The sequence below is a fragment of the Urocampus carinirostris genome, chromosome 1 (assembly GCF_059441175.1).
Source record: "Urocampus carinirostris isolate Australia breed hairy pipefish chromosome 1, RoL_Ucar_1.0, whole genome shotgun sequence".
Taxonomy (NCBI): Eukaryota; Metazoa; Chordata; class Actinopteri; order Syngnathiformes; family Syngnathidae; genus Urocampus; species Urocampus carinirostris.
The window spans coordinates 56,316,102-56,559,894 of record NC_142349.1 but is presented as its reverse complement, the minus strand read 5'-3'; the positions used below and the strand labels follow the sequence as shown (position 1 = coordinate 56,559,894).

The 243,793-nt window shown below is 38.3% G+C and overlaps 2 protein-coding genes across 3 annotated transcripts; one reads left to right on the top strand and one right to left on the bottom strand.

Annotated features, from left to right (window-relative positions):
- Positions 1-16,189: 16,189 nt before the first annotated feature.
- gpc5c (glypican 5c) lies at positions 16,190-233,160 on the bottom strand. 2 transcript variants are annotated; one of them, XM_088346410.1, is made up of 9 exons: positions 232,775-233,160; positions 211,332-211,493; positions 163,470-164,161; positions 132,517-132,677; positions 129,416-129,472; positions 125,486-125,608; positions 80,309-80,429; positions 57,016-57,154; positions 16,190-21,269 (listed from the first exon to the last, which is right to left on the bottom strand). In XM_088346410.1, exons 1-9 carry the CDS (start codon positions 232,956-232,958, stop codon positions 21,112-21,114), a joined length of 1,797 nt encoding a protein of 598 aa, XP_088202536.1. In that variant the 5' UTR covers positions 232,959-233,160; the 3' UTR covers positions 16,190-21,111. The 2 variants fall into 2 exon arrangements, with proteins under 2 accessions (XP_088202536.1, XP_088202541.1); XM_088346415.1 differs by lacking the exon at positions 129,416-129,472.
- Positions 205,041-208,358, top strand: LOC148376336 (uncharacterized). The gene is made up of 2 exons (XM_088352754.1): positions 205,041-206,865; positions 208,110-208,358. The coding sequence occupies exons 1-2, from the start codon at positions 205,041-205,043 to the stop codon at positions 208,328-208,330; spliced, it is 2,046 nt and encodes a 681-aa protein (XP_088208880.1). The 3' UTR covers positions 208,331-208,358.
- Positions 233,161-243,793: the final 10,633 nt, after the last annotated feature.

Genomic DNA, 243,793 nt, shown 5'->3' with positions numbered 1-243,793 from the left:
TGCAGTGTTCCTCAATTGGTGGGTGAGGACCCAATAATGGGTCATGGACCCATTTAAAGTGGGTAGAAGGCCTTTGCCATGGCAAAATAATGCTAAGAAGAAAAAAAACGAGGGTCAATTAGACTCCTAATGGTAGTTGGCGACAATGCCTCAATCTCATCTTCCCTTTTCAGTGAATCAGCACATTTGAGAAGGGCCATCTCTCATTTTATGGTGATTTTATTAATTTTATTTCCTTTTTCTGCCCGTAATAATGGGTCCAAAGAAAGTTAGCGATGCCAAGAAGGAAAGGTGGCAAACAGTGACAACATCGATTCCAGTATTTCGAATTTCTTTATGTATGTGGCTATTTTTAAGCAGTTCTAGAGGGTCACTTTTCTGCGTCATTTTGGTTCTGCTGCTCATTATGTTTTTTGTTTTTTTTTTAAAAAAAAGGAAAATGTAATGATTTATGTCTTATCTCGTCATTAAAGTGGAATAGTGGGTTCAGACCAGTTGAGAAGTACTGCTTTACTGTTTTGAAGCATATTCAACTCAGAGTTAAATCTGCTTCAACCCAAGAAGTAAGCTTTGAACTCGTTTAAAATTTTAAATATACTTAATTCAAGAGTTTAGAACTTTAAATCTGCTTTAATCGATAGTTTAAATGTTTACATTTGCTTTACCTTGATAGTTGAGAGCTTTAAACCTTTAAAGGTTGAACTTTGACAGCACTAATTAATACAATTATTTGAGTGGTTCGGATTTTTAACTGTGCCAAGAGGAAGAAATGTCCTGGAATGGAAGTCACGCTGTGAGTTCCAAAGACGGTTTCTTGCAGTTTTCAAAAGTTGAGCTTTAGTCTCTTCCCCGTCAAGAGTTGGAAGCAAAGAATTTGATGGCAGCGCTTCAGGCAAGAGCGGCGCTCCGAGGCCTCACCACACCCCTCCATCTTTTTATCATCAGCCTATCGGCACAAATAACTAACCACACTTTCCTGGCAGAGTGGCCGGCGGCCGCTAGCTCCTTCCAGCCATTTTTGGCTCCAAGCCGTCCCACAATTGCAGACTTTGTCCCGCAGACTGGCGGCCGTCCTGCAAAACTTGTCCCTCGCGAGGATATCGTGACTCAGCTTTGGCCAGGGACGGAACTGAACTGCAAAAGAAAAACCTTCAGGCTTCGAGTCCTGCTTTTAATAACTCACAAAGCGACACAAATTAATTAATGGATGGAAATTACATGGTAGGCAGCATGCTCGTTGGCATGTTAATTTCTCGTTAGATTACGAGTCTGGTAAAGCACAGATTTACAAAGAAATGTACGAATAAATACCTAAAAATATATGGCATATTAATAGGTCAATGAACACATAAATAAATCACATTATACCTAAATATATGCTATAAATGCAATGTAATCATATATATATATTCATTTTTAAATTTTTTTTTATTTCGGTAATGAAATGAAATGAAATGATCTGAAATGAAATGATCTGCATTTCTATAGCGCTTTTCAAGTCAGTGACTTCCCAAAGCGCTTTACAGTGTGCTTCACATTTCCCAATAGCGGCCTTGTATTGTAGCCATGTAAGACGCTAACCTGCTTATTGGGGGTATTAGGGGTTCAGTGTCTTACCCAAGGACACTTCGACATGTAACACGGACAAGCCGGGATTCGAACTGGGATCCCTTGATCCCAAGACGAGCGCTCTACCTCCTGAGCTACTGCCGCCCCGGTATTTATTTTCTAATTTATATCATGGATTTATTGTGTACTTTTTGTGTATTTTGTCGTTCATTTTTATTGTATTGTGTCGTGTATTTTGTTGTGTATTTCCTAGTGTATTTTACCGTTCATTTTAAAATTTATTTTGTTGAGTATTTTACCGAGTATTAGTTCAGGTATTTCGTTATATTTTGTCATGTATTGTCATACATTATGTTGTGTATTTTTCTTGCATTTTTTTGTATGATTTCTCATTTATTCTGTCATGTATTTTGTCTTGTATTTTGTGGTGCATTTTGTCATTGATTTTCTTGAGTATTTATTGTGTATCTCGTCATGAAATTTTAGTGCATTTTGCCGCGTATTTTCTAGTGTATTTGATTATTTATTTTAAATGTATTTTGTTGAGTATTTTGTTTTCTATTTTGTCATGAATGTTGTCGTCTATTTTGTTGTCCATTTTTTCATTCATTGTTTGCGTATTTGTCATGTATTCTGTCGTGAATTTGTCGATTACTTTGTTTAGTATATTATTGAGTATTTTGTCGAGTATTTTGTTGTGTATTTTGTCGTGTATTGTCATATCATAGCTTTTGTATTTTTTGGGGGATTTTGTCGTTATTTTTTTGTATATTTTGTCGTGCATTTTGTCTTGCATTTTTTCTTGTACTTTGTCAGGACTGGAGTTGAACCCCAGAAGAAAAACCCTCAAGCAAATTCATCAACTCGTGCTTTTGATAACTTTCACCAAGCGACACAAATCAATTATTGGATGTAAATTACATGGTGGCTTGAGCATGCAAGTTCGCGTGTACCTGTGATAGGAAGTGTTGTTATAATGAAATATTTTACTGCTTATATATAAGTCATGATTTTATAATTTTTTAATTCAAAACTTATTCAGTCATATTTGTAAAAAGTCATTTATTCAGTCGTGATTAGAAAACTTTGCCATTATTCCACTTGTGCTTTACTTTGCAGCCAGGACTTGCTATAACCAGTTTTGAAAAGTACTTTTGGTTTTGTTTTTCAATTTAGTTGTAGCACTCTCCTTCTGTGTATTTGGGGTCCGATTTAGCCCAAAATCCAACGTTTAACAGCAAACTGCACGCAGTGGGCGTGTGAATCAAGCAAAGTTTAAAATTAAAGTATTTTTATATGTGCAGTATTATAATTTTAGATATCCATTTGTAGTCAAAATCAGCTCAAAATCGGGCCAGATCAGACGTAGCCAAGAATCAAACGTGCAAAAGCGAACTGCATGCAATGAGCATGCAAATCAACAATAATTTAAATGACTCTTAACTTTTGCCAATCAGAATCTAAGATGTTTATTTGAGTTCTAAATCACGTTTAAATTGGATTGAACTAGATTTCAACCAAAATTTGACAAAAAATCAATGAACATAGCTGGCTACAATATTATAGTTTACATAGTTAGCTAGCCATCTAACTCCATACGGTTGGCTGGCACATAAACTGTTATTTGAAATTAAACGACTCTTAATTTGTGACATAATACAATTCAATATGTCTGTTTGGTGTCTAAATCACGTCAATAACTTGTCAGACCCCATTTATCCAGAAATCGTACGTTTAAAAGCAAAGAAACGCTCAATGAACAACTAATAATTTTTGCCGTATTACAATCAAAGATCTATTTGAGAATCATGTCCAAATTGGACCTGACCCGATTTAGCCCAAATCTTTTGTCAAAAAAAGCAAATTACAAGTAGTTTTTGCAACTCAATCATAATTTAAAGTTAAACAATTTAAAATTTGTGCTATATTGTAATTTTACAATATAGCACAAATATGGGGTCAAATCACGACAAAAATAGACCAGAACAGAGTGAGACAAAAATCTGTCTTTGAAAGTACGTCCTGTGCTAGGTTTTTTGGGGGGTTAAACATAGCTAGCTACACAATCATGTGTAACTAGCCTTAAGTACAATCAATAGGCGTGGAAATCATCCATAACTGATAATTAAATCCCTGTTAATGTTTACCATATCCTAGATAATGTGAGGAAGTTTATTAGCCTGGAACCATAGCCCGTTTTAGCTAACCCCCCCAGAGAGCTTTGCCACTCGGGTGTGCTAGGATCCTGTCAGCTAGCGTAAGTGAGTCAGGGCGACATGAGGTCACAGCTGCTCAGCTGTCCGTCTGGTCTATTTTCAACGGCAGTACGAATCAGCGCTTCTGTCTCTGCAGCTCTGCCAAGTCTTCACCTCGTCTCTTCGATGCGCGTCTCAGCTACCCACAAGCGTCGAAGACACTTTCCGGAAAAAGTCCAGTAGCCTGTCTCTGCTTTCAACATTTTGTGGCTTCATGAGTGTTTAAAAGTTTTTTTAAGAGGCATGCTGAGCTAATGATCAGTTACACGGTCCACACGGTCCTATTTTGTATCGTAAAATATAAATATTAAAACAAAGGAAGTGCTACCCTTTAGTCTGTATTTGTTAAGTGATGACTAATGCTAACAAAGGCAATGAATAAAGGGAGACAAATGCCTTTTCCTTCCGCTGTGAGCAAAAGTTGCTTTTGTACTCAAGGGAATACTAGTGTGAAAATGATTTTAATGTGATTTAATAACAACATGGCAGCACGGAAGCTGAGAGGTTAGCACGTATCCGGCACAGTTCTGAGGTCATGGGTTCAAATCCAGCTACCAGCCTTCCTGTGTGAAGTTCGCATGTTCTCCGTCTCTGTGTGCCCTGCAACTGGCTGGCAACCAGTTCCGGGTGTCCCCTGCCCACTGCCCAAAGATAGCTGGGCATGGGCTCCAGCACCCAGGTGACCCTACTGAGGATAGGTGGCGCAGCATCAATGGATGACGATAATGACGTACCAATGGCCTTAGTGGCATCAAATAGACACAGTAGTATTTTATAGCCTTTTTTTAATTGCTGAGACACATTTCAGGATATCTAAAACTAGAAAGAATCATATTCTCTTTTTTACCACTTTTTCTTGGTGTCTTTCATCCGTGATGCTATTTTTGCTGATTTTTCTTGACAGGCATTGCCTTGAGATTAGATTTGAGAATTTTGTGGTTGCTGGGATACCTTTTAGTGCCCACTTTGGGCACAGTGTGTCGTGGTAAGATTTTGCATTTCAATTGGTAATGCTTCGGATTGGATGGCTGGATGGACAGATTGACAAAAGGACAGATAGTAGGATGGATACATGGATTGAAGATGGTTGGCTGGATGGATGGATGGTTGGATGAACAGATTGATGGAAAGATGGATTTACAGAAGAATGGCCATTCGGATAGATTTATTGACGGATGAATGGCTGAATGGATCGTTAGTTTCATGGACAAGCTGGTGGATGATGGATGGTTTGACAGATAAATGGTTTGACTGATAGATAGATGGTTTAATTGCTGGAATGATGGATTGAAAGGTGGTTTGATGGATGGATGCATTGGTGGATGGATTGATGAGAAGGGATGGATAGATACATGGTATGACAGAGTGGTGATGGATCGCTTAATGGTGGATGGTTGGATCGACGGATGCTTAAACAAACAGACAAACGGATTATGGATGGATGGATGGATGGATGATGACATATTGCTGGTTTGATGGATGAGTGGATGGCTTTAATGATGGATGGTTTGATGGCTGGACCATTGGATTGACTGATGGTTTGACAGATGGATGGGTTGATAAATGGATAGATTGTTTAACAGATGGGTGGTTGGGTGATGGTGATGGATAAATGAATGTATGATTAAAAAATATAATGTTTTCTATGTACATAGATGGAGCGATGGATGGAAGGCCAATCTGAGGGCAACTGAATGGATAAAACTGGCTCAGGATCACCCTGTTTTGAAGACTGCCTCCTTCAAACCTTCTTTTGTTATTTTGAAGTGCCAAGCTGAATATTTAGAAGGAAAATCAAAAGTGTAGTTGTTGCAAAGTTCTTCATGAATGAATTAATCCTTCAACTTCCTCCTCCGCATCCTAAAGTCATTTAAAAACAAGACTCACGCTTTGCTTGGTTTGCCGCAACAAAACCTCCTATTTCTCATTTTGACACCCCAAGAATTCGGTCATTATCACCCCTCGTTTATCCCGAGTCTCTTTGAACGCGGCATCCCTCCGTGCTCGGCTTATTTATGGCCCCCTTTCTTGTTCTTCTTATCATCCTTCATGAGCTCGGCCCCCTCCGGCTTCACGCAATATTTTTCATTTTTATCATCTGTCAGTCAAACTCCTGCTCATGTCATTGCAAACGTTCTTTTGTCTGTTGCCTTGTGCGACACCAGCAGGGACGCCGCCTAGATATCGTGAAGAGATTTCAGGAAACATTGAAAAATGTTGATCCACGTGGAGTGCCACATTTGATCTTGTTATAAACAATGTCCACTATGTTGTTATCAAAGACAAAACAGACCATTCTAATTTAAACTTGTAGTGTAAGTGCATATCATTGGCCTCAATTGAAATAAAAAGTCGTGAGCATTAGTGTCAATGCAATAGTTAGTAGAAAGTACACGACTTAGAAAATTTTTTTTTCTCAAAAAACTTTTCTATTTTCACCCATGTCAACAACACCAGGAAAAAACAACTCTCACATCTTTGTGGAATTCACAAAGGCGTTTGACGGTATTGTAAGCCAGGCTAGTTCAGACCATCAAACAGCTGTGCACCAATAACCAGCAGTGCGGTACTGATCAACAGTGACATAAGGCTACATTCTCTATCCAACTTTATTTAACATCTACCTGGAGAGGGTCATGACCAATGCCCTGGACCAGCATGAATATACAGTCAGCATTGGGGGACACAACATCACTAAACTCCCGTTTTCTTCAGATTTGGTCTGACTGTCTGGAGAAGAACAGTACTTTAATATCTGTTTGACAGCTGGTCAAAGCCTTGACCCAGTATGAAATGGAAATCAGCTGCAGAAAAAAAACCAAAGTAATGACCAACAACCCCCAAAGTATCATTACAAACATTACCGTGAACCACCTCGAGCTCGATCCTGTCAATTAAGAATTTTTGGGTTGTACTATCAGAAAAAGGGTCAGGACCAGTAATCATTGACTGAAAGACTTAAAATTCAGTCGTCTTTCCAGACTACAACGTATCTAGAGAGACGAGAACATTGCAGTGAAATAAAGAAATCTAGAATCATGCAAGTGCTGCTTACTTCCTCTTTGTCTGCAAGACGAGGATTCTCACAGTAAAGCTGGAAAGAAAATTCCAGAACATGGAGATACGATGCGACAGGAAATTTTTATGCATCAGCTACAAATCCCATGTGACAAACGAAACACCATCAGAGAGAACATTGGACCCTACGAAGAACTGTTGTCAACTGTGTGTAGACAAAACCTGCAATGGTATGGTCACATCAGAAGATCATCAGGACTGGCCAAGATAATTTTCTAGGGCACAGTCCAAAGGGGCAAAAAAAACCAACAACATCAAGGAATGGGCATGTGCCAACTTTGCTACAACCCAAACTAAGGCCAGGAACCTCCTACAGTGGAAATATCTGTCCAGCATTGCGTCTTTAGTCGTCCCGACGACCTAGGCCACATATGTCAGAGTCAAGGCCCGCGGGCCACATTAGGCCCGCGAGAGGGTTTTACCTGGCCCGCGTGACGATATCAATATATTATTAGATCCGGCCCGCAGGCCGCTGCAAGCCAGCAGCCCGCAGTATGCATGAATACTACATTTCCCACAATGAACGGGGACGCGCCGAGCGGGAGCAAAGCGGGAGGCGGTTTGATTTATTCAGCAGTCGATCAGCAGCAGTCATTAGCATAACAGCAAAAATTAGCCCACATATACCCATCAACAATGGCTAAACGGAAGGTGGACACTGAAAACCGGGGCTTTCAAACAAGGTGGGAGTTGGAGTACATGTTCACGGAGGTAGCTGGAAAAGTATCAGCGTCAGCCTCAAACAAGTAATGTAGAGTTGTAGTAATACAGTACTGTATATAAATGTATGTAAATACAGTAATAATACAGTAATGTTTCCTGTGCAATTACACATTTAAAGTTTTTACTCCGTTCAAGTTTAAAAGTTAAATATGCACATAAAGAAGGTCTTGTTTTTTGTTGTTTCCCTCGGGAATTTTAAAGCTTTATTGTCTATGTTGACTATGTTGTTTTTGTTTGCCGACTCTGTCCTGGGAGTGTTTCTTGTTTTTCGGCTTTTCATGGAAAATAGATCTTGATGTGGACAACAGTCTTTTGATAAAATTGTCTCCTATTTAGCAGAGAAAATGTCTTTTGATTTTTATTATTTGTTAATCAGTAATTCCTTTTTTTCACACTAACCCAGAGAAAGCCCAGAAAGGAAAGTCAATGTACATTTGAGCAGGACAGATGAGGTCCAGAGTGTTGATTGCTATTGGTTTTAAGTAACAAGAGATTTTTGCACTTTATTTTATTGTATTTTGAGGCAATATTTATTTTTAATAATTGCAGATGATTGAATGATAGAAAATGGTTATGAGTTGTTGTTATGAGATATGTTATGAGTTTTTTTATATAAAGGACATTTGTATTTTGTGCCTGCTGAAATTAAAAATGACTGACAGAGTCATAAGAAAATATTGCTTTATTTATCCAATCATATTGTAATATATTTGTTGTGTTTTCAGTAGGTTAAATCTTGGTTTCAGTAAAGATTGGACAGTCCGGCCCTCGGCTTGTAGCCAAATGTTTTATTTGGCCCTCCGTCCATTTGACTTTGACACCCCTGACCTAGGCGGTTAATGGATCCATCAAAACTAAACCGTGATATGTACCCGGGACAGGCCCAAGCCTTCATGCGACCCTAAGCAAAATTAAATTTGGGGCCTCCTATTACTTGATCATTTGAATACCTAGTAGAACTTATTCCATGTTCTACTCCAAGGTTGGGCAACTATTTAGAGTCAGGGGCCGAATATGATATTTACTTTAGATAGATTGGTTCCATCAAATTGCTTTTGAAATGACCACAAATAGAGCAAAATAGTATATTAGGTCCTTGTTTTACGCTCTTCACTTGCTATTTACTTTTGAAGTATTACTGCAGGTGTTTTTAGGGTTTTTCAGTATTACCGAAGTTGGATTTTTACTGAAGTTCAGTAGATTTTTAGTGTTACTGCAGTTTTATTTTTGTAGTATTTTTGTGATATTTCCATAGGATAATTTTTGTAGTATCGCTATCGGGGTAATTTGCAGTATTTCTTTTGTAAACCTCTCACATTAGTATTTTTGTAGTAATATTTCTAAAGTAGATTTTTATATTATAGTATTGTGTATTGTTATTTTTTTTAGTATATCAGTAGAAGTATAATTGATGTATTTCCAAAGAAGTATTTTAGTAGTATTTTTGCAGATTTTTTGTAGTATTTCCATCGTAGTATTTTGGTCATATTTTTAGTATTTTTGTAATTTTAATGTAGTTGTCTTTTTGTAGTATTTTTGGAGTAAATAATATTTATTTTTTAATATAGTATTATGCAGTAATATTTTTGTAGTAATTCTATACATTTGTTTTATTTTCAGAATGAAAGCAAAGTAATATATAAGGTCCCTGTTTTTAAGCACTACATTTAATATTTCGTTTTGTAGTTATTATGTAGTATTTTTGTTGTATTACTGGAGAAGAGGACACACAAAGTGACAATGGGGACAATGTTGGCACCAAAAAAGTTACCCACTCTTGGAGGCCCCCTAGTGGTTGTGGGGCCCTATGCTGCCACTTAGCTCGCTTTTGCCTGTATTTACCCGTAGGTGTGATGCGTATAATAAACCAAACTTACAGTGTTCCTGCCGGATAAGCTAGAGCAGATGGCATCAGTTTCAATCTTAATTCCGCCTGTCCTTTGAAAAGCTGCCCAACCTGGAAGTATGTAAATGAAACAGGAAGTTCGTAATGAATTTGGCAAATACAGAGGATGCTCTACTTATGAACGAGATCGTTCGTAAGTTGAAGTTCTTCGTAAGTTGCTTCAGTGCTATATTTTGTATGTTTAAGGTTTGTATAAGTAACCTGTATTGTTTTGTACTAAAAAAATAAACATTTTATAAAATAATATTCTCTATAGACATACATATAAAGTTGAGTTTAACTTTCTTTTGGAAGATGCGCTTTAAGAGGTCCCCCTCCGTGTTAAAAAGTGGCAGAAAAAAAGCGAACTTACCTTTTTCTCAACCGCATAGAGCTTTCTTATTACACTTTCATTTCAAATGAAACGGCTCTCCCCTTCTTTACACCTTAAACCAACCATATTGAATGGATGCACCAGATATTAAACAATAAAAATGTCAAAGTGGAACTAGGAAATGGAAGCGGCGGAGAGAAGCACTACAGTAATGTCCTGTACTCAGAAAAAGGTGTACACAATACTAAGTCTAACTTAAAGCAATGTCCGGATATTTTTCGACACCCCGAAAAAAATGTTCGTATCTACTGTTTTATGTAAGTCAAATGGTCAAGTAGGGAAGCGTCTGTGCACTTTGTAATAAGCAATATATTCATTTTAAATGTAAATATAATTAATAATTAAACAATAAAACATTGCGTGCACCACTCCTTTAAACAAAAAAAAACACCTACATTTTAACCCATATAGAGAAAGGCAACTAACATTTGTGTTAAGGGCAACACTCAAGTAAAGATAAAAAACACATTTAGATCCGATCAAAGACCATTAGTTTCATATTTAAAACTTGCTCTATCTTCTGTTAAAAAAAGCAATGTTGTTTATATGACATTTGTATTTTTTCCGCTTGTTATTGATAAGATGTTATTTCAAAGGTGACTTTGGTAGCCACAGGGCATGGTGGGTAATGAAAGCCATGTTCCAGGGCAGACTGGCAGCTAGCGACAACCCCTTTTGAACTGAACAAAATAATCTAAAATTTATAAAAAAGAAAAAAAATGATACCTTGAATCAGTGAAAATGGCCACCAATGGGGTATGATTCCATTTTTTGTGGGGTAGTTAATAACATATGGAAACTATTTTATACATCAAGGAGATTTCTTTTCCGAAGATGGCAAATGATCAAATCCTATATAAAATTCCTCGACTTGACACATGCATACAAGTGCTCACGTCTGGGATTTTAATGTGCCTGCAATGATTTGAAGATCCATACTTTTCGGCCGACAGCAGCCATATGTCAATTTGATGCCCGAGCCAAAATGGACATTTTTTATTTTATTTTGGAGATGACCCGTTTCCTCTCTTTGACAGTTAAATGTGGCTGACTGATGACTGGAAGTCTATCGTTGTATTGGTTGGACAGTCCTTGTGATGGATGTTTTGAATGGCAAGTCAATGCATCTGGATGACGTTTAGTCTTTTTTGAATATTCAAACAATTGTCTAAAATTGTATATTAATGTTTTTTTGATTGTCTTATTTACCTAAAAACACCTCTTTTAAAAGTCTTAAAGCTAGATAAATAAAAATGCAAAGCAGTCTGAGAGTTCCATTTGCCTAAAGATTTTGGAGACAAATCCACCCCCCCCAAACAAATACAGTGAAGAAAATAAGTATTTGAACGAGGAGAAGAGAGAGAGATCGTAAGACACAAGGGGAAACGAGTTTTTCCCCAAAACTTCACAATACACGACCCCAGTCATCCTCTCTTTAATGCAGTGCATTTGTCCTTTTCTATGTGCAGAAAACTACCCACAAAGCATGCTGCTCCAACCCCCATGCTTCAAAGTAGGGATGGTGTTTTTTGGATTGGTCTCTTCAGTCGTATTCCAACCAAACGCGCTTAGTGGAATTAAGACCGAAAAGTTCCATTTTGGTCTCATCTAACCCCAAAACTTTCTCCAATTACTCCACTCTATCATTCGAATACATATGCAAACTTTGACTTGACATGTTCTGGTTTAAGCAGGGGAACCTTCCGTGCTATGCATGATTTCAAACCATGACGTTTAAGTGTATTACCCACAGTAACCTTGGAAACGGTTGTCCAAGCGCTTTTCAGGTCATTGACCAACTCCCGCCGCCTAGTTCCGGGCTAATTCCTCACCTTTCTTAGAATCATTGAGACCCCATGAGGTGATATCTTTTGAGATTGACCGTCATGTTTAGCTTCTTCTATTTTCATATGATTGCTCCAACAGTGGATCTTTTTTCACCAAGCTGCTTTGCAATTGCTCCGTAGCCCTTTCCAGCTCCGTGGAGGTGAACAATTTTGTTTCTGCTGTCTTTGTACAGCTCTTTGGTCTTCACCATGTTACAGGTTAAAGTCTTACTGATTGTTTGGGGTGGACAGGTGACTTTATGCAGCTAAAGACCTCAAACTGGTGCATCTGATTCAGAATGGTACATGGAGTGCAGGTGGACTTCTAATGGGCGGACAAACTGGTCTTTCAGGGTCAGAATTCTAGATAATACACAGGTGTTCAAATACTTATTTGCAGCTGTATCACACACATAAATTGTTAAAAAATCATGCATTGTGATTTTTGAATTTTTCTTTTTTGTTTATCTCTCACAGCTGACATGCACCTACGATGAAAATTTCAGACCCCTCCATGATTCCCAAGTTGGAGAAATAGCAAAATAGCAGGGTGTTCAAATACTTATTTTCTTCACTGAATATATAAATAACGCTCTAACCACTGCGCTGCCGTGCTGCCCAGTTTACGAGTCATCAGGTTAATACTCCCATGTCCAACATCAAAATGGCTTACTCCTTTACTCTATTAGTTTAGTTTATGATGACCAGATATGAAATTAGCACTGAAAACGTTATAATGACAATCATAAAATTTTTCATAAAATTAGGGTCTATGTTTTTAATTACCCTCAAATTTTTCTGATATTGAGTCTTCAAAACGCTGTCCAAACTTATAAAGTGCGTATATTTTAAGTTTCATCTTCTTACATTATCACTTGTACTCTCATATAGAGGCCGTTCAAAAATTGACCCACGGAAGCTTCTATTCTTAAAATTAGTTTTCCCCCTAGAAGGAATTATTTTATTTTTTTGCTGTTAATTCTGTACTATTGACTTTTGCATCAAATTGCATTTTGTACTGAATATTCTTAGCCACTTAATAAGGAGCAAAAGTTGATTGTCACCTTACGAGTCATCGAGTTAACACTCTCCTGTCCATGTTCTAGTAGAATTTCTCCGTCACTGCATTATTCCTTGTCGTCTTGGATAAAGAGTTTACGATTTCTGCATATGAAATTGTGGGTGAATCACCATTTTGATGAAATGTGCATCCTAAATAAGCACCAATAGTTTGTTATTAACTTAGGAGTCACCAAGTTAACACTCCTGTGTCCCCCTTCATGACGGCTTCCTCAACTCCATTATTCCTTGTCGTTTTAGGTAAATAGTTTGTTTTCTGGATATGAAATCGCGGGTGAATCACCATTTTCATGAAATGGGCATCCTAAATAAGCACCAAGAGTTTGTTATTAGCCTATGAGTCACCGAGTCAACACTCTCGTGTCCACCTTCAAGACAGATTCCTCCTTCTCTCCATTATTCCTTGTTGTTTGGGGTTAGTAGTTCGTATTTTCTGGAGCTGAAATTGTGAGAAAATCGCTATTTTGTGCATCCTAAATAAGCAACAAGAGTGATTAGCTTACCAGTCACTGGGTTAACACTCTGTACACTTTCAAGACTGCTTCCCCCTTGACTCCATTATCCCTTGTCGAATCGACAGCTCCGACAACATTATCCTCTTAAGAATGTCCTTTACTTCAGGATGCAAATGAAGCCTGTTTCTCCGAGCAGATTGTGGCTCTTGTCTGCTTAATTGCGTGCAGCCACGGTTTTCAGAGAGATCCTATCTCGCCCGCTTGATTTATTTTTGTTTACCTTCATAGAAAAGGAGCACAGCCCAAAAAGTAAAAGAAATTGAGCAACACTTTGTAAAACAATAAAATAAGACACAAAGCAAGATTTTATTTAAATATGTACATTTATACACATGCGACCATACACGGTGATAAGTGACGAGTAGAAGAAGGGGGAAGAAAATAAAAAATGGAGTTGGATATATTTTTATGATGACATGATCATCTAGCTCGGGGGGTTTTCGAGCTGGGAGCTACTTCTCGGATATTAAGTAGTAGACCCCCGGGATGTGTCGTCCCCGCCTTATGACGTTTCCACTTCACAGTGTGGGATAAGCTGTTTTTTCGACCCCTCTTTACAGCATTTTCCCAACTATAGCAACAAAGTAATTTGTGTGCCCAAAAATGTTATACAATTCGAATTTAGCAGTGTTAGGGAATACATAGAGTTACTCTAAGGTGGCTATCTGATATCGGTCGACTATTAAATGCTGGTCTGCTGTTGGTTTGTGTAACAGCATCATACAGAAGCCATTGGCAGAACTCCCTCCCACAATGCCCTTCTCTTTCTTTAGTTCAGATTCGAATGCACGCCGTAAAGACTTTGTGAGAGTAAGCAACTATATTTTTAGTACTGGATTTATATCCGCTTGCAGTGATGCTAAATGTCACAGCAAAAACATTAGAACCATGGAACGGAAGCATGTGACTATCAAGTAATATGAAGAAGGCACGCGCATCATTAGCGAATATGTTGAAGCAATAAACAATTGGGATGATAATTAAAGATAAAGAGGCGATTAAATCGAGGACATTCTCTAAAGGCCCAGCAATCCTTGCAGGTGGAAGTTTTAGAATTAGTTTTAATTTAAATCCTCCGTCTTCGCCCCGCTTACTGCATCCACTCGCTACTCCGTTCGAGCAGTTAAGGTCACATCACACCTAAGGTAAATAGAACAAACTTTTTACTTTACACGAATACTCATTCTGTCATGTGCACTGGTTTTACACACAAGTAGAACTTACTATGAACAATTTTGTTATTTTAATGTTCTTATCTGGGATACCAGGGGTATAGAACTAATTGCCATAGGTTTCTATAACCCCACTATACAGCAATTTCACTTTGTGATTCTAGGTCAGAATGGAATAATGTTGTATCCTGGGGGTCTACTGTGATTTGATGTAATTTTGTCATGTTTTTCATTTTTTTATTTTAGAAGTACACTGGTCAACACAAATTGAGATTTTTTTTTCACAAACCGAGTTTAATTCTTACAATCTTTCTCTGTGCCGTGCGATGTTCTTATATTCATTTTACATGATGTTTCTGTGTAAATGCCTTAGAATGTCTTATATTTTTATCTGTATTATATTTAACTTTTATCATCTTCATATTTCAATATTTAGTGTTATTTAGGTAAACATTTTAGCAACATTTTGGGTATTTTGTTTTAGTAGATATTTTTATGTTTTTTTTTTTTTAATTTTGGGTGTTTATGGTTATCTAGGTACAGATTTTATTTTTTCTGTTTATGTCTATGGAATAAATTTTGATACTTTAAAATGCGTCGGAACCAATTATTATCAATACCATTACTTCATATGGGAAATAATGTTTCAGTGCCTGAACAATTCCATTTTTGAACACCGAGCTTAAACCGATTATGGTGGAGTATCGAGATATCACTGTATTTGCATTTTTTTTTTTTTTAATGTTAAGCTAGTCTCTGAAATGGCCCAGGAGGTACACATGTGCTCTTTGGGGCTCACTAGTACCCATGAGTACTATGAAGGTGACCCCTAATCTAGTTTTTATGTATCATTTTGTAGATTTTACACAGAGACGACATACAATCTTGTTTGTTTTCTCGTTATCATCGGGAAATGAATCATATAGGTTAATTTTTCGGGCACAATGTAACGGCAGTGCCATGATGTTCCTAAACACAACACACGTGCTTGGCCCTCCGACGAGATTGCCGGGCTCCTTCCGCGAGACAAATAAGGATTTACTTGTAATCTATCGGATTTGAGAGGAACGTTCGGTATTGCGGGGGAGGCGCCGGGGTGCGTTTGTTATCTTGACCGCTTGAAAGGAAAACATTTCTCGCGTTAGAAGTGAACGCACAATGAAGTCATTAAGAAGGTCCAGCACAATGGGCTCCAGTGTGCTCAATCTGGCAACGTCTGAAGAGTTTTTGGAGGGCGACCGGCGATTTGTAATTCAGATTTAAAGTATAGAGGAAAAAAACATAATCGGAATATTATAAAAGAAACATTTTTGGGGATATTGGCAATAGGAAGTAGCGTATTTTCCGCACTATAATGCACATCTAAAAGCCATCATTCTTTCAAAAGCTGACCATGCGCCTTATAGTAAGGTGCGCCTTATATATGTATTACTCGAGGTTTTGCAACTACGGTAAGCAGCCACGGACTCGATTTTCCCCTGTACAAGAAGTAGAGTGTGGTGCATGCTGGGATATATATATATATATATATATATATATATATATATATATATATATATATATATATATATATATATATATATATATATATATATATATATATATATATATATATATATATATACCGGCGTTTCATTTCCGAACCAATGAGTCAATCATTTGATTCGGTCACTATTGGCAAAAGTTATTCGGAGGTAAAAGAGACGGGTCCTTTTTAGTATTTACAGGGTTGTATAGGCTAAAGCGGGGTAAAACGAAGCCTGCAAATGGCCTGATAATATGTAAATGAGTAAGTTAGGTTTTTTTACAGCCTAGAGAAAATAATTTCATGTGGCTAATCAGACAGCTAGCAACAAGCAATATCCATTGATGCAGAGATGCATTTTGGCAGATTTTTTACTTTTTTATTTGTCGGCATGATCCCGTGTTTTGGAGTAAATATAATTTACTAAATGTAAATATTTTACACGGTCGGATTCTCTACCCTCACGGATGTTAGGGGACCGTGGTTGCATATTAGCAAGGAATGTAATGGCTGCTAGGCAACGTCTTTGGTGAGCAGCCCCGGTTTTATATTTTTCGGTTATCTTGTTTCAGACTGATCGTGATGTTTCTGTAATGAGTATATTTTTAAATATCTTAAATTCTAAAGGTTTAAACTTTTCAATGATATGTGGCATGATGTATTTTAGTAGCTGGTGACACCGTGTCTATACGTGTTTGAGACACAGATTTGCTTCTCTAATCTGACGTCTGACGATGGGCTGTCGTAACATTAGGGGTTAATAGAAATTGACCTATCTGACTGTTTTGTTGACTTTCCTGCTGTAGCGCATTATAGTCCAGAGTGCCTTATGTGTGGAAAATAATTACCAAAATACTGTATTCTTTGGGGTGCACCATATAATCCGGTGCGCCTTATCGTGCGTAAATACAATAAATGCAATCAAGAAATGTGGGGGAGTATTGAATTTTGATGTAAAATAACGCTGGGTATGTTTACATGTAGGCAATAATCCAAATGGAGATGGGGATAAAGGACTTCTAGGGCAATTTTTATCAATTGTTTACATGCCTAGAGACTTAAAGATAACACATAATATTAGTATCCGATTACAAGGGGTGACGAAATGACGCTAATAGACGTCGAATCCCCTCTTATGTTTTGACATTAAAGGATGGTTTGAATTCATGTCACTCAACAAATTCAACAAAATCCTCCTAAATTAAGCTCCATCCCTGTGTCTTGTATGGTTACAAGTGGTCTTCGTTTGTGGCTTGCCAGAAGCAAAAAATTACCGTATGCAACCTATTTATTCGAGTGTAACAAGTAAAATGTTTTATGTAAAAAAAAAAAACTTTGAGTTGGGGCCTGGGGTGACAAGCTTCAATGTATTACTGTACTATATTACGGTATCTGCGTAATGATTTATCAGTCAAAGATATCGCTGACCACAATTGCAAAGCATGACGTGTAAACACAACATTGCCAATGGGGCATACCATTGCACAAAGGCAGGGTTCACAATCCCTCTAAATGTTTGTCACTCAGAATGCTTAATTCTAGCCGGGAAAAAGACGAAAAATGAAATTAGGGGTGCGCGTTATTCACATAAGCGTGCTATACTAGAATAAATACGGTACTCGCATTTTAGCTGAATTTAAGGACCATGAAATACAATAGTGAAATCAGAGTGTCAGCTTTTATGCGTATAAAACAAAATAAACACAAATGGCGTAAGTCAAGAACAGCCATCTAACTTTTTTTTGGGTGGGACCACATGTCATTCTATTGTGATTTCCTATGTTTTGTTGCCTTTTTGCCATAATAATGGGTGCCTAGAAAATTTGTGATATCTAATCAGAAAAGGAAATGCTCGCGAAATATGAACAATGATCAAGTGTGACAGTGTGTAATCTTTGACCACTAAGTAATGCTGTTCTGTGTAGTGCAAGCTATAATGAGTGCTAAAAAGCACAAATAAATTAAATATATTGAGACTTAAAGGGACAAACCTAACCATTTTCTTTTACTTTTTGCCAACCCTTACGCAAGCTTTTGTTTTTTTTCAGGGTACCCGTGGAAGCAAGATGGCGGATAATCATATCACTTCCCTCTAGGTCAGTATTTTTCAACAGTTGAGTCGCTACATACTTTTGGGACCTTTCTACAGAAGGTTGCGGGTCTGTGCCATGGCAAAATAATGCTAATAAGAAAATTAAACTAAGGGTCATTTATACTCCTTAAAAATAGATGCTGATATTTACCCTGCCTGATCTCCTCTTCCTGTTAACTCAATCAACCCCATTCCAATTGTGTTTGAGAGGGACAACATCTCATTGTGATTTAGTGTGTTTTATTGCCTTTTTTGCTAATAATAATGGTTTCCAAGAAAGTTAATGATAAGGGGAAGGAAGAATGGAAAACAGTGCCAACAACAATCAAGTTAATGATAAAATAATTTCAAAATATGAAAACTGTGCACGAGAATCTGCCATCGAAGCGCTGCTTAAAGGTAAAAACTTGTTCTCTTTGATTTTTATTCCCGGTACAGTAATACTTTTTCAAGGGGCATACGTTCCAAAAAGCACCCGCAAAATGGGTGAAGTAAAAAGCTTTATTTTATTTTTACAATTATTATAAAATTAAATACTCCATGATACATCAAAACTAAAGAACAAACTCTTTTCACAGGATCATGCATGTGTTTAAGAAATAAAAGTATGTTTTTTATTTTCAAATAATAAGCTGGGAGACTGTTTATCCAATCAGAATGCAGAACAAAATGCACGATAAAAATCTGTGAATTAGTAAAACTGTGGAAAGTAAACCACATTATAGGGAGGTATACTGTATATTAATCTTTATTATCATTGAAATAATTATTTTTGTACATTACAGTAGGTACATTAATACTTTGGGTAAGTATTTCTTAGCGTATGTGGATATTTTAGAGCAGTTTTGAGGAGGGGGGGGCTTTAGATGTAGACTTATTTGCAAGAATAAGGTACACTATATACAGATGGATAGAACTGTATAATTGTATGTGGGTTCCGAAAATAAAGTAAAACTATGCCAGAGAAAGGAATTTATACAAATAAGGCTATTTAGTGAGTAATCCGCAGTTTTCATGTATGGTTGTCTCTGTACTACAAGTTCCACAGTGCTTTGCGGTATAAAAATATCCCGGATGAGAGAAAACTCTGCGTGAGCACAAATAATCTGATTACTAGAATGTGTATACATTAACGAGCAAATAGAAACTGAAAGAACTAACCCAACCAATGCAATCGAAAATGTCACAGTCTCACTTTAATTGGATTACTGTGTGTTTACATGGCTTTACGTAATCGGAACACTTGCTATTGTTCGTTTCCTATTGGATTAATTTCTGCATGTTCCCATTGCGGGTGTGTCCAATAAAGTGCTGAAAAAAATAAAACAAAAACAAAAAAGCCGCCCCTTTTAACTGTCAATCAGGAGTATACATCCAGCATCTTTCTTATAAATACATATTTTTTTCTACCAGGCGGCCTGTGACAACAAGGCACTCTAACTCAACCACATCTTAACTCCCATTTTTGCACTCTGCCCTTCACTCGCACCCCTCACTCCGCTATCCCTCTTCTTTCTATACACAGAATAATCTCCAGTTTTAGATTTTCAACACTCCGGGTCTAAAATTATATCAGCAACAGTCCAATTGTTCACCAAGTAAAATTTTGCACACCAATAAGTGTTGTAGAAACACCAGTTCAGTTAAAACAATCGTTGTAATAAAGACACTCATGAGTGTTGCTATTTTTTAACACTGAGAGTGTAAAAGTATATCAGCAACAGTAATTGTTCACAAGTGTTGGAGAAACACCTGTTCAGTGTAAAAATGTTTTAACTGGGCATATGCTATGATACAATTCTTGTACACTGAGAGTGAAAAAATGATATCAGGAATTTAGATTTCACGCATTAAGTGTCGGTGAAAACAATTTTGTGTAAAAAATGTTAATAAGTGGCCACGCCTATGAGTGTCACAATTATTTAACACTGAGAGTGTAGAATTATGTCTGGAATTGCAATTTTTTACCAATGTTGATTTCACACACCATATGGTGATGAAAAACATGAGTTCAGTGTAAAAAAAGGTAATATGTGGTCACACTCATGAGTCTTTTAAATTTCAGACACAGTGTAAAATCATCCCAGAAATAGTCATTGTTCAAAAATTTGGGATCTCTCACACTGTAATGTGTTGGAGGAACACCAGTTCAGTGTCAAATGTGTTATTAAATGGCCACACTAAGGAGTGTCATATTGTAATAACATTTTAACACTGAGAGTGGTAAATTATACCAGCAATAGTCATTGTTCAACAATTTTGATTTCTCACACATGATGTTGGAGAAAAGCCGGAAGAGTGTAAAAAAACAACAACAACAAAAGACATCTAAACAACTTTTTAGTGGTAATCTAACAGTGGCAAATTTGCTGCGTAGGATCCGCACACTCACGGCCAACAACGAGGCGCTCTAATGGGGGAACATTTTTTGCCATTTCTTACATTTTTTGTTCAGGTTTTTTTCTGCCTACATGCAATAATGTTCATTTCCACAAGCCAACAAACCAAAAAGACGATGCACGCTAAACATTCCCGAAATCTTTCGACACTGCTTAAGTTTTGCATGGAAAACTCCGCCCTGAGCAGCCGATCAAAGCTCCACGGGTCGCTAAGAGCTTCACTCTGACTCTCAAACTCGAAAGCTCCCTTACACAAGTATAAACGGCGATTTGCGTGTGCGCCAGGGCGTTCACCTGGCTGTGCGCGTTCTAATCCCAGCCAAAGTCAAATCTGCTGGAAACCATTTATCAATCTGGCATGCTTTCTGTAATCCTCACACAGGAAATATGTTTTTCTTCTGCGGCGGCAGAGAAACCGTGCGTTTTTTTTTAGTGATCCTTAAGAGAGTGCTAGCAGCTCCAGATCAGGCGGCGGGCGGGGTCCAGTTTTTCCGAGATCCACGACGAGACGGTCTCGGATTCCAGACGGTCTCGTCGGAAAGCCGACGTGGGTTTTGGGGGCGGGGTTTAAAGTCGTACGAAGTTTCACGGCGCGACGTCAAAACAGGATCCACCAGGAGAAGAGTGCGGCGATGAGCATAGTGAGGGGTCCTTGATGGATGTTCGACGGGGAACCCCCGACCACTCGTACCGAGGGGGGCCGGGCCGGGTTCTCTGGCCTTGTTGATCCGACTTCACTGGAACTTTTTGTGTGTACTGTAGGATAGAACAAAAGAAAAATAAGAACAGCAGCCAAATATTTCAATTGATATTTCATAATAAATCGAGAGAACAACAAAAGAGCGGCCATTAATAAATTAAGTGTACAAATTTGGTATGAATAGAACTGTTTACCATTTCTAACAATCAATAGATTTAGGGATTAAAATGTAAATAGAGATGGAGAATTGGTTTAATAAAGCACACGATTGATATAAAATGATTCCACTCGTTAGCGCATCCACAGTTCTGAGGTCATGGGATCAAATCCAGCTACCAGCCTTCCTGTGTGGAGTTTGCATGTTCTCCCCGTGCTTGCGTGGGTTTACTCAAGGTACTCCGGTTTCCCTGCATCATCCCCGTGACCCTACTGAGGATAATGGATGGATGCATGATTCCATGATTCCATTTCATTTCATGTTCCTCTAGATCAGCCATTTCAAACATAGGGCCCGCAGGCCGAATAAGACCCATTGGATGATTTAACCCGGCACGCCATAAACATCTGAGGATGTAGAAAAAGAAGCGAGTCTATAGAGGATTTTTTTCAAAGGATTTTTTAAAACAAATCCAAAGAAATTGCTCTCTCCCGCAGATAGAGGCCAGTGTTGAGTTTAAATAGCGTGGTGAGTTGGTTTAGGTGTAAAACTGTAGTCACATTCAATGCCAAACATTATAATATTGTTTCACCATTCTCTGTGGATAAATGTATAGTGTTTGGAGTTGCCATTCTTTTACTGTATCAGCCCGCCTGAGAACAGAAAGTCTGGACCCAGCCCTAGAACCAAGCTCAGTTTGACATTCCTGCTCCTTTGTCTAAACATGCACTGGAAGTGTTTTGGACTAGCCTTTATTTTTCAAGAGCACCATCTTGAGGAGAAAAACAATTCACAATTTTTTTCACAGGTCACAGGAACTCCTCCATTTACGAACCTGTTATTTTCCCAAGTATGTGATGTAAACTGAATTGTTTTTGCGTAGATCTGATTCCTTTGCAAAAGGACACCTTCGTATTGATAGTCTGGCTTTAGGACCTGAGCAGTCACAATTTGAGCAGCCTTATTTTTCCGTTTACAAATGACAAGGCAGTAGCTCAGGAGGTAGAGCGCTCGTCATGGGATCAAGGGATCCCAGTTCGAATCCCGGCTCGTCCGTGTTACATGTCGAAGTGTCCTTGGGTAAGACACTGAACCCCTAATACCCCCAATAAGCAGGTTAGCGCCCTACATGGCTGCAAGGCCGCTATTGGGAAATGTGGAGCACATTGCAAAGCGCTTTGGGAAGTCATTGACTTGAAAAGCGCTATATAAATGCAGATCATTTCATTTCATTTCATCCATTAACAATTTTGTTACGTTCCTACGCGGGCAATGTAAACTTAATTTTTGTGTAGTCCATAGTAGCTTGAATACTTTCAATAAAAATGGCCCTAAATCAGACACAGGCAAACTACGCCCCGGAGAGCTCGTTAGTCTATTGAATCCAGCACAACAAACAAAAATAAGTAAAAATATGATTTTTAAAAAGTAACAGTAATATTTCGACCAAAAGGAACCCAATCAAACCACATTAAACATGTTTTCGAGTAGAGCAGGGGTGTCCAAACATTTGAGTAAGCAGGCCAGAAGCTTAAATATGTGGGGGCTGACCATTCAGCTTGGCATTCTTTGAACAGTCTTTAGTAAATTCACCCTGCCATAATAGGTTTTCAGTATTTGGCGATCAGTCTCGCGACCCCGCAGCATTTTCATTTGACTCGCAGGGTCTCTCGGAAAAGTGGTGCTCTGCCGTTAAAACATCTTCTAGTTGCTTTACCTTTTCGCAGTGTGCATTTAGCTTTTTGTACTTTGTCTGGCAGTGCCTCTTGATATTAAAAAAAGCTACACTCTCTTTGCAAATTAGTCAGGCAGAGTTGTTTCAGATTTTGATGGGAAAAAAAACTCCAATGTCCACCTGTCCTGAAAGCAGTGGCCCTCACAATCAGCTTTCCTTTTTTTTTTTCATTCACAGTCGTCATGTTGGAAATGGGTTAGGCCAAAAGTCTCACAGAAAGCCAAGGGCAAGAAGGCCAAAAGCTACTGCCATCATTTACGAAATGGACATTTTTTTGTTGTTGCTGTTCAAATTTATTTTATACTACGGTCAACATAACTGGTGGGCCAGATATTATTAATGTTATGACAGACGCCGCAGGCCAGTAAAAATGTAATCACGAGCCGTAACTGGCCCCGGGCTGGACTTTGGACAAGGCTGGAGTACAAGATCTGTTCCCAGCTCCACCATTGGTGATCATTTAAAAACTAAAGTAAGGCTTTTGCACACACTCAGACCCACTCATCTAACTGGAGCAAATAGTTTTCATTACAAAATACCAAGTTTACTTCGTTTTGACTCAATCTATAGTTAATATTCGAACCATAGTGAAAATTGGCAGATGTGGTGCCCGTAACCTCAAATACGTTCTAAACAAGTGCTAATTTGGCGCACGCTCTGCTGCGACAGCACTGACTGTACCAACCTAAGGGAATCAGACAAATAAAAAAATAAAAAAGATGACACGCAAGCTTGGTCACCATTGGTGGAATTTAACAAGATCATTGTTTTGCCTAATTAGCGACCATGGTCTCACTCTTGTCCCCATTGTCCCTTGTAAAGTCCACATCATAGAAAAAAAAACGTTATACAGCATCTTGGCGGCAATCGAAAGTGTGCTGCGCAACTTCTCTAAGATGCGTTTTTGCTATTGGTCGACGTCAATTGGTTTGCGTTACAAAATTTGAAAAATGCTGATATTCTAACATCCGAACTCCCCCAATAACTTTCTCACTTCATTAAGTTCAAAGTCTGCACTTTTATTTATTCGCTATGGGCTCGAGAAATGCAGTAATGCTAAAGAGAGAAGCAAAAATCAAATTAATTAGTTATGTTTCCTTCCGACAAAAAATTCAAACCCACCCCTATCCTCAATAAAAATGACTTTGACACGAGGCATTGTGTTTTGTCACGAACCCCGACTTAAAGGTGTGAAAGGTTTTCATCGGTGTGAGATTAGCGCTCGAAAGTTGTTTTACCTACACAGCTCTTAGCCGTTCTCCTCAAGCAAACAGGGGTGACAAGATCAACAAAGGCAGGTTGTGTCGTAACGTTTCGGCCCATAGAAAAAGAAAACAGGGCTGAGCAAACATTGCGTAAGCTTTTCAATGGAGAGGAAAGTACATCAAGGAGTGCCTATCCGAAACAACTCGGGGCCCAAAGCAAGCAACCGCTGGATGAAAGATCGACCGCCTACGGTCAAAGATCAACTTCTGAACCTATGTAATATGTTATTGTTGGAAAATGAGGTCAAGTTTTGTGGCGATTCCAAGATGGAGGCCACGTGACTGGAATAAAACACAATTGTGGGCAAACATTGTGAGTCGCAGGAGGCATTGGGTTAAAAATGATGGCCGATTTTATTTTGTATCTGCCAATAGACTCAAATCTAATACCTATTTTGTAAGAGCCCTCTGCCAATTTTTTGGAACATTTTCTAAATTCATCTTAAAAACAAGAAAAATATGACCCCTTAAATGAGCAAAAAATGCTTACCAACGGGGTAATATTTTATTTTTTACAGTGTAGTTAACATGTGAAAACTATGATATACTATATTATCCCTAGGAGAAGCAAAATAATAAACGCTGTCTCTTTAAGTATTTTCTTAAAACATGCAAATATTTTCCACCATTTTCTAGACAATTTTCTCAATTCATTTGAAAAATAAAATTAAGTATCCAAAAATATTTTAAAAAATGATACCTAAAATAAGCAAAGCTAGTTTTTATTTTTTTAAAACCAAATTTATGAAGTGTCCCTTGTTACTTGAGTATTTGAATGTCCCAAATCTAAACAAGGGACACTACTACCGTATTTTCCGCACTATAAGGCGCACCTAAAAGTCTTAATTTTTTTCAAAAGCTGACCATGCGCCTTATAACACAGTGCGCCTTATATATGGCTCAATATTAAATTCGCAAGGTCTCGCAACTTACTCAACGGCCGCCGACTCGATTTTACCCCGAACGTGGAGTAGTCCGCGGTGTATGCTGGGATTTATATACCGGCGTTTCATTGGCTAACCAATGTGTCAATCATCATTTGAATCGATCACTATTGGCTGAAGTTATTCGGAGCCTCGGATTGGCTAGATGGCCAAAACAAACCCTGCAATCGGCCGAGTTTAGCACTGGCGTAGCAAGTCCGCGGTGTATGCTGGGATTTATATACCGGCGTTTCATTGGCTAACCAATGTGTCAATCATCATTTGAATCGATCACTATTGGCTGAAGTTATTCGGAGCCTCGGATTGGCTAGATGCCCAAAACAAACCCTGCAATCGGCCGAGTTTAGCAATGGCGTAGCAAGCTTGCTACAGTACGCCATAAAGAAACATGTTTCATTAGTCTGTATTTGTAAATATTCTACTCTCCTGGATTTACTTCACTCACGGTTGTAAGAAGACCATGATTGCGTATCATTATTGAACGTGAGAACTTAGGTGAGTTATGCGGCTTTATATTTTCCCGGTATCTTGTTTTAGAACGATCTTGATGTTGCTGTGATGAGTTGAGTGAATTAAACTCAATTCCAAGTGTTTATTGTCATATGCACAGTAAAGTTGTGAGCGAAAAAGAAAATAGAAACACAGAAATGTTTGGCATTTCTTGAATCCCAAGACTTCAACCTTCCGAATGATATTTGAAATGACGCATTTAAGTGACATCGTACGGACACCGCATCCGCACGTGTCTACGACACGTGTTTGCTTCTTTGCAAGCTTTGGGAATGTTAAGGGGGTAATCAGTTGGACTGAATCATCTGACTGTTTTGTCGACGTTCCCATTGTAGCGCCTTATAATCCGGTGCGCCTTATCTATGGAAGATATAGGACCAAAAACTATTTTTTGGGGGTGCGCCCTATAACCCGGTGCGCCCTATAGTGCGGAAAATACGGTACATACATTTAGTGCTTGAAAAAGAAAATAAATATATTACTTTTTGGACAGTCATATGCCCAAGTTGCAAGGGACACTGTATTAAATATGAACTGGAAAACATAGCTACGGTTTTGTTTTTGTTTTTGCATAAAATGTGATAAATATATTGACAAAAGAAATATATATATAAGTACAGAATTTTTTTTTTCTTGAGTGCAGCACACAATAATTCTATATAAAAAAAAAATCACCTTTTTTATTAGGACACTGGGGACAATTTTGTCCGAATTTTTGACCACTTTATTAGTGATATTTTGCCGGATTAAAAACCCAGCTGGGCTGCATGTGGCCCACCGGCTATAGTTTGCCCATGACTGCCCTCCATTATCTCCACACATCCGCCGTGTTCATGAGATAAGGGTTTGGCACTCCCCGGAGAGAAGCAATTGTTTCTCGGCGTACGTTGTTTTTATTGTCCCACATGACAATAGACAAAGAAGTCGTTCATCCTGAATCTGATTGCGTTTATTGTTTTCTCAGAAGCGCTTCAAATGCGCGAAACATCACCCCATGATAACAGGACTGCTAATTACAAAGGTGATAAAATAATTTACCTGGCAGGATAAAATCCTTGCAATAAAATGTTTATATTTCTTGTATAATTTATATTATATAATAAGGGTGAAGGGGAATTAGTCCAGAGCCAGTTTGATGCCATAAATGCAACACCGTGTGCAAAAAAATATATATAACACTTGGCAAAAAAGAATGCTTCTTTTAAGTGTATTTTTTGTTTTTACCATGGAGTGAACCCTCGTTTATCGCAAGGAAATGTCCCAAAATTTACTGGAAAATCTGAGAAGAGCAATTAAAAATAAATGATTTTTAAAAAAAATTATTTTCCATTTTTCAATTATGGGTTTTAAAAGAAAACTAATTTGCAGCCAAGTAATACAAACAGTGTCAGCGAACATGTACACTAGACCACCGCCTCCCCGGCTTATAATGCCCCCGACTTATTGGCAATTTTTGGGCATTTTCCCTGGTATTTGATATCAATAACTATTTATTTCATGTGTGATAAAATGAACACAATTCAAAATTTGCGCTGATCGTGTGTATGACAATTTACGTCTCTAAATTAACTGTCTGATAATGGTCGACTTTATATATAATGTTGTTCTGGTATGCGTCACGCCATAATGAAAATGCCGATCTGCTATTGGCTGAACTCCCACAAAGCCTTTCTCTCTTCATTCAGTTCATAATATCTGTTTGTGTTCTTTATAAAGACAACAAGTCGGCCATAGAATACTACAGTATACAGACGTTCCCCTACTTCTGACCATTCGAGTTAAGAAAAACGGTAGTTACGAAAAAGAAAATTCGGGATATCGAAAAATACTTGGACTTTGCTGTAAGTTAGATTTTGTATTGGGCACCTTTTTCCAAATACAGGACATTACTGTAGTGCTTCTTTGTGCCGCTACCGGCGTGTTGCGCTGTTAGACGTCACCCAGCATCCACCCCATGAAGAAATCCGGCTTCCTCTTCCTAGTTCGTGTGCAAACATTTGATACTGTACCTCTAGCGTGCTAAGAACTTTGAGATTTTTATTGTTTAGTATCTCGTGCATCCAATTAATATCGTTCCTAATTTGTGTGTATACACACTGCACTGTATCTCTAGCACGCTAAGAACTTTGACGTTTTTATTGTTTGATATCTTGTGCCATTCAATATTGTTGGGGTACAGTGAAAAGAAGTGGCAAGCCGTTTCTTTTGAAATGAAAGTGGAATAAGAAAGCTTGATGCGGTTGAGAAAATAGTTGGATCCCTTTTTCTTCGTCCACTTTTTAGCACGGAGAAGGAAGGCACAGAACTCTTGAAGCCCATCTTCCAAAAGTGAGTTAAACTTAACTTTATTCATCTTTATAGAGCATATTATTTTATAAAATATTTATTTTTTAGCACAAACCAATACAGGGTACTTATACGAGCCTTAAACATACATATGTAAACCTTAAACATACAAAATATAGCACTGAATTAACTTATGAACAAATTAAACTTGGGCAAGTTGGGCAGCGTCTGTATTTTTTCTACTGTATTTATTCACTATGGATCCCGAAGCTTGCTGCGATGCGAAAAAGAGAAGCAAAAACATGATAACCATGGCACGGAGCTTGTGATTATCTAAAAATATGAAAAGGGTGTACAAACCAATATCCTCGCTAAGTTGCTTGGCCAAACGACCAGGATTATTACTTAAATAATATGGCAATTAAAGCCAGGAAATATGGGCATGGCAATCCAGGCAAGTGCAAGTTTTAGAATCTGTCTCACTATTAATCCGTTGCTGTCATCCTCCCCTTGCATCCACCCGCTCTTCCACTTGACCAGCTCTAGTCACATCACACCACAGGTAAATTAAATTTCAGTTTTCCTTTCCATGTTTATTTATTTAAAATATTATCTAATCATAGGCATGCATATCACACATAAGTAGTACTTAATATATACTATTCTGTCATATTAATTCTTTTACATGTAAAACCAGGTGTTCAGAAGGAATTGATAAGCTAATACCAAGGCTTTTTATGCCCCGCTATACAGCATTTCACTTTGCGATACTCACATTGGCGTAAGGTAGTATCCCGGGGTCTATTGTACATGTTAAACAATATTGTTTAACTTGGGAAGGAGCACACTGGAGGAGCAGCTGGTAAAAAGGAAGTAATGTCGGCGTAATGACGGAGCTCGTGCGATAATGACCAAAACGGGGGGTAAGATGGAGAATCGGAATGGGGGGCAAAATAAACAGTATGTTTGACTCCTCAGATCCAATTGAATATCCGTCATCAAGACAGATGGAATCAATCAATTGAAGGCTATGCCGGGGACACACATCCATAATTTGCTTTTTCAATTTGGCACAATTTGCAGTCTGCCAAGGGGGACATGAAGAACCCACAGATGCAAAGGAGACGGCTTGTTGCCATGACGACAGACGGCGGTACTCAAGTTACTGTATTTTTGTACTTTGTTTTTTGATTGTACTTGTGAGTCTTTTTTGTGCTTAAGTTCTTAAGAATGATGGGGGAGATGCTTCGATTTTCATGGGAAGTCTGTTGCATTCCTCCAGCCAATGGTGTCGAATAGAGCAAACACAGGTTTTTCTTAAGGGTGGGTGGGTCGTTTGATAGCTCAACTACTGCCGTTGTAGGGGCATCATTTCCTGTGGTGTGTCTTGGGCAAGTTCAGCTAGGTGGCACCCATCCCACTCCAGGCCAACAAATGTTTTCACCCATTCTCGATCCGCGTGTGAGCCAAATGTGCTAACCATGTTAATGAATATCTAAATGAAATAGCAAAATAAATGAATAAATAAACAAACAAAAAAGCCCTGCAATTGGCTGGCAACCAGTTCAGGGTGCCCCCTGCCCACTGCCCGATGATTGCTGTGATGGGCTCCAGCATCCCCGCACCCTACTGAGGATAAGCGGTGCAGCTAATGAGATGCGATAAGATGAGACAAACAAAAAAACAAACACACAAATTACGTTAATTAAAATCTTGCCCTTTTGTCCTAAAATTTTAAATATTAGTTAAATTATTGTCCTTTTTAACTCTAAGGATTATATTGGTAAAACATATTTTCGAAGATTTATGAAATCATTAAAAACACTTAGTATTTTTTGTGTCAGTAAAAGTAACTTGCAATGAGTTTTGCTCATTTCAAGTATTTTTTCATTATTATTGTCACTTTTTGGTTACTATTCATCTTATTTGACTTTTTAATGTTTTTATATAAATTAAAGAAAAATGTTATTATTGGCATGTTATTTTGCTCATTTTGAACATTCTTCTTCTTATTATTCATTATTAAATTCAAACGGTTACTTTCCATGTCTTAGAAAATGTTAATATATAATAAAAAATATATTTAGAAGACTGACTAATAATATTGCTTGTTTTCTGGATGATTCATCTCATTTAATTATTTTAACTCAAGAAACCTATCTAATATGGCAGAAAGCAATTCATTTTGCTGATTTAAGTATATTTTGTCTTATTTTCCTAAGGAATATTTTACCATTTTAAATAAATCGTTTTCTATTTATAGAGTTCATTTTATGGTTTGGGAAAAAAACACAAAATGAGATCCGCAAATTAGAGTTCTGATCATTTTAAGGATTATGACTATTTCAGTTGAAAAATAATTTAAAAAGTACATTAAACAATCAGACAATTGTGCTCATTATAAGGTTTATGTTTATACTTTCATAAAAAAAAATAATAAAACACACACACACATCTATCTATCTATCTATCTATCTATCTATCTATCTATCTATCTATCTATCTATCTATCTATCTATCTATCTATCTATCTATCTATCCATCCATCCATCCATCCATCCATCCATCCATCCATGCACCCACCCACCCACCATATATATATATATATATATATATATAGTAAAAATTTTAAGAAATAGACTCAATAATTAATAATAATAATAATTAATATTGAAGAATAATAAATTGTAATTATATGAAGTAAAAAATACACACATAAATACTTTATATGAAATGAGCAAAATCACCTGCCTATAGGGCAGTGTATTCATTATAGTTACTTGAACTATTTTCAGTGTGGTAAAGTAAAATCTGAAAAAAAACAAAAACGAGTAAAAACACGCTTGGGAAACTGCTTTCGAATTTGGAATAGCCCAAGCAATAACTTGTTCATTAAAGGTTTTCCCAAATTAAAGCCTTGCCCCAGGTTAAGTTCATTAACATGTCTTTATTTCAAATCTCGTAAAATGCAAATGAACCCGGAGGAAAAACAAATCTCCCCTCCCAAAAAAACAATTAGCTGCAATATCATCATTGAGAAAAAGCAAAAGCAGCTGTTCGGAACCAGGTCAGTCACGGAGCCGAGGACAAGCCGTCCCTCAGGCCAGGAAGTCCGGACGGGGGCGAAAAAGGGAGGACAAGAAAACTGAGTAGGGGGGTTGAAAAGTGAACGAGATAGACAACACAAAATTGTCACCCAAGAAATTTTGTTGCTCAATAAAGTACCGCATTTTCCAGACGATACATCACAGGTTTTTTTCAGTTTGTCCGTGGGGTCAACTTATACTCCAGGAACGACTGATATGTGAATTTATTAACACATTATTATATTATTTCACATGGTATTTTCACACTAAACCTTATGCGGGAAATTATTAACACACTATTTTCACACTCAACAGCCAGAGGGCGTTTTAGGCCTGTGTTGATAATTTCAACATTGCCGGGAATAATTAAACAACTGAACAAAAATGGCACCGAAAATAAAATTATATTCTGCAGATTGCAAGCTGCAAATATGAAATATACAGCCGAAAACGGTAATCGAGTCTGATGTAAGGGAGTCTGACGAGTCTGTTGATGAGTCTGACATAAGCGACATGGAAGAGGAAGTGGCGGTGCCTCCCGAGTTGGGGGAGTTGTTTAAAAGTGACACATAGGATAAGGATTTCATTTGAATGTCATGTTTTTTTCGTTTTTATCAAAAAGACCCGAGTTAAGTGTTTATAGTTGTTCTATGCAAAATGAACCAAAAAGTTTTGATTAAAAATTGATCAAAATTGTGTTATTTTTGACCCAACAGACCCAACTGCTCTGTTTTCTTCTATGTGACATCAACCCCAGACTATGTTTGACGGAAAACACATTGTGGGAATGCAGTTGGACGGCCAAAACTAAGCCCCGCCTCCGTCGCGCTCGTCGAAATCCGTTTACTCCTGCCGCTGACCTCGAAGTTCGAGTTTGATGAGAAACGGACACTAGCTAAAGAATCGAAACAGTCGGTGTTATTGGGTCTTCATCAAGGTCGTTTTTTTATGATGACGCAAAGTCGCTTTTGAAAATGACCCCCGAGTATAAACTGTTTTAGTCTCGGCGTGCAGGGAATCCTTATTTGGGGTGCAACTGTTTTTATGCGAGAGCATCGCCCGGCCGTCCGTGATTTTATGTGCTTTGTTGCGATCGTTTCTCTGCTCGAGCATCGCAATGTGTGACCTTTTCGGAAGGTTTGCTAGCAAGAGAGACCGAAAAGAAAAAAGCGAAATGAGGCTTTTCTCGCCTCCTTTTAAGTGTTTGCACAGATTTGTGTTTGAGCAGGGAGGTTGATGTCGTTTACACATGCCAGACATGAAGCAAACTAGCGAGGTCCCTTTCTCAGGAATCCTGTCTACCATTATATTTAATGGTGCAAGATATTTACAAAGGAGATAACAGCAAAATATGATGTCACAGTTATCGACCAACAGAAAAAAAAAGACCTGACATAAGTTACTTGAAGCCACGCCATGTAATTCAATTAGCCAACACGACACTCCAGCTGGATGGTTAGCGGGCAGAGCTTCAGGGTTAAACTCTGACTATCGCAGCTTTCCCGTATGGAGTTTGCATGTTCTCCCCTTGCCTGCGTGACTTTCCTCCGGGCACTCTTGTTTCCTCCCAAATTCCAAAAACATGCATGTCAGCTTGATGTGCAGGTCCAAATTGTCCCTAGGTGTGAATGAGCGCGTGAGTTGTCTGTCACTGTGTGTCCTGTGACTGGCTGGCAACCAGTTCAGGGTGTTATTTCCCAACTACCGGAAGTCTGCTGGGATGGGTTACAGCTCCTCTGCGATCCTAGTGAGGATAAGCAGGGCAGAATATGGATATTGTTTGATATATTCCCGTTAGGGGCAAGTAAGCCTTGATCACCATGCTTTGTTGGGTTATAGTCATTCTCATTTCTTCTGGTATTCTCATTCTGCTCTTCATTGTCATTTCCTGTTTTGTTTCTGGTTTCTTTTTTTATTTCATTAGCCAAAACTACCAGTAAGAAAGATTCTAACTTTTTATGTTTCTTGTTAGAATACATTTAGATTTTCTTTGAAATTGTTGCACAATCTGGTCGTTTCTCCACTCTACTTCTCCGTAATGTAACTTGTTGACACTCCTTAATATTCAATCAGCCCACACTTCTCATGTTCCTCATTAGAATATGGTTTCATTTTGTATGAGAGTAGTAGCAGAGTTTGTTGTGTCTCCTCTCTACATAATAATTAGTCACTCGACGCCAAACTATTACATTCAATCAGCCAACACTCCTTGGTGGAAAGATTCCAAGCATTTGTGTTCCCCAAATTAAGATTTTCTACATAAGTTCTAGATCATTTTCGTTAGGCGGACCAGATGAAAGCCTAATGGGCCGCATGAGGCCTGTGGGCCGTAGTTTGCCTACCCCTAACTTAATGAGTTCTCAAAACAAAAACAAAAATAAATAGAATTTCAGAATCTGGTTTGCGTCTTCTAGATCGCTCCATCCAAGACGGGCTCCTAAACGAGCAAAAGGGGCCCTCTCATCCAGGCCAGCAACCGACCTAGCAACGGACATGGCTGCACGGCAACTGCGAAACGGAATCCTCTCTATGCCTCGTCTGACCACGCCGCTCTTTGGCAGGATTACGATTTACTCCCCCAGGCAAACACAGTAACACGGACAGAAACAAAAAGCTAAAGAGGCCCAGAGGGGGCGCCCTGACCCCCACCAGTCAATACAACATTCTTAAAAGGAAGAAAATCAAGGGGAAAAAAAATCGTTTTTCGGCTGGGAACAGCTCACAATGGGTCTCAAACAGACATTTTCTTTGTCTATTGTTTTATCAATTCATCGAGAAATTATGTTATCAAAAGTCTCAAGATTGGCAGTATATGATGCATTAATTATTTTCGGAATGTGCTAACTGATTCAGTGTTTATCAGATAAAAGGGAAAAAATAATAATCACGATCCAAAAGTCCAGAAGTTGAAATTCCAAGGATTTAAACAATTACTCGTAGTAACTAATCGATTATTAAAAATGATGACTGTAAACTTTGGTAATCAGGTTAATAATTATTTGTTTATTACAAAAAAGTCACATTGTAAGGGTGAATTTTAAATATTTTTTATATACATTCAAATATTTTAATATTTTTCGCGCAATAATTCACAAAAAAGGCAATACAAATATTTGAATGAATTAAAAAAATACAAATAAACATGATTTAATGGATAAAAACCTTTTATGAATTGTTTTCATTTTATCAAGAAAAACAAGTAAATAAATTGATAAATACAATTTATATCTAATTCATTTAAATAAATATATTTGACATGTTTGTCATTATAGAAAAAAATCATGGTGTGATCATAAACGCAAAAGCAGTTTTAAACTATTATATCCAAACTATTTTTAAGCAATAATTCAAGAAAAATACTTAATGAATGATCTTAAAATGCAGTGACAATTTTGTCAATTTGAACGTTTTGGAAAAAGGAAAAAAAATACAAATTAAATAAAAATCATGAAGTCATTGAGAAAAACAAGTTAGAATTAAGTTAAAATATGGTGAAACTAACGTCATCAAATTAATATAATTAATATGTAATTCAGTGAAATAACAAAGGTAAGTTCTTTTTTTACTTACAGCATGTTTTTCATTGTAACACAAAACATGGTGAGATTGTTAACACAGAAGCAGAACTCTTTCCCACAATGTCTTTTTAGCTTGATGTGATTTTAAAGATCTCCCCTTACCATTCAATCAGTGTCGTCCCTGATTGTGTTTGAGCGGCATCACATCTGTTTTATTGTGATTTAGTGAGTTTTATTGCATTTTTTGGCTGATAATAATGGGTACAAAAAATTTTAGTGAGAAGGGTGAGGAAAAAGAGAGAAAAACGATTTAGTCTGAAAAGAAAATTATCGCAAAATACTAAAATTAGGGGCAGCACGGCAGCAAAGTGGTTAGGGCGTGTGCGACAGAGGTCTGAGGTCATGAAATCGAACCTTCCTGTGTGGAGTTTGCATGTTCTCTCCGTGCTTGTGTGGTTTTCCTCCGGGCACTCTTGGTTCCCTCCCACATTCCCAAAAACATGCATGTCGGGTTAATTGGCCGGTCAAAATTGTCCCTAGGTGTGAATGAGCGAGTGAGTTGTCTGTCTCGGTGTGCCCTGCAACTGGCTGGCAACCTGTTCAGGGTGTCCCTAGCCCACTGCCCGAAGATAGCTGGGACCAGCACCGCCGCAACCTTACTGAGGATAAGCGGTGCAGATAATGGAATGGATGGACTAAAATTAGGTACAAGTGTCTACCATCGAAGCGCTTCATAAAGGTATGGTGAATGGTGTAATATTAATTTTTATTTTATCGTTATTACTGGTAAATAAATGTTTAAAACCAACACATTTAAATAATTATCATTGTTTAGATACACACTTTTTTATATTTTGGGTATGTATTTTCTTTAAAATTTGGCCATTTTTAAGCGCTATTAGGCCAACATTTTATCTCAATCAAAATAAAGCTTCATTCATGTGTAATCAAATCAAGTATAATTTAGTATTACTTAAATTTAACACAGAAAATTGTACTTGTTTTTTAAAATTTGAGTGAAGTACAATTTTCTTGTATAGTAAATGTCATATATTAATATTCTTATTCTACAATAGAAATGGGACATAACGCAGGCAAAGCCACCCAAGCCATCCAATGTCTCATGGTCATACTGTGTCCTCTTGCTCCCCTCTTGCTTGATCTCTGCTGCTTGTCACCCTGATTACACAATCAAGAGGGACCACATCTCATTTAATTGTAATTTAGTATATTTTATTGCCTTTTTTAGGAGGTCAGCCTGTATGTCATTTAGGCTTATAGGCAAGTAATACGGTTCTATACATGAATTTGTTACTCATGTTTAACATGCATATACAATTGTACGTTTTTTTTTTTTTTTACCTGTGGTATGGAGGCTTCGGAATGGATTAGCTAGATACCATAGGTGTCTATCCCCTTCAGAAAATTTCACCTTGTGATCCCCACTTCATATTAGATTAATGTTGTATCCCTCTATGTATACAGTAGAGTAATCCAGGGCTATTTGACACTTCGGTTATCACTGGTTCACTGCTTTGTGGGTTTTGATTTGAATTGTCTTTATTGTCAATAATATCAACGTGTCGTGATTTGTGTTCTGTAGCAGACAGCAGATAGTTGTATGTGTGTGTGTATGTTGGGTGGGCAAGACTGTTTGTTTGTGTGACTGTGATAGGCTGGTGTATCCTGTCAGCCAAACAGCGGGCGGGGAACCCATGTATTTTTACCTTCATGCACTGTAACCTTGACTTAAGTTGCTTCTTAATTAGTAATTTTGAGCCCTCATTTTTGTGCTCTGGCAAGATTTTTTTGTGCGCTGAGAATGTGCGAGCATTGCGCAATTGCGCACCCGCGCAGCTTATAGGGAACACTGGTTACATTACTCATGAAACAGACGACCTGGAGCTACAACTCGTGGGAAACCGCTCCAATCGGGAAGGGTCTATTTTAATCATTGAGGAAACCTGGCTCACACCAAGGATACCCGATACTACAGCGCAGCTAGCCAGCTGCTCTCTAAATCGCTTTCTTACACTGAAAGGAGAAGCCCTCCAATTCCGTTGTACTTATGCAAAACGACAATAAAGACCGTTCATCCAATTGCAATTCTGTTTTCTATGTTTTATTTGTAGAGCTATAGTTTTTATTTTGTTTATCGTATACGATCGTAGGATGTCATCTCGGGGTAAGTTTGACCAATAGGGCTTTAATGAAGGGGCAATACAGCTTTGCGGAACTTCACCTTTTGCAGGGTTCTGTTCCCCGTTGACCATGCTAACCGAGGGATAACAGTAAACAATTTATAATATAATATTTATTTGTAATATAAATGTTTCTGCAGCATCACACTTCCAACCCACTCACTTGCATTCCCCTTTTCAAACTCATCGAGGAAAACGCTTTACGGCCCCCTTCGGAGCATCAATTTGACAAGCACACACAGCTCACAAACCGCGTTGTCCCATGGAAACGCCTTTGGCAGGTGCTACTTTGTCCTTTCAGATCGGGACGGCGTGAAGGATAGCGGTGTCATAAAACGTTATAGAACGTCTCCACTTTAGCGGGTCTCGACGGTCATCAGGGCGCCGTCTGCTCGCTAATACGGCAAGAGAGCCTGCGCCGAGGTGAGGAGGTGCAAACGCCGTGACCGGCCTACCATCAATTCCACTCATTTAACTTGTTTCCCGTTTCATCTTCAAAGTGCTAGTAAATCACCCGGTTGTGGTATAAATGTTTGATTGGGAGGAGGGGTGGATGGATACTTTGATGTGATGTTTTGCATAAAGCAGTTTTCAAATCAAGACAGGGCTCAGAGCGAACTCTAAATATCCGTGGTGAGTCATAAAGGGGCGTCCACAGGACAAGGCACGCTCATTCTAATACAGTAATCCCCCAGGTATTGCGGATATTGGGGGGCAGATTCCCCCCACGAAACGTGGAAATCAGCAAAATAGAAACCTTAGTTTACGAATAACATCCATATTTATAAATTATAATTAATTTTGTTGTTTTATTGCATAATATTATGAATTAAAGACCCAATTCCACTCCAAATTGCATAATACTTTGCCGTCGTCATCATGTGTCTGTAATGGAAAATTGCATTCACTTTCCGGTTGTGTTCTACAGAAATAAAACAATTCTCAAAAGCGCCAGATAACCACTAGGGAGTGCCAAAAACACACGTTTGGCTACTAAGCAAGTTTAGGGAGTGGAGAGATCCAGTTTGTTGGTGATAGAAAGCATCCCCTCTTTAGCCAATCAGAATGCAGGATACGATGCACGATGAAAATTCCCAAAGCAGTGAACCAGCGAAAACTGAAGTGTGAAGTAGCATAGTGTCTCTGTATATACAGACGCTCCCCTACTTACGGCCATTCGACTTATCCTACATCTACCTAGGAGTGCAACGTATAATCTCGTTGTACAAAATGTTTCAGAACATTGATATCAATGACAACAAAGACAATTGAATTCAATAGATTGATCAATTGCAAAACAATGGATACAGCGGGAATCAAACCTGGGTCGTGGGAGTAAAAACCTAACCACTAAACCACAAGTAATACAGATGGCATTCAAAAGGCGTTAGATTTTATTTATTTATCACACTATTTTTAATTCACTGTACAAGAGACAGAAGTTAGATGGATGATACTGAAAGTTAGATATAAATGCAAAAATGCCCGACAAAGGAAACAACTCTTAGGTTTGACTTAAAATAAATCGGACTTTAAATTACATTATATAAATACATTGTATATTTTATGTTGGTACTGTATTTATAACCATCTGGGTGGTCTTGGGAGTAGGGCGCCCGCCCCAAGACTGGGAGTTCGCTGGTTAGAGCCTCGGCCCAGTCATACCCAAGACAACATCGGTACCTGTTGCCTCCCTGCTTGGCACTCACCATTATGGGTTGGGACTGGGGGGTTTAATCACCAAATAACTCCCAAAGATAGGTATTGCGACACATCAATTGGGTTAATCAAGGGGGCTGGAAATCCCCTCCTCTGAATCAATTTGCCAAAAAAAGAGTCACGAATGCAAAAATGTGAGTGTGTTCTTGACTCAAGCCGCCTCCCACTTGGGGAATATGGCTGCAGTATATACATACTCTGTAATATATACATGCATACTGTGTTTATAGTTTATGTTATAAATAAATGAATTTAAATACTTAGTCACTTACAACGCTTAGTTTAAGCTGGAAAAACTGTGATAGCTCATTACACACAAGTATGTGTTATGCATTAATTAATACAGTATTTAAGATACAACACTATATACATTAGTCTGAGAGTGAGCGCTGAAGCATGTGAGCTACAAGTGACGTAGGCTAAAATGTTTCAAACATCCTCACATGACAAAAGTGCCGTGCGTCAGGAGAAGCATCACCTGTCATAATGGAAATATATCATTAAAATAAATGGCAAAGTCCCTTTTCATTTACCCGCACACTTAAATATGGATTTTTAGCTCTGCCAAGCAAGCGATGAGTAAGATGTAAACATTTAGTTATATAACTGACTGTGCCTCACCAGACACTAACATCAGTGCATAATGCTCAGAGCCGTGAGTAAACTTAAATAATTAGTTGGCTTGCTTGGGGATCAACCCCTTATCTCTGTGTTTGTAAGGCGAGTGCTTAAGTAGGTGAGCTACTGGAAATATCGATTAAAATGAAGTTATGCACATTTGTTTCAAGCATGGGTGATTCATAAAACAGTAAGTGAATTTAACATTGTTTCAAGCATGGGCGCCTACCGCTTAAACCCAGGGGTCAGGAACCTTTTTGTCCCAAAGAGCCATAAACGCAAAATATTTTTGGAGAGATATATACCATACACATTTCAGTCTCCAGACAAAATCAAAATTTTCAGCGCATTTAGTTCACCGTGAAACGTTAGAGGGTGTGATACAATTTATGATATAGGATTAATGACAGAGCCTGTGTCCCATATTAACAAATAACCTACTTTAAACTTGTCTCCCTTCCATACAGTTGCCATGCCGCCCAATCGGCCCCGCCCGTGTGGCGCCAGCTGCGGCTCGTTGACAGATTGGCTCTCCGTCTATTTAAGCTCAGTGTGGTCTTTCTTCTTTTGTCAGTCCGTCAACAAACCTCTGCCCCGCAAGACGTGGGTTTTGAATCGGTCCTGTTTCCTGCTGGCATTTCTTGTCTGGTATTGTTCACGTTTATTTTTGTTCTGTTTAATATTGGTTTCCAGTTTCGTTCCCGTCTATTTTTGTTCTGTTTATTATTCTCTCCAGTTTTTGTTCCCGTCTAGTTTGTCCTGTTTTAATTCGATATGATGTTTCATTATCAATCCTGTCTGTCCCGTCCTGTCACCTATCGACCCCATTGTCCGATATCTACTCGAGCAATTGGTATCGATCTTGTCGGCCTCTGGCTTCCTATCATTTCACGCGAGACTGCTGCCTAACGTGCATGACTCCCCATTTCCCGTAAAAGAAAAGGCTTGTGTGAGAAACGTCACGCATTTAGGTCCTGATCCTGTTCCAGTTCTTGACAAAGGCTCATTTTAACCTTCATTTTTTTCATAAATAATGGTTTCAAAACAAGGTGCAGACAGATTTAATTTGTAAAAAAATGTCACAAAATACTGTAAAGGAGGATACTGACATTTACCTTTGGTGCAGACTTCGCTAAGCAGAGAGAAGTGCACCGTGTAAATACCCACCTCCCCACACCCCTACCGCTCACCCAATCCAATTGTTCTGTGTACTTGGATCGCGTTTCTGGTTGGGTAGAGTTTTTCCTGTGAGTTTTTATTATAAGGTGTCTCAAGAGTGAGCCTAAATTGTTCGATGGGATTCCATATGAAGGCTTATTTAGCGATGTACAGCCAAAATAGGGTCGGTTGGTGTAACACCTTGAATGTAAACTGGATATTTTCATACTGGACCGAAGCAATCATATTATTAGCACCGCGGCATCTATTCGCGCATTAGACTCGACTCCGTGCTAATCAGAATTGGAAAGTTATATATGCGATATGCTTTAATATGATTTTATCTCCAAGCCGTATGTAGTCATCAAGAGCCATATTTGACCCGGGATCCATAGGTTCCCGAACCCTGCTCAATAGAGTGAGTGAACTTAAATTTTTTTAGTTGACTTGGCTTAGAATCGAAATTGTGGTGATGTGAATTTAACCGAGCTGTTACATGGTTGGTTCAAGAATGGTCACATAACACTGAAAACAGTGGGTGAATTGAAATATATTAAGTTGGAGTCACATCGAAACTTCAACCCTATTTGTGGAAGACAAGTGTTTAACCAGGTGAGCTACTGGTTATGTGTAATCAAATGAGCTGGTGCAAATCGGTTTTAACAATAGTCACATAACAAAACTGAGTGAACTTAAATAACGTAAATTGGTTTGGCTAGGGATCATTAATTATAACTGTGTGCAAAGCAAGCGCTTAAATAAGTGAGCTCCTGTGGTTGTTGGAAAAAAGCTGAGCTGGGGCATATGTGTTTGAAACTTCTACATATATCGTTTCAGATTGTGAGTGAACTTATATCATTTAAGTTGGCTTGGAATCGATCTTGTGAATGTGAGTGAAAGGCGAGCTCTTAACTGAACCTAGGACATTGTGTTCTTCTATATCAGCTGGTCAGCAGATGTATCAGCTGTATCCCGATCGGACCTTATCATTATGATCGCCATTTCCTATATTTCCTGTATACTTTCATCTAGAGTTTAAGGGTCTTAAATATTGATGCTCCAGGGTATGGTGAGCTTTAAGAACAAACAAAGAAGACTTCGCTTGGACCTGGTCCACAGGTGGATATGGGAGTACTGTAATCTCTTGTTTATCGCAGTTAATGGGGACCAGTATTCTGGAACATGAGAAAATCCACCAAGTAGCGCCCCCCAGTGTCAATTTGCGCTCTGCCGGCCTCCGCTTGCTGTAGTAGATGGTCAAACAGGGATAATGCAGGGCTCCTACAGCTTGAGGAAAGTTAAATTCAAGATTTTTTTAAGACTTTTTTTTAAATGCCTTTTGAAATCAAATCTAAAGCCAAGTCAAGAAAAAACAAAATTGAAACAAAACTCCATTTGCCTTGTTCACATTACCTGACACAGCATTTAGCCAACAACAACCACTTCTCATTAAATTTACACTTTCCCATGGTCCAAAGTAAAAATCTCTGTCTGAAGTTGCTATGTGTGTTTTGGGTGGACCTAAGACATGCGTCTGTTCTGAAAGGCCCAAATGAAACCACATCACTGTTTTAATAGTTCTGTCATTGTGATAACGCCATGTTGCCATCAAAGTATATTATTTGAATTATTTAATATACAATTGATAAATGTTACTAAATCTTTTTACTTAAAAAAATACATCTTATTAATGTGTTCACGTTTTTAAACTTCCGAAAATTGGAATTTATAGAATGATATATTCAATGCCTTTGAATACTTTTCAAGGATCTGTGGGAAATATTTAATTGTGGCCGCACGGGGACAGTTCGTTTTAGTATAAAAGAACAGGAAATAAGCTGCCACACATGACCCAAATTTGCGCTCTTGCTTCCTGGTCTCACTAATAGTCTACTGGAGATAATGGATTGTCGCCACAAATGTAGATTAACTTTTGGTGGGCCAGATTGACGTGCTTCTAAACAAAAAAGTGAATTCTGCTGTTCCCTGCTCGCAGCAATAGTAGACCAGGGATAATGAATTGTGAGTTCACAAGTGCTGTTGAAATTAGGCAGAAAGAAATGGGGTCAATGCGTGACATAAATATGTTCTACCCACCTCTGCTCTCAGTAAACTGGGAATATTGAATCATGGCGGAAATAAAGTAACGACAAGAAAAGAGTTGTCATGGCCGACAAAAGTGCGGTCTGCAGGGTCCTGCTTGCAGCAATATGCAATCAGGTATAATGGTTCCCAGTCACACAAGTGCAGTTCAGTTTTTGGGGGACACAACGGCAAAATGGAGCCGCCAGGCCTGACACAAATCTATTGTGCCCGTCTCTGCTTGAACCAATATATGATCAGGGATAATGGATCACGGTCGAACATGCACAGTTCCCTTTTGGGTAAACAGAATGGCAAAACATTGCCCTGCCAGGCCAGAGTTTGCTCTGATGGTCCACGCTTTCAGCAATAAGTGATAATGGAATGTAGCCGCACAAGTGCATTTAACGATTTGGTGGACAGAACGCCAAATAGTGCTGCATGGCCTGACAAAAATAAGTATGCTAGTCCCTGCCTGCAGCAAAATGCAATTAAGGATAATGGATCACGGCTGCACAAATTCAGTTCACTTTTTGGTGGACAGGATGGCAAAAAAGAACCGGCAGGCCTGATAACATGATGTATGCTGGCCCCTGCTCACGGCAATATGCGATGTGGGATAATGTATCACGGAAGTAACAAGGGATTACAGTATATACCTTTAGGACTCGGATGTTACTCATACTTATATCCATCTGGACCTTTTGGTTTCGGAACAACTCTCTCCCCACTTTTTTATCTGACTTTCGCCTTCCATTGTTTTTCTATCAACTTCCATCTTGCCCGGCGGCGTTTTCCCTTTTTTGTCACGGCTTGGCACACTCTGCCCTGTGGTTTTATCGCAGCAAGAAAGAATTTTTGCTGCGAGGGCTCCCTAGGTGCACAGTCATCAAAGCGTAATGGTTCTCATTAACCGGCATCATCATTTCCTTTCTAAGCAGTGTCAGTAGAACCTTTATGATAACCCCCCCCTTCGGGCCTCTCAGCACTCCTCGGGGACTCTGGTCTGGACTCAGCGAGGATTTTGCTGGCAACAGGTCATAAAGCAGAGGAAGTGTAAAGAGTTACTACCTGATACATTTGTGAAATTGATACGAAGGATGGTCACTTGGAACTTTATGACGTGGTGGGCGACAGGGCGTTTATAAATGTCCTGTCCTCAATGTCTTCATTTACAGACGGTAGGAAGTAGCATTTGGAGGACGGCTAGCTTGCGTTCGAGTCTCGTAAACGCAACTTCAGTGGGTGGAAATTGAATTTAGGTGTCAGCATAACTTGTCTGACTAAACTTTTCAACCGTGAAATACAGTAGACCCTTGGGAACACGGCAGTAATCCATTCTGAGTAGGGGATCGTAATGGTGGGGTATAAAAATCTACGTGAATTCTCAACATTTCTAAGCCCTGATAACCCCAGATAAGAATCATTAAAATAACAATATAGTACATAGTAAGTACAACTTATATGTAATATATGTGTATATGATTAAATAACATTATATATAAGTGAACATACAAAAATTAAATTTTATTTGCCTTTGATGTGACGTGAGCAGGTACACTAGAGTTAGTGGGTGGATGCCGAGGGTCAGGGAGACGGCTTGCGAGGATTGTCATGCCATGAGAAGATTTTGTTGCTCAACTAGCCTCCTTATTTTCAATAATTGCCTCAATTTTTGATCGACTACAGCTATACACCTTAGCGAGGGTAATGAGTTGTGTGACTTCTTTGTATTTCTTGATAATCGCTAGCGTTGTTTCCATGGTTATCATTTTTTTGCTTCTCCCTTTAGCATCACTGCACATCTTATGACTAATAAATACAGTATTGTATCACACTAACTCACAAAATCTTTACGAAACACATGATTTTTAAATAAACAAAGATAAAGTCATTGTGGGAGGGAGTTCAGCCAATTACATATCTGGAGCTTCTGAGGCCGTCGCAAAGCATCTGTTGTTAATGTCATATGGTGGATGATAAGAAAATCTTTTAATGTTTATCCGGAATCCGCTTGCAATGAAGAATGCTTCTAACGACAACGTGGTTTTATTTTGAATATTCAACCCTTGCAAAGAGGATTGCTTATGATGCCAGGGTTGGGTTGTTATGACTATTATTGAGAGACTGCGCACTGATATTCTCTATTTTGACTATTGAACCCTTGCAATTAAAATTCTTCATAATGCCAGGGTTTGGTTATTTCAACCATTATTGAGCACTATTGTTTGTATTGTTGTTACTGTCTGATAATCATGTTGCTGTTCTTTGATATCCACAACCGTTAAGGTTTCTCTGCATTTTGTAACATACTGTAAATTGCTAGGCTGTAACTTAGATTCTTCTGTATATTCTGATCACAGACTCAACCAACTGCAGGATCTAAAATTTTCTTCTCCACCAGTTTATTAAGGCCCGACTGCGATTTGGCTACAGGGCCTAGGGATCGAAAAGCCCCGAGTCCACAAAAACATTTCTTAAGAGTTGTGAGGTTACGCTGAGAAAATAAAAGCAGACATTCCTTTCTTATTAAAAAAAAAACCCCACAGTAGATAGATAATCAGGGACGGATACGAATTCCATTCTGATCGAGACAAAGCAAAGAAAAACAGCATCCTTTTTTCGGGATCCACAACTTGACTCTTTCAAACTCCTAATAAATGCTTGGGTTAATTCAACATTAGTGCTGCATCAGGTATCCAAAATAGGATCCGGCGGCAATGAGCCAACTTAGCATCGATCTGTTGCATTGACTTGTATGTTAAATGTTTACATTAAAGTAACGCTACAAGAGTCACTTCATTAAGTGATTGAAATATCAATAATGTTGTCCAATTTGTTGGGAATTGATGTTGCAATTAGAGCAAAAACGTGTGTTGAGGGCCATCCAGATGGGACAGGGTCTTTAATGCAATCATCTCCGTTGATGTTTGTGTTTATTATGTTCATTAGTTGGAATCGCACGCTTGCAGAAATGTAATTGTTGTCTTGACAACAGCGCTCAACGACACAGTAAGAGATGATCGAGAGGGAGGCGGTGTAAAGACTGAGGCTGAAAAAACAAGAATATTTTACGAAAAAGAACAATGTGGATGTGAAAATAGACCCAAAAAATTGTTAGTCATGATCAATTAGCGTATTCATGTTTTCAGTCACAATGGTAACGATTATTGTTAGTTTTCTTTAATTTTGTAGACGAACAAGGTTTCCGCTGGTCTTATCAGTTCGGATTGGATCCAGTTTGAACAAAGATACTTTTATGCAGTGAAGAATTCCAGTCTCTTAGTTACAATTTCCTTAGTATTTTTGTCCTTGGGACCGCCCTCCCAGTATAAAAGCAGTTGTCATCCATTTTGACAGCACACTTGTGAATTTGACAAGCTATTGTCCTGCAGCTGGGTGTTTCCCAGGCCTTTGAGCCAAGGCACACTTTTTTAAATCCACATATCTAAAGGCATACACTCAGTCACCAGTTACATTTTTTTTTAATCTTAATTTATAATGTTGAATTTTTGTGGTCACCACGGCTTGGGAAGTACTACAGGTTATTCATTTTGATTAATAATTGTGCTGTTATTTGGGATTGCGTTATATTTCTAACCAAATGTTTCCTTTTAGGTTTATTTTTAATTTGATCTTTTTTTCCTAAAATAATGGAAATGGGAAAAAAGCCAATGACAGCCACTTATTTTTTCTCAGTTTTGTTTAGTAAGATAAGAAAATAAGGAAAATCAGCAACATTTTGTGCAAGATTTCTACTTGATTACTTTTATCATTTTTGTGGTGCAATCTTAAACAGATACTTCAAACAAAATACATTATTTGATTATAATTCACTGTACTATCTCACAAACAGATAATTACCGTATTTGTGTACAGCATGCACTTGTGTATAACGCATAACCCTAATTTTTGATTAGAAATTGGTAAAACAGTTTGTTTTACTTTTTCTCAGCTCAAACTAAACATTGTAAGTGACAAATATTGAATATGTGCAGCTATGATTAAAATATTTTATTGACAATGTAAACTATGAACACAATACCAACAAAAAAAGTAACAATTTAATTTAATGTCCTTCAAATTTCAATTCATCATAAGCCACACCAGAGATGTTTCTCTTGTCATGCCTTTTTCCATTGATTTATGTCTTTCACGACGACTTTCTGTTTGGTCCATTTTCTAACATTGATCTCTGGTGGCTTGACTAAAACAGTGTGATAATGAGATCAAAATGAATGCCTTTTCATATGTCAACTGTATCACTGGTGATCTAGTGGTTAGAATCCGGCGCGCTCCCCTGCGTGACCCGGGTTGATTCCCGTTGCATCCAATGTTTTGCGATAGTTTTGACTGATAAGTCATTGAAAAAATACGGTAATATACTCCTGTAACACCTAGTTAATAACATACACCCAAACTTTGGGTTGTTTTTAGGTTAAAAAAGTGCAAGATACACAAATAATTACGGTAGAATATGAAAATAAAAAATAGTAACCTGCTGCCACCTACTGATATAGATGAATGGGCAAGACACTGAATCCCCAATGCCTCCGATAGCCTTGCATGGCTGACGCTGCTATCGGTTTGTTAGTGTGTAAATGGAAAAGTGTGAAGCACATTATAAAAAGCTTTTTGGGACGTCTTCATTGACTTGAAAAGTCCTATATAAATGCAGACCATAACCATAACCATGACAGCTCTGATGAATGGTAGGAAAAAAGATGCAGAACCATGGCATGCATTTTTGGGAAATTGTGAAATTAACTGTGGCTTACTACACAAGGTATCACGGCACACTTGGCGAATGTCACGGTTGCCATGGCGCCCAATTGGCCCCGCCCGTGTGGCGCCAGCTGCGGCTCATTGACAGATTGGCTTTCCGTCTATTTAAGCTTAGTGCTCTCATTCTTTCTTTGTCAGTCCGTCAACGAACCTCTGCCCCGCAAGACGTGGGTTTTGACTCGGTCCTGTTTCCTGTTGGTATTTCCTGTCCGGTATGGTTCCCATTTATTTTGTCCTGTTTCATATCGGTTTCCAGTTTCGTTCCCATCTAGTTTGTCCCGTTTAACTTTGATATCCTGTTTTGATATCATTCCTGTCTCTCCTGTTGTTTAATATCAGTTTCCAGTTTCGTTCCAGTCTAGTTTGTCGTGTTTATTTTCAATATCTTGTTTTGATATCAATCCTCTCTGTACCGTCCTGTCCGGTATCGACCCTATCTCTCCGATATCTAGCTATTGGTATCGATCTCGTCGGCCTCTGGCTTCCCATCATTCCACGCCAGACTGCTGCCTAACGTGCATGACTCCCCATTTCCCATAAAATAAAAGGCTTGTGTGAGAAACATCACGCATTTGGGTCCTGATCCTGTTTTGGTTCATGATAAAACTTCTGAGATACTCCTCATCCGAGCCGTTCCGTTTGTCTTCCTGATCACAAACTACGTGACTTTTTTGCAGCTATCTTCATTCGTGTCTTGCAGTTGCATAACAATAAATAAATCACAGCAAACAATGCCAGTTCTTCCAAACTTCAGTGTAAGCAAAAGCCTTCACGGTCATGTTGATCTCAGCGAGTGACAGATGGTGTTTGTTACACATAAACAATCGCTCTTCTGATCCCTTAGCAATGAATGCATTAATGAGCTAGCTACAATATAAATAGTTGTACCATGGGAGACTGCGGGACCGGTCCGGTCCAAAACAGCCGAGGAGGAGGCCATGATAGCTCGGGGCGGCGAGCTAAACTACGGTTGACTGCAGATTCACTGATTTATTCTCCCGGCTTGGCAATGGCGGCTCTTAATGTGCGCGCCTTGTTTAGTTGGCACATAAAGTACACTAACATGTCTCCGGGCAAGGGTTAGCTTGTGAATCACCATTAAGCAGGCGGGGAATCATGCAATGTGACTGGATGTGCAAATTGGGCAAGCGAAAAAAGAAAGGATTTTCCAGTTTTGGCCTTCAACGGTTAATGGACCGTGTTTTTTTATGTAATGGGTGGAAAGCCAAGCGAGTAATATTCATGTTCCTTTTTTTTATTCTTGCTCGTTTTTGTGGCTTTTAACAAAAGCTGTGCAAGGTCCTGTAGTATTGTATTCATTTATTCATTTGCCTCCACCTCAAACAATCCATGAGTGACAAAATAGAGATTTTGGGATATAAGAAGAACACAGCTTTCTGACAGACAAAAGGCTATTTTTTTGGAGTACAACCCTTTTGACCCAAAGCAAAATAAAAGCTAAATATGTATATATCTTATATATTTTTCTGAAAGAGCCATACCATATATTTTAGAACAAAATTCAACAAAACCGCCAAACCTGCTCTCCAGACAAAATCTATTCATTCAGCACATTTTATTTCACTGGGTGACTTGAGATGATTTGACAACATTTATGAAATAATAATAATGTCTAAGCCTGTCTCCCACAACAACAAATGCTGTGTACCACTTTAAACGTGTCTTCCTCCCAAAGTTATTTAAGATCGTTGAGGCTGATTTTGACGTCAATTTTGTTTCATAAATAATGTTTTCAAAACCACCTGCAAGCAGTTTTTTGGGGGAAAAATCTCACAAAAAAACTGCAAACCGAAAGTTCAGGGATGTATTTCCATTCAGCACTGTGTGAGAGAGAAGGGAGCGTGCTACAGTATGTGTGCCCCCCTACTGCTCACCCAATCAAATTACTCTGGGTGCTAGGCTGGCCTTTTGGGGTGTTTACAGTTTGTTCTGTGGGTTTTTATCATAAATTCGCTCAACGGAGAACATACATTCTTAGTGACCTTCCACATAAACGTTTGCTTGGCGACGTAGAGCCAAAACGGAGTCTGTTGACACCTTGACTGTAGTCAAGATTGTGCCCTTTACAAACTGGACCAAAATCGACATTGAGCATATCGATTGTAATGCTACAGGGGACCATTTGCACAAGTAGCATTTTATCTTGCGAGGTGTATATACAAGCCATAGGTTTCTGACTCCTGGAGTAGAAGACCACACTATTCTTTTTGTTGAAAGGAAAAGGAACGTTTTCAATGTTGAATACAACAATGCTAGTTTTTGGCATACAAGAAAAAGCTACTGTTTGTTGTCTCGAATGCAAGCTTTCCATGCAGAAGAACACACAATTTAGGCTGTAAAAACACATTTCTTACGGCACAGAAAAAAAATCTTCATTTTTAGCATAAAAGAGAAATCTTTACCAACGTAGACAAACATAAAACTAGTTTTGGTGTGGAAGAAATTCACCTTCCATGCAAAAGGTGCTAGTTTTCAACTGAAATAAGCAACTATATTGCCATGCTGCTGAAATTCTTCCATTCCTTTCTCACTCTTCGTTCAGTTAAGACTCCCATATTAATTCATTCGGTTCAAGACTTGCAGTGATGCTAATGGGAGAAGCAAGATATTCAGAACAATGGGAACAAATCCTTAGATAATAAAGGTATAGGCACCCAGGTCTTGATAAGGAATATAGTCATAACCGATTGTGACAATTAATGGATCTGAAAGAGCGCACTTAGCCACGCTGACCATACTTTCCCATGACTAATCTTTTTGCAGACAATGTTTCACTACGTTGATATCAATGACAATAAAGACAATTCATACATCTTACAGCGAGCACTAAGCCACGCCCACCATAGATACGGTACCAGTGTATCACACGCGGAGCACATAAGGCGGCCGAAACAACAGCGAGCGACTCTCCTGATGGCATAGCAGTAACATTTCTCCCTTATAGGAAGTAACATTTCTTCCTTAAAGGATTCAAAATAATCTTAGGAAAATTAATGAGAAATATTTAGAAAGTAGTGCTTGGAGATGGGCCTAATTCACTATTCACTCTAGGTTTCTATTCCTCTCTATATGGCAATTTAACTCTGAGATTTCACACTTCAGGACGGATTAATGTCGTATCATTATTTTTTTATTAACAAATAATTGCTTATTCATTTTTAATTACATTTTAAAGTAATATATTACATTAGTTCATAAACAATTATGTTCGTAGAAAAACATCTAGCCACACCTACTGTCTTTCTCGGGACGGCCCCCGGAGGACACACCCACTCAACCATAATTTTCCCATCCGTCTTATCCAATTTATATGGAATTGCATCTTGTAAGCCACATTAGAGGGTAACTCTGTGTTTTTTTTACCACATTACGTTCCGACACGACTCGCGTATCCCGTCGTGAGGGAAAATTAAAATCTACGGGGAGTCTCCAGACCAGCTTCTCATTTTCGCTCGTGAATTTCCACATAACCACCTTGCAGTGTATTTTATTCCAGTCAATGGTCTGTACAGCGCAACAGCTCGTGACCACCGAAAATGAGCAAAACATTGTCCGAGGTCCGCCAAAGTCGGCTCTCCGAGTGATAAAAGAGACAGTGAGTCGAGTCTGCTCTCTGTAGATTAGCAATGCTCATTAGTTTGCTAATGAAGTCTTTTTCGCCAGAACAATCGGCGGTCGTGCCCCCTTTTAACTCGGACCTCGGGACTTTGTCACAGCAGATGGGAAGGGAAAGAACTCTTAGATCGCTTGGAAAACACTTTAACCCCGGATCCTTAAGAAGTATTAAACAAAACAAAAAAAAAAAGATTAACATTGGGGTTATATTAGATTGTGAAGGACTTTAGCAAGATTGTGATCGCGAAAATAAAGACATCGTAAGATGGTCACTGGAGGCGATTTTACTTTGTTTCGTCCTGAATTTAGATCATGGTTTTTCTAACGCAGCAGCTTGCCACAGACTGCTGTCACTGTCTTGTACCACGGACAGACTGAAGAGTTCATTTCTTCCTCATGCCATGAGGCTCTTTAAGTCCACCCGGTGGAGTAAAGGCCCACATTAAACCACACCCCCTACATTGCATATTACCGTACTTTAATTGCAGTGTGTATTTTATGTAGCACTATTTAAATACTCTATACAACACGCTACAGTGGGTATTAGCACGTCACATTGGGTATTTGTATATTGTATTCCTTTTGCTTTATTATTGTATTGTTCTCAGCGAAGGGATGCTGCTGGAAATGTGAATTTCCCTGCGGGGATGAATAAAGTATCTATCTATCTATTATCTATCTATCTTTAGCAAAGAGCATCGATTTGGTAGCTAGCTTCGCTTTAGCCTCTCGCATCAATTTAGTAGGAAATGCTAAATAACTTGTCACGGAACGAAAGGCAATCTTATTCTGTTCTGGCTTGATAGTCACTAATAATTTTCTGTTCTGGTCTAAATGTAACTAAAAATTTTGCTAAAGCTGAAGGAGGCTATGATCTAAAATTAATTTGAATTTATGTATATTTTTTGAAGAAGTATTGCACACGGTTAGAAACAAATAACAAGCGTAATTCAAAAACCTTTCAAAAAATTTGCAATTACTGTATTTAATTTATTTAATAAAAGAAAAAAAAGAAAAATAGATTAACTGAAGATCATAAGTTTGGTATTAAAATAATTAACACCAACAATTAGCATCCGACTTGAATCATTTTTGTATCGCAATTTTGTTTTGAAAAAGAATTAGCATCTAAAATCGACCTGAACATTTTTTTCCGACAGAAATCGTATTGAAATAAAAAGAAATAAATAAACAACGCAGGATTTATTTAAAAAATATTTTGCAAAAAGCCGCATTTATTGGTTTGTGCCAAAATGAATCAATGTTTTTTTCAATCGTAATGAAATCAAGATCAGAATTTTATTAATGAAGATAAATTAACACCGGATTTTTGCGAGGGGTCACACGGAAATAAAAATAAATTAAGAATCTAGGCTTTATTCACAAACCTTTGCAAAATACATTTATTTTTGTCACTAAATCAGGCACCATTTTTAAAAAAAATCATAAATAAATCAAAATCGGAATTTTGTTTTGGAAACATATTCAACACTAAAAATTAGCAAACTAAAATGACTTCAATATTCATTTGTTTATTTATTTATTGCCAGATAGATCGTACTGAGTTACAAAAAAACACAAATTTGTCCCAATCTTTTTTTTAAATCGTCATGACATAAAGATTGATATTTGTTTTTGAAAAAATAAACACCCCAAATTAGCATATGACTTGAAGAATTTGTACTCAGGAAAAAGTAAATAATGTGGGCTTTATTTAAAAACCTTTCTAACACGTCACATTCATATGTTGTTTCTAAAATAAATTGGTCACCATTTTTTAAGTGTAAAACATCAAGATCATTATTTTGTTTTGAAAACTTTGAAATTAAATAAACGGAGATTTTTGGTGAGAGACTACTTTGATTGTGAAAAATAATGCGGAAATGATTTGAAAGCCCTTTGCCATTTATTTAACTGTGCTATATCGAAATAGTCTAATTTTTTGTAAGATCGTGAATAAATCTAGAACAAGGGTGTCAAATAGTAGAAAAGAAACAGACTAGAAAATTAGAAAGTAAAAAAGAAAGAGAAAGGGAGAAAGGGAGAGAGAGAGAAGATGATTAAAATGAAGAGCAAGAGAGAGAGAGAAAAGGATAAAAGAAAGAGAAAGCGAGCAAGACCGAGAGAACGAAAAAGAGTGAGAAAGAAGGAGAAAGAAAGAAGACAAAGAAAGAGTAGAAAACAGAGTGCAACAAAATGAAAGAGAGAAAGAGAAAGACAAATGAAGCGATAAGGAAAGAGAACGTACAAGAGAAAAAGAGAGGGAGAGGCAGAAAGACATAGAGAAAGAAAGAGAGCAAGCGAAAGAGTGACAGAAAGATAGACAGAGAGAAAGAGAGAAAGATAAAGGATGGACAGAGATGGAGTGAGAGAGACAGAGAAACAGAGAAAAATAAACTAAAAGAGAAAGAGTAAGAGAGAGAGGGAGAAAGGGTGAAAGAAAGACTGAGAGAGAAAGAAAGACAGAGGGTGGAAAATAACTCAAAAGAGGGAGAGAAATAAAAAGAGAAATAAAGAGTAAGATAAAGAGAGGGGAAAAAAGAAGAACCAGAGAAGGCGAGTGTAAAAACAAATCTAGCTCCATTTGCTTTGTGAGTGGCGCTGTAGTCATAATTTACTCTTGCATTTCTCTCGGTGTTGTCTCGCAGGCTGGATTCAATGCCTTGGCAGACCTGATTTAGCCCGCAGGCCTCATGTTTGACACCTGTGATGTATTATTTTATTTTGAAAAAAAAAATAACTAAAACAATTAACATCTAAAATTGACTTCAGAAGAAATATGTTTTGAAGAAAGACCGTACTGATCTACAAAATGAAATGAACAAAAACGTTTCCAAACATTAGCATTTATCTGTCTTGGCTAAAACAAACCAAACGTTCAATGAACATACAAGCCTCACCGGTTATCGATTTCTACTTTACACAGCCAGCGAGGGCTTTTGTCCCGTAAATCTCGCCCATGTGCCGGCTTGGATTGATTTTTTTTTTTTTACCACTGCTTAGCTAGTGCCAAGCTGCTAGCCATTGAGCTGCAAGAAAAGCTAGCACATTTTATCCGCGCGGCAACAAAAGAGCAGGACCGAAACGATTCTTTCGGGCCAGAGTGGAACCGGCAGCGTTAATGGCTATTGATTGTCAGCGGCGATAGCTATTCAAAGACATTTCTTTGCTAGCAAAGTGAGGAGGCGATAATTATTGATTAGGAAATGTTTCTAATCAAGACTTGTATGACGAATGGAGGATTGTCTGTTTACTGTACCTTCAAACCGATCAATTGAGTTACTCATTGAAGACATAAAAGAAAAATAATTGATAACAATTGAACCTGGATAGCGCTAGGCGAAAAATTAAATAGCTAACGGAAAAGGAAAGAAACATACATGAATTGCAATGGTGTATAAATATTTCGTTTTACGGAAAAGGTTCGATTTCAATGGAAGATAATGTTAAATTTAAAGGAGAAAAGCTAGCATTTGGTGAAGAAGAATTCAAAGCTAGTTTTCGGGGTAGGAAGACGAAACTCGACTTCTAGTGTACAAGAGAAATCACATTTTTGGAGTAGAAGAAGAAAACACGTTTTTGGTGTAGAAGACCAGGGTTGGGTAGGGTTACTTTATCTGGATTCCTTTCAATTACTTTTGGATTACTCAAATACCAAATATGCTACTAAAAGACAAAAGAAACTAAATATGAATAAAAATATGACTCTTTGATGTCCAGCAAAACTAACATAAAATGCGACAGAAACAAAATGAAAATAAATCCAAACAGCTTGCCAACATCATTTTTGCCGTTCCATGTATTCCAAGCCTGCACGAAAATTTGTAATTTTATTCATATTTAGTTTCTTTTGTCTTTTATTAGCATATTTGGTATTGGAGTAATCCAAAAGTAATTGAAAGTAATCCAGTTATAGTAACCCTACCCAACCCTGTAGAAGACGACAATGTTAGTTTATGGGGTAGAGAAAACTACCTTGTTTTTGGCGAGAGAATAAAAAGTTATGATTTGGAGTTGAAGAAGACTAAAATAGTGTAGAATAAAGATATAGTAGTTTGGGGGAATAGAAAGAAGAACCTAGCCTTCTGGATTACAAGAAAAAAAACTATTTTTGATGTACGATATAATCTTTTGTGGTAAAAAGAAGAAGCTCGCTTTCTGAAGTACAAGAAAAGGCCAATTTTTGTATTAGAGGTAGACAATGCTAGTTTTTAGACAGAAAAAAGGGTTTGATGTAGTGGAAGACAATGCTAGCTTTCGTGGTAGAAAGAAGAACCGAACTTCCTGGCATACAATAAAGCTACTTTTGTGAGACGAAAAAGACGATGCTAGTATTTACGACACAAAGAAGAAGCTAGCTTTCTGGCGTTTAAAAAAGGTATTATTTGGGAATAGAACAAGACATCACTATAGTTCGGATTAAAAAAAAATGTGTCTAAAAAGTTGATGCTAGTGTTTCACTTAGAAAAAAATATCCTAACTTTCTTGTGTAGTACGAAAAGCTAATTTTAAAGAGGAAGACAAGGAAAAGGTTTTTAGCTCTCCGAAACGGTTTTTGGTTCAGAAGAAGAAAATGCTAGTTTTCAGGGTTATAAGAAGACCCTAGCTTTCTGGCGAACCAAGAAGGTATATTTAGGAAGAAAGAAAAGAAGAAAACACCAATTTTTAGATGAAAAACAAATAATGTTCTTTTAGAAAAACGTGTACTGGAAACTAGTGTTGTATTCTTCGACAAAGGAGAAGAGAAAGCCGATCGAGATTCTATTTTTGGGCATAAAAGAAGAAGCTAGCCTGATCTGCCTTGTGGTAAAAATATAAAGTGGTCTTGAGCCCCCTCTACAGTTCAACATGTTAATTGATCTGGAAAAGAAAGTGAAAGCAGCCAAAACATGGAGACTGTAAAGCGCTACAGAAACACGGTGTTACGCTCTGCGAAAATTCCTCCATTTGTTGTTGCTTTTCGACAATTATTGTCTGTAAGTATGAAATAGATTGCGATAACTTTCTGGATATACTGTTTTGTTTATTGTAGGATTTTGTACACGTTTACGTATGATTTTGTTTTAGCCTGTGTTAGCTTAGCACGAAATGTTTCTGTATAGTTAGCAGGCTAACGGCACTTTTTGTAATTTTGTTTCAGTTTCACAACGGCCTTATAAAGGTAGTGGTCCAGGCCATTGTCTGAATAAACAGCAGTGTAAAGCAAAGAAGTCTGGTTGTTCAAGACGTTGTTTGCTAACCGTCTAGTTTATTCAACTCGGTGAAACTTGGGAGCAAGGGCAGCATATAGCCTGTGGCGCAGAGCAAGACGACGCTATTTATAGAGATAAAGAAGCCTGTTTTTAGAAAAGTTGCTAATTTTCGTCACTGAATAAGCTAGCTTGAAAAAGATGATGCTAGTTTTTGGTTCAAAAGAAGAAGCTAACCTGTGGTGTAGAAGAAGCCAATGCTAGTTTTTGGTGATCAAGAAACCAGTTTATAGAACATGAGCTCATGTTAAGCATTGCACAAGCTAGTATTGTGCAAGCTACCTTGAAGAGGAAGACAATGAAATATTTTTGAGAATTAAAAGACGAGGGCTTTCTGGAGAAGACAATAATTTTCCAGTAAAGACCACCCACATAGTTTGTTTTCTTCCCAAATCGAAAAAGGCATATTTCTAACTTTAACGATTGTACAGAATGTATCGAACACTATTTTTTTCATTGAGTAGATATTGAAAATTGGCAGTAGCTAGCTAACTTTGCCTCTCCGGTTCTAAGTCCAAGTTCGCAAACTTTTTTCGTGTTAGGACATCGGAGATCAAAGCGAAGTAACACGTCTTATCTACAGTATGACTCTTTTGAATCCAGTTTAACCTCAAGTGAACAACTTTAATACGTCATGTGTTGTTTTTTTCTCTCCAACTCTAAAAATACACTTTAGCGGATTAAACTGTCGGAGAAACCAATATCAAAGGCATCACAAGCCCCGACAACTCCATCGCGTGTTGGCTCCAAACTTGTTGTGTCAAGTTCTGAAGAACTTCCACACAGCGTTTAAACAGACACTGAAAATGTTTTCTTTTTAAGTCATGCTAACGTTAGCTTGCGCGTGACTCACAGGTTGCTTCCGCACCGTCTCCGGAGGCTTGACATCCATCTTCGTCGTCACAATCCCCGCCACTGCCGTCAGACTCGCCACTGCCCGGTTCATCCCAGGCTTCCATCTGGCCGAGATTTGGAAATTTCTCCTGGGTTTCCTGGAACAGAAATTGTTTCGATAGTTTCACTATAAATCCAAATTTTTTTTTACAAGAAATTGATTTTGCATTGCATGCGATTGGCTGGCAACCGGTTCAGGGTGTCCCCTGCCCACTGCCCGTTGATTGCTGGGAAGGGCTCCAGCACTCCCGCGACCCTACTGAGGATAAGCGGTGCAGCTAATGAGATGAGATGAGATTTCGCATTGTGTAACTTCTATGATTCTAAAACCCCCTGCCACCGGTAACGAGAAAATCTCATTTTTGGGTGTGTAACTGTAAGAAAATGGTGTCTACTGGTGTCATTTACAGCCCGCCAAAGATTTCCTTTAATGGCCAACAGACCCCAGGATACAGTGACCCCACCCTATGACGTCTTTACTGTACTATAAGACGTACACAAGAAATTATCTTGTGAGCCCAAAAACTTCAATTCCATGTAGAGTTACGTGTATAAGATGCATGTCTGCTATTGATCAATGACATATGATGACACAATATGCCATTGGCTGAACTCCCCCCCACAATGCCTTTCGGTCTCTTCGTTCAGTTCATAATCTCAGGTAATAAACTTAGAATTTGTTTAGCTAGAGGTCCCAAGACTTGAAGTGATGCTAAAGGGTGACAACAAAAAATGATAACAATGGAAACAAAGCTTGAGATAATATGTAAATAAGAAAGACTTACATCCATTGTTGCTCTCACTCGGGAATTGTACCCAATTGAGACCGAGACAAAGATTAAGGTTCTTTCCACCAAAAAGTGAACTGTACTCCAGCGGCAACGATCCATTATTCTCAATCACGAATAGCCGCAAATTGGGGATAGCAGATTGTATTTTTGTCGAGCCATGAGACACTTTTTGCCGTTACTGTATTCCTACCTAAAAAGAATTGTAATTGTGTAGCAGCGATCAATTATCCCCAATGGATCATCGCTCCGAACAGGTACCAACAGAAGAGACTTTTGTCGGGAAATGTGTCATTATTTCTTGCCTAAATGAAATGCTCGATTGTAGCTGGGATACACTATTCCTGGTAACTATGAGTAAGACCATGGGTGGATAGAGGGCATTTTTTTCCCCGGATCAGGCTGCTGAAGCAAGCCATTGTGGCCTGCCTAAAATGAACTGCGCTGTTTTGGCCGCGCTCCATTATCCCCCCTCGACTATTGTTGAGAGCAGGGCCGAGAGAGTGAATTTGTGTCAAGCGTGGCGGTTCTTTTTTCCCCGTTATTTCTGCCTAAAATGAACAGCACCCATGATGGGGTAATCCATTATCCCAATTGACTACTGCGCATGTTAAAAATCAGGGGCGTACTTTGCGTATTTTCGCATATCGCAGCAGGGTTCTGGTACCCATTAATTGCGATAAATGAGGAATTACAGTACGCTTCAAATAATATATAATCCTTTATTTTTTTAAGAAACTTTATTTAGAGATGAGAAAAACAGAACAAAAAAAACAACAAGTCAAAAAACAAAAACAACTTAACCTCTCTGAAAATAAATAGGAAGAAGCGTATGTTTATTTAATCCTGCCCCTTAGACCTTCTTAAAAAACTGTGTCCCACAGCTAAGATCTCCTGTGTATTTACATTTACATACAACAAACGAATATTAAATATTATATATATATGTATCTATATATATATATATATATATATATATATATATATATATATATATATATATATATATATATATTTTACAAGACAATACGTAAATAATAGAAATAGTAAACCTCTCTTAAATTTCTAACCATACAATTTTTTTTTGATTTTCCTTCTTTTATTAAAGCCCCATTGTGTAATAATTGACCACTAGCTGGCACTGTTGCCAAATGCGAGCAAAAACTAGTTCAACAGCATGTGACAACACCACAGACAAACATGGCGGCGACTTAAGTAGAGATTCTACTCATGAAAATGAAATACAAATTTCAGCACCTATAATTTTTTATAAAAAAAAAAATCATAATGGTACGATAGTTCAGGTATAGTTGCGTAGTATTCAGATAAATGTTTTTGTTTTTCTCTACTGAATTAAATTAGTATTGCACACTGTCCCTTTAAGGAAAAATAGACCATAAAGGAGCAGAATTGGAAATTGTTTTTTTTTTTCATTTTCTGCTGTTTTCATAATTGTTTCACTGCAAAAAAAATGTACCTAATTAGTAGGACATTTTTCTCTAATTTCAGATATTTGAATTTAATATGTAGGAAAATGTATATTGGAATAAATGGTAATTATTCAAAAATATCCCACCCCCCTTTTGTGTACTGTTACCCAATGCTCAATTTATTGCACACTGGTCATCCTGGAAGGGGGATTACCACTAGTGAGGCCCCTTCTCAAGGTTTCTCATTTTCCTCATGCTGAGGTTTTGAGTTTTTCCTTGCCCGCATGTTGGTTTAAGATCAGAAGATGGTTTCATTGTAATTCTGTGCAGCCCTTTGAGACATCTTGTGATTAAGGGCTATACAAAAAAATGCGACTTTAATTGTTCCTTTTTTTCAGTAAAAAAATGACATTAGGTCATTTTGCTGATTTAAGGTATGTTTTCCAATCCAGGTTGATAATACTGTATTTCTTAAAATGAAAAAAAAAAAATCCTGTGTGGTCTGTTCATTTATTCTGGGTACAGTGCACTTTGATATTTCTGCTCCGAGTAGGGGGGGTGTGGTATTTATTTACAGTATTGCTTTACAGTAAATTACTCGCGTACTATGGTCTACAAGGAACGGAAATAGATTGGTATTATGTAAAGTGTAACATGCTGACTCTAAAATGAACGTTTATTTTTAGCCTTTTTTTAAACTATCTCCAATACTGTTTTTCTAAATAAAATGAGCAAAATATGCTGTCTACTTTAGTATACTTTTCCTAGTTTCTCAGTAAAAAAGATCAATAAAATAATTTTCCCCCCTACAAATATTAAAAAAAAATCCACGTAAAATGAGCAAAAATTTAACTCATACATTTTGATAAAATTTTGTGTATTTTAAATATAATATATCCTTATTTTAGAATATGTTATCACATTTTGGAAGTATTATTTGTTTTATGTTACTATATCTTTAATCTTTTTTCTAGCGGACTAAGAAAATAAATATTTCAAATTAACACATTTACAAATATTAAAATTATTCTCACCAATATGGTAGATGTAATTTTAGGAATTATTCTGTTTTTGAACAAAAACTAATTCCCAAACTAAATGATAACTTGCCCCAATTTTTTTCTTTTTTTTTGACATTTTAGAATGCAACTCGGATTTTGAAAACAAGGGAGTAATTTTTATTTAAAATATATCTAATTCCAACCAATTTACAAATACTTTAGTCGAAGTTTAATTCAATATCTTTATTTTATGCAATTACATTTTCATTATAATTTTAATTGACTCATTTATCAAATATACTTTCATTTGCAATCATTTTCCATGATTTGATTTTTAACGTAATTAATTTAATTTTTAATTTTAATTTAATTTTAATTTAATTTTAATTTAATTTTAATTTAATTTCAATTTTAATTTAATTTTAATTTAATTTTAATATAATTTTAATTTAATTTTAATTTAATTTTAATTTAATTTTAATTTAATTTTAATATAATGCATTTACTTTTACTATAAATTGAAAATGAATTCGATTTTTTAATATTAAACTATCCAACTTTTAATTTATTTTAATTGTACTATTTTATAATTTAATCTGTAATGAATCTCTTGATTGTATTTCAATTTTAATGTGCACATTTATTGAATTAATTTGTGACTTAATGTTTGTTTTAGCTGAATACAACTGAAAATATATACTATTGTCCGAGACTGAATATACAGTAAATATACCATGTGAATGACTTATATATTATTTGTTTTTTATTCTTGCTGCTAAATTTTATTACACTTTTTTTCATTGCACTATTGTTACAATGCATTGTTATTTCCATTGCATTATTATTATGACCGTTTTCTAAGCACTACATTGTAATCATTATTTTTGGCCTATTTATCCTAATAGTCATTTACTGTAACCGTAGTGCAGTGGTTAGCACTTTCGCCTAGCACGTGAAAGATCCAAGGTTTGAGACCGGGTGGAAACATATGCTGGCCTGGAGAGGGATGGGCGCCATCAGGCTGTACTTGCCTAAGATACACCACAGGAAATGGTGCACTTACGACACTAGTGGTTAAGGGATCCAACCAACCAACCAACCAACCAACCAACCAACCAAACCAACCCACCCACCAACCAACCAACCAACCAACCAACCAAACCTTTATTACATGTTTTACACTGGAGTGCCATGCCTTATCTTGCTGCATACAATGTTTCACTACGATGACATTATTAAAAATAAAGGCAAATGAAGGCCACGCCCACCATGGTTACGGTATCAATGTATCAGACGCGAAGCAAATAGAGCAGCCGAAACAACATTCTTTAGTCACAATTCCTGATAGCACAGCCGTATAATTTCTTCCCGATTATGCACACCTATCCCAAAAAACATCGAAAAGGGTCTCAATTATTATATAGAGAGTTATATTTATGGAATCATGGTGTCCAAAGACGCTAATAACAAATGTAACAAAAATGAGCAAAAATTTAACTCATACGTGTTAATAGAATTGTGTGTATTTTAAATGTAATATGTAATATGTAATATGTCCTAATAACCTTGTAATGTTGGCATTCAATGAGATAGTCGTCAGCCCTGTGTCAACTACACATAGAAATAGGTTCAGATTTGTCAGCTCAGACGGAATCTTACTGCAAATTATGGTATGTACACTTTATTGTTTTCCCTTCGCGAGTTTTAGATATGTCACCTCACTTGGCGCAACAAATGCAATAAAAGAATCAATGTTATCTTTAGGCTGTCTTTGCAGATAACTTTATAAGTTCATAACCTATGAATGTTTATGGTGTGTACAGGTTTCTATTTCATGGTGATATCAAATTAACGGGGCAGCACGGTGATACAGTGGTTAGAGTGTGTGCAGCACAGTTCTGAGGTCATAAGATCGAACCTCCTGGGTGGAGTTTGCGTGTTTGCGTGGGTTTGCCCCGGGGACTCCGGTTTCCTCCCACATTCCAAAAACATGCATATTAAGCTAATTGACCGGTCCCTAGGTGTGAATCAGCGAGTGAGTTGTCTGTCCCTGTGTGCCCTGCGATTGGCTGGCAACCAGTTCAGTGTGTCCCCTGCCCGAAGATAGCTGGGATGGGCTCCAGCATCCCCGCGACCCTACTGAGGATAAGCGGCCCAGATAATGGATGGATCAAATTAACGTGGCAGGAAGGAGCTACACGTCGTGCTGTGAGGCTGATAGGTTGCTGTGTTATTAGAAATTAGTTGAAATTGTAGCCAACTGATTTTCCCAGCATGTTACTGTGAATGTAGGCGTTAAAAGGGGGGTAGGCTGTATAGGTATTCATCTTGATGGTTGATTTTACATATAATTAGAGGAATGAGTCAGGCCATTTCTAAGACTTTAATCTCAAAGGCAACAGCCCGTCAATCAGGCGATGCAAGCCCATTCTCTGACAGGAAACTTAAGTCTTAAGCGGTCTAAGTTAGAAGTGCCACAGACACATTGTCCAACCATTTTGATACAGAACACTGTACCAGCATATGCATTGTTTATTGTACAAAGAGGGCCGACCATGATCGGCAGCTGCCGGCTGTCGTCTGCCTTACGTTCTGATTGGCTGAAAACAAGTGCTGGATGTAGGAATTCAATCAAATTCAAAACTTTAAATATAATACATTTTTTAAAATTTAATTTTAATTTAATCTATAATTGTAATCATGTTTTTAATTCAGCCAGTCGACATTCATTGCTCCCATTCTGAATTTTCCAACTGCCCAAAAATAACACGAATTTAGAAAATGAGATCAAAGAGCCTCACACAAGATGCCGTGACCTTCGTCAAAGAGGCATTTATCCATTGCATCCATCGAGATTTCCGAATGCTAACGAACAATAAACTGTTTGCAGAAAGCTATGTTTTTTCGTTTACTTTATAAACTGGAGTTGCTGTGTGTTACTTTCTCACTTCTTCTCTTTCTCTCTCTTTCTCTTTCTTTATTACTTCTCTTCCTCTCTCTTACTATCTCTCTCTCTCTCGTTCTCATTTCTCTTCCTCTCTCTTACTATCTCTGTTTCGTTTCATATCCATCTCTCGCTGTCATTTCTCTTCCTCTCTCTTATCTGTCTTTCTGTCTCATTTCCCCGTTCTCCCTTTTTCTTTCTATCACAATCGCTGTCATGCTGTCTCTCGGTCTCTCTCTTTCTCACTCTCTCTCTCATTGAAAAAGAAGTGTGACCAATGATGAACATGGTGTATCTAAATCAGATGAGGAAGCTTTTCTCTGCTACTGATATCCAAGGAAGCCAGATTCAGATTCAGATTCAGATTCAGATCTACTTTATTGTCATTCTAGTACACGTGTATACAGAACGAAATGTCGATGCATCTGACCCCCACAGTTTCCTTGAATGTACAGATATAAATAATGTTGTATTGTATTTTGGCTACGTATAGTATTTTACCATAGTTCCGATAGTGCAAGAAGAGTAGCTAACCAGATGCGCAAAATGGGCAGTCAGGTTAACAAGTCAGGTACACAGTAACATTAACACTGTAACAATAACGCTGTAATTACAATAGTGCAGAGAGCAATGTGCAAGGAGTGGCAAGCTATAAAAAAAACTGCCAGTAGTGCAAAAGTCAGATTAGCAGCCGTTTAGATTTAAGTTAACTATATGTTAGATTGACCATTTAACAGTCTAATGGCCAGGGGGACTAGACTATTGCGGAGCCTGGTACTAGCCAGTACTATCTGTTTCATTTTAGGGAGCAAGCCCCTGCCCCAAAAGAACAGCCTGGAGAGGGATGAGTGCTGCCAGGCTGTACTTGCCCAAGACACACCACCGGAATCGGTACCCCTACGACCCTAGCGATTAAGGGATCCATGAAGCATGAAGCTGACTTTCCTCGTACAGTCGAGTTAACCGTTAAACATTGCTAGCGCTCGACGCTAATAACAGCGTCCTAAAGTAGGCGTTTAACGTGACGTTTTTGGCCCAGATGTCCTTAAATTATACAGGAAATCAATTATGTCGGTGTTGCCGTGGGAACGCGACTTCTTCGGAAGAAAATTGCTGCTTGGCCACCCTCCAACGCGCTTGCTCGCTTTTGTTTACCATTAACAGGAAAAACACTTTTTGGGGGGTGTCTGACTTTTAACCCCCAAATTGCAGATTTCAAAGTCACACATTGAAATCATTCTGCTGGGTTTCAACAACATTTTCCAAGTCCTCCCAAGAAAATGCAGACTTTAGCAGGACTTCCCTCAATGAGAAACATCAATGAAATGTTAGCAGGTCCTTACGAAAAAGGGATATTCCGCTTTCATCTATAAGATTGAAAGATTGCTTCTATTACATCAGTCTCTGAGGTCCTCCGGCAGTGGCTTATTGACTGTTCTCAGGGTGAGGACCAAAACCTACCGTGAAGCAGTATTCAGCCACTTTGGTCCTCATCTATGGAACAGTCTGCGGGACGACATCAGGTCTCCAGGGACCCTTGATATTTTTAAGAGGCTCATGACCGACTTTTTTTAACATAGCTTTGATTTGATCGTTTTTATTTTAGATCTGTTGAACTTCTAATCTTTTACAGTATAATACTTTACACTCATTCCATAATTTTATGTTTATTTATTTTTCATTTCTATTTCTATATTTCAGTGTTTTCTCATTTGAGGGTACCACACTGGTAGGGTGTGGTTTAAAGGCTGCAAATCCAGAGGTCATCGACTGCCATCCCTTTCCTCACATGGCTAGTCTGTGCCTTGCCCTAATCATAATCTATCTCTATTACGACTTAGTTTGTCCTTATTGTATTTTAACCATTATGTGTGCATGTGTATGAGTTGTTTTGGGGTCGGTTTGAGGGGTTAGGGGTTGATTGTATCAGTAAAGATTTGAAGTCAAGTCAAGTCGTGTTTATTGGTATAGTCTTTTATCACAAATAGTCTCAAAGGGCTGCACAGACTATAGCAAATTTCAGACTACTAGTACACCATCCCCTGATCTAAAACCTACATGAGGGCAAGAAATGAGGAAAATGAAGAAACTTTGTTGAGGAACCCCACATGAGATACTGTCTAGTTGTAATTGTATTTTATACAGTACTTTGAGTGGCATTTTTTTTTCTTGAAAAGTGCTTTACAAATAGATTTCATTTTGATTTGAAATGAACGGGTTTCTCGTCTATGTCATGTTGTATGTATTTGTTTTAACTGTCTTGTTGTAAATCCATATCTGTTTTAAAAATGGTTGCGGGGAGGAACACTAATTAAAAAAATAAAAACTCAGTGACGTACGGATCATAAACGATACGCAAGACGAAATACGATAATACTGTGCAGGTCGTATTTATAAGCACTTGAAATATGGATTGTATAAAAGGGCAAGGAGTGCAGAGGAGCGAGTGTAAATGTGCTTTTATCTGCAGAGGGAAGATAGAGTGGGAGGCGGAGGCTTTTACGCGTCCGTGTCATCAGTCAATTTGGGTCCGTTGCAATACAAAAACACAATTTTCCCATTAAACGCGCCTGAGAAAACACGGGAGGCCGAGCTGTAAAAGTGGAAGCCATCGGCTTTTTATTCAACTCACAACAAGTGTCATCTGTGGGTGTCAATTAAAAGCCAGCCATTGAATGCTATTGACTGCAGAGCAATTCATAACAAAGCAATTTATTTTTGCCTCCTGGTGTATTTTTTTTTTTTTTTTTGCATTTTAAGAATTAAAAACAGGGACCTGTCGCTATTTTGCGCTTCGTTTGGCGCAGGTTGACTCTTATGCGGGGTTTGAATTGAATTGTTTTTATTTTCATTGATATCAAGTTATCGCATTGTGTTCTGATAAACAGCAGACAGCAGGGACGGATTAGGGAGGGAGGTCCATGTTGGGTGGGTTTGACTGTTTGTGTGTGTGATTGTAATAGGCTGGTGTATGCTGTGAGTTAGGGTTAGGGTTAGGGTTAGGCGGGGGTCTCTCAAAACAAACTGGAAAGCGTAGCGACCCCTAGCTTTTAGCCGCCCGTTACATTGAAAAGAAATTAGCCAATTATATCAGACTCTGAGGAAAGTCCAAATAATGCAAAGAAATGGTGATCACTGGCGGGTGCTCCGTGAATTATTAAGAGAAGAGCTATGATGAAAGAAAAAAAGAAAGAAAACTAGGAAAAAAAAAATAGAGAGACAGACAGAAAGATAGAATAAGAGAAAAAAAGGAATTGAAAATAGAAGAAAAAAGAGATAAAGGGAGAATATTAAAAGTGAAATATGAGGAAAAACATAAAAACATAAAAAACAAAAATGTAACAGAAGAAGAAAAGAAAGTAAAGTCAGACAAATAAAAAAGAAGGTACAATGAGAGTACAACAAATTAAATAAAAACAAAGAAAATGAAAAAGATGGACAGAATATGTCTAAAACAATGACACAGCAAAAAATAAATAAAAATAAAATTAAAAAACATATGGAGAGAAAAATAGAAACTAAGAAATAGACAAAGTAAAAGATAAGAGAAAAAAACATAAACCATAGAGAAAGAAAAAATAACTGAAAGAAGAAAGAGAAAAAAGGAGGGAAGATAAGAAGTAGAAATGTAATGAAAAGAAGGAGAATAAGAGAAAAACAATGAATGAGAGAGAAATGCAAAAATAAAGTATGTTTGCCTTATGTTATAACAAACAAGATCAAATATCTTGGAACACGAATCTTTCTTAAAATGAACAATACTTCCTGCCAATCCTGCAAGAATTCCTTGTTTCACATATACGTGCTGGCAGAACTTCAATCTTTTGGAAACTCCCAGTTTTTTCCCACAATCACAACAATAGATATAATTAGAAAACCCAAAAGAGTTACCTAACCCTAGGTTAGCGTCATGCTGGAGCAGGTAACGGCAACGCTCCCCACGCCCTTTCGACCTGCGAGTCGATGCAGGCTCTCGAGTTTTGAACCTTCAGTGACACTTTTTTGGCCCCGAACTCGAAAATCATCGGCAGTCGATCTCACGAGGCCTCGCACGGTATCCGTTACAAGTCCGTGCACGCGGGTTGACTCTGGCTTCGGTCGGCCGAACGGGAGATTGCGCCAATTGATGGATAACGTGTTAAATGCTTGTGTGGAACATTATCAGCTTGTTACTGACGTTAGGAATGAGTGTGGAATGTCTTTGCAAATTTGAAGATTAAAGGGATTGTAAAATGCTGATCTGCTAGTGATCCCAAGAGCCAAGAAGAGAACCGCAGATTTGAGAGCGTTCTCCATTCAGGCCCCGGTGTTGTGGAATGCTCTCCCCCCTGAGATTTGATCTTAAACCTCAATAGTACTATTTAAACTAGGCTTAAAACACACTTCTATTATATAGCTTATGAATGACCTTTACGTTGACAATATTTGTGGCTGGCAACCAGTTCAGTGTGTCCCCTGCCCGAAGATAGCTGGGATGGGTTCCAGCGCCCCCGCGACCCAACTGAGGATAAAGCGGTGCAGATAATGGAATATTTGTGTATTATTTGTTATTGCAGCATCTGTTGCAGTCTGGTCATCCTGAAAGGGGATTACCTCATGTGTGGTCCCTTCTCAAGGTTTCTTCATGTTCCTTATGCTCAGGTTATTTAGTTTTTCCTGCTCTCATGTAGGTTTTAGATCAGGGAATGGTGTAATAATAGTCTGTAGTTTGCAATAATCTGTGGTCTGTGCAGGCCTTTGAGACTCCATGTGATTAAGGGCTATACAAATAAACATGACTTGACTTGACCTGACCTATAAAACCGTTATTTTTTTCAATTCGGTACAAAACGTGTAGTGATCCTCCCCGCAATCATGCAGAAATGTTTTAAAATATTCCAAGCGCCGAGCACTTGAGAAATTTAGTCTCAAAGCCAAACCATTAGGCTCATATCCTCTAGAGCAGGGGTCGCGAACCAAATAGGCCTTTTTTCATGAGTACGTATGGCTCGAGACATTATTGATTCCGTGTAAAATTTTTCTATGTCGCTACAAGTTCAAGGGAAGCCAAACCATGCTGGTACTGTCCAGTGCTTTCGTCAACAGTTCCATTTTAGCTAGGCAGCCATAGACAGTTATAGTCAAAGAACAATTTAAGCTCATGGCTAATTATGTTAGAGATTCGTTTTAGAAAGTCTACCGCAGACGGCGAATTGTCAAAGACCTACACTTTTTTGTCTGCCATAGACGTTGACAAGCACCAAAAATCTATTCTAGCTAGGTTGCCAGAGATGGCTATAGACGTCAAGAGTTTTGTTTTCGCCTGGCTGCTGTAAACGGCAAAAGTCATAAAAGAACATGTTTAGCTTATCTGCCATAGCTGGCTATAGATAAAGATTGATTCTAGCTAGGCTTCCATAGACGGATATACTGTAGATGTCAAACATTAATAATAGCGAGACTCACAGACACAGCTATTGTTGATCCATTCTAGCTTTGCTTGGCTATAACCTTCATTGTATTGAGGCTGCCATTGACCGCTTTAGACATCAAAAATCTATTTTAGCTAGGCTGCCACAGCCCTGCCAAAGATCCATTATGGGGAGGCTGGCAATAAATAAGTACAGAGCTGCCTGCTGCACCTGAAAGCTCCTTTCCAAATTCTTTTTCTTTTTATCCATGAGGGGAATGCGAAGGGAATGCGAGGGGAATGCGAGGGGGTGGGCGATACATCAGTTACATCACAATCCTCTTAGCTGCACAGCGCTGGCTCAGTCTACTTTCCTTAAGGTACAAATGTATGTCTTAATCCTTGGAGTGGAAGTTATCTAAATTTGAAAAAAAGATAACAGATTTATTCAAATAACAGTGTCTGCTCTGGCAAATCTTGAGAATGTCAGTGAAAATCAGACAAAAATTGGAATATGTTTTTTTTTTGTATTAGGAGTTGCAAGTGAGGGCCAACGGACGAAAAAGTGTTTCAAAACATTTCCAAACACAGCAAAAATCAATCAAATTAGACAATTATTTAGGTTACTAATGTGGAGGTCCTGGGGTTGAGACAAGACAGTAAAAACATATTCAAACAACAGAAAACCGAGTTAAAATGAAAATGTTAACGCAGTTACTCTGAATGTGATGAAACTAAGTCTAGAGCAGGGGTCGCGAACCAAATAGGCCTTTTTTCATGAGTACGTATGGCTCGAGACATTATTGATTCCGTGTAAAATTTTTCTATGTCGCTACAAGTTCAAGGGAAGCCAAACCATGCTGGTACTGTCCAGTGCCGATTTTAAGCTACAGTTTACAGTGAAGGTGTAAAAAAAAACTATTTTTGACTTAACATCGCTAAAGGATCCTTTATATGAAAACTCATTCAATAACCTGTGTTCAGTTATGATGAAAATCCACATGTCAAACTGTAAAAACGCAAAAACCCCAGAAGAGTACCCAAAGCAATTTGATTGGGTGAGCGGTAGGGATGGGCGGAGCTATACAAAATGCGCAAGCACCCCCTTCTGTTTCTCGCCTGGCGCCGTGTGCACCGAAAGTAAATAAGCCGGGATCCTCGTTTACATAATTTTCTGACGCTTTTACGAAATAACTGCTGGCACTTTGTTTCGAAAAGCATTATTTATGTAAAATAAAATGAACTTCAAAATGAGCCTCAAAGATTTTAAGTAATTAAAGAAGTTTAAATGGTATATTAGTTGACAATTGGGACACAGGCTCTAGCAACATTCCTATTTCCCCAAAAATTATCAAATCGTTAAATGTCACACAGTGAAATAAAATGTGCTGAAGTATAAGCTTTTGTCTGAAGAGCGGGTTTGGCAGTTTAACTGGATTTTGTCTCAAAATATACGGTGGGTCTCTTTCCCAAAATAAAATACAAATATTTTGCTGGTATGGCTCTTTCTTCTTAACGACGGCAGGTCCCGTTGAAAAACAGACAGGGATTGTCGTAAACAGCGATTGCAAGGAGCTCATTTCTATTTGGAGAAATTGGGACTTTGCTTACTGTGCCGCAGTGGGACTCGCTTGTGACAGTTTTTGAGTTAAGCGCTTCGATCCTCAAAAGGTACGTGAAGTAAGTTTACCTGTCACCGTTACAGCGTGTGTTCCTTTTTTGCCTTGGCCTCCTTTTAGGTAGGTGATTGTGACTTTTCCTTTGTGTTTTTCGCCACGTGTCTCGCGGGTGGTAGAATATTGTCTGGTGAGTTCCCAGTTAGCATCAAGACTGCTGAAGGCTTCCAGTTTTGTTGGGTCAAGTTTAGCTCGAGTTAGCAGCCGGCTAGCCTGCCGTGTCCATTGGTATATTCATTACTATAAACTTGGTTTACGTATATTGCCGTATTCGCTCTCTGTTAGCCTGGCTGTTTACTGCATACTTCTGGTTGGCAGCCTTCCGTTTTTCCGCCGATCCGTCCCGGTTAGCCCTCTTTAGCAGCCGCCTAGCCTGCTGTGTCCGTTGGTTAACGTGAAACAACTTTGCATCTACATTTTGGGAAGTGTAATAGAATAGTAAAGCCGAGAGTATTTGCACTTCGTATAGTAATTACTTTCGGGAACGCTGAAAATATTCACTTTGACAAAATGACATAGCCTTTTCTTACCAAACAACAGTTAAACATTTCTAGGCACAACACTGCCTGATTAGCCCCTGTTAGCGCTCCAGTTTTAGCCAGTTAGCCCCATTTTGCCTGGTTGCTTATAGTGTACCATTACTGCATCCACCTGCAGCACCTATCCATTCTATAAGAAACTTGGCTCTACTGATTAACACGTAAAACAATACGGTATTACAATATGTAAAGATGATATATATAGATATTATGACTATCATATTTTGCATGTTTTAAAATTTGGGTAGTCCTCACCTGTTAAAAGTCAGACAGGCATCTAATACTTGTTCTTTTTTTCAAAAATTGGAGACACAAATAAATATATGAACAAACTAAGATAGAAGGGCTGAATAATGTCTGAAACAACGACACAACAAATAAATAAAATAAATAAAAATATAATAATTAAAATTAGTAAAGAAGAAGTGAGAGATAAGGAAATAAATGCAAATAAAAAAGTTTAAAAAAAGAAGGAAAGGAAGTTATAAAGAGAGAGAAACCTACAAAAGAGAAGAGAAAGACACAAAAAAAGAAAGACAAAGAAAGTCATAGAATAAAGAAAGAAGGAAAGAGTAGAAAAAAAGGGACAAATCGAACAAAAAACAAGGAGCATCCGTTTCCCGTTTGGAGGTGCTACATAAAACAAACCTGTGGACCACAAGTTGCCCCCTTGCCATATTTTGAAGCCCCCTATTGTGAATTACTCCAGATTTAAATCACTTTAAAACGTTACAACTTGACTTCCTCGTCATTTTAAGTGACCCAAGGACATGAGTGGGCGGGGGCAGTTATGTGGTGGCTGGGCAGTGACGCTGGGGAATTCAAGTGTGTGTTTGTTTGGGTCAACAGATGGTGCTAGAGCTGTTTTTTTATTATTATTATTATTTTAACATGTCCAATGAAGCAGTATCACTGACATTGATATGTGTGTGTGTGTGTGTGTTGGGGGAGGGGCTTTTTCTCTATTATAAATATACACACACAGACATCTACATGTTATATTTCGTTTTAGATTTGTTTTAAATAAGATTATTCATCCATCCATTATCTGTACCGCTTATCCTCAGTAGGGTCACGGGGGTGCTGGTGCTGGAGCCCATCCCAGCTATCTTCGGACAAAGGGCAGGCGACACCCTGAACTGGTTGCCAGCCAGTCGCAGGGCACACAGAGACAGACAACTCACTCTCTCATTCACACATAGGGACAATTTGGACCGGCAAATTAGCATGTTTTTGGAATGTGGAAGGAAACCGGAGTGCCCGGAGGAAACCCACGCAAGGACGGGGAGAACATGCAAACTCCACACAGGAGGCTTGATCTCATGACCTCAGAACTGTGCCGCACAAGCGCTAACCGCTGCGCCGCCGTGCTGCCTTAAATAAGATTAGTCTCATCCAATCGGTTTTGAAACACTCTCAATCAAAGGACAATTTCAGGTAACTAAGCCCTACATTTGATATTAATTTTGCAGTATGACTGTAGTTGTTAATAATTTCTGTAGTTTTTTTTGGAGTGTTACTTAAGCTGTATTTCGGTTGTATTTCTGTCGTGGTATTTCTGGAATAGTATTTCTGTCGTAGTATTCATGTAGATTTTTTGTAGTATTTCCATTGTATTATTTTGTAGTATTTCTGCTGTTTTATTTTGTAGTATTCTGTGGTAGTGGTTTTGCAACACTTTTGTAGTATTTCTATAGTAGTATATTTGTAGTATTTCCACAGTTATTTAGGATTTCTGTTGTAGTAATTTTGTAGTATAGCTGTAGTAATATTTTTTAGCATTTATATTGTATTATTTCTGTAGTAATATTTTTGGAGTATTTCTGTAGTAGTTTAGTATTCTTTCTGTAGTGGTATTTCTGTCGTAGTGTTTCTGTCTTATAATATTACTGTAGTAGTGTTTTGGTAGTATTTTTTCTTTTCAGAATAAAATAAAAATACATCCAGCCCCTGTTTTTAAGAGCAAAATATGATATTTAGCTAGTAATTTTGTAATATTTTTGTACTATTTCTGTTGTATTTCAGTGGTAGACACAGAAAGGGACCATGGGGACAATGATAGTACCCCCCCAAAAAACATAAATATTTTTTTGGATTATACTAGATAAATAATATTTATTATTATAAATATCATATAAAATATATATTGTTGTAAAAGGATAGTGGGATGTTTGGACGCGTTCTAAGGGATGGGCAGGGCAACTGTATGATGCGGCAGAGGTAAACCAGTGAAAGCTGTCAGGCCCTGCTGTTGAACAAAAAAGTGTGTTGTGTCACCCTGACCCGAGTGACATGGCCGCTTTCTGGTGTCCCGTTTCATCTGGAGGGACGAAAGCATGAGCAACTTAGGTGCCGAGGTGCCTAACTTGTTTGGGTGTTTGGGCATTTGGGTTGGCCATGGTCCAAAAATGTTTGTGTGTGTTTTTTTTTCCCTTTTTTGTTTGTATTTTGTATTTACGTTGTTATTGTATGTGTTTGTCTTGCTGTTGGTCACCCCTCTTGAGGGTTATGACCAAAGTAGAGTGTGTATATATATATATATATATATATATATATATATATATATATATATATATATATATATATATATATATTACATTATACTGTGACCATTTTGGTTTGGCAGGCCAGATTATAAAGCCTGATTGTGGCCGCATGTGGGGTGCAGACCGTAGTTTTCCCACTCCTACTTGAAAAAAAACATTAACACTAAATTTAGCAAAAGTCACCTCAAAAACTGAGTCCAGGTTTGCTCAGAATTGGAACGTGGCCGGCACACACGTCAACACTTCGCTCAATCTCATAGATCGCACACAAACTGGACAGTTCATAAATCCATGTTATAATCCCAAAGCATCTCCGAAGCGTTTCCGGAGCGTCTTCTAAATCTCGCGTGGCAGAAAAATAAAGCTTGAATTTCCAAAGACGGACCTCATCTGGTTTGAATGTGTCCTGTGGAAACAAGCGGCGCTTTGTGAACCAAATTCCCGCATTGAACAGCTGGACACATGGCACCGACTCAAAAATGTGCTCTGAGGCTGTTAGCCATGTATGTTAGCAGGCGAGAAACAGACTGCCATGACTGCCAGATAAATGAAAGGATTTTTTTTTTTAATAACCAATTTGCTGCCATCACAGTTCCCTTTAGCGTCAAAGACCATTCGAGCTAGGCTAGAAGTTAAATATTTTAGCTAGGCTGTCATTGACAACTATAACCGTCAAATAGCAAATCTAGTAAGCTGAGCTTCCGTTGGCAGTCATTTTTGTCAAACATCAATTTTAGTTAGGCCACCGTTGACAGCTATGGACATCAAAGATCCAATATAGCGAGGCTACCATTAAAGGTTATAGACAACAAAAAGATATAATTCGATAAGGCTCCCATTGACAGCTTTGATAGTCGAAGATTAATTCTAGATTTACTGCCATAGACATTAAGAACATTTTAGCTGGGCTTCCATAGACAGCTATGGACATCAAAGATCCATTCTAGCTAGGCTGCTATGGACAGACATAGACATCAAACATCATTATGAAATGAAATGAAATGAAATGATCTGCATTTATATAGCGCTTTTCAAGTCAATGACTTCCCAAAGCGCTTTACATTGTGCTTCACATTTCCCAATAGCGGCCGTGATCTGTGCAGCCATGTAAGGCGCTAACCTGCTTATTGGGGGTATTGGGGGTTCAGTGTCTTACCCAAGGACACTTCGGCATGTAACACGGACAAGCCGGGATTCGAACTGGGATCCCTTAATCCTAAAACGATCGCTCTACCTCCTGAGCTACTGCCGCCCCCATTACTAACTAGAATGCCATAAAGGGCTATAGATGTAAGAGATCCATTCCATCTTGCCTGCCAAAGACATCAAAGATCCATTGCATTAAGATTGCAATTGAAAACGGTAGACATCAATATCAATTTTAGCTTTGCTGCTATTACCGGCAAAAATCCATATTAGTGAGGCTACAAACTTCCATCCATGATCCATTCTCGCAAGGCTGTCAGAGATGGCTCTTACCATTTTAGCTTGGCTACATTTGTCGAAAGTTTTATTTTTGCTAGTCTGCCAAAGGCTATTATAGTCAACGAAAAATGTACGCATTTCCGCCATAGACAGCTATTGACGTCAAAGAGATTTTAGCCTGGCTGCCACATATGGCTGTAGGTTCCAAAGACCTCTTCTAGCTTGGCTGCTGTAGACGGTGATAGACAAAAAAGTTTAATGTTAGATAGGCTGCCATGGACCACTATGGATGCCAAAGACTCAACTAACCAAACTGTCAGAGATGGCTAAAGACCTCCAAATACCATTTTAGCTAGTCTGCAAATAACAGATGCTTTCGTCAACAGTTCCATTTTAGCTAGGCAGCCATAGACAGTTATAGTCAAAGAACAATTTAAGCTCATGGCTAATTATGTTAGAGATTCGTTTTAGAAAGTCTACCGCAGACGGCGAATTGTCAAAGACCTACACTTTTTTGTCTGCCATAGACGTTGACAAGCACCAAAAATCTATTCTAGCTAGGTTGCCAGAGATGGCTATAGACGTCAAGAGTTTTGTTTTCGCCTGGCTGCTGTAAACGGCAAAAGTCATAAAAGAACATGTTTAGCTTATCTGCCATAGCTGGCTATAGATAAAGATTGATTCTAGCTAGGCTTCCATAGACGGATATACTGTAGATGTCAAACATTAATAATAGCGAGACTCACAGACACAGCTATTGTTGATCCATTCTAGCTTTGCTTGGCTATAACCTTCATTGTATTGAGGCTGCCATTGACCGCTTTAGACATCAAAAATCTATTTTAGCTAGGCTGCCACAGCCCTGCCAAAGATCCATTATGGGGAGGCTGGCAATAAATAAGTACAGAGCTGCCTGCTGCACCTGAAAGCTCCTTTCCAAATTCTTTTTCTTTTTATCCATGAGGGGAATGCGAAGGGAATGCGAGGGGAATGCGAGGGGGTGGGCGATACATCAGTTACATCACAATCCTCTTAGCTGCACAGCGCTGGCTCAGTCTACTTTCCCTAAGGTACAAATGTATGTCTTAATCCTTGGAGTGGAAGTTATCTAAATTTGAAAAAAAGATAACAGATTTATTCAAATAACAGTGTCTGCTCTGGCAAATCTTGAGAATGTCAGTGAAAATCAGACAAAAATTGGAATATGTTTTTTTTTTTGTATTAGGAGTTGCAAGTGAGGGCCAACGGACGAAAAAGTGTTTCAAAACATTTCCAAACACAGCAAAAATCAATCAAATTAGACAATTATTTAGGTTACTAATGTGGAGGTCCTGGGGTTGAGACAAGACAGTAAAAACATATTCAAACAACAGAAAACCGAGTTAAAATGAAAATGTTTACGCAGTTACTCTGAATGTGATGAAACTAAGTTCAAATAGGAAATACATTTTCTACTTAATTTTAATTCTTATAAAACAAAGACCTAAATCAATCTTAATGGCCTCATCTGCTGCTGTTACAGTATCTAGTTACTGGTTGCGGAGGTAAATTGCTGTGCCGGCTGTGTGCTTAAATTGTATGTTTCCGGACTGCTACACGACAGACATTGAATTAAAAAAAAAAAAAAAGAACATCTGCTGGAAAAAATAAGCAAGTACCACTTTATTTACGTTGAGCATTTATCAATTATTTCTTTCTTTACTATATGCAAACTTTGTTTGTCATCTGTCACTGTAAAACAATCTAACACTGCCCAGTTCGCTTAACAATTGAGAGGTTTATTAAAAGATTAAATATGAAATCATAAAAAATAAAAAAACAACTACAATTCAAAATATCTTAACAAATACCAACTTTATATTTTTAAGAACCTTAAAAATAATAAAAAACGGCTCCATCTGCTGTCACCCATTACTTTATTGCACTAACTCAAGTCACATCACACCATAGGTAAATCACATTGTATTTTTCTTTCACATATATATTTCTATGTATGTCATTTATTCATGTACATGTGTATTACAAATAAGCAGTACTTACTATATGCTATTTTTTGTTAATGTTCAATATGTATAAACTGTATTGAAATAATGTTTTTAACTGGGGTTTGGATAATTAGTTTATTACCACAGTTTTCTATCCCCTGCCACACAGTATCTTGTGTTTCCTACCCAACCTCAGAATTGAATTATGTTGTATACTACGGGTGTATAAAGATTGAGAAGAAGTACCGTATTTTCCGGACTATGAGGCTCACCTAAAAACCCCAATTTAGCCCAAAAATTTAAAGTGCGACTTATAACCTGGTGTACCTTTTATGCCACAGAAAACACCAGAAATACAATCGGAAATATATAAAGTACTTCTACATATGCATTACCATACTGGAAATGCATACAGAAATTATAGCTTACATTACCATAGGAGGTTTTACGGCAGTACCGTATGTATGAAATTGATACACATTGCTGACCCATTTAACGAAACATGTATAAGGATTCGCACGCAAGTAGAAGCGCTTTACCACCAGACCATCAGTGATACAAATACATCATGAGAAGGTAATGGACTATCTCATCATCACATTCATTTTTCTCATGGTGCAAGGTTAACCTATTTGCATAGTGCACTCTGATTGATTAAAACCTCTACACTTCCTCACCAATGAATGTTAGAGAAAGGAGGAAACAGAAAGTCTTTAAAAATGCTATATATTTTTTTTTACATAAACATATGCTGAGAGGTGAACGACGCATAGGTGAAAAAGTAGTGAAACTGATTTCTGGTGATGTCATCACGTGATTTTGGTCAACATGGCGATCACAGACATGCAAAGAACACCATCCCTTTCTGCCCCGACGATGACAAAGGGACTTAATCATCTTTTTTTTTAAAAGAATAAAGCTTTGAAACTCTTTTTACAGTCTATCTTGGCTTTTCTCACCACACTGCTTCACTACGCCTACTCGCCATATAGGCCGCCAACACACTCTCAATTGCTGAATAGAGGAAGTAAAACTAAGAAGTGGGGGGTACCTTGAGGTGTGGACACAGATCTAATCAAAGCCACTCCTGTCGTCTAACTGTGATTTTTATTACTGAAATCGTTCCCAGATGCTTGATACTGACTGATAAGCTGCGAGAAATTCTTTTTAATAGTATGTTTTTCATTTTTTAATGATAAAGAAAACAAAACAACAAAAACATGTCTTTTTAAGTTTTGGCACTTAAGGACAGTGCCTCTGAAAAAGTATTCATATGTTATATGGCACTGAATGAGTATGAATATTTACACGCACACAAAAATACTCTTACGGTAGTCTCGATTTCATGCGCTTTATAGGCTGGTGCACTGTATGTATAAAAATATCTATGCCAATTTTTGGGGGGTGCCTTATGGTGCAGAAAGATAAGTTGCACATTGAAAAAACCCTAAAAAAATACCTAAAAACAAAAGCAAGTTTGAGGAATGAAGGTATAGAAATTCCTGCCTCGGGATATGATTTGGGAGGACGACAAGGAAAAGAAAGGCCATCGAGAGGAGAAGCCAATCCTTGTTGGGTCCATCTCACCAAATGGCCCGTAGGGACTTTGTGAGAAAGAGCTTTTTTTTTCAGTCGAGTTCTTTTCAAGGCTAAAGACGATCTACATGACAAACGGAGTTACTTTGAAGGCGCTTGTGTCATCTCGGCCTCTCTGCCACTCAGCGCTGATCTCTTGACCCTCCGCCTCTCATCTTTCGCTTTTTTTTTCACCCTTTCGACATTCATTCCATTTTTCTCAATGTCCCTCTTTCATCTTCATTTTTTCTCTCATATTTCTCCGACTTCAAGTGGTGTCAGACTGTTAGGCTGGTGTTTTTACAATATATATATAAATATATATATATATATATATATATATATATATATATATATATATATATATATATATATATAAAAGTTATTTTTTGCCGCCTATGTCTAGTTGCAGGAAGTAGTTGCATTAGCTCACTAAAACGCACAAACCTAGCATAGCCGATGGTAACGTGTGACTGAAATGATTTACTCTTTTTATACACTGCAAAATTAAAATTCCTACCACTTTGTAAGAAGATTCATTCTAATTTTAAGTACCGTATTTTCAAGACTATAAGATGCACCGTGTTATAAGGTGCACCCCCAAAAATGTTTTTTGTCCTATATTTTTCATACATAAGGCGAACCGGACTATAAGGTGCTACAGTGGGAACGTCAACAAAACAGCCAGATAGTTCAGTCAAACCTATTAACCCCTTAACAATCCAACGGCTCGCAAAGAAGCAAATACGAGTCTGAGACACGTACGGACACGGTGTCTGTACGACATCACCAATCACTCAAATGCGTCATAACACATATCATTAGGAAGGTTCAAGAAATGACAACCATTTCTTCGATTCTATTTTCTTTTTCGCCGGCAACTGTCTGGACAGCAAAGTAAGAATTTCATTGTGCAGGGAAACGTGGTTCTTTACTGTGCATATGACAATAAACACTTTGAATTGAATTTAAAAATAGACTCATCACAGAAACATCAAGATCAGTCTGAAACAAGATACTGGGAAAATATAAAGCCGGGGTAGCTCAGCAAAGTCATCTTGCAGCCATCACATTTAATAGTACTACAAAACCATGGTCCTCTTACATCTGTGAGTGTAGTAAATTCAACCATGTAAAATATTTACACACTACAAAACAAGCAATAATGACGACAAAAAATAAATAAACAAATATGCCAAGAAGCTTCTGCATCAATGGACGTTGCTTGTTGCTCGCTGTCTGTTTAGCCCCATAATTCTTGTTTACAAATACAGACTAGTAAAAATGTTTTCTCCAGGCCATAGAGCAACCAAATGTGTGATTCACATCTTCATCGGCCAATTGCAGGCTATGTATTACTCCCGTGCTTTTTTCCGTCGCTACCAGCGTGTGGCGCTGTGAGAGGACACCCAGCATCCACCCCGAAGAATAAATACGCTTCATCTTCCTATTTTGTGTGTAAACAAACTAAACTGTATCTCCAGCGCACTAAGAACTTTAAAATTTTTATTGTTCAATATCTCGTGCATCCATTCAATATGGTTGGTATACAGTGTAAAGAAGAGGCGACCCGTTTTTTTTTTTTTTTTTTTTTTTAATGAAAGTAGAATAAGGAAGCTTGGTGCGGTTGAGAAAATGGTTGGATTGCTTTTTTTTGGACACTTTCTACCACAGAGGTGGAAGTCACCTAACTCTTGAAGCTCATCTTCCAATCGTAAGTTAAATTTAACTTTATTTATCTTTATAGAGCTTATTATTTAATGAAATGTTTATTCTTTTAGTACAAAACAATACAGGTTACTTATACAAGCCTTACATATACTTATATAAACCTTAAAGATACAAAACATAGCACTGAAGCAACTTACGAACAAACTCAACTTACAAATGAGCGTCCGTTCAAAAGTAGGGCAGCGTCTGTTGATGTAAATGGGACAAAAAAAAATGATCTTACCTGGTTGAAGATTTCCAGCCTCTCCTTGACTTCTGCAAGCGAAGGATTGGGAATGCGAACTTTCACCTCGGGATTCTGCCTCTGCGCATTCAGACCGTTTCCCACCACTCTGCTCGTGTAGCTGTGTGAGAGTAAAAGAAGAATTAAATCAAAACTTCTGTTTGCATGCCCAATACGGGAATCATTCACTTAAAATTAATAAAATCTTGCCCCATTAGTAGATTATGAGTTTTTATTTTGTTGTTTTGTTTGTGTTTTAAGCTTTATTTAAAAAACATCTCCCATCTCATCAGCTGCACCGCTTATCCTAAGTAGGGTCGCGGGGGTGCTGGAGCCCATCCCAGCAATCATCGGGCAGTGGGCAGGGGACACCCTGAACTGGTTACCAGCCAATCGCAGAGCTTAAAAAAAAAACAAAACGTGATAATCTCATCTCATCTCATTACCTGCACCTCTTATCCTCAGTAGGGTCACGGGGGTGCTGGAGCCCATCCCAGCAATCATCGGGCAGTGGGGACACCCTGAACTGGTTGCCAGCCAATCGCAGGGCACACGGGGACGGACAACTCACTCCGTCACACCTAGGGACAATTTGGACCGGCCAATTCACCTGAAATGCATGTCTTATGAATGTGGGAGGAAATCGGAGTGCCCGGAGCAAACCCACGCAAGCACGGGGAGAACATATAAACTCCACACAGTAAGGCCGGGAGCTGGATTTGAACCCATGCAGGAGGTTCCCACGACCTCAGAACTGTGTCGCACACGCGCTAACCACTGCGCCGCCGTGCTGCCCCATAATATAATATAATATAATGTACTTATTTATTTCATGATAAAACTGTCTGAAGTTGTTATGTGTATTGTGGGTAGACCTAAGATATGAGTCTGCTCCAAAAGGCCCGACTGAAACCACATCACCGTTTTAATAGTTTTGTTCCGTGTGGCCCATACAACCCTAGTGGTTAAGGGAACCAACCAACTACCTAACCAACCAACCAACCAACCAAGAAACCAACTAACCAACCAAGCAACCAACCTACAAACCAACCAAGCAACCGTATGCGCAGTGTACTGTATATAGCTGTAGCCTCACTTGAATATATATATTTTTAAATCCACAGAGGTTTACCTCAAACAAACTGTCCAAGTACACAAACTTAAAATTACACAGACTTGTAATTTGAACTGTTGAATGGATGGACTATAAAGATTTGATTAAATGAACTGAATGGATGGTTTTTGAAAAAATCAATTAAAAAAAAAAGGATTGCAACAACTCCGTACTTGAGTATTTTTTCACGGAGTACTTTTTTAACGTCTACTCACGCAATTATGTGGATGACTATTTTTTACTTCTACTTGAGTCATATTTTTCTGAAGTAACAGTGCATTTCCTTGAGTAAAATATTTAGCCCCTCTACACAACTGTGATCATCACATCACTACTTTGATAATCACTATCTTCATTTACCGCTAATTGTTATAAGTGCACTTCATGCTCATTCATAAAATTAAACGAAGTATTCACTCCTTGTGATCACTTGAAGTTTCAATGTATCATTTACGGTATCATACGCTACTTTCCCAGCAATGTTTCCAAGTGCCCTTGAATCTACCATACTCTAATCAGAACACCTTGAAAAGCAAGTTAGATCAGTCTGAACAGAAGTTTCTTGTGAAAAATGGAAAATTACTATTTTGTTAAGTTTAATTTTCGAGCTAGGGTTTATTTTTGTCAATCCCATTCCTTTTCCTATAAGAAAGTGGGGAGCCATTTTCGATGATTGTTTGAGGGATGGTTGGTTGGTGGGTTGGATAGTTGGTTGGATCCCTTAATCACTACGGTCGTAAGGGCACCATTCCCTGTGGTGGGTCTTGGGCAAGACCAGCCTGGTGGCACCCTACCTCACCAGGCCAACATATGTTTCCGTCCGGTCAATGATTATCCTAATCACAGGGTATACTCTGCCTAATTTTTATTTTGTAACTTTGTAATAAAGGTCCTTAAGTTAACTGCTCTATTCAGCCCTTATTTTCTTTGTCCAAATACTCAGTCCGAATCTTGGATGAGACAAAGATAGTCTACGCCAAAACTATATTTAAACTTTTTTTTTATTTCAAGCATACATTGTACAAAATTAAAATCAATTAAATATATTGCATTGCCCTGTTAGCAGATTTTTTTAAAGGAGGATAAATATAATAATATAACATAATAAACACTTTTCTCTTTATTAGTAAAATTGTAAAACTAAAGCAATTGAAAATATGAGCAACACTATCTTTAAAAACTTAAAAAAATACAATTAGGAAATAATAGCTCAAATTGTTCTCAAAATTTGAGTTAATTTTTAAAAACAATTTTGAGCCAACTTCCAAAAGATGCATGTTAAGTCTATAGTAATTTTAGTTGTTTTTATTGTAAAGACGTAACACTTTAGTGTCTTACAATACTGTATTTTTTGTTCTGTATGTATTAGCCATAAGTCCAAAGATTTGCAGTGAGATGCAATAAGATGATAATCATTGAAAGGGAGCTTGCAATTATGAAGAAATACAAATTATGTACACACATCTTACTTTCACTGAGGACTGAGATTGTAATGAATTCACAATCGGGACAATCATTAATAATAGGGAGGTGATGCAAATTTTACAAAGGGCATAATAATACTCTCAAGTGGAAGCTTTTAAATCAGTTTTAATTCTAATCTCTGCATCCACTCACTAACTCTAGCGTACCAGCTCAAGTCACATAGAACAAAAGGTAAATAAAAGGCCGTTTGTATCTTTACATGTCTATTTATTTATATTTTTTAGTTAATCTTATATGCTTACATTATATACAAGTAGTACTTAAGCATTTGTTAATTATCATATGTCTATATTTCCCGCCATATGGCTATTTCACCTTACAATCCCCACCTTCGAACGGATTTAGGTCATATTTTGGTTGTTACTGTATTCACATAGGGATCGTGACTTTCCGGTGAATACAATTTGACGTGCATATGTATTGTTTATTTTGCTCACGCGCCATTATCTAAACCAATGCAAGATTTATGGCACGGTATTAAAGTTTGATGCGAGGGGATTTAACGGCGCTGGCATCAAATCAATGAAGCGAGGCCGAGGATGATTGGAAGTGATTACGGAACCCGTGCATTTTAGCGAACGTATTTATGGGTCGTGCCGGTGGCGTGCGCTACGCATCGGATGGCCTACAATCGGAAAAATGCTGAACTGGAGAATTTGTGATCTAAGACAAGTCGTGATAAGGTCTGTGTTGCGCTGAACAAGCACTTTGAAAAATTGTTATCAAAATGAAAAAGAAAGACTAAGACTTCTCTTTTATTTCGCTGTATATCATCTAACGCTTTTTATCGTCATGTTCAATTATGCGTATTTGTATTACCACAACTGGTCCAAAATGTATTCGATTATTATAAATATTCAACAAGTGTAGTAATGGGAAAAATGGCTGTTGATCTTTAAACCAGGTTTAAAGCTTCAACTCAGAGTTTGACGCTTTAAGTCAAATCTCAGTTGACAAAATTAGAGCCTTGAACTCTAACTCTGGCTTGAGCTTTCAAACGTATAATAGTAAAAGTGTAAAGTTAACCTTAAAGATCGGGCCTAAAGAAATTCAGCCCGACCCAACCCGAGTCACTGGTATATAAACACAAACCTGCCTAAACCCGACGAAATAACTTGATTTGATAAGCGAGGCCTAAATAAACCTGAACCTTTAATTTGCTGCTAAAGGTAACACTAAACTTTACTACGGCCGTGCGTACTTAAGCACCGAATTGTTCCTTTCGGCTTAACTACAATTCTTTGGGTTGACTTGGGGCCGAGTGCCTCACATCAGGAGTGCACTGCGAGTGCAGCGCTTACATGATCGATATGGCGCCAAAGTGTGCATCTTCGCGACGCGCAGCAAATGAAAAAGTAAAACTGGACAAAATGTAACCGAAAAGAAAATCAAAATAGATGCTGCAAATAATGAACGCTTTGGCCAAAAAGCAAAAAAAAAGTTTGTAAAGATTGTAAGTTATTAACAAGAAGCAAAAATGACGTCAGACCTGAGGGAGGTGGAAAATTGAAGCCGCGCATCACATACCCCTACACCATAAAGGAAAATATATTTGGATTCAGTGAGTTTAAGTTAAACTTAATAATTTGCTGAGAATTGTCTTTATCTAAATAATTACTTGAGTAAAAGTGGGTACATGCTTTGTAGATCCACAAAGGGAAAAATAAATGAAAAATAAAAAATAAAAAAAACGCGAGAGAACTGCCCGACCAACCTGACTTGATTGACATTTGAAAGCCAGGACCAAGGGGCCGAAGCTCTTAACTGTAACTTAAACCTTGTTAAAAGCTTTAACTCAAAGTTTGAAATTTCAACTGTGTGACTACTTAAAGTTGAAAAATTGACCCAAAAGACTACCCAGCTTTAACACCAATTGAAGATTTAATCTTTGAGTTAAGCCTTTGAATAAAGTTTAACTCAGTTTTGAGCTGTGAGAAGTCTAATGGGTAGAGATTTAACTTAGGGTTACACCTTGTTTAAAGTTTCAAATCAGAATATAGAACTTTAATAGAACATTAATTCTGAGTAAAAGCTAACGTGACAGATTTATCTGCAAAATGAAAATCCGTTGATGACTTAAAAGTAAAACATAATTTACTCTGGTTGAAGCTCTAAACTTTGAGTTGAGTTTGAATTGCATTTAACTTTGGACAGTTTGTTAGTTCACACAAAAGTGAACATATGTCATGATTACTGATGGGAATCACCTGTGCCCGCTCATTTGGCGCCAACCGCCGCAGGTTCTGATTGGCTCCCTGTCATTATTTGAACCCAGTCCTGTCAGTCCCCTGTTGTCAGTCTGTCTGCGAACCTCATTGTATGCTAGGCAAACCTTTTTCGACTCTAACTCCCACCTGTCCCTTTTTTGCTCCCATCTGTCCCTGGCTATGACCTGTTTTGATCTTGACCATGTGCTCTCCCGTCCCGGCTTACGACCTCTTTTTGTCCCCGACTACGTCTACTTTCCCGTTCTGGCTTACGACTCGTTTCCGACCCCGACCACGCCTTGCTCTCCCAGTCTCGGCTACTGACCAGTTTTTCCGTCCCTGGCACCACCTTTGCTCGCTACGGAAGATCCACTTCCGTGTTCAGATCACAATCAAAGTACGAGAGCGACTTGCTTCCCGCGTCCAGCGAACACCGGATCGTGGGCGTAGCTCTTCCTCTTTCCTTCAGTAAAACAATTGCAATTGGGTCCTGTTTCATTTGTAGGTCCGACAACATGGCTCTAACTCTGAGTTAAATTTAACTTGACACGGCTTTATCGCCTAATTGAAGCTCAGTCGTTGACTCAAAAATTAAAACGGCATTTACTTTGATTAAAGCTTTAAACTTTGAGATCAACCTTTAAACAATGTTCAACTCAGATTTGAGCTGTGAGAAGTCAAATGGGTGGATATATAACTCGGGGTTAAACCTTAATCGAAAACTTTAACACAACTTTAATTATGAATTAAAGGTAACGTGTCACAGCTTTATCTCCTAATTGAAGCTCAGTTGTTGACTCAAAAACAAAACAGCATGTACCCCGGTTTAAGCGTTAAACTATGAGTTGAATTTGGAAAGCTCGTTAGTTCACACCAAAGTCAACGAAGCATTAACTCTGAGTTAAAGCTTTACAGCACGATAGTGAGGGCATTTCTCCTGCGTGTTCAGCAGTCGTCTGGATGGAAATTATCTCATCAAATGGACCGCTTCTAAAAGAATGAGCCGGACACGGAATTAGGCCTGCTCCTTTTCATTTCTGTCCACGTTCTGTCTTACATAGGGGACGTGACAAGACGGACAAAAGGACACGTCAAAGCTGAATGCCGTCCACAGAGACGGGCAATTAATGCGCCAAACGGCTGTTTGATGACGCCAATAATGGCTGCTTTCCCAAAACTCACTGACTGGAAGGGGCCACAATGAAGAATGGGGAAAAATAGAGCATGAGAAGGAGTCTTCTTATCTTGGGCTTTCACATTTTTGGACTCAACAGTGTGCAGACCCTTTAAACGGGGATTCGTCCCTTTAGGACATTAGCATATCTGGACAGCACTGGATACTTAGCCCTTTGTCTTCATCTTCGTTAAAAATAAATAAATAATTGGTATTTTTTTCTTCTTCTTCAACATTAGCAAAATGTATTTCTTAATCAGGATTTTATGTTGCAGTAGTAATATAATTAATCATAAAAAAGTATGAAAAGTAGGAATAAAATACAATTAGCATTGACGGACAATTTGCATTTTTGGATGGCAAATATAACTGATAAATTGGTTTGGTTTTTCTGGTAATATTTTGAATTATTTAAAATACATTCTGTCCATATATATATATATATATATATATATATATATATATATATATATATATATACACACCGTATTTTTCGCACTATAAGGCGCACCTAAAAGCCTTTATTTTTTTCAAAAACTGACCATGCGCCTTATAATACAGTGCGCCTTATATATGGATCAATATTAGGTCGCAAAGTCTTGCAACTAAGGCAAGCAGCCGCCGAAGGCGAAGTCGTCAGCGGTGTATGCTGGGATACATATGCCGGCGTTTCATTGGCTAACCAATGTGTCAATCATCATTTGAATCGATCACTATTGGCTAAAGTTACTCAGAGGTAAAGGAGGCGGATCCTTTTTATCATTTACAGGCTCGCATAGGCTAAAGGGGCAAAACAAAGCCTGCAATTGGCCGAAAAAGATGAATGTGAATAGTAAGTTTGGTTGTCTATGGCATAGAAAAAACATGTTTTACTATTCTGTATTTGTAAATATTTTACTCTCCTGGATTTACTACACTCACGGATATAAGGCACCCGCTTTGAGACTGGGAGGTCGGTGGTTCGCGCCCCGGCCGAGTCATTCCTAAGACTTAAAAAGTGGTCGGCGGCGCCCTCTGTTGGCTGCGGCTGCATCGGCTCGCTACAACGGGTCAGGTGCAATCGACATTTCGTTCTGTGTGCATTGTTACACAGAATGACAATACAAGGAAATTATTATTATTATTATAAGAGGACCATGGTTGCACATTATTATTGAACACAACGACTTCGGTGAGCTACTCCGGCTATATATTTTACCAGTATCTCGTTTCAGAGTGATCTTGATGTTTGTGATGGGTCTTTTTTTAAATTAAACTCAATTCCAAGTGTTTATTGTCATATGCACGGTAAAGTTGCGAGCGAAAAAGAAAATAGAAACTAAGGAATGGTTGGCATTTCTTGAATCCCAAGACTTTAACCTTCGGAATGATATTTGGAACGATGCATTTGAGTGACATCGTACGGACACTGTTTCCATATATGTCTGAGACACTTATTTGCTTCTTTGCAAGCTTTCGGATTGTTAAGGGGGTAATAAGTTTGACTGAACTATCTGACTGTTTTGTCGACGTTCCCATTGTAGCGCCTTATAATCCAGTGCGCCTTATGTATAGAAGATATTTTTTGGGGGTGTGCCCTATAACCCGGTGCGCCCTATAGTGCGGAAAATACGGTATGTATATATATGTATATATATATATATATATATATATATATATATATATATATATATATATATATATATATATATATATATATATATATATATATATATAGACAAATGTATTTTGAATAATTCTTTCATATTGTATTTTACTGTGAAATGTATTTTTAATACCACCCAAATACAAAATAAAACAATTAACAAAGGCATTCTTGACAAAACAAGAAACAAGAAAAATAGTATGATAGATGGATAGGGAGATAGAGAGACAGACAGACAGACAGAGAGAGAGATAGAGAGACGCGCACTCAAACAAAACAAATATAGACATAAAAATAAAGATTTTATTTTACTTCATTTTCAAAAAACCCACGTAAAATATGGCAAAAAATTGTTTAAATATTAAATGATTTATGAATGATGTAGTAAAATGAGAAAAACATATACATTCAACATAATGTAAATATAAAAGTATGACAATAATTCTACCATTTTTTCCTTTATTTACTACAAAACAAGGAAAATATAGTAATATCCTTATTTTGTATAAAAATGTAGTAAAATAAGGAAAATAAGTCCCTAATATTGGCTATTGAAAGCAAACAATATATATCGATATATACATGTTTTTTTGTATGGAGGGAAGACAATTTTATTAATTGCCTTGAATCTTATCCAAAATCTTTTTTTTTTTTCTTTGAGTTGTTCCATTTTCCAGGGCTTAATTATTAAAAATGACCCAACACAAACGATTCATTCATTAATCATAAAAGATATCTTAAAAACGTATCACAATAGTGTATATTTACATTTTCTCTTTTATTACACGTTTATCAGAGTGTCAAGTCCAAACTTATTGTAAAGGATGTTATCAATATCAATAAAAACTTTTAATTCACAATTATTTCTCATCTTCTGCAAAACTTCAATCCCTGTCTGGCCTTTTCTATGGTCAAATCCCGCTTGAGAGACTTTTGGAAACATTAGCGCTTAGCGCCCGGAGCTAGCGTGTCACTAAACTCCGCCCCCACAGCTTCGCATCCGCCACCTTTATGTTGACCTCGGCACTATGGTGCTGAAAGCCGCCCTAGGCAGATATGCTAAAGAACTGGGCATGAAAATAAAGAATTTTGAAAAACTTCATGAGCAATGTAAAGAAGGCCGACTTGATCTGGCCGGGGTCAAGTACAAAATGTCTAAGGTTTTATGTTCTGTAGTCTGTACTTTCATGTTATGTTAGTGTTATAGTGCTTTTCAAAGTCTTGATATCACAATCAATGTTCCCTCTAATTTTCCACGGGTCTGAGCGTTCACATAAAGTCAGTGAGCAACGCTTGAAACAACAGTGAGCCACCATAATCCCAAGTGTGGCAAGATAATTAATTATCAAACATGTCCAAAACTTGACAAGTTACATCTAGCTGAGTTTCCGGCAATGCAAAATTATTTTTCTCTTTTGAATGAATTGACTCATGTACTATTGCAAAGGTTATACGGCCTACAAACGTCGTTTGTTCTTACAATTCTTTCACAAGATATCCATTTCTTTTTATTTCCTGATATATTTTGTCGCATGATATTAACACTTTTGGGGGCTTATTTAGTCTGTTGTAAGATACAGAACTGTACTTAATCAAATTTTTAGTGGAAATACACTGTTGTCAACAAGATTCACTTGATATACAGTAATTGGAAATTATTTGAATGCAACACATACTTTTTATTCTTTTTTTGGTGTTTTTTTCTACTTTTTTTTAAATTCCTTTAAAAAAAATCTCATTGTGTTTATTTTTTCTGAGCTGTTACTTTGTTCTTTTTGTTCTCTATTTACTTTTTTCCTACATTTCTTTCTTTTCTTTTTTTCTGGCTTTTTTCTCAATTTTTCCTTCTTTTTTTCTCTTCCTTTTGTTTCTTGTTTTCTCAGCTTTTCACTACTTTTTCATTTTGGTATTTTTTTCATTTTGTTCTATTCCCCCCTTCCTTTAAGTCCAAGTCATAATTTTACATAATATTTGGTCATGTTGGGATTAAAGAAGCAAAAACAAACTGAAGAGCCGTTTAGGACCCGAAAGAGCCGGTTCCTTTTTAGTGAGCCGAGCCAAAGAAGCCTGTTCTCGACATACTCTACTAACTTTACTCAACTTCGTTCGACTTCAAAATACCGCATTTAGGACACAACGTCAGGGGAACCCGTATATTTTTACCTTCATGCACTGTAACTTTGACTTAAGTCCCTTCTTAATAAGTAATTTGAGCCCTCATTTTTGGGCGTTGGCTAGATTTTCTTGTGCGCTGGGAATGTGCGAGCAGTGTGCAATTGTGCACGCGCGCAGCTTAGAGGGACCACTGGTCACAATTTTTTTCTTTGATGCCACAAGGAGTGCACTGGCAATCGCCATCATGCTTTTGGTCAGTGATTTTGTCATGCAGTGGTTAACACATTCGCCTGGAGATGAATGGGCGCCACCAGTCTGTACTTGCCGAAGACACGCCACAGAAAATGGTGCCCCTACGACCGGTATGCTTAAGGGATCCAACCAACGAGTCATCTTCTATATTTATCTTCTCCATTGATACGCAGATGACATTCAACTATATCTTCCGTTGGAGGAATCTGCCACACTAAATTGTGGAAATTTGGAGGCCTGCCTCACTGAGATAAAAGAATGGATTGTGCCTTAACTCTGAAAAGACCGAAATGTTAGTTATTGGTCCATCTAAATGACGTGACTTGTTCTCAAAAACTGCTGTGAACATTGACAAATGTCACATCACCCAGAGTGACTCAGTTAAAAATTTAGGTGTCATATTTGACCCCGATCCGTCCTTTCAAACACACGTGAAGAAAATTACTAGAACAGCTTTCTTCCATCTTCGCAACATTGCAAAAATTCCTCCTATGCTGTCTCCGTCGGATGCGGAGTTTATAATTCACACGTTTGTTACTTCCCGTCTCGATTACTGTAATGCACTACTCTCCGGTCTCCCGAAGTCCAAAATCAAGAGTCTTCAGCTAGTACAAAATGCTGCAGCGAGGCTTTTAACTAAGACAAGAAAGTTTGATCACATTACCCCCATTTTAGCTTACCTGCATTGGCTCCCTGTTAGCTTAACATGTGATTTTAAGGTTCAGTTGGTATTATACAAAATCATGCATGGACTTGGTCCCTCATATCTTTCAGATTTAAATTCCCCCTATGTTCCGGTCTGGAGCCTTCGCTCTGAAAATGCGGGTCTACTACTGATTCCAAGAGCCAAGAAGAGTTCCGCAAGTTCGAGAGCCTTCTCCATCCGGGCATTGTGGAATGCTCTTCCCCCTGAGATCCAAACTGCAACCTCAATGGAAATGTTTAAACCTAAGCTTAAAACACACTTCTACTCTATAGCATATATTTTTTGTTGACAATATCCGTGTATTATTTGTTATTGCGAGATCCATTGCAGCCTGGTCATCCTGAAATGGGGATTAGCACATGTGCTGTCCCTTCACAAGGTTTCTTCATTTTCCTCATGTTGAGGTTTTCTAGTTTTTCCTTGCCCTCATGTTGGTTTCAGATCAGGGGATGGTGTAATAATAGTCTGAAATAATAGTCTGTGCAATAACCTGTGCAGCCTTTTGAGACTCTTTGTCATTAAGGGCTATACAAATAAAAAAATGACTATATTGAGGTCCTTTCATGTTTGGTTCAGTTACAGCTAGTTAGTGTGCCAGCATTATTTTGTGGTCTTACCGACGTGACACTCTTGCTATTGTTCTATCAATAGGTGTGGTCCTGCGTTATCCTATCTCACGTTTTGTTCAGTGACAGTTTCACAGCATATTCTGTGTTGTCTAACGATCATGTTTTGTTTAGTAAGTTTTTCAACATAATCATCCTTGTCTTTTTTCCACATTTTGTTCAAATAGAGCTTGTTTACCCGCATATTGTGTGTAGTCCTTTCACATTCAGTAAGCTTTAATATGTAATAGATAATATATTCTGCTCTCATCCATTCATGCTTTCTTGAGTTAGTGTTAAATAAATCCTGCATCGTGTTTCACTTTTAATGTTTTGTCCAGTTACCGCTAGTTTGTGTGCCTGGATTATGTATCATGGTCTCGTATACATGGCATACTAGTTGTTCTGTTAGTTGAAACATGTAGTTCTATCCATCACGAGTATGTTCCACTCTCGCTCTTTTTCAATTCAAACCGATTGGTGATCTAACATATTCCGTGTTGTCTTCCTTTTCTGCTTTGTTCAGTCCAAGGCAGTTAGTGTTCCAACATATCGTGTTTCCCACTTCATGTCTGGTTCAGTTAGAGCAGTGTTTTTCTAATACTGGGGTGCCCTGGGGGTCGCGAGGCTACGTCAAATGGGGCGCAGGGGATTTTGACCCCTGGGCACCTTAAACTTTACAAAAAAATCAACTGCAATTTCTCATAGGCATCACTAGGGGAGGGGTGGTACTCACTTGTAAGAGTGTTTTGTTTAGATGTACTCACCATGAAGATAATTTATAGGCAATGAGCATGAAGTGTAGGTGCGAAAAAAAGCAGACCCCATGAAAACATTTTAACACAGATGAAGAGACAGGCGAAAAGACGGAGTAGAGACAAAATAAATTGTGAGGTCCTGCAAAGTCTTTCTTTTAAATTTTGGTAACTTTATGGCGTATTCCGTGATGTCTCACTTTCATGTATTGTACCTTTACAGTTAGTATCCCAATACAACCCACAGTGACTTTCATTCATGGTTCAACCTAGTTACAGCTCCCACATTAAATTTAACAGGGTCATCATCACGGCACTGTCTGTTCTGTAATTTCAGGTTTTTTTTCCCCAGTGTTATCCTTATTTCATGTTTTGTTCTGCGAGAGCTGGTTAGTGTTGGAACAGTATGGAGTTGTTTGATCCACATCTAAGTATGTTACCCTGCATCCTCTATTTTGTGCTTTGTTCGGTTAAAACCAGTTGGTATTCTCATATATCCTCAATTGACTTTACTTCATGGTTTGTTCTGTTAGACGTGGTTGGTATTGACGACTTACATAATTGTTTTATCCACGTGTGATTCTTTTCCCTGCGTCCTATCACTTCCAAGTCTGGTTCAGTTAGAACCAGTCGGTGTTCCAAAATATCCCTGCATTGTCTTACTTTTATGTTTGGTTCAGTTATAGCTTACTAGTGTGCCAGTGTATTTCATGCTTGTGTTGTCATGACAATCTCAATGTTGTTCCGTCCACTTGCAGGAATGTTTCTTGTGTCGACAAACAGTTTGTATTCTAACATAATGCCGCTCTGTCTTTTCTGTCATGTTTTGTTCCGAGCAAGCCACCTTGTGTTTCAACATATCCTGTCTCTTTTCGGGTTTTGCTCATTTAGATATGGTTGGTTGTGTCTATGAGCAGTCCAATTTGTGTTGGGGTAGCTCTGATGTATTTGAACTCCAGTCAACTATGTTGTTGTATTTCTTAAACTATCCAATATTGATTACTTTTTTGTAAATGAAACCTTTTATGATATCTTATTTTGTGTCTACGTTCATGAGATGAGCATCTGCGGCCACGGACATTACAAAAGGCCTTCATTGAGGTCTCGACTATTGACCGATGAGTAAGCTTTGCCTGCAAGGCTTTGAAAATGCCTACAGTCCCAAGAGATTTCATCATAAACAATGCTGCCTTTATTTATTCTCGCATTTGCATAATTTAACATAACTCCTTTTTTCTCGACTTTGACCATTGCAATGTGTTGTTGACTACACTAGGAAAAGCCCTTCTTTCTACTTGGATTCAAACAAAAAAAGGAAAATAATCGGGTTTTGAAAGTATGTTACTGGAGTATAAACAAAAATAAAATATTTAAAAAAAGTATAATTGATCTTATTTTAAAATGCATATATTTTCTAGGATAATCAAATGTATAACTAAAGCTAAATTCTCTATTCCAATTGATCATTTTCCACAATTTAAGAAACATTTTTCGTCTAGATTAGAATAAAAGATATAACATAAAATTATATTACACAAAATGTTTGATAAAATAAAAAAAAAATCATATTTCGTCAGAACAACTTGCAAATGTGAAGTATTTTTTCTCTTATCCCCATCCCCCAAAAAAAGACAGAAACTTTAAATAGGGAATAAATACATAAATGAGCGTGTAGCTTTGCTCATTTTATTTTTAATTGTTATGAAAAGCAGTTTTTCAAATAATTTTTACAAAATAATAAAAAATACCTAATTGGAAAGTAATTCTGCTTAAATTTAGTATTATTGTTCTTATTTTATGTCATTTTTCAAATAACTTAAAACAAGGAAAGTACATCCTAAAATTATTTAAGAAAATTAACATTTCGAAATGAGAAAGGTTCTGAGCAAGTATTTTTTTATATTTATAATTTAATTCATTTAAAAAATATTTTACAAAGTATATTATATAAAATTAATTTATCTAAATTTTTATAATTAAAAATAAATCAATACAAGAGAAATATTACCGTGCTTGTTTACATTTCTTTCAAAACAGTACAATGAATTAATATTTGCCTAATCAGAAGTGATTTTATTTTATATATTATTTGTATTCATAATATTTTTATTTTACCGTTATTCAAGAAATAAATAAGACTATTTTAAAATAAAAATAGTCTGCATTTATTGGGGCTTTTCAAGCCAGTGAAGACCTTCAAAGCGCTTTTAAATGGATTTCACACATTCCCATTAAAAAAGTGCAACAATAATTGACAGCAGCAAAAATCACCTCATAAGTTGCAAGGTATATATTTTCAGTTCTGTGCAATAACATGTTGCAGCAAAAGCAATGAAAACAAATAAGTCGCAAGACATGTTTTCACAGTTTTGTGCTGTTCTCAAGGTGGTGAAGGCCCTGTGAAGCAGTCTTGTCATCAGAGGTGGGTAGAGTAGTCAGAAAAATTCCTCAAGTAAAAGTACGACTAACAGACGGAGTAACTGTAGCAATGTCTTATTTTCTATTTATTTCAAAAACAACGATTCAATCAGATCATCAAAGTCCATGCAATCAAAAATGCATTACGTGTCTGTCCGGAGTTTTGGTGTGTATTGTGGGTAGACCTGAGACATGTGTCTGCTTTGTAAGGCCCGACAGAAACCACATCACCGGTTCGTTAGTTCCATTATCATGGTTATGTCATGTTGCCAAGAAAGTAAATCGGTGAATTATTTAAAAAAAAAGAAATAAAAAGACTACAGGCGCTCCCCTACTTACAACCATTCGACTTACGGAAAACGGTAGATACGACCATTTTTTTCGGGATGTCGAAAAATGTCCGGACATTGCTGTAGGTTACATCTTGTAGTGTGTGCACCTTTTTTCCGAGAAATCCGGCTTCTACTTTGTGTGCAAACATACAGTACTATGTGTACTGAATCTCCAGCGCGCTCAGAACTTTGACATTTTTATTGTTTAATATCTCGTGCATTCATTTAATATGGTTGATGTAAAGTGCAAAGAAGAGGCGAGCCGTTTCTTTCTGAAATGAAAGTGGAATAAAAAAGCTTGATCCGGTTGAGAAAATGGTTGGATCGCTTTTGCCACGGAGGAGGACCTCTTGAAGCGCATCTTGCAAAAGTAAGTTAAACTTAACTTTTTTTATCTTTATACAACATATTATTTTATTAAATGTTTATTATTTAGTACAAAACAATGCATGCTACTTATACAAGCCTTAAACATAATTATATAAACCTTAAATTTACAACATATAGTACTTAAGCAACTTACGAACAAATTCAACTTCCGAACGATCGTCCGGAACCTCGTAAGTAGGGCAGCATCTGGATTGATAAATGTCATTTAATCTTTTGAGTTCAAACAAATATAAAAGACAATTTTTTTTCACATTGCAGTAAGTTATATTTTTGTTTTTGTGGTGTGAAAGTCGCTTAGTACTTGTGCTTTGGCAAACGACCATGGATCATTTCTCACCTAATTATCCTCAGACACGCATAATGATTCTATTGGTTGAAGAGTCTTCTTGTATAATGTGACTAATGGGCAACGTGAAACGCATCCAAGACAAATACTTATTAGAGTGTGAATGTTGAAATCATCGACGCCTTCTTGCAGGACACGGCTCGTTTTTTAAAGGCTGAGGCGTGTCATCACTTTGAAAATCAGGTTTCTCCAAGGAATTTTATGTATTATTGATGTTTTTTTTTTTTAATACCATAATTTATTTCCATTATTGCCTCATCCCATCTCATTAGCTGCACCGCTTATCCTCAGTAGGGTCGCGGGGGTGCTGGAGCCCATCCCAGCAATCATCGGGCAGTGGGCAGGGGACACACTGAACTGGTTGCCAGCCAATCGCAGGGCACACAGGGACAGACAACTCATTCACACCAAGGGACAATTTGGACCGGCCAATCCACCTGAAATGCATGTCTTTGGAATGTGGGAGGAAACCGGAGTGCCTGGAGGAAACCCACGCAAGCACGGGGAGAACATACAAACTCCGCACAGGAAGTCCGGTAGCTGGATTTGAACCCACACAGGAGGTTCCCAAGACCTTAGAACTGTGCCTGCACACGCGCTAACCACTGCGCCGCCGTGCTGCCCTCCATTATTGTTATTAATGTTAAATGGGCCTGAGTAGACTTTCTGAAAAATGTGTGACTACTGTAATGCCTTGCTAATTGTGGTTAATGGGGACCAGAACCCCCTACAATATGTAAAAATCCACAAAGTAATCCCCTAATTTTTAGAATGTCCTCTGCCAGCCCCGGCACATATTGCTAGTCGACAGGGGATAATGGATTACGCCGCACGGGTGCTGTTCACTCTAGACGTAACAAAGGGAAAAAAAGAGCAGACACCAATGACACAAGTTTAATCTCTCGGACACCTGCCGTTAGCAACAGTCAACTGGGGATAACGCATCGCGGGCAAAACAGTGCAGTTCGTTTTAAGCAGGTCACAAAGGTACAGTTCCGCAGCCCAAACTCCTGCTTTCAAGCATTGGTCGACTAGGAATAAAGGATTAAGGGCAAGGCATGTGTGACATTAAACATTAGAGCACTTGTATAATGTTAACAAGTGACATTTTGACATCATGAACATGCCTATTATCATATTGCACGTTCTGCAATATCGTAATGTATTATGTTGCTATTAGCGATATCTTGTCCTTAAGGTTATTACCAACAATGACTTTAACATGAATAAATATTCAACATTACCTTTCGGATTTCTGCACAATTGACGATCCTCACAAGCTATGAAGTTATGCTGTTCTGTATTTCAATGCTGAGTGTGTGCCTGTGTTTTTTGGCCCCAATTCTTATGAATATGAGAAAAGACCACTACCTTTATAGCAAAATAAAAATGCTTGTTTATTTGTATTAATGGAATTCATGCTGACTGGACCTCCCCCTGCTGTGGGCTACGGGCAAACATCCAAGGTTATTTCCATATGTGAAGTGCTTATGACAAGTGGGAAATGGAATCGCAAATGTGTGTCCAGGCTGTATTTTAAGCTGGAAGCAACAGAGAGAATACGATAAATAAAGAGAAAATGCTTTGCTATAGAACAGACCTGCGGGTCTCAATATATTCTCGAGAGATTATTGCAAAATAATAGTTCACAACTATTGGATTGCCAGCGCTGCATGCATAATATTTTATTGGGGGGAACGAAACGGCTATGTCAAGAAGTTGAGACTTAAAGGTACTGCGTGTAAATTTAGTATCTGGTGGTGAGCTAGTGAGTTGCAATGGAATGTAAAAATGATTTTCTGCTAGTTTGAGGTTGGGGGGGAACTTAAAGAGAAGGAAAAACACAGGAAAAAAGGAGATGTATGTTAATAAGTTGAACCATAAAGCAGTGTCTGAAATAACGTCTGCCCGGGCGCCCGGGGCGTGCATCTTTTATGTCGGGCATAAGACTTACAAAAAGTCTCCGCCCGGGTGGCCGACAACTTTTTCAAGAAAAAAAAAAAAAGGACGATTTTTTTTTTCAAATCAAACGTTTGCTTTATTCAGATTTCGAATTCTTCATTCGGTTTGGAAATTTCGGTTCTTTTGGCAATTTGCATAGTCGGCAGCCAATCAGAAGCCTGCATAGAATATCTTCGTGCTTCCGGACTTTCCCGAGCGTTATAAAGTCGTGTATTTGCATATCATTTTCCAAAGTAGCTGCACACAGAACACAAAAAAAATGGATAAGTGGTTAGGAATCAAGCCAAAACCTCAGCCGCAGAAGAAATATTCAAAAGAAGCTAACAAAATTGATGACGCTACAGAACGTAAAAGTACATTAAAAGCATCGTGGAAATTGGAGTTCACGTGGCTTGTAGCAGACGACGCAACGCAAACATTGCATGAATGAAGATGAGTGAATACAGGTACAGGTACTGGTGGCTGATGAAAAACAGTCATATACATGCAATGAATGTTATAAGTAGATTTATAACAAACTTTGGTCTGTTATATATATTCTGATTATCACACCTTGATACTTTGCAACAATGGTACTTTTGCGATCAGTCGTCTTATTGTGTTTCAAGTTGTGAAAAATGGGGCAGGCAACTTTATGGCTGGGCAGGCAACTTTTCATAGTTGTCTGCCCTGGTGTCCGTAAACTTTTTGTCATGAGTTTCAGACACTGCTATACAGGTAAAGTGTGTACATCTTGTGCTATGTGGTGCTGAGTGGAATACTAAATAAAATTTAAAATTAAGGCCAATGGGAAACTTGCATGACAGAGAGAAAAAACAAAAACATCAGTCCCTCTGGAAATATCAGATGTCTACATTTGCCTTTGCATCAATAGTCGGCTAGGGATTATGGATAGTGGTGCTGTTTATTTTAGCCATAAAGAATAGGGAAAAAGAACTGCCATGCATGACACAAATATGTCCACTCGGTCCCTGCTCTCAGCAATAGTAAACTGGGGGTAATGGATCCCTTTTAAAACAGTGCAGTTCATTCCAGGCAGAAATAACTGAACAAACATTTGCTCTCCCTGCCCCTGCTCTTAGCAATAGTGAACAGGGGATAATGGATCACCACCAAAACAGTGCAGTTCAATTTCATGTTTCAGAAGCCTAAACTGGAATAAAACCAGCTTCGCCTGCGCCGTACTCTCAGCAGTAGTCAACCGGGGATAATTGATATCTGCCAATACAATGCATTTTATTTAAGGAGGTCCAGAATGACACGCTTCCTAACAAAAGTGCCTCCTGCGGTCCCACATCACAGCATTATTGGATTGGGGATAAAGGATCAGAGACATGAGTGTTATTCATTTAAAGTCAAAATACATTATCGGAGGAAGCCGGATTTCTTCTTCGGGGTGGATGCTGGGTGACTTCTCACAGTACCACACACGGGTAGCGGTGGAAAGAAGCACTACAGTACAGTCCTGTACTCGGAAAAAGGTGCACAATACAACATCTAACTTACAGCAATGTCCGGATACTTTTCGACATCCCGAAGAAAATGTTCGTATCTACCGTTTTCCTTAACTTGAATATTCGAAAGTAGGTGAGCGTCTGTATTCGAAGAGAGAAGGGGAAATTAAAAAGGTTTTTTAAACATCTGGTTCATTGATTAATCGAAAGAATATTTAACCAATTCACCTACTATTAAAATAATCTTCAGTTAAAGCCTTAATGAACTCAATGTCATCTCCTAAATAACAATCCTAGAATATTAGCAAGCCGCGGTGGCGAATGAAATCACTGCACACTGCCCTTCTTTTCTTTCTTTTTTTCCCTCAAAGAACCTAGCCTAGAAACAGACTTTGAAATATCGCTAGCAGAAGGTTTTGTTAGCAAAGGCCATCTCGTTCTCACACGGTCGACGTCTTCGGGAACGAGCTGGCTAATCAATTGTCCTCCAGGCGCTTTGTAAACGTTTCGAGTGTAAACACGGCGAGCGCAAACACACTACAACGTTACACGACTCTGTGTTTTATACGTTGTTACACCCGACTAACGAGTGGCGCTGAAAAAAACAAAAAAAATCAGAATACTGCTAGCTTGCCTTAGCCAGTGTGGAAAGATCAGAAAAAAAAAGTGCAAGCAGAAGCAAAGAGAAACTTCGCCAGGGGTCATTTGAGGGGCAAGCAGGCTGAAACGGAGCCGTACTTTTCTGTCGGCGCGGTACTTTTCTTGCCCCCCCGCACTCGTACGTCGTTTTTTTTTTTAACTTTTGGATTTAGGGACTACAAAACAATTACGGTGTTGTTCATGTACAAACGACTTGAGTTGAACTCATTTGCTGCTATAGAAGTCAGAGATCCATTATAGATATGCTGCCATTGACAGCTATAGACATTACAGATCAAATTATATATATGCTGCCATTGACAGATTCATTTGACTAGCTGCAATAAAAGGCTAAAACATACGTTAAAAATTCATTATAGCTAGGCTGCCATGGATGTTTATAGATCAATATTAGTTTTGTTGCCAAAGACGACTACATACGTCAAACATTGATTTTAGTTAATCTGCCAAAGACAGCTATAGATGTCAAAACATCCATTACAGCTTGGCTGTCGATGATGGCTACCAACACCAAAATGTATTTTAGCTATGCTCCAATAGACGGCTGCAGAAAATCAAAAATTTTACTTTCACTAATGTCCAATAGTCTGCTATCGACGTCAGATTTCCCTTATAGTTTGGCTGCTAAAGATGGCGACAGACGTCAAAAATGTATTTAGCTAAGCTAGCATAGACATCCGAGAACCGTTGTAGCTATGCTGTTATTGAAAGCTACATACATTTAAGATCAATTTTAGCAAGGCTCCCATATATGTTAAAGATGCATTAAAGCCTGGCTGCCTTTATAAAGCAAGTGCAGGAAAATAAATATGGAATCCTTCAATTTTGAGGGAAAAAAATTGGAATCTGTGCATTTTGAGTCGGAAAGAAGGACATACCCAGTCAATTTCCTTTCCTTAATTGGGCACCTGGCTTAGATTACATCTGCTCACTAGTCAGCAGTTAAAAATAGGGCAGTTGTCACACCTGTGAGGGCTCCTGGACTAGGTGGATTTGCGAGAATCATGGATCCAACAAGTAAGATGTCTCGAGACCAAAGACTAGATTGTCAAACTTTTTGAAGAATGGAACTTTACTCATATGGTTGCCAAAGATGTGGGCCGTTCACAGTCAGCTGTATAGAAGGTTTGGACCAAGTACAAACAGCATGAGAAGGTTGTTAAAGATAGGCCAAGGAAGACATGTAGGCATCAAGACAACCAACTGAAGGCCATATGTCTTAAAAACAGAAAATACACAACAAAACAAATGAAGAGGAAGTTGGAGTCAATCTATTTGACCCAACTGTGCAAAATTGCCTAAAGGAAGTTGAATTTTGATATAAGAAAGCTAAAAGGAAACCATGATTGACGCTTAAAAGTAAAAGAACAAGACTCCAATGGGCTAAGAAGAGGCAATTGTGGACTGTGGATGACTGGATGAAGGTTATCTTCAGTGATGAGTCACGAATCTGCATTGGACAAGGTGATGACGCTGGAACTTTTGTTTGATGCCGTTCAGGTGAGATTTAAGAGGACTGCCTAAAGAAAACATCACAATTCCCACAGTCCTTAATGGTATGTCAGGCAAAGGCACTGAGGAGATGGCTGTGGTCAAATCTCCAATAAATTCACAAATCAGCTAGTACTCTTAGATGAAATCATTTTCTAAGATGTCAATGTATCATGCCACAAAGCTAAAACTGTGAAAGCATTCCTTAGAGAAAGACGCATGCAGTCAGGGTCATGGCCTGCAAATAGCCCACATCTCAACCCAATTAAAAACCTGTGGTGGAAATTGAAAAAGAAATGTCCCCAGCAAGGTTCCAACCTGCAAAGAATATCTGGCAACTGCAATCAAAGAGCGTTGGCACCAAATTGATGAAGAATACTGTTTGTCACTCATAAGATCCATGCCTCAGAGACTGCTAGCTGTCATAAAAGCCAAAGGTGGGTCAACTAAATACTAGTGATGTTTTGATCGTTATTTCCTGGTCTGGTTTTCCTGAATCTGTATTTTTTTGCCTCAGAATGGAGTTATTTCACATTCCCCTGTGCTATGTCTATAAAAGTAGCATTTACTTTTAGTGTTTCTGAATGCCAAAGAGTTGCACTTTGAAAAACGTATTATTATTACGTATTTTTTCATTCTTTTTTATCTGAGTTTGTTCTAAGAAATAATATGTCGGCCTAAATTCTTGTCCAAGACTGATGATTCCATACGTTTTGCTTGGGGTTGTAGTACCTTCTCCTGCTAACCGCTGACTCGCTCTGACCAACTCTATTTGTTCTTTCAGTGACTCTGGGTGTATCCAGCTCAGTCATTATCTTGTTCTTTTTGGCAGGGTGATTAATAGCAGTTTTCATCTCACTAGCTTGAATTCATTCTTGCTAACACGACAAAATATGGAAGTAGGCTTCCAGATTTTGCTGAGGATTTTCCTCTGGGCTTCTGTAGTACGTTTAGTTCCAATGCATACGCTTCAGCTCTATTTTAAGCTAACACCTCAAGTGGGGAATGATAACACACTGCAACTGCAAAATGTTCCATTACTCCTCAAATACAGTGGCTTGCGAAACTATTTGGCCCCCTTGAACTTTGTGACCTTTTGCCACATTTCAGACTTCAAACATAGAGATATAAAACTGTGAAACATCAACAATAAGTGGGACACAATCATGAAGTGGAACACACTTTATTGGATATTATAAACTTTTTTAACAAATAATAAACTAAAAAGTGGGTGTGCAAAATCAGTTACATTCACTTTCAGTGCAGCAAACTGTCCAGACGTTCAGTGATGATCTCTGAATGATTCAATGTCGATCTAAATGAGTAACGATGATAAATGGAATGTGTGTGTATATCAAGACTCTGTATAAATGCACCTGCATTGTGATGGTCTCAGAGGTCTGTTTAAAGCACAGAGAGCATCATGAAGAACGAGGAACACACCAGGCAGGTCCGAGATACTGTTGTGGAGAAGTTTAAAGCTGGATTTGAATACAAAAAGATTTTCCAAGCTTTAAACATCCCAAGGAGCACTGTTCAAGCAATAATATTGAAATGGAGGGAGTATCAGACCACTGCAAATCTATGGTGGTGGCAGTATCATGGTTTGGGCTGTTTTTCTTCAAGCGGGACAGGGAAGATAGTTAAAATTGATGGGAAGATGGATGGAGCCAAACACAGGACCATTCTGGAAGAAAACCTGATGGAGTCCGCAAAAGACCTGAGACGGATATTTGTCTTCCAACAAGACAATGTTCCAACACATAAAGCAAAAGCTACAATGGAATGGTTCACCAAAAAACATATCAAGGTGTTTGAATGGCCAAGTCAAAGTCCAGACCTCAATCCAATTGAGAATCTGTGGAAAGAACTAAAAACTGCTGTTCCATCCAACCTCACTGAGCTCGAGCTGTTTTGCAAGGAGGAATGGGCAAAAATATCAGTTTCTCAATGTACAAAACTGATAGAGACATAACCCGAGCGACTTGCAGCTGTAATTGCACCAAAAGGTGGCGCTACAAAGTATTAACTCAATGGGACTGAATAATTTTGCACACCCACTTTTTCGTTTTTTATTTGTTAAAAAAAGTTTAAAATATCCAATAAAGTGTGTTCCACTTATTGGTTGTGTCCCACTTATTGCTGATGCTTCACAAGAAAATTACAGTTTCATAACTTTATGTTTGAAGTCTGAAATGTGGCAAAAGGTCACAAAGTTCAAGGGGGCCAAATAGTGTCGCAAGCCACTCTAGATTCTTTGAAACTTAAGTCAACTTGCGCGATGTGTTTTCCAAGTCTATGTTTGTGGTATAACAACTTTTTGTAGGACATCATAACTTAGGATTGGTCTTTTCAAAGGAGTCCAAGTACGATCCTGTCCTGGTATGCTCGCTAAGTAAAAGGAACCCGCCCTAAGGAGCGCCGGCAGCTTAGTGAGATCCATGACTTATAACCAACCACACACTTAGCACCGACAATAAACAGTCAGTCGTTCAAGTTTAGATTCTGTGCACGTTACTATACTGTCCCCTTGTGACCAATATTATGTACTGAATGATTGTACTCTAGTTCCCAAGATAACACCTACTGTATTCAGGGTTGGGTAGGGTGACTTTAACTGGATTACTTTCAATTACTTTTGGATTACTCCAATACCAAATATGCTAATAAAAGACAAAATAAACTAAATATGAATAAAATTACTAAATTTTGTGCAGGCTTGGGGAGAAACGGAATACATGGAACGGCAAAAATGATGTTGGCAAGCTGTTTGGATTTATTTTCATTTTGTTTCTGTCGCATTTTATGTTAGTTTTGCCAGAGATCAAAGCCAGGAGAGAAAGCTTACCACGTGTTGTGAGTCATCATTTTATTCATATTTAGTTTATTTTGTATTTTATTAGCATATTTGGTATTGGAGTATTCCAAAAGTAATTGAAAGTAATCCAGTTTAAGAAACCCTACCCAACCCTGACTGTATTTACCGACTGGTGAGCAAACCTTTCAAGACGCCGTTGGCAGGGCAGGCGAAAAACATTAAATGATTGATGTATTTAAATTTTGTATATGGCGATAAAGAGTCTTAAATCCGATACCTTAACGCTCGTTTGCATATACCTGCGGAAATTATGATTCATTGTCTCATACCTGTCAACCTCCACGGTTCCATGCCCTTACAAACTGTCGTATTTTCCCTTACAAAATAAAACATAATCTTACAACATATATATTTTTTTCAAACGTGTTTATTTATGTAGTTTAACATGTTTTATTGTACATGTGTTTCGTTATAACATATATATTGTTAATTAACATTTTGTTGTGAGATACTGAGTTGCTCGACATGAATGAGGTTTATTATAAAAAAACTTCAAATATGAAGTAGCTTGGACGTTCATTGTAGAAGAAAAAAATACATGCAAATATAATTAAGTAGAATTTTCTTTTTCAAATGATTTATTAATTTTCTGCATTAAATTATTGTTGGCAATATACTGATTAAAGGGATAACCACAAACCTGTATTTTTCCATTTTCTCCTTTTGTACTTACTTTTTTTCTTAATTTCTATATACAACATAATCATTTGTAATATAATGCATCAAAGCATTATATTAAAAAGAGACGGATTTCCTTTCACTATCCCCAACGAAAAAAATGATACCGAGATAGAGGCTGCCGCGGCGAACTTGTTTGACTTGATTGATCTGCCGTTTGTGATAGTCAGTGTATACCGGATGGTACCCATAATTGACAAATTTGCGTTTTTCCGTACAGATTTTCTTGTACGTCATACTCGTCTTAAAATGCATTATAAACGTACTTTGTACGGCAAAAACGTACAGGTTGACAGGTATGTTGTCTATTTGTTCACTGAGCACCCAGTGCTGTGGAATGCTCTACCTCCTAAGATGTTCCACCTCGGTGGAAGTTTTAAAATCCAGGCTTAAGACACACTTCTATTCTATAGCTTATGATCGATGCAGACCTCATACTTTTGTTTTCCTGTCCTTTTTAAGCTGCCTGGTTGGTGACAAAATGAGGGAGAAGGGTGTATCTAGAACAATCAGCAGACCAGTGGCTGGACAAGAAGTATGTCATCATCTAGATCGACCAGCCAGATGAGATGTGAAGCTGTATCGTTGCTTCATGGCCTTTTTTTTCTATATTGTAATTTTTTTATCTGTTTTCTATTGGTGTTCACTACATTTTGTGTATTGTTAAATAAAACATCTATTGCAGCCAAGTCGCCCTGGAAAGGGGATTACCACTTGTGTGGCCCCTTCTCAAGGTTTCTTATTTACCATTATGTTGTGGTGGTTTTGAGTTTTTCCTTGGTCGCATGTTGGTTTCAGATCAGGGGATGTTGTAAATGTAACCTGTGCAGTCATTTGAGACACTTTGTGATTAAGAGCTATACAAAGAAACGTGACTTGACTTGATAAAAAGACCATTTCTTCCAATTGGTTTGGAACCAAATACAAATATAGGTAAAAATTTTAATTTACAAATAAAAAAACTTAAAGATTGATATCTTTTACAGTTGTCATGGCGCCCAATTGGCCCATTATCAGATTGGCTTTCCGTTTTTTTAAGCTCATTATGCTCTCTCTTACTTTGTCAGTCCGTCGACGAACCTCCGCCCTGCAAGACGTGGGTTTCGAATCGGTCCTGTTCCTTTTGGCATTTCCTGTCCGGTATTATTCTCGTTTATTTTTGTCCTGTTTTATTTCGGTTTCCAGTTTCGTTTCCGTCTATTTTTGTCCTGTTTATTATTTTCTCTAGTTTTCGTTCCGGTTTAGTTTCTCCTGTGAATTTTCGATATCCTGATTCTTTTTCTGTCCTGTCTGTCCCGTCCTGTCCGGTATCGACCCCGTCTGTCCAATATCAACTCGGGCAATTGGAGTCGATCTCGTCGGTCTCTGGCTTCCTGTCTTTCCATGCCAGACCACTGCCTAACATACATGACTCCCCATTTCCCGTAAAATAAAAGGCTTGTGTGAGAACGTCACGCGTTTGGGTCCTGATCCTGTTCTGGTTCATGACAATACCAAAGTAAAATCCCCCTTGTTTAAGCACAAAATTTGATCATTCGCATTAGAAAACTAGAAAAGGGCTATTTCAGAAGTGTCTTATTGCATGACGTATAATATCTTAATAAAAGTGAATTTAAAAAAAAACACATATACAGAAAAACGTTGCTGCTTCAATATTGGCCATGAGTGCAATGAACCAGTTTTTGTAGGGGTACACGGGGATACAGGGTAAAAAAAATCCAGCTGGGTGCAATCATATTGCCTTAAACAAAGACTACAATTTTAAATATAATAACATCATGATGGGCATTTCTACAAATGTTCCATATTTGATAAATGCTAGGCAGCATATACACCTGAAGCGGGTGATTTGGACCGGTTCTTGACTTTGGCGACTTCCAGTGGCCAAATTCTAGTGCTTGACGAGAAGCGACTCATTTTTCTCTTTTGTTCCTCTAAGCATCGTCTTGGTGGGACTGTTACGGGCCAAAGGCCTTCGCTTGACTACATCTGATTTAAACATTTGAAGCAGAGAGCTACAATTTTGTTACTGATTAGCATCAAGGGCTACCAGTTTGATATGCATTAAGTTTAAGGCACAGTTCTTCTTAGGTTGCGGGTTCAAATCCAGCTACATATCTTCCTGTGCGGAGTTTGCAGGTTCTCCCACGCTTGCGTGGGTTTCCTCCGGGCACTACGGTTTCCTCTCACATTCCAAAAATATGCATGTCAGGTTGATTGGCTGGTCCAAATTGTCCCTAGGTGTGAATAAGCTAGTTATTTGTCTTTGTGTGCCCTGCAACTGGCCAGTAACCAGTTCAGGGTATCCCCCTGCCCACTGGCAGTTGGCTGAGATGGGCTCCAGCACCACCGCGACCCTAGTGGGGAAAAGCGGTGTGGATGATGGATGGATGGTATTACTATGTTATTATCAAGCCGCAATGATTAGAAGTAGGGTTTAAAAAAGGCTCAGTCAACCACTAAAACATATGCCTTGTATAAGAGTACTAGCTGATTTATGAATATATCATTATTATATAAAAAGATATTTGGAAATAATTGTTAATGTTTTATTAGACACCGGTCATAATTTCTTAGTTAGAAATCAAAATTGCTAGAAAATCACAATGACTCACAACTTGTAAGCTATTTGCAGAACCAGTCCGTGGCATACACTGGTGGTCATAGGGGGCTACATGGTACCCGGGGGCACCATGTTGGTGATTCCTATAATTAAAACTCAACGGATAAGACTTCGAATATTTGCAATTTGGCCACGAGAGGGCAATATTGCACAGGTATGTATATCCCTCCTAAATTTTCCTGTTAAAACGTTTGAGAAAATGTAGCAAAACTAATCAAAAAGTTGTTCTGAAATCGTCTGATAGTTAAATTCCTTACTTTGTAATATTATTTCCTTGTTTTTATATGTTTTAGGAGATATTTTGAGTAAATGAAACGCATTCTGCGTTCTGTTTTGTTTTTTGTTTTGAAAGATTACTTATAACAAGCCAAATTATGTTAGTAAAAACAAGGGGAAATACAGCAAAATGAAGATATGATCATTAAAATGTGTAGAATCACATTAGATAATTTTGCCCGGTTAAATGTTTGATTCTCAATTTAACTGAAAGAAGCAAGTATACCAGCTCAGTAGCCTAGAGGGTAAGGCGCCCGCTTTGAGACTGGGAGGTCGGTGGTTCGCGCCCCGGCCGAGTAATTCCTAAGACTTAAATAGTGGTCGGCGGCGCCCTCTGTTGGCTGCGGCTACATCGGCTCGCTACAACGGGTCAGGTGCAATCGACATTTCGTTCTGTGTACATTGTTACACAGAATGACAATACAAGGAAATTATTATTATTATATTATTATTATAGTAAAAACAAAGATAATCATCACTTAAAACAAGCAACATCGTTTTAGAAATAACGACGTAAAATATATTATAATAAAATTGAATGTCTGATTCGAATTTGCAAACCATATTTTCCTTGGTTAAACTGGTAATAGTTTTTTTCATTTGACTGAAAACGATTACATATTTTATAAAAAGAATGACTACTTAAAACAAGCAGAAATTATGCAAGACAAAAATAAAAATAACAATGAATTAAAATTGGCAGGACGTCTGTAGTGACTTTCCAGATAGTTACCTTAAGTGTAAACTAAACAGGACCCAAAGTGAACAAAAAATAAAAGCATACACCACTGTACACTTCAAAAACCGCAAGTTGCGTTTTTTTTTAATGTGAATTACAAAAAATAATTGTATTGTATTCTAAAAAAAGAATTCAATATGCAACGCGACACAACATGCACATATCATTTTTTTTAAATATATATATATCTAAGAAAACGAATTGAGAATTCTGAAGTAAATAAATCAGACCGATCGTCGTCAATTCGAAGCACTATCACCAATGAGACGTATTAGCCACTAGATGGCAGTGGTATTCTCCACATGGAGCATCGAGAGGAGCTGCACCATAATGGTAAATCATACATTATTGAGGCTGTAATAATACGCTGAAAAGAGATATTATATATCTTAGAAAAACAAGGTACATATCATGAAAATTAGTAGAATAGCACTTTGGATTAATAGATATCACCAATTACCGTATTTTACGGACAATAAGATGCACCTAAAAACTTAAAATAGGCCAGAAAATTGAAAGTGTGCCTGATATACAGCAGATACGTTTGGTAATGCATACAGTATTTATATGTACGCGTGACAACAAGGGGTATTTGTGCACTTTACTCCTAAACCACCAGTGATCCAGACCAGATAACACAGAAAAAAAGGCATTAGAATTTACCTTTTGTTATATACACTATTTTTTTTACTCGCGGTGCCAGAAACAAAAGTTAGAGAATGGAGAAAACAGAGAGTCAACCTAATTTATATAAAAAAACGCTAAGTCCCATTCATCATCAGATACACCAAAGAAATGTTTCAATGATACAATCTAATGCCTTTTCATAAGTAATCTCGTATAGTGATTTTGCACAAGTTCTGCACAGTCACCGCTGCGACCAGGGTTCAATTCCCATTCCTTTTGATGACTTTTTTTCAGGGCGGGCGGGGGTCAGCGACACTAATTCCACTGATATATATTTTTAGTGTAAAATATGTGCAACAATAATACTTAACATATTTTGTAGATCTTACTCAGAGGTGGGTAGAGTACCCAAAAGGTTTCCTCAAGTAAAAGTACTGTTACTTCAGAATGATATGAATCACGTAGAAGTAATAAGTAGTCATCCAAATACCTGCGTAAAAGTAAAAATGTACTTGGTGAAAAAAAACTACTCAAGTATTTCGTAATGGTAGCAGCGCCTTCTTGATTTTTTTAGACAACCTTTCAATCACAATCATCAAGTCATTCAAGTCCATCGAATCGATAATAGACTACATGTCTGTGTAATTGTCTTTTTACTCTGTTTGGTTGAACCCTCAGCGGATTGAAAATATATATATGAGGGGATTTAGCTATATACACTGCGCATACAGTATAGTAGAAAAAACAACATTCCTAACCCTGCTCATTGGTGCCACCCGGTGGTTGTTTGGGTCACTGGTAAAATCTAAATAACAGAAACAAGGTCTCTGACAAATCATTAGCGTCTTAGCAGTGACTGACAGATGCATACTTATGTGGAGGAGATTTAAGTAAAGGGGTGAATGTAGGATAACGTAGTGGAGTAAGAGTACAGTTTCTTCTTCACAAATTTACTCAAGTAAAAGTAAAAAGTGTAGTGGTAATCAAATTACAGTACAAGTACAAACTGTCCCAAAACTTGGAAAATGGAACAGAGTAAATGTAACTCTTTACTACCGACCTCTTCTCTTACTGTAGTTTTAATTCCATGCGCCTTATAATCCAGTGAGCCTTATACATGAATACTATATCAGTGTTCTCGTTTGCGTGCGTTCCTGCGTCCCAGACGCATCATTTTTTGCTGGGGACGCATTGTGTCAAATCAACGTGCGTCCCCGAGACACGACTTTTTTGACACAAAATTGTCATTATTACCCGATTACTTTTTTTTAACAAAGATTTACCGCACTCAACTTTTCGTCAGGCAGATACGCCATTGTTGTTTTGGTCTCGCGGTTCGAGTTTTCGTCTGCATGCCGATCTCGGAAAACAAGATTACGTCATTGTTGTGGTGGAACTCCGTCTCTTTTTAGAGAACCAGCTTTTTCGGCTCAACTCATTAAAGAGAGCCGGCTCTCAAACGGCTCACTTGCTTTGACGCATTATATTATGAATTATGATGTTGTATAAATAAGTTAAGAAAAAAAGGAAGTATAAAAGGAGAAAATGAAAAAAGACAGGTTGGGGTTATCCCTTTAATCAGTATATTACCAACAATAATTTAATGCAGAAAATGAATTCATAATTTGAATAAGAAAATGTATTATTCTACTTAATTATATTTGCATGTATTTTTTCCTTCTACAGTGAACGTCCAAGCGACTTCATTTTTGAACTTTTTTTATAATAAATCTCATTCATGTCGAGCAACTCAGTGTCTCACAACAAAATGTTCAATAACAATATATATATGATATAAGGAAACACATGTACAATATAACATGTTAAACTACATAAATAAACATGTTTGAAAAAAACAAACATTTTTTTGGTATTTTGTAAGGGAAAATACGACAGTTTGTAAGGGAATGGAGCACACGAAATTTTGGGGACCCATAGATCTCTGTTGGGACCCATAGATTTTTATGAACACTGCTATATAACAGAAGACTATATTCTTTAATGTATATTTTGTTTATTCATTTCAAATTATTTCTGAAAACAGCGAAACATCATTTTAGCTGTGACATTCTCTCCTTTGTACTACAGGGTGGTCTTTTCCTTGTGTTGACATGCAGTCAAAGGCGTGCCCGTCTCCTTTTTTGGATGTAGGCGTGGCTGCGGGGCAGTTGGTGCATGTGGAAGGCAGACAAGGACAGACAGGACTGTAAACTATGTCCCGGACCGGGTCCGGACAGGTGGGTTCGAGGGGAGGGGGAAATACCATGATCCTTTAGTGTGCCCTCCCCCTCTCCACACCAGCCACCTGTTTGTCTGTCTGTCGATGGTAAGCATGCAGTGATCTACTGCAGCCCCTGAGCATTAGGTGAACATTTAATAGCACTTTATAAATGCTTAATTAGTATATAGTGAATGCAGTAATACTGGTCAGAATGAAAAGCTAAAAATAGTGTCTGTCCATAGGTTTTGCTGCAACGTTTGCTTTTTACAAAGGGATTCTTTTGAATTGTTATTTTTTTCTTATTTAATACATTAAAACAAAAGTTATTTCTCAGATTTATTAGAAACATTTTTTGTAGTTTGTTTTTCTGAATACTAAAATTATTTAAATTATTTCTAGTAAAATACACACATTTACTCATAAGATTGTTTTTCTCAGTTTATTTTTTATTTTCTGACTTTATAAATTAAAACATTTACATTCTTTTTGGAAATGCTTTTCTGGTTTGCCAGGATTATTTTTTTTGGTTTACATTGAAAATGCTTATAATAAGCGAGATTGTTTTTCTCATTTTATGTATGTTTTTATATAACAACATTTTAAACATATTTTTTTCTTTACTCGTTTCTTTGATGACAAATACTGTACAAAATTAAGCTCTTTTCATAAATGTTTGTTTTTCTTGTAATAAAAAAGCAATAAAACTAAGCAATGTGACATCAAATTGCAAATTATTTGGCTCATTTTCGATACATTTCAAAATGATGATTATCTACTTAAAATTGAATAAAGAATTATATTTATATATGAAATATGTATTGATTATATTTATTTTTTTCATAATATTTATATTAAAAACGAAACTATTTCATTTGATAAATTAATTGACCTATTTTAACATTATATACAAATTTGTATTTAACTTATTATGACAGAATTGTATACCTACTATATAAAATATACAATAATTTCATAATAATCTTTATATTACATATTATAGCATTTAATAATTTTAATTTAATTTGTATTTGTATTATTTTAATACTCCAAAATAAATGTATACATATGAAATGTACAAGATTTTATTATTGATAATACATATTCTACATAGAATATATAATTTTTGTATTAGTTACCATAATGTTTGTTGTACGGCAACTGTTTTATTTCACTTAGCATGGTAATGTGTTTACAATGTAATACTGTACAAGGCCAAAAAACGTATGAACCGTAAAATCCGGACTATAGAGCGCACCTGAATATAAGCCTCACCCACCACTTTTTAGGTGATTTTCCACTTTTGTACTTACACAAGCCCGCAATAAGACTTGTGACACGATCATACGTTTAACCCAGACCAGGCTGTACGTTCCGCGATTGTGATTTTTTAGAGGTTTAATGTTTTATATTTTTTTTATCAATTATCCATTATACGTTAAATCGTAATACAGTACAAAGCCAATAGGCCGAGACACTTGCTCCCAGTCAAGAGGCTGAGTCAAGGTCCTAGCCTCCTACCGACACAATCAATAGTACACAATCCTAGAACCACAGTCAGCATCATGAATGGAGAATGATACCCGTAATTAACGTATGATGCAGACTTGTAAAGTCCGGGTCCCGTTGAAAGTAAACCAAGGAAACAAAATGTATATTTCCAAGGTTAAGGGTGGGAAAATACATATCCACTATTGTCCGCTGCGACAACAGACAGATCTACCGGTAACTCAGCTTTACCCCACTTCCCATCAGCCCGCGTTTGCTCCCCCCCTTCTTTTTGATTCGCCCGTGGAACACATAACAGAATAAATCTCTAAAATAAATACACTACAAAAATATACAGTTGCAAATACATATTCTACATGGTTACACATATTTACGAAGAAAGTCGGTACACCGAGAGAGTTTTCAAAGCTTTAATGATAATAATATAACTTTCATCCCAAACCGTGCCTTTGAAAGGTACCAACACGCTAGTAGGATCACGCTCGCAATGCATCAAACGTGCCTGTCAAAAAAGGCATCCCGTAATTGTGAAATCCACGGTAGATCGTCCTCAACTTCCTCCTCATAACTATCGCCATCAAGGGTGTTTTCCTCATTATCGGAACATACATTGTCTTTACTTAACAGACAATGTATGCATAAACTTAGAGGATGCAGTCTTTCTTGGCGTACATATTCTACTGGTCTTAATCTTACCTCTTATACTCCAGCGCCGCTGGTGGCCGTTAGAAAAATTACATAAATTGGCCGCTTCACTGACTAAGCCGCAGGGCTGAACATTTGGGGAAAAAAGTAGCGGCTTATAGTCCGGAATTTACGGTAAGTTCATTATGAAGTGTCCTACATTAATATTATATATTTGCTTGTGTTTTACCTTGAAAAGTGTAGTAAAATAATACTACTTCTGGGTTTCTCACATCACTTTTGTTTCCACCAGCTCAATATGAAAAGAAATTTCAGGCAATGGGTGACTGACAGTTGCATGTCTAATTTATCCCCACCTATGTTACAAGATTGCCAGCATTGCCATACGTTTCTAAAATTGTTTATGTGGCTTATAGTGAAATAGATCCTGTAATACTTCAGATCGATTTTAAGTTTTTGAAATTTATATTTGTGAACTTATTGGCACATTGGTCTCAATGCATTATAATTTATTTTTGCGGTTTTCACCATCTAGAGAAGGAATGAAAGCTTCAATTACACCCTCTGGTCACGGTCCTTCAGTGTCATATCATTTATATACAATTTAATACTATTTTGCATTTTCATTGAATACTTCTATATGTATCATCATTTTATAAAAATAAGAAAAAATATAATATATATCATATACATAACATCATATCTAAAATATACAATTATTTTCTTTTTAATGACATTAATATCAAATCTATAATACTCAATTGTATCATTTTAATTGGCTGTTTTATATTATATAATGTTATTTCAATTTAATGAAATACATAATAAATACAGTTATTTTATATAATCATTATTACTATTAATTGTTTTCAATTTCATTGACTTATTTCACCACGATATTCTTTTCAAATTTTAAACCCGAATATAAATCATTTGCCGACTTTCGGTCCATGGCAGAGAGGAATTTACAGTACATGAGTGGCAGCAGATGGCAAAAGGGGGGGGTCAAGGGTGGGACTCTGCTATAAAGGGCAAACACAGACATAGTCACATCACACCGACATAGACCACCAAGTCAAAAGCATTTAGTGGCTTTTACAGCCAAACAGAAGCTTGGCATACCCCCCCACACACAGGCAATAACAGCACAGTATTTTCCGGCAGAAACTGCAGTGCCAGGACTGAGGCAGAAGGGAAAAAAAAGAAATACAGGCAAAGGTTAGTGAGTCGAAGTCAGTCAAGCAGCAGCAAGCATTGACGTTGGGCAGGCCACAATTTTTAGATGTGTCACGATTGGTGCTGCTGATTTTAGTATACACTCAGGAGGTGGCTTCCCTACCTAGCGAGGGAAAAAAACATCCTAGGGAGCATGAGAGATGGGATTTAGAGAGAGAGAGAGAGCGAGAGATTTTTATTTATATTTGTTATTTTACCTTATTTGCTTTTATTTTATTTGTGGGGTATAATGTGCAAAAGCATGTATACTGACACAAAAAAAATACACTATAGGTCGAAAAATGTCCTACCTTTAAGTGTAAAGACGCTCCCCTACTTACGGCTATTTAATTTACGGTAAACGGTAGATACAAACATTTTTTTTCGGGATGTCTATAAATATGCGGACATTGCTGTCAGTTAAATTTTGTACTGTACAGCTTTTTCTGAGTACAGGACAGTACTGTAGTGCTTCTTTTCGCCGCTACCAGCGTGTAGCACTGTGAGAGGTCACCCAGCATCCACCCCGAAGATATCTGGCTTCCTCTTCCTAGTTTGTGTGTAAACATTACATACTGTATCTCCAGCGCGCTAAGGACTTTAACATTTTCATTGTTAAATATCTCGTGCATCCATTCACGGTTGGTGTAAAGTGTAAAGAAGAGGCGAGCTGTTTCTTTTGAAATGAAAGTGGAATAAGAAAGCTTGGTGCGGTTGAGAAAATGGTTGGATCGCTTTTTTGCGGCCACTTTCTACCACGGAGTAGGTCGTCTAAGTCTTGAAGGTCATCTTCCAAAAGTAAGTTAAACTTCAATTTATTTATCTTTATAGAGCATATTATTTTTTAAATGTTTATTTTTCAATACGAAACAAAACAGGTTACGTATACAAGCCTTAAAATACTTATATAAACCGTAAACTTGCATTGCATCCAAAATATAGCACTAAAGCAACTTACAAACAAATTCAACTTACGAACGATCGTCCGGAAGTAGGGCAGCGTCTGTCATTAAATATTCTAAAATAATTTTAAAATTTCACTTAAAATAAGCACATTTTTCTGCCATTGATTATTTTTTTGCAGTATGCAATTGGTAGAAATCTTTTCTTATTTTAAGAAATATTTTCCTGACTATAAGTATCTCCGCAGTACAAGTAACACCAGCCCAAAAAAAGCATAACTAAGGAGAAGAAAATAACTTGCATTTTAAGAGGAAATTTATCTATTTATTTTTTTAAAAACATGAATGTCATCTTGAAAGGCAATTTAAGAGAAAAGTAGAATAGAGAACACACGTGAGTGCATATCGTCTCAGCTTCACTCCAAATACAAAAAATCCGATGAAATATTTCACTTTTACCGGTAAACAACTCCAATTCGGGAGGAAGGTGAAAATCTGCTTCCTCCCTCCGCTTCTATGTCGCATTCAAGGTTGAAATAATCAACACAGGCCAAGAGCGCCCTCTTGTAGTTTAGTGTAAAAATAGCATGTGAAGTGATATACAATACCGGTAATACAAAATTAAAACTCAATGATTTAATAACGTGTTAATAATTTTGCAAATACATCTCACCGGAGTATACTGTAAGTCGAAAAAATTGCACCTTATAGTCCGAAAAATACAGAATAGTTTCCTTTTTATCATAGAAATTAAATATTAGTATTTTATTGAATAAAAATGAACATTTTCTGCCAACTGGAATAGAACTGCTTTTCTCTGTGCTCGTATGCTCACCTTGGTGCCAAATACCGCAAGCAACATGCCACGTTAAACCGTGAGCCGCCGGAATCAAACGGCAGGCAAAGTTCAAAACTTTGAAGGCCCAAAAAAAAAGAAAAACAAGAAGTAAAAAGCGCACAAGCCGGGATAGTGTGACGAGGAGGAAAAGCCTAATCCCCCGTTCGTGCGGGGATCAAAGTCGACGGTTGGAAACTGGATTTTCTTCGCCTTTGAACCGGCGGACACAACAGCGACCTTTTACATTCTGCACGGTTCCATTTACGCGCTTTTTGTTTTATTTTTTGTTTTTAATGGCAATGAAAAACGGCACTAACGGCATCCAGAAGGGACGAGAACACATTTGATGAAATATTTTCAAGTAATAGTGGAAGCAGTGTATTATAAGTCAAGTACAGTTATTTGGAGTACAGGGGCCATATTGGGGTAAAAGATTTGGCCAAGGGGCCCATCTTGGAAACCTGTCCAAATTTTCATTCATTAATCAATATACACACAGACATCTACATGCTATATTTCTTTATATTTGTCTTGAATAGATTTGTTTCATTAAATTGCTTTTAAAACACTCACAATGAAAGCAATATAACATAATAGGCCCTAGTTTTAAGCATTAAAATTGATATTTAGTGTAATTTTGTAATATTACATTAGTTGTTTTGTCGTATTTTTGGAGCATTTCTGCAGCGTTTTGAATTCTCAGTATTTCCGTATTAGTGTTTCCAAGATATTTCTGTAACAATGTATTTATATTATCGCGTTAATGTAGTAGTTTTTGTGTATTATAGTATGATTGTAGTGATATTTTGTAGTATTTCCATAGTATTTTGTAGTAATCCCATAGTAGTATTTTGTCATATTTCTTTCATATGTTTGTAATATTATTGTATTATTTCTGTTATATTCACACTGCAGTATTACTTTGTAGTATTTCTATTGTTTATTTTTCTCTTCAGAATAAAAGCAAAATATATATTTAGGTCTCGGTTCCTAAGCATTACTTTTTTGTTTTTTTTATAGTATTTTTTTTATAGTATTTTTGTTGTAGATACACAAAGGCAAAATGCGGACAATGTTAGCCCACAAAATATTTTATATTGTTAGTACTTGATTTACTATAATATTAAATATATATATTATATTTTACCCATTTTCATTTGGCAGGTCAAATGAAGAAGCCCGACAGGCTGCATGTGGCCCGCGGGCCATAGTTTGCCCAAGCTTCACTAGTTTGCGGATTGTACTTTGCAGGCTTAGCAGACCGCAAGACTAAAAATATTCCTCTACCCATTATCTCAGTTTGCATATTGCTTTGAGTGGGGGCCAACACAGCATTTTTTTTGTCAGGACTGGTGGCTCTTTCATTATCCCCAATCCCAATCAGCAATTTGGGCTGAAGACATTTTTGTCGGGAGGCGTGCCGTACTGGTCCACTGAAAATTAAACGTGTGGTGGTGGCCACAATCCATTATCTCCTGTCAGCTGTTTTAAAACGTGCATTTTTTTGTTTAGACCGCCATTGTGGCAACAATCGATTATCCCGGCCGGGTAATTTAAAGAGCAGGGGCCGGTAAAGCACCTTTTGTTCAGTTCGGGCTACTGAAGTGTGCCATTGTGGCCCGCCTAAAAAGAGATGCACTGTTTTGGCCGCAATCCAGTATCCCCAGTAAAATATTGCTGTAAGCAAGGGTCAGCTGAGAGCAAATTTGTGTAATGTGTGGCGAAGCTTTTATCGCTTTGAATGGAAATCAACTGTGCGGCCGCAATCCATTTCCTCCGGTCAACTATTACTGCAAGCGGGGACCAGCAGAGCGCTTGTTAAAATTGTGGTGGGGGGGCTAATTATCGTCCTTTTGCATATAGCGGGTAGGGGGGAGTCTTTCTAGTTCCCATCAGCCGCAATAAACGAAGGATTACAGTACACTACTTTCAAATCGCTTGCCAAATATAACATACTGCCTTGCAAAAATTATTATTATGAAAAGGAAAGTTAAATCAAATCAATTCCAGACTGTGGTTAGGAAAACTAATTTGTTATTTTCAAATTGTAAATGTTTTACATAGTATTTAATATCATTTTCCAACATCAAAAACACGTGTAAAAGTTATAAAAACGATATGCATTTAGATGAAAGCAACTAAAACATATATAACAGATTTAGAAAATTATAATTATTTTAGACTATAGGGTAAGACTTTACTATTTTCTGTAGTGTGTATAGGATAGGAATTTATACAAAGTATGGGAGGAGCTTAAACAATGTCCAAATATTCACCTTTTCAAATCCAGATACAAAGAATCAATATTGCCATAGTACAGAGATCAATTTGGGTTTGAATGATAGTTAAGGATTAAAACTATTATAGAGAAAAAGGGTGGTTTAAGCCATAAATCAACCTTGTTATCATTATTCATAACATTATAATTATTGTGATAAAAACTGTTTTAAACTGTTATTATATCTATTGTTATCGTCATTATTTCTGGTGTCTGAATGATAAGTAATAAGCTGCATTAAAGAGTTAATAGGAAAAAACTAATAGGTAAAACTAATAATCTGTTATTATAACTATTTTGATTTTGATTATTATTATTATTATTGTGACTTATGTGACTATCATTGTGAGTATTATTATTAGTAGTAGTATTATTGGTATCCAAATGTTAGTAAGCACTGTTGTTACAGTGTTTGTCATCAGCTATATGACCTTTCTTGTTGTCATTATTACATTGCTGTCACTATTAAATCATACAAATATACAATTTCTGGATCTATTTCGATTTACATTTATAAACAAACCAATGAGGTGAGTAACTATGTTGGTGATGATGGGGAAAACTAAACAAAGACTAAATAAATGGAGATAAAATCACATCGATAAGAACACAAAACAGACATTCCTGCACATTTCTTAGTTGGGGCAGACAAGTGGGAGTTTTGATGCTGGAGGTATCTGGCTCAAGCTCCCATACCTTGTCTTTTTAATGTAAAAATCAGGACACTCAAGAATGGTGGTCCTGCTGCTTGGGGGTGGACCCCCTGAAGCTGCAGGTTCAAAGATAATAATATGACGGAAAACACACACAACATAGCAGTCTGTTGTCACCATGAGCACCAATGGGAATTATTGTTATAATATACTGTAATTATATAGTATGCTGAGAATGGATCGAGACAATATTGATAATGACGGTAAACGTGGTGATTGATGATGATGATGGTGATGATGACGGAGTGACTGGATCCACAAAACTTACGTAAATATGTATACTCTTGAGGTGCTTGTCATATGTAAATATACAGGATGTTTAGCAATAGGACAATTTTTAAGGAAGTGAGGTAGGATCAAATAAGCATATGCTTCATCCTATTCCTTTTCGGACATGTTACGTTTACATTGTTTTTTGACGTGTTGTTTTGTTTTATTTTCTCATGTTTGAAATAAAGTTTTCATATATATATATATATACAAGATTATACAGAAGAAAATCTATCAACTGGCTGATAAGAAGCATGTATCGCTCAGTATTAAAATGTAAACTTCCTACTGGTATTGGAGCAAACATAGACGGAAAAGTAGAAAAAACAAACGGACAAAACATTTTAAACAATGCCCTTATATATCCTCTTTAATGAACAACGACTCCGTGTATATTTTCTATGTTAAGATTATGAATGGATGGACCATGAGATTCAAATGTTGTAGTTTTTTTTTCATATTGCATTGTAACCGTTTCTGAAGCGCAAATTCGATCTGAGGTTAACCTTCCCATGACGTCATTTATAACAACTCCCTCTCGCTCGAGGAAGTCAGGTGGACCGATTATCCCACGGACTGATTGTAATGGACAAATGAGAGAAAATGAGCCGGGACTCGAAAGGAGGACTGCTGAGTTACGAGTATTGGCTGGTGGAAGAGAAAAAAAAACCATGACCCCAGCCCCTCACCTCACAGACCCAATGAATTCCAGATGTCAAAACGATAAACAAAAGGATTGTCATTAATGTATAAAAATGTAAGGCATTCGGGAGCTCTTAACGCCGTCTGTGGTCCGTCGTCCGACTTGAAATACGGTGATGACCGTAACGCTCATCCATCTTTTCCACGAGGCACGCACATTCTCGTTACCCTGGAGATCCGTTTCAGTGTAAACGTAAAACATTGCAAGGGCAAAGCAGAATTTGTCAAGCGTCCTGAATGGTGGAACTTCGCTTTAGAAGAAGAGTGACACTAAAGGACGATGCAAACTGTACTCAACATGGAGCGGCTATTAAAAACAATAGCAGCTAGCAATAGCTTGAACCCTAATTGCTTGAAAACTGAGCCTCACTTGAGTAGCAAGAGAAGGAAACAGTGGAGGAAAAGTCGAAGATGACAAGGGACTAAAATGAGATGCGAGAGAAGGAAACAGTGGAAAAAATAGTTGCAGATGCCCGAATCTCACGACTCGGCAACGTTCGGTTGCATGACCAACTGTGGAAGGCAAGTGACACTAAGCTACGAAAGGAAGTTTTCAGACGTAGCAGCTAACATTAACAATATCATCTAGTGGTGAGCCATAACCTGCTGACATGAGTGGCTTGAAAAGGAAACAGTAAAAAAAAAAAATACTTGATGATGCATAAAACTCAGAACTTAGCAATGCTTGCTTGCATGATGAGCTGTGGAAGGCAAGTGCCACTAAAAGCCGAGTCAGGAACAGCTAACAATGATGGCGGACCACAGCCCTCAGTCAAGTGAGTGGCTAGAGAAGGAAACAGTCGGGAAAAAAAGGTGGAAGATGCCTTAATGACAGGACTCAGATGTGGAAGGCGAGTGACACTTGCACAAAACAGAAGACGCAAAAAACAGTAATTGCACACCATAGTTTGCATCCAAGTGGCTGACATAAATGGCTAGAGGATGAAACTGTAGAAAAAAAGACACTTGAATTACAAAATTCAGATACGTTCGCTTGCACGAGAAGCAGTGGAAGGTGAGTGACGCTAACAATAACGGCAAGTAAGAGTCATAGTCTGCAGCCATGTGACTAACATAAGTGACTAAAAAAGGAAACCCTATAAAAGGTTAGAAAATTGTTGAAACTTTTTTAGAGAAACAATGTAACTGAAAATAGGAACATTTTTTGTACCAGTGGCCTTATAATTTAATATGTGCTTATTTTTTTCCTAAATGTATATCCTTACTTCAAGATATACTTCTTCTAAAATTAAGTAAGTTACACTTCTTATTTTTAAGATTGGTAGATTTTTTTGCTCATTTGAAGTTGCTTTTTTCCCAAATCTTGGCAAAAAATTGTTACCGGTACTTAAAATGAAGGATATCATCATTCACCGTTTCAAGATTTTACATATTTTAAAATATTTTATTTCTCTTCTTTTCCAAAACAATGGGAAAAAATATTTAGAAAACAGGGTAAGAATGACTTTGTATGCAAAATCTATTATAATAATTCGTTAAGTTTACTGTAAACTAAAACTTTGACGTCAAGAGCAGTCTTTGGCACTGAACCCATCTAAAGATTAGTTTGCTTATTTTAAGGACAATTTTGTTTTCCTATTTTTTTCAAATAAGTAGGATAAAACATTTTAAAAATGAGATGCAACTCAAAACTAAGCTTAAAATTTTAATATAGGGCAGCATGGGCAAACTACGGCTCGCGGGCCACATATGGTCTGTTGGTTTTTCTTTTTGCTGCAATGCAATTTCTCCAAAAATTGTCTTTTCAGAGTTGCCAGATTGGTGACCGGAACTACAGTGAGGCTCAGTGAATGGAAAGGATAGTAGGTGCAAAACAACTTCTTTTAGATTTGTTTTCAATCCATTTCAAGTTTGCATTTAAGCCTTTTACTAAAAATAAGCAAAAGGGGGCACATGATAAATGGACAATACACCGACAAGATTGGAGGTGACAGAGTGACGGTTATTATCAACTGCAATGCATGTAGCTTAGGGATTCATTACCTATCCTAATGTACTTAAAAATCAAATCAATCAATCTTTTGGTTATTTTCTTCCTGAAAATGGAGCTTTGACGTATATAGTCGTCTTTGGCACAAAATACATGCGTATCTCGCCTCATATTTGCGATGAAACTTCCCACTCCGATCCTGTCGTCAAACTTTCCCAGGGGCCTTGTGGACAGTCAGCATTGGCGTCGCCAAAGTCTTTCCCATGCTGCCTCATAGGAGGCTCTTTGTTCCCCTAAAGACTTTGAGGGCCCCCACGGCAGGGCTGTGGCCCATTCCAGTGGCTCCACAATGGGCCTTTTTGCTGCCAAGTCTCTTTCCCCATTGCCGTACGATGCCGCCCTCATTGGGGGCACACAGTGGGGGCAAGCTCAACGTTTTTGATGCCCAGATCTTCTACTTCTTCTCACTGGTTCTTTTCCTTTCGGTGACTTTAGCCACAAAGCCAGTCTGAAGAGTTTCTGAGTGGTGCCAGAGGACTTAGTAGGGTTCCGTTTTCGTCTTGGCCCTGGTGGCAAGAAAAGATCCGGCACCAACGGATCACTAACTAAGTGAGTGATAGCGTGCCGCTAGCGCAGTTGGTCGAGTGAGTCATCTTGTCCAGGAAGGAAACCTGGACGGGATGGATTTTAAGTGGGTATGCACTGAATTCTTACCACCGAAAATGTTTCAGTCCACAAAAAATGAACAAATATTGTATCCGAAAGAAAAACTAAGAATGAAATAAGATTTTTGTAATGGCGTCACATCTAAAGGGAGTTGAGCCATGCTGAAATAGTTAGAAAAAAAAAAGAAGAAAGCAAAAGTGTGAGAAAAAAACAATGAGAGAGAGACAGAAAGAAAGAAAGAGAGCGAGAGAAAGAGAGAGAGAAAGAGAAAGAGAGAGAGGAAAAGAATCAAAGAAAGAAATAGAAAGAAAGTGAAGGACAGATAGAGATAAATGATTAAGAAAAAAAATAAATAAAAAGGAGGCGTAACAATGGACATGAAAATAAGGAAGTGAAAGGAAGAAATGAAATGAAAGGAAGGAAGTTAAAGAAAAAAGTAAAGACAGACAGAAATAGAACTAAAGAAAGATTGAAATAAAGTGAAAAAGTGAGGAGAAAGTGAAAAAGAGAGAGACAAAGAATGAAAGTCAAACAGAATAAGAGGAAAATAATAAGAGACAAAAAAAAAAAGAGAGAAGGATGCAGATAAAGAAGAGTAATAAAGAAACAGAGAAAGAATAGGAAAGAAAGATATGAGTAAAAGAAATGAAAGAAACAAAGCGAAAAATAGAAAGAGAGGACGGAGAATAAACTGTTGATTTCAAGTGAAAAAGAGTAGAAAAAAGAGCCGCCACATGAAACAAATATGGTGCTCAGCCCTTGCTCAGCAATAAATGACTTCGGATAATGGATCACGGCCATAACAGAACATTTCATTTTAGTCAAGCCACAATGGCACGCTTCACCAGAATATATATAAAATAAAAGCCTCTGCTTTCAGCAATGGTTGTTTGGGGATAATGATCAAAGCCACAACCATTACAGGTACGTAGGAAGGACACACTTCCTGAAAAAAAATGCCTTGTTTGTCCCCACTCACTGCAATATGGAATTGGGGATAAAGGATCAGACCTGCACGAGTACAGTTCACTTTATGGTGGACATGACAGCCAAAATGCTTTAGGCCTGATAAAAGTGCGCTCTGCCAGTCCCCCAGCCATATTTATGTGATTAGGATTATGGATGGCGACCGCCCTAGTGCAGTTCACTTTTGTTGGGTTTATGCATTCCGTAAGGTGATTATGGTCCTCATTAACCACAATAAACAAGGGATTGATGTATACGCTAAGACTACAGGCCTTAGCAACCACAGTTGAGCAGTTTCGATTTGTAAACATTTATTTTGTGTGCGGAGTCAATAAGCCGGAGTTGAATTCCCTATTATTATTTTACTTTGGCAAATCTACAAGTCTGACTTGTTTGTTGCATTAGACCAGGGGTGTCAAACTCATTTTAACTCGGGGGCCACACGATAGAAAAAACTTTCTGTCGGGGGCCGGACTAGCAGATTAAAGAGAAAAAAAATGAGGGATAAAGAAAAAGAGAAAGAGGAAGGGAAAAGAAGAGAGAGGGAGGGACAAAGAAAGAGAGAGACGGAGAGAGCGTGAGAAACAAAAGAGATAAAAAGAGAAGTCGTGAGAGAGGGGGAAAGAAAGGGAGAGGAAGAAAGAAATCCAAAGAGAAATAGAAAGACAGAAGGAGAGAATAGATAAAAGAAAGGGCGAAGGGTAGGAAGAGAGAAGGAGAAAAGAGAGAAAAGGAAAAAATGAAGTTAGAGCAAAAAAGTTAAAAAGACACAGAGAGAGAAAGAGACAAAGAGCAACAAAGGAAGATAAAAAGAGAGACACAGAGAGTGAAAGAGACAGAGACAGAGAGTGGGAGAAAAGGGGTGGAAGAGAGAGAGAGAGACAGAGAGAGAGAAATGAATACAAGTACAGTGTCTTTTGTTCGAGGCAACATCAAGTGGACATATTTCAACCTGCAGCTTGTTTTTCTCTTGCGCTTCTCTGAGTGTTGTCTCGCGGGACAGATTCAATCCCTTGGCGGGCCTGATCTGGCCCGCGGGCTGCCTTTTTGACACCTGTGCATTAGACTGTGCTGACTAACGCACCATCATCATCAATTCTCTGTTACTCCTGTTTTCCAGTCACTATTCACTCATGTCTTAAAAAGTGAACAGCGAAATTGTGCAGTGTAGCAGATACAAGGTAGATATTTGTAATCCTAACCAAACATTTTCTAAAAGTAGATTTTTTAGATAGCATTTTAGATGTCTGGGCAGTTTTACTCCTGTTGTATCATTATGTTACCTGTCTGGATTTGTAAAGAACGTAAATAGCCCAGAATTTAACAAATGAAAACCATAATCTAATAAAATGCCTCTCAGTTAATTTGATACCTTTCCACCACTTCATCTCCGCTCCAGCAGGTGGCGTCGTCCACAACGTTCTCCCCTTCGCACAACATCTCCGGCAGCGCCGAATAAAAGGACTTGTAGCGCTGAAGGTACATCAGGAAGTCCCTGAGAAGATAAACATTGTCAGCTTACTCCCAAAATGGAATTTGGAATAGTATGTGTGTATGTACGTACACATTTTGATTTTTTTAAGGAAATATGTGAAGGAGTGAAACCGTAAAAAGCAAGCCGCGAGTGATTACTGTACATATACATATTTAGTACTTTGATGTCTTTTTTTTTACATTTATTATTTTTCAAACAGATGTATTTTTTTAATAATAATAATCCATCCATCCATTATCTGTGCCGCTTATCCTCAGTAGGGTTGCAGGGGTGCTAGAGCCCATCCCAGCTATCTTCGGGCAGTGGGCATGGGACACCATGAACTGGTTGCCAGCCAGTCGCAGGGCATAATAATAATGATTTTTATTATTATTATTATCATTATATTTCTAGTAAATGTATCCCGTTTTATGTAATTTTACACATGTTTTATTTTTAAAACCATAACTGGTGTCAAACCAAGAAAAAAAATAGATTAAACAACCAAAATTGGCTCAAAAAATCTACCAATCAACCTTCTGGAACATTATTAGGTTGTCACAAATCAAGTGGTGTGACAAAGTATTTGCCCCCTTCCTGGTTTCTGTGTTTTTTTGCATCGTTATCGCAAAAGGTTTTAGGTCATTAAACCAATTTCAATATCACTTAGAGAAAACCCAAAGAAATACAAAACACAGTTTTGAAATGATGACTTAAGACACAACAAAAGATCTGATGTGAAACAGTAAATGCCCCCTTAACCTAATAGCGGGTTTGGCCACCTTTGACAGCGATAACAGAAATAAAACATTTACGATAATTGGTAATGAGTCTTATCACAACGCTGTGGATGAAATTTTGCCCACTCTTCTTCGCAAATTGTTTCGAACGTGCCATATTGGGGGCAGGGGGTTCTAGCATGAACTGCCTGTTTGAGGTCATTCCACAGCATCTCAATAGGATTTAAATCTGGACATTGACTTAGCCACCCGAGAACCTTTGTTTTGTTTTTGTTTTTTGAGCCATTCAGGGGTGGACTTGCTGGTATGTTTGAAATGTTTGTCCTGCTGTAAGATCCAGGAGTGCTTCAGTTTCAGGGCACAAACTGATGGCTGGACGTTCTCCTTTAGGACCTTTTTATATTATTTCGTCAACCACAGGAAGTTGACCATGTTCTGATACAGCAATGAAGCCCCCAGACCGTCACACTCCCACCACCATGCTTTACGGTTGGCATGTTGTTTTAGTCAAACGCTGTGTATTTTGTAATGTGCTCCACACATTCTAAAAAATTCAATCAGAATGTTTCTCCAAAAGTCTTGAGGATTATCAAGATGCTTTTTGGCAAATGTGAAACCGCTCATCGTGTCCTTGTGTGAGACCAGTGGGGTTTTTGGCTGGAAACTCTCCCGCGGATGCCATTTTTGGCCAGGGTCTTTCTTATCATGGAGTCATGCTCATTGACCTTAACTGAAGCCAGCGATGCCTGCAGTTCCTTGGATGTTTTGAGGTTCTTTGGGAACATCCTGTGGGAGCTGTCATTAGACTCTTGGAGTAATCTTAGTTGGTCAACCACTCCTGGGAAGGTTTGCTACTGTTCCCAGTTGTCTCCATTTGGGGATAACAGCTTTGACTTTGGGTCGCTGGAGCCTTGGAAATGGGTTTGTGTTCTTCTTGTACTTTTTTTAATCCAACTTCTTCTGGATTTTTTTTTGCATGCCAATTGTGTTCTTGAGATTTTTTTAGCCCAATTCACTTTGTCGAACAGAGTCAAGTTCGGTGATTTCTTGGTTCAAGACGAGGGTGGCAATCAGAACTGATCTCAGCTTTCCCAAAATGGTTGTTAGACACAGGAACTTCTTTTCACATACAGCCAGACTGGTTTTGATTTATTTTGCGCCTTAATAAATTGACTCAACCTTTCAAAACTGCATTTTGGAATTCCTTGGGTTGTCTCTGTGTAATATTGAGATTGGTTTGATGATCTAAAACCTTTGCGAGTGATAAATATGCCAAAACAAATAATTCAGGAAAGGGGTAAACACTTTTTCACAGCACTGAAAGTATTACTTATTTTGTTATTTGAATCCAGCCCAGCAATTATTCACCGTCCTCAGTCCATTTCGAATGTCTTTTTTTTGTTTGTCCATGGGAGAATAGGCGTCGTCATTCAAAGCCGCCACAAAATACATCCCATAACTGATTCCTTTAGCAAATCCCTGTTTGTCGACAGCGACGCCATGAAATCGGGGGGGGAAAAGGGAACAATGAAGAGGAGTGATAAAAGATTGCAATTATTTACGTCTCCTTCAATGGAAAAGGGAACGTTTTATGGCAGGAACATGACCCCAAAAAACGGGAGCATCACCAGCCACGCCGGGTTTTGCCCTCTACCGGTTGCTAAGCGACACCACAATGGAGGCAAGATTAATGCCGGGCTCTATACAAAGCGCCAGGCTGGCTTTATTTTAACTTGGGAGCGTCCACAAGTTGAACTGATGCAGAGTAGACTTCTTTATTGTTGATGATTCGGGTTCAAATCCAGTCAAAAGAAATAAGGAGGATTTTGTGGATTGAAAAGGAAGCTTTTTTTGACAATATTAATTGAATTTTGCAGTCAAAGGTAATAGAAAATGTCTCATAAAATTAAAAAGAAGTTGTTAAGTTTGGTGATACATTTTGCTTATTTTCAAGGTTTTACTTTTTTGGGACATTACAAAATATTTAAAGTAATGTTTGTATAATTTTGGAAAACATAAACCTGAAAAATTGCAAATTACATGCAAAATATGGCAAGTCTTTCCTATTTAAGATTTCTTTCGCCCCAGTGCTTCATTTTTGACCACTAGATGGATTGTATTGTTTAGTGTGAACAAAAACCAGAGCCACTCAGCACAACAGACGATTCGCTCGCTCATTCACACCTAGGGACAATTTGGACCGGCCAATTACCCTGACATGCGCCTGGAGCTAACCTACCCAACCACGGGGAGAACATGCAAACTCCGCACAGGAGGTTTCGATCTCATGACCTCAGAACTGTGCTTCGGACGCGTTGACCACTCATCTGCCGTGACGTGTGCGACACAGTTCTGAGGTCATGAGATCGAACCTCCTGTGTGGAGTTTGCATGTTCTCCCCGTGCTTGCATGGGTTTCCTCCGGGCACTCCGGTTTCCTCCCACATTCCAGAAACATGGATGTTAAGTTAATTGGCTGGTCCTAATTGTCCCTAGGTGTGAATGAGCGAGTGACTTGTCTCTTCCTGCGTGCCCTGCGACTGGCTGGCAACCAGTTCAGGGTGTCCCCTGCCCACTGCCTGAAGATAGCTGGGATGGGCTTCAGCACCCCCGCGACCCTACTGAGGATAAGCGGTGCAGATAATGGATAAATAAAGTATGTATAAATGAACTTATTCTGAAAATTATTTTACTCATTTAAATACATTTTAACTTTATCGTAACTATTAACTGCTTCAAATAATATTTAAAATGTGCTTTGATTTATATTATTTTATCGTTAGTCTCTTTTAAAGAAAAAAGTAAGAACAGAAAATATGGGAAAACACATTACATATGACATGCAGACCTATTTTAAAATAGAATTTCCCACCCTTAAAAAAACGGAAAAAAAAACATAGCAAAAAAAAAACCACAATATGTATTATAAAAAGCATCTTCAAGAAACAAAGGAGGTACAAAAAAAATGAAAATATTCAACACAGTCTTGTTTTACGTACATACCCATAAATGGCAATACATGATATCTTTGGAAAAAATGCAAACACAAAAAACAAAATGTGTGAGTTTGTTGCCGATTGCATGCTTACCTAGAGAGCGTTCTGAGACTATGTTTATTGTTCTTGGAAGGTTTCAGTGGGCGCGAGCTGGGAGTGATGGGAGTTGGAGTCCCGGTGAAATTGATGCAAGCAAGGAGGATGTGGGGCAAGTCAAAAAACGGTGAGAAACAGAAAACAGAAATCAAAAGCATAACAATGTGAGGTAGAAAAAGACACCCGTGCACATGCAGAAACAGAAATTGACACCCAATAATAATCCCAACAACATTATAACAACATTCCGATTACATGCAGTAGTTATCAACCTTTTTTGGATGGGGTGAAGAAAACACATTTCTCCATCCCAAGGTTTTTTTGGGGTTGCGGATATAAAATTAATCTGATGAAATCATATCAAAGACATGCCTTGCAAAAGTATTCAGCCCCCATTGAATTGATCAAAAATGTCAAATATAAAGCAGAGACCAAACATGTCCGCAGTAAAACAAAAATGATCTGATATTTAAAAGTATATTCATGCATATTTATGTACACATGTACAATTATAGGTATATAAATCAAGAGTGTATGTTGTCTTTAGTGTTCTGGATTGAACTAGGCCCAAGAAAAAGGGTCCGTCGGGCTGTGTTACTCTGCATTGTTTTTCGACCCTCTCGTGAGTCGATTCCTTATTTTCTTCCAATTGTATTTCTTCTTAATATATAGATTTTAAAACAATCCACCCGACCTTCACAAATGGGTGTGCTCTCCTCTCTTGCATGTGTAAATCAAACTTGAGTATTGTTATCTTTGTTGTGTTAAATTGAACGAGGACACCTGGAAAAGGACTCAACAATCTGTCTTTCTCTACATTGCCTTTTTTGACCCACTAGTGCAGGGGTGTCAAACTAATTTTAAGTCGGGGGCCACACGATAGAAAAACGATTCTCTCAGGGGCCGGACTAGTCGTTTGAGGAGAAAGAAAAAAACATAAAGAAATAAGAGGAAGAGAGGGAGAAAAAAGAGAGTGTGTGGGACAAGGAAAGGGAGAAAGAGAGAGAGAGAAAGTGACAGAGAGAGAGAGAGAGAGAAATAGAGAGAGAGAGAGAGAGAGAGAGAATGTGAGAAACAAAAGAGATGAAAATAGAAATAGTGAGAGGGGGAAAGAAAGAAAGAAAAATAAATAAAGCCAAAGAAAAATTGAAAGAGAGAGAGAGAGAAAGGGAAAGCAAGAGAAAGAGAAAAGAGAGAGAAAAGGAAAAGGGAGCAAAGGAAGGTAAAAAGACACAGAGAGAAAGAGACAGAGGAACAAGGAAAGAGAGACAGAGAGAGAGACAGAGAGAGAGACAGAGTGAGAGACAGAGAGAGAGACAGAGAGAGAAACAGAGAGAGAGACAGAGAGAGAGAGAAAGAGAAACGCTTCCCTCAGCGTTGTCTCGCTGGTCGGATTGAATCACTTAGACTCTGGCGCTTCATCACTTTTGCTGCTGCTGGACCTTATGCTGCTTTTGACACAGTGGACCATAATATCTTACTAGAACGGTTGGAAAAATGGATTGGTCTCTCAGGAACTGTCCTCTTATGGTTCAGATCCTACCTCTCGGATAGGACGCACTGTGTTAAATATGGCGAAATGACATCTGAGCCCTTTAGTGTTACCTGTGGTGTTCCGCAGGGTTCAGTGCTTGGCCCCCTTCTTTTCAGCATTTACAAGCTCCCATTAGGTGATATTATTCGCAAGTATAATATCAGTTTCCATTGTTACGCAGATGACACTCAACTCTATCTCCCGATGGAGGAATCTGCCACACTAAACTGCGCAAATTTGGAGGCTTGCCTTACTGAGATAAAAGAGTGGATGTCACTCAATTTCTTGTGTCTTAACTCTGAAAAGACCGAAATGTTAGTTATTGGTCCATCTAAATGCCGCGACTTATTCTCTAAAACTGCTGTGAACATTGACAAATGTCACATCACACAGAGTGACTCACTTAAAAATTTAGGTGTCACATTTGACCCCGATCTATCCTTTAAAACACATGTGAAGAAAATTATTAGAACCGCTTTCTTCCATCTTCGTAACATTGCTAAAATTAGTCCTATACTGTCTCAGTCGGATGCGGGGATTATAATTCACGCGTTTGTTAACTCCCGTCTCGATTACTGTAATGCACTACTCTCCGGTCTTCCGATGACCAGACTCAAGAGTCTTCAGCTGGTACAAAATGCCGCAGCGAGGCTTTTAACTAGGACAAAAAAGTCCGATCACATCACCCCAATTTTGGCTAACCTGCATTGGCTCCCTGTTAGCCTAAGATGTGATTTCAAGGTTCTCTTATTATTATACAAAATCATACATGGACTTTCCCCCTCATATCTTTCAGATCTGATTTCCCCCTATGTCCCGGTCCGAAGCCTTCGTTCTGAGAGCGCCGGTCTTCTGGTGATCCCAAGAGCCAAGAAGTGTTCCGCAGGTTCGAGAGCGTTCTCCATCCGGGCACCGGTGTTGTGGAATGCTCTTCCCCCTGAGATCCGATCTGCAACCTCAGTGGAAATGTTTAAATCTAAGCTTAAAACTCACTTCTACTCTATAGCATATGAATAACCTACACTGCTTATGTGTAATAACATGTGAAGCCCATTGAGACTCTTTGTGATTAAGGGCTATACAAATAAAAATGACTTGACTTGACTTGACTAGCGGGCCTGATACGGCCCGCGTGCCGCCTGTTTGATACCCCTGCACTAGTGCCTCCGTAACAACTTTCTTTAAAATAGATTTTTTGAAGTACAGTTTTGATCATTATATAGATTTTAAATTCCTCCGTCCTACCTTCACAAATTTGCAAGGTTGCTCATTTTGCAAGTGTAAATCAAAATCGAGTGTTTGTCTTTGTTGTGCTGGCTTGACCTAGACATGATTCCCTCACAATTTTATTCCAATTTCATTTTTTGCAGTGCAGCTTTCATCATTTGACAACATTCCAAGTTCCTTATTCGCACCTTCGCAAGTGGGTGAGCCTGCTCCTCCTGCATGTATAAATCAAGCTTGAGTGTTGTCTTTGGTGTTCTGGATTGAACTAGGTCTGGGTTACCCGATTATATTTTTTCCCAGTGCAGTATTCATCAGTAGACAAATTTCTGCGTCTTACCTCCGCAAATGGGCAAGTTGACCCCGCCACTTCTCCGGCAAAGGTTTGAAAGGTGCAGAGGAGGAAAAACTGGTCGGGGTCTGGCTCGGGGTCGTAACCTCTGGTCCTGAGGGCCGCATGCCGATGGGGGCCCGTGTCGTCAGGCCACACACTTTGTCTACCTGCCGGGAAAACACATCAAAACACTTATTGGGCTAAGAAAACACTGCACAAACGGAGCGGTGGAGTCGGTCTCGTAAACCAGCTGACACCTGTTGACTTGATGGCTCAAGACTTGGATCTTAAGGTGGATTCTAGCACGGGCTGTTTCATTTTTTTGTGGAAATGTTAAATGCAGGGCATTCCATGTCGGTAGTGGGGGAATAGTAATGGGGGTGGGGGCATCAGGGTCAGCATGAAAGGAGGGTGGAAATCAATGACATCTCATCCGACTAAAAGCTGGTGCTCAACGTGATTTAGCGCTTTTCAATTAGGCAGAAGGACAGCATCATGATTCTTACAATCTGCAGTGGCTGAAGCCTGACTGAGGTTTTTGCTAAGAAAACAAGAAAAAGGCTGTACATGATGCAATGCGTATTTTACACTGTGATACTCCAAATTTTGGAACAAAACGTGAATTAGGATCTACTATTCGTATTGTCAAACAAACACTACTGACCGCCATTGCTGAGGTCCGGCTCATCTGTAAGGAGCAAGATGACACTGTACATTGAAAAACAAGTGACCAGATAAGGAAGATGATGTCTGAGTCAGATCAGGATGCTTCTTCTGCCACTGGTAACCATGAAAACCAGTACTATCTGTTTCATGGGAGGGAGAAAACCCCTACCCAAAAAAATGGCCTGGAGAAGGATTGGACGCCGCCAGGCAGTAGTTGCCCAAGACACCGCACAGGAAGTGGTGCCTCTACTACCCGAGCAGTTAAGGAAGCCTTGAACCATGAAGGATCGCCGATGAGTAATTCTTTTTTTTATATTGTTCTCTAGTAAAATATGACAAACATATTCTTAAAATTAGCAAAATTGTCTCATCTAGCAGATAGTAGATTGCTCATTTTATTGTTTTAACTAGTATATGTAAAAAAAGGTCTGAAATTAGCAAATTAATCTATGTTCTGCTCGATAATTTGTCGTATATAAGGATGATGCATTGTTGATTTTATTACGGAAATACTTTTAAATATGTTTTAAAAAAAAAAGGAATGTTTTGGACTGCAAACATTCTTACCACATTGCCAGATATACATTTTGTAGTTTTTAAAGAATATTCTTTTCTCCTAAAATGCACACTTTTAAAACTATCTATTTTAGATTGCCTTACCTAATAGATGGTAGATTGTTTTGTTGATTTTAAGTACCGTATTTTCCGCAGTATAAGGCGCACCTAAAAGTCTTAATTTTTTTTCAAAAGCTGACCATGCGCCTTATAATACAGTGTGCCTTATATATGGCTCGATATTAAATCGCAAGGTCTCGCAACTTAAGCAACAGCCGCCGACTCGATTTTCTCCCGAAAGTGGAGTGCTCCGCGGTGTATGCTGGCATTTATATACCGGGGTTTCATTGGCTAACCAATGTGTCAATCATCATTTAAATCGATCGCTATTGGCTAAAGTTATTCGGAGCCTCGGATGGGCTAGAGGGCCAAAACAAACCCTGCAATTGGCCGAAAAAGATGTGTCAATCATCAGTTAAATCGATCGCTATTGGCTGAAGTTATTCGGAGCCTCGGATAGGCTAGAGGGCCAAAACAAACCATGCAATTGGCCGAAAAAGATGACTCAATATCAAGCTTGCTAAACTACGCCATAAAGAAACATGTTTCATTAGTCTGTATTTGTAAATATTTTACTCTCCTGGATTTACTATACTCACGGTTGTAAGAAGAGCATGGTTGCGTATCATTATTGAACGTGAGAACTTAGGTGAGCTATGCGGCTTTATATTTTCTCGGTATCTTGTTTTAGAACGATCTTGATGTTTCTGTGATGAGTTGAGTGAATTAAACTCAATTCCAAGTGTTTATTGTCATATGCACAGTAAAGTTGCGAGCGAAAAAGAAAATAGAAACTAAGGAATGGTTGGCATTTCTTGAATCCCAAGACTTTAACCATCCGAATGATATATGAAATTATGCATTTGAGTGACATCGTACGGACACCGCATCCGGACGTGTCTACGACACGTATTTGCTTCTTTGCAAGCTTTGGGAATGTTAAGGGGGTAATCAGTTTGACTGAATCATCTGACTGTTTTGTCGACGTTCCCATTGTAGCGCCTTATAATCCGGTGCGCCTTATCTATGGAAGATATAGGACCAAAAACTATTTTTTGGGGGTGCGCCCTATAACCCGGTGCGCCCTACAGTGCGGAAAATACGGTATTTTTTTCTCATAGTGATAATACTTATAATAATAACAATAATAATAAGAATAATAATTATTCTTATTGTTATTGTAATATTTAAAATGAGAAAAATTCTGCGGGATAAGAACATTTTTCACATTCATGGCTAATTTTTTAAAGAAAAATAGCAGTGTCTGACACTCATGACAAAAAGTTAGTGGACACCAGGGCAGACGACTCTGAAAAGTTGCCTGCCCAGCCATAAAGTTGCCAGCCAACTTGAAACACAATAAGACGACCAATCGCAAAAAAAAAAGTATTAGGGATTGATCATTAGAATATATAACAGACTAACACTTTAAAATTAAGTTTATTAAAATCTACTAATAACATTCATTGCATGTATGTGACATCACTGTTTTCCATCTGCCATCAGTACCTGTACCTGTATTTACTCATCTTCATTCATGCAATGTTTGCGTTGCGTCGTCTGCCACAAGCCAGGTGAACTCCTCTTTTCACGATGCTTTAAATGTACGTTTACGTTTTGCAGCGTCATACATTTTGTCAGCTTCTTTTGTATCTTTCTTCTGGGGCTGAGGTTTTGGCCTGATTCCTAACCACTTATCAATTTTTCTTGTGTTCTCTGTGCGTCTACTTTGGAAAACGATATACAAATGGTAATGCTCAGGAGAGTCCGGAAGCACGAAGTTATTCAGTGCAGGCTTCTGATTGGCCGCAAGTTATGCAAATTGCCAAACGAACCGAAATCTCCAAACCGAACGAAGATTTCGAGATCGGAATAGAACAAAGATTTCATTTGAAAATAAATAAATAAATAAATAAAATAAAATAAAAAATAAAATAAAAAATGTTTTTTTCATTGTTGAAAAGTTGTCGGCCACCCGGGCAGAGACGTTGTGTAAGTTGTACACCCGACGTAAAAGATGCACGCCCCGATCATCCGGGCAGAAGTTATTTCAGATACTGAAAATAGTTTAAAATATCTTAAATTGATAACAAAATATGCAACATTTTCCGCCAATGGTGATAGAAAAAAAAACATATAAAATATATAAATTCAACCTATGAACGAGTTGCTTCAGTGCTATATTTTGTATGAAATGTATGTTTAGGGTTTGTATAAGTAACTTGTATTGTTTTGTACTAAAAAGTAAACATTTTGTAAAATAATATGCTCATCTCATCTCATTAGCCGTACCGCTTATCCTCATTAGGGTCACGGGGAAATAATATGCTCTATATAGACAAATAAAGTTGAGTTCAACTTACTTTTGGAAGATGCCCTTCAAGAAGTCCTACTCCCTAGTAAGAAGTGGCCGGAAAAAAAAGCGTTCCGAACACTTTCTCAACCACATCAAGCGATCTTATTTAACCTTTATTTCCAAAGAAATAGCTCACCTCTTCTTTACATGTTACACCAACCATATTGAATGGGAGCACGAGATATTTAACAATAAAAAGTTCAAAGTTCTTAGTGCGCTGGAGATACAGTATAGAATGTTTACACGCAAACTAGGAGGAGGAAGCACTACAGTAATGTCCTGTACTCGGAAAAAGGTCCACAGAATACAAAATCTAACCTACAGCAATGATATTTTTTGACATCCCCAAAAAAATGTTCGAATCCACCATTGTTCGTAAGTCGAATGGTCCTAAATAGGGGAGTGTCTGTCAAAGCAAATTCCTCAACCTAAGAGTATTATTTAAAAATCTGTTTACATGATAGTTCCTGTATTTTTGCTCATTTCTTAAACCAATATTGTTTTGTTTATTAAATAAAGTTTTTTTTCACACTGTCCCTTTAACTCAGTAAAATTTGATTCCGAAATTGCAAAATGTTCAGCCGATGAAGTAAGAATGATTTTTTTTTTCTCTGTGTAACATGGAAGCAACGTCGCGCGCACCACATGCGGTTTCAAGTTCAGATTCCGTTGGCGGCGTTGACTGGCAGTCGCCGGGTTTCTTCTTTTTTTTCTTTTCCTGGCAGCGTGTTCGTATGCGCATTTGTGGAATGTTTGCACTCGTATGCGTGGCACTCGCATGTGCGCCTGGGAGCCGTTGCAGCACATGTGAGTGTTTTATGGCTCCGATGGGGGTTAAGGTTAATGCAATAAAACAACCTTACCCGTGCCCCACGTCGGCCTACCCGCACGATTTAAGGCTGGGGGCCACTCAAAGACAAGTAGGAAGAAAAAGCAACACGTGGACAGCAAAAATCAAGTGTGAAAATACTTGCATCTATTTTTACACCTATGATAGGCCTAAAAGTCAACAAAAATGGGTCATTCTCTGTTTGTCCGCTTCTTTCTCATAACCTGATTTTGCTCTAAAATCTGCAAAATGTATTTAAAAAGTAGTTTAATTATTCACGTAAAGTGTTTGCAATCATCTAACCCGGGGGTGTCAAACTAATTTAGACTCAGAGGGCCACACGATAGAACAAACATTATTTGGGGGCCAGACTAGTTGATTGAGGAGAAAGAAAAAAGAGAGAAAGAAATAAGAGAAAGAGAGGGAGAGAGAAAGAGAGTGTGGAACAAGGAAAGAGAGAAAGGGAGGCAGAGAGAGAGAGAGAGAGAGGGAGACAGAAAAAGAGCGAGAGAGAGAGACAGAAAACGAGAGAGAGAGAGAGAGAGAGAGAGACAGAAAACGAGAGAGAGAGAGAGAGAGAGAAACAAAAGAGATAAAAAGAGAAATAGTGAGAGAGGGGGAGAAAGATAGAGAGAGAAAGAAATCCAAAGACAATTTGAAAGCAAGAAAGAGAGAGGGAGAGAAAAGAGGAGAGAAAGAGATACAAGTAGAAAGAGAAGGGGAATGTAAGAGAGAGAAAAGAAAGAGAAAAGGAAAAAAAGGAAGAGAGAGCAAAAGAAGGTAAAAAGAGACAGAGAGGAACAAAGAAAGAGAAAAAGAGAGTGAAAGAGAGAGAGAGATAGAGAGTGATGAAAAAGGGGAGGAAAAGTGAGAGAGAGAGAGAGAGAGAGAGAGAGAGAGAGAGCGACAGAGAGAGAGAGAGAGAGAGAGAGAGAGAGAGAGAGAGAGAGAGAGAGAGAGAGAGAGAGAGAGAGAGAGAGAGAGAGAGAGAGAGAAATACAACTACAGTATCTTTGTGAGAGGCACCTGGCTTTGGCAACATCAAGTTGACATATTTCAACCGGGCCAGATTAAATCCCTTAGCAGGCCTGATCCGGCTCGCGGGCCCCCAGTTTGACACCCCTGATCTAACCCCAAATTAAATAAATTTCAAATATTGATCAGTATTTCGAAATAGCTTTTTGGTGACACACATGCTCAATTGTATGCAATGTAATCAACTTCCTCAAGAGTTGTCTGTCCTATAATTCTAAAATCCTTGTTTTTCTTACATTTTTAAGTACATTACACTAAACTCGACTTCAATCATGCACCACTGTCATCCTCGAAGGGCGATTACCACTTGTGAGGCACCGTCTCAAGGTTTCTTAATTTCCTCGTGCCCTAGTTTAGAATTTTTCCTTACGCGCCTGTTGATTTAAGATCAGGCGATGGTATAGTTGTAATCGAGTGCAGTCCTTTGAGACATTTTGTGATTATGGGCTTAGCAAAAAAAAATGTGACTTAACTTGGTGGAATTTTAGAATTGTTAGAATGTGGTCAATAGGCGCCGCCGTGAGCGGCAGCCTTTCCAGCAGCTCCGTGTTATTTCGCTCTTTTTGTGATGTATTCTTTTAAGTGTCTGCTTCTATCTCCTGTGTTTTTTGTCCCGTTTAACAAATATACTTTGAATTCCTTTCTATCCTATGGATATGGGTTTTAACGCACAAAAATGCGTTTATTCGAGGAATCAACTCCTTGCTCTGAAGAATTCTTCTGCCGGCGTGATGAGGGGGCCTATCGTGGATGCAGAGACGGAGCTAAAGTGAAGGCTAGGCGGCTAGCGGCGTTATAAGCCTTTGGTACCGTCCGTAATCATGGTAAATCTGAACTCTCTACCAAATAAGACAGAAGAAGTGGCTGTGCTGGTAGAAAACATCAAATCGTACAGAGAGTGCAGTTTGCTGTGTTTTACGGAAACGTGGCTCCCATCTAGCATCCTGGACGCTAACGTAGAACTACCCGGCTTCTGCGCTGTTAGGACAGACAGAGACACAAAAGCCTGCAGGAAGCGGAGAGGAGGTGGACTCGCTATCTACGTGAACATGAGTTGCTGTAACCCTGGGAACAAATATTTCCAACTGTGGAACTTTTGGCCTAGCGTGTGACGTCATCCACTCCGCTGTTGCTAAACTATAACACAGCGCCCCGAGGCCATCCTGTTAATCTTTTAATAAACAACAAAAGGATACTGCTGGAAGTGTGAATTTCCCTACGGGGATGATAAAGTATCTATCTATCTATCCATCTATCTATCTATCTAATTGACCCCCAAAACGACTGCAATTCAATAAAAGCCATTTACAGCCATTTTGCCAGCCATTTTCTGTTGAGAGTAAGCTAGCTAAAAGTTGATCAGCAACAGAGCTACAGCTAGAGTACCTTGAAAAAAGTCCACCCTGATAGGTTTATGAATCTAACAGGGTAGAGTGGGGAATAGTAATTATAATAATAATAAATATGATCGATCTAATAAGAATATTATTACTTCATATCGTATAGATGTATCTGTTTATAAACGAAACATATATATATATATATATATATATATATATATATATATATATATATATATATATATATATATATAGGCAGCACGGCGGCGCAGTGGTTAGCGCATGTGCGGCACAGTTCATGTCTTGGGAACCTCCTGCGTGGGTTCAAATCCAGCTCCAGACTTCCTGTGCGGAGTTTGTATGTTCTCCCCGTGCTTGCGTGGGTTTCCTCCGGGCACTCCGGTTTCCTCCCACATTCCAAAAACATGCATTTCAGGTGAAATTGTCCCTAGGTGTGAATGAGCGAGTGAGTTGTCTGTCCCGGTGTGCCCTGCGATTGGCTGGCAACCAGTTCAGGGTGTCCCCTGCCCACTGCCTGATGATTGCTGGGATGGGCTCCAGCACCCCCGCGACCCTACTGAGGATAAGCGGTACGGCTAATGAGATGATAATGAGATATATATATATATATATATATCTCATTATATATATATATATATATATATATATATATATATATATATATATATATATATATATATATATATATATATATATGCATACATACATACATACATACATACAGACATACATATATATATATATATATATATATATATATATATATATATATACACCGTATTTTCTGCACTATAAGGCGCACCGGGTTATAGGGCGCACCACGAAAAAATAGTTTTTGGTCCTATTTTTGACATAAACTAAGGAATGGTTGGCATTTCTTGAATCCCAAGACTTTAACCTTCCGAATCATGGAACGATGCATTTGAGTGACATCGTACGGACACCGCATCCGCACGTGTTCTCGACACGTATTTGCAAGCTTTCGGAATGTTAAGGGGGTAATAAGTTGGACTGAACTATCCGACTGTTTTGTCCACGTTCCCATTGTAGCGCCTTATAATCCGGTGCGTCTTATGTATGTCACAAATAGGACCAAAAACTATTTTTTCGGGGTGCGCCCTATAACCCGGTGCGCCTTATAGTGCGGAAAATACGGTAACAGGAAAATGAGAAGAGGAGGAACTACATGATGATAGTCCAGTTGTTGCTCCAGTCTAATGCAAAAAACTAGTCACACTTGCATATTTGCAAAGGTAATAATAGTAAATTAATTAATAAATTAATAGTAATTAGTAAATTAAAATAGTAAATGAATAGTAAATTAAGTTCTCGCCGTACATAGCTTATAGCGAAAGCTGATTGACTTCTGACATGAACAGACTAAATGTCACACAAAAAAGTTAACGAAATAAAACAGGTTTGTAGGTAGTTAGCACGGTAGTGTTTGCACATTATTATAAGCCAAAGTCCAGCCAGCAGCTAACAAAAACCTGCAAATAAATCAACGAATGAACTTTGGAGAAAATGACTTGCTAGTCAGAACTTGACTGAGAACCTGTTTTGAAAGTGTCCTTCATCTCCTTGTTTTTAATGTGCAACCATAAAAATAGTCAGATGTGTCATGCACAAACTCCGCCCCTGAATGAAAGCCAGCTTCGAATGGCTCCCTTCACTTTTGATGTGACACGGCTACTAAATTGTTTTTTTGCCGCCTTTTTTCGGGTTTTATATTTTATGTTGGCGAAATCGGAAAAAAAGCTGTGTTGCTCATTTACAGCAGAAAAATCTGTAGTCCCGAAAAATGTGGCGCATCCCTCCTATCCATTTATTAAAAGACCTGCCAACTATTGAAATTCAAGTTACAAATTTGGAAAAATAAATCCTGGCAGAATTTAAGAGAGTTTTTTAGGTTTCAAGTGATTCGTCGACAATGATATCGCTTAAAAAACTGCAATAGAAATTGATATCTTTCGATGGAATTCTGTTTAAAGATGCACTGGAAATGTATTAAACTAACCTTTGTACATAAATCAATAGAACCAACTAAAGGAGTAAAAATGAACGTTGCTTCATTTCTATTTGATTTCCTGTACATTTTATATAAAAAAAAACCCCGCTTATTTTATAATTCACTATAAACTGGCGTAGTCAACTATGGAAGCTTCTTAGCAGTGTCTGAAATAATGTCTGCCCGGACGCCCGGGGTGTGCATCTTCTACGTCGAGCATACAACTTACAAAACGTCTCCGCCCGGGTGGCCGACAACTTTCTCAAGAAAAAAATCTTTCGTTTTTTTATTTTATTATTTTCTTAGACAGGATGGAATTATGGCTTGTTACAAACATTTGCTTTATTCCGATTTCAAAATGTTCGTTCGGTTTGGAAAATTCGTTTTTTTTAGCAATTTGTATACTCCGTAGCCAATGAGAAGCCTGCATCGAAAACTTTGTGCTTCCGGACTTTCCCGAGCCTTATAAGGTCGTGCATTTGCATATCGGTTTCCAAAGTAGACGCACAGAAAACACAAGAAAAGATTCAAAAGAAGCTAACAAAATTTATGACGCTACAAAACGTAAACGTACATTAAAAGCATCGTGAAAAGAGGAGTTCACCTGGCTTGTGGCAGACGACGCAACGCAAACATTGCATGAATGAAGATGAGTAAATACAGGTACATACTAATGGCAGATGGAAAACAGCGATGTCATATACACGCAATGAATGTTATAAGTAGATTTATAATAAACTTAATTTTAAAGTGTTGTTCTGCTATATATTCTGATTATCAATCAATAATACTTTGCAACAATGTTTTTTTCTGCGATTAGTCGTCTTATTGTGTTTCAAGTTGTGAAAAATGGGGCAGGCAACTTTATGGCTGGGCAGGCAACGAGTTGTCTGCCCTTGTTAAAAGTTTCAGACACTGGTTTTGGTAAGTCTTTTATCATGGAATCTCATCTCATTAGCTGCACCGCTTATCCTCAGTAGGGTCGCGGGGGTGCTGGAGCCCATCCCAGCAGTCATCGGGCAGTGGGCAGGGGACACCCTGAACTGGTTGCCAGCCAATCGCAGGGCACACGGGGACAGACTACTCACTTGCTCAGTCACACCTAGGGACAATTTGGACCGGCCAATCCACCTGAAATGTATGTCTTTGGAATGTGGGAGGAAACCGGAGTGCCCGGAGGAAACCCACGCAAGCACGGGGAGAACATACAAACTCTGCACAGGAAGTCCGGTACTTGGATTTGAACCCACACAGGAGGTTCCCAAGACCTTAGAACTGTGCCGCACAAGCGCTAACCACTGCGCCACCTGCCTGCTGCCTTATAATGAAATGACTGAAGTAAAAATATTTGAACTGCTTATTGGTAAATTGAAACAAGAACAAATTAATTGTACAAGTAAGTGTTAAAAAAAGATTTAAAAAAAGAGAGCAAGAGAAGTCTAGGACAACACACTCAAAGACGCCAAGTTAATAAATGAGCAAGAGGGGATTTGTGTCCACAGACTGAGTGACACTGTTTACCCCTCGCAAGTGTTTGTGAGTTTCTGTGCACGTTTCCGAGACAAATCGCAATTTTTTATACGTCTCTTCTAATCCGTATCGTTTTTCATCTGTCATTTTGTGACGCTTTGCTATTCTTAGAGACAAAAAATGTAAACATCCAGGAGAAATACGACTGTCAACGGGAGGTCATTCGCAGTTCTGGTTCAATTACCGTCTTATTTTCACAAAAGGAGATGGGCCAAAGAGCAGGCCGGCAAAACCAAATTCAAATTGTTTATGTGGTTAACAAAACACGGGAATATAAACCGAATGCAGCGGTGTATACGCAGGAAAAATCAGTTGATAGCTTTGGAATTTTCATCGTTATGAAAACAACAGTAACCCCTAAATCCTAAAATTAATTCGGGATAAAGGTTTTTTATTTTGTTCGGGTTTTTAGATCCGTTTTTTTCTACGTTTTTAAAGCTATTAGAAGTTAGCTTTGAAAAAAACAATCAAGTTAAAGCTTGGTCGAGAGTTAAAGAGCTTTAACTCTGGAGCTCAAACAGCTTTATAAGTCAGGGTTGAAGAAGCGGAGTTAATGAACTTTAACTGTGGAGTTTTATTCCGGAGGTTTTTGCTTTACATCGTATCAGGTGTACCTTTCGAAATTGTTGAATTTGTATTCACTTTTAAAATGAGTTGTTGGGAGTCATTTTATATATATATATATATATATATATATATATATATATATATATATATATATATATATATATATATATATATATATATATATATATATATATAAATATATATATATATATATATATATATATATATATATATATATATATATATATATATATAATCTTTTTTTTAATGTATACTTTTTGCAGTTAAATCTTTAAAACTACAATGTTTTAATGCTTTGTCAAGAGTTGAAGCTGATTCAAACAGGTGTTAAAGCAGAAACTCTGAGATTTAAGTTTTAAATCTTAAACCAATTCAACCCGTTTTTCACATACGTTAAATATTTAAACTATTGTTAGGATTTGATCAAGTAATTTTACTTTGTAGATTTTTATTTATTTATCTTATCATGTTTTTCTCATTTTTATTGTATTTTCACATATTTAAAGCGTCATGGTGTTGCAAAATCTGATAAAGATTTGAAAGATATAGAGACAGATAATAAAGATGTATTTAAACATGAGAACGATTATATGCAGATGAAACAAAAATGTACATAGAAATATTTAGATATTTTATGAAATAATTATAAAGATTTTTATTTAAAAACATTCTAATTTGTTTCCTTTTTCAAAAGCAATGTCGGACTGCAAATATTGATAAAACATGTATAAAAAAAAAGAATAATGATATATGGGGCCCTTAACCAAAGCTGACATATATTTCAACTGAGACAATAAGGACATAAAATGTACACTGAGCGACAGGTTTGGTTAGTTGGTTCCCTTAACCACTAGGGTTTCTGTGGTGTGTCTTGGGCAAGTAGAACCTGGTGCGCCCACCCCTCTCCAGGCCAACATATGATTCCATTATCCGCACCGCTTATCCTCAGTAGGGTCGCAGGGTTTCTGGAGCTCGTCCCAGCCATCTTTGGGCAGTGGGCAGGGGGACACCCTTAACTTAAATATCCTAAAAATGTAAAAATATAGAATGCAATTGTAAAACAAAGGACATAAAATGTTGCGAATTTATGTCTTGAATAAAATAATAAAGACATACAACGAAAAAGTATTTTTTTATTTTATTTCAATCTTATTACTTGAGTTCTTACAAAATGGAGTCAGCACTGTTATACTAATTAAAAACAAATTATAGTCTCCAGTTCAGTTAATTGGCATTCAATCATTTATTTAATCTAATTAAATTCACTTAATTAAGTGCAAAACTTTCCTGGTCCAAGGAAAGAAACCCTGATACCAAGTAGACACACACAGATACCCTCACTCAAATTTCCTCTCACGACCGCCTAATCCTGAGGACAGATCGAGGGACAGCTTGAATTACGAGTGGGACGAGAACTTCGCCATAAATCAATTATCTCTCGAGCCGACGATTGCGTGCACGTGTCCTTCTGTCTCGCCACCTGTTTGTCCTTGTTTACCTTGTCCATTTCACATATTTTATGGAACATTCTTCCTGCGAATGTCCGAGGACAGTTAGCAATGAAGGACAGAAGGCAACCGAAGGAACGTGATGCGCCGACACGTCCGGACACATCAACGGAGTGTACGTCGGTTATATTTATGACCATTTGTAGCAAGGTGTCAACGTATCTGTGTCTCTTAAGTGTATCATCGCGAGGAAAGTGCGTGAAAGACGAGCTTTGACTAGCATAGCCCATGGCCATCCTTCCTCCGGGGGGAGTATTAGCTTACGGATAGCAATGGCGGTCTTGCCCTTCTTGTTTATTTATCCAGGGATTAGCCGGTAAAGCTGCGGGAACTTTCTCGGCCCTGTCTCTGTTACGTGGACCTGATACATGGTACCTCTTTATTTGAGCACCCTTAGACACCAGAATTTCGATGTACGAGTTTTATTTGAAACAAAAAATCTTGTTCTATGTAAGAGGGTATATCCATGCTACAAGCAGTCCCAGAGGCTACCACTAGAGGCTGCTTGAGACTGCTCATTGTCACAATCAGCCCGTTCTAGTTGGCGCATGCGCTTGCGACTATCAGAGGCTTTATCTGGCTCACTCGTTTTTATTACACAGAAAGTTTGTTTTAATCGTATTGCAAGACCTTTTATAGGAATGACGAAGTAGAGAGGAGAAATGGTGTGATGAGAGAGCTTGTTGAGAGGGTTTATGAAGATTTTCTGTGATGGTTTGGACATATGGAAAGAATGGATGGAGGCCGCTTGACTCAAAGAATACGTAGTGCAGAAGTGGTGTGAAATGGAATGAGAGGAAGGCCCAAATGTGGTTGGATGGATGAAGTGAAATGTGCTCTGGACGGGAAGTCAGTTGATGGATGTAAGGGTGTGTGCTAGGTATAGATGTAAATGACTCAGGACAGTTAAACATGACGGATATCGATGCATATGACGCGGAGGGGGTAAACAAGTATCTGCTGTCGGGCTACTCTGCTAATAAAGGGTTGCATGGCACAGCAACTCTCCCCGTGTTGTCCTGTGGGCTTAATGTTTAGGGTCAGGTTTGGAAGGGCGAAGGGGAATGCATGTGTGTTCTTGACTTTAACCACCTCGCATTATGGCTTCGGTCTGTCGGTCGGTCAATAGATGAATAGATAGTAAATTGAAACAAAGTAGGTGATAAAAGTTCATGAAGCAGGGAATACTAGGCTTGGTGTGAGTGACATAGTTAAGGAGTACAATCGGTCAGTATTTCTTATTTGTACACGATTTAAATGGAAAGATGTCATCAAGGCTATAAAACCAACCACTGTTCTTTCAAGATTGCAGACCACTATTCATGACGAGATGGAGAGACATTTGTTATTGTGGATACCTGACAAGGAGATAGCTAGGGAAAGCGGCAGGGAGAGCAAAAAATGCTGTCCATCTACAAAAGGGGTCTCAAACATGATGCTCACAAGCACCAAGCCCTGTTCTGAAATAGCTCCCCAGCAACTATATGATGTTGCAACCCCCATGCTTCACAGTGGGTATTGGTGTTCTTCGGATGCAATTCAGTATCACCGTTGCTCTAAACACAGGAACCTGCATTTCTACTGAACAATTCTATATGGGTTTCATCCAACCATAACACATTCTCTTTCTTTATTGCATCATCCACATGCTCTGTAGAGAACAAAAGACGGGCCTGGACGTGTACTGGCTAGAGCTGGGGGACACATCCGGCACTGCAAGACTTAAGACCCTGGCGGCTCATTGTTACTGATAGTAGGCTTTGCTACTGCGGTCCCAGCTCTTTGTTGGTCATTCACTAGTGTGGGTCTGCGAATTTTGCTCACTGTTCTTGTTATCATTTTTATGCCACAAGGTGAGGTCTTGCATGAAGCCTCAGATTGTGGGGGATTATCAGTAGGGTTGTTTGTCTTCCATTTTCTAATAATTGCTCCCACAGTTATTTTTTTACACCAAACATTTTACCTATTGCAGATTCAGTCTTCCAAGCCTGGTGCAGGTCTACAATTTTGTCTCTTGTGTCCTTCGACAGCTCTTTGGACTTGGCCGGAGCGGAGTTTCGAGTGGGACTGACTGAGGTTGCGGACAGGTGTCTTTTATACAGATGAGTTAAAACAGTTGCCATTATAATAGGTAACTATTGGAGCGTCGTTAGACCTCATTAGAAGTTAGATCTCTTTGATAGCCAGAAATCTTGCATGTTTAATTTCTTGAAAAAGCAAAAAAAAATGTTTCCCACATTCTGTCTTTCACATATGAGGCTTACCCATGTTGACAATTACACACCTCTCTAATATTTTCAAGTAGGGAAACTTGCACAGTTGGTGCATGGCTAAATACTTTTTTCCCAACACTGTGAGTGCTCATAATAAACTCACATTTTACTTCGTTTATATGATCTTACTTATATTTTTACTTTTTTTTAGTACATTAATGCATTTTTAGTGATCAAGGAGAGGTTATTTTTAGGTATTTAGGGTTCACTTGGATGTTTTGGAAAGTCAGAACTAGGCCAAACAGTTTTTAGTTTTAAAAAAGTGGAAAAAATAATTCAGGATTCTTGAATCATGGGACTAAAATGAGTGGTTGGAAAAGGAAGAAGTGAAAAATACAATAAGCATTTAAGCATTTAGAAAATACGATAAGCATTTAAAATAAAAAAAGGGAAATTTTATGAGTCCGTATGTGTCCATAATTTAGTATATTTACAGCAGTATAGGTCGCCGTTGAAAATAACCGTTGACGGGGCAATTTACTAATAACCTATCAACTCTGAATCCTTTTTCAGCAGTCACTTTAGCCAAAAGGAACAAATCGCCACCAAATTGCGTTCGGACCCGTTAGCGTGATTTACACCAATGACTTCACCTTTCCTCACCCCCCCACCAAAAATCTTTCCACCATTATATTTCTATTCCTTTGCACGTTGTCTCCAATTTACTCCTAAGTACTCGCTTTGTCGCCGCCCCCGCCTCCTTTGTGTTTTGGTCTGGTCGGGATGAGGTCATCCCTAATTAAAAGGAGAGCAGGTCCCTAATATATCACGTCCTTGAGATGGAAATCTCAAGGGGGATTGCTTTTCTCGCAAACGAAAGTGACCCCACCCATCTTTAAAACCGCTTCCAATCGTAACTTTTTCCCCCGCCTGGTAATTGCCAGCAAATTATGGGCACAATACGTGGAAAATACCCGCGTTTTTTTCCTAACGAGGTGGTCAGAAGACAGAAGGAGGTCAAATGGGTTCCCGATTGAAGTTGGAATTAGCGTCCGAATGCTAACACAGATGAGGTCGTGGAAGTGCCGCAACCGCAGCTGCACGGCGTTACCGCGGAGATTTAAGACCGCGGAGATTTAAGACCACATCTGGTCGTCCACGAATCGGGTGCTGTTATAGTCTCGGAGGCAAGGATGGCACGGGCTATTTGGCGTGAAAAATGGGAAAAACTTGGGTGGTGCCTAAATAAGGACAATGTGACTAAAACTGAGCAGGAGTGGGTAGTAACAAGTTACATTTACCCCTTTACATTTACTTGAGTAAATTTTGTGACAATTTCTACTTCTAGGAGTATTTTTAAATTACTATACGTTTTACTTTTATTTGAGTAGATTAGTGAAGAAGAAACTGTACTCTGACGCCGCTGCATTAGGCTACATTGAACCTGTTACTTAAATCCCCTCCACCTAAATAACCAGAAAGGCTATCCGCGCTAAGTTGCATGGCTGTAGCCATTAAAAAATCAGGAATATTCTGAAAATAAGAAAGCAATTAAAGAAACAAAGAATTCTAAGGACGTAACAATCCTGGCAAGTGGAAGTATTGAAATCAGTTTTATTTTAATCCAACATCTCCTTGGCCTTCTGCATCAACACACTAAGTCCACTGCACCAGCTCAAGGCACGTCAGAATAAAAAGTATATGGTAATTTCACTTTGCCGTTTTCAGTTCAGGAACACATCTTAAAATTATCAAGTAAAAATTTTGATTCAATTATTTAAGTATTTAATGAAAACTTTACAGAAAAATAATTCAAATATTTTAATAAATATTTTACTTAAAACGTTGCTAAATATATATTTTAAAATGTTTTAAATATTCAAATGTTTTTATTTCAAGCACCATTTATTTGTTGGAATTATTCATTCAAATAAATCTAAAAAATACATTTAACATATAAAAAATTATAAATATTTCACTCCTTCAACTTAATTCATTATTACATTCTTTTATATATCTTAAAATAATGCAAATCATCTTTACAGTTTATGTAAATATTTAAATACATATTATTATTACATACATATAAAATGTGAATCGAAAATTAAAAAATATGCATTCGTATGTTTCAAAACATAACTCTAACGTAAAAAAATGTAAATATTTGAATGACATGTTTTTCTTATTTTAATATTAGTTTCATAATACATTATATCAATTTAATATGTGATAATGTATATGGATATAAAAAAGCAGAGTAATCTGGCAGTGGAACATAAAATCAGACTTCTATTAGTTTTAGTATATTTCTTAGTTCGAAAATTGCATGTTCACACTCACAACATACAATGAGGCACTCCAAACAATGTGCTTTTCGAAATCATAGTAACTACTGATTCTCTACTTCAAGCATGAAGAGCATACAGCATTTAAAAATATATCTCTGGCTTCACTTTAAAAGGATTTTTATCGATGAGCCACAACATATCTTGAAAAAAAATTCTGCTTTAGAGCATGACATGATTTCAGCGGTTGAAGGAAAGAAAACGACGTCCTCTGGACCGCCGCCTTATGTTCCGCTCGAATGTAAGAGCTCGACATTAAATCACGACGGCGATTGCTTGGCTAAGAACCATAAAGAAGACATGTGGGATTTCTTTTTTTCCTTCCCCGGGTTTTGTGGAGGCTCCTTCATGTCGTCGGCAAAAGCCAGGCGCAAAAAGGAGTGCAGAAAAAAAGATTTGTGCACAAAAAGTCATTAGCTAATGGAGTGCTGAGTGATTTGGTCAGTCAGCTTCGTGTTGGACAGAATGCCGATGGTGCATACAAATGATGATGAGGATGGATTGGATGAGGGAATATTTTTTTATATTTTTCTCCAAGGATAAAGGAAAGTTATCGAACAGAATACGTCGTTGGAGTTATCAGTTAAATAGAAAAATGAGACCTGATAATTAGTACTTGAGCACCACGCTATTGACCATTTGCACACACGTCATCTAACCACGTGTTTATGTTGATAATATTGTTGAGAATATGTGCATTGTTTGCCCTCATCTTTTAGATGAGGGGATGGTGTCATAATGGTCTGTACCTTGCAATAGTCTTTGATCTGTGCAGCCCTTTGAGACTTTTTGTGATTAAGGGCGTCACAAATAAACATGACTTGACAGCAGTAGGCAGAAGTGAACACTGGACGAGGACAGTAAACGGTACACAACAACAACAAAAACAGCTATTCAACACCAATGGCAATGACTAGTAAAATGAATATAGTGCAGCTGTCGGATGAGGTGGCTCAGCATGTCAAAAAATGCAAAATTGCTACAGTATTTAGAGAAACAGGAGATAAGATTAGCAATGTTAGCTAGTGAGCGACGCTGTCCTCCTCCTCCTGACATATTACACATGTCAAGTCAAATTTATTTATATAGCCCTTAATCACAAAAATGTCTCAAAGGACTGCACAGGATTACAATGACAATTACCTGATCTTAAACCAACATGCGGGCAAGGAACAACTCAAAAACCGCAGTGTGAGGAAAAAGAGAAACCTTGAGAAGGGACCCCAGAAGTGGTATGCCCCCTTTCAACACATCTAAACAAATAATATACTCTGCCTGACTTCAGTCCACACCGTCTGTAACACTATATCGTAAATGGAGTACCAGTGCTGATCTGAAATTGTATAAAATTCTGGATGCTTACCAGTTCTTCGTAGCTGGTATGCGTTACTGTGCTTTGTTTTGACGACAAATGCATGGCACCATTGTTACAAAAATGACCTTGTATCTACATTTTCGGGGAATGTAATACAACAGTAAAGCACGGTGCATTTGCACCTTGTATTGAAATCACTTTTGAGCATGTTAAAAATATTTATTCTGGAGAAATGACGTTTCTCTTCCGAACATTCGTCTCTCATTTTATCCATTGATAATTTGGGAGTTCATTGTGGTGTAATAAGCTTTATGGTGGATACTTAAGTAGAGTGTTCAGTACATGTGATATTTGGACGATTACTGTTTATTGAATCCCAGGCTAACTGCAAAAGTAGTAAGTAATGGTAACGGTAAGATGCTAACGCGGCTAGTTGGTATGATCTAACTTAATATTTTGAGTGTCTTTGATGTGACTCATACCTACTTAACATAAAATAGCTTGTAAATACTGTACATCAAACGTACTTTGTGAAAAATGTTCACTGCAAATCCTGGAAAAGTACAGACCTGCCAGTGTTGCGCCTCGGCACAACTCCAGTCCGTTTGGTCTATTTGCAGATAAACATTGCCAACTTCTGTCTTCATCAAAAGAGATAAAAAGTAAAAAGTGTTGGTTATATTCTCTTGTTGTCGTGAATGGTATATGTTTTTACTTAAATCCTTGTTAAAGTGCTGACATCTAGGGCTTCTCTGCCGTCCAGCATGGATGTCACGTGCAAAGGGTCAACATTCAAGCAGTGAACACAACTTGTTAGAAAGATTCTTAGCATTTTTCTTTCTCATTATAATGTATTTCGACTTATATAAAATGAGTAAGACAACTTGGTCGCATCTCCACTTTACCTCTTAGTGCAGGGGTGTCAATCTCATTTTAACTCGGGGGCCACACGATAGAACAAACATTCTGTCGGGGGCTGGACTTGTAGATTAAAGAGAAAGCAAAAGAGAGATAAAGAAATAAGAGAAAGAGGGAGGGAAAGGAGGTGAGGATGGGACAAAGAAAGAAAAAAAGGGAGAGAGGGAGAGAGTGTGAGAAACAAAATACATAAAAAGAGAAGAGGGCTAGAGAAACAGAGAGGAAGAAAGATATCCAAAGAGAAATCGAAAGACAGAAGGAGAGAGAAGAGAAAAGAAAGTGCAAAGGGTAGAACGAGAGAAAAAGAAAAGAGAGAAAAGGAAAAAAGGAAGTTAGAGCAAAAGACGTTAAAAAGACACAGAGAGAGAAAGAGACAAAGAGCAACAAAGGAAGAGAAAAAGAGAGACATAGAGAGTGGGAGAAAAGGGTGGAAAAGAGAGAGAGAGAGTGAGAGAGAGAGAAAGAAATACAAGTACAGTATCTTTGTTCGAGGCACCTGGCTTTGGCAACATCAAGTTGACATATTTCAACCTGCAGCCTGTTTTTCTCTTGCGCTTCTCTGAATGTTGTCTTGCGGGCCGGGTTCAATCCCTTAGCGGGACTGATCTGGCCTGCGGGCCGCCTGTTTGACACCTGTGTCTTAGTGTAAGCCTAATAGAGAAAATTAAAGACCTGATTATTTGTCATTTGACACCCTATTAGTTTGAAAGATTGTAAGTATTTGTTTTTTCTTTGAATATATTTTGATTTTCTATCAAGAAGTAGTAGCACAACTTTTTACCACTTCAGACATTTGAGCGAGGCACCGGAGAGTAGGGCTGCAACAACTAACCAATAAAATCAATTTAAATCGGTGTATCATGTAGTGTATGAGCCACCAAGTACATTAAATCATTGCAAATAAGAGTGCACACTATTCGGTTGTGACACTGGGAGCTGTAGTGCCGCTTTGGTCCTGCAGATGGGGCAGACCGTTTTCATAAAAATGATCTTACATTTTTTAAAATCATAAATATTCAACCTTCCATCATTACAAACAAAATTGGCATGACAATTTCAACTTTATAGTGTTTGACTGTTTAATCGTGAAATATAGTTTAAATTTATATGGGAACAGACAGTGCTGCAGAGATACTGTGAAAAAAAATAGGATATGTAAATAAAATAAATGAAAAAAGAAAGAAAAATACTAATAATAATCACATGTTGAACTCTACACATGGTGATTCGTGAGCATATATTATTTTTATATTGGGAATGTTTACCATATTCTAAGATTTAACAGAAAAAAACTAATTTCTTGACAACATCTATAAATCCAATATGTAATATTATCTTTGGATACGGTGGTAGGAGAAGACTATTTTACATAAATGAAGGTGTATATCATACTTTTCTGTGTATTTTGGTTTATTGTCAAGTTAAATCACAAACACTTGTATTTTTTATTGTTTTATTTTACAAAATTTTGGGTTGTTTTATGCACTACTTATATTCATCCAAAATGTCAATATTTGAATAAAGAGGAGGGACCTAAAAATGTCTTTGAAAAATCCGATTCATCGATTAATCGAATAAATAATCAACCGATTCATCAAATATTAAAATAATCGTCATATGGAGCCCAACTGGAGAGCTTGCCGCTTACCAGTCACATTGCTCAAGATGTATGCGGCACTCTTGTGATATCGTATGGCCTTTTCTTAAATTTTCTTTGGAAGGAGTAGCACAATTTGGTCATGTCGCCTCTCTACTTCTTATAATGTAAGCGAGGCACTGGAGAACTTCGACATATCTCAATGGTAGTGTACAGGTATTTGTTATTGTATGGACTTCTAAATTTTAGGAGGACATATGGGTTTTTTTAGGTCTTCAAATGTTGTTTTTCCATCCATCCATCCATTCATCATCTGCACCACTTATCCTCAGTTGGGTCGCGGGGGTGCTGGAGCCCATCCCAGCTATCTTCGGGCAGTGGGCAGGGTACACCCTGAACTGGTTGCAAGCCAGTCGAAGGGCCGTTGTTTTTCTTTTTGTATATATTTTTTCTGTGTTTGTGCATGAACGCTGATTTAACAAAGATTAACATCTTGTTGATTAAGATTGACAGCTGCCTTACGAAGTCTGCAAGCAAATGAGTGTCTTATTAGTCTTATTATTAATTTGTTACTTTTATGTAGACAAAGTGTAGTGTATACTGTTTTGCACTCCTCTAGCAAATCACAAATTTGCTTTAAATGCACTGCCGTGGAACACCTCCAAAAACTTAATTTGGCCCATGTAATATCACAGAGGTGGCGAACACGTGTCTCTAGAGCCGCATGCGGCTCTTGGCCAATAAGAATGCGGCTCTTTGAATGAATGAATGAATGAAAATTTTATTTCGAACATAAAAATAAAAACAGGACAAAAACAATGAGTCAACAACGAAATAATGTCCCACAAAATGTTCGAAAAGGGGTAGTCAGAAGCAGATGCTTATTTTTCCTACCCCTTTATCTTCCCTATTAAATACATTTTATAGATAGCTCCCTCTTGTGTACAATACAACAAAATCTCTCTTGCCTCATCATATTTTCTATATAATGTGGCTCTTTGCCTCATCATATTTTCTATATACTGTGGCTCTTTGCCTTGTTTCATGTTTAGTTTTTTTTGTGTATTGAGGGTAGACACTTTCCTTGAAATCAACACAAGAACAATACTTGTTGTATTAAAAGGAGAGGAGTGTGTATGGAAAATAATATGTTTTTGTTTGGTGTGGCTCTTTGACTCTCACAGTTAAAAATGTCGGCGCTTTGTGTCTAACTTGTTCCCCACCCCTGTAATATCACATTTAAGCTTCTAAATGTGTATCTTTATTTTTATTCATAGTTGCCACTAATGTGTACATATAGTATAATGTACTAAGAGTGATCTATTCATCTTAGCCCTAGCATGTGTGACATTAAGTATTGGAGCACTTATATAATATTTCAAAGGGTCACATTTTTACACGTTTTGCAATATCTATACATCCGTGTTACATGCTCATAACATTATCTTGTCATCATTATTACCGACAAACAAGGTAAGTTTTGATCGATCGATTGATTGAAAAAGACATGCTCTAGTCTCTCCAACACTACTTTTACGAGACACGTTTACCAAACATGTATATTATTATAAAGACCATAAAACAAATCTGTTTTTTTTATGTGTTTTAATTTGTTTTCAAAATATTGCCTTATTTTGCTAAAATCAAACATGCAGATTGAAAAAAAGTTATCGTATTGGTCTCAAGAAGCAGGATCGTATCGGTTATTGAAAAAACATTTTGCATCCATCCCTAATGTTTTCTCATATTTGGAGGGATCCCTCGCCTCCAAAAAATCCAAACAGAAACTTGGTGACTTTGTTCAAAATATTCATGCCAGTTAGCTGAAGAAAATCCCCTGGCATTTTATGTGAAACACAATGTTTGCCGTTGCTTAGGGTGAAAGCAAACATCTCCTAGCCATTATTTCCATTATTTAAAGGCTCAGGCCTCCCTTGTCCTTCCAACGTGAGCTCTAATGAGAAGCTGGGGTAAAACCAACAAGTAACACGGCAAGGCGTGCAAAAATTGGATCTGGACTGCAAATATAGCCTTTATTGCAAATATACCCTTTTTACGACAGAACAAAGACGCCAAAAGAAATCGTGAGAAAAATTCCTGTGAGAAACTTGGCCTATAGATCTGATTCTGATTAAATTGGAAAAAGGATTGGGGATGCGTGCTGGCAAAAATAAGACATTATCAGTTCAAAATGTTAAATAGCTTTCAAAACTCATTAATGTTTAAGATAACAGAGTGTAAAATTTCACCACAAGAGGTTATTGTGGCTTGGAATGGAGTTGAAGTGTGAGCATTGGAAAGGGACCCACAATGGAAGCCTGAGGGATATCACTTTGAAAAATTTGGAATCTACTTTCATATTTGCTTGCGTAAGCGAAGATGAATTTCAGTCAGTGACAGGACATGAAAAGCTTGTGTTAATCACCAGCAGTGACATTAAAAAAATCTAATGAGCTGAATGCACCCGGAGCGGATGAAAAGAACCAATAGATGGAGTTGGTCAGAGCTGGTCTAAGCGGGTAACTTTAGCTGCTAGTGGGAGAAGCTAATTGGAAAGCCATTTAAAGATCACAAGAGCAAAGCGGAAAGCTTCAAGAACCTGATTATCAGAGCTCCGCTATAGGCACCTGGCTCACATTCATGGCTAGAGAAGGAAAGAGTGGAAAAAAGTTGAAGATGACAAGCACAAGTTTCTTGTATCACAGAACTCAGTTTTACTTCCATCACATTTTTGAACTTCCTTTGTAAACACCAAAGGTGCAAAAAAAATTTAATTGGCATTTTAAGTAAATGACAATAAAGACAACCTTGAATCTAAGAGCGAGTTACACTGTAGAACAAAGCAGAAGGAGCTAAAAATAACAACAACTAGTGGTGAGCCACTGCCTGGACCAAGTGCCTAACATGAGTGGCTTGAGATGGAAGAAATCAAACAAAAAGTCTATTAACATGACAACACCAGATGCCTGAAACACAGAACTCAGCAGTGTCCGCTTGCATAACAAGCTGAGGGAGACGAAGGACACCGAAGGCCGATCTAAGCTTTACTTACATGGCTAAGCTAAGAATTGCAACTAATTATGGCTTGCAGCCAACACAAGTGGCTAGAGAGGAAAACAGTGTAAAAAAAGAACTCCTTGACTATGACATGCCATCTCAGCTGTGTGCTGTCAAGGGCCGCAAACTGCTAAAAGCACCACCGGGAGAAGCTAAATTTGCAAAAATTGTCAATCAGGCAGGGTGGTATGGCAGAGCAGTGGTTAGCACGTGTGCGACACAGTTCTGAGGTCATGAGATCAAACCTTCCTGTGTGGAGTTTGCATGTTCTCCCCATGCTTGCGTGGGGTTCCCCCGGGAACGCCGGTTTCCTCCCACATTCCTAAAACATGCATTTCAGGTTAATTGGCCGGCCCAAATTGTCCCAAGGAGTGAATGAGCGAGTGAGTTGTATGTCCCTGTGTGCCCTGTGACTGGCTGGCAACCGGTTCAGGGTGTCCCCTGCCCATTTCCCGAAGATAGTTGGGATGGGCTCCAGCACCCCTGCGACCCTACTGAAGATAAGCGGTGCAGATAATGGATGGATGGATTCAGGCTTCCGTACTGGTAATATGGCATCCAAAAATCCCAGCTTCTTTAAGTTGTGAACCATTATTACAAATTTATAGAAATAACAATGTTGAAAAAACAACACATTAATGAGTACATGCATTGGTTTGCTTATAAATTTGAATCAAGTATGTTTTATTGAAATAAAAGTAGTATTTTTATACTATTAAGGGTCATTATATAACAAATTCTGGGGCTTTAATGTTCATACGTGCTAACTTTTTTGAAACAAAAACTCGATGAATTCATTTTAATTAAGGGTACCCATAGCATTAGCATTATTTTTTTAGAATATAACATAATAGCATTGGGATTAGACGTGGGACTCCAGGTCCAGGATGAACATTTAATTAGCAAGAGCGTGCTATATTTAACTGACATTTTCATTAAACGGCTCTATACAGGAGGGACGCCTGAGCACTTCCCGAGTACTGAAGTTGTGATTCCACTAGGAAGTTACTTCAGTTTCTCTGAGTCAACATGACCCAACCACAAGCTCCCCTAAAACCCACAACCATCCCCTCTCGACCCCAGCTCCATCTCGATACGATCAGGCATGTGTTAAAAAATAAATCTATACTCCCGTTTCGGTGTTTAACCGTCAATAACTGCCTTTCAGCCTTTGTTGGGATTGTCCAAGGGTGGGCCCATTTAACAAGATTGCTTAAAACTTGATACTTGGAGTATGTATACAGTTTATGCGATCAACCGACTTTGCAAAAAAAAGGAAATAAATCACGTCTTTTACGTGTTTAACTTGTCAAAGATATATGTTACAAAAGTAAACGGTATGTCAGAGATGGCTTTATTGACCTTGCATTGAGATGGTTATGATAACATGCATAGTATAATAACGAATCAGCCGTTAAGTTCACTGTGGTGTTGGAGTAAAGATGGATACGCTGACACAGTAGTTAGTATTGGATACTTATAATCAGCGCACACTGCGACATCACAGTCGATGGAATTTTAATTTTGGCATCAGTTGAGCAGCTGTCACTTTCTACACGGTGAAAAAATTGAAGCCACAGGCACAGTGCTTGTAAAAGCCCTGCCGGCAACCCAACTTGCGATAGTCTTTTTGGTGTTGGCGACAGGGGTGCAGTGTCATTTTGGGGGAGAAAACAGTGCAACACCAACAGTGTTGAGTATCGAACCTGCATTTCCTTTAATCGTTAAGGAACAATTGCAAACAAATGATATAAGGTTCTATACGGTGGCAACCACCAATGACAACAACATTGCATTGCAATCTGGCACTATTCTCCACAGTATGGGATGTCTAAAGTGCCCCGATGCTGTCAGCCCTAATTCGTCTTTTGCTTCAATTACAGTAGTAAATATACGCTCATCTTTTTAATTGCTATATGACTCTGTGGTAGTTGCGGTCTTCAAAATTCCTATGATCCAAACACATGTGATAACTTGGAGTAGGGCTGAAGCATGGCACTGTGGCATTAAGTGTGCATGGGGCTTTAACTGTTTTCCTGATACGGGTGCCTGAGGATTCATTAAATTTCGAAAGTGCACTGGTGGCTACCGACCAAACATGGTAGTAAAACCATGGACGTACGGTTCATGAGCCAGTATTGCCTTTTTTGATTAGATTTGGCTCAGAGGCAAAAAATAAAATACAGTGAACCCTCACTTTAACATAGTTCACTTTTCTTGACTTGTGTTCTGCATTCTGAGGGGCTAAACAGTCTCTATGCTTCTTCTCTAGCCGTGTATCAATAACATTGCTGTTTACTACATACAAGTACGTTAAAATCCTTGCCAAATTTACATGCAAGTTTTTGTCCTATTTCAAGTTTCTCCAAAACCAATAATGTTGACAAGACGTTCTGCATCTTCAAATGTTTATAATTGTATAAAACAATAAACACCTGGGATACGGCATCCCTGCCTTAAGACGTTTTCACTTTACGATGTGGAATTACCAGTATATGTTTTTAATGCTCCTATTTATGCAATTTTCCCCACAATTCAAAATTAACAACACAACATTTAGCCTGCAAAAAATACTAATTCAAAATTACATGTTACGTTTTTAAGATACCTGTCTGCTTTTGGTTGACATCATAAGATGCTGGTCTGCTATTGGTTTGAGTAAAGGCGTCATGAAAATACAGATATTCTATTGGATGAACTACCTCCCACAATGTTTCCCTCTTTCCTCATTAATTTCATAATTTCACTAAAAGAACTCGAATTTGTTATGAGCCCAAAGACATGCAGGGATGCTAAAAGGGTCAATAAAAACACGATAACCATGGAAACAAAGCTTACAATCATCAGGAAATAAAACAAAGGCGTATGCATGGTTACCCCTTGCTAAGGAATACATATACAGTTGTAGCTATTCGAAGATCATGAAAATTACTAAAAAGCAGGAGGCAATGATAATCCTTGCAAGTGAGATTTATTTAAATCGGTATAAATCTTAATCTTATCTTCCCCACCCCCTCCATCTGCATCCAACCGCTGCTCCACTCGACCAGTCACAGCAAAATCAAATAAAAACGTTATTTTACTTAACATGTATATTTATTTAAAACATTACTTAAACACATCCACATATGTCACTTGCAAGTACTACATACTAAATATTATTTTGTTACTAATGTTTACTATGTATATACAATTTGAATAATTTGACCTGTAGTTTTGGGGCCTCAGAATGCATTAGCTAATGGATTTCCATCCCCCCCACTATACAGCAGTTTCACTTTATGATCGCCTTCTCAGAATTGATTGTCATATCCCGGGGTATTCTGCGCTTGATTTGCCAAAAGAACAACCATCTGATTGCTTCGCAGATATTGTTCAATGTTTTCGTTGCAGGTTCGTGACCATTACACGGACAGAAAAGAGCGATCTTTGCACACTATATACATTTATAGACGTATTAACTCTAGTTTCTCGTTTGTAAAGCCTTGAATCTATTTTGTATTACAGTGACAAAAAAAAAGAATTGAAATAACTGAAAAACAAATGAAAATGAGTATAATAGTTTCTCGGAGTGTCCCAGGATGTCAAACATATCATCGGAGTGTGCTAACAGGGTGTGTCATTGTCTGAATATCTGGCAACGTTTGCCGCAATTTGTCAAGGAGGAAAATATCAGGGAAAAAGGGAGCCACCGGCGTCCGATTGAGAACACAGACTTTTCTGGCGTGGATTCTCAAGGCCGTTTTCCAGATGACTGGCTCTGATTTATACGGCCCGGTCCGAACCCGTTTAATATTCCGGCTCGTTGTTGCCTGTGCTTGGCAACCCGCGTACACGCACATCCAGACAAACAAAACCATCATCTCCCTTTAGGGAGATACAATATAGCATTCTTTGTACATAATGATCTCCACGGCCGGCGAAAAAAGACAGGAAATATTCAATTTATGAGCAGGTTCCGTTCCTACGTTGGCGTTCTGACTCGAATTTCCGAGTAAGTTACCTTCAAAGATGGATTTTTTGCCAAAACACTTAAAAGACATAAAGTGGAGGAAAAAACATAAATAAGTCGCACTGGAGCGTAAATAACAATTTCTGTGGCTCACATTAGGATACGACTTGCTAAAGTGGCAAAAAAATATGCGATCGATCCTACAAGGAAGAAAACCAACTACTGAATCAAAAAGCTTGGTATAAAACCATACAAAAATTAGTTATCGTTTGAGAAATTTACGTCGTGGTGAAACTGGTTTGAAATCCTGAGACAGGCATGCGTAGAACTACTTGTACTGCCGCAACAAATGTGCCCGGCAAATAATATCTTGCTAGCGATAAGAAATCGTGGACAGGGAACAAGTGTCGTAAGTATGCGTTATAAAGCAACAGTTTCTTTTTTAATGTTTTTTTCCCTGATACCTTGGCATAACAATGTTCAAACATACGATATATTAAGAATAAAACTTACATAGTCATGGAATTGTATCAAGCGCAATCGTAGAACCACTCCTACTGCTGGAACATTATGTTCCAGACAAAAAAATACCGTGCTGGAGACAAAAAGGCAGATGAGAAGCAAGTTTAAATTAATATACGCCGTCAATAAACAGTTTATTCTATCAGGTTTTTAAAGACAACTGTAGCAAATGTATCATCTGAAATTGTTAAATTTACAATAAGATAATTGTATCTATTCATAAGTTTCAACGTATTTCTTAGTGTTAAACATATTAGTGTTGTAATAAAATTGTAAAGAAACATAACAAATAGAAATATATATATTTCTCTTATTATTTATTTATTATTATTTTAAATTACACCCCCAAAAAAATCACCTCTATGTGTCCGACAAATAATCAGTTGCTGGGGAAATAATGGCGTAGGATGAACGAGCATAGTAAGTATAAAAATCCTCCTGTGTGGGTTCAAATCGAGCTACCGGACTTCCTGTGCGGAGTTTGTATGTCCTCCCCGTGCTTGCGTGGGTTTCCTCCGGGCACTCCGGTTTCCTCCCACATTCGAAAGACATGCATTTCAGGTGTATTAGCCGGTCCAAATTGTCCCTAGGCGTGAGTGTGCGAGTGAGTTGTCTGTCCCTGTGTGCCCTGCGATTGGCTGGCAACCACTGCCTGATGATTGCTGGGATGGGCTCCAGCACCCCCGCGACCCTATTGAGGATAAGCGGTGCAGCTAATGAGATGAGATGAGATGAGATGAGACAATCAAACCAAAATTCTCTTGACCACTGAGATACACAAGTGACACAAAAAAAAGTCACACTGGAGTATAAACACCACTTTTTGGGGTTTTGTGACGATCCGGGTAATCTATTGAAAAAAAGGCTAAACTACTTTTTACGTAGAAAATGGACAAACATGAATTATATCCATCCAACAAAGAGGGAAATTGAGCTACAGAATGAAATCTTGATTTACATTTGTATAAAAATAAGTTTTAGTCGGAAAGATTCTCATAGCGGTTTAATATGGGCACACGTAGTACCACTCGTACTGCAGTAATGTATGTGTCCGACACAACGTATAAAATGTTCCGAAGGACAAAATGGCAGCCAAAGTATAATAAATCGTAAATTGAGGGCTTCTACTCTTCTGGGTTGTTTTTTTTTAGCAAGTACAAAAAGTTTCCTCTGAAATCATGTTAAATATACAAGTCAAAATTCTCTTGGCTATTGAGCACTACGCCAAACTCCCAAAACACCCTGAAAGATTAGAAGACTGTAAAAAGTCGATACAATCATGTGTTAGCTTTGCGCTGAGTGTCAAGTATTTGTTGAACCGTAATATTAAACATAACACCGAAAAGGAGACATGATATTGATACAGCGGGTAGATACAGCGCAGAGTGCGCGAATCCAAAGAAAATTCCTGAACCAGAACACAAAAGAACACTTTGGCAGTCCCACGTGAACTATTTTACATTCATAAAAACAATCCAACTATTGGAGACCTCCAGGATATGACCTGAAGGTGTTCCTTGGCAGGGATTGCAAAGTTAAATTGCCGTATAGCGGGGATAGAAACCCATGGTAATGCCTACTGAACTTGAACTCAGGTAAAAACATTGAAATAAAAAAATAAGGTATAGTAAGTCTTTCATTTTATGTAATATACTTCTTATTCAGGGATGTGGGCAACATTTTTCAAATCCCAGGCCACATTCGGTAAAAAAAAATAAAACAAAAAATAAAAAGGGCCAGGAGAAAAAAAGACATTACTTTGATTGTATCTATTGATTAGGTCTCAAATCCGATACCTTAGCTATACAAAAGACAATTTAGGTCCATCCAAATGTTCAGTAGCTCAGGAGGTAGAGCGCTCGTCTTGGGCTCGTTCGTGTTACATGTCGAAGTGTCCTTGGGTAAGACACTGTACCCCTAATACCCCCAATAAGCAGGTTAGCGTCTTATATGGCTGCAATACAAGGCCGCTATTGGGAAATGTGGAGCACATTGTAAAGCGCTTTGGCAAGTCATTGACTTGAAAAGCGCTATAGAAATGCAGATCATCATTATTACTATACAACATCAACAACAAATTACTTATTAATTATTATTAATAATTATTATTATTATTATATATGTATAGTGGTGAAGAAGTCGTAAAGAGGGGCCAAAAAACATGTTATTCCACGTGAAAACATTGCGAAGCGGGCTCACCGTATCCCGGGGGTCTACTGTATATGACTGAGCATAGCCAAACAAATGCAACTAATTCATATTCCATTAGCCAAAGAGTCTGTTCATCTCTAAGCTACAACTTTTACAAGTTTGGAAAATCTCCTCCCCCACTAACCTCAACTCCGTCTGCTTTTCAGTATTAACAATATTTTTCTGTGAATAATTTGAAAACTGTGTGAGCATTTAATGCAGTATGTGGTGTCTCTGGAAAGAAAACCACTCTCAGATCCCACAAGCAGCCTTCAAACCTCGTCCAAACAATACAAAGAACCCTGGCCAAAGTATACGCGGGAAACAAAGAGGGTGTCGGCGGCTTGCGCTTACCGTGGCGGTGACCAACGGACCGTGAAGCTGAGCGTAGAGTAGTGCTTCATTCACGTGGCCTCGTACACCCAGGAGGGCCAGCTCCAAACTGTGGTGGCCTACCATTGCTTGGGTCAGCTGTTCCAACAAATTGGTGTACTTCCGCCAAGGTTGGTCCAGTTCAGAAATGCTCGCCAAGCAACCTCTCATGACGTTGAGGCAATAACCCACACAAGGCTTGATGAGGGTCAAACCTCTACAGTGGGAGCAGTAGACCATCTTCACTAAACCCTTTAGGCAGTCTTTAGTCAGGACCATGTGCTCAGTGGCATTCAGAACCTCCAGCCCTTCGTCCAGGAACAGACCCAACTGCCGGCCCACGCTCAGAGCCTCTGACAGTTCCCTGGCCACAGCGGCCGGATGCGGACCGAAAGGGTTGACGTCCTGCCGGATCAGGCGCAGGCAGTCTGTGGTTTCGGAGTCCAGCGCCATGCCCGGGTTGATGAGTCGGGTGTAGACCAATGGGAAGAGGTTGTTGAAGAACTGGTGGATCGTTGTCTCCACAGAGACGTTGGCCCCACGGAGATAAAGGGAGAGCGAGGAGAAGAGTTCGTTGACATGGGGCAAGGCCTGATGGGATATCGGGGCGTAGGTCCCTTCTAGTAGAGAACTCAAGTGTCCTTGGGAAAAGGATAGCAGGTACTGGAACATGTCTAGGAATGAAATAAAAGACAAACTATTGAAATGTTTCTTCGTGATACAAACATGAATCCCAAAACTCAGTTAAGCTGCTTTAGTATCCAAAACTGTGCCAACTATCCTTTGAAATATAGTGAAGGAATATTCTTGCTTCTAGTAACTCTAAATATAAGCTAAAAGGGATAGAGAGGAATAACTATTCATGAAAACTAGTGAGTTTATTGCATCTGAAATCACTACAGTAGAACACTGGGTTACTGCGTCCCGAAACTTACGATGCTTTCACCTTACAATTTGGAGTGTTTTTCAACCCCTCGTGATGGCATTTTCCCCACCATGCAACATCAATAACTAAGTTTTCAGCAAGGTGAAGAATCCTGCAATGCTATTGATCAATGTCATGTAAAGATGCTGGTCTGCTATTGCTTTGCATCATGGCCTCATGAAGATTCTGATATACTATTGGCTGAACTCCCGAACACAATGCTCTCTCACTTTAATCAGATAAGAATCACATGCTGGACTATGTTAACAATGGGTCCCAAGACTTACAAAGATCCTAAAGAAAGAAGCACACTTAGGATAACCATGGAAACGCAACCGTGAGATAATAAACACATACAAACCTTCACTAAAAATTATAGCTGTAACCAATTGACCATCTGCACAATTGACTGATTTTTTCCCCTCTGTTGATCCGGAATGAAGTTTTCAATGAATTCAAAATCAAACAATGTAAAAAACAATTGAAAAATACAAACAAAAAAGGGCTGATGGGTAAACAGTTGATCTTGATCTTCTCCCTTTTACAGTCTTAACACTTTTCAAAATAATAGACTTAAAAAAACACTTTTTAAAAAATTATTAAGACTAATGTGATGGCAACAAAGCAACAAAATTTTCACTCCTTGCAAAATAAGTGATTTGTAGTCTACTCCTTTGCAACCACCCATTCATTTTACTGTAAACTGAAGTTACATCGTACCAGATGTATATAACATTTCATGTTTTTAACATTTATATTGTATTTAATTATGTTCATGTAGATTATAAATAAGTCATAAATGCCATATACATTTTTTTTTAAATTGATGTTTAATAAGTACAGTATATACAATTATAAGGTTTTTAACTGTGGTTACTGGGGGTTTGCAACACATTAGCTAATTAGAATAGGTTTGTATTCCCCACTATATGACATTTTCACCTTGCAATTTTAGAACAGATTAATGTCCCAGGGGTCTATTGTACTGGCTGTGTCTGTATATCTAGGCCTCTGGGGGCACTGTGGTGCCATCCATGCATTATGTCAGCACCTTAATTAAAAACTTAAGAAAGCTTTGACTTGAACTTTTCAACCTTTAATTCTTTCGTTTTTCCCGGTCTCTGTTATAGGTCTCGTAGAATTTTCTACATTTTTCAGGGAGCAATTTTGAGAGGGAGATTGGCGAGAACTAGGGAACCTCAATTAAAGAAGCTATCATTTGTTTTCGGACATTCATGGGCAAATCCTGTTTCGTGGGTGTTTCCTCTAGCTCTGGGTTTTAAAATATTTAAAATATTTTTTTTTTTCACAGACTTTAATTTTTTGTTTGTGTTTTACGTAATTAGGTCTTTCCTCAAGACATTAGCTTAAAAATATGGAGACAAAATAAGTTGGAGCCAACTTCCTGTTAGCATTTTAATGGGTTAGCATCAGCAGTAAGCTAACAATGTTTTACAAATCAGATTCCAAAGATAGGATGCCAGTACAAAAAAAAACATTATGTCAACGACTATGATATAATTCTATTAAAATATATAAAAAAATGAATTCCTAATTCACTAGCTTCCAAGCTTACTTACAATAATGCTAGATTTGTTCCGTTCAAACTTAGCGACCTTCGCAAACAAACCTTTTTCATTTTTCGAGGTCACGTTATTTGCTCACCCGTGGAAAATCTGTCTCCAATTAACTTCGCTTCCGTCTAAAATGACGAACCTAAACAATAAAGTCATTCATTTTTTTCCCTGTTAATTGGCAAGAGGATCAGCAAAGCTAACGACAATGCCAGCCCGAATTCTAATTAAACGTTTTCAGGTCCTTTTAGGCACTATTAATCACACATGGCAGCTCGTCAAAAGACAATATCAAAGCTCTTCCTCATTTATGGTGGCACGGTACAAAATGTTTGGGAGTTCTATAGGGGGGCCCGATTTTTGTTTTAGATTCAGTTTTAGATGCAGATTTTATACTAGGAAAATCATTTGTAATTGGTGGTACAGTTGTGACCAGGCCACAGGAAAACACATTCAAAGTAATTATTTGTGTATTTTGTGAAAAAAAGGGTGACTGAATTATTTGATTATGGATGAAAATAACACATTTTTCACCTTAAACATAATTATAGAGCGTCACATTGATTTCCAGACGGGTAACACAAAGATCTCGGGGTGAGAGATGCGCATCGTTGTGTCAATGTTGGCTGCGTTCCATCTCACTTGGCACAAAACACTGTATTTTCGCAAAATAAATGAAAAAAAATGAGATGCTTGACCCAGGCTTCTATTGTATCTTAGTGCTGTGCAATTACCTATAACTAATTGTGTTTATTACTTCTCGTTTGATAACTGTTAGTAGTGTAATGTATTGTTCTCTGGTCTTCGGATGTCTAGCTTCAAAGGTTTGGAGCTGGTTCAAAATGTGGCAGCGACTTTTGACGGATCCAAGATTTTTTGACCATATCGCTAAAATTTTAGCTAACTTGCACTCTCTCCCTATCCATATAAGATGTGACTTTAAGGTTCTGTTACTAACATACAAAAGTTTGAATGGCCTTGCCCCTTTTTATCACTCTGATTTGATTTCCCCTTTGTTCCTGCTCTGAGCCTCCGCTCGGAAAATGCTGGTCTACTTGTGACTGCAAGAGCCAAGAAGAAATCAGCAGGATTTGAGAACGTTTCTCATCCGCGTCCTGGTGCTGTGGAATGCTCTGCCTCCTGAGATAAGATCTGCACCTCAGTGGAAGTGTTTAAATTTAGACTTAAGACACACTTCTATTCCATAGCTTATGATTGATGCCGACTTCAAACTTTTGTTTTTTTTGTCTTTCACAGCCAAACTTTATATTTAACTGAAAATGATGATCTAAACAACCAATGATTTATAAAAGAAATTTTAAAAATAAACAGAGGTGCCTGAACGTTTTCTTAGGATTCTTATAAAAACAGTGCTTAGCGTTGGCTAGCTGCTCACACTGCTATCCATCAGCAGGTTAGCAGCACTAACTAGTTGGATCTACGTTGTCCAGCTATTAATTTTAATTGAAAAGTCGGTTTAATAGGTAACATTTGAAACGATCTATTTAAAAGCAGTTATATGTTTCTATAATTTTTATTGGTATCTCCCTTTCTTTTAGTCAAATGCAACAATACATTATACGTGTTATCAATATTCAAACCCTGTTATAAAAACAGTGCTTGGTGGTGGCTGGCACCTAACATTGTTATTGTTCAGCTTGTTAGTAGTGCTATTTAGTTTCACTGAAGTTTTGTAGCTGTTAATTTAATTTAAAAAGTCAGTTCATTAGGTCAAATTTAAAATTATTTATGTGAAAAGCAATATTTCTACAATTTTTCTAAAGTATCCCCAATCAATGCATTATACGTATTATTAATAGGTATACTCTTTTACAAAAACAGTGCTTATTGGTTAGTTGCCACCATTGCTTTGGCTCATCAGATTAGCAGCACTTGCTAGCTCCAATAGTTTTCCAGCTGTTGAATTAATTTAAAAAGTCAATTAAATAGGTAAAAAAACATTTTTGTTTATTTTGAAAAGCACCTTTTCCACAATGTTTCAATTGTATCTTCCAATCGTTTTTTTGTTTGTTTGTTTTTTAATTTAAAAGCAATGGTACATAAAAATGGACAGATAAACAAATAAATATTCTTGAAACATCTCTTTAATAAACGATTTAAAATATTTGCGTGGTGCTCGTGCTCCTATGAATGTTTGTTTTCGTTTTTTGGGGATTGGGATCCAGCCAATTTCCCACGGATGTAATAACTACTGCTGTTGAGGTCAAGGATATCACGATGGGAATCATGAGTACTGTTTACTAAGGGTGGGACAAAAATAGATTCATGTATGTATTGTGATTTTATTTTGGGCGATTTTCAAAATCAAGTTTCTATCATGAATCGATTTTTGTGAAGTCATATCCTGTATGTTAAAATGTAAGAACGCAAACGAAAGTGGAAGTCGTAGCTTACACTTGTGCGTTTTTGGTTTTTTTTTGTCATTGTTTTCTTTTTTACTGTCTTCAGGTCTTTTCCAACAGCTTTGAAGTCCACTGTTATTGAAACTACAATTAAACAATCCCCAGAAAGCTTATGTAATTATGGGTCAAGCCTACTGTTTCTTTCTAAAGTACTTGAAAAAGTTGTGGTACAGACGCTGAACTATTTTATATCTGAGAATAATCTTTTTGAATCCATGCAATCAGGATTCAGAGCTAATCACACTACTGAGACAGCCCTGGTTAAGGTAACCGATCATCTTCTACAGGCAATGGACTCTGACGCTACATCACTGTGGAATACTCTGCCCCTGAGATTCGATTCACCTCAGTGAAACTGTTTGAATCTAGGCTTAAAGAACACTTCTATTTCATATCTTGTGAATGACATATATTTCATGTTTACAATATCTGCATGTTATTTGTTATTGCAACATCCATTGCAGCCTAGGCATCCTGGAAGGGGAATTACCTCATGTGCAGTCCCTTCTCAAGGTTTCTTCATTTCCCTCATATTGAGGTTTTAGAGTTTTTCCTTTCCTTCATGTAGGTTTAAGATCAGGGGATGGTGTATTAATAGTCTGTAGTTTGCAATAGTCTGTGGTCTGTGGAGCCCTTCGTGACTCCTTATGATTAAAGGCTATACCAAAAAATATGACTTGACTTGACTTCATTTAGATTTAATTATCTTAGAGTGATAACTGTAAATAGGGTCATTAAAGGACCACTTTTTTGTTACGTTGACATTTCAGTACATGACATTCTGAGTCTGTAAATCTGTTGCTTTTTGTCGTAAAGTAGTTAGCACATTTGGCTAACATCCGAAAGGTCACCAGTTCCAAATATAGTGGATATATTTCTTGGCCTGGAGAGGGAAGGGCACCACCGGGCTGTACTTGCCCAAGACACACCACAGGAAATAGTGCCCCTACGACCCTAGTGGTTGAGGGACCCAATCGACCAAACCTGTTGCACAGGGTACATGTTATGTTCTTATTGTCTCGGTTGAAATAAATCTAAGCTTCTGGAATAACTGACACAGACTATGCCTTGTTTGAATATCATTCATGGTTTATTGTGCCAGGAGTGTATGATTTTGCTTGTTTTTCAGAAATTAAAATTAAACCGCAATCATCAATTATATCAAATTGCAATACTTGTAGAATCCCAATTATCGAGAATCGTAATACTAGTCGAATCGGAACTTTAGTATCATGATACAATCGAATCATGTTCAAGGCATATTGTCCCTCCCCTACTGTTGACTTGCACAGGATTTTCAGAATAAAAAAAAATATCTCAAAATTTATCCCACAATACGAAGCTTTCAACACTTTCATTTTATCTAATCAAACCATTATGACCGGGGAATCTATTTGTCCCGCTCTGTGGACAAATAAGGGATGAGGGGAGAGGGGAACAGCAAGCATTAACAAAGTCCAAACATAGACCGTCATTGTTCCAATCTCATGTCTGGTTTCATGCTGGATTTGAGGCACGATTGGCATTGCTCAGAAAACAAAAAGTTTATAGGATGACTTAATTTAATTTTATTTGACATTTACATTTTTTATCTGTGAGAAAAGTTAAACAGCCTGAGGCTAATTATGTTTGCTAACTAATGGCGAGTGGCAAGGGATGACGTGTGACACTTTAAACCAGACCTGGGCACTCCGGTCCTGGAGGGCCATACGTCTTGCCAGATTTTGAAGTTTGCTCTTCTTTAACTCAGGTGATACAAATTATAACCTCGTTAGCAAGCTAGCAAGTGCTCGTTAACGATACTGGTGATTGGAATCACCTGTATTGGATCAGAGAAACCTCAAAAATCATGCAGAACATACGGCCCTCCAGGACCGGATGTGCCCAGGTCTGCTTTAAACGTACCATGCAAGAATACTTTGATACGAAAATCATGTAATGTTTATTCTAAATTTGAAAAAAAAAAAAAAAGTTATTATTTGTTTTATTAGCGCTTGCAAAATAAGGAATGCTTATAAGCCAGAGTTGGTCTATTTAGACTATTGCATAATTGCAAAGAAGAATGCTTATAATGACAGTGTTGTTTGTATTTTGACAACGAGACGATTGCAAAGAAAAATGCTTTTTAGGCCAAAGTTGTTTTATTTTGACTACTTGTAAAGAAGAATGCTTTTAACGTCACGGTTCATTTATTTCATTTCTAGCCCCATTTTTTTATCAATACACACAATGTGCTCAAAAAAATAGTATCGATATGTATATCCTAAGCTGTTGTAGAAAGATGTAAACCTAAAGATTTTAGTATTAATACGTGAAATAAACATTTTCTAAAGTGTAAGTCTCGATACATATGCCAAACATTTTAGTATCAATACGTATACCCAAAATTGTTCGATCAATACGTAAAGCCAAAAGTGCATTGTCAGTACATGAACCAAACATTTTGGTATCAGAATGTGCAATCCTAAAAATTTCAGTATCAATTCATGTACTTGATGTTTTATTATCAATACACACAATACACAAAAAATTGAAGTATTAATACATTCAATATGTTTACCCTAAATTAGCAATCAATCAATATGCGCAGTATAACGTTATTGTTAGGATCAATACATATACCCACATTTTTTGTATCAATATGTCAACCAAAAATGTGAGTATCAATAGGTATACTAAAAAATGTATATGGTTTATTAACAGGGTTGGGTAGGGTTACTTTAACTGGATTACTTTCAATTACTTTTGGATTACTCCAATACCAAATATGCTAATAAAAGACAAAAGAAACTAAATATGAATAAAATTACTAAATTTTGTGCAGGCTTCGGGAGTAACGGAATACATGTTAACGGCAAAAATGATGTTGACAAGCTATTTGGATTTATTTTCATTTTGTTTCTGTCGCATTTTATGTTAGTTTTGCCAGAGATCAAAGAGATCAAAGCCAGGAGAGAAAGCTTACCACGTGTTGTGAGTCATCATTTTATTCATATTTAGTTTCTTTTGTCTTTTATTAGCATATTTGGTATTGGAGTAATCCAAAAAAAATTGAAAGTAATCCAGTTAAAGCAACCCTACCCAACCCTGTTTAATAAGCAAATATAAAAAGAAATACAGCGTGTCGTTTTAATGTCTGCATGTATTTTTATTCAAGAACGCGTATTTTTAAAAAAGGGAAATATTTTTTTGTCATGCATTGTCAGGGTATCATATTTAAACTGTCACGGCAGGTATAAAAAAATAAAACTAATCCTTTTCTAAATCGATGTGGCCCAAAGCTAAAATATTTTGCTCACCCCTGATCTAAACTGTTCCTTATTTTTTAAAGTTATTTAAAGGGACAATGTCTATTATTTAACCATTAGCAGTCGCTGTGTAGCGCAACGAAACGAGAAATAATTGTAAGAATGTCTCATCTCATCTCATTAGCCGTACCGCTTATCCTCAGTAGGGTCGCGGGGGGCTGGAGCCCATTCCAGCCATCTCCAGGCAGTGGGCAGGGGACACCCTGAACTGGTTGCCAGCCAATCGCAGGGCACACAGGGACAGACAACTCGTTCGCTCATTCACACCTAGGGACAATTTGGACCGGCCAATTCACCTGAAATGCATGTCTTTGGAATGTGGGAGGAAACCGGAGTGCCCAGAGGAAACCCACGCAAGCACGGGGAGAACATACAAACTCCGCACAGAAAGTCTGGAGCTGGATTTGAACCCACGACAGGTTCCCATGACATGAAATGTGCCGCACAAGCGCTAACCACTGCGCCGCCGTGCTGCCCTTGTAAGAATGTGTTAATATAAAATGCATAATGCCTCCAAGTGTTTTTTTGTTTCTTTCCATCATATATATGTTTAGTGGATCATTTTTTTTCGCTATCCGCTAATAACGACAGCGGTAATCCGGAGAGCATTCCACGTGTCCTTTTAGTGGGCAGCCGGGAGTCCCCATGTGTCAGACATATTAGTGCAGCTGTCCACATTCACCGTTGTTATCTTTCTGTCTACGTACTGAGACACATAAAAGCGCGCACACAACACACAAAAAGTGGGCAGTTATTAGTATACAATTCTCACAACCGGATATTCTGTCAACAGACAAAAACAAGGACAGGGGGCGAGTTATGCAAACCTTTCTAAAATCATAGGAGGGAGGGGGTGTACACCCCCACGTAGGGGTAGGATGGGGGGTTTGCTAGCGCAGTTGCTACTCTTCCTTTATGTGCAGGCATGCTTTTAAGTTGACATCACGTCCCAGAAGTGTTGAGCGTAGCATGCTCTGAACAAACATTTAGATATAGATGGTAAAGCTAGTATTTGTAGTTGAAAAAGCTAGTTCTATCTGTAGAAAAGGACATTCGTTTTCATCATCGGGGGCGGCAGTGGCTCAGGAGGTAGAGCGCTCGTCTTGGGATCAAGAGATCGCAGTTTGAATCCCGGCTCCTCCGTGTTACATGTCAAAGTGTCCTTGGGTAAGACACTGAACCCCTAATACCCCCAATAAGCAGGTTAGCGCCTTACATGGCTGCTTGGCCGCTAGTGGGAAATGTGAAGCACACTGTAAAGCGCTTTGGGAAGTCATTTCATTTAATCTATGCTAGTTTTCAGCGTCAAAAAAGATAGAGCTAGTTTTTGCTTTAGAAGTACACAAGTTCAGTTTCCAAACTAGGTTAATATGAGGCTAGTTTCTGGCGCAGAATATAAAATGATAATCTGCATATATATAGCGCTTTTCAAGTCAAGACTTCCCAAAGCGCTTTACAGTGTGCTTCACATTTACCAATAGCGGCCGTGCAGCCATGTAAGGCGCTAACCTGCATATTGGGGGTATTAGGGGTTCAGTGTCTTTCCCAGGGACACTTCGACGTGTAACACGGAGGAGCCGGGAAACGAACCTGCGATCTCATGATCCCAAGACGAGCTCTCTACCTCCTGAGCCACTGCTGGATTTTGGGAGGTTCAAGGCACAACTTTTGCCATTCTGCCTACCAAAAATGAGCAGTACGATTTATCCTCGATCACATGCTGCTGAGAGCGTTAACCGGCAGAGCGCACTTTTGTTGGGCCTGAAAACTTTTTCATCTGTGGTTTTCGCCTGAATGAACTGCACTCGAGCAGTCTTGATCCATTGTCCACAATCACATATTGCTGCAAGCATGGACCGGCAGAGAAAGCATTGATCGGGGGCCTGCCGTTCTAGCTGGCCTAAAATGAAATTACTTTTTTAGGTTGGGGCTGATGAAACGTGCCATTGTGGCCAGCCAAAAATTAACTGCACTGTATTGGTTGTGATCCATTATCCTCAGCTGAGTTTTCAATTCGAGCCACGACTCCTGTCATCCATAAACCACAGTCGACTATTGATTATTACAGGGGCTGAGAGCGAAAATGTGTGTTAGGCTTGGTGGCTCTTTTTTCCCTCCCTTTTCACCTAAAATGAATAGTTTCCGTGTGTCTGTAATCCATGATCCCAAGTGGACTATTGCTGAGATCGACAGTGAAGAGAGCAATTTTTTGTCATGCATGATGGCTTTTTCCCCCCCCGTTCTTTGCCCCTAAAATGAACATCCCCGCAAGGCTGCGATCCATTATTCCTGGTCGATTATTACTGTGAGTGGGGGCTTGGTGAGTGCTTTTCATAATGAGAGGGCTTCTTTGCGGATTGTTGCATATCATGGCGGGTTTTAGTCCCCATTAACTACAATAAACGAGGGATAGCGGTATAATATAATCATATGGAATATAACTCATATGTAAATAAAATTTACAGATGCCCCCTAAAAAATAAACCAAGAAAAACTAACATTTCAAGAGGATTTTTGAATACAGTGGAGGAGCAACAGCAACTGTTCTTTATCAAGCGCTCTCTCGCTGACTCGGCGCCTCGACTGCGATAAATCAAACAAGGGTTGCGGTTTTCTTTACTGGGAAACACAGTGAGAACAAAACACCCAAAAAAAACAAAACCAGGCCGGCTTCGAAAGGCTCCGCCACAGAATTCAGTTTTACCTCACGCATTGCTGGCGAGCGAGCGTCATTATTCTGTCAAATTCTCCAATTAGAAAACCGCTTGAAGTTATGCATGAAAGAATGACTTCCAAGGTTCGAAGAATTCCAGTTTTGAGCGCCGGAATTTACTTGGCGGGAAAGTAGTCATTTACTGGTAAGGGACACATAAGTTTTGCCTTCAAGCAGTCGGGTTAGTTTATAATTGATAAAGACTGATGATTTGTGGTGATTTCCAGATAGATACGTATTGAAAATATCAATAAAACATTCAAAATGTGTCCGTATATTTGATTTGAAAACTTACATATATGAAAAAGGTTTCTTCCAGATTGGGCAGAGAGCAGCTGATGATTTTCTGGGCTGTGTTGAAGACTTTTTAAGGTTTAACCTTCACTTTTCAGCCAAATACACTTTTTAGACATAACTTTGGCATCTTCTTAACATATTTTCATCGCTTTTCGAAAAGGGTTTGCTGGGCGGATGATTTTCAACCTAAAATAATCACGTTTTTAATGAAGATGCAGACGCTATTTTCGAAGGAGTCAAGTTTTGTTTTTGTTTTTTTACATACACGAACATGGATCATTTTTGCCGTGGAAAATTAGTTTTTGATGATATGGGAGACAGAAATTTGTTTTTGACACAGAAGAACATTTAAGATGTAAAAAAAATGACACCAGTTTTCCACTATGCTAGTTTTCAACATAGAAGAAAACAATACTGTTTTATGGCGTAGATGGAGCCAATGCTATTTTTTTGACATACACAAATACCAATAGTTTTTTCCTGTGAAAGATGACAATCGTTTTTTTACATTAATTAAGCCATTAGTTTGGGACAAAGAAAACGTATTGCCATAGAAGAGGACATTAGTTATCCACAATCCTAGTTTTTAAGGTAAAGGACAAAAATGAGTTTTTGGCGTAGAAGTAGACGACTCTAGTTTCCAACGACGACAAATACAAAAGTTTTGGACACAGAAAAAGTATTTGATTTCGAAGAAGCTAGTTTTAGCCGTAGAAAGGAACATTAGTTTTCCGCTATGCTAGTTTTCAAGGTAAAGGAAGCCTATGATCGTTTTTGGCGAAGAAGAAGACAACTCTAGTTTCAAACAATAATGAATAAAAAACTACTTTTCGGCACAGAAAAAGACAACATTTTCCACACAAGAGAAGCTAATATTTGCTGTGAAAAAGAACACTGTTTTTTGACGTTAGGGGAGACAATAGTTTTAGACACAGAAAAAGACGGGATTTGATGTAGGAGAAGCTTGGCACTTTTTCTAAAATATTAAGTTTAAGGTAAAAAAAGGACAGTGCTAATTTATGGCGTAGAAGTAGAACACTCTATTTTTAAGATGGAAATAGGCACAGAAAAAGCCATACGTGTCCACTTAAAAGAAGCTGTTTTTTGGCATAGAAAATGACACTTGTTTTCCATAATGTTACTTCTTAACCTCCTTGAATACAATGCTATTACCAATGCAGAAGATGATGGAGCTAGATTACAGCATGCTTAAAGCACAACATAGAAGCTAATTAACTGCGTAGAAGTAGATAATTCTTGTAAGAAAGAATAAGAAAATAGTTTCTGGCTCATAGAATGACTGTTTTTAATGTAAAGTAAGCCAGTAGACGCTTGTTTTCTACAGAATTGAAAAAAAAAAGGTTCGTTTTTAGTTTGAAGAAGACAACACTAATACTTAAATACCTGAGCTATTTTTTGGCGGTGAAGAATACCCTTTTTTCCATGAAAGAAGAAGATAACAGCAGTACTTGATGTTGGAAAGGAAGCAAAATTTCCAGATAGAAGTAGACGCTAGTTTTCTAGAAAGGAGAAGACAAAACTAGCTGTCAGCGTGGAATAAGACGATGCTAATACTCAAAGAGAAGGAGCTAGATTTGGGTATGGAAAATAATACTATGTCCACTTTTAAAGAGAATACTCTAGTTTTCCATGAAAGAGGATAACACCAGTATTAAATGTTGAAGAGGAAGCAAATTTTTCTGCATAGTTTACTACAAAAGAGGAGACAAGGCTAGTTTTCAGCAAAGAAGAAGAAAACACTATCATTTGATGCAGAAAGAGCTAGTTTTCGACGTAGAACATGATACGAGTTCTTGATTTTAAGAGTGACTACTTTCGTCTTCAACGAAAGACAAAAATAACGACTGTATTTGATGTTGGATAGGAAGCTAGTTTTCCGTACGGAAGTAGACGAAGATCCTTTTCTACAAAGGAGACGACAATGCTAGTTTACACCATAGAAGAAGTTTCTGTCAGGCAAGGCGATGACGCACGCTCGTATCACGACTGCTGTTGCACAGAAGTTTATTCAAAAAAGGTAAATACATACAAATCTACCAGTTAAAAAAATGTAAATGAATACATAGAAATGAAAAATATCTTATTATATACTGTAGCAGTATCTATCCTTGTGGAAAGGCAGCAAATATGAAGGCGGGCCAGAAGTCATAAAAGTCAACTTCCCCTCAACATTCTGTTTCGCACTGCTGAACTGTCATTATGGGATATTATCAAAGGTTAAGATTTTTTTTTTTTTACTCTGATTCAAGCCAGAAGTATCGTGTTACTCTGCTTTTGCAACACGGCGGTCTTAGACATTTTTCGGTATTGTGAAAGATGAGTGCAAGCATGTGTGAGTCCAACTGAGCGAGAGAGAAAAAAAAAACTTATTTGGGGGGGATTGAGACAACGCGGGTGTGTGTAATTTGGTTTCGTAAAATTAAAAACTGCCATAATAATATTTTTAAATCAGCGACTGTTGATCCGTTCATGTACATCGGACCCCCGATACAACATTAATCCATTCTGAGGTGGGGCTTGTGAGGTGAAATTGTTGTTTAGTGGGGAAAGAAACCTGTGGTAATTACCAAAATATTAAATAACACTCTGGATTAACATACTGTGTCCCTTGTTTATCGCGTTTAATAAGAACCAGAATCCCCCCGCCATACTCCAAAATCTGCAAAGTAGCATCCCCCCCCCCATTTTGATTGCTCACATCAATAGATAGATAGATAGATAGATAGATAATTTATTCATCCCCTAAGGGAAATTCACATTTCCAGCAGCATCCCTGAGCTGAGAACAGTACAATAATAAAGCCAAAAGAATACAATATACAAATACCCAGTGTGACGTGCAAATGCCCACTATAGCGTGTTATATAGAGTAACTAAATAGTGCTACACAGAATACATATTGCAGTAAGATTCGGTAATATCCAATGTAGGTGGTGTGGTTTAATGTGGGCCTTTACTCTGCCGGGTGGAGTTAAAGAGCCTCATGAGGAAGAAAAGATCTCTTCAGTCTGTCCGTAGAGATCTTTAGTTCAATAGTTCATGGGGATAATGGATCATGGCTGCAAGAGGTCTGTTTATTTTAGGTGTAAAGGAAAAAAGAGCCGTCACGCATGAAATAAGTTTGTTCTCTCAGCCCCTGCTCTCAGAAATAGAATAAATGGGGATAAAGGATCGCGACCAAATAAGTGCAGTTAAGGCAAATTCAGTAATGGCAAAGAAAGAGCCATCAGGCCCGACAAAGGGCTCTCTGCCAGCCCCCGCTCACAGACATATGTGAAATAATAGATAATAGCCATGCGCATTAATTCGTTTTTGGGCGCAAAGATTGGAGAAAAAAGCTGCCACGCACGACAGGAATTTGTCTTCTTGGCCTCTGCTTTCAGCCATAGTCGACAGGGATAATGGATCACTGAAGATTACATTTCATTATAGGCGGGCCAAAACAACAGGATTCACTGGGCCGAACTGAAAAAATGTGTTTTGATGGCTCTTGCTCTCAGCCATAGTTGACTGGGGATAATGGATCAGGGCCACAACTGTGTATTGCCTTTTAGGCGGGCCAGCACAGCACCCCTCTCAACAAAAGTGAAGTTCATTTTGGGAAGAAACAATGACAAAAAATCCGCCAGGCCCAGAGCACTCTCCTTGTCCTTGCTCACAGCAATATGAGATTTGGAAAAGGGATCACAAACAGATAAGTGCAGTTTGTTTTTTAGTGGACAAAACAGCAAAAAAAAAGCCGTGAGGCCCAACAAAAATGCAGTCTGCCAGCAATATGTGATCTGGGATAATGAGTTGCAGCCGCACGAGTGTGTTCACTATTTGGTGGGCAGAACGACAAAAAGAAGCTGCCAAGCCAAATACAAATGTACTATGCCGGTCCTCACTCGCATAAAATTTGAGATCAGGGATAGTGGATTGGGGCCACACGAGTGCAGGACAAAATGGCAATAAAAAGCCACGATGTCGACAGAAGTGCGTTCTGCTGGGCCCCACTCATAGCAATATGGAACCAGGGATAATGAAAAGCGGAATCTCTTTCAACCCGTGATTCACTGACGCCCCAAAAGTACGATACAGATTTCAGTACACGGCAAAAATTGAGTTTAGTCAATAACATATTGGTATCTTCATGACACCATAACCAATAGCAGACAAGCATCTTTTATGACGTTGACCAATAGCTGAAAGGCATACGGAAAACATAATTCCTTATGCGCATGAACAGCAAAAAGTAAGAATTTTGGTACGTTTTTGGACACCAAAGGAATTGGTTGTTGATGCCGTAGGGAGGAGAAAATGCCTAAAAAAAAACAATTCCGTTTTTTTATTCTTTAAGCGGGGAAGGGCTCCTCTTTTGGTGCCTGTTTTGAATTAAAGCTTTTCCATAGATAGAACTGTCATTGTGTGTTAGCGAGGCTTTCATTCACTAGCTTGGAACGGGCAGAGCATCCTGATGTTGGACGCTTCGGAATCTTTTTCAAGGCTAAATGAAAACAAAAGTCATGTTATTGCTTTTTAATCCATTGACCACGTATGAAAACGTTGGGACATTACACCCACGTAGAAAACGTTTGATCGCAAGTGACAAGCGAATGGCAGCCAGCCACTTGGCCGCTAACTGTTAGCGGCTAGCTTAGGAGGGCAGTCCAACTCCTTCTTAGTCAAACATATGAAATACTGTTTTGAAAAAAAAAACATGGATTATCTCCATGCTGAAAGCAGATTGTATGACATGGCAAATCTGCCTCTCATATACACATATATATATATATATATATATATATATATATATATATATATATATATATATATATATATATATATATATATACAATATTTTAAGCTTAAATTTCAGGTTACTTAAAGTTTAAATAATAATACATGATTGATGACTATTAAATTATGTTAAAAAGATATGTCTACAATGCAAAATGCTTCATTGATTATTCACTAAACATGAATACATTTTAAACACATATTTGGTATATTGATTAGTTTATATAATATTAGACAATATCGTGTAGTAAAATGTACTTTAGAACAATAGCACTAAAACAGCGTGACAAAATGTAGTATTAATTAAATATATAAATAGTTTTAATCCTGTATTTTCCTACTAATTTACAAATGTATTTTAAATAATAACAATGTTGTTTTTTAATTAATAATTAATTGAATAAAATTCTATCCAACTTCCTATCAAGTCTAACAATCTTCTCAGTCCTTGCTGAAGAAAAGCAACCCCAGTCCATGATGCAGCCACCCCCATGTTTGACAGTGTGGAAGGGTGATGTGCAGTGTTACCCTAATGCCCTTTGCATTCAGCCCAAAAAGCTCCATTTTGGTCTCATCTGACACCATGTTATTTGTGTCTCCCATGTGGCTTCTTGCAAACATGATATTCTTTTAGAAAGGGCATTCTTTTTCCTAAAGGGCAGTTTTATGCAGAGTTACGCCTTATGCAGAGATTCTCCCGCCTCGGTTGTGTATGCCTGCAGTTCATCCAATGTGATCATGGGCTTCTTGATTACTCATTAGTTTACTACTTGTTTGGGCCGAAAGTTTAGAGGAACAGCAAGGTCTTGGTAGGTTTACAGCAGTTAATGCTCTCTCCCTTTTTTATACAATTGCTCGCAAAGTGCTCGGGGAGATATGTAAATGTTGCAAAATTAGTCATTTCGGTCAATTTTGGATCATTCAGGGAACTTCTGGAGTCAGGTGGCTGAACTGAGAGGACACTGGGCCGATATTTTTGAGACTTTTTTCAGTTGTTTTTGTTGTAAATATATTATAGAATGTTGAATACATTTGCTTTTGATTTTACTATCGGGTCTCACATGTAAATGATTCTTGGAAAGAATTTTCAGTTTGTTAGCTTTAGGGTTGAAGCCTGTAATATGGCAATTTTACAATAACGTTTTCTGGGGGGGGCAATACTTTCCCTAAGCACTGTATCTGAATTCATATTGTATTATAGTATAGAGTTGAATATAACATTATAATAGTTGAACGAATAGTTGTATATGGTGTGTGGTTTAATATAGTATTTTAAAAACTGTATACTTTGAGATACAGTATATACGTTGCAGCTACCATTCTCCGGTTATTAACACATGCTCCTGCATTCTAAATAAAATGAAACCCCGTGTGTTTCTATATAGGATTGCAAGTGGGTAGCGGTGCGATAACGAGGTAGGAAACGCCGTGGAGCCGAACGCCATTCCGATCTCGGCCGAGCGACGCCATTGGTCGGCGTCTTCTCAGGAGAGAATGGATCTTAATTCTGTCACCGGTTTCAGTTTCAGGCGGGTCAGCGCACACATTTGCTGCATAGCGACATGTGTGTGGATTACATGGGCCTCGTTTTAATTAGTAGAAGTTACCGGGCAGTGAAACATCTTGAGTTTCGAGCGAGAGCGGCGATGTCATACAATCTCAGAGGGCCCGTCACCTTACGGCAAATGGTTTAATGGTGATAAACTATTAATAAGACAGAGAATCGATTCGGTGAAGAGACATTTTCAGTGGCTAAAGCAGCCGGGCGGTAAAACATTTAACACCAAGATTTTCAAGGACATTAAAAGGTTCAACAACTAATCCATCTTGAAATCATCATTTTTTTTTTCCTTGCATATACTGTAGACCCCCGGGTTACAGTGATCCCACCTTACAATGTTTTCACTTTATAGTGTGTAATAAAATGCTGTCCCCACTATACAACATTACAAACTAAACATTTCATGTGTCCAAAAATCAGAACTTTCCAGTGTTTATGCATATGACCAGTAAAATGTCCCTGGTCAAGAGCACATACAATTCTGGTCCACTGCATCATTAACATGTTGATATACTATTGACTGAAGTACTTCCCACAATGCCTTTCTCTCTTTATTCAATTCAAAACCTCAAGTGCTCCGTTAAAAGTTTACAAATCGCCGATACAGTACTGTAGTGTACTGTGTTTATTCACTCTGGGTCTTTACCTAGGGGCTTGCAATGATGCTAAAGGGAGAGGCAAAAACATGATATCAATGGAAACAAAGCTTGAGACGATCAAGAAATGCAAAGAAGGCACATACGTTTCTAACCTTTCTAGCGACTATGGCCATAAGCTAAATGATGATCGGGACAATTTTTAAGAACAAGGAGGCAATTAAAGCAAATACATATATTAGGGGAATGATAATCTATGCAAGTGTAAACTTTAGAATGATTTTTCTATTCCACTCCACCGGCTCATAATAATAATAATAATAATAATTTCCTTGTATTGTCATTCTGTGTAACAATGTACACAGAACGAAATGTCGATTGCACCTGACCCGTTGTAGCGAGCCGATGCAGCCGCAGCCAACAGAGGGCGCCGCCGACCACTTTTTAAGTCTTAGGAATGACTCATGTCACAAATGGTTAAAAAAATATATTTTTACTTTACTTTTATATTAATTTATAATATAATTTAATCATAAACATGTATATTACACATAATTAATAATAGCGGCGTTGCCACGAGCGGCTGCCTTTTCCAGCAGCTGCCCTGTTGTTTTATTGTCTGCTCCTATCTTCGGTGTTTTTTCTTCCCGTTTTGACAACTACACTATGGATTACTTCTATCCTATGGACATGGGTTTTAACGCACAAGAAATGCGTTTATTCAAGGAATTCCAACTCCTTGCCCTGAAGATTTCTCGTGCCGGCGTGATGAAGGGGCCTAAGGTGGAGGAAAAGCCGGAGCTAGCGAAGCGGCTAGCGGCGTTATAAGTCTTCGGTACCATCCGTAATCATGGTAAATGCGAACTCACGACCAAATAAGATCATCGAGTGCTGGTGGAAAACATCGAAGCGCACAGGGAGCGCAGTTGCTGTGTTTGGCGGAAACGTGGCTCACGTTTAGCATTCCGGACGCTAACGTGTAGCCACCCGGAGCTACCCGGAGCAATCCGGCTTCAACGCCGCTAAACAGACACGAAAACCGGGGAGAATCGGAGAGGAGGCGGACTTGCTAACACGAGGTGGTGTATCCCTGGATTTTCACAAAGAAAAGTTTTCCATCTGCCGCAGGGATGTCGAAATTTTGGACTGGCGTGACGTCATCCACTTCGCTACAAGCACCCCTAGGGCATCATGTTAATCTGTTAATTAACAACAGGGTAGACTGCTGGAAGTGTGAATTTCCCTACGGGGATGAATAAAGTATCTATCTATCTATCTATCTATCTATCTATCTATCTATCTATCTAATTAGAACTTTTTCAATGTTTTCATTTTTGGATCGTCTTAGCTAATTATCATACGTTTCTATGTCCTGCTATAGAAGACAGGAATTGAAATGACCGAATTTCAGAGTTTCCCCAGATTAATTGATTAAATGACAAATTAAAGGCAGATTATATAAATGATAAAATAATTGTTTGTTGTGCAATGTTTACACTTTTTCAGTTTTAAAATAGAAGTTTTAGAACACATTAATGCATTTTACAACATCACAAATTTTCACAGTGATTTAAAAAAAAGTAACCTTGGATTATTAAAATTAAAAAAGAAATTTGGGTTGCATAATATTCATGCTTTTTGAGTTTGAAATTACATTAGTTTCAGAACACACCAAATACGATTACGTCATTTCTAATTTCCCCCGGATTAATTGATTGGGGACAAATTAATTGAAACATAATTAATCATTTGTTAGGATGACAAACAATAAAACAACCTACGAGCAGACATGAGTAAAACGGGTAGACAGGGAGACTGAGGAGAGAGCTGGCGGGCGGTGCCAGGCATGTCTAAATTCCTCAACGCGCCAAGAGCTTTCTATTCTGAAGGCCGGCACGGAGGGCGTGGGTCAGGGGGGGCTGTTGACAGACCAACAGACAGCAGCCCTGCTCTTAAGCATTCATGAAAAAATGTATATGCAGACATCTATGTGTTATATTTAATAATATGTGTTTGTAAACAGACATTTACATCAAATTTGATAAATATACTTCTCTAATCATAAAACAATAACATAATCAAAATAGAAAAAGTGTTACAGGGACAGTGTGTAATACTTGACCACTAGATGTCGCTGCATTGTGTAATGAAACCAAAAAGGAAAAATACACACTACAGAGACTCAAAATGACGGAAAAAAAAACCCAGAGTTTTTCCTTCTTGTTTAATTTTCCAGGCTATAAATAAAATAAAAAACTAGGAGGGAGAAAGGAAAAAATAGGGACAGGAAAAACAGAAAAGAAAACCGGAAAAGAGAAAGAAGACAGAAAAAGGAGATATAAAAGAAAAGTGAAAAAAAACAGAAAACTGGGATAAATAAGAAATAACAAGATAATAAATGAAAGAAACAAGAGTAGAAAGATGAAAAATGGTAAAAAGAAAGAGAGAGTAAAACATTACAGAATAAGAAGACAAAGAAAGGGCAAATCAATAAAAAAGATGAGAAATGAAAAAAAAACTGAAAGAAAACAGAAGGAATATGACAAGAAAAAGGCAAAAAAAAACAAATGGTAGAAAAAAAGAGGGGTACCCGCAGCAACAAGATGGCCGACAAATATGTCAGCGCCCTGTAGGTGATCCTTATGTCAAATAAATACAGTTGTATAGTTAGTTACAAATTCAATTTGTTTTGGTAGTAGCTTCGTAAGTTGAGACGCATTTTGAATGTAAATGTACTAATCCATTCCAAGCCCCGCAAGAGTCTGATGTTTTGTTTTTAATAAATCCTAAAAGAGCATAACAACATGAAATAAATGTATGTTAAATTTAGATTACTGACATAAAACGAGAGGCACATAATGGTAAGAAAAGAAAAAATGAAATAATAAAAATATTAATTTAGCCTTTTGCCTCGCATTTCTTAAATAAACTGATCCTATGAGGTCTGCTTTTACTGGCTTTTGACAATCCACTGGGCAGATTTCAAGCGATAGCCAGTTTGTTTACGTTCAGGAAACTCTGGGAGCGGCTAATAGCAGCATGTACTGTACTGTGTTTTTGACTATAGGTCCTGAAAAACCTTTGTAACTAGAGGCAATATTTTCCCATTCTGGTATTTGATAACCTAAAACCTTCGTATGTATAGACATTTGTAAGTAGAGGTACCACTGTACACATTTCTCCACCTACGAGTATTTAACATAATGCACATTTGTCAGGACCAGAACAGAGACAGGACCCACTTGCGTTACGTTTCTCTCAGTTTTATTGGAAGAAAGGAAAGGATTGCACCCACGATCCCGTGATCGCTGGCCGCGGGAAGTAGGTCGCTCTGAACGCGGAAGTGGGACTTCCGTGGCAAGCGATAGCGGTGTCAAATGGGTCAGTAGCCGGGACAGGAGAGCATAAAAGGTGGTCGGGAGAGGAGAGTAGACGTGGTCAGGAACCAAAGAACGTGTCATAGCCGGGGAACAGACAGGAGCAAAAACAGGTAGTTTACTTTTTTAATTGTATTTGTTTTAACGTTGTTTATTTATTTTTATTAAATACGTTATATGAATCAGGGTCGAAAAAAGCTTGCCTAGAGTAAACTGAGGTTTGCAGACGGACTGACAACTGGTGACAGAAAGTAGTGGGTTTAAATAGTGACAGGGAGCCAATCAGAGTCCGAGGCAGTTGGCGCCAAATGAGCGGGCACAGGAGATCCACATCAGTAATCATGACAACATTTATATAATAGTTTAGATACATTTGCTTATGTTTCAAATCAATATTGTTTTCTTTGAAATCAATAATGTTTTGTCTGTTTTTTTACCATTAGGATGCGCTAAATAATACAGACAGTCCCTTTATGGTGCTCTGAGCTATCTGTGGACCAGGTAGAGCTAGGCAGACGTGCTACATGTTACATGACAGTGGCTGGAGCTACCTATTGTTGATTGTACGCATGGAACAGTCCTCAGGTTAACTAAAAGAATAAACCCATTACAAAAGAAACACAAGCCAATGGGACAGCAACAAGCCAGCTTCTGCATTAGTTTATACAGGCCCGCTACCTATAAATTGTACCTCTATACTTCTGGCGTATACAAACAAGGTTTCTATCAAGACTTCTTAATTATACGATAGCGCTTAATCGGCCATCAAAAGGCCGTCGGTGGTCTGCTGAGACCAGCGTCAATAGTTTAAGGCCATAAAGCACCGAAAGGTCGGCAGTCGACTCCGGCGCCGGGACCCTCGCCACAAAAGCGAAGGAAACAAAAGACCTGGAACATACCACTATGCTCTGTCCTCTACTAAAGTGCTACAACGGCAAGCTCAATTTAATTACTTTGCGGTTTTGCACTGGGTAGATTATACCGAAATGGATAGAGGGATAGTGAGATGGAGATAGAGAAAGATAAAAAGCAATAGAGAGCTATTTAGATAGAGAAGAAAAGATAGAGGTAGAAATTGGTAAAGATATCAAAGGAGAGAGAGAAAGAGAGGGAAAAAGAGAGAGAGAGAGAGAGAGAGAACAAGAAAGAGATTGAGAGAGAGAGAGAGAGAGAGATGGAAGAATAGAGATAAAGAGACAGAGTGCTAGAGTGAGACAGTCAGACACATATAGAGGAAGAGAAAGAGAAAGCGGTAGAGACAGAAATGGGAGAGAAAAAGAGAGGGATGGAGAAAGACAGAAGGAGAGAATTGGAAGAAAGAGGGAAAGACAGACAGACAGACAGACAGACAAGTCCTCACTCTCAGCAAGACAACTGGGTTTGATGGATCACAGCCACAACTGTGCAGTGCATTTGAGGCAAACCACAATAGCACACTACAGCAGGCTGAACCCCCCACCCAAAAAAATACGGCCTGTGATCGTGCATCCAGTATCCGACGTACGGGAAAAAAATCCAAGTTACGAGAATTTACAGACGCTACCACTAGAGGGCCAAGTGCTCCAAACCGCTAACTGCTAGCATCAACTCGTCAAAGTTAGCTCGTTTGTTTCCCGCCATACAGACCAAATCTTGCAATCTTCTGTTTAGGGTTTATCTTGATTTTTCGTGCCCCCTCACTCCTCCACCACCATGCATACACCTCTGTTAGCCCCCATCTTTCCATGGTAAGAGTTCATAATTAATTTATATTTCGTCACTATCATCTTTCTTATTACTGTATTTTTATGTTCAATAACTAATTGAATGTGTATTTTACAAACCAGGAAGATTTGTTTGACACATATTCAACGTTAACTTGGATGATTTGGTGATGACAGGAACGGATCAATTGATATTTCAATTATTTCTAATGGGGAGAATTGGTTCAAGACATGAGAAATTCTACATCCGATCCGGGAACAAAGTAATCTAATGTAGAGGGACCAAGGTATACATGAAAACACAAACCTAGCCGACTCTCGACTGAAGCATCTTCATATATCGTTCCACCTCCTCAAGGACCTCACACAGACATTCCTTCCAGTTTGCGACCAGGCACTCCGATAACTTCATGCTCAATTTCAGTTCAGCTTTAAATAATCTCCAAAATATCCAATCGAAGCGCTGAGATTTATGATGTTCGATTCGGTGCGAAATCAAAACAGCTGCCAGCGGTTTATCTTTCCAACCAGTGAGTCATTGCGGCACAAATTTGATCAGTACAACATGGAAGAAAACCATTCCGAGATGAAAGAGGATCGTAAAGAACAACTGAAGCAGGTGTGGCTCTTGTCTGCCATTTTTCCGATCACCGATATATATATATATATTTTTTTTTTTTTTCAAAGTGCATGCCATTATATGTAGGGTGTGGCATTTTACAAAAAAATGCATTTTATTATGACCTAGCTTTCCGGTGCTTCACGCAAATTACGAAGTGCTTGAGAGGTGACACGACCAAATGGGGTCACTTCTTCTGTAAAAAAATAAAAATACCGTAAATTCCGGACTATAAGCCGCTACTTTTTTCCTAAACGTTCAACCCTGCGGCTTATTCAGTGGTGCGTCCAATTTATGTAATTTTTCTAACGGCCGCCAGCGGCACTCGAGTACAAAAGGTAAGATTTAGACCGATGGAATATATGCGCCGAGGAAGACTGCAACTTCTTGGCTTGTGCATACAGTAAATTAAATTAGCGTAAACATCCCCTCATCATGCAAAATGCAAAAAGAAGCCGCAGCTTTCAAGCTAAAAGCAATTGAGCAGTCCGATAAAGAAGGAGCAAGCGTGTTGCCAGCGTGTATTGGAATAAGGGAGCGTGGGACAACGTCTATATGACGAAGTGTCTTTGCGACACTGAAGAAGACGACTTTGACGGCTTCAGTTCTAAGGAGGAAGATGAGGACAGTTTAGCAGTAGCTCAGGAGGTAGAGCGCTCGTCTTGGGATCAAGTGATCCCGGTTCGAATCCCGACTCGTCCGTGTTACATGTCGAAGTGTCCTTGGGTAAGACACTGAACCCCTAAGACCCCCAATAAGCAGGTTAGCGCCTTACATGGCTGCAAGGCCACTATTGGGAAATGTGGAGCACATTGTAAAGCGCTTTGGGAAGTCATTGACTTGAAAAGCGCTATATAAATGCAGATCATTTCATTTCATTTACCATGATTTTTACAAGAACGGTATGTTTTTTTTACCAGACCCATTTACTGTGTTGCGAGCGTGTTGCTAGCGTGTTTTGGAATAAGGAGCGTGGTACGACGTCTATATGACAAAGTTGCTATTCGATGGCTTCAGTTGTAAGGAGGAAGATGAGGACGGTTTACCGTGATTTTTACAAGTACAGTATGTTTTTTTAACAAACCCGTTTACTGTGTTGCGAGCGTGTTGCGAGCTACCTGTCACAGGCACCGTTTGGGATGAAAGTTATTATTATTAAAGCTTTGAAAACTCTCTCGGTGTACCGTCTTTCTTTGTAAATATGTGTAACCATGTATAATATGTATTTGCAACTGTATATTTTTGTAATGTCTTTATTTTGGACACTTATTTTGACATGTTTCCCACGGGCGAATAAAAAAGAAGGGGCGAAAAAAATCGGGCTGACAGGAAGTGGGGACCGGTAAAGGTGAGTGTTTGTAGACGCGGCAGACAATAGTGGATATATATTCTTCCCACCCTTACCTTTGGAAATATACACTTTTCTCCTTGGATTACTTTCAACGGGACCCGGACTCTGCAGGTCTGCATCAAACCTTAAGTACCGGTATCATTTTCCGTTCATTTTGCCGGCTATGATTTTTGGACTGTGTACTTATATGAAGGACATTCAGTTTCAATCGCGGGACTTGGTCGGGTTTGGGTTAATTTTGTGTTTGTGTTACATTTTTTTTAATGTGGGCGCATGTAGCTTATATACAGGTGCGGCTTGTGTAAGTACAAAATCGGTTTTCCTTTTAAAATGTGGTGGGTGCAGCTTATAATCAGGTGCGCTCTATAGTCCGGAATTTACGGTATATTATAAGAAAGGACAGAAATGCTTATAATTTTTATATCAAGTAGTTTTTGCAAATTTAATGTCATAGTGTGGTGTCAAGTGGGGTAGGGAGGAGAAACAACCAAGCTCTGCTATTTCTTTATTTTTTTAATACATTCTCAAAATATTGTAATAGAATAAAAATTACCCCATTGTTTGGGGTGTTATATTTTAAAAACAGAGGCATTTTATGATGGCCAAACCCTCCAATGCTTATGCAAGAGGTAGAGAGGAAACATGACCAACGTGTACTACTACTTCTGGCAAAAATCAAAAACATATAATAATCAAACAAAAACTGCCCCAACTTTTAGAGTGTTATATTTTTCAGACAAGAGGCCTTTTATTGTGCCTCTTTACGCTCCGGTGCCTCCTGAACATGACGAAAAGATACAGAGGAGACACAACCCAATTGAGCTACAGTTCCAAAAAACATTGTAAATATATTACAATGAAACAAATCCGACCCCAATTACAAGGTTGTTATATTTACCTAACGGAGGTATTTAATCATGGCCGAGTTGTATGATGACTTTTGCTCTTTATGAAGGGGTAGAGCAACCATGTTGTTCTACTACTTCTATGGAAAATCAAAATATATTCAAATGAAACAAAAATAACCCTGAATTTTGGAGTGTCATAGTTAGGAAAAAGAGGTATTTTATTATGGCTGAGCTCTCAAGTGTCTTGTGCACATTACGAAGCGGTGGAGAGGAGACACGACCAATTTGTGCTAAAACTTCTATACCAAATCTAAAAAGAATATAATGAAACTAATATAAATTTGTTGAGGTGTTATCTTTAGCAAATAGAGGTATTTTATTATAGCTAAGCTCCAAGATGTCTTAGGGACTTTATAAAGAGTTCAAGAGGAAACACAACCAAAATGTTCTTTTACTTCTATAATAAATAAAAATGTATTCTTATTAAACTAAATCAACACAGTTTCTTGGGTGATGTATTTAAAAAAAAAAAAAAACGGGCATTTTATTATGGTTAAACCTTTCTGTGCCTTACACTCATTACTCAGAAGTTGAGAGGAGACAAGACCAAGTTGTGATACTAACTCTATCGAAAATCTGATTAAATTCCAATGATGCCGAAATTAACCCAAATTTAGGATGTCATATTTAACAGTCAGAGGTCTTTTATTATGTCAAAGCTCTCCTGTGCCTTGCACTCATAATGAAAATGTCAAGAAGAGGCAAGACCAAGTTGTTCTATTACTTATATAGAAAATCGAAATAAATTATAACCCCGGTTTCATTTCATTTCTGCTGATGCCTCGTGCCCATTATAGGGAAGCAGAAAGAAGACACAACCAGGTTGTTCTATTACTTCCTTAATAAATTAAATTTTAAAAGCTAATGAATATTGAGTATTTTATTAGAAGGTATTCTTTACAAAATAAAACAATTTGGGGTAGAAAATCTGTCAACGCGGCCACGCTTGTTTTATTTTGTCCACACCCGTTTTTTTTAGAGTGCGTCCAATCATAATCAGTCATTCTTTACTTAATGTCAGGCAGTAACGAGACGAAGCTTAGTGTTTTTTGGGGGGGGTTATTTGCGCATGTCATCATTTTCTCTCAGAAATCACACTTTATCCCTGGGAAGACGAGCGAACAGGGCCCGCCTTGGGGGCCCACCCTGGGGGCCCGCCTTAGGGACCCCTAATGACGGTGTAGGAGCCACGGAGTCGAGGAAAGAAGACGGCTGGGAGTGGAAAAGTGTCTGACACGGCCCATAAAACGCAAAGTGAGTCCACTTGAATGGGTGGACGGACTTAAACCAACTTTGGAGCTAGAGACAAATGAGAGGGCTGGAGAACTGTCCCAGGCCCACAACAGTAATATCAAGTTATATTGATTTTTGAGAATGTGTATTTATTCACATTTGTATTCATTCTAGCAAGTTCTATTTTAATTGTACTTCTATTTTTAGGTGTTTTTTTATTGTATTTAATATTTTATTTTTGTTGTTGTTTTGTTTTTTATTGTAATTATATTTTATTGTAATATTATTGTTACCTATGTTTTATTTCTATTTTAATTGTATCTATGTTTATGGAAAAATCTAGGATGTTCTTTTCTTAATGTTTTTTTCATTTGTTTTCATGTGTTTATTTTTTGTTAATTTTTTCGCAATTTTTTAAATTCTTATTTTATTTGAATTTTTTCTAATTTTATTTTATTTATCCATTGTATTTATTAAAAAAAATATGCAGCAAGTTAAGATTTATATTTTATTTTTATTTTGTAGTTCATTTTTAGTTATGTTTTTTCCCATTCTATTTTCCTTTTGATTGGATTTTTATTTTATTTTATTTCTATCTATGTTTTATATTAATGTTTATATTATTTAATATTTATTATTCAATATCTAATAGTTTATTGTATTTGTTTTAATGGTGTTTATTTATTTTTATTAAATACGTTATATGAAGCCGTTTTCTTGTTTCAACTAGATTTTTTTACATATTCAAAAATGTATTTGTTTTGGTCAAAAGAATCCAGCAGGCTATTTTATTTATGTATTAGTATTTATTTTGCATTTTATTTTTTAACAGTTCTAGCAAGTTGTATTTGTATTTTATTTGTAATTTATATTATTTAAAAATAAATCCTATTTCTATTTTATTTGTATTTTAGTTTTTTTACACGACATTTGTATATGTTAATTTTGTGCTGTTTTAACAAAAATGAAGTTCTGGAAAGTTTTGGGGTTTTGTCTAATTGTACTTAACCTTTGTTTACTGAAAAGTTTCAGTGAGTTTTTAGTCCTTTTTTATTTTTTTTATACCTTATTTGTATATGACTACTTTTATTTAAAACTTCGGGTATATTTTTTGTTTTCTTTTAATGTAATTTTTATGGTTTTTTTTTTATTTTATTTCATTTCATTTTTTCAAGGTCTTGGCTTCCTTTACACACCAATGAAGTGGCCGCCAGAGCGTTCCAAGCAGAAGGGAACGATTATGTCGTAACACAAGAAAATCGCATATCTGTGAGCTTAACAAATAAGACTCCTCCTAATGTGTCAGACAGAACACCAAGCGGGGAAAGAGAAGCCCAGATAGCCAAGTGATGAAAAAAAAAACGATTTTAATATATACATTTTACCAATATCAGACAATAAAGAACACCCAACAACAGCTTTGGATAGTTAAAATCCAACATAAAACAATTTCATAACTGGGCAAAGTTTTTTTTGAAATGCTGACTTAATCAGATTCAATTTTCAAAAATTGATTAAATTAGTTGTATAGCCGTATTTCGGAGATGTTGTTGACTGACAACCGATTAATCTCAAGTATCAGACCGTTAAGAAGATCCTTCCCAGGGACAAAAACTAAAGCGTATAATAGCTTGTGTTAGTTATTGGTCCATCTAAATGCCGTGACTTGTTCTCAAACCTGCTCTGAACATTGACAAATGTAATATCACCCAGAGTGACTCAGTTAAAAATGTAGGTGTCATAATTGACCCCGATCTGTCCTTTCAAACACACGTGAAGAATATTACTAGAACAGCTTTCTTCCATCTTCTCAACATTGCTAAAATTCCTCCTATGCTGTCTCAGTCAGATGCGGAGATTATAATTCACGCGTTTTTTACTTCCCGTCTCGATTACTGTTATGCACCACTCTCCGGTCTCCCGAAGTCCAAAATCAAGAGTCTTCAGCTGCTACAAAATGCTACAGCGAGGCTTTTAACTATTACAAGAAAGTTTGATCACATTACCCCGATTTTAGCTAACCTGCATTGGCTCCCTCTTAGCTTAAGATGTAATTTTAAGCTTCTGTTGGTAGTATACAAAATCATGCAAAGACTTGCTCCGTCATATCTTTTAGATTTAATTTCCCAACATGTTTCGGTCCGGAGCCTTCGCTCTGAAAACGCTGGTCTATTAGTAATCCCAAGAGCCAAGAAGAGATCCGCAGGTTCGAGAGCGTTCTCCATCCGGGCCCCGGTGCAGTGGAATGCTCTTCCCCCTGAGATTCGGTCTGAAACCTCAATGGAAATGTTTAAATCTAAGCTTATGAATAACCTATGATTTATGTTGATAATATCTGTGTATTATTTGCCCTCATGTAGGTTCTAGATAAGGGGATGGTGTCATAATAGTTTGTTATAATAGTTTGCAATAGTCTTTGATCTGTGCAGCCCTTTGAGACTTGTTGTGATTAAGGGCTATACAAATAAACATGACTTGACTTGACTTTTCAGTTTATCTGTTTAATCGACAAATCAAATGATTAATCGGCTGAATAATTGTAAGTGAAAACCTTAAAATTATCAGTTGACTATCTGAGATCAATTCTGATGCAAATTCAATACAAGAAAATTGCTAATTAGATATTAACTCACTTAAAAAACACATTAGTAAATTGGTAATGGTTTACAAGTTGACAAATATTCATTGTTTAATAATACGCATTTGCTTCAGGTAATTCATATTCAACTAATTCCTACCATTGAATGGTGGGAAAATCAGTTCTGGATTTTCAAATTCAGGAATTGATTGAGTTTAAAAGTAAGATCGGATATAAAAAATTCAGCCTGACCCTACCTGAGTCGCGGGTATATAAACTCGAAACCGCCAAACCCAAAGGATTAACTTGATTTGATAAAAGAGCTTGAAAAAAAAAACAGAAGCTTTAATTTACCGCCAAAGTAAACATGAAGCTTTACTCCGGCTGTGCGTACTTGAGCATCAATATTACTTGGGGCCGAGTCCTTCAAATGCAGCGCTCAAATTCATGTTTTGACACCGAAGTGCGCATTTTGTCCACGTGCATTGAACAACAGTGAAACTGAACAAAATGGCACCAAAAATAAAATCTAATTCTGCAGATTACATGCTGCAAATAGTGAAAGATTTGGCCAGAAAGCAGAAAGAAAGTTTGTCAAGCTTGTAAGCTATTGATAAGAAGCAGAAATGACGTCTGACGTAAGGGAGGTGGCAGGAGGAAGCCGCGCATCTTTTACCTCAACACTGAGAAGGGAAATGTATTTGGATTAAGTGATTTAGAGTTTAACTGATAGTTTGGTCTGCATTTACTGTATCTAAATAGTCGGGTCCGGTTCAAGCCCGAGCTTAAAATCTTACCTCTAATTGAGTTAATTTGTATGATTTATGTGATTACTATCAGCAACTCTTGGTTATATTCAAGTGTGTGTGTGTCTAAGCAATACTAAAAACAACATTTTCAAGACCCTTCGCAGAAAGAAAAAAGCTAACGTTAGCTTTTCAGTTTATCTATATATTTTACAGTTTAATCAAATGATCAATTGCCAATTCAAATTCATATGTTACTAGTATATTAAAAACACCAATAACAATTTGTGATCCGTAGTATTGCAAATTGAACGCCAAAACAATCTCTACTAATAGATTGTAACTAATTCGCTCAGTCGATGAACTAGTTAATTGTTGATAATTTACTAGTTAACTAGTAAAACAAATTGCTTACTAATCCGCACTTGCTTTGGGTGATTCATATTCATACATTATGGCTATTTAGTACATTATTTTTTTTAACTGTCAGTTTATCGAGTTAATTTAACTAATTAATTTGATTATTTGACTAATCGAATCTAATTAAATCTTCAAACTGTACACGTCTCGTGTGCATGCCAAAGCAATACTAAGAACAAGGTAAAAAACTTCAAGATCCTTCCCAGAAGAAATAAATTAAAACAATGTATAACAATATTGTCTCCCATAAAAAAGTCCGATCTTCCTTCCAGCTTTAGAGAACGGAATTTGTCTCATTAACGGCGGCGCTTGAAAGCTGAAGAAGGATGAAAGGGGACGGTAAAAAGGATGAGATATTTGCGGGGAGCGATGATTGACGCCTTTATGGCTTCATTGTGGTAAGTGCATGCTTTGCATGCAACAGAGGGGTCCCGGAATAAAAACGCCGGGAAGAAAGCCGTTGCCATGGCGACAGATTTTATCAAGACATATTTATCATACATTTCGTATCGATTTGATTCTTTTTTTCAAAAGTGGGCTACGATAAAACCGTTAGGAGTGGAACATGCAAAATCCGGCAAAAGACACAATTTAGACCTGATCGTACGCAGTCTATTCAGTTCATAATATATTTTTTGTCTTCATTTGTAATTCTTACTTTTGGCGTAGCAAAAACAAACAAAGGAGTATCAATGGAAATCTTAGGAGTACACCATGACTAGAAGGGCTTAAAACATGTGCACCTTTGATAATCCACCAAAAACCATGTGTGCCACTATTTAGAACGTGTCTTGGACATTTGATGTAACATTAAATATCACTTTTAGTACTCATTTTTTAAAGTTAAAATTAAATAAATAAAACATGATCAGTTCAACTGTTAGCAGATGTAAAATTGTGAGCTGAGTCATTGTTTTTTTTTTTTTCTTAACTTGACTTAAGTGGGGGTCACGGGTGATGGGTTTTAACACTTTTTTTAACACGACAACAAAACAAGACCATATGCCAACCTGCGACACCTGTAAAGGTGTGACTGGAGTAAAGTACATCTGTAGTTAGATTTTGTTCTTATAATTAAATGCCCTTCTGTTTTGATGTCATAGAAAAATATGATGTAAAAAAAATATATATTTTTAAATTGATTAAAAAAAATCAAAAAGGGAAATCAAAAATCAGAAAAATATTAAAATGGGGAAGAGCAAAGAGATAAGGGAGCTTGAAAAGGAGATAAGAAGTAGACGAAAGAAAGACAAAGAGATATTTAAGGATTAATATGAAGAAAGAAAGATAGATAAGAGATTGGGAGAGAGAAAAATAAAGACTGACAGAGGAAAAAAAGAAAGAGAGAAAAGAAGAAATAGAGATAAAGAAATAGAGAAAAGGACATACAAAGGAGGGATAGAGAAAAGAAAAAAGAGAGAAGAGATGAAAGGAAACAGAAAAAAAAAGAAAATTAGATAGATATTAAAAAGAGGAGAAAAATGAAAAAGGGAATAAGAGAAAAGCTGATAAAAGAAAATGAGAAAAAAGGTGATAAGGAGAGGGAAAAAAGGACGAGAGGGGAACCAAATAAAGAGAGGGAAATGATTGTAAGAGCAAAAGAAGAAACAAAGAAAACAGAAAAGAAATAAAAAGAAAGAGAGAAAAATAGAGAAAAAAGAAAAGTAGGGGGGGAATTAAAAAGAGTATACAAAACATAAAGACATAAAAGTGATATTAGATGAATGAAAGAATGGGAAAAGGAAAAGAGAAGAGGAGACAAAGAGCAAAAATGTCAGAAAAATTAGACAGAAAGGGGGAGACAAGACAGAAAAAAATAAATGAGATCAAAAAAGGAGATAAACACAAGGAAAAGGAGAAAATGAAACAAAGATAACGAGTCAGAGAGAAATTAAATAGAGAATGGGGGAGAAAAAGAAAGACCGAAAAAGAGAAATGAGATAAAGAAAGGAAGAGAAAAATAAATACAGAAAGAGAACATAACATACTGCAAAGGAGAGAAAAAAGCAAAAGCAACCAGGATAAAGTGAGATAAACAGAGAGCAAAAAAGAGAAAGCTAAAGAAAGGAAAGTAGAGAGAGAGATAGAAACAAAAGAGAGAGAGGGGGGGAGAAAATGAGATAAAGAGCTACAAGCAGGTAAAAAGTAAGTGATAAAAAGAGGAAAAGAAAAAGACAAAAGATGAAAAGGAGAGAAAGAAAGACAGATAAAGGGAGACGAGGGGGAAAAAAATAAAAAACAGATAAACAGAAAAAGAGAAAAGGCAATAGAGTAAACAAGATAAATAAGAAAGACAGAGGTGGAGAGAAAATATATACGGATGTTTTGTTTTGTTCTTCTCCTAATAGGATGTTTTTCCCACATCAGGGCAACCCAAAAATAAAAAAACATCATTTAATTAGTCTGTCATTGTAACATCAACACATCCCCCCCACCCTCCGTGTCCCCTAATGTGACGGTGTTTGTCACAGGTCCATACGAAGTGAGGACGGAAGATAAAAGCCGAGGTCCTTTCCGACACCTCTTTAAGACTCTTTCAGTCTTTCAAGCTTCCCTTTTCTCAGCGGGGCGGCGTGTCTTAAATGCAATCACGACGCACTGACCCCGCCATGTGTCCTTTCCTCTACTCCGCCCTGAGTGATGAAACGAGACGTGTGGGGACGGATTCCGGATGTCTTCCCTAATTTCAGCATGAGATCATAGCGCGGCGCCGTGTCCCCAGCGTCCCAAAAACATCTGCGTAGAAAAATACATGCAGACGTCCGCGCCGGGAAATGACACCGAAATGACGAGACCGGCAAAAAAAGATGGATGACTTCCAGAAAAACGCTGCTATTGTTATTCTCCCTCGCTGATTTCATTTAGCTCGACCAAACAACCAGAAAGTGATCAATAACCTTGTTTTTTTTTTCTTTCGCTTTCCCGGACAAAAAAGTGTGACACAGTTTAGACCTAGTCATAGCGAGTCTAGACCAAAGAAGGGCATAAGGGCCATGCTTGCCTCAAGTCATCAAGTGGGACGCACTTGGCAGAAGACAGAAAGAGATAAATGCTGTATATAGAGAGCTTTGGCGAAATGAAGGACAAAGAAACCTAGAGAAAAAGAGGGTGAGAGAGAGGGGAAAAAAAGAGAGTGAGACAGGGTGAGAGATAAACAAAAAAGGTAGGTAGGATCAGAGATAAAGAAAAAAGAAGGAGAGAAAGGAAGTGAGAGGATAGAGAAAAAGAGGGGACTGAAATAGTCAAATAAGGAGAAACAGATAAAAAGAGAAAGAGAGAGAGGGAAAAAAATAGAGAGGGGGAGAAAAGGGGAGAGAAGAGGAGAAAGAGAAAGCTAGGCAATATAAATAAATGTGGGGTTAAAGACACGGGGGAGGAGTGAAAGAGAGTGGAAGAGAAGAGAATGACAGAGAGATTGATTGAGAGAGAAAGGTAGAAAGAGAACCATAGGGAGAGTGAGGTAGCGAAAAATATGGGGGGAAATAAAGAGAGAAAAATACACGGGGGGAGAGAAAGAGGGGAAATATGGATAAAAACACTGAGAAGAGGAGAATAACAAAGAGAATGAGAGATGTTGAGAAGTTGATTGAGATAGAGAAATGGAGATAGGGGCAGTGAGATAGAGAGAAATAAATAGGGCGAAAGAATATTGGAAGATAGAGAAAAATAAGGGCGGGAGAGAGAAAGAGAAAAAGAGAGAAACAGGGAGAGATATTGAGAAGACAGGGAGAGATATTGAGAAGAGATGAAGAAATAGAGAGAAAGTAATGGAGAGAGCGCGAGCGAGCGAGAGAGAGAGAGAGAGAGAGAGAGAGAGAGAAATACTTGATAAAGACAGGGAGAAAGATAGGGAGAGATAGTAGGAGAGTGATTAGGAGAGGGATAAAGAGATAGAAATAGGGAGAAAGTAATGGAGAGGGAGGATGAGAGAGAAAGAGAGAGAGAGGGAGAGAGACAGAGAGAGAGAGAGAGAGAGAGAGAGAGAGAGACAGAGAGAGACAGAGAGACAGAGAGAGAGAGAGAGAGAGAGAGAGAGAGAGAGAGAGAGAGAGAGAGAGAGAGAGAGAGAGAGAGAGAGAGAGAGAGAGAGAGAGAAAATGAGACTGGGAAGAAGATTGATGATGGAGAGAGGATGTCTCCACTTTGTCCCCCAGCAAATATTCTGCAGTGTCTGCCCAAAAAATGCGTAAAAACATCTTTGGAGGAGAGGTACAACCAGAGACGTCCTCCTCCTGAGTATTAAGAGGACACTTGTTAGCTAAAGGTCTAAAACCGCGTCTTGAGTTATTGCTGGCCCAAGTTTCCTTGTCAGCAGCGTCCCCAAAGACAAGCAGCCTGGAGAGTTCCTGGCTGATGAGACAAACAGCAGACAACTACGTCCGTCCTGTCTCACGCTATCTCGAATTCTTCATTACGTAGCATTTCAAACCTTTAATCCCAAATAGAATCGATCCTTTCAAAAGCGAATGTCTCGTCAGATCGAATTGAGCCGTCTAGGCTAGTACAGGTTGATAATGCTACGCTAGCATGCCGTGAGCTAATGGCGTCGGTCCTTGCGGTCAAACCTGTCTCACATTCTCTTGCTTCCACAATCTCTTGATGTCCTTCTTACTTAGCGTTATAACCTTTTAATCCTAATAAACTTGATCCTTTCAAAAGTGAATGTCTCATCAGCTTGAATTGAGTCGTCCGGGCTAGCACCGGTGGCTAATGCTACGCTAGCATGTCATCAGGTAACGAAGTCTGTCCTTGCCGTCAAACCTGTTTCACATTATTTCACTTTCACACTCTCTTGCTTTCCTTTTTTACATAGCGTTTCAACACCAAAATTGATCATTTCAGAAGTGAATGTCTCATCAGGGAGAATTGAGTCTTCTGGGCTAGCAGCGGTGGCTATTGCTACGCTAGAATGCCATCAGCTAATGACCTCTGTCTTTGCCGTCAAACTTGTCTCACATTATTTCGCTTTCACACTCTCTCACCTTCCTTCTTACGTAGCGTTTCAACCCCAAAATCGATCCTTTCAGAAGTGAATGTCTCATCAGGTCGAATTGAGTCGTCTAGGCTAGTACCGGTGGCTGATTCTACACTAGCATGCTATCAGTTGATGACATCAGTCCTTGCCATCCAACCCGTCTCACATTCTCTCGCTTTTTTTCTTATGTAGAGTTTCAATACTGTTATCAGTAATAGAATCGATCCTTTTGAAAATAAATGTCTCATCCGGATGAATCGAGCTGTCTAGGCTAGAACCGGTGTCTAAAGCTACACAAGCATGCCATCAGCCAATGATGTCTGTCCTTGCCGTCCAACCCGTCTCACATTCTCTCACTTTCTTTCTTGAATACTATTTTCAGTAATAGAACCAATCCTTTCAAATGCGAGTGTCAGGTCGAATTGAGTCGTCTAGGCTAGCACCGGTGGCTAATGCTACGCTAGCACGCACAGTGTCGTAAACAGATGGGACACAGCACTGGAGCCCACATTTTAAGCAAAAGCGAACAAGCATGGTACCTTTTTAATTTGGGTGAGTGACTTAAACGAAAGCGTCCTCTATTAAATCTGAAAAGTGAAATGGAAAAACAACGTTTTTTCCAGTTTTTGCCTTAAAATCCGAGTACTCGGACATACTCACAAAACTTGCAATACGGGATTACTGGTTTGTCTGTAGGTATGTATTCCTTCAGATCGCAACAGAAATACAATATATTTTCCAATCAGATTACTACCTGCATGTAAATTTAGCCAGTGGTCATTAAGAGAGTAAGAGATTAATTTGATAACCGATAAAAATGACGACATGTGGCCTCCTTACGTTACCCAATGTCTTAATCCAGCCGGTCAATGAGGCAGGTCCAAATAATAACTTCAATTTGGCAATGCATTACAAAACATGATAACCATAGAAATGAGGCTTGCAATCGTCTAGAAATACGAAGAAGCCGTAAAAAAATGGTAATCTCACTAACTTGCATAGCCATGACAAAACAACGGGTCATTTTTTTTATTAATAAGGAGGCGGTTGGGGCAGCACGGCGGCGCAGTGGTTAGCGCATGTGGTCTTGGGAACCTCCTGTGTGGGTTCAAATCCAGCTACCGGACTTCCTGTGCGGAGTTTGTATGTTCTCCCCGTCTGTCCCTGTGTGCCCTGCGATTGGCTGGCAACCAGTTCAGGGTGTCCCCTGCCCACTGCCCGATGATTGCTGGGATGGGCTCCAGCACCCTTGCGACCCTACTGATGATAAGCGGTGCAGCTAATGAGAAGGAGGCGGTTAAAGCAAGAAAGATTTCTAAACGCATGACAATCCTTGAAAGTGGAAGTTTTAAAATCAAATTTAAATTAAATCTGCTGTCTCCTCCCCCCTCTGCATCCACCTGCTACTCCCCTGTACCAGCTCAAGGATTGTCACACCAAGGTTTAAAGTGTAAAATATAGTTTGTCTTTATTCTAATGTTTATATCTTGGGCACCAGGGGTTTTGGACATATTAGCTATTAGCTAACCATCACTATAGGTTTCTATCTCCCGTTATAGGGCAATTTCATGTTGAAATCCCGACCTCCTAACAGATGTCAAATCCTGGCGGTCCTTTAGAACTAACACAGACCTTCAACACCCAAGATTATTCCTGCACCGATTAGCTGCACTAAGTTAAGAAGGAAAACCCCGGATGGCAATCCTAAGCCTTCCAAGTTCTGCGCTTGACACCTTCCCTCCGTCATCCCAGACAAGAGCGTCAAAGTGGATTAGGAAGGTGTGTTTGTTTACACGAAGGGGAAAGAAGAGAGACGAGCTAGCCTGGGCGTATCTGCCTGTTTGTTTCCACAAAAGTTGAAAAGGATAAAAAGGCATGTGGTTATTGTTACAGAGGATTTAAAGCAGGGGAGTTGCAACGTAAAGAGAAGAAACCACCCGGCAAGCGAGATTCTCGGGTCTGTGTGTGGTTTGCTACATGAACAATCTCCAATGTGTATTATATGGCGGTGTAAAATTCTTCATTCAAAGGTTTTTGGTTTAAATAATGAGCAAAAACACACAACCTATCTCATAAACATGATTTTTGGTTTAGAAATGTTAAATTATAGCATAGAACTTGAAGAAGTTTGGTGGTCATCATAATACTATGGAAGTTTGGATTGCCATTTCGCCATAGTTGCTTGTCCCAGTGGTGCTTTTAGCACCAGCAACCACCAACTTCCGACAGCTTATCTACAAATGATGATTCAAGCATCTTTCACTTTTTTTTTTCACTGTTTCCTTCTCTTGACACTCATGTTAGCCACTTGGCTGCAGGCTATGGATCGCCACTATCCACTACTGTTATTAATAGCTGCTCCTGATTTGTCTTTCGGTGTTACTTGCCTTTCACAGCGGCTCATGCAAGTGAGTATCAGAGTCCCATGATTAAGGCATCTTCAACTGTTTCACTGTTTCCTTCTCTAGCCAGCCACTTAGCTCCAGACTATGGCTAACAGTTATGGCTAGCTGCTCCTGCTTTGTCCTTCAATGCATCTCGCCTACCACAGCTGGTCATGCACGTGAAGGTCGCCAGGACACGTCATTCAGGTCTTTCACGGTTTTCTTCTTTACCAACTGACCTTAACTACTTAGCTACAGCAACTCTTACTTCAACCTTCAATGTCACTTCAGAACAGTGCCCAATCTTGTGATTGAGGCACTTGACGCATGTCATTTTATTTCCACTGTTTGTTTCTCTGACCAGTGATTCTAGTCCCATCATTCAGGCATTTGGTGCTTTTCTTTTTTGACTTTTTCACAGTTTCCTTCTCTAGCTTATCATTTTGGCTGCAGGTTATGGCTAACCAATATTGTTATTGTTAGTGATTAAAGCTTGCTTCGTCTTTTAGTGTCCCTTGCCTTCCACAGCTGAAGTACGTGGTAAAGAGTCTCAACTTAGCAAATTCTGATTTACTCTTGCCAATGTTTTTCTGGCCTTTTTAGTACCTTCTCCTGCTAGCTGCTAAAGTTATCCACTTCAACCAGCTTTGACCAACTCTAGCTAATTGCTCTTAAGCAAATTCTGGTTTGATTTTGCAGGCATTTACTGGCCTTCTTAGTAGTTTCTCCCACTAACCACTTAAGTTAGCCAATTGCACCAGTTCCGACCAACTCCAGGTATTGGTTACAGCCGCTCCGGACGTATCCAGTTTGCTTCTTTTTTTTTTTTACTTTTCACTCATGAAGATTAAAACAATTCTTCATCTCTTGTTGCTTGTTGAAATTCCGAATTTTGCCAAGCAATATTCTTTGTGCTTCTGTAATGTGTCTTTTTCCATTGCAAACTGCTCCACTCGAAAGCTACAAATGCCTCTAGTGCTGAATTCTTACACACTTTACTCGACCTATCAAGACAATTGCAAGCCTTATCTTTTTAAGTGGGAAAAATAATAAAAGGTTTACTAAGTTCTTGAGTAGGCTGCAGACAGGTTCTGAAAATAGCTCACAATTGATGATCATTACAATTTTCTAGAAAATTAAATTCGTATCTGACATAATGTTTTAGTGGTCCACTTAACTTCTAACTGACATAGTAATAACATAGTAATAACATAGGTTGTTATTTAAGAAATGTATCCCAATCGTGCCAATCAGTAACAAAAATTAACACTCAGCTTTAAAAAGGTTGGTGACCTATGCCTTAAAGCAGAGGTCGTAAACTCACAGCCTGGGGCCTAATATGAAGGTTAAAGGGACAGTGTGTATTATTTACCCACTAAATTTTGCTGTATTCGGTCGTGTCACTAAAGATAAGTGCTAAAAGCAAGACGAAAGAGGACAAAATACAGAGACTCAAAGTAACCAAAACGCACCTAATTGCTTGAAAAGAAGATAAATAAGAATATCAAAGAAAAAGAACGACCAGAAAAAAGAACAAAAAAATGAAGGCAAAAAGAAAAATTCAAGAAAAAAAAGAAAATAAATTGGACATGTGCATGTAGAAGTTTTTGAGTTTTTCCTTGCCCTCATGTAGGTTTTAGATCAGGGGATGGTGTAATAACAGTCTGTGGTCTGCAATTATCTGTGGTCTGTGCAGCCCTTTGAGATTATTTCTGATTAAGGGCTATACAAATAAACATGACTTCTTTGTTCCTTTATCTTCTTTGTTTTCTTTTATCCTCACTGTTAAATGTGAATCTGGAGTGCCACGGCCAATTTCGTTGTCACAATATGTTCAACCCATTTTGTAACAATGACAATAAAGGTATATTCTATTCTATTCTATTCTTTAGGGCCGGGATGTCAAACTCAACTGCACAAGGGGCCAAAATTCAAAACACACTTAAGGTCGCGGGCCAACCAGGATAAACATTTATTGAACACACTTAAACTGAATGTTTTTGGAACATAAATATGAATTAAAAACAGACAGGAATGTTAAATTTAAACCTTAAATCACATCTACAGTATTTATTATTTTGCTCTAAATAAAAATAGCTTGTTAAATTATACAACTTAGAACTTAACCACAACAACTTAACATTAAAATAACATTCAAATTCCTTTGCTCCTATGTCAATGTTTATATTTAAAAAAAAATTAAATATCACAAAAGATTTTGCCCCATTAACCGCGATAACCGAGTGATTACTGTACTCAAGATCGGTTAAACTCATTTTGACCCTTTTTTTTTCCATACATATTGGTTTCAAAACCAGATGCAAGCAGTTATTTTGTTAAAACGTCACAACATTCTGAGATCAGGGAGCCTGATGCGCTTACCTATGGCGAGAGATGGGAGGGAGTGCTTGCACTTTTTGCATAGCTCCACCCAACCCTCCCACTCACCCAATCAAATAACTTTAAATTCTCTTCCGGTGTTTTGGCGTATTTGCAATTTTTTCCATGGATTCATCAAAAAGTATCTGAACACTGAACACAGATTATATAGTGAGCTTTTATATAAAGGATTCTTTAGCGTTGTACAGCCAAAACGCTTTTTTTTGTGTGGCACCTTGACTGTAAATCGTAGTGAAAACGTGCCCTATATACTCTTAAAAGTACTGCTGAACAATGAAGTTTTGGTTTAGCTTTGCATGTATCTGAATAAGATTAATGGCTCAAGTTTTGAACGAGATAGAGAACGGGCCATTAAAAACAATAATGTAAAATGGTCTTGCGGGCCGGATGAGGCCCGCGGGCCGGTAGTTTGACACATGTGCTTTAGGGTATGCAAGTCACTGGCTGTGTCATTTTTTACTTCTTTCCACGAGGCATGACTGTTAACTTTCTGTTCAAACTAAAAAGGCTGTGTGTGCTTGGAGGGTCATGACATGACAACTCCCACTCATGACAAAGCACAGTAGGGTCTTTGCGCTGTCCAAACAAGGGCTGGCCTATCAAAACACACACAAAGATGTTTCATCTCACGATCGGATTATATTGTCGATTCCGGTTTCCAACATGGCGGCGCGTGTTTACGTTGCGGCTGATTGTTACCCGGTTATCCTACTACTTACAACTGTCCTCCTGCTTTCCTTTTTGGATACATGCGTGGCCAATAAGACTTACAGTCGGGAGGAGCTCATCCGACTAGGTGGGTGTCTAAATTTCGACTTTTCGGGCACTTTTTATACCACCCACGACATCCCAAATGAGCTCCATAGGGACTCGGGTTCGCCCTGCTTTCCCGCTCCACCGAAGAAAAAGAAGAAAAATCGGAGACGAAGACGGCGAAAAGATAGAAAACAGAAGCGAGGATGTCGTGCAGGGAAGCGTGTGAAGTTGATGGAGCAACGACATGAAGATCTGTCTAATCCAACCATCATTTCTTCGTCGATTCTACGAGTAAACCGACAACCGAAGCCCAACGCACACAACCGGCATCTCGTGACGATCTCTACAAAGGCTACAGCTAAGTCAAATGATTCAAAGCTAAAATTTGGTCTTTTGAATGTTAGATCGCTCGCTCCTAAAGCTTTACTTGTAGATAATATTATTCGTGATTATAAACTTAACTGTATTGGTCTCTGTGAAACGTGGTTACGCCCGGATGAGTATTTAGCTCTAAATTATGCTTCTCCCCCAGATTACGAGAGCAGCCATATAGCACGCACGTTGAAAAAGGGTGGCGGTGTCGCGCTAATCTCTGAAAAATCGCTTAAATTTAATCCACGTACCTCTAATAATTACAAAACGTTTGAGGCTCTTGTGATGCGGTCCCCCCTATTGTCAATTGACGTAATAACTATCTATCGCGCACCAGGACCATACACAACTTTCTTAGACGAATTCGCCGAACTTCTGTCTGAACTAGTAACCTACGCAGACAAAATTATTATTATGGGGGACTTTAACATTCATATGAACTCTCCACTCAGTTCACTCACTGTTGCGTTTCAGTCTATAATTGATGCTTTTGGTTTTAATCAACTGGTTGATTTGCCAACCCATAAAGATGGAAACACGCTCGACTTGGTTCTGACTCGAGGAGTTTCAACCTCAAACATGGCGGTGCTATCGTGTACTACAGTTATCTCGGATCATTATTTAGTTACATTTGAGGTGCTAGCTAAATGTAGTACCAAAAAAACAGAAGGATTCACCGGACGCAATATAAGCACAGGCACAGTTTCTGAGCTCTCCGATATTCTTCCAGGAGCAGTTGCGTCCTTTCCTTCATACATAGGCTCCATCGAACCACTCCTAAATGAATTTAACGCTACCCTGGCCAATGCCCTGGATTTAGTTGCGCCCATCCGGCATAAATTACGACCTAAAAGACGCACACCTTGGTTTAATGATGAAACTAGATCCCTTAAACGAGAATGCAGGAAATCTGAAAGAAAATGGCGCGCTACCAAGCTTGAAGTTTTCCATCAAATCTGGTGTGATAGTTTGTTGAAGTATAAAGCGGCCCTGGCCTCTGCAAAATCAGCCTACCTTTCGAAAGTGATTGCGTCACAAAAGAACAATCCCAAGGCCCTTTTTGACACTGTAGCATCACTTACAAGGCAACAGACTATCCCAGATAGCTCCACCCATTCTGCTCACGACATAATGGTCTTCTTTACTAAGAAGATCCAGAGCATACAGGAAGAAATTGCTAAAGACAATATTAATTCAACACATAATAAAGCACTCAAATCCCTAGATGCACGACATGGTGGCTGTCCAGGGACTTGGTCCCATTTTAGTGAACTGTCACTCGAAAATCTTAAACAGATGGTGAATACTGCCAAACCGACGACTTGCCAGTTCGACCCACTTCCAGGTTCACTTATTAAAGGTCTCTTTGGCGTTCTTGCACCTTCAGTTCTAAATATAACATATCACTCGCCTCTGGTGTAGTTCCAGCTGCTTTTAAGTCCGCTGTCATTAAACCCACACTGAAACGACCCAACCTAGATCCAGAAAACTTATGTAATTATAGACCTGTGTCAAACCTACCGTTTCTTTCTAAAATACTTGAAAAAGTAGTGGCACAGCAGCTGAATGATTTCATGTCCGATAACAATCTCTTTGAATCGATGCAATCAGGATTCAGGGCTAACCACTCTACTGAGACAGCTCTGATAAAGGTAACCAATGATCTCCTACGGGCAATGGACTCGGGCGCATCATCACTTTTGCTGCTGCTGGACATTAGTGCTGCATTTGACACAGTGGACCATATTATCTTGCTAGAACGGTTGGAAAAATGGATTGGTCTCTCAGGAAACGTCCTATTATGGTTCAGATCTTACCTCTCAGATAGGACACACTGCGTTAAATATGGCGAATTGACATCTGAGCCATTTAGTGTAACTTGTGGTGTTCCGCAGGGTTCAGTGCTTGGCCCCCTTCTCTTCAGCATTTATATGCTTCCACTAGGTGATATTATTCGCAAGTATAACATCAGTTTCCATTGTTACGCAGATGACACTCAACTCTATCTCCCGATGGAGGAATCTACCACACTAAACTGTGGAACTTTGGAGGCCTGCCTCACTGAGATAAAAGAGTGGATGTCACTCAATTTCCTGCGTCTTAACCCTGAAAAGACTGAAATGTTAGTAATTGGTCCTTCTAAGTCCCGTGACTTATTCTCTAAAACCGCAGTGAACTTGGACAATTGCCACATCACACAGAGTGACTCACTTAAAAATTTAGGTGTCATTTTCGACCCTGATCTGTCCTTTCAAACACATGTGAAGAAAATTACTAGAACCGCTTTCTTCCATCTCCGTAACATTGCTAAAATTCGTCCTATACTTTCTCAGTCGGATGCGGAAATCATAATTCATGCGTTTGTTACCTCCCGTCTCGACTACTGTAATGCACTACTTTCCGGTCTTCCGATGACCAGACTCAAGAGTCTTCAGCTGGTACAAAATGCTGCAGCGAGGCTTTTAACAAGGACAAAAAAGTATGATCACATCACCCCAATTTTGGCTAACCTGCATTGGCTCCCTGTTAGCCTAAGATGCGATTTTAAGGTTCTCCTACTACTATACAAAATCATACATGGACTTTCCCCCTCGTATCTTTCAGATCTGATCTGCCCTTATGTCCCGGCCCGAAGCCTTCGTTCCGAGAGCGCCGGTCTCCTGGTGATCCCAAGAGCCAAGAAGTGTTCCGCTGGTTCGAGAGCGTTCTCCATCCGGGCACCGGTGTTGTGGAATGCTCTTCCCCCTGATATCCGATCTGCAACCTCGGTGGAAATGTTTAAATCTAGGCTTAAAACTCACTTCTACTCTATAGCATACGAGTAACCTAATCTTCTTATATGTAATAACTTGTGAAGCCCTTAGAGACTAATTGTGATTAAGGGCTATACAAATAAAAATGACTTGACTTGACTTGACTAGAACTGACTCAAAGGGAAGTATACAATGAGAAAAAAAACACCAGATAATTAGTCACTTGACACTACGTCGTATAATTCAATATTCAATATTACTTGTTAGAAAGATGTGAAGCAATTATGTTCCCCAGGGGAAGATGTTTTTTTCTATGAAACTAATACAGTGGAACCTCGGTTTTCGAACACCTCTCAGTTCGAACAAATCGGTTCTCGACCAAAAATTTAGAGAAATTCTTGCTTCGCTTTTCGTTCAAAAAATCGGAGTTCGAACGCCGGTACGCTAGGGGCGATGCTGAGCGGCGTACGGGTGTAGATTGCCCCCACCCCTCGTGAAGAACTGTTGTCACGGCAACGTGCACTCCTTTTCTGCTTTCGTTTCAAAACGCGGTGAAGAGAGTGTTTTAATCCTTAATTATGCCTCGGAAGAAGGTTGGTACAAGCAGCAAAGTTGCTACAGTATAAAACAACACAGGCTACTTATACAAGCCTTAAACATACTTATACAAACCTTAAACATTCATTCTATAAAAAATATAGCACTGAAGCAACTTATAAACGAATTCAACTTATAAATGATCGTCCGGAACGGATCTCGTTCGTAAGTAGGGGAGCATCTGCACACATTTACGGTGTGTATTCAAACCAGAGCCGAAAGGCAACGTGCATAATGCCATTCGTGATCCATTTTTTACGCACCATTATTATGTGCAAGTGTGCACAATCATTGATTGACATGTGGAGGGAGAAGTCAAACAGTCACAACTCTTTCAAAAAGTCTTAAAAATTACATTTGCGACGGTTTTAGTGTTGTAAACTGGTTGTCTCCAAATGGCTACTTTTGGAACACCTAAACATACCCTTATAAAAATGTGTAAAATGCATTGTTAGGTTTTTCAGATTGTGATCAAATGTGACCAGGTACCAGGTATGAATTCGAGCTATTAACTCACCTGTTTTCCAGATAAAATGCTCGTGCTACACTTATCTCTAGGCATTTGATGAGGAAAAAATATATATTTCTCTTTTCTCTTTCTCTCCCTGCCATATTTATCTTGTTAGGTCAAGTCATGTTTATTTGTGACGTCCTTAATCATAAAGAGTCTCAAAGGGCTGCACAGACCACAGATCATTGCAAACCACAGACTGTTATAACACCATCCCCTGATCTAAAACCTACATGAGGGCAAGGAAAAACTCAAAAACCTCAACAGGAGGAAAATGAAGAAACCCTAAGAAGGGACCGCACATGAGGTAATCCCCCTTCCAGGATGACCAGGTGTTCTCCGTTCTCTCACTCTCCTTCTTTCTCACTCTTTATCTCTCTCTCTCTATCACTTCTCTCTCACTCTCTCTTCTTTATCCCATATTTCTCTAACCTCTCACTAGCGCTCCATACCTTTGTTCTATGCTATTGGTATCAGTCTCCAGAGGCTGGATTTTACAAACTATCAATATGAAAAAAATAGTAATTGTTCATCCCTGCTCATTTTGTTTCTGAAACAACTTTTGTCCCACAGCTGTCTCCGTACATACACTAGCTACACATGGAGAGGACAGTGATTGTGCTTAAAAGGGTTTGGAAGCAGACGGCTTGTGATGTCATCTCCAATAGAAAACTCACCTCCAAACCCCCCCACCCAGTATCTGTTGATATCACATTGTTTTGTTTCCGTGCTCGCCTTCTCGACCCTCATGAGCTAAGACGCCAAGGAGCTTAATGACGATGAAAAGGGCAAATACCAGAAAGACACGCAGCCCTTTCTGAGGCCCTGTCTGACCTTCTACACCAAACGTCTGACGGCGCCTTTATCCCGACAACGAGAAAAGTATTTATTTTCACCGCCGCGATGATAGTTTTTCTGTCCGCTCGTTCATTATGGCCCGTGTGGAAGCTGGCTATTGTCTTGGTGGAGTAATTGTAACCTGACAAAATGCTGTAGCTACAAAACGCAGAAGACAACCAGTGTCTTCCGCAACATTGTGGGTTTTGTGCTGCTTTTGGAGAGGAAATGTTGAAATTTAGACAACCCCTTTATGGTGCTGTGGTCAGTTGAGCCTTAGCATCCATCTACAGCATCTTCCCTTTCTCTCACTTTTCCTTGTCTCTTTTCTCTCACACTCTCTACCTTTCTTTAATGTTTCTTTTCATTTTTTTCTCTTTGATCCTCTCTGTCTCCCTCCATCTCTATCTGTCTTTCTCTCTCTCTCTGTCTCTCTTTCTCTCTCTCTCTCTCTTTCTCTCCCTGTTTTTTTGTCTTTCTTTCTATCCATCCAACATCTGTCTATCTTTCCATATCAATTCCCCTTCTATCTCTCTCTCATTCTACCCCACATTTCTCTCTTTCCATCTACCCCAGATCTCTCACTCTCTCTCTCTCTCTCTCTCTCTCTCGCTCTACCAAACATTTCTATCCCCCTCTCTCTCTACCCCACAATTCTCTCTTTCTCTCTACCCTACATTTCACTCTCTCTATCACTATCTCTCTCTCTTTCTCTCTCTACCCCACATTTCTCTCTTTCCATCCACCCCACATCCGTCATTCTTTCTCTCTCGCTCTACCCCACATTTCTCTCTTTCCATCCACCCCAAATCTCTCACTCTTTCTCTTTTGCTCAACCACAAATTTCTATCTCCCTCTTTTTCTCTCTCTACCCCACAATTCTCTTTCTCCCTACATTTCTCAGTCCCTCTCTCTGTCTCTCTACCCCACATTCTCTCTCTCTCTCTCTCTCTCTCTCTCTCTCTCTCTCTCTCTCTCTCTCTCTCTCTCTCTCTCTCTCTCTCTCTCTCTCTCTCTCTCTCTCTCTCTCTCTCTCTCTCATTCTCTCACTCTCTAATTCTCACATCGCACTTTGCGAACTTGGCAACCCTTCCACACCCAAGGTCCATTCACGGCAGCGGCGCTTACCCTGAAAGGCGTCCGAGTGTCCTGCGATCAGGTGCTTGAGCTCGTAACTGTACAAATAAATGTTGTGGAGGGTTTCTCGCCTGACCGCCAACTGGTAGCTCTCTTCCATCTTGCGAGTGCAGCACGAAGGGCCCTGGTGCTTGCAGACCAGGAGATCCACGTCTACAAAACAAAGCATCTTGCTGTCATTTCAGAAAGTTAAATAGAAAACCTGGAAATAAGCATAAGTGTTGAAGTTTGTTTTGGTCACCTGCATTCAAGAACCACATTGATCAAAAGGAAAACGTGGGGTGGGGTGGGGCGGCATTGACATAAATATTGAAGTGTCTTTGCTTTTTTATGAGGCGCATTATCATATTTCTTTTCAAATCTCCAAATTATACTGTGATAATTATATTTTTTATTACTATCTAAATTATCAACCAAACTTTAAAAGTGGTTTCTGTAACTTCAAAATATTTTACCTGCTGTAGCCATCCTCAGGCTGGAAAGATCATTGCATCCTCTGTCAAGCAACCTTTGTTGCACGTGCAAGTATGTGAAATTATTTGATGCGCTTCAATAAACTCTTCTTTTTTCATCTTTTTGGGGTTCGGGTTGGCATTTGGACTGCATTTCAAACAGTGCTGTTTCTTACCTTTACCATGTTCATCCTAAAATATTAGAAAACTGCTGGCATGCGCTACAAATCTCCCCCCCTTCTTTACTCCAGCTTTATGCGCTCAATGGCTGGAACAACGATGGTAAAAGTAAGATAAAAGTAGATAGGTGTGGTGGGAAAAAATATAAAGGCTTTTTGAACTCAGTGGGGCATTGTTAACAATTACTTCATAGAGAAAATATTTAATAACAACCTGACCTTTTTGGGTCCGTCTAATATTTACATTGATTTGATCCAACTTTCTTTATTTTCTTTCACAACACAACCATATCTTTTGGGTTGTTCTAAATGACAAGGTTATTTTGTACAACGTGACTCCATTACTTGATGGAGTTGTTTTAAACAATTTGACAACATCAACAGTGTTGGCAATGGTGTTGTTTTTGAAAAAAAAACAAATATAAATTATTTAATTTAGTTTGAATTGTTTTTCTACTTGTAGCACAACATGTATTGTCCCAATTTTAAGGAGTACTTAAAATGCACTTTTTTCTGGATCATTTCAAACAAATACAGAATATTTCTTTTTTGTGTGTGAGCAAAAAAACGAAGGAAGCTTTATGGTTTGGCCCATGTTGGGATTATTCTTAAAAAAAAACTATGTTTAGGATATAATTTGACAGAGACATCTGTGAATATGAATATATTTTGCTTTGATTTTTTTCGGGGGAGTCTAATTTTTCCAAACACCCAAATAACATTGTAATTATCATATCGAGACATTAATATTGGGCAAATGCAGAAGCTTTTTCCTTTTTTTTACTTGCTATTTGAATGAATTTGATTCTCCTTCAAAGTTTTATTTGTGCAAAACTACCTGCGGTTGTTCAAAAATGCACAATTTAGGCAGTATTTTTTGTGCAAGTTACCTCATTTCGTTTGTTTATTTTTTGAATAATATTCAACAAGTTGGCCCATTTATACGTACTTTAAAAGAAATATGTCACTGTTTCCGGATGTTTAAGTATGTATATTTTTTGACTTAAAATAACACAAACCAGGTCAAAAATTGACCTATCCAATGTTGATTGATCCAACTTTCTCACACTTCACTTGCGATCCAATTGTCCTGAGTAGAGCAGTTTCAAATATCAACCTATAAATCATGAAAATTGTTCTTTTGCTAAGGCTGAAGTTATAGTCTACGTTTACATACAACAACAACATGTTTCAAAAAGATCAGCTTCCACTTGCCACATCTAAAAATAAACCTCTCTGGACAGAAGACCAAATCCTTCATATTCCTTTTGCTTCCGGAGGGACTCGGGATTTATGGGCATCTCATATGATTGTCTGGCATACGTGTTTGTATAGTGGCCTGAGAATGCACGCACATAAACAGACTATAACTCTCCCGAGAGACACCAGAGGCACCGTGGGGGGGTGAGAAAGTAGACCAACTATTCAACGACGCGCCCTTCTATAAATACAGTGATACATCGGTACTCCAACAATTTGCTGTTAGAACACCGATCCTGAAAGGATTATGATCGAGGACCATAACATTTTTTCCCATAAGAAGTAGTTTTCCCAAGTTATTGCAGGACCTGAGAACGAAAGCCCCTTTGATATACGAAAATCTGGAAAGTAGCCTCCCCAACCATCATTTTTAACATAGGCCCTGCTGCCTCCAGCTTGTAGCAATAAACGACCGGGGATAAGGGTTCACAGCCACACAGGTGCTGTGCATTTTAGGCGGAAAGAACAGAAATAAAAACTGCCATGCGTGACACAAATTTTCTCTCGGTTATCGCTCTGAGCCATAGTGGAATGGGGATAATGGATCCTGTCCTAGACAATGCAGTTCAGTTTTGGGAAAAGACAGCACAATGGCACGCTTTTAAAAAAAAATCCACTTTGCCAGTCCCTGCCCTCAACAATAGTCGACCGCGGATAATGGGTTGGAGCCACAATCTCGCATTTCATGTTAAACGGAAATAAAAGCAAAAAAGATTCTACAGACCCGACAAAAGTTAGATCTGACAGTTTCCAGTGGATCGTGGATAGTGGCTTGTGGCAGCACAAGGGTTGTTTATTTTAGGTGTGAAAAACAACAACAATTGAGCCACCAGGCGCAATAAAATAAATTTAAAAAGCCTCCCACACATAACACAAATGTGCTCTCTCAGAAACTGATCTTAACAATAGTGGACCAGTGAGAATGAATCACGGCCAAATCCGTGCATTCATTTAAGTGGGACAGAACGACACGACTCTGACAAAAGTGCCTTCTACTGGCACCCACTCGCTGCAATATGGGATAGGAGATAATATATTGCACCTATACAAGTACAGTTCACTTTTTGATGGACATGATGGGCAAAAAGGAGCCTTGTGACCCAAGAAAATGCACTCTGCAACATTCGATCGGGAAAAATGGATCTCGGCCGATCAAATGCAGTTCATTAGGGGCAGAAAGAACCTCCCCAAGAAAGCAGCATGCACAACAGAAACTTGCTCTCCGCCTCTGCTCTCAAAAATAGTCGACCAGGGGTAATGGATCCAGGTCACAACAAATATAGAATAAAATATAACATTTAAATGAATATTTAACAATGTCCGGCTGTATTCTGATGTGTCTTTCACATATTGAGCTTTCACTGTACTGATCATTTCTGCTTGCAATATGTAAACAGCTTCAGTTAATATCTTGGATTTATGTATGACAAAACAGATATTTTATAACCAATGCTGTAGACTGATCGTAATTATCACCCGTTTTTGCATTAAGGGAACGGGTTACTGACGATAAACTGCTCAATCGGGTCGGAACGAGGACTTGGATGTTCTGCTCGCAATATATCGATAACTTTGTTTATATTGTAAATATATTGGATATAAAAATATAAATATAGATTGGATAGACTGAGAAATGAAATTGTGAGAGACAGAACTGGAGTAGTCGTGAAACTGAGCAAGCGTGTTGATAAGAGAGTACTCGGTTGGTTTGGACACAAGGAGAGAATGGATGAGGAGCGAATGTTGAAGAGGAACTACAGAGCAGAAGTCAATGGAAGGAGACCAAGAGGAAAGCAGCGATTGACGTGGACGGATGGTGTTATGAGTGCACTGCAGGAAAGAGGTCTAAATATAATGGAAGCTAGAGCTCTTGTTGGTGATAGAAAGGAGTGGAGAGGTGTTGTGAAAGGATAGTAGGATTGTGGACGCGTTCTTAAGGATGGGCTGGGCACCCGTACGATGCGGCAGGGGTAAACCAGTGAAAGCTGTCGGGCCCTGCTGTTGAACAGAAGAGTGTGTTGTGTCACCCTGACACGAGTGACATGGCCGCGTTCTGGTGTCCCATTTCATCTGGAGGGACGAAAGCATGACCAACTTGGGTGCCGAGGTGCCTAACTTGTTTGGGTGTTTGGGCTGGCCATGGTCCAAAAAATTTTATTTCCCTTTTATTTTCTTTCTTATTGTATGTGTGTGTCTTGCTGTCGGTCACCCCTCTTGAGGGATATGACCAAGGTAGGTAGATAGATAGCTAGATAGCTAGATAGCTAGATAGATAGAAACATAGATAGATATTGTAAATAAATCGGGGATTGAAAACTCACTTTTTATAAAAATAACCATGCACAGATCATAAACTTGTCGCTTATAGCATAAAAGCAATGAGCTACTGACGATAAAGTGCTCAATCTTTTGGTTACATCAGACGTTCTGCTCCCAATATATAAACACCTTCAGTGTCTGTCTATGATTTACATATGACAAAAACATATGTTTTAGAACCATATCTGTGCACGAATCGTAACCATCACCTGTTGTAGCATCAAAGCAACTAGCTACTGACGATAGAAGGCTAAAACAGGCCAGGACGAGGACGTTCTGCCCGCAATATCTAAACACCTTCAGTGTATATCCACAACAAAACACGATTTGTACAACCACAACCAGGGCACGGATCGTAATCATCTCTGAAAGTAGCCAGACGTCACCCGTTATAGCAGCGAGGCAACAAGCTACTGACGATAAACGGCTCAATCAGTCGGTTACATCAGGAGGGAACGGGGACAAGCCGGCGTCACCTGCTCGGTACGGTTATAAACGCAGCCATGACATCATTTGGCAAAGTATTTTCACTGCCCGTTTCCTCGACCAAACTCGTATGCATTTTGCAGTAGCTCGATATGATAACTCACTCGGGGATGGGGGGAAGGCAGGTGTCGAAACCGGAGCCTAAAGTATGGCCTTAGGACAGACTCGAGAGCAAATCCCTCCGTGAAACACAATAGGGTCGCATTCTCAATCCTTCTCGCGCTTTCTGTCCCTCTCCACCATTTGCTGGGCATATTCTTGCCAGGCCCGCTCGGATTTTAATTACTCGGGCCAGGGAAGATAGGACATTCCTCCCCTTCCTATTCTTCCGGTCTTGGGCATTTTGTTTCAGTGATATGTTGGCCTGGTCAATGGTGGCTGTACTTGCACCAGGCTGTACTTGCCTAAGACACACCAGAGAAAATGGTGCCCCTACGACCCGAGTTGTTAAGTGATCCAACCAACCAACTAATTTTAAGTTGGGGTTGTTAGCGCACAAGTCAAGTCAAGTCACATGCATTATATAGCCCTTGATCACAAAAATGTCTCAAAGGACTGCACAGGATTACAATTACGCAATTACCTGATCTTAAACCAACATACGGGCAAGGAACAACTCAACAACAAAGTAAATGTCCTCAAACTCAACGGCAATATGTTGAAAACCTTCTTAACCAAAACTTAGCTTGATCTATGTCTACGACAAAGAAATTTTTTTAGTGCCCCAATGTGTGTTTTGTGCTCCAAATGCTAGCATCGTCTTCTTCTACGCTGAAAACTAGCATTGGCTTTTTCTATGTCCAAAATTAGCCTAGTCTTTATGTGCACCAAAAACTAAAGTTGTCTTCTATGGCACCAAAATCTACCGTTGTTTTTTTTCCCCCAAAAGCTAGTATTTATTTCCTCTATGATGCACAGTAGTATTTATTTTCACACCACAAGTTAGCGTTGACTTTTTCAATGTTAAAAATGATTCATATTTATTTGCACCAAAAGTTAGTCTCGTCTTCTACACTAGGACTAGCATCATTTTTTATACTAAAAACTGACATTGCATTATTCTATGTTAAGAATAAGCTTCATCTTTAAGTTGTCTTCTTCTATGCCAAAATTAGTCGGGGGGTTTTTCTTTCTTTTTGGTCACCCCAAAATCATTGTTTGGGTTTTCATTTCCACGAATTGCAAGAATCGCTTCATCTATGATGGAAATTCTCATCTTCTTTAAGGTTCAAAACTAGCATTGCATTATTCTATGTTAAGAATAGGCTTCATCTTTATCTGCGCCAATGTTGTATTCTTCTATGCCAAAATTAGGTTTTTTTTTCTTCTTTTTTTTTTATTGTTTTGGTTTTTATTTTCCTCCAATTGCTAGAACCGTTTCATCTATGATGGAAATTTGCATCTCCTTTAAGGTTAAAACCTGCATTGCATTATATTCACCAGATGCTAACGTTAGCATAGCGCTATATCTCCTGCCCGCTGCTAAACATCAGCTTGCACTACCCCAACGGAGCTTTATCGTCGACGGCGACTTTAATCGGGCATGTTTATTGACTGTACTCCCAAATCCTTTCAATTGTGGACTCCCAAATCTACTAATTGTGGACTGAGCAATTCGGAAAACGCTGGACTGAGCAATTCGGAAAAACGCTGGACTGTGTAATGTAAGATCAAACATTCAGGAACTCTGTTTGACCCTCACAACACCCCCCCCACCGAGGACAACAAAGTCAGTTAGTACTTTGTTCCTTGTTTCTTTGTTTCCTTATCCTCACTGTAAATGTGGGACTGGAGTCGTCCAATTTCGTTGTCACAGCATATCCCATGTTGTAACAATGACAATAAAGGCATATTCTATTCTATTCTATTATGTTAAGAATAGGCTACATCTTTATTTGTGGTTGTCTTCTATGCCAGCATTAGCGGGTGTTTTTTCTTCTTCATTTTTTTTTTATTGTTAAAAAAAATAGAGTTGTTTCATCTATGTTGGATATTTGCATATTCTTTTAGGTGAAAAACTAGCATTGCATTAGCCTATGTTATGTGATTAAGTCTCATCTTTATTTGTGCCAAAAGCATGAGTCATCTTCTACATAAAAACCCAGAAAAAAACATAGAATTGATCCATCTATGATGATAAGTAATAACGTATTTTAAGGTTAAAAACTAGCGTTACCTGATCCATGTTGAAAGTCGGTGTTGTATTCTGCTACGCAAATGGTCTCATCTTTATCTTTTTATTATATAAAAACTAGCTTTGTTGAGTTCTACACTACATTATTTTATTCACCCCTAAACCTTTTAATGTCTTAAGCTGTAAAAACTAGCATCATATTTTTCTATGCTAAAAACTGGAAGTGTGTCCTTCGATGTTAAAATTAGGCTCATCTTTATCCACATCAAAACCTGAAGTTGTATTCTTCTAGACCAAAAGAATTGTTTTCACCCTCAATGCTGTTATCTTCTGCGCTAAAAGCTAGCATCATCTTCAATGCTGAAAACTAGCATTATCTTCTCTGCTAGTAACGAAAATTGCCTTTTTCTATTTTGAAAATAAACGTCATCATTTGCCCTAAATGCTTGAGTTCTGTTCTTTAACACCAAATATTAGCATAAACTATACTAGTTTATAAAGGTTTGACTTTTTCTATGCTAAAAACTAGTGTTGTCCACTCCTGAGATGATTGCTAGCATTACATTTGTCACCCCTAAAACTATTATTGTCTTTTGCTCTAAAAGCTAACATCTTGTTCTTATATGCCAACAACTAACATATTATGTACACCAAAACCTAGCACTGCCTTATTCTATGTTGAAAATTAACATAATCTTCACTTGGGCCAAAACCTAGCATCACCTTCAACAACACGGGGCGGCAGTAGCTCAGGAGGTAGAGCACTCGTCTTGGGAAGTGTCCTTGGGTAAGACACTGAACCCCTAATACCGCCAATAAGCAGGTTAGCGCCTTAAATGGCTGCAAGGCCGCTATTGGGAAATGTGGAACACATTGTGGAGCACACTGTAAAGCGCTTTGGGAAGTCATTGACTTGAAAAGCGCTATATAAATGCAGATCATTTCATTTCATTTAACACCAAAGATTTGCATCGTCCTTATGTGCGCTTGCTTACAATGTTTTTCTTCTTCTCATGTCTTCTCATGTCTTCTTCCTTTGCTGAAAACTATCCTTGTCAACTTCTACGCCAAAAGCTAGCATTATTTTTACCCCTCTAAAATAATGTAAGTATCATACTTCTGTGTCAAGATTTAGCTTCCGCATGAACAGCTGGCGTAGTCTTTTCCTACATTACAAACTTGAACAGTTTTAAATGCATAATAAAATAGCATAGCTTTCTTCAAAGACAAAAAAACTTTTTGCTTTTTATCTCTAAAACTCAGCGCCAAAAGCAAGCATGGTCATGTTCTACGATGCAAATTAGCATCAACTTCAGTTGCACAGAAAGTTAGCATTGTCCCTTTATAATAATCCATGACTATAATTTAATAATACTTTAGAGACATTAACCAGAGGACAAGAAATAAATATCAACTTGTGGACGGGTAGATATAAAATAAAAATATTTCCATTTAAATCCAGTTATTAGAAAAGTTATTCTTTTGCTTATTTATTTATTTAAGCTAACCAAAAACACCCCAGTTTGGGATAACCCAATGTTAAAAAATACGATTATACCAATGCACATTTTGTTGTCAAGTCTGTCAAGTCGATGACAGACTGTGACCCCGATACCACGAAGAAGAAGGCAACACTAGCATTTAGTTAACGCTAAGTGAGACAACAGAATAAAAAAGGTTACGGCTACTTTAGCTTTACGCAAGCTCAGCGCGTGTAGTCTGGCACTGGTGTTCCTCGGCATTAGCGTATTACCTATCCGATATGAAATGAATATGCTCTCGGTGTAATCCCGGCCAACCTCGCCGTCCCTTGCGAGTAAGTGATACGCAGGAAAGATTTTGCCTCTCAAAGCCGACACAGCGGTTGGTCACGTCTGACCGTCGCATAACTATCTGCTTGTTTTTATGTTCTGTTTGCTTGTTTGTTTTAGCAACCACTTGAGAATTTGTGAATTTTATTGACAAATATGCTAAAAACTATGATCGTATACTCCTAAGCGTCTAACTTGAGTTATGGTCTGCTCTAAAAGCTAGCGTTAATTTCTTCTACACAAACATATCTGTTTGTTTTTGTCAGTTAGCTTGTTTGTTTTAGCAACCGTTTAAGAGTTTGTACATTTTATTGACGTATGTGCTGAAAACAAAGATTGTATACTTCTATGCTTATAACAAGCACTATGTTCTGTTCTAAGAGTTAGCATAGTTTCTTCTATGCAAACATACAAGATGTTTTTTTTAGTAAGCTTGTTTTTTTTTTCCAGCAACTGCTTTGTTATTCAAAATGTGATTGACACATGTGCTGAAAACCAGGATTGTATACTTATATATATGTTATATTCTCCTCTAAAAGCTTGTATAGTTTTCTTTTATGTAAATAAAAATCTTCTCGCTTTTTTAGTTAGCTTGTTTGTTTAAACAACCACTCAGTTTTTGAGGTCTTATTGGCAAATCAAGATTGGATACTTCTATGCTTGTAAAAAGCATTATCTTCTGCTCTGAAATATAGTATGGTTTAGGAACTTGTGAATCTTATTGACAAGTGTGTGATTGTATACTTATACACCTATAACTAACGCCGTTATATGCTCTCAAAGCTAGCACAGGTACACAAACATATCAGTTCTTTTTTTTAATTAGCTTGTTTGTTTTGGCAACCATTTTCTAATTCAAGATTGTATTTACAAATGTGCTGAAAACTAGGATTGTAAAAGCTAGCACCGTTTTTTCTAAGAAAATATATTTGCTTGTTTTTTTGTTTTTTTTTTAAGTTAACTTGATTATTTCAGCAACCGTTTGAAAATTTGACTAGGATTGTATACGTCCGCGCTTATAACTAGCATTAGAATCTGGTGAAAAGGCAAGCATAGATTTCTTTTGAACAAAATATCAACCAAATATATAAATATGCTTGTTTTTTCTGAAGTTAGCTTGTTCATTTTAGCAACCGTTTAGTAATTCAAGATTTTATTCACAAATGTGCTGAAAACCAGATTGCATACTTATATGCTTATAAGTAGCGTCATTTTCTGCTCTAAAAGCTAGCATTGTTTCCTTCTAAGCAAATATATCTGCTCATCTCTGTAATTAAATTGTTGTTTATAACAAATCACTTAGGAATTTGAGAATTTTATTGAATAATGTGCTGAGAACAAGAATTGTATATTTCTAAGCCTAAAACGAGTGTTGTTGCTAGCCCGTTTTGTATTTTGTTAATGTATTCTTACATATTTGCTAAGAAGCAGGAATGAATACATACAGTATGACACGTCTCCCTCTACGCTAAAAACTAGAATATTTTATGCCAAATACTAGCATAGCTTATTCCATTTAAAAAAAAATACCCTCATATTTATTTCCACCAAAAGCTAGTGTATCCATCTATGCCAAAGGGAGTTCTTGTTGTATTTGTTGTGGCAAAGGGTACTATTGTTAATGAAAACTAGCAACTTTTTTAAATTTTTATTATTTTACAAAAAATAGCATTGCCTTCATTTGTGTCAATAATGGGTGTTATCTTCATTTGCTATATGCTGAAAACTAGAATTGTCTCCTCCTAGGCCAAAAAACTATTATTTTCCTCCCCCTCTAACCAGCATCTTCTGCGCTAAAAGCTAGCTTCTTTACCATTCTGAAAAAGAGCATTATATTCCATGCTAAAATTTAGCATTGCCTTCTTCTATGCTAATTTCCCTCATCTTTATTTGCGCATTCAGCTAGAGTTGTCTTAGTCCTTTCAAACACATGTGAAGAAAATTACTAGAACTGCTTTCTTCCATCTTCGCAACATTGCTAAAATTCGTCCTATACTGTCTCAGTGGGATGCGGATATTATAATTCACGCGTTACCTCCCGTCTCGAATACTGTAATGCACTACTCTCCGGTCTCCCGAAGTCCAGAATCAAGAGACTTCAGCTGGTACAAAATGCTGTAGCGCGACTATTAACTAGGACAAAAAAGTCCAATCACATCACGACGATTTTGGCTAACCTGCATTGGCTCCCTGTCAGCCTAAGATGTTATTTTAAGGTTCTCTTAGTATTATACAAAATCATACATGGACTTGCTCCCTCATATCTTTCAGATCTGATTTCCCCCTATGTTCCGGTCCGAAGCCTTCGTTCTGAGAGCGCCGGTCTTCTGGTGATCCCAAGAGCCAAGAAGTGTTCCGCTGGTTCGAGAGCGTTCTCCATCCGGGCACCGGTGCTGTGGAATGCTCTTCCCCCTGAGATCCGATCTGCAACCTCAGTGGAAATGTTTAAATCTAAGCTTAAAACTCACTTCTACTCTATAGCATATGAATAACCTATACTTTTGGACAATATCTCTGTATTATTTGTGATTGCAACATCCTTTGCTGTCTGGTAATCCTGGAAGGGGGATACCACATGTGCGGGCCCTTCTAAAGGTTTCTTCATTTTCCTCATGTTGAGGTTTTTGAGTTTTTCCTTGCCCTCATGTTGGTTCCAGATCAGCGGATGGTGTAATAATAGTCTGAAAAAATAGACTGTGTAATAACCTGTAAAGCCCTTTGAGAGTCTTTGTGATTAAGGGCTAGACAAATAAAAATGACTTGACTTGACTTAACTCTAGCATCGTTGTTGTCACTCCAAAACTAGTGTCTTTTTTTTATATTCCTCCAAATGTTACCATTGTTTTTGTCTTCTATGATGAAAACTAGCATCAAAATCCATTCACTAAATTCTGAGCAAGGATAAAAAAGTGCTGTCTACTGCTCCTTTACGCCACCAATGAATTTCTTCCGCCCGACTAAAGTGTCGACACACTTAACCCTTCTGACTCTTAATTCTCTTAATCGTTTTCAGGTGACAAATACCTCCTGAGTAATCGAGCATATTGAAAGGGGGACTCTGGGGGTCCCGATCCTTTTAGCGACGGCTCAGTGCACTGGTTACAAATATAATCGCCGCACTTGCTCACATGTCTTGTGCAATATGTCAAAAAAACTGCTGAGTGAGCAGTTTTTTAATTTAAGCAATTAAAAATAAATAAATAACCCGCAGTCCACATAACCGCAGATCGAGAGGGGGGTTAAGTTTTCGTGTTTGTTTGATATTTCACATGAGAAGAAGAAAAACATTGTAAGCAAACAAGCAAATAAGGCTTCTGGGTTGACTTCTGGGATCCGGTGAGCATTCCAGGAGGGGCGGGGCTTACCCGAATGTAAACAGGCCACAAAGGAGTCATTTTCTTTCTTTTGGACGCTTTTGAAAGCGGCTTGAGATCAGAGGAACGCCGCTGAGCTTTCAAAGATGCTGAGTTTATCAAGGTTTATGAAGTGAAAAATAGTCAGCAAAAGGGCGGGGCCAGATAAAAAAAGAACGGATATCTCATTTTTCTAACATGTATTTATAAATTAATGTACATGCAGACATCGACAGGACATGTTAGATTACATTTTATTTTCGTTTATAAATAGATTAATGTTGTCAAATATCTTTTGAATCTGTGAAATTAAAGCATAATGATATTCAATCCTGCACTTTACGGCCTCAAATATTCCATGATCCATTATCCCCCATCGCATATTGTTGTGAGCAAGGACAGCAGAGCACACTTTTGTCAGGCCTGGTTGCTCTTTTGTGGCGTTACTGTATTTCCACCTAAAATGAACTGCACTTGTTCTGCCGCGATCCATTATCCCAGTAACACATTGTTGCGAGCAGGGACTGGGAGGTGTTCTGTTTTAGTCAACCTAAAATGAAATGCGTGGTTGTGGCCACTACCCATTATCCCCGATCAACTATTCCTGGGAGCAGGAACTGACAGGGCTTTTTTTTTTTAAACCTACCATTGTGGCCCACCTCAAATAGACTGCACTGTTTTTGATGCGATCCATTATCCCAAGTCGACAATTGCTGAAAGTGGAGGCCAAGGGAGCAAATATTTCTCATGTGTGTCGGCTCTTTTTATCCGTTCTCTCTGCCTGGAACAAACAGCATCCTCGTAGCCAAGATCCATTATCACCAGTTCACTACTTCTAAGAGTGGGAGTTGGGAGAAGCACATGTTAAAAATGGGGAGTTACTTTGTGGATTTTCACTCATTGTGAGGGATTCTGGTCCCCATTGCCACGCTAAACAGGGGATTACAGTAATTCTTTTTTTTTTGCTGGTAGTGGAAAAAAAAAGAGAGAAAAATACAATAGCACTCTCAAAATGTTGCACCGGGCCGAAACAGATTACAATATCTGGGTCTGTCTCAGACGTCCCTTTTTGGATTTCCTTCTATGCCATGAATGAACAAATTTTGATTGTTTTCATTTTCATGTAAACTGTTGTTTTGGGCTACTCTTATCGCCAATGTAACTTTTAGTTTTTCAATTTTTATTCAATGCTTTAAAGCCCAAATGTGTAATATTTGACCACTAGATGACACTGTGTTGTCTGTGAGAGCTAGGGCATGTTATACACGGCACAGCGTGGCGGCAGGTTGCCAGACATGGCGCCGATCTAAGAGGGAAGTCCACCATGTAAAAGAAATGCTAACTTCTCAACCAATTATTGTTTTTCTTAGAAAAACAAACATAGGTGTTATATTTATGTATTTTTGCCTAATATTAAAATCAACGTTTTTACTGGATGTACCACTAGGAGTGAATAATGGGCAGCACGGTGGCGCAGTGGTTAGCGCGTGTGCGGCACAGTTCTAAGGTCTTGGGAACCTCCTGTGTGGGTTCAAATCCAGCTACCGGACTTACTGTGCGGAGTTTGTATGTTCTCCCCGTGCTTGCGTGGGTTTCCTCCGGGCACTCCGGTTTCCTCCCACATTCCAAAGACATGCATTTCAGGTGGATTGGCCGGTCAAAATTGTCCCTAGGTGTGAATGAGCGAGCGTGTTTTCTGTCCCTGTGTGCCCTGCGATTGGCTGGCAACCAGTTTAGGGTGTCCCCTGCCCACTGCCCGATGATTGCTGGGATGGGCTCCAGCTCCCCTGCAACCCTACTGAGGATAAGCGGTGCAGCTAATGAGATGAGAGATGAAGAGTGAATAATTATTACACAATGTCCCTTTAATGCTCAGTTTTTTTGTCTCTGTTGAAAATTAGCCTCATATTTATAGTGAAAAGATCTAGATATTGCTGTAAGTTTGATTTTTTAGTGTGTGTACACCTTTATCAGAGTACAGGACACTACTGTAGTGCTTCTTTCCGCCGCTACCAGCGTGTGTGTGCATCCAGATCATTAGGTGAGACACCTAAGGCCAAGATAGAGATGTAAATTCATGCACAGACTTCTGTAGATTGGTAAGAAACCAGCCTACCTGAAGGGAACTGGTAGATTGACTGGCCTCGGATTATGTGTGTTCTCTATACTGTATCTCCAGCGCGCTAAACACTTTGCCGTTTTATTTAATATCTAGTTAGTACATCCGTTCAATATGTTTGGTGTGAAAAATAAATAGGAGGCGAGCCATTTCTTTTGAAACCACATAAGAAAGCTTGATGTGGTTGAAAAAACACTTTTTTTCAGACACTTTTTACCACAGAGGACCTCTTGAAGCACAACTTCCAAAAGTAAGTTAAACTCAACTTTATTTATCTATATAGAGAATATAATAATAATAATAATAATAATAATTTCCTTTGTATTGCCATTCTTTGTAACAATGTACACAGAACGAAATGTCGATACACCTGACCCGTTGTAGCGAGTCGATGCAGCCGCAGCCAACAGAGGGCGCCGCCATTATACCAATTAGGTATGTCTCGGCCGAGGCGCGAACCAGCGACCTCCCAGTCTATAGAGAACATTCATCACATCCATTAAACAGCATCATCTCCAAATGGAAGAGCAGCTTCAGCGACAGACTGCTGTCACAGTCTTGTTCCACGGACAGACTGAGGAGATCATTTCTTCCTCATGCCATGAGGCTCTTTAACTTCGACCGGGGGAGTAAAAGCCCAAATTAAACCACACACTCACATTGCATATTAACCTGTTTCTATTAGAGTGTATTTTATGTGGCACTATTCAAATACTCTATATCAACACATTACATTGGGTATTTATGTATGTATTATTTACTTATTATTGTTTTATTTTCAACACAAGAATACTGCTGGAAGAGTGAATTTTCCTACGGGGATGAATAAAGTATCTATCTATCTATCTATCTATCTATCTATCTATTATTTTATGAAATGTTTATTTTTTAGTACAGAACAATACAGGTTACTTATACAAGCAATTAACATACTTATATAAACCTTAAACATGCAAATTATATCACTGAAGCAACTTACGAACAAATTAAACTTACAAACGATCGTCCAGAACCTCGTTAATAAATTGGGCAGCGTCTGTATTGCCTAGGTATCAGATTCGAGGTTATTAGCTCACACAAAAAAATAATCAGTTCGTTATTTTCCCTGTTTCACCACCCATCTGTCAATGTTTTTGACTACATGCCGCCCGTGACTCGAAAATTTGCACACCTCTGTTCTAGGATTGTGACCGGGTCAAACTAACTATTAAAGGTGATCAAAGCTACATCCAATTTTTGCAAAACTACAGAGTTTAGTATTAGTAAAACCAAACGAACACCTTTTTTTTTCACACCCTTTTCCAGTCAGCAGGGTTCCGCGGCGGCCTCACTCCTCCTGGCACGTTTCTCGAAAAAAATTCTCTTCTCACCGCACATGAATGAAACGTAGCACTGTTTCCTGACACAAACATCACCCTGTGAATCGGCTGAAGTTTTGCCACTTCAAATTCGCAGCCTTGCTTTGGTTGGCATCCGATCCGTCTGAGCGCGCAAACATGGCAAATCTCCTTCGCTTTGAAGGCGCAAAACAACCTGCTGGAAAGGCCAGCGGCAATAAAAAAATGGCTAAACAAGAAACCCGAAATGTATTCGTAAAAAGGGGGGCGCTGTTTGATCAGCTGGGATTCCGAAACCTGAGAAGCGCAAAAACAAGATGTGATTGTTGGCTTTTTTTATGGGAGATATCGAGAGGAAGGTCATTGCGGTTCACACAGATACCCTTGAAAAGGTTTTGGGATGGTGAAAAGTCCATGAAAATTTAACAAACGACAATATCGCGACTCAAATTAAATGCCGTGAATGATTAGGACCACCGGAGGGCGCACTACAGTAGACTTCTAGGGTACTGCGTCCCTAGCTTACAATGTTTTCACGTTAACAATGTGGAAAACGATGCTTGGCCTTTATGCCACCATACATTTAAGTCAAGTCACAATTATTTGCATTAGCTCTAAATTGCAAAATGTCTCAAATGACTGCACAGGTTACAAATACACCATCACCTGATCTTAAACCAACATGTGGGAAAGGTAAAACTCAAAACCTCAGTGCGAGGAAAATAAGAAACTTTGAGAAGGAGCCTTGCAAGTGGTAATCCCCTATATAATATCAACAACACATCGTTTGTGTGCTCAATTACATACAAAATTCTAACTTTGTGGTGTTTGTGCACATGCTGGTCCGCTATTGGTTTACGTCATAGCGTCATGAAGATGCCAATATTCTATTGGCTGAACACCACAATGCTTCCTTTCCCCCTCTTTTTTCAGTTCAAAATAACAAATTCATGTGTAACAAACTTTGATTAGCTAGACTTGCAGTGATGTTAAAGGGAAAAGCATAAAGATTATAACCATAGAAATGACACTTGCAATTATGAAAGAATACAAAGAAGGCACATAAATCGTTAACAGCCATAATCCTTAGCAAGGGTAACGAAAATTGGGACCATTAAGAATACGCATGCGATTAAACTAAGAATGTGTACTAAGGGCATGAAAATCCTGGTAAGTGTAAGGTTTTAAATCAGTTCATATGAACCCCCCAAGCCCCCCTGCATCCACCCACTACCACCACTGTACCAGCTCAAGTGACACCAAAGGTAAATAACATTTAACCGTTCCTCCAATATAGGTCTGTTTCTTTATAACTGTATATAATCATAAAAGCCTACATTACACCTAAGTAGTACTTATGAAAGTTTTTATCTAGGATACCGGGGGCTCAGAACACATTACCGTAAGTTTCTAACCCCCGCTATCATTTTCATGATCATTTCACCTTACAATCCTTGCGTTATTACAAATAACGTTCTATCGCAGGGCTCTCATGTACTAAAATGATGTTTGGATTTATTTATTTATTTTTTTGCAAAAAATAAAAAAATAATTTATTGAAAAATGAAAACAGATGAATCAGCACTAGGATAATACATGGAAACACTGAAAAGCTCTGAAATTCATTTTTAATGTTTCGGTTCTAAATTGTCATTTAAAGGTTTATCAAAGACTTCATCTTGATTTACATGAGTCCATATGAAATGTATTCAAAGTTTAAAAAAAGGAAAATTATATATATATATATATATATATATATATATATATATATATATATATACTGTATATGGCCACCTATGGACGTACAGGCAAAAACGAAAGTACGTTTTCATTTAAATGATATACAGTACACTCAATAAAGAAATCAATCAATGGACAAATCCTTCCGTCTGCCGCCGGTAAAGCGAACGCCTCGGCGTCCTCTTGTTGCTCATGGCGACAACAAACAACTTCATAAACAAATATCAGATGTTTTGGCCGCGCTTTCTGCCAGGCTATCCGTTGCGCCCGCACCAATGTTAGTTAAGACATCCGACCGGGTTAACCCCGGGAGAAGCTAGCATACTTGAACCCAAGCCCGAAGGTTCTCAATTCATGTTGTACTTCCAAAATATGGTTGGAATTGATTGTTATCCTCATAAAATAAGAAATTCCTTTGAAGGAGGAATGAAAAACACAACTGACAATGGAAGTCGACATTCTGTTGTAATCTGAGGAGCAACATCAGCTACCAAAACACTTTTTTTTAATTTATCAGAACAATATTACTTAGACATCATCTTCCCCCACAAACGAGTGCCACCAACACTAAATACCAGGCTTCGTGCATTTTCTGGAGGAAACCCTGTTCCTGATAGCTTGTATACTGGGATGTTAATCGGAAAAGGGGCTCATGATTTTTTTTTTCCTAATTTATAAATGTACAATAGTAGAACCCTACATTAGTCTTTTAGTGGTGGGATTTCACACTATATGGAATCTTCTAATTAGGGGTATTTATTTTTGTAAATAGGGAATTGTCTGTACATATAGAGCGATATATATAAGGGTTCCTACAGCTTAAGGCAAATGAAATTCAAGACTTTTTAAGACTGTTTAATTGCCTTTTGAAATCGAATTTAAGACCAAGTCCCAAAAAATAAACACTATATGAATTAGAGACAATTTCAAACAAATGTTCCATTTACAAACAAAAAAAAATTAAATCACATAGCACCCTCCGAAGTTTTAGATTTCAAAAACAATAAAGAAAATGTATGTTTACAGCACGTAATGGAACCCCAGTCAAAACTGGCAGATCACTACTAATTCCATGTAACTATTCGGCTACATTCATGAAGATTTTTTTTCCACGATGTATGGAAAACGACTTTTTTTTACTAAATATTTTTATGTGTATATATAAATATGTATACGGTTGCTCTCCTTTAACCACTTGGGTCGTTGGGGCACTATTTCCTGTGATGTATATATACAAAGACAGAGACAGAGACAGAGACAGTGAGAGAGAGATAGTGAAATGAAAGAGTGATAAAGATACATACATAGAGATAGAAATATTGATTATGAGAGGTAGATTAAGCAGGATATAGCTAGAAAGAGAAAGTGGGAAAGAGAGAGATTTAGAGCTGCTAGTCCCAAAAATATCTAAATCATGTGATGTTAATTATATGTTGTCCATCAATATTTGCTTTGCTTCTAGTTGTGTGCGTTCATATTTGGGCATATAACCAATCACATTTCCGCCATTACTTGTTGCTAGGCTAAGAAATCAAACCTGAGGCCTTCAGGATGAGATATGCAGGTTCTGGCCCATACAATACGTCTTGGAGAGAGCTGTCAGTGTAGGCATATAGCCAATTAGCTTTCGAGTTGGCGTCTGAAAGGAAGCTACCGGGTTTGAGCAACATCACTAGTTTCACAATCTGTGACTGGCTTAGTGGCTAGGGTTCGGTAATCTTAATACCAAAGTGTTAACGCTAACAGCCATGATACAAGGAAAAAATATGGTTGTGTTATTTAATAGAGAAACATTGGACACTAGAAAGCTAGCAAGCGTTGCGCCAGCAGGATATGGTTTTTCTGGCAGCCTAGAGGTAACATCCTAAAGCTGTGCACAATTCTGACCCGAAACGATTATCAGCCCGGTCAGTTGGGGCAAAAGTGCCAATCATGTTCTGGTCTGGCCCAACTTCTGTTACAAAAGACAAGAGCGGGTGCGTGGGACAGAAGCCGTGGAGGGCTGCCGGGACGTATGGGGATTCCCGGCAGGGTCCGTTCAGCAAGGCGTGGATAACGGTGGGAGTTTGGCACAGACCACTGTCACAGGTCGCCCGGCTGATGTCTGTAGCTTGTCTCGGGCACAATCGGGCGCAGACCTCTGTCAGACCCTGATAACAGGCGCGCAGCAGGACCCAAGCGGCAAAATCACGACTTCCCCACAAGAGTTCTTGCGTATAAGTTTCACCCTTTCGTTCGCAAAAAAACTCATTTACTAATTTGGTATGGAGCTGAAGGCGTAGTCATAATATCCACGCAACGCCACAGATATATATGTATAAAAACACAGTGCGGAGGTCCAGGGTTCGATTCCAGCTATCAAAGCCACCCCACGCAGAGTTTGCATGTTCTCCCCGTGCCTGCGTGGGTTTCCTCCGGGTACTCTGGTTTCCTCCCACATTCCAAAAACATGCATGTCAGATTGATTGGCCGATCCAGATTGCCCGTAGGTATGAATAAACATGTCAATGGTTGTAAGTCTCTGCGACTGGCTGAAAACCAGTTCAGGGTGTCCCCTACCCACTGCCTGAAGATGTCAGGGCTTCAGCACCCTCGCACCTCTAATAAGGATAAGCGGCGCAGAAGATGGATGGATGGATGGATGCTCCAATAACTCCTTCTGTATTTTCTGTCCTCGTTCACTTGTATTTTGTTCCAGTAGCCCATATATGTATACCATAGTTCCCTGGCAATTGACCTTGTTGACCTGGGCAACGTCTGACCATCGTTATTACGTTCTCTCATGCATGAAGTAGGTAGGTATATCATGAAGAGGGCTTGCCTGAGCACCCTTACTGGCTGATGACTGAATTTGAACCCCGAGTCTCCCACATTCAAATCATTAGACTTAACCTCTATACTACAGGCTACTGGGGGAACTCGTGCAAGAACCCCCAAACTGGAAGAGGGGCTCCAACAGATACCAGGAACAACATCTGAAACCTCAGTCCAGAAGAGTGCAGTCCTGGGAAGAGTTAAATTCTGTGGAATAACCCCTCAAACTCCTAGAGGACCAGAGTTCGAGGATGATACACACAAAACCCCACCAGGGGTGAGGAGGATTTTTTATATATATCTATGTGTGCGTGTGTATATACATATTATCCATCCATCCATTATGTGCATCACTTATCCTCAGTAGGGTCGCGGGGGTGCTGGAGCCCATCTCAGCTAACTTCGGGCAGTGGACACCCTGAACTGGTTGCCGGCTAGTCGCAGGGGACACATAGACAGACAACTCACTCGCTCATTCACACCTAGGGACAATTTGGACTGACCAATTAACCTGACATGCATGTTTTTGGAATGTAGGAGGAAACCAGAGTGTCTGGAGGAAACCTATGCAAGCACGGGCAGAACATGCAAACTCCACACAGGAGGTTCGATCTCATGACCTCAGAACTGTTCCGCACACGTGCTAACCACTGCACTGCTGTGCTGCCCCAATACATGTTATAGATAGCGAAATAGATGAGAGAGAGAGAGAGAGAGAGAGAGAGAGAGAGAGAGAGAGAGAGAGAGAGAGAGAGAGAGAGAGAGAGAGGGAGAGAGAGATAGCAGGAGCAAGAGAAAATGTGATAGAGCAATAGAGATAAAGGAAAATATATGTAGATTGAGGGAAAGAGAGGGGCATATACATACACAGAGAAATAGATGTAGATGGCGATAAACACACAGACTAAATGGAGAGACAGACAGATTGATAGACAAAAAGAGAGACAGACTGTATAGAAATAAACAGATTGATAGACTAGACTGGGTGGTCAGAAACATGCGGATCTCAAGCTTCAAGTGGGTCTTTAATGTGGCTCCCAAGATCATTTTCAAAAATGCTTGAAAAGAGGGAGGGGAATATGTATTTATGATTTTAGTACCAGACAAACACAGATTAAAGGTTTTCAAAGTTAATATTTACAATAAATTTCAAATGAGTATTTTTTATGTATGATTTTTTTTTTTTAATGGCAGCAGTTTACGAGCAATTCAGGTCTTTTACTTTGTTATGGTCTTTCAAAAGTATTGGGTACTGTCACCTGGACTAGACAGATAAACAGAAGTAGATAGACAGGTAGATACCAATGCACTTTAAATAGGGGAGTTTATAAATAATGTTAATTCATCTCTAATTCAAATGACTCAACACTGAACTTCAACATGATTTCTGAATTAAGCATGCCACTGCTACTTTCAAGGGGGTCTCTCACCTGTGCCAGGTGCCTCGGGGACTCTGTGCAGGGGTCCCACCTGCCTCATCTGGAAGGCGGCCCTCACCTCATGACAGCTGTAGGCGCCCACCTGGAGCGCCGTGAAGAAGATCAAGAAGATCACCACCAACAAGATCCCAAAAACTCCAAACTTCTCGCGTGGGCATATTCCTGCACGGGACATTTCAGCATGTCACACCGGAGTCTCCTGGAGTGCGTGCACGCGCGTGGAACAGTGTGCGTGAGGCGTCCAGAAAAGAAAAAAAAACTTTTTAAACATCTGCCAGACTCATGTTTTTAAATTCACATTGTTGGTCGCAAGAGTTGCACTGTCTGCTTCGTGTAGGCGCAAGCGGCTGTCTGAAGGGGAACGCGCGTGCACGACACCAAAAGACCACCCCCTTTCTGCGCCCCCACCGAATTGGCTTGCCATGCCACTCATAAAAGCCGCTCGACCCTTTTGGCGTGCACGCGTCAAGTCTGCCAATCACGTGTACCGCAAGGGCAGTGCGTGTTTATTTACAATATGTGCTCATAAATCTCGCGAGAGTTTGATTGCATTTTGCATAAAAGATTATTTTTATTTATTTACACTTGAGTGGCATTATTGATACTTGCTCGTGTCTGTTACGTTTGTGTTGAATTTGCTGCCGCCTGTTGGTGAAATTGGTGTAAAACTTCCGAAAATGTATCGTATTTTATGTTAAATTTGAAACGACATTTTGACAAACCTTGGATAGCAATCAGCAATATACGATCCATAGTCATGTTTCTAAACGTTTTCTAAGCCAATGACAACTATTTTAAGTTTTTAAATAATGTTAAAACCATTTTTAAAATGATTAAAATGACTGTAAAAACACAATTTAAATTAATTATTCAACGTGTTGACCAGTTATATTAGGGGTAGACAAACTACAGCCCGCGGGTTTAATGCAGCCCAGTAGGCTTTTTTACCTGGCCCTCTGAGCAAAAACGTAAAAAAGGATTATAATGTGTATTTAATGGTTAAAAAAGGTACTACTATGGAAAATGTGTGATTTGTTGTCACTGTTGTTCCCAGTGTTCCCAACATACAAATAGCTGGCTATGTTTTTCTTTAACCACTATTTTTATCACGTATTTATTTTATTTCTTGAGACTTTGATCAAATTTAATGAAAAAAAAAACAACTCAGTCGTATTTCAATTGAGTTTGCAATGCATATGATCAAATATACTGCTGTAATAAAAACGAAATACAATATTTATTTGCTTTGATTAAAAGCATTTCAAAGCATATTTGATTGAATGGTTTATGTACAGACACAATTAATTGCTGCGTGTTGTCAATATTCTACAAAGACATACAGTGGAACCTCGGTTCTCGACTATAATCGGTTCCAGAACCCTGTTCGAAAACCGATTTGGTCGATCACCGAAAATCGTTTTTGCCATTAAAAGTAATGTAAAATCATTTGAATCCGTTCCAAATCCTTGAAGGCTTACCATGAACGTAAACATGAAGCTAACCCAGGCTAATCGTACGTTCGCGTTAGCGTAATCTTCTGTACGAAAGATTGCGCTAACATGAACGTGTAAAAATAAAAAAATCAGGTCGTTTACACGTCATTTAGCACCGGGGTCTCCACAACAAGTAGTGAGCGGTTAAAGGATAAAGAAAAGATTTATGAATAGGATTTCTTACCTTTGTGGTGGTCTGCAGAAGCCATGCTCTATTCCCTCGAAAGAAGGGAAACTCGCACATCTTCTTCATATTTTGCTATTATTTCTTTCTTAAATGCAATAGTTGTACACACTACTCTTCTTTTTTCACCTGTAGCAACTTTGTTGCTTGCACCGCCCTTCTTCCGAGGCATAATTAGGGGTTAAAACACTCCGTTCACCGATATTCAAAACGAAAGCAAAAAGAAGTGCGCGGTCACGTGACAACAGTTCTTCACGAGGGGTGGGGGCAATCTACACCCGTACGCCGCTCAGCATCGCCCCTAGCGTACCGGCGTTCGAACTCCGACTTTTTGAACGAAAAGTGAAGCAAGAATTTCTCAAAATTTTTGGTCGAGAACCGATTTGTTCGAACTGAGAGGCGTTCGAAAACCGAGGTTCCACTGTACCTCTATTTATGGTCATGTTTGTATTTTCTGTGGGATATGCAAAAATTAAGAAAAAAACTTTTCCCTTGGTTATTGCCTTGGTATCGGATTAGAAACTGAGAAGGCAGATACAAAAAATAAAATCAATAATTTTCTCTTCCCTGCTCTTCTGCCATTTTTAACCCAGTATGGCCTGTGACTCAAATAGTTTGGCCACCCCTGGTTTAAGTTGTCAAAGTAATGTCAAGTTTCAGAACGCGAGTGAAAATCTGTTGACTTTGCCTGTGTGTAATTACTGATGACAACTAAATCAAAGAGCAGCAAGTGACCCAAAAACCCGAAAGTGCTTTTACCCTTAAGTATTATTATTTCACTATAGTTTTTACCTTAAATACAGTAACGTATTTATTCAACAAAATCAGTTGTCGTGAGGACAACACATTCTCCGCCTGTCCTTGTAGGCCACTATAACTGAACCTTGCAAAGGTTTCCGTTGGTAGAATAATTCATCTCATCTCATCTCATCAGCCGGTACGCTTGTCCTCATTAGGGTCGCGTGGGGGCTGGAGCCCATCCCAGCCATCTCCGGGCAGTGGGCAGGGGACACCCTGAACTGGTTGCCAGCCAATCGCAGGGCACACAGGGACAGACAACTCATTCGCTCATTCATACCTATGGACAATTTGGACCGGCCAATTCACCTGAAATGCATGTTTTTGGAACGTGGGAGGAAACCGGAGTGCCCGGAGGAAACCCACGCAAGCACGGGGAGAACATACAAACTCCGCACAGGAAGTCTGGAGCTGGATTTGAACCCACGTCAGGTTTCCATGACATGAACTGTGCCGCACAAGCGCTAACCACTGCGCCACCGTGCTTCCCGGTAGAATAATTGTTTCGGTGAATTGTGTGAATTTCCCTGCGGGGATGAATGAAGTATCTATCTATCTATCTATCTATCTCCGGTCGCATAAAAATGTTCAGAATGCCATGTCTACCATCCTCAACTTCCATTTTCTTCACGTGCCGTCTCTTCCAGTAAAACGTGCAACTGACCCTAATGATGGGCAAACTTTGGCATGGACTTGTTTAACAAGACTAGGTCACTAACTTGACGATTATTTCGAGAAACAGTCCATTTTTGGCTTTTTTTGAAGTAGAGTGTCCAGTATTCTTTTGAGCAATCGTTTGGTGGGTTGAATTCAGTGTTCCAACCTTGGTCCTTTAGGTAGTTTCATGGTGTTTTGTCAATGTTTGACTTTGCAGAAGGAATGAGGAATGTTACTGCTATGATCAAGGACTTGAAGGTAGATTACTCGAGGTGTTTGCTGTTATGTACTTGTAGGTGAGTAGCACTGGTTTTAAATTCAGGTGTGAGTTATTTGCAGAAGGATCGTGGATTCTGGTCTTGCCATTCGCTTGTTCATTGAATTTCAGGTGAGAGGGTTTGTTAAATTAAGAGGCTGGAGATGAACTACTTCTCAAGAAGTTTTTGTTGGCAGAAAATATTCTGGAGACCACCTCAACACAAGTCTTCAATCGGACAATCTTGGTCTCTCTTTGACATTTAGTTAATTATGCCCTTTTTGATGCATTGAATAGGTCAACAGGAAACCCCAACTTCAGCTATTCTGCTCGAGTACGTTCGCACATTTTTTGTGATACCAGCCAATTCTCAGTTTCGGTTTGCACGTTAGTATCGTGGTTTTTTGACATCAAACTAAACTTTGTTATTTTGCTTACAGTCCCTGACATTAGTTTGAACTTGAAGTTTGCATTGAAAATATCAATGTATAATAATGAAATGAAATGAAATTATCTGCATTTATATAGCGCTTTTCAAGTCAAGACTTCCCAAAGCGCTTTACAGTGTGCTTCACATTTACCAATAGCAGCCGTGCAGCCTTGTAAGGCGCTAACCTGCTTATTGGGGGTTCAGTGTCTTACCCAACATGTAACACGGAGGAGCAGGGATTCGGACTGCGATCTCTTGATCCCAAGACAAGCGCTCTACCTCCTGAGCCACTGCTGATATACTTCATGTGCAATAGGTCTACACTTTCTTGTTTTGTTTCTGTGAATGGAAGACAAATGAAGGTTCGTCCGGTGGGCCAAGTAGTATTTGATAGTTGAGTTGCTTTGGGTGAGCGAGATGTTTGATCTGTTGGGTTTTCTTTTGTGCGCACATAACATGGCTCTTCTGGTTTTTAAGACTGGCTGCCATTGTCATGTATTCTTATCTTGTCTGAGTTGACGATTTCCTTGTGGTCATTAACTGGATTGCAGTTTTTTTCTGCTACCTTGTTTGGACTTTCTCCCTCCCAGCCATCATCTTTAGCAGGACAAGGAGCCTTGGAGTCCTTAGTGTCATGAGTGTCCAATGAGCAGTGCATGAAAGATTCCTTTCTCCTCGAGAAAGAGAGAGCGAATGCGTTAAGTTTACTGCTATCGACCGGCAAAAAATGTTGGACTTTAGGAGAATATTTTCGGTTAAAGTGATTACTGTATTTATGGAAATATCTACACACTACTTACCACATTTTAGCTAACAATTAACACAAAACAACGGACATTAGTGTTTTGGTTTTCCTCCAAATACATTTCGAGCAACACTTCCCATAAATATTTTTCGAATATTTATGTCTTATATGAAATCAAAATAAAAACCATGTTAAATTTAAAGTTAATTATTTAATGTTTTGAACGTTTGAAATGTCAAGTTCGGCAGTCAAATTTCAGGAGGCGAGTGGGAATGCGTTGAGTTTGCTGCTACCTATTGGCAGAAATTGGGAAAGACTTTTGAGCAATGTTTCCAATAGATTTCATGAAAATTTTAATAAATTATTCAACCAATTTATTATAGCATTTACAATATTCTGATTAGCAATTAGCAGTAAACGGTAGAAGCGTTTAAAACATGTGCCAGGATAAACTTTTTTTTTTTTTTTTTTAATTTCAAGCCATGCTATAAGTCTAAAAGTATACATAAAATAAATTGATTAAATACAACTTCAAACACAGTACAGATTAAGGTTTATGATTTAATTCAATACCTTCATTGCCAAAGTAGGTGATGTCAAGCATAAGCGCCGGGGGACGGGGATTGTGTTGACTTTGCTGCCGCCTACTGTTAAAACGGGGTGGGACTTGAATCGGCCTTTAGTTTTCCAGAAAAATATACATTCTAAATTAATAGAATAGAACTACGTTTGTTGTTTGATTCGAAGACTACATTTTCAAACTACACAATACAACCCACGTTTAAATATTTGTTTTTCCATTTTATTTAATAACAAACATACGCAGAATTAGATTATTTGCTGTGTTCTGTAACTAGGAATTTCCAAATGTAAATTAAATTGCATATCATATATATTAATAAGAATGAATTATTTTACTACACCTTACAACATGATATAGCATACACTGGCCAATTAAAAGTATTTTTTGGTCAATTTTCTGCGGCGTCTCCTTGAAAGATGACCTAAAAGATGCCTGATTAAAAATGTATGGCTAAATTTAGCATCACAGAATAGTATATACACTGTTTTTTTTTACAAATAAAATAAGATATTTTGAATAATGTACTAATAAAGCTGAAAATACTAAAACTAACATAAAACAAATTATTTATTATACACTTAATGTTGAAGGTTTACGTCTAAATGAAGGCAAAGATGAATGTGTCACGAGACGTGGCGGCGTGGAAGGGGTGACCGGACCAGAACAGAGGCAGGAGGCATGAAGGGAGAACTCAAATGCGTTGACGATCCATAGGTTTTATTTTACAAAATAAAAGTCGCCCAATACTCCGGGGCAAAACAGAACAACACAGAGTTCCTCCAGCACGAACTCAACAGGACAAGGCATAACAGACTAAAACAGGACAAGGCATAACAGACCGGGATTGTGAATAATGAGTAGTAATGAACCCGCAACCACAGAGCCCACCATGCAGCCTTAAATACAGACCCACCATTAGTGGAAATGCTTTCAGCTGTTGCCCAGGGGGCGGGGCAGACTGGTCACCAAGGCGACCGTGACAGAATGCACTTCAAAGGAAATTAGTTTTGTTCAATAATGCTTTATATATACCTCAGTTGTTGAGCGTTGGTCTTGAAAAAAAAAAGAAAAAACCTAAACTATGCCGGATTAAAATTTTATTGCTTGGGTGAACTAACCACTAAAAAATGTTAGAAAGTCAAAAAGAAAATAAAGTCAAGTCATGTTTATTTCTAAAGCCCTTTATCACAAGGAGTCTCAAATGGCTGCACATACTATTGTAAAACTACAGACTATTATAACACCATCCTTTGATCTAAAACCTACATGACGGCAAGGAAAAACTCAAAAACCTGAACATGAAGAAAATGAAGAAACTTTCAGAAGAGGTAATCCACCTTCTAGGATGATCAGGCTGCAACAGCTGTTGAAATAACAAATAATACACAGATATTGTAAACATAAAATATAGGTCATTAAATTCTATAGAATAGAAGTCTGTTTTAAGCTTAGATTTAAACATTTCCACTGAGGCAGATCGAATCTCAGGGGGAAGAGCATTCCACAGCACCGGTGCCCGAATAGAGAACCAGCTCGAACCTGCGGAACTCTTCTTGGCTCCTGGGATCACTAGTAGACCAGCATTTTCAAAGCGAAGGCTCCGGACCGAAACATAGGGGGAATATGCAACTGTATAGATAGTTCTTAAATTTCTCAGATTAGTGTGTGTCTTGAAAGATGGCCGGCAACATTCCAGAGTAAAATTTGGATGCTCAGCTAAACAAACCACTAGAACTCGGCTCGAGAACATGTGGCTCGCGAGCCATGAATGGCTCTTTTCATGAGTAAATGTGGCTCGAAGATTAAATAAAACTTTTGCAATCATTAACTGCATAGTTACATGAATAGCCGTTTGAAGGACATGCAAAGCCGATATATCACTAAATAGTAAAGGGTTTGGTCCAGTATATATTAAGCACTGTCTGAATTCCAGTTTACAGTCAAGGTGCCACATGAACGGACCCTGATTTGGCTGTAATGTAGCACTATTTAAATACTCTATACAACACGCTACAGTGGGTGTTAGCACGTCACATTGGGTATTTGTATATTGTATTCCTTTTGCTTTATTATTGTATTGTTCTCAGCGAAGGGATGCTGCTGGAAATGTGAATTTCCCTGCGGGGATGAATAAAGTATCTATCTATCTATCTATCTATCCAAAGAATCCCTTATATGGAGGCTCATCAAACAATCGATGCTCATTAATGAGACAACGTGTGATGAAAACTAACATAACCCACTGTTAAAAGCCAAAAACTCAAGAAATAAGATGAGCTTTACACAGAGCGCGTGCACTCCTTCTCCCACTTACTGCACTTGAGGTAAATATGAAATTCATTTTGCTTGCAGTATTTTGTGACATTTTTACAAAATAACTTGTTTTGAAACCATTATTCAGGTCAAAAAGAGCCTCAACATTCTTAAGTTACTGAGGGAGAGGGATACATTTTAAGTGGGCTATTTATATTGATATGGGACACAAGCTTCTGAATTATTATCATTTTATAGATTTTATCAAATCAAAATATGATACAGGTCAAATAAAATGTGCTGGAAAATTACCTTTGGTCTAGAGAGCAGGTTTAGAGGTTTTGTTAAATTTTGTCCTAAAATATATAAAATATATAAAATATATAAAATAGATAAAATAGATAAAATAGATACAATAGATACAATAGATACAATAGATACAATAGATAAATTAGATAAAATAGATAAAAGAGTGTCTCTCTCAAAAGAAAAAAGAAAAAAACATCAAAATTGTTTTACTTTTATGGCTATTTGGGTTGAAAAGGTTCCCGAACCCTGCGCTAGAAGTTGCTGGAAAGGCTAAAATGATAAGGATAATAATACAGTAGAAGATTATTTGTGGATCTTGAAGGTGGCCAAAAACATGGCTTGTTGCAATGGTGTTGTTCAGGTAAACTGAACTGCATTGATTTAACTCTACCTGATTTCTTTTAATTCATTGTTTTGGGTAGCCATGCCATTTTCAAACTACGTTATATTTTTGGTTATGCATTTGCTTATTTTTAATCATATTTAATATTATTATTGTAATTTGGTGAGACATTATACAGGTATTATCAACAATGGTCTGAAAAATTTAAAAAATATTTTGGAAGAAGTGTTAAGACTTCTTTTTTTCTACAGAGATATATAATTAGTATTAATTTTAGTGTCCTTATACTGCACACGTCTCTATTTTAAGAAAAAAATAATCATTATAAATTGTTACTTAATGAATTGAATATTTTGCCTATGGCCAGCAGATGGCAACAAATATTTGATTTTCGTTATACCCAGGTATTATGTCATGATTCCGTTATATTCAGTATGATGCGATTTGAGGCTAACAGAGAATTGTTTATTATTTAAAACATACAAGGTCCTACAAAACAAACTGAAACACAGGCTGAAAACATCCTAGTCAAACAACAGGCAGGTTTCAGGTAGAGAACGAGCACCACAGAACAGATTTTTAATCTGCGCATCCTATGCAAGTTTCAAAAACACTCAAGACACTTTTATCATGTCCTTGAGGATTTCAAGAAGGCATTTGACAGTTGATGACAAGCTTCCTTGTGGGTCTCCATGGAGAAGTACAAAACGGGCCAGAAACTAGTTCAGACTATTGAACAACTGTTTGCCATTTCCATCAGTACAATACTGATCAATGTTACAATTGGAGCATAGTTTTAAACCACAGTCGGTGCGAAATACTTCTTCCTCCAACTTTTTTACATATATTTCTGGAGAAAAAAATCCTGGACCAACATGTAGGTAAAATCAGCCTTGGGGAACAAAACATCACCTCAGTTTTGGTGACTATAATGCTGGACTGTTACTTACAGTGTTATTACTTACAGTGTTATTGTTTACAATATAATGGTACTGTGTACCTGACTTGTTAACCTGACTGCCCATCTTGCACATCTGGTTAGCGTCTCTTCTTGCACTATCGGCACTATGGTAAATAACACAATACAGCTTTATTTATATCTGTACACTGAAGGACACTGAGGGAAACTGTGGGAGTCAGATCCATCGACATTTCGTTCTGTATACACGTGTACTAGAATGACAATAAAGTAGATCTGAATCTGAATCTGAATCTGAATATATATATATATATCATATCATATCATCTTATCAGCTGCACCACTTATCCTCAGTAGGGTCGCGGGGGTGCTGGAGCCCATCACAGCAATCATCGGGCAGTGGGCAGGGAACACCCTGAACTGGTTGCCAGCCAATCGCAGGGCACACGGGGACAGACAACTCACTCGCTCAGTCACACCTAGGGACAATTTAGACCGGCCAATTAACCTGAAATACATGTTTTTGGAACGTGGGAGGAAACGGGAGTGCCCGGAGGGAACCCACGCAAGCACGGGGAGAACATACAAACTCCGCACAGTAAGGCCGGGAGCTGGATTTGAACCTACGACCTCAGAACTGTGCCGCACACGCGCTAACCACTGCGCCGCCTTGCTGCCTATATACCGTATTTTCTGCACTATAAGGCGCACCTAAAAGTCTTAATTTTTTTCAAAAGCTGACCATGCGCCTTATAATACAGTGCGCCTTATTTATGGATCAATATTAAATCGCATAGTCTTCCAACTAACTTGCAGCCGCCGACTAGATTTTCCCCCGAACGCCAAGTAGTCCGCGGTGTATGCTGGGATTTATTTACCGGCGTTTCATTGGCTAACCAATGTGTCAATCATCATTTAAATCGATCACTATTGGCTAAAGTTATTCGGAGGTCAAGGGGCGGATTCTTTTTATCATTTACAGGCTGGCATTGGCTGAAGCGGCAAAACAAAGCCTGCAATTGCTCGAAAAAGATGAATGTGAATAGCACGTTGGGTTGACGGCATAAAGAAAGCATTTTTTACTATTCTGTATTTGTAAATATTTTATTCTCCTGGATTTACTACACTCACGGAAATAGGAAGACCATGTTTGCACATTATTATTGAACACGACTTCGGTGAGCTAATCCGGCTATATATTTTCCCTGTATCTTGTTTCAGACTGAACTCGATGTTTCTGTGATAAGCGGTGCAGATAATGGATGGAATGGAGTGTCTATTTTTAAATTAAACTCAATTCCAAGTGTTTATTGTCATATGCACAGTAAAGTTGCGAGCGAAAAAGAAAATAGAAACTAAGGAATGGTTGGCATTTCTTGAATCCCAAGACTTTAACCTTCCAAATGATATTTGGAACGATGCATTTGAGTGACATCGTACGGACACCGCATCCGCACGTGTCTACGACACATATTTGCTTCTTTGCAAGCTTTCGGAATGTTAAGGGGGTAATCAGTTGGACTGAACTATCTGTAGCACCTTATAATCCGGTGTGTCTTATGTATGTCAAATATAGGACCAAAAACTATTTTTTCGGGGTGCGCCCTATAACCAGGTGCGCCTTATAATGCGGAAAATACAGTATATATATATATATATGTATATATATATATATACATATATATATATATATATATATATATATTTATATATATGTTAGATGGATAAATATGTTTTAAGCATTCCTCGTTATATTCTGCTAATTACTTATGATTAACCAAGGTGTAAAATAATTTTAAAAAATATGATACACACAATTTCTTTGCTACCATATTTTCACTAAAGAGCAAACGATGACATCATCATTCCCTCAGTTTTTTTTCCCCTTCCTGTTCTCATGTCTTCACGTACTCCGTGACCTGACTTTAGCCCATCAGTCGTGTCAGTTTAAACTGGAGATTTAAAAGGCTTACACAGGGTTAAACCTCCAGGATTGGAGCCTTCCGCCCAGATTATGCTTTCCCGTCTCTCATTTTCACC

Bases quoted from the DNA above. Each gene is read 5' to 3' on its own strand.
- LOC148376336 (XM_088352754.1), top strand. From the start codon at position 205,041: ATGGCGGCGCGTGTTTACGTTGCGGCTGATTGTTACCCGGTTATCCTA. The intron at 206,866-208,109 runs GTCTCTTTGGCG...CGTATCTTTCAG, and splicing joins TCCAGGTTCACTTATTAAAG to ATCTGATCTGCCCTTATGTC.
- gpc5c (XM_088346410.1), bottom strand. From the start codon at position 232,958: ATGTCCCGTGCAGGAATATGCCCACGCGAGAAGTTTGGAGTTTTTGGG. The intron at 211,494-232,774 runs GTGAGAGACCCC...TTTGTTTTGTAG, and splicing joins CCCCGAGGCACCTGGCACAG to ACGTGGATCTCCTGGTCTGC. The intron at 57,155-80,308 runs GTAAGATCATTT...TTTCTGTTCCAG, and splicing joins GGCTGGAAATCTTCAACCAG to GAAACCCAGGAGAAATTTCC.